General features: G+C 43.4%; 2 protein-coding genes across 3 annotated transcripts in view; one reads left to right on the forward strand and one right to left on the reverse strand.

The window, feature by feature from the left end:
• Window positions 1-12,888: 12,888 nt before the first annotated feature.
• Window positions 12,889-168,709, reverse strand: MED12 (mediator complex subunit 12). 2 transcript variants are annotated; one of them, XM_075835691.1, is made up of 44 exons: window positions 168,559-168,709; window positions 128,561-128,665; window positions 128,273-128,464; window positions 127,566-127,725; window positions 127,299-127,471; window positions 126,468-126,578; window positions 126,141-126,389; window positions 125,809-125,955; window positions 125,596-125,695; window positions 125,351-125,487; window positions 125,100-125,231; window positions 124,851-124,980; window positions 123,407-123,636; window positions 121,461-121,541; window positions 120,236-120,400; window positions 120,009-120,153; window positions 119,803-119,921; window positions 117,767-117,910; window positions 117,506-117,669; window positions 110,841-110,972; window positions 102,372-102,599; window positions 102,108-102,252; window positions 98,998-99,118; window positions 84,131-84,232; window positions 83,934-84,047; window positions 81,685-81,848; window positions 81,384-81,563; window positions 53,968-54,039; window positions 51,263-51,420; window positions 51,017-51,178; window positions 45,004-45,115; window positions 44,598-44,687; window positions 41,607-41,716; window positions 40,843-40,978; window positions 40,473-40,634; window positions 29,547-29,924; window positions 28,499-28,643; window positions 28,048-28,241; window positions 27,868-27,945; window positions 26,585-26,808; window positions 26,361-26,508; window positions 26,076-26,273; window positions 13,575-13,656; window positions 12,889-13,376 (listed from the first exon to the last, which is right to left on the reverse strand). In XM_075835691.1, the coding sequence occupies exons 1-44, from the start codon at window positions 168,655-168,657 to the stop codon at window positions 13,333-13,335; spliced, it is 6,462 nt and encodes a 2,153-aa protein (XP_075691806.1). In that variant the 5' UTR covers window positions 168,658-168,709; the 3' UTR covers window positions 12,889-13,332. The 2 variants fall into 2 exon arrangements, with proteins under 2 accessions (XP_075691806.1, XP_075691805.1); XM_075835690.1 differs by having other exon boundaries at window positions 125,318-125,487.
• A 54,562-nt stretch (window positions 168,710-223,271) lies between these two features.
• Window positions 223,272-288,358, forward strand: part of LOC142658693 (G-protein coupled receptor 143-like) — a 160,321-nt gene continuing 95,234 nt past the window's right edge. The window contains exon 1 of the mRNA XM_075834293.1: window positions 223,272-223,488. Within this exon, the coding sequence (XP_075690408.1) occupies window positions 223,272-223,488 (217 nt within the window). The remainder of the gene's footprint in view (window positions 223,489-288,358) is intronic.

Consider the following 288,358-nt stretch of genomic DNA (forward strand, 5'->3'; position numbering starts at 1 on the left):
CGTCACGTTCGCAGTGCGCCTGCGTGCTCCCAAGGACGCGTGTCCATGGAAACACAGCAGGCACAGTGCGAGCGTAGAGACGACAGAGAGCCAGGGCGAGGCTCCCAGATTCACTCACAGCATGCGCAACCCCGGGACGCAAGGAGGTATTGGAATAAATATAAATATAAAGGCATGGTCTATACTTGGGCTATAAATGTGACTAAAAATTTGAAAGTTATGATGTTGTGTTGTTTCCCAAAGAGAATGAAAAGGAAGAAATGAATGAAAAAAGGGAGAAGGCAGGGGAAAGAAATGAAATAAAGAAAGAAATAGAAAAGGGCCAGGAAGAAGCAAAACGAAAAAAGAAAGTGAAGGGAGAAAAATGTAAAAGAAAAAGAGGAATCGCGGGACGCGGAAAGACCACGTAAGTGCAAATGTGCAGAGATATATGACCAACAATTAATTGTGACAATTTTATAAAGGTACATCTTATGACACACAGATGTATAGGAATATATCATACAATAAAATATGATGGTACTAGAAAATACTAGTATCGTGATAAGTAAAAAAGCTACTGAATTATTATAAAACACATGAATATCAAGTGAAATAAGAAGATCATGAATAACATGAATCGAAGACGCCTATAGATATATATATATATATATATATATTGCGATGAGTGAACCACAAAAGCAAACAAAACAAACAAACAAAAAAACAAACAACAAAAAAACAAACAACAAAAAAAGCACACAGTAATAATAAACAAATTAAAAGGAATGTACATCATTTAGGTATAAAGCAATTGGAAAGCAAAAAATCACAAAAAGTGATAATATCTTACTATTTAACAAACTGGTAATAGATAAGAAAAACAAAAGTAGACCATAAGATACACTATAGACCAATATGATAAGTATGATTGAACTCTTCTTGTCCGTGGTAGTTAGTCGATACATCGGAAATGTGGTTACATGGTATATCGGAAGGTCAGCAAGTTGGAATCACCCGATCTAAACATGACAATACAGAAAAAGCAGGCATTAATAGCAATTAAAAGCACTTAACATTTAAGGGGAAATTGATGTAAAAGAGATTTGCTGACTGAGTCACGTAATATTCCGAGAGGCTACAAAAATGCTACAAAAAGGCAGAGAAACTCAGATTTTCATTGAGACCATGAGGGGTCATGGTGCCCAATGTAATAATCCACCTGCACTCTTTTTGTGCAAGTATCTATAGGCACCTTCACTTTGGATTTAATGAAAATTCTGAATAGCGCCTTTGAAAAGGGAATTATCCCTAAAAAAAACATTGGATGGTTTAATTGTGGAATTTCCCAGAATTTCCCAAAATTCCCACTTTTTACCTTCTCCCTAAAATTCATAAAAATATTAGGGATCCCCCAGGTCGCCCGATAGTGTCAGGGATTGGTGGTCTATGTGAACCAGTATGCAAGTTCATCGATTTTTATTTGAAACCTTTAGTCGAGTGCCTACCGTCATATGTTAAAGATACCACTGAAGTACTCAAAAGAGTTGATGGAATATATTTGGAGGCGGACATGCTACTGGTCACAGCAAATGTGGAGTCCTTGTACACCTGCATTAGACACCAAGATGGCATTGAGGCGGTCCGCTTCTTCCTCGGAATGAGCAACCGGGACAGCCATTTATGTGACCTGATAGTTGATCTGTTGGAGTTCATCCTGACGCATAATTTGTTTGTCTTCAAAAACTCCTTTTATGTCCAAAAACAAGGCACGGCCATTGGGGCGGCGTGCGCGCCGTCATATGCCAACCTGTTTCTGGGCCTCTGGGAGAGACGGGTTGTGCATGGTGACGGCGCATACGCCGATGACCATGTGCTGTGCTGTCTGCGTTACATTGATGACGTATTCATTATCTGGCAGGGCACTGAATTACAACTTGTCAACTTTATGCATAATCTGAATATCAACACTTGGAACATAAAGTTGACGTTTGTCCATGACAGACAAAGGGTGAACTTTTTGGATATATCCATTGCAGCAGATCAGGATGGGAGATTACAGACCGACGTCTTTAGGAAAGAGACGTCGGTCAACTCCCTTTTACATGCGACATCGGCACATACCTATTCTACAGTCAAAGCTGTCCCGGTTGGTCAGTTTCTGAGGATGAGGCGGATCTGTTCTTCGGACTGTAGTTTTGAAAATCAAGCACAAGACCTAAAGGAACGCTTTAGAGAGAGGGGTTACAGCCATCGCTGTATCAAACAGGGCTACAATCGGGCTAAGAGAATGGCACGGAAACATCTACTCAATCCACCACCCTTAGAACAGAAGGAAAAGATGCCCGGTGTGATTAGATTTATCTCGACCCACAATAACCAATGGCAAACTATGAGAGAGATTCTGCAAAAACACTGGCCCATCCTACAATTGGAGGCAACACTTGCTCCAGCCCTACCTCCACATCCTCAAATGACAGCAAGAAGAAGCAGGAATTTGAAGGATATTCTTATACAGAGCCACTATGTCCCCAAACGAGAGAACCCCTTCTCGGCTAGAGGCCCGGTCCAAGGCTGTTTCCCTTGTGGTGACTGCATAGCGTGTCCGAATATTCTGCGGACTACAACTTTTGACTCTGTAAAGACGGATAGACGCTTCAAAATTTTGCAATATAGCTCGTGTAGTACTACTCACGTGATATATTACGCCACATGTGATTGCCCTAAGGTTTATGTGGGTCTAACCTCCAGACAATTAAGACTACGGGTGAGGGAACATGTACGGGACATATCTGCAGCAAAAGACGTAGCTGACCTGACGACCTTAAAACCCATCCCAAGACATTTTAAATAAAAACATGGATGTGACCCCAGAACCTTCCGTGTAAGAGGTATCCACCGGATACATTGCGGTGTCAGAGGTGGGGATGTCAAAAAGATACTTGCACAAAAAGAGTACAGGTGGATTATTACATTGGGCACCATGACCCCTCATGGTCTCAATGAAAATCTGAGTTTCTCTGCCTTTTTGTAGCATTTTTGTAGCCTCTCGGAATATTACGTGACTCAGTCAGCAAATCTCTTTTACATCAATTTCCCCTTAAATTTTAAGTGCTTTTAATTGCTATTAATGCCTGCTTTTCCTGTATTGTCATGTTTAGATCGGGTGATTACAACTTGCTGACCTTCCGATATACCATGTAACCACATTTCCGATGTATCGACTAACTACCACGGACAAGAAGAGTTCAATCATACTTATCATATTGGTCTATAGTGTATCTTATGGTCTACTTTTGTATTTCTTATCTATTACCAGTTTGTTAAATAGTAAGATATCACTTTTTGTGATTTTTTGCTTTCCAATTGCTTTATACCTAAATGATGTATATTCCTTTTAATTTGTTTATTATTACTATGTGTGCTTTTTTTGTTGTTTGTTTTGTTTGTTTTTGTGGTTCAGTCATCGCAATATATATATATATATATATATATATATATATATATATAGAGGCGTCTTCGATTCATGTTATTCATGATCTTCTTATTTCACTTGATATTCATGTGTTTTATAATAATTCAGTAGCTTTTTTACTTATCACGATACTAGTATTTTCTAGTACCATCATATTTTATTGTATGATATATTCCTATACATCTGTGTGTCATAAGATGTACCTTTATAAAATTGTCACAATTAATTGTTGGTCATATATCTCTGCACATTTGCACTTACGTGGTCTTTCCGCGTCCCGCGATTCCTCTTTTTCTTTTAAATTTTTCTCCCTTTACTTTCTTTTTTTCTTTTTTCGTTTTGCTTCTTCCTGGCCCTTTTCTATTTCTTTCTTTATTTCATTTCTTTCCCCTGCCTTCTGCCTTTTTTCATTCATTTCTTCCTTTGCATTCTCTTTGGGAAACAACACAACATCATAACTTTCACATTTTTAGTCACATTTATAGCCCAAGTATAGACCATGCCTTTACATTTATATTTATTCCAATACCTCCTTGCGTCCCGGGGTTGCGCATGCTGTGAGTGAATCTGGGAGCCTCGCCCTGGCTCTCTGTCATCTCTACGCTCGCACTGTGCCGGCTTTGTTTCCATGGACACGCGTCCTTGGGAGCACGCAGGCGCACTGCGAACGTGACGACAGAGGGCAGGGATCTCGCGGCTCAAGTCAGATTCCCGCGCATGCGCCGTAGACCGGAACTGGAGGACGGACACCGGAACTCTATATTCACCAATAACTCAATCATATATAAAGCATGACAATGTCAGTACCTAACACACTACCCCCTGAGGAAGCTAGATTGGCGAAACGCGCGTCGGGGCGCAACCATTTCAGGCTGGAGTGTGGGGCCATTACAACGTTCATCTTTATGGGTAAGCCTACCTTTACACTCCTTATGTTATATACAGATCTATTGCGATCTATATAGGCTATGCACACCTGACTCTCTCTGGCAACTCTATTCTCATTACGACACTTTGGTCCTGGTCTACTTCTATTTATTTAAAGCGTAAACTATGAAAAAAATCTTTTGCATTTGAGCAATTTTTGAAACATATGGTCATTGAGTGACTTTCTCTCTCTGTAAATTTTTATAACTTTGCTGTCATCATTTATTTATAGTTACGCTCGTATCATACTATCTAGACTGTGCTACCTGTGATCCATATCAGACAGTGAATTACTGCCAGGGAATTCTGTTTTGGTGGGCTCAATACCCCAACTTCTATTTTTCTTGAAGCCACCACACTGCATTCCTTTCTTTATTCGGATCCTTCTTTGAATTTTATATATCAGTATTTTGTATTGTATGTCCTAATAAAATTTGTTAATTTTTTATCATACCTGTGGCGTAATGACTTCTTTTTCTCTAAGTCTTCTATGATGTAATGAAGTTTGCTATGTTACTTATATACAATGAGGCGCTTGGACACTTGTTAATGGCGCCTAACTTGCAACCCAACCTGGTAAGTCCTTATATTTAAACTATTTCTTTAATAATAGCCTATGCTGCACTATATAGGCAAAAAAATAAAATAAAATAAAAATTGCTTAAGTACTTTCAAATTCAAGCTAAAACCTCCCACATGTCCATCAATGACCTAAAGGGTGAATTCACATGGATTTGGCTGGTACGAATCTACTGGAGAAACCTGCAGTAATAGTGCATCAAAAGATTTTGCAATGGATTTGCTGTGACCAAATCTTTGGCGTGTGTGAATTCACCCTTAAAAGTGGCTTCAGGGGGCGTGGCCTGGATGCTGACTGTGGCGGACGCTTAGTTCGGAGCTCCGTCTTCAGACCTCGAAGCGACGGTTCTAAAGCAACCTACAGCCGACTTACCTGACCTTCCTCGGTTGCCCTGATCACGTGAAGGATGATGACCAGGAAGCGGAGTAACAAGTCCGGTCCGAAACGCCTGACAGACTTCTTTTCAACCCGCAGCACGAGACGTGATGGGATCCAAGATGGCGCCGGCTCCAACTCCTCCGGCGCTAGTGGCAGGGATTCGGGGCCGGCTTCCCCCGCTGCCTCTCTGCGTGAGTCCTCACATACCCCTCATTGCCCCGCGATTGTCTCTATGGATAGAGGAGGTGCTCTCTTCTCCTTGCTCTCTACAAGCGGCCCACGCTGTCATGGCAGAGGACCAGCAGCTAGATATGGGGGAGGACTTGCTGACAGGCAGAGATCCCGGTTCTCTGGGGCAGAAGACGCACAGGTGGAAGGGGATCCGATCTCTAATCTTCCCACCACAGATCAGGTGGCATCAGAAATGTTTATTAAGGGCCTTGTAATGGCGCTTAGAGGATCTTTGCAACAGGATCTTGCTAAAATCACTGCCAAGCTTAATACCTCCATAGAGGATCTGGGTTCTAGAGTGGACCATGTGGAAAACAAAATGGGAGATTTCACTCAGGCCAATAATGATCTGGTTGACGCACATTATGCGTTGGAAGAGGAAATGGAGGCTATGAAATTCAAAATGGCGGATATGGAGGACAGGAATAGACGGAATAATGTTACATTTCGGGGCATTCCTGAATCAGTTTCACAAGCTGACCTCCAGGGATATCTTCAGAAGCTGATCAAAACACTTTTGCCTGACTCTCAACCTCCAGATTGGATTATTGATCGTGCCCACCGTTTGCCTAAACCCAAGGTTCTGCCAGCTGACTTCCCACGTGATGTGATTTCCTGCATCCATTTCTTCCATGTGAAAGAAGCCCTGATGTTTTCTGCCAGGAAAGGGCAGACTTTGCCAGATCCATATGGAGGAATCCATCTTTATGCGGATCTCTCACAGGCTACGTTACAGGCTAGGAGGTCCTTCCTCCCGGTTACCATATCGCTTCGCAATCACAAGATCCCATATAAATGGGGTTTCCCTACCAAGCTTCTGATACGGAAGGATGGTCGTACACATGTCCTGCTTAAACCTGCTGAGGGCGTTAAATTGCTGTCGGAGCGGGGTTTCCCACTATCTGATCCACTGCGGAAATCCTTTCCCAAAGGGCCAACTAGAATTTCTCCAGACTGGTCGAGGAAGGCTGAATCTCGCTGAGGAACTAGATTTTGATTTGTGGAATATGAGGTCGAGTCTCATCTGGTCGAACTTTCGTCCCCAGAACCTTTTACAGGATCGCTGATTTTGATGGGATCCTCCTGGAACTATCCCTGCCTTCGGGGAATGTTGTTTTTCCGATATGTATACTTGTTACTGTGTTTCTTTTTTTCCCTGTTGTCTCACCCAAAGAGCTTCTCCAAGAATATATTTTTCTGTATTTTCCAAGTCCTCAATGTGGAGTTAATACAGTGCATTAATCGTTTTTTTATTGCAGCTCTGTACTAGGGATTATGGCGGTTAAGATTGTCTCCCTTAATGTTATCGTTATGAATAGTCCATTTAAAAGGTTGTCTGCCTGGAAGGAGGCTCTGAAGTCTGGTGCGGATATTATGTGTCTTCAGGAAACCCATTTTCAACAATCTAAATGTCCTACCTTTGTGAATGTTAAATTTCCTCACATATATATGGCTAACTCTGAACGTAAAAGGGCTGGGGTTTTGGTAGCAATTAGGGATACTCTGGATTTTAAATTTATTGACTCCCTGGTTGATGTCGGGGGGAGATTTCTTGCTCTGATATGTTCAATCAATGATACTTTACTTACCTTAGTCAATATATATGCTCCCAATGCTTCTCAGATCAGATTTTTAAATAAAACCATGCGGAAAATTTGCAAAATTCAACAAGGCCAACTTATTTTATACAGAGATTTTAACATCATTCCGGACAGACTAGATTCCACTAGTAGGAGCAAGAGATCTCTCCCTACTTTATCACTATGGGCTCAGAAGGAGGAGATTTATGATGTATTTAGAGGTCATAATGCTTCGTCTAAAGAATTCACTTTTTATTCGTCCTGTCATCACACCTTTTCTGGTGGATAAGTGGTTATTGCGTTCAGTGATAAAAGCAGAGGTGGGAGAGATCACCTGGTCAGATCATGCCTCTATCTCCATGCAAATAGCGTTGTCACCCTTGTCTCACCCTTACAGGTCTTGGCGAAATAATACCTTCTTGATGGCCCTGTCCCGGTATAGAGGACGTATTTCCTCTCAATTGCAGGAATATTTTGATCTGAATGACTCCTCGGACATAGACCCCTTTGTGTTGTGGAATGCCCATAAAGCGGTGATGCGAGGTCTCTTGATCCAACAGAGTTCCCATTATAAAAAGCAAAAGCAGGCGGATACGGATCGCGTTCTAGCACAGATTAAGGCTCTGGAGTCCCAACAACAATCCTCCCCTTCACTCACTGTGCATGATGCTTTGACTAAACTTAGACAGGAATTAAGGGAACTTCTGATAGCAGAATTTGCCAAGCGTTTAACCTCCCTCCACATGACATATTACATCTCCCATAACAAGGCTAGTAAATTTATGGCAAGCAGAGTTAAACAGAAACGGCAGAAGTCCAAGATACCGTTTTTGATGGCGGAAGGTAGTGAGCCAAAAATTTCGAGTGCTCAGGATATTGCAGACAGGTTTAGCCTGTTCTACTCCAAACTGTATAATTTAAAAGTATGATTCCACTATAGTGCCCCCTACTTCGGAGGCCATAGACAAGTTTCTAGATCAGATTCATTTGCCAAAAATATCTTCTCTCCAACTTGAACAACTAAACGCTCCTATCCTACCTGACGAGGTGACTAAAGTTATTAGATTAGCCAAACCACACAAAGCTCCGGATGGATTCTCCTCCGAATTTTATAAATTCAACGAATCTATTTTAGCCCCTTATCTCGCCCGTATTTTTAATGCCGCAATGTCTAGAGGTAGTCTTCCCACTGAGAAGCTGCAGGCCACCATTGTGACTATTCCAAAACAAGGGAAGCCTCCAACTCTCCAGGCTAACTTTCGGCCCATCTCATTGCTAAATTGTGACACGAAACTTTATGCGAAAATATTGGCCCAGCGTCTCTTGACAATACTTCCTACGGTTATTCAAAATGATCAGGTTAGTTTTACTCAGGGACGACAGGCCCCAGACGTATTATAAATTTGATTTCTAAAGTGGAGACTAGTCGGACGCCTTCTCTACTCCTTACACTGGATGCAGAGAAGGCGTTCGACAGGATACACTGGGAGTTTGCCTTTTCAACTATGAAGTGGTTTGGTTTTCCGGTCTCTATACTTGGGGCGATTGGGGCCCTTTACTCCTCCTTCTGCTCGGGTGTTAGCAAATGGCATGTTGTCTAAACCATTCCATATCACCAATGGTACAAGGCAGGGCTGTCCCCTTTCTCCCTTACTTTTCACTATGGTAATGGAAACTATCGCAGAAATGATACGCATGGATATGGGAGTGAATGGTATATCTGTGGGGCATCGGCAGCACAAAATTGGTTTATTTGCTGACGATGTCATATTGACCCCTAGGGACCCGTTGGCTTCACTCCGCAGAGTCTCAGAGATTCTGACACTTTGGCAGTGTTTCATATTATAAAGTGAATGCATCCAAGTCTCAAGTATTAGCAGTATCGATACCATTGGCGTTGCGTCAGGATATTCAGAGGGAGTTTCCATTTGGTTGGGAGGAGGTGTCGATTCCCTATCTAGGTATCAAATTGTGTTCTCATACTTCTAAATTGTCTCATATTAATATTCTCCCTCTCCACGCTAAATTGCAAGACTAATTGGAACGCCTATAGGACACAGAGCCTTCCTGGATGGGCCGTGTAATACTATATAAAATGCTTATCCTCCCTAAGATACTTTACATTTTTAGGACTGTTATGGTCCCTTTGCCTGCTTTCCTCCTTCGGAAGTTACAGGATCAGATGATGAGGTTTATATGGAAGGATAGTAGGCCTCGTATAGCGCGACACCGCCTTTACATGCATATGCACAGAGGGGCTATCGAGCATTGATGCTTACCACAAGGCTATAGTGGTGCGGCAATTGAGATATTGGTGCACTAGTTTCTCCGGGTCTAGTTGTCCTACGATTGAAGAGCATTTGATGGGGGATGTCCCTCTTCGCTCGCTACTCTTAATCCATGCACAATTTCCTAATAGGGTGTTGCCTAAATTTCCTACGGTACGAGTTTCGCGGCAAGCGTGGAGACATATTTTGAAACTGATTATCTCCTCTACTTCGGCTCACAAGCTCTCTTTACCAGTTGATGCTCTTGAGCATTTGATCCCTAATTTGAAATGGAGGAATTGGGCATTGAGACACTGGACGACCTTTTTCGAGATGTGTATTAAAGCCTTCTCGGAATTGAGGTCGGAATATGCTATTTCCCACTCTGATTTTTTTTTAAGTGCCTGCAGGTTCGTCACCTCCTCCCTTCTAGGTCCCACACACAGGTCCACATTCCCTCCAGGTTCTATAACATGATCTTTGAGTCTTCCACAGAGGATTCAAAATTAACGAGGTCTTTCGATGATGTGATCTTGGGGGATGTGGTGACTATTAAGAGTCCACAAATGTTACAGTGGGAAAGGGATTTGGGGTCTACTTCCCTCATCGATGAATGGTCCAAAGCTATTAAGTGGACGCTTCGGTCTACTATGAACTAAAATCTTCTGGAAGTTTATCACAAGCTCCTTTTAAGATGGTATTATACTCCCTATAAGCTATCCAAGATATTTCCGGCTTCAGCTTCTTTGTGCTGGCGGGGGTGTGGGGGCGTGGGTTCCTTACATCACATTTTCTGGGATTGCCCTGTTATTGCTCCATTATGGGTTTCAGTCTTCGATCTCTTTTCTATATTATTGGGTGTTCTGTTGGTTCCAAATGCAGCTATGGCCCTTCTGTCCTTAAATATGGGAACAGTTTTGCCGGCTCATAGAGCACTGGTCTGCCATATTTGTCGTTCGGTTAAACTATTGGTGGCTAAAAAAAATGGAAGTCTGCCATGGTTCCTTCTTTGAGGGAGGTTATTGAGGGAGTGTCGTCCCATTGTGTTTATGAAATTATTTGCACTCCGACAGAACAGATTAGGCAGATTTAATGCCCAGTGGCAAAGGTGGACTGATATGTTCCCATGTTGAGACACACGCCTGGGATTATGACCTTCGCTATTAATGTCATGGTTACTATTATTTTCTTTGTACCATGCTATTGGATGTACAATGCTTGTATTAACATTTTGAATACCTCCGATGTCCTGGATTGTGATATCTTGTATTTATTTGTGTACACATTCTGTGCTTTTGTACATCGTTGGATTTATTTGTTAAATAATAAAAACGAATGATAAAAAAGTGGCTTCAGAAAGGAGATAAATTAAAGCTTCCACCGGAGTATTGGCAATTGTTTGATCGCTTTCAAAACTGCCTATTTCCTACAGAGCCTGTTCAGTTGAATTTTTTCGTTCAGTAGTCGCCCGTCATCGGTAGTTTATGGTACGGCTGACCAACAGCTCATTAAAAGCTACAGTAATGTGAAAAAGTAAGAACATTCTATGTAACTTTTTTTTTAAATTGTTTAACAGATGTAGACATATCAAAATTTGATCTTCATTTAAACAGTATATAAATATATAAAGTTAACAAAAAAAACACCATATAATTTATTAAACAAAAAAAACCTACACAGATATGCCATTCCCTTCGGTGAAAAAAAGTCCATCCTTGGCTCCGATACCTGGTATTGCCCCCTCTGGCAGAAAAAACCCTCAAGCATGCATTTCTTAGAAGGGTGAACTCACACCTGGCAAATATGTTGCAGAAATTTTTGCAAATAAAAATCTATTTCATTAAAAAATTGTGTTCATTTAGTGGCAAGCACATGGATTTCTGCTAGCTCTAATCAGATAATTGGGACAGCCGCAGACATTTCTGCAACAAATCTGTGTGTGAATATATCCTTGTCTACTATCTCTGAGATCAGAAGGGAGGTATTTTTTTTTTTTCTTATTCATCCATGAAGAATGTTTTCAGCTCTGCAACATTTGGGGGATTTCTTGCATGCAGACACCATTTAAAATTCCTTACAGCATCTCAATGGGAGTTAGATCGGGGCTTTGACTTCGCCATTCACAAACCCTATGTTTCTTCTTTTTAAGCACTTCCACTGTCCTGATGCAAGGTCCACTTTTGGCTGAGCTTCAGTCTTCGGACAAATTGTCTCACATTACCCTCAAGCAGCCCCAGCTAAAATGTCGAATTCATGGTGGATTCTATAATAGTGAGCTGCTAAGGCCATGATGAATCACAGCAGCCCATACACCATAACCTTTTCACCACCATTTCCTACAGATGGTATAGGGTTCTTCTGACAAGGTGTTGTATATGATTTTCGCCAACCATGTCTACTGGTACTGTGGCCAAACATCTGTATCTTTGTCCTGTCTATCCAGTGCACATTGCTCCAGAAGTCCTTGTTTGCCTAGTTGTTAGCGGGCAGACTTTAGTCTTGCCTTGATGTTATTTTTTGACTGCAAAGGATACTAGCTGGCACATCTCCCATGAAGATCTAATTTGTGCATCCATCTATTGGTAGACTTTTTGACAATAGTAGCAAGTTCTACCTGAAGGTCCTCTATTCAAGGCATGTTGAACAAAAACAAAACTAAACGTCTGAGGTTCAAAATCACACAGGTTCCTCCAAGATCCTCTCTTACAATGTTCTAACTCTAAAATAGCTTTAAATGTCTTTCACAGAACAACATATAGCTGTGAATTTTTTGTTTAATAAATTATTGCTACGTTGTTGTTTTTTTAATTACATGCCCATTATTTTCATATACTGAATGCAGATCAATTGCGGTTATGTCCACAAATGTTAAAAATTAGATAGGGAGTCCTTACTTTTTCATATGACTGTATGCACCTCAAGGTCCATAAACGTCTCATTCTGCGGTTCAATGAACAGCCAAATACAGCCTTAACCATAAGTATTTGGAGTGGAATCTATTGATATTTTATTGGCATGAGGTTTTCAATTTGTGGCTTCTTAAATGGACGTAAGTTTGAGAAACAACGTAATGATGCAACAATACCTATTTGTCCAATTGCTGCAGCGTAGCAGAAACAAAATGAGAAATCTCAAAGCAAGGACAATGTATAGTCACTTGAATTAAGCGTGTTGCTATAACAGTTACCGTCACCTGTAAGGTATAAATGTACTACAGCCGTTTTAAAGGGTTAATTCCATCTCAGACAATTATGGCATATCGGTGAGGGTTCCAGAGCTGGGACCCGCTTCGATCAGACATTTATGCTATAAATGTCTGAGATAGGAATAACCATATAATGAGAATAGGCCCATGCACAAAAATCCCAATGGCATGTGCGCATATACACCAAGACAGACTACGGAGGTGGGTGTCCAATTTCATCATGAAGGCTGTTAAGATCCCAAAAAGCAAACACGCACCACCTGCTGAAAAAAACCTATATCTGCCAAATGGAAGCCATTCAATTTGTGCAATTTTAGGGTCTCTAATTTGCTGCTTACAGGAACAGGGAAAGAACAAAAGTAAGTAATTGTAACTATATTCATACATGTGCCTGAGATCAGGTTGCCATATAAATAGGTTAGAAAATGACAATTTAATCATTTGATTATCAAAATAATAAAAACAAATTTTTTTTTTAAAGGTAAAAGGTCCACAAGACTCAAAAGCCCTTGCTCTCAATTTAAGGGGAACCATGTGACATTCTGGTCCCCCCTCCCTGTTATACAAGAGTCCAGGTTTCATAATTCCATGTGCCATGACACCTAGTCATTGTCTTTCTCCTTCACAGCAGTCCAATAACACTACTTGGCTTTATTCACTTGCAGAGGCCTGTCTTCTGTCCCAGGAGGGAACCAAAACCGAGCCAAAAATCAGAAACGTCCAAACGGATTGGAGGCTTGCTGTGGTTGTGTGTCTGAAAAGAGAATAAAAATATAAGATACTTTGCACCTGCGGGCTGCTGCACAGGGAGGGGAAAACAAAGCACAAAGTGCTATAAGAGATTTAATTGTTGCAGGGTTCTCAAGTTAACATGCATTATTCATGAGACAGCAAGGTATACAGGGATAAGACCAGGTTAAATTCTTCATGCATTAATACAAGGAATACTCACTGGATAACTGCTGTTGTAGTTGTCGTACAAGAGCTGCTGTCTGTTGCTGCTGCTGCGTTTGTTGCAGACCTTGTCTTTGAAACTGAGTAGAGTATGTAAGAAATACGGTAGAACGAAATGAAGAGAAATAAAGTCATAATATATATACACACACACATATATATACACACGGACACACACACACACACACACACACACACACACACACACAGTGAGGTGTGATGAGAGACCACAGGTCTCATCTAGGTGGTGGAACTCTCCCTAAGGAAATCTCTCCCTAAGTGCTATAAGCCGTTGCAGAAAACCATATCAATCCCTTAGGCGATGGAAGCCTGGGATGCCACCCTAAAAAAGTAAAGTTGGACTAGCAACAACACCACATCCGGATGGCGTAGAAAAGCATGTCCGGATGAGGAGAACTGGATAACGGCAGGAAAAATTGCCAACTCCAACCCACGTCAGGCGGAAGACACACCACTAACATGGTTAGACAACCTGGCTGTAGGACCAAGTTAAGGTCCCAAGGAATAGTGAGAAGGGGAGCGTGCAGACCATTACAGCACAGTAAAGCCAATCACCAACATAAAAAATGAGCCCTGGGATTTAGTTCAGTGCTGGACCATTTAGCCCTTCCAGGCTAAGTCTCATGACTGACCATCTGGGCCATGAACAAAAAGGAGGAATGCAGCCTTGCAGATAACAAAGGAAGCCGCAGACTAAATTGCGGAGCAGTCAGAACACAGGGCCGCTTAGAGGAGAGGATGCCCACCCAGAGGCACAGAGGTGGTGGCAAACAAGTGGTGCGGGTGGGAATAGTTTGCGGCACAGTAAGTTGTAGGAAAGCTGCGGCCTAAAGTTTTTTCTATGCGGCCAGACCACAGCAAGATGGAGGAGGCCACGGCTTCGCAACCCATCAGAAGCCTCGACCAATAGTGCACCAGACTGCGGAGACACGCGCAACATGCAGAAAAAGAGGGGAGTGTACTAGGAGGTCGCAGAAAAACCCAACTTGCCTACATTTTACAAAGAGGATGGACTGCCGAGACATGCGCACACATGGAGGCGCAGAGAATAGTGTGCCCTCCTGAGCGGCCTAGTAAGTGGCAGGTAAGACGCGACTAATTTTGAACCTAGAAGGACACATGGAGCCGTGGCCTAAACTTCATAACGTTCCCCTATACTGGACCCTTGGGAGGAAGGCGTTGGGAGTGTTATTATACTCACCCTCCAAAATTTTCAAGGTCCGTGCAGGGTCACATTTTCGGTAACCTCTACCACAGTGGGGTTACCGGCACTTCACCTGCAGATGCATAGGTTAGGTGTCCGGCGGTGAGGGAAATTCAGTGCAGAGAACTGCCTGGTTTGCCGGCACCCGATGCGGGTAGGCTAGGCTGAAGAACAGGCTTAAAACCCACCTGAAGCTAAAAAAAACAAAAGAAAAACAAAAAAAAACAAAAAGATAAAACCTACAGAAGCTGGTAGGTCTGCCTTCTACGGACACTAGTCTTAAACGGATTAGCTCAGTGTCTGTAGTAGGGGTATAGCCAGTGTAAGAGGAGTAGACACTTATTTTATTGCCAAGCGTTGCCGCAACAGAAGCCTACACCCACAGTCTACCGTGTCCCCCAGTGATACGAGTGAGAAAAGATAATATTTTTAGTTTTCACCATAAGAAAAGCAGGTAAAGAGAAAAAACAATATCAGAAGCAGATAAGAAACCATGTCCAATGGACAACCATAATAACTGTATATAAAAAGTGGGAGCATTGTCCCCAATGGACTGGACGAGAATAGGCTTTTACGAGGAGTACTCCATAGATGCTCTTTTTCTCGCTTGTCTCATTGGGGGAAACAGACCTTGGAACGTTACAAAACAATCCCCTTGGTTGGGAACAGAAGAATAAAAGTACGTGATTATCTACTCCACAGATGTCTGCAAGACTTTCCAACCAAGGGAAACATCCGTGAAGCAATAGCATGCACCCTGCAGAATTTGCCAAACTTGCGTAGAGATGACCAGGTAGCCCCCTTGCACACCTGAAGAGCAAAAGCCTTATAGTGTATAGCCCAGGAAGCGCCAATCTCCCTAGTTGCAATGGGCCGTAATTCAGCATAGGGGTTCATTCCTCTTGACCCGGTGGACCTTATGAATGGTTAACAGAATCCATCGATCGTAGCCTTAGAGGCTGTAAAACCCTTCCACAGACCCTCCTGGACGACAAACATAAAATTGGATCTGTGGAAAATATAAATGAGCGAGAAGTAGAGTCTCAAGGCGTGGACAACATCCCGATTGCAAAGTGAGCGTTCCTTAGGATGCACTGGAGAGGAGCATAAGGATGGCAAAGCGATATCCACTTTAAGGTGGAAGGAGGAGACCACCTTGGGCAAAAAGGAAGGCACAATACGCAGCACTGCATTATCATGGTGGAGAGTTAAATATGGATGACAACAGGACAGGGCCATCCAGTTCAGAAACCCTACAGAAAGAGGTTACTGCCATGAGAAACACCACCTCCCAGGTGAGAAGACATAATAAGATTTCTTGTAGTGGTTCAAACGGGGTCAACAGCACAGAAAAAACCAAAGTCAGATCCCAAGTAGGAGTTGGAGCCGATAGGGGGGCACTTCATCAGCACCCCCTGTAAGATAGTCGAACACCAAACTTGGATGCCAGTAGTCTGTTGAAGAGCATGGACAATGCAGACACCTGCCCTTTAAAAAGATAACTTCGGGCAAGACTGTAATCCAAGCTTTCCTGGATGGACAACAGAATCCTTGACAGAGAAAAACAAGAGAGAAGGTGCCAGTCCTCACACTAGCACGTCTTCCAAGTGTGGTGGTAAATGTAGGCCGATGAAGGCTTCTAAGCCTCCAGCATTGTGCAGATCACCTTCTCAGACAAGCCTTCAGCACTGCGGCTTCAGCAACTAGGCCATTAAATGACTACTCAGGTACTTCTCTTCCACTTGAATTTAAACAGATTAGGCTGGTGAGGCTACGTCTGCATACCAACAAGAGACCTGGGATATGAATTAGGAAACTTTGCAGTCGCACCTGGATGCCAGCACGTCCATGTCTGGTGTACCCCACCTAGAGCATATCAATATGAACACCACAAGATAAAGACAGCAGTCCCCGGAGTTTACCAGTTAGCGACTGAGGAAATCCACGACCCAATTGCTGACCTCTGGGATGTGCACTGCTGTGAGAGAGGAAAGTTGAGTTACACACACTGTAGAATCATTGCTTTTTAACTCGGCCTCTCTCCCTAGTGATTGAGCTACGGCCGTGACATTGTATATCTGTACTCAGACCGGGCGGCTGGATAGAAGAGTTGTCCAGTGACTGAGACAGATGCAGATCACACTCAACGCCAAGAGGTTGATGGGAAGAAAAGATTGCTGTTGGAACTACAGGCTCTGCGCCGTAAGTTTCCACAAGGTAACTCTCCAATCCCAGAGACTTGCATCCATAAATATTACCTGCCAATGGACCAGTAGTAAGGAGCGGCCTCGAGGCATAGCTGGGGAGGAGAGCCACCAGTTGAGTCACCATCGTACTGTGAGGAGACGTTGGATTTGGCGGTCAAAGGAATCCGGAGAGCAGTTCCACTGAGAGAGAATTGCTGTTTGAATCATACAAATATGCAACTGAATGGCCTTTATGGAAGCCACCATGGTACTCAGAACCTTCATGCAAAAGCAGAAAAAGAGGTGGGGGTTCCCATGACAGAGCTCTGACTCCAAGTTGGAGGGTGGACGACTTCTCTGGAGGAACGAACACCGGAGCCGAGTAGGTGTCGATCACCATCCCAGGACTCTAATCTCCCGACGAGTCGGGCACGACCTGGAGTAGTTGATACTCCAACCGACTCAAGCCAAGGAATTCAGAGGGATCTTGAGACTGGCCAGGTTGTGCTCCCTGGAAAGAGACTTGATCAAGATGTTCAAAGTAGAGGACTACTGAAACCCCCCCTGGAACGGAGTACCACTATTACCACGCTAAAATTTTGCCTAAAACCTGTGGGACTGTTTACAGGCAGAACAGGAGTGCCACAAATTGATAATGGTGAGGGAGAACAGCAAAGCGTAGGAAGCGCTGGTGGGACAGGCAGTTGGGGACACGCAGGTTTGCATCCTTTATGTCCACTGAAGAGAAAATTTCCGCAATGACCGAGCAGAGGGACTCCATGCAGAAGTGACAGATCTTAACATAGGCAATTATACGTTTGAGGTCCAAGATGGGGCGAACAGATTTGTCCTTTTTGGGGATGACCAAGAGATTGGATTAAAACCCACAAAATCTCTGATTAAGAGGGACAGGGGGTGTCTTAAGAGTGAATCTATTGCTTGAAAATATGTGACTGTCCTGGCAGGTGACAGAGGAGACTAAGACTGGAACGATCTGTCAGATGGTAGGCTTACAAACTATCTTGTATCCAGAGGAGACTACTTCCTGAACCCAGGTGTCCATGATGTGGGAGAGCCAGACATTTTTATTGAAAAGCAGAAGCCTGCCTCCCACCCGAGACTCAAGTGGGGGACCACCTTCAGGCTGAACTGGTCTAACCCGTTCTGGCTTTATCGGCCTGAGGAAGGGGGCACCAAGAGGGACGGAACTTAAAGGGATTCTGGTTCTTGGAGTCATGGTGGGACGGTTGCCCAAATGCTAACCAAGGAATCTGCAAAAGGAACGAAAACAAAATCCTGGTTTCCTGGCAGTTGTAGCAAGACTAACCTTGGTTTGAGGCAGTTGAGTGCTTTTTCCACTTATGGCTTCCGAAATGATCTTGTACAGGCAGATCCCAAAGTGCCTGGAACATGCGAAGGAAAGAGCCGTCAGGTACTGCTTTGAAGAAGGGTTGGCGACCAGAAATTAAGCCATGCAGTCCTGCATATGGCAACAATGGAAGGAAAGGCGTGGGCCACAAGGCGACCTGCATTCAGGGAGGCTTCGCACACATAGTGTGTGTCAGTACAGCTGATGAGAGAGGTCTACTAATTCTTCAGTGAGCTCCCTAGATTGAGTAGCGTGATTGAGTTGGCGATCCCCATTCAGTGGAGGCTGTACTGACCCATTTAGAAGCGAAAATAGCAAGTAGCTTAAAAGGAGGACCAAGAGAGCCATGGGTTTCTCCGGCTACAAACTTTTGTCCGGTTTCAGTCAACAGTGGTATTTGTGATGGTGCTCTGCTGGTCAGGTGATCACTTCAAAAAGCAGCCCTTAAATTGCCGCTGTTCCCTTTTGGCAAATTATTTAACTGAATTCTACTGTTTGTATATCCAATATAAACTCTAGGTAGCTCAAAGAAGGACCCCTGTGATACTCCCTGAGGAGGGAGCCGGTATGGCTCCGAAATGCGTCGCCTGTATCTGAACCATCATTGCTACTAAAGAAACTTTCTTCTTTGAACTACCTAGATTTTATATTGGATATACAAACAGTAGAATTCAGTTGAATAATTTTCCAAACGGGAACAGCGCCAATTTAAGGGCTGCTTTTTGAAGTGATCACATGACCAGAGGTGCACCATCACAAATGGCTCACTGTGGCCCAAGGCATAGCAGAACGAAGCGGTACCCGCCATTGGAATAGTAGTAGTCTTGGCAAGGCGAGAGACAGGAGAGTACATTGCCCATTTTGAGGAGATATCCTCTGGAAAAGGGTACATAAAGGTCCAAATGTGAAGTCTGGGTAAACTTATCAGGATGCTTTCATTCCTTGGAGATTACCTCTTCAAGCTCAGAGTAAAAGGGATAAGTGTTTATGAGACCGGCTGGAACAACGAAAGTTGACCGTCATAGTTCGGGGAGATTGTTCTGCATCAACAATATTTAAAGTGTCTTAGCCTGCTTGGATAAGACTGTCCACAGTAGATGAGTTTAGAGGATTGTTCCTTGTCTAGTTCAGAGTTTAAATCTGAGATTTGTACTTCAGACAAAACCTCCCTATGGAGGGGAGGAAGCAGTAGACTGCTCCCCTGTTGTAGGAAGAGATACTGACGAGATGGGAGATACAGATGGCAGGTGAGAGCGAACAGATCTGTCCCGTTTTTGGGGCCTGCCATGTGAAGAGGATGTGGATAGAGAGTAAGAGGACTTGTCGATATTAGTGAGGTCACCAATGGCCTGGGGACGGGATATGGGAATGAGCCCATTCCGGTTCAGCATATTCAGCACTAGGCGTAGGCAGGGCCGCCATCAGGGGGGTATTAGGGGTAGTGGTGTGAGGGGCCCGGCCAAACCTAATTGAAAGGGGGGCCCGGCAACTGCCGCGACATTCTTTTGGTAGGAAAAAACGGGCCCCTGCAATGGGGCCCGTTTTTTTCACTAAAAGAATGTCGTGAGCTGCTGCGGGCCCCCTCCCCTCGTCATGGGGGGCCGTCAAACCGTCCGCCCGCGCGCACCCGATCGCGCGCCCAAGGAAACTCCCGAGCGCGCACCCACGAACGCCCGCACTGGAGACCGCCCGCGCGCGCACCCGCGATCGGCCGCGCATGGACAAAACTTACCTGGAGCCTGGCTGGAGGTGAAGGACTGGACGTCTAACCCGAAGACCTCGCCTAGAAGACATCGCCGGAAGAGGACTGGAGTGGGAGCAGCTCTTCTGACACAGTGAGTAAATTATCTCAAAGTGCTGATCATTTATGGCCCTGTTCACACAGTATTTTGCAGGCAAAAAAAAAATCTGCCTCAAAATTCCTTAAAGAATTTTGAGGCAGATTTTGACCTGCACACACTATCTTGCCGCGTTTTTTTGCTGCGTTTTTTGCCCGTGGCGATTGAGGACAGCAGGCAAAAAACACAGCGAAAAATGCATTTTCTGCCTCCCATTGATTTCGATGGGAGGTCAGAGGCGGAACCGCGGAAAGAAAGGACGTGCTGCTTTTTCTTTTTTCCGCGACTGGCTCCCATTGATTTCAGATTAAATCAATGGGAGGCGGTTTTGGAAGTTGTTTGGTGCTGATTCTGACGCAGTGTCCGAGTCAATATCAAGGCCCAAAAACTCTGTGAACTGGGCCTTATTGTTAGGGCTTATTCAGACGATCGTGTAATATGTCCGTGCAACGCGCGTGATTTTCACGCGCCTCGCACGGACCTGTTACTCTATGGGGCCGTTCAGACTGTCAGTGATTTTCACGCAGCGTGTGTCCGTGTGTCCGCTGCGTAAAACTCACGACATGTCCGATATTTGTGCATTGTTCGCGCATCACGCACCCATTGAAGTCAATGGGTGCGTGAAAATCACGCCCAGCACTTCCGCAGCCGTATAAACTATGAATGAAAACAGAAATGCACCACGTGCCACAAACATACAAACAGAGTGTCATAATGATGGCGGCTGCGCGAAAATCACGCAGCCGCGCATCATACGCTGCTGACACACGGAGCTGTTATGGACCTTTTGCATGCGCAAAACGCCACGTTTTTTGCGCGTGCAAAAAGCACACGCTTGTGGGAATCCGGCCTTAGGGTAGGAACACACTAGGCATGAACACTGCAGATTTTATGCAACACATTTTATTGCGGATAATCCGCAGCGTATTACAGTCGCAGCAGAGTGGATGAGATTTTAACAAATCTCATCCACACGCTGCAAAAATAATGGACCTGCAGTGTGGCTTTTTAAGCCGCAGCGATTCAATGTATTCTGTGGAATCGCCGCTGCTCTGTTGCGGAAATGCTGCGGTTCTGCCGCAAAAATCACACATGAGAAAAAAAAAAGGTACTTTTTTAAATTGATAAAGTTTAGACTTGCCCCGGCCGTAGTCCTGGTGACGCGATCCTCTATTCTTAGAGCAGCCCCGCCTCCTGTCATGACGTTTCATACCATGTGACTGCTGAAGCGGTCACATGGTCTACAGCGTCATCCCAGGAGGCGGGGCTACGTTCAGAAGAGAGAGATGCGTCACCTAAACTACGGCCGGGGCAAGTCTAAACTTTTTTTTCCCTACAGGATTCCCGCAGCGGACACGCCTCACGAAACCTGCGCCACTATTTGGTGCGGTTTTGCTGTCAGAATTTCCTGCGGCTACCAGGGCGGATAAGCTGTGTAGTTTTACTCAGCATATCCGCCTAGTGTGTCCCTTATGATGTCGCTCCTGGAGCTGCTGCCGATCTCTAAATAGGCAGTTGGTCCAGTAGAATTTGGAATTATTTTCTTTTGTGAACCAGCTTAAAAAAATACAAAACTTTTGTGTTAGGGCCTGTTCACATCACCGTTCGCTTACGTTCCGGGGTTCCGTCTGAGGTTTCCGTCGGGTGAACCCCGCAACGGAAAGTGAAAGTGACAGCACAGCTTCCGTTTCAGTCACCATTGATCTCAATGGTGACGGAAATTTCGCTAATGGTTTCCGTTCGTCACCATTCCGGCTGGTTTTCGGACGGAATCAATAGCGCAGTCGACTGCGCTAATGGTGACTGAAACGGAAGCTGTGCTGTCACTTTCACTTTCCGTTGCGGGGTTCACCCGACAGAAACCTCAGACGGAACCCCGGAGCGGAAGCGAACGGTGATGTGAACAGGCCCTAACACAAAAGTTTTGTATTTTTTTTAAGCTGGTTCACAAAAAAAAATAAATTCCAAATTCTACTGGACCAACTGCCTATTTAGAGAGCGGCAGCAGCTCCAGGAGCGACATCATAAAGGGACACACTAGGCGGATATGCTGAGTAAAACTACACAGCTTATCCGCCCCGGTAGCCGCAGGGAATTCCGCCAGCAAAACCGCACCAAATAGTGGCGCAGGTTTCGTGAGGCGTGTCCGCTGTGGGAATGCTGCAGGGAAAAAAAGTTTAGACTTACCCCGGCTGTAGTTTAGGTGACGCATCTCTCTCTTCTGAACGTAGCCCCGCCTCCTGGGATGACGCTGTAGACCATGTGACTGCTGCAGCGGTCACATGGGATGAAACGTCATGACAGGAGGCGGGGCTGCGCTAAGAATAGAGGATCGCGTCACCAGGACTACGGCCGGGGTAAGTCTAAACTTTTTTATAAATTTAAAAAAGTGCCTTTTTTTTTTTCTCATGTGTGATTTTTGCGCCAGAACCGCAGCATTTCCGCAACAGAGGAGCAGCGATTCTGCAGAATACATTGACATGCTGCGGCTTAAAAAGCCGCAGCATGTAAAAAAAAATTTCAGCGTGCGGATGAGATTTGTTCATATCTCATCCACTCTGCTGCGACTGTAATACGCTGCGGATTTTCCACAATAAAATGTGTTGCATAAAATCCGCAGTGTTCATGCCTAGTGTGTTCCTACCCTAAGGCCGGATTCCCACAAGCGTGTGCTTTTTGCACGCGCAAAAAACGTGGCGTTTTGTGCATGCAAAAGGTCATAACCGCTCCGTGTGGCAGCAGCGTATGATGCGCGGCTGCGTGATTTTCGCGCAGCCGCCATCATTATGACACTCTGTTTGTATGTTTGTAGCACGTGGTGCTTTTCTGTTTTCATTCATAGTTTATACGGCTGCGGAAGTGCTGGGCGGGATTTTCACGCACCCATTGACTTCAATGGGTGCGTGATGCGCGAACAATGCACAAATATCGGACATGTCGTGAGTTTTACGCAGCGGACACACGGACACACGCTGCATGAAAATCACTGACAGTCTGCACGGCCCCATAGAGTAACATAGGTCCGTGCGAGGCGCGTGAAAATCATGAGCGTTGCACGGATGTATTACACGTTCGTCTGAATAAGCCCTAACAATAAGGCCCAGTTCAGAGTTTTTGGGCCTTGATATTGACTCGGACACTGCGTCAGAATCAGCACCAAACAACTTCCAAAACCGCCTCCCATTGATTTAATCTGAAATCAATGGGAGCCAGTCGCGGAAAAAAGAAAAAGCAGCACGTCCTTTCTTGCCGCGGTTCCGCCTCTGACCTGCCATCGAAATCAATGGGGGGCAGAAAATGCATTTTTCGCTGCGTTTTCTGTCTGCTGTCCTCAATCGCCGCAGGCAAAAAACGCGGCAAGATAGTGTGGGCAGGTCAAAATCTGCCTCAAAATTCGGTGCGCGGTTCCAGGCGGTCACCGGAGCGCATGCGCGGGCGTTTGCGGGTGCGCGCGATCGGTCGCACGGGCGGCGGTGTTTGACGGCCCCCATGCTACCCAGGGCCGCTATCAGGGGGGGTATTAGGGGTACTGATGTGAGAGGCCCAGCCAAACCTAATTGAAAGGGGGGCCCGCAGCTCATGACATTCTTTTGGTGAAAAAAACGGGCCCCATTGCAGGGGCCTGTTTTTTTTCTACCAAAGGCAAGTCGCGGCAGTTTGCCGGGCCCCCCTTTCAATTAGGTTTGGCCGGGCCTCTCACATCAGTACCCCTAATACCCCCCCTGATGGCGGCCCTGGGTAGCATGATATAGTGCTGGACGGAGTACCGTTAACAGGCGGTGCCACGGTAGGGGGGCCCAGAAAATTTAGCTGTAGGGGGCCCTGAAATTCCTGATGGCGGCTCTGGGCGTAGGCAATGCTGGGGGTGGCAGAAATAGTGGCTTGAGGCAGGCATTTTTAACAGAGGAGCAGGCTGCTCACATGAAAATTTATGGCCGCATATGAAGCAAGCAGTGAGTTATATAAGGTCCCTGTCGATAGGCATCTCCTCTGGTTTCGGACATGGCAGTATAGAGGTCACTACTACCCACTGTAAAAACGTGGGAAACCGGTGACAATCAGACCACTCAAATACTGCAAGGCGGCAAGGCCAATACCTCTCAGAAGGGTGTAATGGCCACCTAAGTTTACCTAGGTTCTGCTAGGTAATTGACTACTGCAAATAACACTGTCTCAGGTCCTATTGAGCGGACCTGAGGGCCAAAAGGGAGGAAATCCTTCCCTTTCTAGAGAGTGTGGTGCGATCCTAGCTCCAACAGTAGGTCCTGATGTGTCCCCTGTTCATCCGTGCTAACGAATAAATAAGAGAAGAAGAGGATCCGCACCGTGACTGGATGCCAGCTGTCATGTGGTGGCTGCACACCAAGTTGCAGGAGGGGACCAGAGCCAGAAAATAGCAGTGGCTCATAGTGAAAATTAAATGGTATCCAGGGGATGTGAGGCAGTAACAGTACCTCGGTCTTGAACCCCGCTGTTGCTCCATGGCATAATGTGCCTTACACCTGACATACCTGCTCATCGCATCTGGGGGGAGCGGGGGAACATAGATCTCCTACTGATCACTCTTCATCCAGCCATCTTTAATCCCAAAGGTATAGGACTAGCAGGGATGCCCCACTTCGTGTGGCAGCTACAGGCACTGGTGGAACACAGGTGAAGAGCAAGAGAAGCAAACCTTTGGCTGTGGGCGACAGAGTAGCTTGCGCTCGACTTCATATTGGCAGGGGGACAAAGGCACAGTTGCTTGAGCGATGTGATCAATATTGTGGCGATTCTGTGTATTAGAGACACACAGGACTGGCTCTCAGCCGAGCTGTCTGTTCTCATCACTGACAGTTTTGGCTGACAGCGAACAATGTAGCTACTATGTATAGAGAATACATAGAAGCTGTATTGGAAAAACGAAAGAAAATTTGAAATATAAATACATTTAAAAAGTATTTGCAAAAAACATTGATTTAACCCATTAACGACAAACGACGAATATATCCGTCGCAAGCAGGTGTTAGCTCCCGCATATTGACGGATATATTCGTAGCTCTGATCAGGTGGGTACTACCAGTCTACCAAAGTGATCAGCGGCAGGAGCACGGCTGTTATACACAGCCTGGCTCAACTGCCGTAATCGAAGCGCGCTCAGAGTCCGGCAGCTGAACCCATTAGATGCCGCTGTCAATAGCAACAGCGGCATCTAATGTGTTTAACAAAGTGGTTTTATTTAGAAGTGTAAAAAAAAATAACATACACATGTATGGTATCGCCGCGATCTTAATGGCTCAAACAATAAAGTGAACACATTAATTAAACCGCGTCCAAAAAAAAACCCCACAAAAAACAAATGGCAACATTTTTTTTTTCTTCCATTCCCAACATAAAAAAAAAAAAAAAAATCAATCAATAAGTCCCATGTATTCCCAAAATAGTACCAATGAAAAAGACACCTTGTCCTGCAAAAAACAAGCCCACATCGACGGAAAAAATAACGGCTCTTGGAATGCAGCGATGCAAAAACAAGTAATATTTTTTTTTTTTAAAGGGTTTCCCCGTAACCGTGCCGATCTATAGGGTTTTTTATATTCTCACAAAAAAAAAAAAGTTAATAAAAAAAATTCTATATACCCCAAAATGGTGCCATTGAAAAATACAACTCATCCCGCAAAAAGCAAGACCCCATACAGCTATGTCCACGTAAAGAAGTTATAGCTCTTTGAATGTAACTATGGAAAAATGAAAAAAATTGCTTGGTCATTAGGGCCCAGAATGCATGCAGGGGAAGGAGTTAACGGGCAAAATGGCCTGGTCATTAAGCTGTTAATAATAACAAAAAAAAAAAAAAAAAAAACTTTCAAAAAGTTGTGCACAGCTTTTAACTTAATCTTACCATAGGTTGCTGTGGTGCCAGTGTTTGCATGCCAAGTCCCGTGGGCTGTCCTTGTGTCTGGGCTTGTGGTACTGCTGCTACTTGCTGAGGTGGTGGCTGCGGTTGAGGGGGAGCTTGGGGTTGTGGAGGAGCCTGTTGTTGCTGCTGCTGCTGCTGCTGCTGCTGCTGTTGTTGTTGTTGTTGCTGCTGCTGCTGCTGCTAAAATTAGGAGGATCTGTTACATACATGTACCTGCATTCTCAAAACACTAATAATTTTCCTTCCCAATGGGTTTTATGAACTTACTCTTAACAATTGTTGCTGCCTCAGGTACTGCTGTTGCTGCTGGTCTGGTAGCATCTGGGTGGGTCGTATTGTACCTGGTACATTCTGTGCAGTCATATGACCCATTCCAGTCATCATTCCAGCCTGTTGCATCTGTTGGTGTGGGAATCTGACAAAAGACGAAAACAGGTAAACAAGACGCAAACGAACAAAAAAAAATATAAAAAAATACAGAAGTGTCCTACCTCTGTCCTGTTTGGGGATTATGACTGTAACCAGATGCCTGCTGATGGACATACCCACTTGGCCTTTGTGGCATCTGTCGCACAGGGTCAAGGAGTGTTCCACCAGATGGTGGAAGAGGACCAGAGTAGGACTGTGTACTGTATGCAGATGGCACCAAACCACTAGTCTGTGATGGAGGAGGATGCTGTTGCATGGGCACATGTGAAGTATATGTTGTATAACCCTAAAAAACAAGAAGATCAGTGTACAGCTAACAGAAAGCAGGGCATTATATATAAAATGGGTTTTCTCCTAACATTCAATTTGATACAAACTTTGTTGTAAGACATTTTTCCACTAAGTAGTCAAAACATGAGTGATTGCCAAGGTATTTTTTTCCAGTATTCTACAGAAGAAAATTGTAGCTGCTTCTTTATAAAAATAATAATTCAGAAAACCCATTAATTAGCAATTAAAAAAAAGCTTGACTGGAGCGATTTTCAAGAGATTTTAAATACAACTCAATGCATTCCTAGAGCTAGCGATTTTTGAGCGACTTCAGTAGTAGAGCAATAAAAATTTGCAGCGTAGCCCCAATGTAGCCAGCTGGACCCTGATGATCTCATTAATCTCTACAGAACTCTATGTGAAATACAGAAACAACAAATTGTGGGAAAAACAATCGAATATCAATATTGATAACAGCGTAAGCATATAAGGCTCACATCCCTGTCTGTGTTCCTCTGAAGGGTTCCGTCGGGTTAACCCCTCAGCGGAAAGGAAAATTGAAACCTCAGCTTTCGCTTCCCTCACCATTGAACTCAATGGTGACGGAAGCGAAGCTAATGGTTTCCGTCTGTCACCGTTGCGACAGGGTTCCTTCGTTTTGACAGAATCAATAGTGCAGTGGACTGCAATTGATATATCAATTGTGAGGGAAACGGAAGCTTAGGTTTCCATTTGCCTTTCCATTGAGTTAACCCGCCAGAAACCTCTGACGGCACCCCTCAACGGAAGGGCAACGGTGATGTAAACAGGACCTAAAGGACTTGTAATATATATTCTGTTTAAATTCTGCAGCTGGGAAACATTATGGAAAAGCGGGGAAAAGGAGCAAAACAGGGAGCGGGCCCAGTCTTGTTGTGTCTTTTGTAAGAAGTCCCATTCTAAGAAACAAAGCTGTATCGAGTCTGCATCAAGTCTCCTGCACCTTGGTAGTCACTAGGAATTTTCATAAAATGTAAAGTTAAAAAAGTTACTAAGAGTGTGGATGGCCAAACTCTAAAATATGAACCATGTATACCTGGGAGGGTTGCATAGCTCCATATGGAGGTGCTGGTGTCATCTGTCGAACAGGTTGAGTCATCATACCCTGCGTCTGCTGAGGAAGACAATACCAAGCAATAAAACACAGAGGTAGACATGTTTGCTTATCTGGTCGAGGTTTCTTTTTACACTTGTCTTACAGACTGAATCCACCTACCAATTTGGCCTGAAGATGCTGCCTTAGTAATTGACCTTGTGGAATAGGAGGCTGTTGTCTGTACATAATAGGCTTGTAGGTATCCATCATCCCTCCTACGCCTGGTGGAACACCACCTCCATAGGAAGGTCGAGTCTGAACCACCTTTACCATATTCATTCGAGGTGGTCGGTATGTGTCCAGACGTGGCCCACCTGTTTCAAGAGATCAGAGTGGTGGAGACAAATTGATGAACCCAGATTGAAATGCGAGCAATAATCGTAAACTGCTCTGATACTGTGCTGTTCTGGGATCGGTTCAGAAAATGGATTTTGAAAATAACGCATCACAGCAGCCACGCAAAACTACAAATATGCTTCTCCTGGGTACATTTTTCAAGCCCCATAAATTGTACCCCACAGGTGTGTAATCACTGTAAAATTATGGGATCAGTGACATCTTTAAAACCCACCAGGAGGTAAAGGTTGATTCTGAGTGTACACGCTCTGTGCTCCATAAGGCAAACGAGACATGGACCCCGCTCCTTGGGAATGTAGAAGGTCAGTGGGAACTCCCATTTGGTAAGGAATTGAACGTCCTCCTCCAAGCCCATAATCCTGAGTAAAACACAAAAAAGAATTAATTATTTTATTCTGCAGACATTTAAAGTGCATTTCATTTCAATACCAAACTTGGAGAACCTTTCACCTCCCCATACATGTGCAGCTGAGTGCAGCATGTAATAGGCAGGGCTGCACAAACTCTCTCACTTTAAAAAATGTTCCTATCCTCCTCAGTTATTTAGATATTGGTGACGTTATATTTGGCGCCCGATATTTAATTAACTCCCTGAACGGTCAATTGGGCGTGTAACGTCGCTGTGACACTGTCCAATCATAAACCGTGTCACAGCAAGAGCTGGAGAGAGGAGAGCATGTGCACATGCATGCTCCCACTCTTCAGCTCTTGGCCGACAAGACGGTGTGATCTCTCGCAAGAGATCACACAGTCTTGTCGTCCTTGTCTCCCGAGAGCTGGCGAGTGAGAGCGCATGCAAGAACGCACGGCTCCGATGACGCTGCTGAAGATACTCCCGCCGCCATGGAACAGACGAAGAATTCACATACTTCTCCTCTTCTGTTCCGTGGTGGCAGCGGAGCTTCGCGACTCACTCTCCTCTCTCCAGCTCTTACGGTGACACTGTCCATAGCTAATTGGACAGTGTCACAGCGATGTTACATACCCCCTTGCCAATTACACGCCCCATTAACAGTTCAGGGGGTTAAATATCGGGCGCCATATATTATGGCACCGATATCTGAATAACGGAGAGAGATATGATACATTTTTATATTGAGACAGGGTTTGTACAGCCCTGCCTATTACATGTTGCACTCAGCTACACAAGCATGGGCAGGGAGAAGGTTCTCTTTAAAGGGATTTCCTACCTAGTGCAGTAATGTAATAATAAGGTCTGTGTTATAGTCTAATATCTTCGATGCAGTAAAATTTTTAGATACCTCTCCTTTGTTCGCCGGTTGACGAGTCTTCTTGTTTTTTTTACTTTGTTTCTTTCGGTCGTCACTGGTACCTGTGCAGCCGCCTCCACTCTTATCCACTTTAATTGGCTCACTCAGCTTCTTCTCTGGTTCACTACTTGTTGGGGTTGGGGGCTCCTCATCTTCAGGGGGAAGAGACAATGGCTCCAAATAGTAATTGCGAGGCTTAGGCTTTAGATGTGTGTGGTACAAAAGTAATCTTTGTTGTTCCTCTAACCGAGAGACACGTCTATCTACACGCACTGTACCAAACCATCCCCAGGAAAGAGGAGCAGATTGTTTCAGACCTTCAAAAAGGTCCCAAGGGGAAATTTTCTGCTTAGTGGAGACTTGTAGTCCCTATAAATCAAGTTAAAAAAAAAAAAAATTATAGCAGGAGTAAATAATTTTGTACAGCAAAGAATACAAAATTGCATGTTGTTGACAAGTGCTTTAGTCAATTTAAGTAAAGATTTTCAGTTACGCACAGCTTTACAGGTGAAGTTTTGGAAATTTAGGAGGTCAAACTCTTCTAGTAGGTTAAATAAGGTCTGCCATTTATTTATTTTGCTGAACATTCCTCATGCACCTAAGCAACCATTTGTAACTATGAAGCTATCCTGATCATAACCTTTCACCTAAATAACTGCTGTTATTTTTTTTAATTATTTACAGTGCAAATAGTTTTTTTTTCTTTTTGCTTTCTAATGGCCAAAGTTCTGCACTAATAAGTGTCATAAGATGACTTTATTTTGTATTCACCGTAAAATTGTAGTCTACATGGGGGGCACAAAAAAACATGGGTGTAGGCTGTTGCCATTTGGAGGCATGACACTAAAAAAAAAAAAAAAAAAAAAAAAAAAAAAAAATGTTGGCTCCTCCTACGCAGGCTCTGAGCCAAATAAGTTTGTACCCCAACAATAGGAGATGCAAAAAGAAAGACCAGAAAACAGAAAATACACCACCGTGAGGCAACATAACCTCAGAACAAGAGCCTGGTGCGGTGTCCCCACAATGAAGAAGACTAAGAGAAAGATTTTACGGCAAATACAAAAATTATTTTCATTCATTTCATTGGGGGACACAGGAAAAAAAATGGAAGTCTTAAAGCAGTCCATGTGGTGGGAAAGGAAGAAAAAGGAGATTGTCTAGAAGAATAGCTGAGCCACTGCTGCCTGAGACACCACAGATGAAGGCTTGCATCAACTGATGCAAAAGTGTGCACCTTGTAGACTGTGGAGAAAGAGTGGATAAATGACCAAGCAGTGACCCTGCACATCTAAAAAGGCCAGAATCTAGGAGGCGTACTTAAGATACAGGACCCCGTGCAGTCACCTGGTAATGTCTCGTGTGCAACTGAGCAGATCCAAGAGGGTCCTAGGCTCTGAAGGAAAAGGAGATTGAAGATACAGGTGGGATCTTGCCGGGCATGCAGGTCGTAGATGGACCACTTCCTAGGATGAGAGGAATAGAAGGAGGGCAACATATCTAAAAAAGTGGGAAGTGGAAACGAACTGTATGAGGAAGGGGAAGGTCCAGTGGCAGGAGTGGTTGATTCCGGGGGAAGTGACAGTAGAAAGACTCACAGGATGGTGGAAATTTGAGGAAACTGGAAGGGGGAAGCTGGAGAGCAACCCAAAAACAGATGCAGTTTCTACTAAAGCACAGAATGCCTATAAAAGGAAGAGCCGTGTGTGCAACCATGGGAAGGAAAAAACCTACCATGGGGCATAGAAGCTGGGTTGGAGCCACATTCTTCAGCAGACTAAGGCCCAGGGCCTGAGTTCAGACCCAACTGCAGGAAGGTGAGGAGATCGAGATAGGTGAGTCTCCCTACCTCTTTCTATGCTGCCAATATAGGCCCTCCAGTCACAGGGCAAATACAAAAAGAAGCCGAATTACTTGCTATGATGGTGGTCCTAGTCCAAAACAGACAGCCCTCAGGAGCATAAACTCTATAAGAGAGGAGTTCAGAAAGAACAGAAGTCCGTATAATAATAATTACAACGTCCATATGGCAGGAGCATCTCGGCCTGAGCTGGGTCCCTAGGACAGGAACTTCTTCTGCCTTGACATTCCTGAGCACCAGAGGAAGAAGAGACGGGGAATAGGTAGGGAGAAGGGAGCTCAGTGTGTCAAAAGAGCGTCTGTAATGACGGCCATAGGTTCCAGGGACCTGGGGACAAACCACGGTACCTTTTGGAATATCCGAGAGGCCACTAGCTGTTTATTTCAGGACAACCAGCTGTCGCCCAGGTAGCTATTGTACACCTCTACTGGTAGGCGTATTTTTTCTATCCCAATAAAAATTGATTTGGCATCCACACCATGAATTTCATGGACACATCTGAATATCTGGGTATCAGCCACTCCGTTAACAGCTCCAATATGGTCCTGTATTAATTTCCTTAACGCTGATAGTCTTGCCCACATACTTACATGGGTAAGTGCATGAAGCCTTATAGATAATGCCTCTCGAACAGCAATTGATAAAAAACAGGATTTTTCTTTGAGTACTCACTGTAAAATCCCCTCCTCATCCAGTCCATTGGGGGGACACAGACCATGAATATATGCTGTTGACACTAGGGAGGCATGACACTAAGAAAAAAAACAAACACGTTGAATCCTTCAGTATGTACCCCTCTTGCAGGCACTGAGCTAGTCAGTAGGAGAAGTAGAACACAAGGTAATAGAATATCAGAACCCGATAAGATGCAAAGGTATGCACCCTGCACAACTTCGTGAAAGTGTGCAAAGACAAAGTAGTCACCTTGCAGAGCTGAAGAGCTAAAACCTGAAGATGAACAGGCCAGGAACCACCAAGCGCCCTAGTGGATGGCAGAACGATATCCTCATTAAAGTGGAATGAGCAGACCACCTTGGCCAAAAACTAGGGGACAGAGCACCACCTCTATCTTGATGGAGAGTCAGATATGGAGCACAGCAAGACAGGGCTGCCAGCTCGGAAACCCTGCGAGTGGAGGTCACGCCAGAAGGAGGTGGCCTCCGAGTGCAGCTCACCGCCACAAGGTCCACCAAGCAGACGAATCGAGATGTCCCAAAGAGGCTTAACACGGAGCCGATTGCAATGCAGAGAGAACAAAAGACAGATCCGAAGATGAAGTTGGAGGCTGATCGGAGGCACGGCGTGTGCAATTTCTTGCAAAAGGGTTCGGACATCAGATTTGGCCGCCAGATGCCCGACAACAAAATAAAAACAAAAACAGTTTGTGAGAGTCAATGTGGAGGATTAAAGTATCGGCAAAAGGAGGTGGAGTCTTCATAGGGAGTGTAGTGGCCTTGGCCAGATAGAAGGCCGGAGGATTCACCACTGGAGATGTAGCCCATTTGGAAGCAGCATCTTCTGGGAAAGGATACACTAAGGCCAGGCGAGAGGTCTGGGCAAATTCCTTATCAGAAGGATTCCGTTCCTTAGTGACTATCTCTTCCAGTGGGAGGGGATGGGAATTATGAGGTTGCCTGGGGCAGAAGGTGACCGGCACACCTGGGGGTGATGGGACCCCGTCAGTCACATGTAAGGTGTGTCCGACCACAGAAATTAGACTGTCTACTACAGAGGACAGCTCAGAGGAATGCTCCTCATCCAGCTCAGAGTTGGAATCCAAAAGCTCCCCCTCGGACAATGGCTCCCTGTGAAGGGAAGAAACAGCGGAGCGGTCCCTAGATAGGAAAACTAATGGAGGCAGATGATACGGACGGCAGAGGAGACCGCACATATCTGAACCGTTTAAAGGGTTTGCCACAGGAAGACAACCTGGATGGAGAGTCCCCAGAGAGTTCGTCGGCAAGGCGAACCAATATGCCCAACATGGACTGGGTGTCATCGGAGAGGTCACTAACTACCATGGAGAGAGAGTCAGCCCACACCGACTCAGCATCAGCACTAGGCATGGCTGAAATTGAGCCACAGGGTGAGCTTTCCCAGATGCTTGGCTAGGAGGCCGGCATGCATCGCAAAGAGGAGTAGGTTGAGTACAAGAGAATTTTTGCCCACATGCGGAGCCGGCATAGCTAACTACAAAAGGTGTCTGACATGGCAGTATAGGGGTCATTGTTTTCCTCAGTTGCAACTGGGAAAATAACCGTGACTATGAATCAACTCAATATACTTGTAATAGGAAGGGCTGTAACTCCCTGCAAGGATGTAATGGCCGCTTGAGGTTACCTAGAGAGTGTTCTAGGTATACGGTCCCATACTGTAAATTACTGGTTCAGGGTCAGAAGGGGTTTAGGAATGAAGGTGAAATTGGAATCGATAAAGGAAAAATGGACCAGGAGTCTCCAACCAGAAAGTTGTAAATCTGCGTACTATATGAATACCACAAGAGAAGAGGTATATTTAAAAAAAAAATTTCTGTCTCTCATCACTTGGGAACCATAGAAGTTGGTGCTATATATATATATATATATATATATATATATATATATATATATATATATATATACACACGCACACAGACACACACACATACATATATATATATATATATATATATACATATATATATATACACACACACACACACACACACACACATACACACACACACACACACATAAACATACATTATATAGATATATACACACACCCACCCACACACACACATATCTATACATACACACATACATATCTATACATACATACATATACACATACACACACACGAGAGATTACGCAGTAAATAACAGGTTACAACGAGATCTCGCTTCCTCGGAAAGTCCTCGGCTTACACGTCCTCGGCTGTAACTACCATAGAAACAGTAACGAAGTGCAGAGATTGTGAATAGACATTCCGTGGAATGTCTATTCACGGTCTAAAAACTTCAGTATTGTTAATGTGTAAGTATAAGACAGCACATAGCGATCTAACAGGATCCCTATGCGCTGTGCAAATGAATGGAGAGGAGTGCATGATGCGGATTGGTCAGCGTCATACACTCCCCTGTACAACGCCCACTTGGTCTAAAGTGAAAATACATCCACTTGGGCATTAAGCAACTCATTAGCATAAATCTAAAAACGCTAATAAAGTGGTAAAAATAGATTGTTTATTAAATAAAAAGCACTGCTGTCACCTACATTATAGCGCCGATCTCCTTATGTAGGAGATAGGGCACTTATAATGTGGTGACAGAGCCTCTTTAAGGGAACAATGAACAGGTCTGAAGTAAAGCAGAGCTCTCCAGAGGAGTGACCGTGGACAACAACGTCCTGGTCTGGTATCAAGCATGCAGCTTGGTAGAAACCGGAGAGAGAAAGGAGGGAACAGATTAGAGGTACTGGTCCCTAAGGATGTTAAAAAAAAAAAAAAAAAAAAGTCCCTGACCAAAGCGACATCCAGGAAAGAGAGCTCAACGTCTGGATTTGATCGCGGAAGAAAAGAGCTCTTACCGGGGTGGCCTCGAGATATCAAATCTGGAGCCAAACAAACTGGTTCCTGAATTAAGGAAGGTCAGCCAAGAACTTTTTAGAGGCTACAACATCTTAGAGGATGCAGTCCCATGTCAGCAGGCAAAGGCACAAATTTCAAACTGTTTGAGTGGAGCATCTGACTGGGTTCCCGAGATCCCGAACAAAGAACCATTGCAGCGTGGGCAATCTGGTTAGCAAGATCTGCTAGGTATTCTGCCGGGCCCCAGTCAGGATTCCATGTTGGAGCTGTTTTTGCCAACTCGTGCACGGACTTAGATACCCAATCGGATGCAAAAGCTAATTAGGTAGCGGAAGTGGCCACTTCAAAGGCAGATTTGGCAAGACCCTCCATAAGCCTGTCCGTAGACTCTGAGAAAGCGGCTGAATGCGCCATGAAAAGATTTGGCGAGAGTCTCCATGATCCTGTCCGTAGACTCCGAAAAGGCAAGTGAAAGCGCAATGAGGATATGTGGCGAGAGTCTCCATCAGCGTGTTCGTAGACTCCAAGGCATTATAAGGAGCGTGATAGTCTTGGAGAGTTGGAACAGCATATAATCCACTGTAAGTGAGAACATCCATTTCGACACCAGGTTGGCAGGAAGAGTTAGTGGTTTTTCTAGCGTTTGGTTTCTGAAAATAATTGTTAGGAGGATTCTTCCCTTCCTTGGATAGTACATCTGCAAAATCAATATCACCAATGAAGGCGCGCTTGAAGGAAATCTCTCATGAGGGCAACAGAGGTGGTTGGTAAATGGGGAGGCAAACCATATCCAAACCATCAATTAAATAAAATAAAAAGCTTTTAATATTGTTCAATAAATAATAAGCATGTTGTGTTGTTGGACAAATAGATTAAGAACACTTACTGATCAAGCGGATGAATAGCAGGAGATGTATATATGGTGCAGTTAACTTCACAGCAACTTCATGTGGGTGACCAGAATATCTTGCCACTCGCAAATATTGTTTATTTTTATACATCCAGTAGTGGTTCTACATCAATAGCGATTTCGGTATACAGCCAGTTAACTACATCAAATTTCATTATATCACTGACAATCGGTGGCAAATAGTATTGGCGAATATCAGAGCTGAGCAGCAACTAATTAAAACTAAACAGCATGTCCCCAACATCATCTTCAGGAGAAACGAGACAAATGCTGTACTCTGACCAGAGAATTGAATACCTGCAGTGCCCATGTCAACAAATGCACTTTATACTATTGGCCCAGCGATATAAAAGAAAGGTGCATGCTCCTATACTTACAGATTTTGTAACATTGTGTCACTGTGCTTGCTCATAGACCTAGATTTTACAGCGGTGGCGATAATTGCACATTTTCTGATACTTTTAGAAGGATATGTGGTTACAAGTGCGCCTGCTCGTGCACTAAGCTAACTCCTCGATCAAATGAAGTCTCGCATCTGCGCTTGATGACTCTCTGAAGGAGAAAACGGTAATTACACTCACTGGTAACTTTGTTTCGTCCAACCATGACAGCACCACCAGAGAGCAGGTCTGCCCCGTGGGATAGGAAACCTCAGTGAATTACCGAGACCCATAGGGAGCTCCTTTTGGTTAATGCAGTTTAATAGAAGTTGTTTTTTTTCTTTTTGCATACACCCCAATTACCCCATTACCACCACATGGAAAAAGCAGAAGAACTAGGGTGGAAATATAAGGGGGCAGTCATGGTCTGAGGAAAGAAAATTAACAGTAAGTGTAATTACTGCTTTCCCCCTTACAATGACAGCACCACCAGAGAGTGTACCAAAGATAGAAATGAGGGCAGAACTACAAACTGAAGAACTTTATGCAAAAGTGAAAGATCAAACACCTCAACCCTATCCAACGGGTAGTGCTTGAAAAGAGCATTTAAGCTCATTGTCATCAGAATTGAATCACCTTTTATTAGACTGCACATATGAAATGCGGCTCTATACATGTCGATGCAATATAATTATGCAGTATAGTCATAGGCATTTCATAAAAAAGAAGACAATTAAAATACTTACCTTTCCACTCTAGACTACTATGATTATGACTATTAGTAGGCATTCATGTGGTTATACAGACTGAACTCTTTACTTTAGACACGTTGGGCATGGTCTATTAATATAGTGTCCAAAATCCAAAAATATGCATTACGCAGATGCGAAACTTCATTTAAATGTTACGACCAGTTGTCAATTTGATGCCTAAGAGCGTGAGCAGGCGCACTTGTAGCTACACATCCTTCTGAAAAGAAAAATCGGAAAATGCTCAAAGAGAGTGGAGGCGACCCATGAAGTCACCATGGTTTAAAAAAAATCCTGGTGAGATCCACAACATACTGACAGGAAGCGTACTGGTCTGAAGGAGGGACACTAGTACCCAGGGTCACAGATGGTTCTAGGGCAGTCTGCAGATGGGGCTCTGAACAGGTGCAGGAAGAGGAAGTGAAGTAATCCTGGCCAGTGGTTTTACGCCTGAAAATGGCGAAAGAAAGCCAGTAACATAGGAGAGGGTGTCTGTTTGGTGGGATGACACAGGGCTCTATCTGGTGGAATGGAGCAATTAACACACCCTGAGGAGAGCGGTCTAACTTTTTTTTTTTTAACGGGCTTGTGGGGAAAAAGATCTGTTGAGGAAAATACCTGCCCTCCCCAAGGATAAAAGGCAGAGTCTACCAGAATTAGGCAATGTAAAATAAGGTCAGTCCCACATGGAGCGGTGGCACGTTCGCGTGATGCAGGAGCTGGAGAAAACTCCTACTTAAGAGTAGGAAGCAGAGAAGGACCCTCTAGGCCTGTGTTATTCCCAGGAGCACAATTACATGATTCCCAGGTGGGACAAGCTAGAGCCGCCTAGGAAAAAGTGGGCAGAGCTACTGCGGGACCAAGCTAGGCTTCGAGACAAAAACTAGGACTTGCCCGGACATACAGACCAGCCACAGCTGCGGGAATGGAAGGAGCCAAGCAATGCCAATGCTGGGAGAAGAAAAGGCACAACTCCCCATGTGAGGCCCGTCAGAAGGCAATGGAGGTGGGGCGCATGAAGGGCAGATACTCGCCCGCAATGCAGGGAAGAGAATAATAGGCAGTATGTCCACCTGTGGTAGGATCTGAGTGAAGATATGGACGCCATAGTGGAGACTGGAGGGTCAGGTCCAGGGAAGGTAGTATACTCACCCATGTTAAATGTCTACCGGCGTGATTGTCTGTAGAGCAGGTCTTGAGGCTTTTGCTACGCGCACGCTTTGGTAGGCAGACGGTCAGGGGCAATTGCCGTTGACTGTCTCCATCTCTGCTGGCGAAAAGGGCAGCCAAAACTGGCCTGTCGTGCTGTAGTCTAGCCGTCGGCAAGAGGAGACAACGTGACTTCCTCAGCACTGCTCCCTTGTTGCCTGGTGGGAGGAAAAGGGAGGCCCAACCTTCCTTGTTCCCCAATCCTAGAATAAAAAGGAGAATGCTAACTAAACACGATTGGCAAAACAAATCTGGAGAACCAGATCTATGTCTGCCTCCTACTAAAAAAGGATCCCGATGAGGGGGGCTTTTAGATGATAGACCAGCTATCTCCTACCCAAGAGGACGTAATTTGAGGGACAGACTGGTTCAGAGTCATATGAAACCAGTCACTCATCAAACATGGATATCTAAGCCCCCAACAGGTACTTACTGCCGTGGTTCTTGTAAAGCCTGCAAATCTCTCTGAGTGAGCAAAAGTTATGTGAATACTGCATCAGGTCGTACCTATAAAAGTTACGACTTTATAAATTGCAAGACCCAGGGTGTGGTATACCTGATGACATGTAGCTGAAAGATTCAATATGTGGATAAAACCATTAGGGAGTTCTGCACAGGAATCAGGGAGCATATTAATGACAATGAGAAGCGAGCTGACACTCCAATCTCACGTCTTATTTGGGATAAACACCATGGTGATCAATTTAAAATTTCAAGGGCTCGAGGGTGCGTCCCCAGTCGAGATAGGGTGATTGAGATAGACGTATTCTTCAACGAGAGGCACGCTGGATATTAGTGTTACAGACTCTTAAATCAGGGGGGACTTAATGATATTTCGCATACATATTTTTTTTTTGAGTGTTCTGGTTCCACTCTGGATCATTCGGTTTTCTTAAAATTGCGCCCTACCTTATGGTTGCCATTCTATTTAGAATGCACTTTGCATCAAATATCTAATGCAATCTTGTCTATATGAAGTGTTGACTGTTTACCCGTGATATGGGGCATTGGTTAATCACTTGCTTTCACTGTTATGTCTTCTGGATGCTCATTATTTATTTGTTTTATTGCAGTGCCTCCTGTCTTTATAATGCACTGCTATGCTTGCAAGCCACTTTAAGGTTCCCATGGTAACATGACGCTGAGTTTGCTCAGGAAGGGATAATGTGGACAAGCCTCCAAGAGGGATGGGCGTCAGTATGATGTGGCGCCGCCTTATTGGACGAATGAGTAACTTGCCCAGCCTCTGATGGGCGTGGCTTCGCTTTTAAATAGCCGTCTTCCATCTCACGCGCCAAGGTCAGATACCATTGCCGTGCTGATAGCTGAATATCTAAGCTGACAGGGGGCTCGGAACTGTGCACAAAACTGTGTGGGAGCCTGCCTTGTCATACAATACATACCGCTGAGGAAACATCCTATCTAAACAAAGGATGCAGTAACACGTTAGGTGTTGATCTGAAAACATTGACTGTGAATGCACATTTTGCTATTATTAGTCCAGACAGGGACAGTTTATATATATGTTTATAGCTCTGAGTGAATGAGGTTCTACCCCAATATCTGGGCTACATGCTCGCTATTGATACTCTACTCCAGCTTTTTCCCTAGATCTAGACTAGTGTATCAATGTATTATCATTTTTACAGGCTCCTGTTAAGCCGTGCCAGAGACCCGGCTTAACAGGAGATGAAGAAAGGCAGTCCTGTGGACCTTCATTAAGGCCACTGGGCTGCCATGACAACCACTGGCACTCCCCGATAGCATCGGCCGGGCCGATGAACTGTCAGAGGAGGGTGCCCCGTTTGTAATGTCTTAGATGCTGCGATCGTGCTTGATCAGAGCATCTAAGGGTTTAAATAGCCAGGAACAGCGCTATCGCTGTTCCTGGCTGTTATTCCCGGGAGTCAAGTGAAAAACACAGCTGACGGCTGCTGCGTACGGAGCAGGCTCAGCGGGTGAGCCCACTCCGAACATTACCTCCCCCACCACGATGCAAAAGTACGTCATTGCGCCGGAAGATGTTAAAAAGAGCATTTGGATATTATTGAAAAGATTGCAACCTCATTCACATTTTTCTTTGCTGTTCTGCAGCAATTAATAAGAAATTCTATTTTAAATTTTGGGGAATTTTCTCTTCTGTCTGTTTACCATGAGGAATGCATTCCTGTAATTTAAATACTAGTAAACTTATTTTATTTTTTTTAAGTGGAATTTTACTATTTTTAAGCAATTATATTCACCTCTTTCTTGAAGATGGAGTCAAAGCCAGCAATCTTATTTCCTTTGGTGTCAATAAGAGATCCCTGAGGTTCACAAGTAATTACATCCCGCGTCTGCTTTGGTAAGGGCAACAGCTGGCGTACTTTCTCCAAACTCTCCGACTGACGGTCACCTAACTCCTTCTGCAGTAACAGAAAAAAAGTGAGTGAAGGAAAAGCGAGCGTTGAGAAAGAGCGAACGCAAAAGAGTGCGAGCAAATGAACAAGAGAGCGAGCAAATGAGCAAGAGAACGAGCGAGCAATTAAGAAAGAGAGCCTTTTCGGGTTTTTTTTTTTCATGAAATCAATTTGTAAAGCTCCAGGTTATTCAAACAAACAAAAAAATAAATACCCGGAGCTTCTTCACTAAATTCATATATGCCCTTTTGTTCTCCTCCATGCTGCCTTGTGAGATGCTGGACATATCAGCAGCCAAAGTTCCATTAATAAGCACACTCAGCATGTCCAGCACAGTGGTGAAGAGCTCACTGCAAAGTAAAAAGAGGAGATGTCAATGCTACTTAGGGCCTGTTCACATCAGCTTTGGCTTTCCGTTCCGGTTTCCGTCGGGTGAACCCCGCAACAGAAAGTCAAACCGAAACCACAGCTTGTTTCAGTTTGACTTTCCGTTGCGGGGTTCACCCGACGGAAACCTACGACAAAACCCCGGAACAGAAAGCCAACGCTGATGTGAACAGGCCCTTAGTTAAAATATGGAACTGTAAATTCATCAAAAGATAAAGGAAATAACACAACAGCAACTTTCCATTCTACAAATTATAAAGCTGGACATTTTCTGACGCTTTTTTTGTGTGTTTTACATGTGTGTATTTATGGGTGAAAGCCAAGCGTGTCAAACTGCAAAATTTGTGGCAGAAAATTCTCCATGGCAAATAATTTATATTGATGGAATACAAGTTCAGAAAAGGCTTCGGGACAGGACCATACCATGACAGGGATAATAATCCAATCTTTTTTGCCGCTTGGTAGGCAAAATGTAAATCTAGCAGAAGCAACCTACTGAGGCAAGCAGTCTTCTCGGTTTCAAAGATATTCTTGAAAAACTCCTACAAAGTGTAGCATATGTGTGATGCACGAGGTACAGAAGGTAATTACTTATTAGACTGCATGTCCACAGTGCCACTACTTATAATATCCAGGAGCAATACTGCCCATTCTGTCGTCTGTTGAGTGCTGCGCTGAACTGTATCAAACATTCCACCCACCTGAAGATAAAAAGAAAATGAAAAAAAAAAAATAATAATTATATTACTAACACATAGTAAAATTGTATCGTAATATATATATATATATATATATATATATATATATATATATATATATATATATATATATATATACACACATACATATACCCACACACATATGTATGTATATATATATATATATATATATATATATATATATATATATATATATATATAGACACACACACATACAGTGAAGGAAATAAGTATTTGATCCCTTGCTGATTTTGTACGTTTTCCCACTGTCAAAGTCATGAACAGTCTAGAATTTTTAGGCTAGGTTAATTTTACCAGTGAGAGATCGATTATATAAAAAAAAACAAAAAACAGAAAATCACATTGTCAAAATTATATATATTTAATTTGCATTGTGCACAGCGAAATAAGTCTTTGATCCCTTTGGCAAACAAGACTTAATACTTGGTGGCAAAACCCTTGTTGGCAAGCACAGCAGTCAGACGTTTTTTGTAGTTGATGATGAGGTGTGCACACATGTTAGATGGAATTTTGGCCCAGTCCTCTATGCAGATCATCTATAAATCATTACGATTTCGAGGCGGTCGCTTGGCAACTCGGATCTTCTGCTCCCTCCATAAGTTTTCGATGGGATTAAGGTCTGGAGACTGGCTAAGCCACTCCATGACCTTAATGTGCTTCTCTTTGAGCCACTCCTTTGTTGCCTTGGATATATGTTTCGGGTCATTGTCGTGCTGGAAGACCCAGCCACAAGCCATTTTTAATGTCCTGGTGGAGGGAAGGAGGTTGTCACTCAGGATTTGACGGTACATGGCTCCATCCATTCTCCCATTGATGCGGTGAAGTAGTCCTCTGCCCTTAGCAGAGAAACACCCCCAAAACATAATGTTTCCACCTCCATGCTTGACAGTGGGGACGTTGTTCTTTTGGGTCATAGGCAGCATTTCTCTTCCTCAAAACACGGCGAGTTGAGTTAATGCCAAAGAGCTCAATTTTAGTCTCATCTGACCACAGCACCTTCTCCCAATCACTCTCAGAATCATCCAGATGTTCATTTGCAAACTTCAGACGGGCCTGTACATGTGCCTTCTTGAGCAGGGGGACCTTGCGGGCACTGCAGGATTTTAATCCATTACGGCGTAATGTGTTACCAATGGTTTTCTTGGTGACTGTGGTCCCAGCTGTGTGTGTATATGTGTGTATGCATGTGTGTATATATGCGTGTGTGTGTATATATATATATATATATATATATATATATATATGTGTGTGTGTATGCGTGTGTGTGTATATATGCGTGTGTGTGTGTGTATGCGTGTGTAATATATGTGCGTGTGTGTGTTATATATGTGTGCGTGTGTACATATATATGTGTGTGTATACATATATATGTGTGTGTATACATATATATGTGTGTGTATACATATATATGTGTGTGTATACATATATATGTGTGTGTATACATATATATGTGTGTGTATGTGTGTGTGTGTATATATATATATATATATATATATATATATATATATATATGTGTGTGTGTGCGTGTCTATATCTAGGTGTGTATATATATATATACACACACACACACACACACACACACACACACATAATATATATATATACACACACACTTTTCAATTAATTAGATTATCAAAAAGTTAATTTCAGTAATTCCATTCAAAAAGTGAAAGTAATATTATATAGATTCATTACACACAGAGTGATCCATTTCCAGCATTTATTTCTTTTAAAGGTTGTGTATAGCTAACAGATAATGAAAACCACAAAATAAAGTGTCTCAGAAAATTAGAATATAAGCCCAATTTCAAAAATGATTTTTAATACCAAAATGTTGGCCTACTGAAAAGTATGTACAGTATATGCACTCAACGCTTGGTCGAAGCTCCTTTTGCATGAATTATTGCATCAATGCGGCGTGGCATGGGGGTGAACAGCCTGTGGCACTGCGGAGGTGTTATGGAAGCCCAGGTTGCTTTGATAGCGGCCTTGAGCTCGTCTGCATTGTTGGGTCTGGTGTCTCATCTTGTTCTTGACAAAACCCCATAGAGAATCTATGTCAGGCGAGTTTGCTGGCCAATCAAGCACAGTGATACTGAGGTTATTAAAACAGGTATTGGTACTTTCTGCAGTGTGGGCAGGTGCCAAGTCCTGCTGGAAAATGAAATCAGTATCTCCATAAAGCTTGTCAGCAGAGGGAAACATGAAGTACTCAAAAATTTACTGGTAGACAGCTGCGTTGACTCTGGACTTGATATAACACAGTGGACCAACACCAGCAGATGACATGGCTCCCCAAACCATCAATGACAGTGGAAACTTCACAATGGACCACAAGCAACTTGGATTGATGCCAATCCACTCTTCCTCCAGACTCTGGGACCTTGATTTCCAAATGAAATGCAAAATTTACTTTCATCTGAAAACAGGACTTTGGTCCACTGTGTTATATCAAGTTCATAGTCAACGCAGCTGTCTAACAAAGGCCCCCACGTCTACCTCTAGTGAATACCTGTTAGGCCCCCAGCTGCCATAGAAACCATCGGGTGCCGATGGGGTGAGAGAGGGAGCCCGCTTCTCACGGGTTAAACATGATCGGAGACCACTGCTAGTGGTCTCCGATCATTGCCATGAAGTTCAAGTCTGTTAGCAACAGCCTGGGCTTCAGGAGCACCCCACCCGATGCCGGTAAAGAACTTCTGAAGTGCCGATGTGAAAAGGGATGGGACGCCCACCAATCAATGTTATAGCTAACCCCAATGATATGCCATACATTATAAGATGGTAACACCCCTTTTATGCGATAGACCTCTAGCAGAGGACACCAGAAACATTTACTCACCAAGTTCAACCTGAGCTTCAATACATCATGGAGAAGCTGAGGGGTTTTACAGTCATCTTGATACTGATCATCTCGCCAGTTACTAACAATCTGGAAAAGATATAGAATTAAAAAAAACTAAATAAATAAAAAGAGTTCTGTAAACTAGTTGATTAGTTATGAAAATTAAACCTTTAATAAAAAGACTGCAGAAGTTACAAAAGTTGATTCAAAAACGGAATTCCAGAGAACCTCCTGGTTTCCATAAGATAATACTGAATTGCTCTGGTACCAGGACCATCTTGGCAGTTATGCCATGTAGTCATAAAATCGTAACACACCATGGAAACAGATATCATATAATAAGAATACATGAATGGTCAATCACCAGCAAAAAAACAGCTTTATCATGAAATGATGGACTTACCTGTTGCACCTGACTGTACAAAGACGTCAATAGCCCCTCCCGCTGTTCGTCTTGCCCCTTTAAACAGGTTAGTACCAATGATAAAAATGGCTGCTGACTGAGTAGAGACATACTGCCAGGAAAGAATGGGAAAAAAAAAATATTTAAAAGAGGACCCATCATTTCTAAGAAAAAAAACTCAGGAAGTAATAGGAAATGAATACAAACATATTTGGAAATAGTCTTCAAAAAAAATTTTTTTTTTTTTGTACTCCTTGTAAAAACTTGCTCATTGTATTATTGGGAGACACAGCACCATGGGTATAGGCTACTGCCACTAGGAGGCAAACACTAGATAGGAAGAAGCCTTGGCTCCACCCAGGCAGGCCATACCCTTCCCACAGACACTGGCTAAATCAGTTTGTACAGAAAGCAGTAGGAAATTATAAAAACCACAAGTAGTCCACAGTACTGGGAGAAAAACTAACCAAATTGACAGGAAAACATGACCCGTGCCTGGAACAAACAAAAGAAAAGGACGGCGGGATCTGTGCCAACCCCCCCCCAATGAATACAACGAGAATTTTTTTTATGATGCGTACAATAATTCAATTTACGCATTTAGATCATTGGGGGACACAGCACCATGGGACATTCTAAAGCAATACCAGAGGGTGGGAAGAAATTAAAGGAAAAGTACAGCAATGCGACCCGCGTAACGCCCGGCTGCCTGAAGACCTGAGCATCTGAAGCCAGACCGACTAGGTAGCAGAAACAGCCCTAGAAAAATGGGCAGTCATCCAAAGAGGTGGAACTCTACTCTTGAATTGATATGCCTCCGAAATCACAGATCGGATCCAATGCGCAATGGAGGCATTGGACGCTGCCAATCCCTTGTGTGGCCCTTCAGGAATGTCAAAAAGAGAATCGGGCGCCGAAAATGACAGTTACAGCCAGATAGACGGGGACTGCTCTCACTATGTCAAAGCAATGTAAAAGTCGTTCCCTTGGATGAGATTGGGAATAGCAGAAAGAAAGGAGGACACTCTCCTAATTTATATGAAAAGCTGAGACTACCGCCAGGAGGAATGATGGGACCAGCAGGAAAACCACCTTATCCCTATTAATAAATAAAAAGGAGAATAGCAGGACAGGCAGCTAGTCGCAAAACCAATCTAATGGAACTGATCGCCACCATGAAAGCAACCTTTCAGGAAGGAGATGAAGCGAAACGTCCTCAAGGGTTCAAACTGAGCAACCTGAAGAGCACCCAGGTCCAAATTGAGCTCCCAAGACTAAGAGGGATTCCTAAATGGCGGGACCGCATCAGCCAACCCTGCAGAAAATCTTCACTTGAGAGCAAAGTGCCAAAGCCCGCTGACAAAATATGAGCAGAGCAGAAACCGGACCATTAATTGAAGACCATCCACATTCCAGATCAAGGCCTGACTGAAGGAAGGTCAAGATCCTAGGTGTGGAACATACCATCGGACAGATACTACACCACACCAGGAGAAAGGAGTCATCCACATGGCCTTCAACATTGTCTGGATGACTAGCTCAGAGAGACACTGGCCCTCAGAACCTCGGCTTCAACACCCAAACTATTAAAACGCATTTGATGTAACGTGGGGTGGAATAGCGGACCTTGGGAAAGGAGGTTGGGTCGAGTTGGAAGATGTCAAAGTATGTCTGCAAGCAAGAAGACTACTAGGTCAGCATACCAGGTCCGGTGAGGCCAGTCCAGCACCACCATGATTGTGGGAACGCCTTTTCTCTTGAGCACTTTGGGAAAGAGTGAAAGGGAAGAGTTAAAAGGAGGAACAGGACACCCCGTCCATAGAAGAATCCGAGAGCACTGCCGACCGAGTCCTGGTGCAATGTTGGTGGATCAGATCAGCAACCCCCATGGAGTTGTCGGTCTGGGACCTGACTGGGTAACCCTGGGTAAAGAGAATCCAATGGGAAAGGGGCCAGGAAGATTGCCACAATTCCAGAAAGTTGATCTGCAAGGACAACCCTCCATCAGCCAAGTGCCCTGAACCGTTGGTATCGGTTGAGATTACAAGCCACTGGAGTAAAGGACCGACCCAATGTGATGGCCAACTCCTGGCGAACTAAAGAGGTCTCTAGAATAAACTTGTCCAAAGAGTCAGAGACTTATCCCATAGCAAACAGATCACAGATGGATTAGGCTGTTTAATCATAGATTATATGCCCCTCTGGGGTGTGAAGGGACTCGATAAGATTCCTGAAGTGTGTTCCGCCTGAGGAACTTAAACAATAACCTTCTGTAGGAGTAGGGAGCGTACAGCCTTGGAAAAGGCAGAAGTAAATCCGGTGAGTGAGGTGCAGTTGTCAGTAGGAAACAACCTGGGGAAAGGATCAAGAACTCTATTTAGTAACCTGTCCACACCACATCTCAAACTCTGGTGCAGTCCACATGAACAAACCATGTCTCGTGGAACGAAAGAAGTCCTCCCCCCACTGATACACCAGCACAAGTGGGGAGACAACTTCAGGCTGAAGATGTTTTGGCTGAGGGCTTTTGCGCCCCGAGACGCTGTTGCCAGGCAGGACTGGGCCTGAAAGATGGGTGCCTGGTTTCATGGATAGGGCAGATTGTCTTGTCTGGTCTATGTGAAGTAAAAGACTTTTGGGAGGATAAATTAGGAAAGGATCGAAATCCCTAAAAGCAGAAAGGAGGCTGCGGACTGCGAAGGACTGGCGCAGAGCAGAAACTGCGGCCACAAATGCAGACTTTGTTTGGTAATCCATTCTCTCATCCAGAAGGCAACAATGATGAAGCATCCAACAGTGGGATGTTGGTGCTCTTCACAGATGGGAGACAGGCGGATCCACAGAAAAAGATACTGACCATTTCAAGATCAAGGCATCCTGGAAAGGAAACAGAGAAAAATGTGTTTTGAAATAGCCAGACACACGTCCGGATTTTAGGATTCCTTAGATAGCGAGTTGGAAGAAATTCTATGGTTTGGAATGCATAGCCTTTGGTGCCATGGGCGCTGTAAAAGTGCCTCTTCATGAAAAGGTGTGTTGGGATCGCCCTTTACATGAGGTGTCCCTGACAGCACCTATCAATGCCTTCATCGCAGCTGTTAATTATGAGTCCTGCTCTTATTCTGAATCAGAGGATACACTAGAAGAAATAGACTGATCCTGATTGGAAGCATCTTCTCCTTAATGATCATGATAGGGAACCATTCTAGGAAACCTGAAATGGAGCGGGACTTGTCCCTGGCACTTCTGCGCCTCATATATAATCAATCTACGAGAGGCAGACTGTACACTAATTCCTGGGAGGGGAAGGAGGACCATTGGGTTAGGCCACCATCTAGAAATGCAGGTGCTCCAAGACTCAAACGTGGTTTAGGAGAATCCGCAAATCTCACCTAAGACCTGACCCCATTTAGGATAAGCCACTTCCTGGGGAAGGAAGGGGGAACAGAGCAGCCGGGGATATCCTGGATTTCAGACACTGCAGACAGGATGGGGTAGGCTCGCCGCATAAAAGCTTATTATATCTGCCACAATTAGAGATAATTCAGCCCTAAGGCTGGGCTACCACTTGGCAGATGAGGAGAGGCTGAAGAGAAAATGGATTCTGGAGCAGGAGTGGAGTAACCTTGCTATGCATCAACGGTAGGAAAATGGCAGCGGCAGCCAGCGCCTGGCTACTATAACACCGTGGGAAGAGAAGTCCTGACTCTTCAAGGGCCTGCGCTTTTGGAACAGCCGCCTTGTTCCTGAGCCGATAGGCTCGCCAGCACCATGTTACAACCATGGGGCATGGCGTGTGCAACTGAGAATTGCTGCGAGTGCTGAGGTTAGCTGGGGACTGGAGTAGCAAACCTGGCCTGCAGCTCTGACAGGACGTGTACAGAGTATAGAGCGAAATGGCCCCATAAACGGCAAAGTAGCCGCCCCACTGTAGATAAAGTGCAGCATTATTCCTCAGTCAATAATTGCCCCTCAGATAGGGACTTCATTAACCCAATTAAATGTGTCCCCCCATAGTTTTTTTATAAAGAAAATACATTCTAATGAGTGGCAAAGGTAGGGGCAAATCCAGGCAGGGGGGTTGTTTGGGGGAGATTTTCATACTCCCCCCTCCAGAGTCTCCGGGAGTGTGCAGTGTCACCTCCTAAGTAACCTCACAAACCATAATGGGGTTACTGGCACTACACCCTGTGGATGCAAGTAAGGTGGCCGGCAGTGAGGGAAGCAGAGAAATGTCTGGTTTCCTGGCACCTGCTGGGGTTGACTAGGCTAGTGAGCAGGCTGACAGCCCACCTGCAGCTAAGGAGAGAAAAGAAATAAATAATACTAAAATTAAAAAAAAATAGCAGCAGACATGAAAGAGGTCATGTTTTCCTCCTTCGGGTATGGCCTGCCTGGGCGAAGCCAAAACTTCTTGTTAGCCTCCTAGTGACATGAGCCTATACCCATAGTGCTGTGTCCCCACAAATGATACGAATGGAAAACAGAGGATTTCCCGCCATATGCTATGGACTAGGTTTTAATTTTCAATTTTAGCAGCGGTTGAACTTATGAGATTTCCTGCTCCCCTGGGAACTCGAACTGTGAGAAAGGGGACGGTTTCTGCGCGGTTATCTGAAGAGGAGGAATGTAACACTTTGCAGGCAGCACAAAAAATCTCTTTATATTATAGAGCCCAGCTACGAGGTGACAACTGCTTGTAAGGGGTTAATCAGCAGAGTCCCACTAGTAGACACAGGGACTATAAGGAGGATATGCCATGGTTATAAAGCAGTTAACTATCAACATTCTCCAGATTAGTAATGGATCATCGGCTCTGTGTGTTTATCAGAAGAGACACTGGTGCTCAGTAAACTTATCTACTGTCCACATCACAGCAGAAATGTCCAGTGTAAGGTACAAAACTCCACTGCTCCCAGCTCTGAAGTAGGAAATCTCAAACTAAGGCTACATTCACACGAGCGTGACAGATTTACACACGTAAAAAAAACGCTTGTAAATCTGTCCGTGTGTGTTACATTTTGCATCAGTGTGCTTTGCATGTGGCTTGTGTTTTTCACGCACTTGCAAGCACTTATTTATTTTTTTCAATGTAATTGATGCTGTTCGTGGTTTTTACGCACCCATTGACTTCAATGGGCAGCTAAGGTGCGTGAAAACGCACCATTACAGGACATGCAGTGAGTTTCACGCAACGAACACTCGCTGCGTAAAAACTCAAGCATGTGTGAATGGCCCCATTGAAATCAATGGGGTCATGGGATGCGCGTTGTTTCTAAGCACAGCACAAGGACGAGAATCACGCTGGTCTGAATGAGCCCTAAGGCACGCCCACTTAAGCCACAAGTCGGCTCAGTTCTTAAAAAGACAGTGCATTTTACTCTGGAAAATTAAAAGGTTTATCCCATTAATATAAATTAGATACATTTTAAAATAACATATTAGGGTATTCTATTACTTCATTAAGCTTTCTCAGAAGTGATGGGTTTTAATGAACGAGAACCTAAGAAAGAGGGCTCTCCTCCCTTGCATCTACACTTCTGGAGAAATATTGCACGGTAAGGCCTCATGCACACAGCCGTACTGTAATCACAGCCCACGATTGCGGGCATGGCCGGCCGCCGATGCCCACGCTCCGCATTTTCGTGCCATGCTCCCATACAAAGTATAGGAGCACAGCCCGCAATATCCGAAAAGTAGGACATGCTCCATATTTCCCGGCACTGTTTTACAGCACGGACACATTTCCGTAGCCAATAGAACCGGGTAGGTCTGTAATTACGGACCATATTGCGGTCCGCAATTGCAGAGTTTTTCCACAGTCATGTGCATGGGGCCGAACGCTTGGAAAACTGTGAAAACCACATACTTGTCATTATCTAGAATATAAATTTAAATAATCTACCCAAATACATAAATATACTGTAATTGTTTTAGGGAAAAGTCTCGGTTCACCGTCATCTTCAATTTAGGATTCCATTTTCCACATAAATGTACTTTTATTTGCTCTGACCTTTTCTGCTTTTGACGGTCACGCTCCTTACGAGAAGAGGATCCAAGATGTTGTCCTTTCTCCAGCTCCTCCCCAGCTGCTTTTAGTACATGACCTTGCACAGATGTTGGCAGCTTGGCAATCAGAGGAGCTACAAGCCAAACACCAGACCTCTCCAAAGCACTGAAATGAGATGAAGATAGGAGCCAACGGTTACTAAATCTGCCATTGCAAGTCAAGGTTACAAAAATCACCCAGCTGCATTACCTGAGCACAGGCTTAGATTTAGCATTGGGAGTTGCATTGCTACTTGGGGCATTGCTAGGGGGTGCAGTATTAGCAGGGGTCGAGCAGACATTCTCTGCAGATTGCTGGAACACTTCAATTGTAGCTTTAGCAATATTTTCCAGTAGCGAATTCATTTCCTATAAAATTAAAAAAACAAAAACAAAAATAGTTATATTCTAAATTCTGCAATAACTAGGTGCAAAACACTGCTAACTATTCAAATGTTAACAGTCCCTCTACTTGTATGTTACTTAGGATATGTACAGACCACATTTGTGCCCTTCATCTCAAATTAAAAAAAAACAATACCAATTTATTTTATTTAAAAGGGACAGAGGAAGGCTTTATTTTAAATGGTTTTGCTCTTTTTGCAAACCTATTACTCATATGCTTGTATCCATCTGGCATTGACTTCGATTACTAAACAAACAAAAACAGTATTCTGTAATATATACCGTATTTTTCGGACTATAAGACGCAGTATTATAGCAAGAATAAATCTCGCTAAAAAGTCCCTGCATCTTATAGTCGGCAGTCAAGGGACCCCTGACCGCTCCTTACTTAACCTCTTCCCGACCCATGATGTGCCGGCACATCATGGAGCAGGGAGGGGATGATGTACGGATCGGGCTCACCCGCTGAGCTCACTCCATACACTGCAGGTGTCAGCTTCTGACACGCTGCTCTAACGACCAGGAACAGCGATGGCGCTGTTCCTGTCCGTTTACCTAGTTAAATGCCGCGGTCAATAGCGACTGCGGCATTTATAGTGGTTTTCCCATGAAGGACATTTATGACATATCCACAGAATACCTTGATTGTGTTCAAAATAATCTTTATTTATTTCTCAGGATGAATGCGTATAAATTGCATAGTAGCGCTGCAAAAAATCATATATGGCGGCTTACAGCTCTTTATGGCCCATAAAGAGCGGTAAGCCGCCATATATGATTTTTTGCAGCACTACTACGCAATTTATACGCAAATAGAGTCCCCAGTACGACTCAGTGCCCGACGAAGGTCTCACGACCGAAACGTTGACGTTGCACGTATAGCCTCTGGCATTCATCCTGAGAAATCAATAAAGATTATTTTGAACACAATCAAGGTGTGCAGACTACAATTCTTGACCTACATCTGGGTTGGGACCCTATCTCGAGCACCCGAAGACACCGGTGCTATCTGAACACAACCATAGATATCCACAGAATAGGTCATAAATGTCAGACAGATGCGGGTCCCACCTCTGGGACCCGCATCTATCTCTAGAACGGGACCCCCTAATTCCCGTTCTATCTTACCCGGCTCCGCTGTCTTCCGGTCTACTTCCTGGATACATGGTCGTGTTACGAAGAAGCATAACTCACAGAGCTACGCAGTTTCCGTAACTCCCATAGAACTGAATAGTAGTTATGGAAACAGCGTAGCATTCTGTAACTGCCATTCACTACTATGGGAGTTACGGAAACAGCGTAGCTCAGCGAGTTGCACTGTTTCCGTAACTGATCCATGTATTGCAGTGTATTGTACCAGCGTTCTATTGATCACTGGTTCAAGTCTACTAGGGGAACGAATAAAATGTGTAAAAAAAAAAAAAGAACACATTTTCCCCCAAGCACAACGTGAAAAAAAAATAAATAAATTGGTATCACTGCATCTCTAAAAGTCCGAAGCATTATTTGACTCACACAGTGAACGGTGTAAAATGTTTTTCATTTAAAACCCCACAATCGTTCTTTTGGTCACTATAGCACTAAAAAGAATGAAATAAAAAGTGATAAAAAAAATCGTATGTACCAAAAAAATGGTGCTAATAAAAACTACAGCTTGTCCCGCAAAAACGATGAAAAAATATAAAAGTTATGGCTCTCAGAATGTGGTGATATTTTTTTTAACCAACAATTTTTTCTTTGTAAAAGTAGTAAAATATAAAAAATTTTCCTATTTTCTGTTGTCTAAAATCTGGGTGCTTCTTATAGTCTGAAAAATACGGTATTTGTTTAGCGGATCCAAAAAGCATAGGTCTAACTTAAACCTGTCAAACATATGCCAAAGGGACACATTTTTGACACAGTTTACACAACGGAAGCCCATCGGTACATTACAGCCAAACATCCGTATATAAAGATTCCAAAAGGGGTTGTGCCAAGATCAACAAGATAAGCGATAAATGTCTTATTGCTGTGGCCCCACCGTTTAAACCCCCACAGATCCCTAGAATGCATGTCCCGAGCCACCCCCTTTACTCCTCATTGCACGACCGCAGTGAGGAGAAGTTTGAATAATGCGGCGTTCGAGGATGCGCCGTTCTGCCTTATTGGAAGTCTATGGGACATACCGGAGAGAGCAGATTAAAGACCTCGGCTGTTTGCCAGCCCTAAAAAAATTGAATGGAGGGGTGCAGTGAGGAACAGGATTAGTGGGGATCCCAGTGATCAGACATTTATTACCTATCCACAGGTGTCGATATTGTTCTTGGCACATCCCCTTGAAGATACGTCTAATGCGGTGTGAAGAAAGCCTTGTTTTTCTCCCCATGCTCACTCAGATCTGTAGTACTCCCCCTAATTCATTACCTTGGATAAATTATTAACATTTTATGACATTGGTGGTAGTATTTGTAAACCAAATGTCATCCTATAGTTTTTATAACCAGACTTCACACAAAAATATGACTTTCTTACATTATTAACGGTTTGTTTGATCATCAGTTGAAGCTCCAGCGCTGACTGACGCATTGTCCATTGATCTAGGCTCTATTGGGGGGAAATTGACATGGTAGAAATCATCAGATTATACACTCAGAGATAAGGTTAGACGTAGCAGAAAACACAAGCAGTAATACAAGGACTTATCCCCAGGTCTTCACACAGACTAAGAGGGAATCCGGAGGACTCCAGTTAAAGATCCATTTCTTCACCCATGCAATAGGAAGAAATGGATCTTTAACTGAAGTTCAGCCCTTTTCTCTCATTGGAGTTGCCTTGTGTTTAACCGGATGTTGCAGTGACGAACATAGGAGAGGGGGCCCTTGTCAATTATCAAAATGTGACCCCTATTATGGTGCAAAGGTTTTCTACCCATGACAGAAATGTTTTTTTTCTCCATCCACACCATTTCCATGATCCACGTGTGAGTTTCCAACCCCAATGCAGTTCTTCCAGAGAAGGGTGTTCTGTACAGGTTCTCATAACCCAGTAGCAAAGAGGAAGGGACAAACTAGAAAGAGGCCCCCTATCAACAAAGGTCCCATAGTAGCCGCATGGTCTGCCTAAATGCTATGTACACTCTTGGTATGCTGAAGCAGGTACTCTTTAAAAAGCAAATACAGGAGGACATATATGACATTACAAGGTCATACACAAACTGAGGAGCAGGAAAAAGAAAATGAAAACATCTGACAAAGTCCAGGAGCTCGGAACGTACAAATCATATTTGAAAATTACAAAGACTTAATAAAATCTGTAAAATAGTTTTTAAAAAAATCTGCAAAAATACAAAATGAAAGGCAGGTGGCCAAAGATGGCAAAACAAATCCCCAAAAATTCTTCAAGTATATAAATGTAAAAAAAAAAGCCAAGATCTGAAGATTTAGGACGCCTAAATAATGGTAATGGGGAGTTGGTTACAGGGGATCAAGAGGGGGCAGGTTTACTAAATGGGTTATTTAGCTCTGTATATACAACAGAAGAAAGAGCAGCTGATGTAGCCGGTGCCAGTGCTGTTAATACATCAATCAATAGACTGAATTTAGATATGGTCCCAGCTAACAAACAAAATAAACGTGCACAAGTCTCTGGGACCACATGGGTTACACCCAAGAGGTCTTAAAGAACTTAGTTCAATTATTTCTGTCCCACGGTTCATAATATTCAGAGATTCTCTAGTGACTGGAACAGTGCCAAGGGACTGGCACAGGGTAAACGTTGTGCGTATTTTCAAAAAGGGCTGTAGGTCTTCCCTGGGTAATTATGGATCGTTTAATATTACAAAAACAAACTCCTAGAACAATGTCATAACGGGCTAAGTCGTGTCCACAAAGAACACCTTCCCTTTTGTAATAATTGGGCCACTCCAAAATTAATGCCATACAGAAGAAACGGAGTACAAAGCCATATATATTAAAAAAAATATAAAAATTTTATTCACATATAGGATAAACAAACAATAAAAAAAATAGTATCAAGCAGAGAAGACTATGAATAGTCACATGAACATAGCAGGGTAGCAGACCTATACTCAGACATAATATGTTGTATTCTCCATATGAGTACTATAGGTAGTGCAGTAGCACTTTTTTTTGGATGAGACATCGCCACTTTCAAGCTACTGCACTACCTATAGACCGTGCCACTGTAAAGGAGCGCTCCATGAGAAGTCCCTGACTTCATGGTCCATATATGGAAAGTGACATCATGGACTTCTCCTGGATCGGTCCCCTGCTCCTGAAGCAGCCGGTTATTCCGCTCCAGGAGAAGTCCCAGACTTCAGTTTATATATGGACAATGACTTCTCCTGGAGCGGAATCACCGGCCACAGATTAGGAAACGCTGTGGCCGGGGTTTAGGGAGTCCGCTAATATAAAGAGCAAAAAAAATCTCCTCCTCCTCACATGCACTTCGCACTGTGAGGAGAAGAGAGCAAACAAGTGTCAGAAAGCACGGCCGTCACTCGGATCACATCCAAGTGACAGATGTGTTTCTCGGCCCCATAGACTTCTATGGGAGCCATGCGGCCGGGAGAACGGCCCAAAATAGGGCATGTTCAATTTTTTTAATGGCCCGGTTTACCGAGCCGTCAAAAAGTCGGCCGTGTGAATAGCCCCATATGGGGTCTATTGTTCCTACTGCGGCTGTGTGACGGCCGTTAAAAGAATGGCCGTCACATGGCCGAGAATCACTGTCGTATGAATAGGGTCGAGGAGAGGGCCAATATAACACCCCCATTCCATTCAGAGAGGGGTAAAAAAAAAATTATGCCTGATCCCTGAGAGTAAGCAATGAATAAAAACCGGATATGTAGGCCAATCTCCTGCACTTCTGTTCCTCGGTCAGCAGTTTGAAGAAAGGAAAACAGGAGCTAATCAGAATCAAACGAGAGTCATGAATTTTAGAGTTTCTTAGCATTTGACGCGTCACCTTTGGCTTTAACATCATGAACTCGGGCTGGCATGAAGTCAACAACTTTGTACGAAACATGATTATCCATGTTATTTTAGAATGTTCTAGTAAATGCTTTGTTTTCTTAATCGCAAAATGCCCCCATAAATATGGAAAGGGGTTAAGGTTGGGTGACTGGAGTAAAGTATCTAATAGTCAGGACTTCTTACTCTTCAAGCAGTTCTTGCGAATATTTGACATGGATTTCAGTCATTGGCGTGCTGCAGTAGAAGTCCTTTCCAAAAAGCTCCAAACCAGGGAGTATAGCCAGTCTTCAAAAAAAATAAATAATGGAGTGGTACTTTGCCTGGTCAATACAATACAAATGTAATGTGAATATTCCCATCACTGTTTCACGGTTGTCTAAATGCACTATGGTATAAATCATGTCTGTCCTGTTCCTTACAGAAACTCTTATTTATTGATCCAAAGGAGAATTGAATCTTAACACGAGGGAGAGGGTAAAAATTCCATTGTTTAGATGTTTCTATTTAGACGTTTGAGGTAAAGAATGGGGCAAACCAAAGAATTTAGTAAAACACTTATTCCTCTTCACCCTCGGCATCACCCAGGGTTACTCATTCTTTCCCAGTCTAAGCACAGAACATAGTTAAGCAGCATTTAAAGAGTTAATGGACATAGGTATAAAGCTCCGCCTATCAAGGCTCTCATTGTGACTTTATTTCTGTCCCTGCCTGGACAGGTACCTGTGCTACTTCGCAGCATACTAATTTCTTTTTTTCCTAGGTTACTCAACTTATGAGGCGCCATCCCATCTTCGGATGGCTTGTATTGCTGTGAAGATACGGCTTTGTGGGGAACAGCCTTGCCAGCAATACAGCGCCTACCTGGATGTTGTATCATGTGTGAAGTGTTTTTACACATACGTTGCTCCTGTGGATTTGTTTGGGTTGGTATCACCCTGTCCACAGCTTGCTCCGTACCTCACATTCTGCTGCTGGAGGGATGACACGCGGCGTGACGTCTTGAAACACTGCGTTATTTAAAGACCGGCTGTTTACCCCTCATGCACGACTCGGCGTGCTAGACAGCAGCTACTCCACAGTATTAAAAGGGATTTTTTTTCCCCAGAAGGAAGTTTGTTTTATTATAAGGCTGATATGCTTTTACCCCTCTTCTTTTGCAGATGTCCAGCCTTTTTTTATCTGAGGAAAAAAAGAGGAAGTCTAAGCACCGACTTGCCTGCAACCAATTCCTGATGATTTGCTGATCAGGTCTGTGTCAACTGTGCCTCCCCTACTGAAGAGCCTGAAGCCAGTACTAATGAATTTGTTGGATGGCTAAAATCCCCAGCTTGTGGATATCTTTACTGCGCTCAAGAAATTCTTTAAAATCTCAGAAGAGGAGTAGACGTAAATATCGTAGTCCTTCAGTCGTCGACTTTGCCACAGTCTGAATCTTCATTTTCTTCTGATACTGAAGATGGACATGATAAAGATATCTTTAAGAAAACAAAACACTTCTAACCTGGTAAAATCCGCTAAGAAAGCTGTGGAAGTTGACAGCGACAAAGTCCCTAAGGAAGGGAAACCAGGTCTCTTATTTTCCCAAGACCAAGGGAAAAGTCTTTCCCTCTCTTTCAGATGTTGGAGAAGATTAAAACATAGTTGCGCAGACCTGATAAGAGGCCAGACCCAGGGGCTCAAATCAAATCTATTTACAAATTAGATGAGAAGGTTACAGAAGTCTGGGATGCCCCTCCTAAAGTGGATCTTTCAGTAGCCAAGCTATCCAGAAGAACGGAGTTTCCATCTGATGATTCCTCATTGCTTAGGTATCCCATGGATAGATGAGCTGACATAAATCTCAAAAGAACCTTTACCACTTCCTCTTCTCTCTGTAGAGCTTCCATGGCCGCTATTCCAGTCTCACGGGCCCTAAGAATCCAGCTTAGCCAGTTGGAGAACAATATATCTTCGAGGGTTCCATGTGATGAGCTGCTCAAAAAGTTGCCTACTTTGAAACATTCTGCAGATTTTCTTTGTGATTTCTCCCTAGACACAGTGTGGTAACTGCTAGAGATATGGCCTTATCAAACTCAGACCGCAAACCTATCTGGTTGAAACTTTGGCCTGGAGATACAGGGTCCAAGTATTATTGTCTCCATTCCATTTGAACCTGGATCTCTCTTCGGAGAATGGTCTAAGCTTTTAAAAGAATCTTGAGGACAAGGGTCTCTTATAACCTGCTACATCTAGACAGATACCGGATCTGTCAAAATTTTTTAAAAGAGTTTCTCCAAAGAGGTACAGAAAGCACTTTCGTTCTTCGGGCTAAAGAGATCAGAAGTTTAAAAGGACGCGGTCATAACATGTCCTCTCCAAAGAAACCACCTACATCGAACAACAAGAATAAGTTCGGACGCCAAATGCAGGGATCCCCCTGTTGGTGGAAGATTAAAGAGGCTCTGTCACCAGATTTTGCAACCCCTATCTCGTATTGCAGCAGATCGGCGCTGCAATGTAGACAAGAGTAACGTTTTTCTTTTTTTTTTTTTTAAACGAGCATTTTTGGCCAAGTTATGACCATTTTTATATTTATGCAAATGAGGCTTTCTAAAGTACAACTGAGCGTGTTTAAAGTAAAAGTACAACTGGGCGTGTATTATGTGTTTGTACATCTGGGCGTTTTTACTTCTTTTACTAGCTGGGCGTTGTGAATGGGAGTGTATGATGCTGACGAATCAGCATCATCCACTTCTCTTCGTTAACACCCAGCTTCTGGCAGTGCACAGGCACAGCGTGTTCTCGAGAGATCACGCTGTGACGTCACTCACTTCCTGCCCCAGGTCCTGCATCGTGTCGGACGAGCGAGGACACATCGGCACCAGAGGCTACATTTGATTCTGCAGCAGCATCGGCATTTGCAGGTAAGTCTATGTAGCTACTTACCTGCAAACGCGGATGCTGCTGCAGAATCAACTGTAGCCTCTGGTGCCGATGTGTCCTCGCTCGTCCGACACGATGCAGGACCTGGGGCAGGAAGTGAGTGACGTCACAGCGTGATCTCTCGAGAACACGCTGTGTCTGTGCACTGCCAGAAGCTGGGTGTTAACGAAGAGAAGTGGATGATGCTGACGAATCAGCATCATACTCCCATTCACAACGCCCAGCTAGTAAAAGAAGTAAAAACGCCCAGATGTACGCACATAATACACGCCCAGTTGTACTTTAGAAAGCCTCATTTGCATAAATATAAAAATGGTCATAACTTGGCCAAAAATGCTCGTTTTAAAAAACAAAAAAAACTTTACTCCTATCTACATTGCAGCGCCGATCTGCTGCAATAGGAGATAGGGGTTGCAAAATCTGGTGACAGAGCCTCTTTAAGTCATTTCTTTCCCACTTGGCTTCAATCTATTTCAGAAATTTCTCAGAGTGGCTCACTTAGAAGATGGCCAGCTTCAGCATCTACAATTTACAGTGCCCCCCCTTGGGAATCACGTCCGCTCCTCGAGTTTTTACAAAGGTCGTCGTGGTATTAGCCACCCTTCTACGTTCAAGAGGCATATTCAGAATACAGTATGTAATTGACTGGTTTCATCAAGACCCCAGACTGGGAGACACTCAGAGGTCACATTGCCTGCACCATTCAATGTCTGGAACAACACTGTTTCAATCTTAAATCAGAGTTAAATTCCTTCAACACAACTGATATTCCTAGGGGTTTTCAGATTTGACAGCTTTGAAACGGTTGCTTCCTCCGGAAAAGCAGCTGACTATCATTTCAGAAGACTTACACATAATTCAACAACCTCAGGTTACCATCAGAATGATTACGAAAACCTTAGGTTTCCGGACATCCCTAGAGGCTGTTCCATGGGCCAAGGCACACCTGAGACAACTTCAAGGTTTCCTACTCCAAGTTGGGAACAAAAATCAGGATCAACTGGACAACAGTCTCCATCCCAGATTACACAAAGCAGTCTTTAACCTGGTGGCTCAACAAGACAAATCTATCTCAGGGAAAGTCCTTCGCTCCCCAAGATCAAATCATCCTAACCACCGATGCCACAAACTATGGTTGGGGTGCAGTTCTACTAAACCAGCGGAATCAAGGTGCCTGGTCAACTCAAGGGAGATGTCTATCCTCCAATATCCAGGAACTAAGAGCAATCAGACTAGGTCTGCTAAAGTTTCAGGCTTCCCTGAAAAACGCCCATGTAAAGATTCGGTCGGACAATCTTGTCTGTCTTCTACATCAACAAGCAGGGGGGGGGGGCAACATAAAAGAGCAGGGGGGCCTTAGGAGTGCTTGTCTGGAGAAAGAATGTGCTCAGATTATGGATTGGGCAGAGAAGAAATTGGCGGACCTCTCTGCAGTTCATATAAGGGGAGTATACAAACACCTCAGCGGATCTGCTCAGCAGACAATCACTGCTCCCAGGGGAGTGGGAGCTCAATCCCAGAATCTTTCATCTTATCAAGAAATTGGGTCTTTCAGTATTGGATTTAATTGCGACCAAAGCCAATACAAAGCTTCTCGGGTTAAGCTCCCTCTTCAGATCAGATCACTTACTATGTCTGGATGCCTTCTCCCTCCACTGGAACGGAAAGCTAATATAGGTCTTTCCTCCTCTACCCAGGATACACACAATTCTCAAGCAGATTAGGGCAGACAAGGCAGAAGTCATCGCAGTAATTCCCCTTTGGCCCCGGAGGGCTGGGTTTCCGGACTCGTTAGGTCTTTCGAAGGGGGATTACTGCTTGTACAAGATCTCCTTCAGAAAGGCATGTTCTGCCCGAATCTGCAACTACTTAATTTAACGGCATGGCATTTGAAAGGATGAATCTACTCGATCAGGGTCCTCCTGATGCAGTAGTTAATACTATGCTCTCTTCTCGTGGACCTACAACCAATAAAGGTACACTACCGTTCAAAAGTTTAGGGTCACTTAGAAATTTCCTTATTTTTGCAAGAAAAGCACAGTTTTTTTCAATGACGATAACATTAAATTAAATCAGAAATACACTCTACACATTGTTAATGTGCTAAATGACTATTCTAGCTGCAAACGTCTGTTTTTTAATGCAATATCTACATAGGTGTATAGAGGCCCATTTCCAGCAACCATCACTCCAGTGTTCTAATGGTACATTGTGTTTGCTAACTGTGTTAGAAGGCTAATGGATGATTAGAAAACACTTGAAAACCCTTGTGCAATTATGTTAGCACCGCTGTAAACAGTTTTGCTGTTTAGAGGAGCTATAAAACCGACCTTCCTTTGAGCTAGTTGAGAATCTGGAGCATTACATTTGTGGGTTCGATTAAACTCTCAAAATGGCTAGAAAGAGAGCGCTTTCATGTGAAACTCGACAGTCTATTCTTGTTCTTAGAAATGAAGGCTATTCCATGAGAGAAATTGCCAAGAAACTGAAGGTTTCCTACAACGGTGTGTACTACTCCCTTCAGAGGACAGCACAAACAGGCTCTAACCAGAGTAGAAAGGGAAGTGGGAGGCCCCGCTGCACAACTGAGCAACAAGACAAGTACATTATAGTCTCTAGTTTGAGAAATAGACGCCTCACAGGTCCTCAACTGGCAGCTTCATTAAATAGTACCCGCAAAACGCCAGTGTCAACGTCTACAGTGAAGAGGCGACTCCGGGATGCTGGCCTTCAGGGCAGAGTGGCAAAGAATAAGCCATATCTGAGACTGGCTAATAAAAGGAAAAGAATAATATGGGCAAAGGCACACAGACATTGGACAGAGGAAGATTGGAAAAAAGTTTTATGGACAGACGAATCGAAGTTTGAGGTGTTTGTATCACACAGAAGAACATTTGTGAGCCGCAGAACAACTGAAAAGATGCTGGAAGAGTGCCTGACGCCATCAGTCAAGCATGGTGGAGGTAATGTGATGGTCTGGGGTTGCTTTGGTGCTGGTAAAGTGGGAGATTTGTACAAGGTAAAAGGGATTTTGAATAAGGAACGGTATCACTCCATTTTGCAACGCCATGCCATACCCTGTGGACAGCGCTTGATTGGAGCCAATTTCATCCTACAACAGGACAATGACCCAAAGCACACCTCCAAATTATGCAAGAACTATTTAGGGAAGAAGCAGGCAGCTGGTATTCTATCTGTAATGGAGTGGCCAGCGCAGTCACCAGATCTCAACCCCATAGAGCTGTTGTGGGAGCAGCTTGACCGTATGGTACGCAAGAAGTGCCCATCAAGCCAATCCAACTTGTGGGAGGGGCTTCTGGAAGCATGGGGTGAAATTTCTCCCGATTACCTCAGCAAATTAACACCTAGAATGCCAAAGGTCTGCAATGCTGTAATTGCTGCAAATGGAGCATTCTTTGACGAAAGCAAAGTTTGAAGGAGAAAATTATTTCAAATAAAAATCATTATTTCTAACCTTGTCAATGTCTTGACTATATTTTCTAGTCATTTTGTAACTCATTTGATAAATATAAGTGTGAGTTTTCATGGAAAACACAAAATTGTGTGGGTGACACCAAACTTTTGAACGGTAGTGTATACCACAGAATCTGGAAGATCTTCTCCAACTGGTGTAGTCAGAAGGACCTTTTCATATCTCAAGTAGAGATCTCCCATGTCTTGCCATTTCCTCAACTAGGGTTTGATTCAGGCTTGAAAGTTAACACAGAGTCCATTTCTCTGCAGTAAATGCTTTTCTAGGTTTCAAATTTTCCAGCTCACACCTGATAAAACGTTTCTTTAAAGGATTTAAATTATTACGACCTAATTTCAGATCTCCTACATCTATATGGGATCTAGCCTTGGTTCTCAGAAGACTCACTCAGGACCCTTTTGAACCTTTATATCAGATAAATAAAAAATGTTGTCCTGCAAGACTAATCTGTTGTTAGCCATTGAATCAGCCAAGGAAGTCTGAGTTGCAAGTCTTTTCATCTCGAGATCCTTACCTTAAAGAGACTCTGTCACCACATTATAAGTGCCCTATCTCCTACATAAGGAGATAGGCGCTGTAATGTAGGTGACAGTAATGCTTTTTATTTAAAAAAACGATCTTTTTTCACAAAGTTAGGAGCGATTTAAGTTTATGCTAATGAGCTTTCTTAATGCCCAAGTGGGCGTACTTTTACTTTCGACCAAGTGGGCGTTGTACAGAGGAGCGCATGACGCTGACCAATCAGCATCATGCACTCCTCTCCATTCATTTACACTGCACTAGTGATATAGATATATCGCTATGTGCAGCCTCATACACAAGCCCTAACATTACTGCAGTGTCCGGATAATGAATACACATGAAATCCAGCCTGGACGTCATGTGTACTCAGAATCCTGACACTTCTGACTCTTTTTTGTGAGATTCCAGCAACGGATACGAAATCTCGCGAGATCTCGGAGCTAAACGAGATTTGGTTTCTTTTCCGGAATCTCACAAAAAAGATTCAGAAGTGTCAGGATTCTGAGTACACATGACGTCCAGGCTGGATTTCATGTGTATTCATTATCAGGACACTGCAGTAATGTTAGGGCTTGTGTATGAGGCTGCACATAGTGATATATCTATATCGCTAGTGCAGTGTAAATGAATGGAGAGGAGTGCATGATGCTGATTGGTCAGCGTCATGCACTCCTCTGTACAACGCCCACTTGGTCGAAACTAAAAGTACGCCCACTTGAGCATTAAGAAAGCTCATTAGCATAAACTTATATCGCTCCTAACTTTGTGAAAAAAGATCGTTTTTTTAAATAAAAAGCATTACTGTCACCTACATTACAGCGCCGATCTCCTTATGTAGGAGACAGGGCACTTATAATGTGGTGACAGTCTCTTTAAAATCCTTCCAGATGGCATGCACTTAAAGACCGTTCCCTCCTTCTTGCCCAAAGTATTCACTGATAATATAAAATCAATTTTACTTCCTAAATACTTCCCACATCCTCAATCTACTGATGAGTGACTTTACTTGCTGGACATCAAGAGGTCGATTGTCACTTATTTGAACAGAAATTCGGAATTCAGAGTCTCTGACATGCTGTTTCTTCAGTTTGCTCGTCCCAGGAAAGGCCAAGCTGCCAGCAAAGCATCACTTGCTAGATACCATTTCACAATGCTACAACAAGGTTGATCAGCTTCCCCGGGCATTCATGCACATTCTACCAGAGCTACTGCCACTTCCCGGGCCGAGTTTGCAGAAGTTCCTCTCCAATACATCTTTGAAGTTGCTTCTTGGTCCTGAGCGAGGTCATTCATGGAGCATTACAGGCGGAGTCTCAGCCTTCCGTACTGGAGTCTTTAATAAGGCAACGTAAGTTAAACCCCCCCCCCCATTCAGTTGCTACTTAAGTCCCTGGGTGCTCAGGGACTTTAATTTCACAATGAGAGCCTTGATAGGCGGAGCTTTATACTCTATTAACTCTTTATATGCTGCTTAACTGTGTTCTGTCCTTAGACTGGGTAAGAATGAATAACCATGGGTGCTGTCTCGGACTTGAGGAAGAGGACATTTCAGGTAAGTAAATTTCTCTCATATCTTTGGTTTGGAAGGACAAGGATGATCACCAATTGACGTAGCAGAGTGTCTATTGCACTAAAAAAGGCGGCCACCTTGGGTAGAAATCGGGAAGGTGCGGGGGTAACAATGGGGGTAGGCTGGCAAACTATTTTGTATCCAGTAGATACCACCTCCAGCACCCAAGTGTCCGAGATGTGGATGAGCCAGACGTCCCTTAAGAGAAGGGTCCTGCCTGCCACACAAACCGACTTGAGTGGAGGCTAACCTTCAAGCGGAGTTAGATCTATCTGCTCCTGGTTTGGTAGTCTGTGCAGGAGTGCGCCAGGAATGGCGGGGCTTGTGGTTTGTGTCTTGCTGGGAAGTATGAGGCTCGCGGGCTGGCAAACCTTTGAAAAGGCCAAATATGAAATCCAGATTTTCTAGATGGAGCGATTGGACTTTGAGGCGAGGGAGAGCTTTTACCACCTGTAGCTTCCGAAATAATCTCATCATGGCAGGTACCAAAACGTCAAGAACCGGCAAAGGAAAGCCTCCCTCCATTGAGAGGGGCTTCGCACAGGTATTTAATTGGTGGGTGAGGTCCACCAATTCCTCTTGGGGAGCACCTGAAAGAACAAGGCAAACCTATTCGGTGAAATCCCCGCTGATGCAGCGTAAACAGGTCTGAAGGTTGAGCCAGTTGCTTAAAAAAAGATAGAAAGAGATTCAATGCAACGGTTCAGTGGATCACAAAATGATGATGCATCTACCATAAGGATATTAATTATTTTGGCTAGGGGGAATACTGGGGGGAGGGTACACTGCTAGCAATTTTGACCAATTGGAAGAGACTTGCTCCGGGATCTAACGGATTGGTCTAACCATAAGATCTAACCGATTGATATGAAAAGATCTTTTGTCAGGATGTTCCTACTTCTTGGAAAGTACTTCCTCAAATTCTGGAGGGGGAAGGGAAGACCTTGTGAGACCATTTAGAATGGCAAAAGGAGAGTGCATCCTGCGTAACGAATTCCACATTAATGAGTTGCAAGGTATCCCAGATGGCTGCAATAAGATTGTTCACAGTGGTGGAGAGCCTAGAAGAAGGGGAAAGGCTGCAGATAGAACTCCCGGCAGTGGGGGAGAAACGGACGAAGTAGGCGAGGCGGATATTAGGAGAGAACGAGCAAATCTAGTCCACTTACAAGTCCTGTCTCATGAGGATTATGTTGACGGTGACTGTAGAGGGTCCCTAATAGGCCGAGATAGGAAGTCAGCCCACTCTGGTTCAGGCCCTTCGGCAGAAGCAAAACAGGGGGTGGCAGGCATTAATTGCAGAGAGGAATAGGCTGACCTTTGAGAATTTTGAACAGCTCCTAGTACAGGCACAACAGGTAGTCATGGGCACCACAGAAAATAAAGATTTGTCTTTGGATTCTGGCATGGAAGTAGAGGGGTCACTTAACGCCTACCTGAATAGGGAAGGGGATTAACAGATGAATCCACCAGGTACTGCAAATGTAGGGCAATTACTCCACCTAGTGACAGGTGGTAATGGCTGATTAGTTCCATCCAGGTTCTTCTGGGGATAATAACCACCTATAGAGAGACTGCAAAAGGAAACCTGACAGAAACAGTGCCCCTATAAGGCCTGGTCGAACCAGGTCAACACAGGAGCGTGGTGTTGTACTAGAGGCAGCTGCTCAGCAGGAATTCAGATGTCTCAGAGAAGCGATGTACGTAAAGTGGAGATTTGTAGAGTAATGAATGAAGGCCCCCGCCACACATCCTTCTCAATGAATTAGAATGTCAAAAAGTTAATTTCAGTAATCCAATTAAAAAAGTTAAACTCTTATTATATAGATTCATTACACACAGAGTGATCTACTTCCAGCATTTTTTACTTTTAACGTTGATGATTATGGCTAACAGTTAATGAAAACCCAAAATTTGAGGTCTCAGAAAATTAGATTTTATAAGCCCAATTTCAAAAATGATTTTTAATACCGAAATGAAGGCCTACTGAAAAGTATCAAAACCACAAAAAAGGCCATACTCACTAGGTAGGTGGGTGGGTGAAAACCCGTTCCCATCAGGACGCAGACGGGTCAAAGAATGCTGCAGAAGGAGTGTGCATTAAGTAGTGATAGCCACTCCCACTAGTCTTGAGGGGAGTGGCGGACTAAGTGCTCAAAGGTGTGCGATAAATGAGTGTCAGTGTAGTGCTAGGGTGTGAATGGATGGTAAAAAATAAATATGTATGTATGAAAGTGTGTAATAATGTAATAAAAATAAATAAATAAATAAATGTGATGAATAGGGGTCAGTGCTGTGAATAGTACATGGGGTGTCAGTACTATGTGTAATACGTGGAGGGATAATGTGCTGGTCGTCAGGCATGGCGTATCTTGCCGAATAACAGCCTATTTGTAACGCCGCTAGTGTTAGCTAAAGCGGGCTGCTCTGCATTCCAAACCAAACGCCAGCACATCATGCCCTCCCAGCATATAAGACCCGGCTGCGTCCTGAAAAAAAGTGTAGTATACGTAGTAAGAAATATCCATGAAACATGGGGTATTAGTTGTTATTTTGGCCAAAATACGCAAAGCTCGCAACCCAACGTCAAGGGTCCCCAGTGCCTTGCGAGTCCCTAACCAGAACTTTTCGTTCCTAATTTAAAAACACAAACAGAAAAAATGGGACATAAAGATCATCAAAACCACAAAAAAGGCCATACTCACTAGGTAGGTGGGTGGGTGAAAACCCGTTCCCATCAGGACGCAGACGGGTCAAAGAATGCTGCAGAAGGAGTGTGCATTAAGTAGTGATAGCCACTCCCACTAGTCTTGAGGGGAGTGGCGGACTAAGTGCTCAAAGGTGTGCGATAAATGAGTGTCAGTGTAGTGCTAGGGTGTGAATGGATGGTAAAAAATAAATATGTATGTATGAAAGTGTGTAATAATGTAATAAAAATAAATAAATAAATAAATGTGATGAATAGGGGTCAGTGCTGTGAATAGTACATGGGGTGTCAGTACTATGTGTAATACGTGGAGGGATAATGTGCTGGTCGTCAGGCATGGCGTATCTTGCCGAATAACAGCCTATTTGTAACGCCGCTAGTGTTAGCTAAAGCGGGCTGCTCTGCATTCCAAACCAAACGCCAGCACATCATGCCCTCCCAGCATATAAGACCCGGCTGCGTCCTGAAAAAAAGTGTAGTATACGTAGTAAGAAATATCCATGAAACATGGGGTATTAGTTGTTATTTTGGCCAAAATACGCAAAGCTCGCAACCCAACGTCAAGGGTCCCCAGTGCCTTGCGAGTCCCTAACCAGAACTTTTCGTTCCTAATTTAAAAACACAAACAGAAAAAATGGGACATGAAGATCATCAAAACCACAAAAAAGGCCATACTCACTAGGTAGGTGGGTGGGTGAAAACCCGTTCCCATCAGGACGCAGACGGGTCAAAGAATGCTGCAGAAGGAGTGTGCATTAAGTAGTGATAGCCACTCCCACTAGTCTTGAGGGGAGTGGCGGACTAAGTGCTCAAAGGTGTGCGATAAATGAGTGTCAGTGTAGTGCTAGGGTGTGAATGGATGGTAAAAAATAAATATGTATGTATGAAAGTGTGTAATAATGTAATAAAAATAAATAAATAAATAAATGTGATGAATAGGGGTCAGTGCTGTGAATAGTACATGGGGTGTCAGTACTATGTGTAATACGTGGAGGGATAATGTGCTGGTCGTCAGGCATGGCGTATCTTGCCGAATAACAGCCTATTTGTAACGCCGCTAGTGTTAGCTAAAGCGGGCTGCTCTGCATTCCAAACCAAACGCCAGCACATCATGCCCTCCCAGCATATAAGACCCGGCTGCGTCCTGAAAAAAAGTGTAGTATACGTAGTAAGAAATATCCATGAAACATGGGGTATTAGTTGTTATTTTGGCCAAAATACGCAAAGCTCGCAACCCAACGTCAAGGGTCCCCAGTGCCTTGCGAGTCCCTAACCAGAACCCCCTTGACGTTGGGTTGCGAGCTTTGCGTATTTTGGCCAAAATAACAACTAATACCCCATGTTTCATGGATATTTCTTACTACGTATACTACACTTTTTTTCAGGACGCAGCCGGGTCTTATATGCTGGGAGGGCATGATGTGCTGGCGTTTGGTTTGGAATGCAGAGCAGCCCGCTTTAGCTAACACTAGCGGCGTTACAAATAGGCTGTTATTCGGCAAGATACGCCATGCCTGACGACCAGCACATTATCCCTCCACGTATTACACATAGTACTGACACCCCATGTACTATTCACAGCACTGACCCCTATTCATCACATTTATTTATTTATTTATTTATTTTTATTACATTATTACACACTTTCATACATACATATTTATTTTTTACCATCCATTCACACCCTAGCACTACACTGACACTCATTTATCGCACACCTTTGAGCACTTAGTCCGCCACTCCCCTCAAGACTAGTGGGAGTGGCTATCACTACTTAATGCACACTCCTTCTGCAGCATTCTTTGACCCGTCTGCGTCCTGATGGGAACGGGTTTTCACCCACCCACCTACCTAGTGAGTATGGCCTTTTTTGTGGTTTTGATGATCTTTATGTCCCATTTTTTCTGTTTGTGTTTTTAAATTAGGAACGAAAAGTTCTGGTTAGGGACTCGCAAGGCACTGGGGACCCTTGACGTTGGGTTGCGAGCTTTGCGTATTTTGGCCAAAATAACAACTAATACCCCATGTTTCATGGATATTTCTTACTACGTATACTACACTTTTTTTCAGGACGCAGCCGGGTCTTATATGCTGGGAGGGCATGATGTGCTGGCGTTTGGTTTGGAATGCAGAGCAGCCCGCTTTAGCTAACACTAGCGGCGTTACAAATAGGCTGTTATTCGGCAAGATACGCCATGCCTGACGACCAGCACATTATCCCTCCACGTATTACACATAGTACTGACACCCCATGTACTATTCACAGCACTGACCCCTATTCATCACATTTATTTATTTATTTATTTTTATTACATTATTACACACTTTCATACATACATATTTATTTTTTACCATCCATTCACACCCTAGCACTACACTGACACTCATTTATCGCACACCTTTGAGCACTTAGTCCGCCACTCCCCTCAAGACTAGTGGGAGTGGCTATCACTACTTAATGCACACTCCTTCTGCAGCATTCTTTGACCCGTCTGCGTCCTGATGGGAACGGGTTTTCACCCACCCACCTACCTAGTGAGTATGGCCTTTTTTGTGGTTTTGATGATCTTTATGTCCCATTTTTTCTGTTTGTGTTTTTAAATTAGGAACGAAAAGTTCTGGTTAGGGACTCGCAAGGCACTGGGGACCCTTGACGTTGGGTTGCGAGCTTTGCGTATTTTGGCCAAAATAACAACTAATACCCCATGTTTCATGGATATTTCTTACTACGTATACTACACTTTTTTTCAGGACGCAGCCGGGTCTTATATGCTGGGAGGGCATGATGTGCTGGCGTTTGGTTTGGAATGCAGAGCAGCCCGCTTTAGCTAACACTAGCGGCGTTACAAATAGGCTGTTATTCGGCAAGATACGCCATGCCTGACGACCAGCACATTATCCCTCCACGTATTACACATAGTACTGACACCCCATGTACTATTCACAGCACTGACCCCTATTCATCACATTTATTTATTTATTTATTTTTATTACATTATTACACACTTTCATACATACATATTTATTTTTTACCATCCATTCACACCCTAGCACTACACTGACACTCATTTATCGCACACCTTTGAGCACTTAGTCCGCCACTCCCCTCAAGACTAGTGGGAGTGGCTATCACTACTTAATGCACACTCCTTCTGCAGCATTCTTTGACCCGTCTGCGTCCTGATGGGAACGGGTTTTCACCCACCCACCTACCTAGTGAGTATGGCCTTTTTTGTGGTTTTGATGATCTTTATGTCCCATTTTTTCTGTTTGTGTTTTTAAATTAGGAACGAAAAGTTCTGGTTAGGGACTCGCAAGGCACTGGGGACCCTTGACGTTGGGTTGCGAGCTTTGCGTATTTTGGCCAAAATAACAACTAATACCCCATGTTTCATGGATATTTCTTACTACGTATACTACACTTTTTTTCAGGACGCAGCCGGGTCTTATATGCTGGGAGGGCATGATGTGCTGGCGTTTGGTTTGGAATGCAGAGCAGCCCGCTTTAGCTAACACTAGCGGCGTTACAAATAGGCTGTTATTCGGCAAGATACGCCATGCCTGACGACCAGCACATTATCCCTCCACGTATTACACATAGTACTGACACCCCATGTACTATTCACAGCACTGACCCCTATTCATCACATTTATTTATTTATTTATTTTTATTACATTATTACACACTTTCATACATACATATTTATTTTTTACCATCCATTCACACCCTAGCACTACACTGACACTCATTTATCGCACACCTTTGAGCACTTAGTCCGCCACTCCCCTCAAGACTAGTGGGAGTGGCTATCACTACTTAATGCACACTCCTTCTGCAGCATTCTTTGACCCGTCTGCGTCCTGATGGGAACGGGTTTTCACCCACCCACCTACCTAGTGAGTATGGCCTTTTTTGTGGTTTTGATGATCTTTATGTCCCATTTTTTCTGCTACTGAAAAGTATGTACAGTATATGCACTCAATACTTGGTCGGGGGTCCCTTTGCATGAATTACTGCATCAATGCCGCATGGCATGGAGACGATCAGCCTGTGGAACTGCTGAGGTGTTATGGAAGCCCAGGTTGCGCCGATAGCGGCCTTGAGCTCGTCTGCATTGTTGAATCTGGTGTCTCATGTTCCTCTTGACATTACCCCAAAGATTCTCTACGGGGTTTAGTTCAGGCGAGTTTGCTGGCCAATCAAGCACCGTGATACTGTGGTTATTAAACCAGGTATTGGTACTTCTGGCAGTGTGGGCAGGTGACAATTCCTGCTGGAAAATGATATCAGCAACTCCATAAAGCTAGTCAGCAGAGGGAAGCATGAAGGGCTCAAAAACTTCCTGATAGACGGCTGCGTTGACTCTGGACTCTATATAAACACGGTGGACCAACTCCAGCAGATGACATGGTTCCTCAAACCATCACTGACTGTGGAAACTTTGCACTGGACCGCAAGCTTCTTGGTTTGAGTGCCTCTCCACTCTTCCTCCAGACTCTGGGACCTGGATTTCCAAATTAAATGTCAAATTTAATTTCACCTGAATACAGGACATTGGACCACTGAGCAACAGACCAGTCCTTTTTCTCCTTAGCCCAGGTAAGACGCTTCTGACGTGGTCTCAAGGAATGTGACCGTTGTAGCCCATGTCCTGGATACGTCTGTGTGTGGTGGCTCTTGAAGCACTGACTTCAGCAGCAGTCCACTCTTTGTGAATATCCCCCAGAACCTTAACCGCAGCCTTGAAAGGATTGTCAAGAAAAGGCCATTATCACTGCTGCTTGTGCACCTTTTTCCTTCCTCTCAACTTTCCATTAATATGCTTGGATACAGTACTCTGTGAACAGCCAGCTTCTTTAGCAATGTCCTTTTGTGGCATACACTCCTTGTGGAGGGTGTCAATGACGATCTTCTGGACAACGGTCAAGTCAGCAGTCTCCCCCATCATTGTGTAGCCTACTGAACCAGACTTTTGGACCGTTTAAACGCTTAGGAAACCTTTGCAGGTGTTGTGTTGATTAGCTGATTGGAGTGTGACACCATGAGTCTACAATCTTGAACTTTCAACCAATATTCTAATTTTCTGAGACACTAAATTTTGGGTTTTCATTAACGGTTAGCCATAATCAGACATTAAAAGAAAAAAAAAAAATGCTGGAGATAGATCACTGTGCGTATTGAATCTATATAATAGGATTTTCACTATTTGAATTGAATTACTGAAATAAAATCAACTTTTTGATGATAATCTAATTTATTGAGAAGGACTAGTATATATATATTTTTTGGGGGGCTTTTTTTTGCGCCACCCAAGTGGAATTACCTCACACCTATGGAGACTGTACGCTACAAGAATACGGAGGGTAACAGAGGGGTGCCATCATAGGCTCATGAAAAACAGATTACTGATAAATAATCAATTTTTTACCCATTCACCTATGACAGCGCCCTTGGAGATGTACAATAGAAGTCAATATTTAGGCTGGGACCACAGCTTGTAGTACCTTTCTACCAAAGTCCAAGTCAGAGGCTGTATGCAGTTGTAAATCGGTAATACTTGAGAAAGGTGTGAGGAGAACTCCATGTAGCACAAAGACATCTTTTTGGGGGAATCAAATTAGATTTTTTCAGATTTAACGTTCCATCCTAAGTTTGTTAGGATAGAAGAAATTATTTCTGTTGAAATCAGGGTCATATTTGTTTTTTCCTCTATTAGGAAATCATCCAGGTTGGGAATCTGGAGTATGTCCCTGATCCTGATGTATGATGTAATTTCCATTATTAATTTTGAAAACACCCTTGGGGCTTGTGAAATGCTAAAGGGGAGGACTCTGTGCTTTAGGTGAAACAAAGAACTGTTGAGGGTCACTGCCACCCTTAGATATTTCTGGTGAGGACTGCATATTGGTACATTGTAATATGCATCCTCCGGATCTAGTGATGCCATCACACTGTATTTGGAGAGGAGACTTATGGTTGATGGATTGCTTTCCATGCAAAAATATGAATTTAGTTATTTTAGATTTATTATGACCCTGTATTTCCCTTCTGGTTTCTTCACCAGAAAAATAAGCGAATAAAAGCCTTGGCCTGTTTCTGCACTTGGGACTTGAATTAGAACCCCTTTTTTTTTTATATAAGTAACAGAATTTCTGACTAATGCTTTCTGCTTTTATGAAATTTTTATGGTCTTCGTGGGAAAAAAAAATCTGTCTGGGGGGAGAGATTTGAATTCTAGAACATACCCCGTTTTTATAATTCCTAGGATCCACCGATTTGTTTACATTTTTTCCCAATTTTTGAGAAACGGGGATAGGCGACCCCCCCCCCCCCATGGATCTTCTGGCGTCATTGTTGGTGGTCTCTGTTTTTGGGTTCGTTTTGAGGCATGAAAAGGAAACCCTTGTCCTTCCTACAAAACTTTGGTGTTTTAAACTCCTGTCCCCTAGAGTTAGGTCTTTTACTAAACCTTTTAAGATGAAAGGTGTCTATTGGTTTTCCTTGTGTAGGGAACGCCTTTTTTCTATCACACACTTTTTCTAATAGGTCATCTAGCGAGGGCCTGAACAAATAATCTCAAGAGCAGGGAATTGCACAAAGCTTGCCTTTTGATCCAGTGTCCACCTTCCACATTTTTAGCCAGATAAACCTTCTAGCGGAGTTTGAGAGGGCAGCTGATTGGGCCGATCGGAGCACAGAATCTACCGAGGTGTCTGCCAGAAAATCTGCTGCCTTCGATAGCACTGGAAGGTAGGAGAGGATCTGCTCCCTAGAAGTCTTGTCTCTAATGTGAAGCTGTAATTGTGCTAGCCATATTTTTAGAGACCTAGCCTCACAAGTGGCTGCAATACCTGGCTTAAAAGCCCCTGTAGAAGCTTCCCAGATTCTCTTGAGGTAGTAATCGGCTTTCCTATCCATGGGATCGAATAAAGAGCCTAGATCTGTCTTTTTGCATAGTCCGGCTGAGGTGCGAGAGTGGCTCCAGATGCATCCTCCGGTGGCTTGAGTGACTCTTCAGCATTTGCCTGTGGGCCCTTCGAGACTGCTCTGCTGATCAGCCTGACTTTCTTCACATGATGAACGTTAATGGGTGATATGCTGTATATTTTATACTGTTATACTGTGCCTTATGTCACGATATCTGCCATTGTTATTCAGGTCAGTTGGTCCAGAGGGGGATCATTCTCCTTTCTAGGTGTTGTTCTCATCTGATTCACTGGTACAACACCAGCAAAAGGTTCCACATAATTTTTCTTATATGCTTAATATTGCCAGGATGTATACCTGACCAAGATATAGTCGGTTATTCCCCATTCTAATATTTATACCCCAAGTGTCTGCCCTACCTATGGTTCTTGGTGGTGACATTTCTGGGTTATTTTCCTCAGTTACTTTGTTATGTTTGATAGTTGTTCATGTGTGTCTATGCCACTGACTGATTACTTTGTCCATACATTTTTCTGCTCATCCATTGTCTGCTGTTGTACTGTCCAGGACTGGCACTTGCTCCTCTCTGATGTATTGTTCTTACAGTTAGTATGGCAATGTCTTTAAACGGTATCTCATGGAATGTGCGTGGTTTTGGGACTGTATCTAAGCTGGCCTCGGTGTTCACTCATATTAGGTGATCCAGCCCCCACCTAATCTGTTTACAGGAGACTCCCCTCACAAGTGAAAGATCTAATTATCTCAAGAAACCTTGGATACAATGGGCGTGCCACTCCTTTCATACTTCTTATTCTAGAGGGGTTTTCCTACTGATACATCGCACTGTAGGATGGAATCCTATACAGACGCGCAGAGACCCAGCCGGCCGTTTCGTTTTGTTTATGCTGAAATAGACACTAAGCCATATGTTATTCTCTGTATATATAATCCACCGCAGGCTAATACCTCCGCCCTTCAAGCAGCTATTGCACCTCAGTTTCCTACCTCTTATCTTTTGTGCATGGGCGATTTTAATCAAGTAATGTCCCCGACTATGGACCGTTTCTCACAAGATCCCACCCGTAATTTAATACCCCCTACTCCCTTGTGTGTCAGCTGATAGAAGGTGTGGGCTGGATTGATCTATGGAGACATTTTCATCCACAGGTTTTGGAATACACTTGTCATTCTTCTGGGAGACTGACTCTTTCCAGGATTGATTGTTTTTGGTTCTCCTGCCTTGTCTCTTTAGGTGTCCTCCATATCACACTCTTCCATGGGGATCTCGGACCACAGTGCGATACTGGTTAGGTTGGAATTTCCTGGACAGCGATTGTTACCTGCTTGGAGGTTGCATCCTTTCTGGTTGACACTTATTGGACCCTCTGATCGCATCCCAGACCAAATTATAAAATTTTTGCAAGTACATGATGCACCTATTTCTCATACCTTGAAGTGGGATACCTTTAACCCCTTAATGACCGGGCCTGAAAAGACCTTAATGACCAGCTCAATTTTTCTGTTTTTGCCTCTCTGCGTTTCAGCAGCCATAACTTTTTTATTTTTTCATTGACGTGGCTGTATGAGGCCTTGTTTTATGCGAGAGAAATAGTATATCTTTTTTCCCACAGTTTGGGGGTAAAAAAAAATTTTTTTGCGGCATGAATATAGGAAAAAGCGATTCTCGGAATTGTTTTTTTTGTTTGTTTTTTATCCCGTTCACGCTTCACGCTAAATAACCCATTCGATTAATTCTTCAGGTTATTACGGTCGTGCAGATACCTAATATGTGTAGGTTTTTTGTTTTTATTTAGTGTAGGGGCAATAAAATGTATTTAATGCAAAATAGACTCTTTTTTGGACTTTTTTTTATTTATTTATTTGTTTTGTTACTTTTTATTTTATTTTAATCCCATCAAGGGATAACTTTATTTTTTACTTGTAATGTATTAGCATACTTCTGTACGCTAATACATTACACTGTGTCACTATGACACAGGCTGCTGATCGGGCAGCACATAGTGTGCCCGAACAGCAGGCACATGGAACAGACAGCCCTGGGGTCCTTTGTAGGTCCCCAGGGCTGACTGCAGAGGGATTCCCCATTGTTTGATTGCATCACTGGAATCCCGGTGATTCGATCAAAGAGGGGAATTCCCTTTGATCTTGCCGCGGTCACGTTCCGCGGTAATCAAAGGGTTAAACAGCTGGGGTCCGAATGTGTGCCGACCCCAGCTGTGTTCAGGAGGCTGCTCTAAGATCAGGAGCTGTTAGTAACAGCTCCTGCTTAGAGGATGAGCGCTCACACGAGCGCTCATCAGCCTAATCTACAGCGACGCCAAAAGACGTCTCTGTAGACTAAGCACCCGCACCGCCTGACGTCAAAAGACAGTGGGCGGTCGGGAAGGTGTTAAGGCTTACTTGCGTGGTTGTTTGCGTTCTACAATCTCTTATATTAAAAAAATCTACGGCTCACTCTGAGAGGGAGGCGGAAGACTGTGTGACATCCGCAGAGTTGCTGTATATTTCTGACCCCACAGACACACACACACACACACACACACACACACACACACACACACACACACACACACACACACACACACACACACACGGCTAGTTGGTTACATTTCACTCGATTATATAAATAGGTGCTTCACCTCAAGACTAAGCGTAAATAGCTTTTTACGCGTCAATATTATTTTGAGATGGGTAATCAATCCAGTCAGTTATTTGCCCACTTAGACACAATAACACCTCTAATTCCATTTTAAAAATTCATGATTTTTATGGTAGTATATTGACGGAGGGGGACGCCATTGCCAGCAGATTTAGAAATTACTATACCGATTTATATAGTTCCACCACTAACCATACCATGACAGAAGTTTGATTGAGTGATCTGACTTTTCCCACCCTCTCCATTGCACATTGCTTGAATCCCCTATTACGATGGTGGAACTTCAGGAGGCTATTCGGGAAATGGCTCTCCATAAAACCCCAGGTTCTGATGGGCTCCCTGTTGAACTTTATAGGAGGTATCAGGAACATATGGGCCCCATGTTGTTAGATACTCTTAACCAGGCTTTACTCACCCACTCACTTCCCTCTACTTTTTATGATGCTTCTATTCTAGTGCTACTGAAGCCAGATAAATGGCCCATTGATTGTGGTTCTTCTAGACCAATTTCCCTAGTTAACGTAGACTATAAAATCCTAGCTAAGATACTGGCAAAACAACAGAATCAAGTTATTCTAACGATTATTCACCCTGATCAAAACTGGATTCATGCCTGGTAAATCTACTACCATAAATATTAAAAGGTGTACAGACATTTATTCAGCTGGGTAGAATGCGTAATTTGCCTTGGGCTGTCGCCTCATTAGATACTATGAAGGCGTTCGACTCTGTTGAGTGGTCCTTTCTTCTGGCCTGCCTTCACCGTTTTGGCTTTGGTCCTAAATTTATCTCATGGATCCAACTGCTTTATAAATCCACTATGGCTAATGTGGTGGTCAATGGCATCCCCTCTGATTATTTTCCTCTTGCACGGTGTACGCGACAGGGATGTCCCCTATACCCGGTTTTATTTGCTATTGCCATTGAAGCTATAGCTATTAGATTGAGATCCACCCCACTGGTAACTGGTGTGCAGTGGGAGGGAGGGACTGCTGTGGTAGGCCTGTACGATGACGATATGGTCTTTCCGCTTGCTAGATACCTTTTCGCAATTTTCTGGGCTGAGGGTTAATTGCACTTAGGGCCATAGTTGCCATATCTAGGCTCATTTGCTACCGATTGCTTTCACTGCATTGCTGACAGCAGCCGGCTGTTTAACTTACAGCACGAGCGTGCTATTAGCGCAGCACACCCTGCTGTTACTCCTGAGCAGCTGGGTGTCAGCTGGGTGTCAGCTCCCACCAGCCGCTACGTTCCTTTTGACCGCTGGTGAACCCACCGTGCGGTCTTATCATTGGGCTCACAGCACCAACGTGCTGTCAGCACAAGCATACCCCGCTGTCATTTTTGAGCGGCTGGGTGTGAACTCTCACCAGCCGCTACGCTCTTTTTGACCGCCGGTGAATTCACCGAGCGGTCCTGTCATTGGTGCACTCACTGGATCAGGGCTGCTGCCTTGCAGGACAGCTCATCCTGAGGGGCTCCTTGATCTCTCAGCACTGGAGGCATCGCTCCGTTCTGAGAACCATTACACTTGCCAAGTCTGACTCCACTGACAGTTGAGTCACACTCTGGCAGAGCTTTGCGTTACCGCCTCTCAGCTGACGCTGAGCGCGGCCACAGCTAGGCAACCCCGGCTGTTCCTGCAGATGTGAAACACAACACGATCAACCTACTGCCTTACATCTACACATACTGCTTTTGACTCATAATAAAATTTATTCTACCTTCTCTAAGTCCTATGTCATTCAGCATGGCGATCACATTGCTATACAATTGACAGCTCTGCAGCCATCACTGTGCCACACGCTCAGGTTTTGGTTCACCTAGATCTTTACCTGGGGGCGTATATAGCAAGGTCACATTCACACTGTGCTGCAGCACAGCCGCATGGTAGTGCTATCGGCCACCATTGCCCTTATATTAGCATAGCTGCAGTCTTAGACTTCAAGCATGGTAGCGCAATAGTGTTCCCCTCACTGAAGCACTGTTGACAGCAACACATTCCATTTATTATCCATATACCATACTTTACTACACATGGCCCACAGGTATGTGAGTTTGGGGGTCACTCACACATACCTTGGTGCACCATTGGACTTTTAGCTCAATTGTTCATTTAATGTATACCAATAAAAGTTAACTCTTAATTACAGATCACATACTTTCTTCCCCCTTTCCCTTCCTCAATTATCTGAAGAGCTCAGCTCTCCTTCTTCCTCTAGCTGAAAATCATCTTCAGCAGAGGAATTGGATAAATCTGGAAGAGGTGGATGGTAGATCCTTCTTTTTCTTTAGGAACTCCCTAACTTCTGCCCTGACGATCTCATTAATGCTTGAAGCCAGATTTGTAGATTCTTCAGTGATGATTTGATCTAAGCAATTCTGGCAAAGTCTTTTATTATAAGAGGCTGCAAGTGTTTTATTATAAACTGTGCATTCTTTGTTACGGGTCTTATCCAGTTTCTTTCTAGGACCCTCCCTGGTCTAAAGATCTATACAAGAGAAGTGGACAGTATTAGCAGAGAGAGAGTGTTGTTTTGTCTTACCCTGTATAAGTCCTGCCTTCTCCTCAAGTACCGGACTGGAGGATCTAGTGACATCAGAGCGGTCAACGAGTCCTGCTGCTTCTCCTGGCGTTTCCATTATGGGAGGAGATGCTGGAGACTAAGGCTCCATATTGTTCAGGCCTAAATAGGCCTTGGATTGGTTGGGGAGGCCCTCTGCTCCAGACGCCTCGAGCCCCTCCGCCCCATTGGGGTAATCGGAACCAACACTTCCTTGAGCGTAGGACGCGTCACTCCGCCGGTAGTGTTGAGTCGCCGCAACCGGAAGTTTCGCACTGAGTGCGCCGGAAGCCGCCAAGGCTGGGCACGCGTACCGGCCCCACCAAGGAACAGAGTATGACCCCTGGAGAACCGCTCTCTCGCCAGAGGAAGGTCTCACCTTGTGGGACCTAAAACCATCTACAGGGAGGGAAGCGATGGATCGGGAGAGGAGGGAGTAACCATCCCCAGACTTAAATTTGCTCCCTCCACAGGAGACCTTCCAGAGCACCCCTAGGGAGAAAAGGTAAGAACCTGCTAGGGGATCTGCAACCAGGGAGAAGTGCTTTTTTTCTTAACCGGAAAATCCCATCCAGAGGACAGGAAACCTGACTGGGTGTGTGGAGAGGTGTCATTTTTTATATCCTCAGGCTTCCTGTCCAGCGAATGGGATGTCTCTCCAGTGGTGCTATCAAAGGTGAAAAGAGTAACCGTACAGCCAGCTGTACAAGCAGAAGCATCTGCATCAGACAGGATTAGCAGTTTGTCTGTAGGTGGGATATATCCTGTAGGAGGAGTTAACACTTAATACTTAGTATCTGCCTCCCAGTGGAAACAGGATAAACCCATAGTGTCTGTATCCCTAGAATACGAACGAGAAGCAGGAATTATTTTGAGTGATCCATTTACGATGCTGGTATGTTAAAATCAAATAACATACATGTTCTCTTTCTTTTAGAAAATGCTACTCGCTACAGAGTAGTTCAAATTCATTTTAAAACCATCTGAATGTGTTATTCTATAAAAAGGAAGACGGCTAGTGATACACTGAGACACTTGCAGGTCATGGTAAATCAATGGCCTCAAATTTTCCTTATGGGGGATAAAAAAAGGGTTGTGGAGAGATTGTGATTATATTGTGACTCAAAAGGTGACAACATGAAGCCCCGCATCGGAGTTTGAAGAAAATTTCTCCTTTTTCTATAAAGAAACAGGTGATTATTTTCTTTTAAAACCAAGGCTTATCATTGGGCCCCATGAGCACAGATATATTCGTGATCCATATGGGGAAACCTCCATATGTTATTAGTACAAGTCCTTTTTATATCCTCTTAAAAGTGGGGGGGGATTGCAACATGCTCCAGCGTATTTCATGTGTTTTAGTGCTTCTAGTGTGGAATAGTGTGACCTATGGCACTCAATATGAACAAAACTGACTACAATATGGTGTACAATACTATTGAAAAAGTATTTTCGAAAAAAAAATAAAGATAAATAATTAGCTTTCATTATCTATTCTAAAAATGTCTTTCAAAACCCAAACTTTTGTTTAGCAGGGATTAGCCGGTATCTGCATTTGACCTTACCTGCAAAATATGTTTGATCCGCTGTCTTTGAGGGTTGTCCCCTTGCTCTGCATCATTTAATCTGTGTGGATAACAAATCAACTGCATGAGACGTTGTGCCTGGGCACTGCTGAGAACAGGGTCCTGAAGATCAATAGAGTCTTCACACAGGGAGCGAACACATCTCTCCCCTACCCATTCCTAAAAAATGAAGGAAGCAACGATGAAAACTCAAGGGATAAAGCATAAAGAGGTCTTGTGATTATTTTTTTACTTCTTAACACAGTGAGCGCATATATGTAGCATGCTGACAAGCATTTACCTGTTGGCAGATGCTGCGTAGAACATATTTAGCATACACATCCAAACTTGCCGTCTCTATGGATACAGACCGCCCACCTGCCCTGTTCGATGCCAATTCTTCATCAGTAATATCTTCAGTACCGGCCGGTAACGAAAAGCCAGAACCTTGCAACTCTGCATCACCTGGAAAACACAATGTTTAGGAGACATTTATGTCCAGCTATTCTTATAGCGCTAACATAACACAGAATGTATCTAGTCCCTGTCCCTATTTCAAAAAGACAACACACAATCATAGAAAACCAATTAACTCAGCAGATGTTGGAACAGAGGGAGGAAACAGGAGCACCCAGAAAAATATTACTGGAACCCAAGGAGAACAAATTTACAGATGGTGCCCGGGTTGGTTAAACTTCAACTCCACAACCAACATCTTTTTTTTAAATCCTTTTTTATTAACAAAATACATTACATACAGCAGATTATTTCCACGTTGCGATATACAAAAAGGCACCCAAGGCACACAGGAATGAATATCAATACACACATATTAACAATCCCCAATGTAGGACCATATCCATTTAGGCTGTGCATAATAATGCAACCTTTCAGCCTCTCCAAGCACGACTTGTAAAAGATAGAGCCCCATGGATCATCAAGAAGATGAGAATGCTAACCCAACCACAACATTCTACTCCACACCAGGGCAGCCAAGCCTGAACAATCATTCCATTTGCAAACCCTGCATCTCAACTTTGTTAGGTACACCCCTCATAAAATAGTAGTGTTCCAACAAAATAATCGAATTTATGGAGTCAATTACCTCCGTAGTCCCAGGGGGACACGCCTGTATACATTATTTGACTATAATTTTACAAGCTTGCCGTTTCAAAACACATCTAGGACATTTTGCATCACTTCTCAAGCCCATTCTCCTGTAAACCCTATGTATTAAAAATAACTGACCTACGCCGATATGCTGAGCCACAATTAATGGACAAAACCCCTGGAAAAGCCACCACGTCCACTGACACATACTTAAGAAAGTGTACCTACATCTTCTTAGGCTAATAGGGTCCAAAGAGTCACCTAGGTGTTCAGATAGGAGCCACCTATAAACCATAGAAGGAAGACCCATAGTTGTAGCAGTCCTAACCACATGTTCTAAGATCCCTGAAGAGCTAATGCTCAAATCTACTGTCCATAACTGCGTTCAGGCAGCATGCCTTACCTGCAGATACCTGTAAAATTAGTTATGGGGGGCCAAATTCTTCCTCCAGTTGTGGGAAGGATTTAAATTGGCCATCTAGATAGAGTTGGAATACATACATAAAGAGGCTCTGTCACCACATTATAAGTGCCCTATCTCCTACATAAGGAGATATGTAATGTAGGTAAGAGCAATGGTTTTTATTTAGAAAAACAAAATCGATTTTTACCACGTTATTAGCAATTTTAGCTTTATGCTAATTAGTTTCTTAATGCCCAACTGGGTGTGTTTTTAATTTAGACCAAGTGGGCTTTGTACAGAGGAGTGTATGATGAAGACCAATCAGCGTCATACACTTCTCTTCATTCATTTACTCGGCACATAGTGACACTGCGTTGTTCACGCTGTGCTGTCTTATACTTACACATTAACGTTTCTGAAGTGTCTTGATAGTGAATAGACATTCCTTCCAGACAGTACGGGATGTCTATTCACAATCCCGACACTTCGGTAACGTTTGTGTGGGACTTACAGCACAGCAAGCATAATCTCGCTGTAACCTGTCATTTACAGCGTGATCCTGTGAGATTACGCTTGCTCTGCTATAAGTCCCACACAAACATTACCGAAGTGTCGGGATTGTGAAAAGACATCCCGTCCTTTAACCTTTAACTTCCGGGAGAGAGTCAGTACGCCGCCATGAACATTAGATGGGCGGCAGGTCACGCCGAAATCAGCAGGTTCGAGGTTCGGCCGGCATACATCTAATGTGCATGGCCACCTTAGACCTAAAAGGAATAGGGTGCAGAATTGGTCATCACTTCAGAACGCAGAGGTAGTCGTATCCAAAAGGAAACCAGACAAACAGAAGGAAAGTAATAAGCCCATTAAGGAAAACGCTGGGAAAAACAAAAGGGAGATATTTGCATATCATCATAACTCTGCATCAGGGACAATATGAAATAGGATTGCTGAGATGGGAATACCCCTTTAACATTACGAGAAAAATTAACAAAACAAATCAAAATAAAAAGACACGAGTAGGGAATACAACTGACCCAACATAAATATTGCCTTAAGCACAGCGAAAAGTGCTCCTGGTACTATGCGATTTTGAGATGCTGCTAGAAGATGGCGGTCACAAGAAGAACGAATTCCAAATGTTGCTTTATCTAAATAAAAAAAAATTATAACAATAAGTTTTTTTTAGTCTTCCATCAACTAATTACTAACCATTTAAACTCAAAAAACTTACTGCCATCTGGTTCATATGGATTCAGCTGAGGAGTTCTAAACAGATGAAGCAAAATACGGCAAGTGAGACGTGCTCCAGATTCAGAATCCTGCTCACTACATGCTGTAAAGGAAACCATATCAGATGTAATATTAACAAACAGAATGGACAACAGATGAAGTGGAAAGCAAATACATCTTAATACAATATGTTCAGAAATAAACTAAAATGTTTTATGGACAGCATCATCCATAACAAGTACAAACAATGGTAAAAAGTAATTAAGCCGATACGTAATCACACACAACACCTTTTATCAAATTCTCAATTTGCTGCACTTCCCACATAATGCACAATATTGCAAAGAACTATTGTAAGTGTACAGTCTCTCTATGCAGAACTTGGGCCAGAATTCGCTTTAACAAATCAAATACATTGAGTAAAAGTAGTAATACATTAAAGGGCAAAATTCTCATTTTATAAAGTAATAGCGTATTGCTAGGATATGCAATCACTTTACGATTGGTAGAGGTTCTGACCTCTCTGATCCCATCGATGCTGAAGTTTGGCCTCCACAGATCATAAAGTGATGGCATATCCTAGTGATATTCCACCACTTTATAAGAAGAAAGTTCATCTCTAAAGGAAGACTTAAGTGCTGAGAGCTGGAGTAAAAAGAAGAAACATGACTTTCCTATATATACACACAAATTTAGGTCTTTGGGGTTTTACTTCATGGAGAGCAGTCCTGTCTGGTTTCCTTACAAACCCCCAAAAAACTTGGAACTGTCCCCAGTAGCCAGTTTTAGAAAGATGGCCCTTAATTCCAGGACACGGATCTGCAGCAGAGCTTCATCTTGCAACCATGTGCCCTAAACTGTGCAAAGTCCAAAATACCACGCTCCCAGCCAGGGAGGGTGGCATCCGTCAAGATGATCAGCCACTAAAGGGGCAGGAATGACCGGCCCTGAAAGATGTTTGGAGGCTTCCCACAAGAGAAAATCCTGACTAACCCGTGGGGGCAGGAGGATGGACTTTTTCAGGGACTCCTGAGATAAGGGGTGGCCTCGAATGCAGACACCATCTTGCCCAGCACTCACATGTAAAAGCAAATAGAACAGAAAGAATTCTGGTGAAGAAGAGTCATCCCAGCCTTGATGGCATGGATCTTTTCCACCAGTCGGAGAACCCTGATCGTCCTAGTGTCGAAAATAATGTCCATTTACTCCATGCACTGGGCTGGCACTAGAGACTATTTCTCTTTGTTGATGATCCATCCGAATCTCTTCAAGGTGCCCAGGGTAATCCTGAGACTGGAAAGATTGTCCTCTCTGGATGTGGATTTTACCAAGAGGTTGTTCAGGTAAGGAATAACAGCGACTCCCCTGGCGCGGTGAAGTGCCATGAAAGTCACCAGGACCTTGGTGAAGAACCCCGGGAGCAGCAACGGGCCTGATTGGGAGAGCAACAAGCTGGAAATATTCAGAACCGACAGGGAAGAAAACGCTGGTGGGCCCTTGCAATAGGTATGTGGAGGCCGATATCGCGGCTGTTCATGGAGGAAAGGTACTCGCCCTGTTCCAACAAGGCAACCTCTGACTGCATGCACTCTATGTGGACACTTCGAGCACGTACAAAGCAATTTAACTTCTTCAGGTTCATTATGGGGACCCTGAAGAGGTTCGAGTAGAATCCTTGGAAATGTTCTGATTGTGAAACAGGGATGATCACTTCCTGAAGGAGAAGAGCGTGAACAGCCTGGAATAAAGCGGAAGTGCACTCTGGGGCACAAGCGGAGGGTCAGCCTCTTTTTTTTTTTTTTTTTTTTTTTTTTTTTAAAAAGGTACATTTTACTAAGACCTCCAAAAAACAAAAAAGGTACACATATTACATAGTACAGCTGTGATGTGCGAAACGTTTTACAGGAGCAGAGATCAAATTGCAGAGACAAGGAAATAAAGTGGCAGGAGATATAGTCATGATGAGCCATATAAAACAAAGTATTAAAAAAAATATATTATTAAAAATGCAGATTAATAGAATCAAGAAATGAGCGCAGTCCACAACAAAACTCATGATGGATAGAACAAAGCAAGACACAGAGGGCCCCATTCACATGAGTAATTTCTAAATTAGGAGAAAAGATCACTAAGGGCTAAAGACTAGTGTGCGGGTTAGCTATCCTGGACTTCCATACCGTGGAGAATTTATCTGGGCATCCCCTAGCCTCATAGGTAACTTTAAAACGGCGTAGATTAGAGTGAACTATAGAAATCCACGCTTGTAGCATAGGAAGTTTGGGATGCTTCCAGTGAATGAGAATAGTCTTTTTTGAATATAATAAAAGAATCAGAAGTGACCTGTAAGCCACAGAGTGCATAAGTCCCTCATCCAAGAGCGGGTCCACAATTCTCAAGAGGCCTGTCTTAAGATCAATATATTCCATAACGTCTATGCAGAAGCCGGTGATGACCGGACAGTCCCAAAACATTTGTAAAAAAAAGAGCCATCTGCTCCAGACCAACGAGGGCAAGTTGGAGAGGAAGCTTTCCCGCTTCTAAACAATTTAACAGGAGTGTAATAGATTTGATGACAATTTTTTACCTGGATAAGACTGTCCCTGGCTGATATGAGAGGGCTATTCAAGGAGGCTTATATTTTCTCGTGCTCGTCGGAGATAATTTGGGACCATCGGTCCAAAGCCTTATTAAGTTTGTTAGAGTTGACACTTAATAGCTGCTTATTTAAAAATAAAAAATAAAAAAAAATAAAAAAAAGGACCAGGGCTTAATCAATGTGTCCTGAATTGCCCAATCCTCCAAAGGGGAGGTACACAGTCTGATCTTATAGCCAGCAAATTGTGACCATAAAGCATGTCTAAGTTGAAAGCACCTAAATCTAATGTGGGAAGAACCTGGTGTTTAGAGCTGATGTAAAGGTGGCTACCTTGTTTTCCACGACATCTCCCAAAGTCAAAATACCTAGAGCTGCCCATACAGCAGGATCAGGGATCCTACGTACAGGTGACAGTAGTGGATTATACCACAACGGCGCGGCAGGCAACCAAATCCCCTCCACATTGCAGAACAACATCAGGAACCTCTGCCATACCTTTAGACTAGTTTGCATTGAAGTAGAGTAAGTGACCAGGTGGGGGAGAAAAGAGTTCATCAGGGCCATATAAGAACCCAGGAGCAAGGCCTCAAGATCTGTAGAAGGGTATGTATGTCCATGGGTAAACCACCACCAAACAAATACCAGCTGCCTTACTAGAAAATATAAGTAGAAATTTGGTGGGCCAAACCGCCTTTCTCAATAGGTAGTTGTAAAGTACTGAGTGCAAGCCGAGGAGGCCCACAAATGCAGAAAAAGGTTCTAACATCCGTATATATTGGAGTACAAAGAGAGGCAACCACATAGGGGAGTTAAGAAAAAGGTATAAAAACTTGGGGAGAGATTTCATTTTAAAAATCTTTATGCGACCCTACACTGTAAGAGGAAGGGGTTTCCATCTTTCAAAATCAACTTTGAGGCTTTTAACCAGAGGAGATATAGTATTAAGTTATGAAACTATCCACATCAGCACCAATACCACTCCCAGGTATGTAATTATATCTGCCCATTGTAAAGGAGGGAGAACTCAGACAGCCTTGGTAGCACCAGCCAACGCCAGAACTAGGGACTTGAGCCTGTTAACACGCAATCCAGAGTAGGAAGCAAATAGGTTAAATAAAGCCAGTACTGCTTGCAAGGAGGGTCCAGGGTCATTGAGGAATAGAAGTGTATCATCAGCATACATAGAGACACGTTTCTCTTGACCTCCTAGAAGGAAATCTTTTACAACAGTAGAGCGACGTATGGCTATAGCCAAAGGTTCTATGGCCAAGGAAAAAAGGGAAGATGGAAAGTCCCTGCCTAGTATCAAAGCTCAGAGAAAATGGGAAGGAGATGTGGCAATTGGTGCAGACCATGACTATGGGTTGGGAACCGAGAAACCGTATCCATTGAATAAACTTAGGACCAAAGCCAAATCTATGTAACACAGACCAGAGATCTGGCCATTCCACCGAATCAAAGGCTTTCTCCAAATCTAATGAGGTACTCTGGTACCAGAATTAGTATGAGCGGAAGATTAATCAGCAAACAATCTGCATAAATTGATATCAGTAGCTTTACTTGTCATAAAGCCCGATTGATCAATATGGAAAATAATTTTTTGCAAATACATTCCAAAAGGTATTTTTATCCCTAATATGCATTTCATGAAAAAAAATTTTTTTTTTAAATATTACCTATTCACACTGGGACCGCCACCAATCCCGAGAACAGGCTTATCTGGCAAATCTTGGCCCCACTAATTCCGTCGAAGAGCTCAGTGATTAGTGGCAAGGGGTATATTCGATTGACCAGCGGGATCCAAGACCTGACCAAACCGTCACGGCTATGGTGTATGTGGACCGACTGGGGCGCTCCGTCGTAGTGGAGTAGCAGCTGGTCAAACAAAACTCCATTCACTTTCTATAGGGCTGCCCATGGCCAAGCACGCACAATAACGCTCCATTCATATGGGGGGCACACAGGGACAGCCAGGTAAGCCCATTCTGAGAATCCCAGCAGGTCCCAGTGATCCGATATGTATCCCCTATCCCGTGCATAGGGGTTAAATATAGATTATGGAAAAATGCCAGGCAGTCCACCACAGAGGCCATTATCCGGGAAGGGGGATCCCATGCATTCGCATGGTATACCTCACATAAAGCTGAGCCGATCCAAGAGGATACGGTTGCTTTGAAATCTGGCATACTTGTACATCATACCTCCGAGATGGCACGGAGTCAGCCTGATCAACCTGAAGGAAAAAGGTGACCGAAAGATAGACAGAAGACTGCGCGGCATCCAAATGGAGGATGGACTGCTTTCCCTGGATGAGAGGAATAGAAAGGAGGGTAACCCAACTCATAATGAGGGGGGAGGTGGAGACGACTTGCAGGAGAAAGGAAGGCACCACAAGCAGAACACGCTAACCCTGGATAAAGATTAAAAAAGGGTGGAGGGACATGAAAGAGCTGTCAGGTCACGCGGTATCGAAGAAAACACCACATGTGAAACCATCTGAAGGACTAGACATGGGGGTAGAAGCTAGATAGGCAGGGACCAGACCCACATCCAGACCAGACAGCATATAAGAAAGGAGAGCAAGGAGAGTAAGAGACTCTGTGAAAGATCCTTGATGAGGATGTCATCCAGGTATGGGAAGTAGATAACAGACAGGGGCAGTAGAAGGGCCATGACGGCTGCTATGCTGTAGAGTAGAGGGGGATGTAAATGTGTAAGTCCGCATCTTGTATGTCAATACACGACACAAACTTGTTCGGCTCCATAGAGGAGATGAGAGAGGGGGGAACAAACAGGTCTGATAAGACTAAGGACAGAACAGGACTATGAAGCTAGGATGGTCTGGTAGTGAGCGTAGAGCTCAGCAGAAACTGGAGCAAGAGAGGGAGAAAGGGACTGGAAGAATTGGTGGCAAGGGATAGATGAAAATTCTATCCAGTATCCAGCAGTGTCAACATCCCTGACCCAAGCGTCCTCCAGCAAAGGAAGTAGTACCTCCTGAAAGATGTGGAGATGGGAAAAGAGAACTATTGGCGCTGGTGGCCTCCCAAATAATCGCATCAAGTCTGGTGTAGAATAGACTGGTTTCAGTAAAAGGAAGGCCAGTCAGATACTTCACAGACATCTATAAAATGCCACAATGTTCTCAGCGACTTAAGAAGAGCATCTGGCTGATTTCAAAGGTGCTGAAGAAGGTTATATGCCAGCGAGGGCAATTTAAATAGCCAAAATACGCTATAAGTCTTCTACCGGAGTCCCAGTCATGCCTCCATGCTTGAGTTGTGTGGCCCATGTGGGAACTACCTTGGAGATCCAAGTGGGTGCAAAATCTGAGCAGAGAGCTGAAACAGCCGCTTCAAAGGAGTATTGTGGTGAGAAACTCAATGCCCCTTTTGCAGTATGCACCATTATAAGGGTAGTAGATTTAGAGAGCGGTACAGCAGAGGGTCCACAGTTGTTAAAGACATCCATTTACACAACATGTCAGCAGGGAAAGGATAAAGGATGTCCAAGCATCGGGATATTCAAAACGCTTGCTAGGGTGCTTCCCTTGTCTGGTTAGGAGTCGGACCACAGAAAACTCAGGATGTTTGGGGAAGGATTAAGGCGCTGAAGGAAACCTTATGAGGAATCAGCTTAGGCATCCTTCATTGGATTAAGGCTATCCCTAGGTCTCCCATCATAAGGCTGGATTCACAAGAGCGTGTGCGTTTTGCGCGCGCAAAAAAACGCGGCGTTTCCGGTGAGCAAAAGGTCCATAACAGCTGTCAGCAGCATATGATGCGTGGCTGCGTGATTTTTGCGCAGCCGCCATCATTATGACACTCTGTTTTTATGTTTGTAAACAGAAAAGCACGTGGTGCTTTTCGGTTTTCATTCATAGTTTTGACTACTGAAGTGCGTCGTGTGCAGTGCCCGGTTTTCACGCACCCATTGACTTCAATAGGTGCGTGATGCACGAAAAACGGGCAAATTCAGGACATTTCGTGAGTTTTACGCAGTGGACATACAGTGCGTGAAAATCACCGACAGTCTGAACGGCCCCATTGACTAACATAGGTCCGCGCGTAGCACGGACGTTTTGTACGTTCGTCTGAATAAGCCCTTAAAGTGTGTTCAGGGTCTGATTCAGGATCAAAATTCAAAAAGGAAGGAGGATCGCCTTAGCCTGTAAAAGAGGGACAAACTGATGAGGGAACCTGAGAGGTGGTCAGGCCACTAGGCGACCTTGAGGTAGGTTTACGTGACCTGCCACGCTAGGAGTTCCTTCCAAGTTGCCCAGACTCACCCTAGGAGGTAGACAGAGAGCCAGGGATGGCCCCATAGCCACAACAAAGGATCGAGAAAAAATGTACGCTCTATAACAAATTGTGACAGGGTACATCTGGAGGTGGGACAGTGCAACCCTGGGTGGAGGGGGATTATCCTGACTGTGACCATTCTCCTGGTAACCTAGACCTCGTAGTGACCAGGAGAGAATACCTAAACCAACTTAGATAGGAAAAAATGTCCATTCAGAAGGGGGACCTCCTTAACCCTGGTTAAAGGGAGGTTTTATAGTTGTCTGCGGGTGATTGTGGGAGAAGACCCTGTCCATCTCTGGGTCTGGACATATTAAAGCTAAAAGGAAAATAGCCCAATGAGTAGAGTTAGTGCTAGCCCACAGTAGAATGTTATTCTGGAGAGCAGGACCTGGAGGTTCTTGTGCTCCCAATGTGTGAGGAGGAGGGTTACATAGCCCATGAGGTTAAACCCATTGTTTAGGGAAAATGTAAGAGAGGAAAGCAAGTCCTCCAACGCTAGAACACAAAATCATGGACCAAATTAGCAGTTCCCGACTGGGCCAGATATGAAAAGGAAGGACCCTGCAGAAGTGTTGGAGAGGCTTGCCTCTTAGACAATTAAAGGGGTATGCTGGCGGAGGGCACGGGTAGCTATGGGTCCATATATTAGCTTCCATCATAGTGTCTAAAAATGAGGGGGCAAAATAAAGGGCTAGTAAAGGCAGCCCAGAGAGCTTTAGTGAGCCATCGAGTGACTGCAGCCTTGTTCAGGGACTAGGCCACAAGGAACCAGGGCCTAAATTAGTCAGCCCTTCACAGAAGGTGGAAGGCTGCCACTGTCAGAGTGTGGCCGGGCCAAAAAGAAGGAGGGGGAGGAGGAGGCGGCTTGCTAGACAGTCCCTCTCCCTAGGTCTCGCTAACTAGATCTAGCAGGGTGCTGGACCTGTGGGCCATTCTGGCATTGTAGTCTTTAAGCTGGTCTTAAACCCTGAATGCAGCATGCAACACTCTGGTAGGCGGGAGGGCAGGGCCATTGGAACCGACTGTCTCCACCACTGCCAGTAAACAGGGCAGCGAGAATTGACCTGTTCCCATTGTAGTCCAGTCGTCAGCAAGAAAGTGGAGACAGTGTGACTTCCACATCTTGTGGATGGAGTAGTAAAGGGAGCCCCTGCCCACCTTGTTTCCCCCAATCCTAGAAGGCAAAAGCTAAGTAAAACTAAAACTAAACACTGTCTGTCTCTGCCTCCTACTGACACCAAGCTAAAAATTATAAGCTCAGTGCCTGTAGGCTGGGTATAAGCTGTATAGGAGAAGTCAAAGTTTTATTTTAGTGTCACGCACCCGCCTAGTGGTAGCAGACTATACCCATGGTTTCTGGTGTTCCCCCAATGATACATCCAAGAAAATTTGACCCAATGATCCTTTGTATAAAAGGGACTACAGCGCTAGTTAAAGAGGCTCTGTCATCACACTATAAGTGCCCTATCTTCTACATATGACTTGACAGTGAATAGACATCGCTTCCAGCCAGGACGGGATGTCTATTCACAATCCAGACACTTCGGTAACGTTTGTGTGGGACTTACAGCACAGCAAGTGTGAGCGAGATCACGCTTACTGTGCTGTAAGTCCCACACAAACGTTACCGAAGTGTCTGGATTGTGAATAGATATCCCGTCCTAGCTGGAAGCGATGTCTATTTACTGTCAAGACACTTCAGTAACGTGAATGTGTGAGTGACAGCACATAGTGAACAACGCAGGATCACTATGTGCTGATTACATGAATGGAGAGAAGTGTATGATGCTGATTGGTCAGCGTCATGCACTTCTCTCCACAACAACCACTCAAAAAGTAAAAACACGCCCAGTTGTCTATTAAGAAAGTCATTAGCATAAATCTAAAATAGGTCATAACTTGGTCAAAATTAATCGTTTTTCTAAATGAAAAAACACTGCTGTGTTTTTGTAGAAGATAGGGCACTTATAATGTGGTGACAGAGCCTCTTTAAGCAAATCAGCTTTGTTACAGATTTTCACTTCTAGCCACCCACTGCGTAGGGCAGTGGTTCCCAACCGGGGTGCCGCGGAACTCCGCTCATCCACTGCAAAAAAGATAAAAAAATATATACGAGTATACTGCTACGAGTACCGCCCACCACTTCCCACTAGAAGCCTGACAGAGGGAGAGGAGCCATTAACGCTGGGCAGGGTAAGTATTTTTTTTCTTTACTTTGTTAGCAGTTGTGTGAGAAATGGAGCCACAATGCCGGAAGTTGTAGTCCTCTCCTCTTATACCTCCTCCCTGTAATGTCCTCTGATATCCCATAATAACGTCCTGGACAAGCTGGAAGTAGTAGTTCTCTCCTCTAACTCCTCCTCCTGTGAACTTTCTCTGATATCATAACATCCTGGACATGCTGGGAGTTGTAGTTCTCTCTTATATCTCCTCCCTGTAATGTCCATTGACATCACATAATAGCCTGGTCATGCTGGGAGTTGTTGTTCTTAAACCTCCTTATTTATTCCTTCCCCAGGAGTAAGCACACTTTCTCTCTGTGATGGTCACTTTACTAGAGGGGCAGACGGTCATTTTATCAGGGGGGGGCTGAGGCTGATGGTGGCTTTACTGGAGGGGGTTGATGGTCATTTTACTGGGGGGGGGGGACAGAGGCTGATGGTGACTTTACTGGGGGGGGCTGAGGCTGATTGTCACTTTACTGGGGGGGGGGGGCTTATGGTCTCTTTACTGAGGGGTCATTTTACTGTGAGTGGGGGGCTGATGGTAATTTTACTGTGAGTGGGGGGCTGATGGTAATTACCGTGAGTGGGGGGCTGATGGTCATTACCGTGAGTGGGGGGCTGATGGTCATTACCGTGAGTGGGGGGCTGATGGTCATTACCGTGAGTGGGGGGCTGATGGTCATTACCGTGAGTGGGGGGGTTGATGGTCATTACTGTGAGTCAGGGGCTGATGGTGTTTGAGTGGTTTCCGCCTCTGACCTCCCATTTAAATTAATAGGAGGCAGAAAAAACCTGCGGCGCTCGTTTGGTGCTTTTTTGTCTGCGGTTTTTGCATTCGCTTCAACGGCTAAAAAAAATGTGGGCACAAAACACAGCAAAAAAAATAAATAAAACGCAGTAAATTCAAAATCTGCCTCAAAATTCCTAAATGAATTTGGAGGCAGATTTTTAGTTTCTGCCTTAAAATTTTTTTGTGTGAACATACCCTAAAAGTGTAGTGCTGTTTTTTAGCCATTTTTTTGTCGTTTTGTAAACAATTTTTGGTAGGGGTGCCCTGAGAATTTTTTTTTTTTTTCCTGAGGTGCCTCGAGCCTGAAAAGGTTGGGAAACTCTGGTGTAGGGAATAATAACTACTACGTCTAGAGTAAAGTTGGTTGCTTCATCATCAAAGAAAGTTTTTTTTTACAAGAAGCAATAATAGCAGCAAAATATTATTATTCAGTCATATGTACTAGATAAATGGAGATGGGTTGATCCAGGATCTGGATCGGCAGGCGTTCCAGAGATCGAATCCCTACAGATCATAATGTTATGGCTCATCCTAGTGATCTGCCATAAAATTAAATGGGGTATTCTCATCATTGGTGTAGAAAAACTTGTGTAAAAGTGATACTGTAGAAGGTGGAGTGTGACATTTATTACAGATCCCATGCAAATAAAAAACACATGGGAATACATTGCATATGTCACTCCATTGAATTTCATTCTAAAAAATGATGTTTTGAAATAACTTTCCAAGTGTAAAATAAAGTGTAAAGCCCTAAGTTGTTTTTTTTTTTTAACCCCTTCAGGACTGAGCCTGTTTTGGCCTTGTGGACGCGGGCAATTTTTTCAAATCTGACATGTGTCACTTTATGTGGTAATAACTTGGGAATGCTTTTACCTATCCAAGCGATTCTGAGATTGTTTTCTCGGGACATATTGTACTGTATGTCAGTGGAAAAATGTGATGAATAAATTCAGTATTTGTTTGTGAAAGGGAAGGTGTCATGAAAAATTTTTTTTTATATATATGTTATTGCTTTTATTATGTCATTCAAGTAAATTTTATTTGTATTTTACTTTTTTCTTTCTTTTACTTCTCTATGGGGGCTGCCATTTTTTTTTTCATCTCTGTATGTGTCGATTAACGACACATACAGAGATGGAATACGGCACATACATCCCCATAGAGAATGCGAACGGGAGCCGTTCCATTCACTATAGTTTACACCGTCTGTTTGTGAACGGCGCATGCGCCGCTCCCACACAGTCCAAAAGGAAAGTCTTTGGCAGAGCGACATCCGGCGCCATTTTCATGTGGACCGGAAGCCGCGGCCGGACAGTAAGAGGACTACTTCCGGTCACGGCTTCCGTCCATATGTTCAGAAGCAAGGACTAGGAGCTGAGGGAGCGGCAGCAGGAGCAGGTAAGTTATGTTTGTGTATGTGATGTGTGTGTTTGTTCGTGTTATACTGTGTGATTACCACTGTATGTAAGCCTACTACACTGTGCATTCGCTCAAAAAATGGCAGCACACAGTGTAGGAGGTTTGGACATTCAACCCTCTCCTTTCCCCTGGCACTAGCCAGGATAAAGGAGGGGGGATTGTTTGAGTACACTAGAGCGAGTGTGTCTTCTCCAATTTTGCAGCATAAAGCAATGAGGTTGCTTTACCACATGCCAATGCTGCAATTTTGGGAATTGCTTCCTCTAGTGACCAGCACATGGAAATGTTATAAATTAGAATCTAATTTATAATATTTCCTGACTTGTAAAAAAATTAAACCAATGTGTAATCATGTATATACTAACAGTTTAACTAAAAAAAAAAAAAAAAACATTTCTAGCGACACATTCCCTTTAAATGTATCTGCTTGTAAGACAGACCGTAATACCACACACAATGGTTACGAATTAACACTTCCCTTATGTCTACTTTATGTTGGCATCGTTTTTTGAACATCCTTTTATTTTTCTGGGACGTTACAAGGCTTGGAACTTTAGCAGCAAGTTCTCACATTTTCAAGAAAATTTCCAAAACCTATTTTTATAGGTACCAGTTCGATTCTGAAGTGGCTTTTAGGGCCTTATATATTAGAAACCCCCATAAGTCACCTAATTTTAAAAACTGCACCTCCCAAAGTATTCAATACAGAATTTAGAAAGTTTCTTAACCCTTTAGGTGTTTCACAGGAATTAAAGCAAAATAGAGGGGAAATGTACAATTTATTTTTTTTTGTCGGAAAATCCATTTTTTCTGTAACACAAAAGGTTTTACCAGAGAAACGCAACTAGATATTTATTGCCCAGATTCTGCAGTTTTTAGAAATATCCCACATGTGGCACTAGTGTGGTAATGGACTGAAGCACCGGCCTCCGAAGCAAACGAGCACCTAGAGGATTTTGGGGCCTCCATTTTATTAGAATATATTTTAGGCACCATGTCAGGTTTGAAGAGGTCTTGTGGTGCCAAAACAGTGGAAACACCCCAAAAAATACACCATTTGGAAAACTACACCCCTCAAAGAATTCATCACGGGGTATAGTGAGCATTTTAACCCAAAAGGGTTTTTTGCTGAATTTAGTGGAATTAGTCCGTAAAAATGAAAATCTAAATTTTTTCCAATAAAACTTAGAAATCATCAATTTTTACAAGGAATAAAGAAAAAGCGCCCCAAGATTTGTAAAGCAATTTCTCCTGATTACGGCAATACCCCATATGTGGTAATAAACGGCTGTTTAGACACCCAGCGGGGCTCAGAAGGGAAGGAGCGCAATTTGGCTTTTGGAGCTCAAGTTTACTAAATTGGTTTCAGGTGTGATGTCGCATTTGCAAAGCCCCTGAGGGACCAAAACAGTGGACACCCCGCAGAAGTGACCCGATTTGGGAAACTACAGCCATAAAAAGAGTTTGTCTAGGGGTATAGTGAGCATTTTGATCCCATAGGTTTTTTGCTGAATTTAGTGTAATTAGGCCAAAACTTCTATTGTTTTTTATTGTTTTTTGTTACGGCAATCACCGTGCGCTATAAATTACATATTATATTTATTCTGTGGGTCGATGCGATTACGGCAATACCATATGTATTTAGGTTTTTTTTTATGTTTTACAGTGTTTGCACGATAAAATCACGTTTTTTTGTGTCACCATATTCTAAAAGCCACAACTTTTTTTTATTTTTCTATCAGAAAAGCTGTGTGAGGGCTTGTTTTTTGCGGAACAAACTGTAGTTTTTATTGGCTAAATTTTTGTGTAATGCGACTTTTTGATCCCTATTTATGCAATTATTTGGGAGCTGAAGTGACTAAATATAGCGATTCCGGTATAGTTTTTTTTATTATTATTTTTATGGCGGTCACCGTGCGGGATATATTACATTATATTTTTAGGCCGTTACGGACGCGGCAATACCAATTAAGCATTTTTTGTTTTCTAATAACAAAGAACTTTATAAGGGAAAAAGATTTTTACATTTTATTATTTTGACATTTAACTTTTGTAAATTTTTTACTTATGTATTGCAGGGTATTATACCCTGCAGGACCTAATCGCCTTCCATAGATGGCAGACCGGAAGCCTTTGTTAGGCTTTAGGTTGCCATAGCAATCGCCCCCTCCGCAACAATCGCCCCCCCTGCAATCGCATAGCGGGGTGCCGATGTCGCTAGAACAGCTTAAATGCGGCGGTTGTGAGTGACTGGCGCATTTAAGGGGTTAATCGGTTAGGATCACCGCTGTGATCTGACCCGATGTTTTCCCCCAGTACTAAGGCTGCTAGTAGCAGCCCGTACTGGGAGATGCCGGGCTGCGGGGAGCGCCTGTGTGCTCTGTTAGGAGCACACATAGATTAACGGGCTGCAGGCACAAGGATCAGCGCTGCAGCCCGTTAATCTACATGGGGTGGTCGGAAGGGCTTAAACATCCTTTTCAAAGCTTTTGTCACTATTCATATAGTATTTTAAAAAACGTTGCAGATATTATTCAAATTAATGAAATTTTAACAACAACAAAATTTGAGTCTTTGGGGAGTAATTAATCTGCCCCTTGGGTTCGATTTAGAAAAGATTGGGCAGACACTAAAAGGTAATGTAGGTGTTGACCGTAGAAACCCCTTAGGGATCATTCAGTCAAGCGTGATCCTCGTCCGTGTGCTGTGCGTTGAAACAATGCACAGCACACAGACTTATTCATATCAATGGGGCTATTCACACATGCTTGAGTTTTCACACAGCGTGTGTCCGTTGCGTGAAACTCACTGCATGTCCTATATTGCTGCGTTTTCACGAACCGAGTCGCCTATTGAAGTCAATGGGTGCTTGAAAACTACAGACCGCACAAATAAATTACATTGAAAAAAAAAAAGTGCTTGCAAGTGCGTGAGAACACATGCCACACGCAAAGCACACTGATAAAAAACGCAATGTACTCTTTTTACGTGCATAAATCTGTCACGCTCGTGTGACTAGCCTTTTTTTTTTTTTTTAATACATTCAAGTTTATTCAACAAATAACAGCAGCATTACAGGTCATCATACATTATTAAATGCAGGAAAGTTATTACATCCGAGACCCAGAATGTATTTCCAATGTAACAAATACGACCGTACCCAACTCCCCCACCCCCCTCAGCCCTCCATATGTCAAATGCTTCCAGTAGGTTATCACCCACGACAGGCTTTTCCAGTTCATTCCCTCTCCAGTTCCTATCATAGGGATACCATAGTCATACTTTCAGAAAATAACCTCACAAGACTTCCCACTCCATACCCACTGTTTCTAGTCCCCCACTAGTCTCTGTATACCATCTCTGCCCATTCAGAGAAGCTGTATTGCCTAGTACCAAAGTATTACCTTCCTGGTCTTCAGTGCCTGTGAATGTAGCCTTTCGAGTCCAACAATTAATTCGGAAAATTATGGTAGTGATCCGATTTCTACCTCCCAGAAAACGCCATTATGCCAACCTAAGCTTATCTTGACTCACCTGCTGTAAGAAGGGACGGGATGGCCGCACAACGGATAAGATCCTCAAGTGGAAAACACTGGCGAGCAACAAGAATGGCAACAAATGTTGCAAGTGAATCATGGAAAGACAAATCACTGACCTAGAATAATTGGGGAAAAAAACCTTTAAGGAATGCATTGAACTCTTAACAGCGCACTTTAAAGTTCAAATCTGTAATCAGAATTAAGCCAACCAAACTACTCCCACAGCTTGGTAGGGCACTTAAAAACATGTGGCCACATACCTTTTTGTCCCCCTTAGGGCATCCTTATTACCAAGAAAATTAACTTTAATCCGGTATGCAAATTAACGCGCAAGTACGTGGTCCCAATCCCAGCAAGTCCTCCAGGTCCCACTTTGTAACTCTTCCCAACTCCTTCCCCCTTGGTGTTGAGTGATGGCCCCAGCGTGTGCTGCGTCATGGTCTGCAGCATTTAGCACAACCGTGCTCTGCAAGTCCTTCGGTTGGCTGTGTCGGATTACAATTTCCCTTTTAACAAACACTTTACTATATGGCATATATTGTAGGCATTAAAAGCGTGGTATCATCACAGGAAACCTTTGCTATAGGAGCTAGTGTGGCATTAAACCGATCGCCATCAATCCAGCTCCCGACAACCTTCAGATTTTCTAGTGGAAGCCTGGGCCAGCTAGACCCTTCCCCCTATTAGGACATCTGGACAGGGGTTATTCTTCATAAAGCAATTCCTTTAAATAAGAAACACTAAACATATAAAATGCACAAACAATTTAAAAAATATATTCTATAGGCTTCATGCACATGTCCGTAGATTTCATCCATCCGTAAATACGGATCCGTAGTCATTTATAGTCATCGGTAAATCATCCGCATAAACCGAATGGTGTCCGTAAATACGATCCATAGTGCATCCGTATGTATGGATCCACAAAAAAAACAACCCAGGGAGGAATCTTGGGCAATCCCCTGGGGTCACATAGCAATGCTTCTGTAATTACGGACGGCTACACATTTGTAGCCGTCCGTAACTGTGGAAGCACCCATAGACTTCTATGGTCCGATGTACACGACCGTAGATTTCGTCCATAATTACGGACCCATTCACTTCTATTGCCCACGGACACATTCCCGTGTATTTACGGCACGTAGAAAGTCTCCGCAAGAGACTTTTTAGGGACTGTGTTCCCATACTTTATATGGGAGCACAGCCCGCAAATGCGGGCGGCTGTCCGCGGCCATCCATGCCTGTGATTATTGGAACGGTCGCGTGCATGGAGCCTTAGAGGAGAACGTGCTATAATTGTGGACAAAAAAAGCTCAGCCACATAGCCTCCTTCCTCCTGACTGACATGTGTCTCGCGGTTAGACAACGGTCTGGAACATAAGCCTCCCCCTCAGCAGAAGAATAAAAATTATTAAGCTCCGCCTTCTTTGCCAAGCCCCCACCACTTCAGCATTTCCACAGCCAAAATTGGAACAGTTCAGCAGGAACTTACCCATGTTCTCTGCAAGATTTCTACAAGAATGTTTCAGAAAGATGCAGACAATCCTGCTGACTGACAAATAGTGGGGGCAAAATATATCTGCTTTTTACTGTTATCATTTATTTCTAGGTTTATAGTGTTCCTTAAATGGTGAAAAGTTGCTTTTGTATGATACTACAATTTAAAGGGAACCGGTCACCAGCATTTCACCTATTAAACTCTACCCATCCCTTGACAGCAGCAACCAGCAAAAGTTCAATGTCGTTATCCCCTCTCCTAAACGTCTCCTCGGACCGTAAATAACGGTCTGCAAACATTTTGCGTCTTTTATGGTAATAATTCGGCTGTCGTTACTCTTCTTATGCCTGCCCACTGCCAAAAACTGGCCCACCCTGAATGCTGTCAATCAAAAGTAAGCGGTCAATCAAAAGTAAGGATGCAGGGTTAACTCTGAAAGGCTTGAGGAAGGAAGATATGACTCTTATGCTCATTAGCATACGGCACAGGAACACCAAAAAACTGAATATTAAAGGAACAGAGCCGACTTATAATTCTAGGTTATATAAAAATGATTTTTCACCCACATCCACCAGGTATTGCTGGTTTAATAGGTGAAATGCTGGTGACAGGTTCCCTTTAACGATAGTTATCACTTGCAGCACCATTTACAGTAAATACTGTCTCTAAACATGAACAGCAGACTACTTCAATGAACACTCTTGGAAATAACCTTTCAATGAGGCAATGCCTATGAAAAGGAGCACCAGGGGCGTTGCTAGGGTCTTAAAACTTCAGGGGCACAAGCCCCGAGACATATATTTGCATCGATACATGGTCCAACAGACAGAATCACACATGGGCTTAGATACAGGGCCCATGTGTGATACAGTCCGTTGGACCCTGTATCTAAGCCTACCACATGTTAGGCTAAGAAACAGGTTCCCAGCAGACCGTAATCTTACACAGTATAAGATTACAGTCTGCTGGGGTTCTGTATCTAAGCTTAGCACAAGGCAGGCTTAGATACAGGACCCCAGCAGGCAGTAATGATGTTACACTTACCCAGCTCTTCGGTGCAGCGGATGTCCCGAAACCATCAAGCGTCGTAAGGTCATGCGCGGCGCACAGTGTCACGATGCGAGAAGACGTCAAGACTTCCGCTGTGCTCGGGAAGGAGGGTAAATATGTGTCATTACTATAAGTAACAGGGGCCCGTGTATTTTATGACATAGGCCCCAGTTACTATAGTAAATTTCTAAACGCGGTACGGTGTCGCGGTAGGGGGGGGGGGGTCGCAATTGCGACTGCTGCGACCCCTGTAGCAGAAATCATCCGGGGTTGGGCACCGGGCCATAATCCGGGGTTGGGCACCGGGCCATAATCCGGGGTTGGGCACCGGGCCATAATCCGGGGTTGGGCACCGGGCCATTATCCGGGGTTGGGCACCGGGCCATTATCCGGGGTTGGGCACCGGGCCATTATCCGGGGTTGGGCACTGGAGGTCCGGTGCTAGCGACGCCCCTGAGCATGTGCCTAGCACTCAAGAGCATATTAGCCACTTTCAAAAAAAAAAAAAATTGTAGAGGCAAATGGAGACAATATGGAGATACATTTGTGAGACTCACATCTACATTGCACAGCAAGTCGTTGAAGCCACAGGTGCCATTATTAGATGAGCAGCACAGAGCTTTCAGGACACCCAGCCATTCAGAGCTCAGATCTTTGCAGGATCCAGTCAACTCAGCGCACAGAATAGCAATGTCATTAATTCTGCAGAAGAAAAGCATAAAAAGGATTGTTTTATAATTCAGTTCACCTCGTCTGTGTAAAATCAGTTTACGTTTGGCCCCATTGTCAAAGCCCCCAAATATATGACACTATATCTTTACCCATCAGTGTCATGGTCTCCCGCACACACATGCACAAGTGCATTGCACACTAAGCTGTATCGATTGGTAGGAGAATCTCTCAGAAGTTTTCCCAGCATGCCACAGTTATAACTATGTGCCGTCGGATTCACGATGGTTTCCAACATAAACTCCTGTTCCCACAACATGTTGGAGTCAGATGGATCCACTATACAGTATATCGTGTTCTTTACTTTCGAGCAGAAATCACTATAATAAATAGAAAAAACAAAGAACAAACCAGTGAACAGATTAATTTTTAACATCTCTAAAATATGTACAGAGGAAAATGGAAAGTAAAAAAAAGGTATGTACACAGACAAGCTCTGGTAACTAAAATAAATAAAGCCTAAGAGCTGAAAAGCAAACATGTACGGCAACCAAAGCTTTGCTTAGTATGGAGTATTCCCAAATTAGACAATTATGACATACACAAGATATGCCATAAATGTCCGATAGATGCGGGTCCTGCATCTATATTCAGATCATTTGCCCCCTTTTAGCCTGGCGCTGCGGCCGCAATCTGCAGATTTCAGGCTAGTGAAGAGGAGGCCGCGGCTCTCTCCATTCTGTTGAATGGTCGTTACGGAAACATCTGAGCAAGTGCTGGTCGGCTGTTTCCGTAAAACCATTGAATAGAAGGAAGTGCCGCACAGCCCCCTCTCCATTAGTTCCCACCTGGATTCAGCAGCTTGCGGCCGCGGCGGGTTACCTCTGTTCTAGATATAGGTACAAGTCCGAGAGCTGTGACTGGCATCTATCAGAAAGTTATGGCATGTCCTGTGTATATGCCATAAATGTCTAAGTAGGGAATACCCCTTTAAGTAAGTACTTTATTCTGTGGGTCAGTACAATTATGGCGATACCAAATTTATATTGTTTTTATATGTTTTGAGTCGCCATATTCGGATACCCATAACACTTTTTTTTTTTTTTCATCGATTGAGCTACAAAAAAAAAACCAAAACAAATAACACTATATATTTACATTGCGATGCCAATAAGGTTTATTTCATTGTTTACATTAATATACGGGGGGGGGGGGGGGGGAATAGGAAAAAGGGGCGTAGGTATTTTTATTTTATATATATATATATATATATATATATAATATATATATATATACACACACACACACACACACACACACGTTTTTTTTAATTTATTTAAACTTTGTTAAAAAATCATTTACTTAGACAGGCTGAATAAGCTTAGAGTCTGTAGGTGGGACACATTCTGTAGGAGGTGCTGGCACTTTTTAAACTCTTAGGGCCAGTTCACACTGAGTTGTTTTTTACACGTTTTTTTGACTCGGAAACGTGCCAAAAAACTTCCAAAAATGCCTCCCATTGATTTCAATGGGAGGCGGAGGCGTTTTTTTCCCATGAGCAGAAAAACCGGCTCGCGAGACAAAGGGACATGCCCTATCTTCGGGCATTTACGCTTCTGACCTCCTATTAACAATGGGAGGCAGAAGAAGCGTATATCACTGCGTTTTTTGCCCGACACGCTCAATGCCCTCGGGCGAAAAACGCTGCGAAAATCGGTATGCAGGCAGAGCAAAATCTGCCTGCAAAAAACTGTGTGAACCCAGACTAAGGGTATGTTCACACAGCTTACTTTTAGGCCGATTTTTGGAGTGTAAATGCCACGTTTTACGCCCTAAAAGACAATTGAAATAAGCATGCAAACAGTTTCCCATTGATTTAAATGGGAAATATACTGTGCTGTTCGCATGGTGTAGTTTTACGCTGCCGAATAAAAAAAAAAACCCTTGTAAAATGAAGTCTCGTAAAAAGTAGCAGCACGTCACATCTTGAGGAGTCTAAGGAGCTTATTTTCCAAATCGACACTATGACGAACGACTCAAAATAAGCTTAAAATGAAACCGAATGGTTTGCTGTCTCCCTGGAGCCAGGGTTCGGCATGTGGTGGAACGGGTGGATAAATTACTGGGAGGGGCTGGTGATGATCCAGCTGTTGTGGTCCATGTGGGTACCAACGACAGAATAAATGGTAGGTGGAGGAGACTTGAGATTAATTTTAAAGAACTAGGCTACAAGCTAAAGGGAAGGACCTCCAAGGTTGTATTCTCAGGAATACTGCCTGTGCCATGCGCATCACAGGAAAGACAGCGGGAGCTCAGGGAGTTAAATGCATGGCTGCAGTCTTGGTGTAGAGGAGAAGGCTTTGGGTTCCTAGAGCATTGGGCTGACTTTTCATTGGGGTACAAACTGTATTCTGCAGATGATTTGCACCTAAATGGAAGGGGATCTGCTGTGCTGGGGGGAGAGAATTCTAGCTGGGGTGGCGGAGTATTTAAACTAGGGCTGAGGAGGGAGGCCAATGTAGGAAATAAAGGGGTAGTTAGGTTAGGGAGGGGTCAGACTATAATGGTGGGGGGAGAAAAAGACTGGGGAGAGGACTAGGCAACAAGATAAGGAGATCCTTTCGTTACAAAACAGCGGTGAAAATAAAAATTCCCAAATAATGTCAAATAATCACATTTCTGATACTGAAAGTGAAACATTTAAAAGCAAGTTAAAGTGTATGCTCACAAATGCAAGAAGTCTAGCAAGCAAAATGGGGGAGCTAGAAGCCTTGGTACTGGAGGAACATATAGATATAGTTGGTGTTGCTGAAACATGGCTGGACTCTTCACATGACTAGGTTGTAAATCTACAGGGTTTTACACGGTTTCGGAAAGACAGGGCGAATAGGAAAGGTGGTGGTGTATGTCTGTATGTATGTGAGAAGCGATATGAAGGTGAGTGTGAATGAGACATTAGACGGTGAACATTGTGAGGAGGTTGAAACCTTGTGGGTGGAATTACAAAGGGAGGTAAACACTGAAAAAAATAACTTTTGGTGTAATCTATAGAACCCCCAATATAACTGAGGAGATGAAAGATCAGCTATATAAAACAGATGGAGCGGGCTGCACAGGTGGGTACAGTAGTGATAATGGGAGCTTTTAATTACCGGGATATTAATTGGTGTCATGGTTCAGCTTCAACTGCAAAGGGGAGATATTTCCTCAACCAAGCAGGATAATTTTATGGGCCAGTTTGTGGAAGTCCCAACTAGAGGTGAAGCTCTGTTGGATCTGGTCATTTCTAATAATGCAAAGCTTGTTGGGAACGTCAATGAGTATGAAAACCTCGCTAACAGTGATCACAATATAGTTATATTTTACATATACTGTAAAAAACAAACAGGCTGGGAGGGCAAACACACTTAATTTTAAGAAGTCCAATTTCCCCAGGATGAGGGCTGCAATTCAGGATATAAACTAGTCCTTCCCAATGTCAAATAATTTTACAAATGATAAATCTACTTTGGGTAATTATAGTGCAAAATGTATTCCTATAAGTATAAACTACTAAAATTACACCACACTTGGCTTACAACTTCTGTAAGGGCATTTAAAAAAGACAAATCTGAGGGTACAGCTGTAGCCTTTGTAAAATATAAAGAGCTTAATAAAATCTGTAAAAAGGTAATAAAATCAGCAAAAAATACAAAATGAAAGGCAGATGGCCAAGGATAGTAAAACAAATCCCCAAAAATTCCTCAAGTATATAAATGCAAAAAAGCCAAGGTCTGAACATGTAGGACCCCTAGATATTGGTAATGGGGTGTTGGTCACAGGGGATCAAGAGAAGGCAGAGTTACTAAATGGGTTCTTCAGCTCTGTATATACAACAGAAGAAAGAACAGATGTAGCCGGTGCCAGTGCTTTTAATATATCAGTAATTGGATGAATGTTGATATGGTGCAAGCTAAATAAAATAAACGTACACAAGGCCCCAGGACCAGATGGGTTACACCATAGAGTTCTTAAGGAGCTTAGTTCAGTTATTTCTGTCCCCCTCTTCATAATATTTAGAGATTTTCTAGAGACTGGTATAGTGCCAAGGGACTGGCGCAGGGCAAATGTGGTGGCTATTTTCAAAAAGGGCTCTAGGTCTTCCCCGGGTAATTATAGACCACTAAGATTAACATCCATTGTGGGGAAAATGTTTGAGGGGCTATTGAGGGACTATATACAGAATTATGTGACAATAAATAGTATTGTAAGGGATAGCCAGCACGGTTTTACTAAAGACAGAAGTTGTCAAACCAAACTGATTTGTTTTTCTGAAGAGGTGAGCAGAAGCCTAGACAGAGGGGCCGCTGTGGATATAGTGTTATTGGACTTTGCAAAGGCATTTGACTCTGTCCCCATAGATGTCTAATGGGTAAATTAAGGACTATAGGTTTAGAAAGTATAGTTTGTAATTGGATTGAGAATTGGCTCAAGGACCGTATCCAGAGAGTTGTGGTCAATGATTCCTACTCTGAATGGTCCCCGGTTATAAGTGGTGTACCACAGGGTTCAGTGCTGGGACCTCGATTATTCAACTTATTTATTAATGATATAGAGGATGGTATTAATAGCACTATTTCTATTTTTGCAGATGACACCAAGCTGTGTAATATAGTTCAGTCTATGGAAGATGTTCGTGAATTGCAAGCGGATTTAAACAAACTGAGTGTTTGGGCGTCCACTTGGCAAATTAAGTTTAATGTAGATAAATTTAAAGTTATGCACCTGGGTACGAACAATCTGCATGCATCATATGTCCTAGGGGGCGCTACACTGGCGGATTCACTTGTTGAGAAGGATCTGGGTGTACTTGTAAATCATAAACTAAATAACAGCATGCAATGTCAATCAGCTGCTTTAAAGGCCAGCAAGATATTGTCGTGTATTAAAAGAGGCATGGACTCACGGGACAGGGATGTAATATTACCACTTTACAAAGCATTAGTGAGGCCTCAAATAGAATATGCAGTTCAGTTCTGGGCTCCAGTTCATAGAAAGGATGCCCTGGAGTTAGAAAAAATACAAAGAAGAGCAACGAAGCTAATAAGGGGCATGGAGAATCTAAGTTATGAGGAAAGATTAAAAGAACTAAACCTATTTAGCCTTGAAAAAAGACGACTAAGGGGGGGCATGGTTAACTTATATAAATATATGAATGGCACATACAAAAAATATGGTTAAATCCTGTTCCATGTAAAACCCCCTCAAAAAACAAGGGGGCACTCCCTCTGTCTGGAGAAAAAAAAGGTTCAACCTGCAGAGGCAACAAGCCTTCTTTACTGTGAATCTATGGAATAGCCTACCGCAGGAGCTGGTCACAGCAGGGACAGTAGATGGCTTTATAAAAAGCTTAGATAATTTCCTAGAACAAAAAAAATATTAGCTCCTATGTATAGAAATGTTCCCTTCCCTTTTCCAATCCCTTGGTTGAACTTGATGGACATGTGTCGTTTTTCAACCGTACAAACTATGTAACTATATGTAACTAGTTTCAGCTTCAAAAAAAGCCTTGCAATCAGAGACTGTTTTCCCTTAAAAAGAAGGACTTGGAGAAGTTGATTATTCAACCAAATAAAGTCAAGGAATCCAGGGTGATGAGGAAAGCTGGACAAAAACTATCAGAATATCGTCAAGGTAGGGGGTGAAGGAAACCCCACTTGCTCAAAAAAGTGCCATCCCCAGAGAACTTTGGTGAACCGTGGGGCTGTCGTCAGAATGGGAGTGCCACACTTGCTGCGAATGGCGTGGGCACATATCCTGAGCCTGCACCGTAATAGTACAGCGTGGTGTGAGAACTACATTCTCTCCACGCTGTACTATTGTGGTGTGGGAAGGGGTTAAAGGTTTGTCCTCTAAATTACAATATTCAATCCATAAACCAATTTATCTGTGATCATAAAAGCCACTGTGAGCTTTATTCAAAGGTAGCACAAAGAGGTTCACATAACAGGATAATCCCAAAATGAAATGGCAACATTTCACTGCTTGAGAAAGGCTCTATATGGAGCTGAAACATCACATGTGGTGAATAAACCAGCAGGCAATTTTTTAAATTTAAGTATCTGTGATGTTACCAGTTAGTTCTTTTTGGTTTACTATTTCGGGAAGATATCCATCCCTGAGATAACGCACAACACAGCACTAAAGAGGGGTGAATAATACTGTATCTATTGGATTATTATTAACATTTCACTGCAGGCGCCATAAGAAGTATATCTGTAACAGCCGCTCTACCAATCACCAACTAATATGCTGCTCTGTGTGCACACATTTCTAAGGAGCTAGTTGGGTTAAACCTCCACTTATGACTTTTTAGAACTCTTCCCCAATTTGTCAAAGGAAAAGTGGAGTCGTTTCCCACTGGCAACCAATGAGATTCCACCTTTCAAAATTTTCAGAAGCTCTTTACAAAAATTGAAAGCAGTAACCAGATTAATTGCCAAGAGAAAATACTCCCCTTTTCCTTTGCGTCAGTTCTTATAAATCTCCCTCATTGGATAAGAGCGAGCGAGCATTGCATTTCTTCTTGAGACATTTAAACTTTTTTTTGTTCTGGAGGACCACAAGCCATGTACCCCATTAGCTGGTCATTTTCCATTATATACATACACTACCGTTCAAAAGTTTGGGGTCACCCAGACAATTTTGTGTTTTCCATGAAAACTCACACTTATATTTATTAAAGGAGTTGCAAAATTACTAGAAAATATAGTCAAGACATTGACAAGGTTAGAAATAATGATTTTTATTTCAAATAATAATTTTCTCCTTCAAACTTTGCTTTAGTCAAAGAATGCTCCATTTGCAGCAATTACAGCATTGCAGACCTTTGGCATTCTTGCTGTTAATTTGCTGAGGTAATCGGGATAAATTTCAGCCCATGCTTCCAGAAGCCCCTCCCACAAGTTGGATTGGCTTGATGGGCACTTTTTGCGTACCATACGGTCAAGCTGCTCCCACAACAGCTCTGTGGGGTTGACATCTGGTGACTGCGCTGGCCACTCCATTACAGATAGAATACCAGCTGCCTGCTTCTTCCCTAAATAGTTCTTGCATAATTTGGAGATGTGCTTTGGGTCATTGTCCTGTTGTAGGATGAAATTGGCTCCAATCAAGCGCTGTCCACAGGGTATGGCGTTGCAAAATGGAGTGATAGCATTCCTTATTCAAAATCCCTTTTACCTTGTACAAATCTCCCACTTTACCAGCACCAAAGCAACCCCAGACCATCACATTACCTCCACCATGCTTGACAGATGGCGTCAGGCACTCTTCCAGCATCTTTTCAGTTGTTCTACGTCTCACAAATGTTCTTCTGTGCGATCCAAACACCTCAAACTTCGATTCGTCTGTCCAGAACACTTTTTTCCAATCTTCCTCTGTCCAATGTCTGTGTGCTTTTGCCCATATTAATCTTTTCCTTTTATTAGAATGTCTCAGATATGGCTTTTTCTTTGCCACTCTGCCCTGAAGGCCAGCATCCCGGAGTCGCCTCTTCACTGTAGACGTTGACACTGGCGTTTTGCGGGTACTATTTAACGAAGCTGCCAGTTGAGAACCTGTGAGGTGTCTATTTCTCAAACTAGAGACTCTAATGTACATGTCTTGTTGCTCAGTTGTGCAGTGGGGCCTCAGACTTCTTTTTCTACTCTGGTTAGAGCCTGTTTGTGCTGTCCTCTGAAGGGAGTAGTACACACCGTTGTAGGAAATCTTCCGTTAATGGCAATTTCTCGCATGGAATAGCCTTCATTTCTAAGAACACATGAAAGCTCTCTTTTTCTAGCCATTTTTAGAGTTTAATCGAACCAACAAATGTAATGCTCCAGATTCTCAACTAGCTCAAAGGAAGGTCAGTTTTATAGCTCCTCTATACAGCAAAACTGTTTACAGCGGTGCTAACATAATTGCACAAGGGTTTTCAAGTGTTTTCTAATCATCCATTAGCCTTCTAACACAGTTAGCATACACAATGTACCATTAGAACACTGGAGTGATAGTTGCTGGAAATGGGCCTCTATACACCTATGTAGATATTGCATTAAAAAACCGACGTTTGAGGCTAGAATAGTCATTTAGCACATTAACAATGTATATAGTGTATTTTTGATGAATTTAAGGTTATCTTCATTGAAAAAAACTGCTTTTCTTTCAAAAATAAGGAAATTTCTAAGTGACCCTAAACTTTTGAACGGCAGTGTATGTGTAATATATATATATATATATATATATATACACACACACACACACATATACATACATACACACACATATACATACACACACACACACACACACACACACACACACTTTGTATAAGGACGTGCGGCTTCTTTTCTCCTGAGGCCCTGTATGTGTTAAGAATACTGTCCAGTTCTAGCTAAACCACTTTCACTAAGAAACTGCTACACCGGATAATGTATATTGAATATTGGGGGGTCGTGGGTCATTAGCTGCATTATAACCACTTCCCTATCTGCAGTGCTTTAGATGCATCTGCCTACCAAGATAATTTTAGCGGGTAAAAAAAATAAATTAAATAAATGGAATAGTTTTGTTCTGCAAATAAAATGCAGTCAACTCACCTAAAAAGTTCTCCATACTTGCTTTTGAGGTGACTGCATGACATGTACAAGTCATACAAATATGCAAGAATACAACGTTCAGCAGAAGAGCCATCTGACCGGTTCATGCCATGTTTCACCACTCCACACAGACTGTAAGAAAAGAAAGAAATCCAATTGAAACTCTGCATTCATAATACCATGTCACCTTACTAAGAAAGGGTTGTCCACATTGGACTCCTGATAAGCTGATCACTAGATGGGAACCCCAGCCTTCAACTGTAATCTGTGGGGAAATCATAAACAAAGTGTTTAACTCCCCCCGCAGTGAAAATTAAGAATTACATGGTGTCTGTTGAAATCTATGCACTGTGTAATTCAGGCATGCCAGGTCCTTTGCTCTGGATAATGAATGAGGCTTTTGAGCAATGAACCGGGGTGTAAATGAAAATAATTTTTTTCTAATCTAAACACCCCATTGCATACCTCCTATGTCGTTTTCCTATATTATTTACAATTATGCCCTTCCAATATTAAAAAAGGACCAATACACTTAAAATACTTCTGGATTTTAGAGAAAAAATGATCCATTCAACATAGTCTTAAATTCAATTTGTACATAATAGTATCAGGAGAGTCTTCAAACTTACAATTTATCACCAGTAAATTCAAAGTAAAAAGGGAGATATATTTCATATGCACAATGGATTGTTCCCAATACTTTAACAAATGGCTACTGCAAATAGCCTTTGCCCAATCGATCATGTATAATTTATTTAATTGTAGTTTGACAGTTTAGACGTAAAGGGGTTTTCAACCACTGGACAACTGATGACCTATCCACCAGATAGGTCATCAGTAGATCTTCGGTGCGGGTCCGACGCTCGGACCCCACACCTATCAGCTGCTCCGGCTGCCTGTGGGCACTGGATGTCATTGCACAGTATGCAGTGAACGGAGCGGGAAGCAGTTCGCTCCATACACTTGTTAGCGGCCGTGCTGCAGAACTGCACCTCTGCTCCTATTCACTTGATAAGGAGCAGAGCTGCAGTACTCGGCTGCTTTTCCATGACCTGAGTCATCTGCTTCTGACATGGACGTACAGCACCCGGAGCAGTTGATCGGTGCGGTGTATTACCAATTTTGCATCTAGCAGCAGCATGGACTGTCAAGCCTGTGCTGCCGGCTGCCGTTAACTCTTCAGTGGGAGACAGAGCACCCAGCTCGTCTCCATGGTTCCCATTTGCAGAATGGCCGTTAAGGATATAGGATTCTGAAAAGCACACCTGAAGAGCAAAAGCCTGATTGCACAAAGCCCAGGATGTTCCAACCGCTCTGGAAGAAAGTACCGCAATATGAAATGGGGGTTCCCTACCTCAGACTTGGTAAGCCTCACAAATATCTATCCGAATCCATCAAGTGATAGTGGCCTTAGGTCCTGTTCACACTGAGTGACACGTTTGACGCAGAAACCGCGCCAAAAAAAGCATCCCATTACAATGGGAGGCGGACGCGTTTTACCGCAAGCGGTAAAAAACGCTTGCGCTAAAAAGAAGCGTCATGCCCTATCTTCGGGCGTTTACGCCTCTGACCTCCCATTGACATCAATGGGAGGCAGAGAAAGCGTATTTCGCTGCGTTTTTGCCTGTGGCACTCAATGGGCGCGAGCGAAAAATGCAACGAAAATCGCGGGAAACCGCGTGCAGGCAGCTCAAAATCTGCCTCAAAATCAAACGGAATTTTGAGGCAGAATTTTCCTCCTGCAAAAAACTCTGTGAACCCAGCCTTAGAGGCCACCAACCCCTTCCTGAGACCCCCCGGGAGTATAAACAAAGAATTTCAACCTTTCGGGAAGAAGCAGTGAGAGAAACTTAAGTTCCCAAGGCACGGACAACATCCAGGTTGGAAGCAAACGCACCCTTGGATCACTGGGAGATGGGCAAAACGACAGCAGAATGATGTTCTTGTTCGGGTTAAAAGGTAGAAACGATCTTGAGCAAAGAAAAATAAAAAAATTAAGAAAAAAAACAAGTCCAGAAAGGAAAATGACAGGATGGAAGTCACCGCCATCAACAATTACCACATTCCAAGAGAGAAGGCGATGGGGAGGTCTCTTGTAGAGGTTCAAATTAAGCAGATTGTAGGACCTCCAGAAGTAAGTTGACATTCCATGAAGGAGTAGGGGCCGATAAGGGGAAGCAGCATGAGCAACCCCTTGTAGTAAGGTCTTAACATCAGACTTTGATGCCAACAGGATGGAAAGTGCTAATCGGAAGGCAGAAAGATTACGATCCTCACACCATGAAAGTAGCTTTTCCAGGTACGATGATAAAGGCGGGCTGTGGAAGGCTTCCTAGCATGACAATGTGACATCCTGCCCCCATGTTAGAATCTTCGCAGACTCTGCCAATACAGCTGCGCTTAGAGACTTGCCCTGTTCATTTAGATAAGCCACGGCCATTCCCTTGTCTGTTTGGACTCGCACCAGAAAGCCTGACAGAACAGTGCAGCAGGCAAAAAGAAGATGGCCATAAACTCCAACAGGTTGAGGGGGAGAGATGATTCCTGTGGATACCACAGCCCCTGTGTCATGAGGTTACCGAAATGTCCCTCCCCACCACTTGAGACTCACATCAGTGGTGAGCTCCTAGTTCAGAGTGGAATGGCTGGGGAGGAGAGCCACCACTGGAGGGCCTGACGGACAGTCAGGAGAAGAGGATCCATCAGTCCAAGGAGTCCAGAAAGCGGTTCCACCAGAAGAGGATCGCCCATAAAGGGGACGATTGTGAAATTGTGCGAAGTGAATGGCTTCGATCAAAGCCACCATGGTGTCGAGAACGCTCATGCAAAAGCGTAGAGAGGTCGGTGAGTCCTTTCGCAAGGACCGTACCCTATTCTGTAGAACAGACAACCTTTCTTGGGAAAATAAGTGTCTGGGAGGGGGACAGACCAGACTTAAAAGCGGCTGACGACCCAACCAAATTGGTACAAGGTATCCAGAGTGATCCATGGAGCAGTCACGTTGTTCTACTTGGTAGATTTTGCCCAGGTAGGGGGTGACTAACAAACCCCTGGTCTGAAGGAGCGCCATCACCCCAGACAGGATTTTGGTGAAAACCTGCGGGGCTGTTCCAAAAAGGAGAGCTACCAACTGGTAAATGGTGAGAAGGGACCGCAAAGTGCAGGCAGCGTTGCTAGGATTGGCATGACAAAAAAAAGTTAGTGTAAAACCCCCAAAATATCTGAACTGGAGGCACAGGGATGACAACTCCCTGAATAAACAGATAATCGATTGTTTGAAGGAAAGGCCCATTGCTCTGGAAGTAGAATGGGCCACGCCCCCAAAACATGTCGCTTGGACGGCAGCGGTCAGGTGTCAACAGACATCCAATCATAGCGATGGAAGTCTGCGCCCGCTTTAGCACAAAAGCACATTTCATGGGAAAAAAATAAATACAAAGTTTTGTCGCTGCATTCTAAGAGCCATAACTCCTAGCCTCATGAGGTCTTGTTTCTTGCACGGGAGTCATTTTTTGAACTGGAAAAAAATTCTGAAGTTTAAAGAACGTGTTAACTTTATTATATGGTTTGTTAGGATTGCAGCAATACCACGTGTAGAAAAACACAGCCCTGAAACAGCTGGGATTGGAGATAACTGACAAGTTTATTTTTTTCCAAGACTTTTATTAAAAATCTTTGAGAGAATCTTTGTCGCCCCTGGTGATTTAGAAAAGCCACGGCCGTGACCTTGTCATTTGAACTCAAACCGGATGTGCAGACAGGAGTGAAGTTCAGTGCGGCTGGCAAAGAAAGATGACAACTCCAGCAGGTTGATGGGGAAAGAGGATTCCTGCAGAGACCACAGCCTCAGAGTCATGAGGTCCCCAAAATATCCTTCCCACCCTATGAGACTGGCATCCATGTAGAGAAACTGCCAGTTCAGCAGAAGGAAGGAATGACCTCGGGAAATGGCCGGAAAGGAGATCAACAGACACCCAGAGGGAGGAAGATCGGTTGATCCAAGAAGTCCATGGAACAGTTCCACCGGGAGGGGATTGCCTGCTGACTGAGACAGATATGGACCTGCGCAAACTGGAATGGTCTCGATTGAGGCCACCATGGTACCAAGAACCATCATGCAGTGGAGGAAAGAGGTCGGCGCAGCCATTTGCAATGAGCGAATCCAGTCATGAAGGGCTGACAGCCATTCCTCTGGAATGAAGACTTACAGACCGAGTGTCGAAGGCCATGCCCAGAAACACAATCTGGTAGGAAAGCAGGCAAGATTTGGAGCGGTTAACAATCCAACTGAACTGACAAGGTGTGTAGAGTGATGCGGAGCGCAGTCACAGTGTCCTCCATGGTGGGAGACAATCAAAATGTCGTCCAGGTACGGGGTGACCAAAACCGCACTGGTCCGAAGGAGCGCCATCACTACTATAGGATTTTTGTGAAGATTTTCAGGGCTGTAGCCAGGCCGAATAGAGTCACAAATTGGTAATGGTGGGGCGCCACAGCAAGCACTGGGGAGACTGGAAATCAGAACGTGGAAATAGGCATGCTTTATATCCACTGCGCTAAGCCTTGTTCCATGTAAGCGATGACTGATCGAAGGTATTCCATGTGGAAATGGCGGACCCTGACATATACGTTGACACGCTTGAGGTCTGGGATGGGTTGAATCATCTTTTTTCGGTACAAAGAGGTTGGCATAGGACCTCGAAACCTCTGGGTCGGAGGGCACTGGAATGATGACACCTTGGAGCAGTAGAGTAGATTGCTTGAAAAAAGGCGGCCGCCCTGGAGGGGGACTTAGGAACACAGGACTGGAAAAAAAAAAAAACAACGATCTGAAGGAAGGCTGGTAAACTTGATCTTGTATCCAGAGGATACCACTTCATGAACACAGGCGTCCAAAAAGTGGGAGAGGCAGATGTCCTTGAAGTGCAGAATTTTGCCCCCCACCCAAATTGAATTGTGCAGGGGAGCACTTTCAGGCGGAAGTGGACTTGCCAGCTCCGGCGGAACAGGTCAGGGTCCCTGGAGGGGAAAGCCTTAAAGGAAGGTCTGGGACGGTGGTCTGGAAAATAGAGTGTGGGAGAACCCACAAAAGGATTGAAAACGAGGACCTGTGTTTTTGACAAGGGAGGTTACATTTGACTGTTCTGGTGGAGGTGGGTGCTCTTGCCACCAGTAGCCTCGGAGATCATTTTGTCCAGTATAGTCCAAAAGAGACAGGAACCTGAAAATGAAAGCGCAGTCAGAACCGTTTGGGAGCTGTATCTGCAGACCAAGCTTTCAACCAGGTCATTTTGCAGATAGCAATGGTAGAAGCCGAAGCCCGAGCCACCAGTTGGGCAGAATCAAGAGAATCCTCGCACAGGTACTTGGATGCATTTGAAAGAAGATGGGACAGATCCCCTAATTCCTCCTGAGGAGTCCTGGAGAAAAGGCCATGACTGAGTTTGTGTACCCATTCAGTGGCAGCTCTGCTCACCCAGGCAGAGGTGAAAATAGGGCGTAAGGTGTAGCCGGAGGCCTCAAAAGGCGGGTTTGGCATAGGATTCCATACGTTGATCTAGTGGATTCTTAAAGGAAGTTGCGTCCGTCATAGGCAAAGTTGTAGCTTTGGCCAGGCGGAAATCTGGGGGGTCCAACTCCGGAGTTTTATCCCACTTGGAAAAGACCACTTCCTGAAAGGGATAGATGTCGTTCAACTGGCTAGTCCGGGAGTTTTCATTCCATGAAAACTATGCTGTCAAGTTCAGAATGAGCTAGAAAGGACGCCTGGCATCGTTGAAGGAAGAAAACCATTTCAGGGGAAGGAGAGGGCTTGCAATCAGTTACCTGTAAGGTGTCAGGGACTGCCTTAAAAAGCACCTCAAAAAATGTGGGAAGCTATGCAACCCCATGTCTTCCAAATCAGAACGTTCTCCTGCATAGTTGCAAAACTCACTCTTCACCCTCCATCTCCAAGATGTGTGACCAGCAGGAGCACTCCCTCAGTGGTTCACCCTTTGGAGAGGGCAGACACTGGTGGGAGAAGCTGGTGTGTGAGAGGAGCGGACACTTGTCTTCATAGGCAGGGGGACAATGGCGCATTTGCAGGATGACCCTGTGAGCCCGCCATGGAGGGGAAAACCAGGAAGACATCTGTCAACCCTGTTTACCAGCTGTATGAGGCACAGTGAAAAGGCGTATCGGCGATCATTAAGGGGTTAATCAAACTTAATTCAAATATTTTTTTTATTCCCACTAGGGGGCTTCCCAATGCGATCTTCTGCTCGCTTCGAATAATAAATTGACAGGCAATCTATTTAAGCCATAACCGATCTCGAGACGATTGCAGGAATCTTACAGGGGGGCTCTTTCAAACTCCTTAGATGCCGTGCTCACTATTGCATTTAAGAAGTGAAACTGCCAGGATCAGAGTTCTCTCCGTTCCCTGTGTAATACAACCCCACTCCTACCGCTGATCCTTCGGGCGCAGTGACAGCAACAACGAGACCAAACAGTGCGGGAACTAGCACTCAACCGTAACCTACATTTTCATCTTGTATCATTAAGGAATAAAATATGGCAGTTTTGTGGTGTTATTTGCACAAAATCAGAGGCAAAAAAAAGGCACACTGGTGTTTATTCATAGTTCCATAACATGCACTATCATCTTTCACTTTTGCTCTTACCCTTCGAACACCTGTGCGGTCTGCTCCTGGTTGAGAATCAGGCAGGTGTTATAATGTTTCAGAACAGCCACAATGCATAAACACAGTCCCATTGTATAACTACCAACAAGGTCGGAAGACTTAAGTAGGAGTTCTGCTTCAACAACACTCAGCTCATTCAGCAACTGCAGGATGTAAGGAAAAATAAATTTCAATAGATAACAAAAAAAATATACATACACAACACATGATATATAAAAGAAAAAAAACGAGAATTCAAACCTGAATGGCAAAGTCAATGAGACCACTGATATTAAGAGAATATTCCATCAGGTCAAAGATAAACTGGACGTGTTGCACCAGGGGAAGGTGGTAAGATAAACCCAACGCAAAGCTTGTAATCTGTTCCAGAACATTTCGAGAAACCTGCAAGAAGCAAAAGTGTAAAATTTCACTTAAAGAGGCTCTGTCACCAGATTTTGCAGCCCCTATCTGCTATTGCAGCAGATCGGCGCTGCAATGTAGATTACAGTAACGTTTTTATTTTTTAAAAACGAGCATTTTTGGCCAAGTTATGACCATTTTTCTAGTTATGCAAATGAGGCTTGCAAAAGTCCAAGTGGGTGTGTTTAAAAGTAAAAGTCCAAGTGGGCGTGTATTATGTGCGTACATCGGGGCGTTTTTAATACTTTTACTAGCTGGGCGCTCTGACGAGAAGTATCATCCACTTCTCTTCAGAACGCCCAGCTTCTGGCAGTGCAGATCTGTGACGTCGCTCACAGGTCCTGCATCGTGTCGGACACATCGGCACCAGAGGCTTCAGTTGATTCTGCAGCAGCATCGGCGTTAGCAGGTAAGTCGATGTAGCTACTTACCTGCAAACGCCGATGCTGCTGCAGAATCTGTAGCCTCTGGTGCCGATGTGTCCCCGCTCGTCTGACACGATGCAGGACCTGTGAGTGACGACACAGCGTGATCTCTCGAGAACACGCTGTGTCTGCACTGCCAGAAGCTGGGCGTTCTGAAGAGAAGTGGATGATACTTCTCATCAGAACTGCCAGCTAGTAAAAGTATTAAAAACGCCCCGATGTACGCACATAATACACGCCCACTTGGACTTTTGCAAGCCTCATTTGCATAACTACAAAAATGGTCATAACTTGGCCAAAAATGCTCGTTTTTTAAAAATAAAAACGTTACTGTAATCTACATTGCAGCGCCTATCTGCTGCAATAGCAGATAGGGGCTGCAAAATCTGGTGACAGAGCTTCTTTAAATATCCATTTATTTATTTTTTTGAGGAATCCATATCAAAGTACAGAACCACACAAATTAACGGTGCTTTAAAAATCCTAATTTACAAATGTGGGGGGGAAAAACCAAAACAAACACAGCATGCCCTATCTTGCAACCGATATTACTCATTGCAATGCAAACAGTGAAGTCTACAGCAAAATCTCCATGTTACACACGGACAGATTAGGCCATAGGAACAGGTCTAGCCATGACAATATTAGGATACGGATTGCAGTTAGAAGTAATAGGCAAGTTGTACTACATCATATTAGGATGTGAAATCAGCTACATCCATAAGGAAAGGCCAGATAAGGGAGATATATAAATTAGGTGAACCAAACTTAGTGTATGTTCACACGTGGCAGATTTGTTGCTGAAATTTCTGCGACTAAAAAGTAGTTCCATTCATATGGATGAGGCTGTTTTGGCATCAAGCGCATAGATTTATGCAAACCTCATGAAATTTCTCCAACAAATCTGACACGGTTTCTTTCTTCATGGTCGGGAATCACAGCGGTAGAACAGGGTTTAGGGGGCCCCGCATCTATCTGACATTTATGAAATATCCTGTGGATATGTCAAACGTCCCTGATGGGAAAACCCCTTTAAGTGTCAACATTGGAATACCATCCTATTTTCTCCCAAGCACTCCACTAACTCGGCACCACCGCCAACCAGCTGTTTGACAGGGCCTCAGCGCTCGTAGCCCCTTCATGGTTTACATACAGTAGGTTTCATTCCGGTCCGTACTTGCACAGTTCAAGTAGCGTCTGTGTGAGGATTTGCAGCTGCTACTTGCACTGTGCAACTACGAGCAGGAATAAACCCTACTGTATGTAAACAATGAAGACGCTGCAGCACTCCTACGAGTGCCGTAGACCCTTCAGACAGCTGGTTGGCAGGAGTGCCGAGAGTCGGACTCCCACCAATCTAATATTGATGGCCTATCCTAAATGATAGGCCATCAATTTTGAAATCCTGGATTACCCCTTTAACACCAATCTCTATCTTTGATGGGTTACCTGAGCTGTAACTTGATGCTGGTCAAAGTGTGAGAGCTGCTGAAACCTGTGGAAAATTTCTTCTGCTGTAGGAAAAGCTTCAGGCTTTATCCTGCGTCTTCGTTGTCCTTCATTTGACCCTAGGAAAGAGTATTTAAAATATTATTTATAAACCTGTGTATTTCACAAGCGACCGAATTGTGAAAACGCACCCTAGCTGTTCTCACCTGTCTCTGCCGTGCTTTTCCTGTTCAGTACCTTAAGAATGTCTCTCGTGATCTTTTTGATTACATGGCGAGCATCATCTCTTTGCCTACCCACTCCAAACAGAACAACTAACCGTTGGTTGCACTCATGACTACAAGATTCTTCCTGGAGGGCAGAAAGTTCAAGACTCAAACAAAGGAAATCTCATAAGAAATAGAAAAAACAAAAACTGCGAGATAACACTAACCTGTGGGATGGGGAAATGAGTTGCATACTGAATGTGACGTGGTTGATCATAAAGCGAAGCCAGCAGCCCATCGCCACTAGAAGTTTTCACTGGCTGACGGCCTTCACTCTCAACCTCATCCGGGCCTGGGCTACGTCCTTCACAACGCATGGCAGGTGAGAACATCTAAAAAGATATTCTGTATCAATGTACTAAAAGGGATACCTGGAAACCTTAATAAAGTTCTTCTCAAATGAAAAACCTGGTCATACCAATGAGCACCATCTGCTATCTTTCCTGACTCCCTTATAAAGATCCGAGCTTGGTTCTACCGAGTATGCATGTTTATTTCAATAGAGGGAGATCAGTCAACAGCAGACATCAGGGGGCAGTTCGGGTACCCCAATACAGTTTGTCAGGTAATCCCGTATAAATCTTCAAGTTGGCTACATTTTATCTAATGTGTATGGCCAGTTAAGTGCCTGTTCACATCAGTTTGGGTTTCCGCTCATCCATTCTGTCAGAGGAACAGATGAACAGAAAGCCTAACGGAAACTATAGCTTCTGTTTGCATTACCATTGATAGTGATGCTTCAGTTTGTTGGTTTCCGTTCCGTAAAGTTTTCGCTTTTTAAAAGGAAATAGCGTAGTCGACTAAGCTATTGTTTCCGTGAAAACAACTGAAATTTTACAGAACAGAAACCAAAGTGCAACGGAAGCATTACCATTGAAATCAATGGTAATACAAATGAAAGCTATCGTTTTCGTTAGACTTTCCGTTCATCCGTTCCTCTGAAGGAATAGATGAACGGAACGGAAACCCCAAACTGAACTAGACACTGATGTTAACAGGCCCTAAAGTGTACAAAAACACAACGTTTGGCATGTGCCAAATAACTGACAGTTATATAGCGTCATTTCTTTAGTCCAATATCAACATACTTGAAAATGAATAACTATGACACTCCAATAAAGTATTTTCCCCATAAACTGCACCAGTGGTGTACAGAGAGCAATCGAGAGCCTAGGGGCTCTGATAAAATAACCTCAGATTAGCCTCTGGTGTGTCAGCCCACTTTCACATAATGTGGCTCTACCAAATACCATGTGGCTACTGAAAAAGCGGTGTCTGTGTTAAGTGTACATTGAAGGGTTAGTACTTAGCCAGAGTTACAACTATATCGAGGAGAGCGTTAGTCAAAAAAGGTAGGTGAGTGGATGGAAATGTAGGCAACATATCACTTACCTGGAAATCACTTTTCTCCATATCATCAAATAAAGCCCCTGTACTGTGATCAACATCCATGGTTTCTGAGAGTGTGGTGTCCTAAGAAAAGAAACATTGCATAAGTGGCAATGAAACTATCGATTGAAATTCAACACCCTCTGAGCCTCGACTCTAAAGAGCAAATAATTATATACAGTGCTTTGATGGGTTTACATTTGTAATGGAGAAGAAGAAAGCACTTTTTACCAACAACTGAAGTTTAACTAAACAGTGATCTGTATAACACTTTCAGATAGGTAGTTTAACACAATGCAAAACTAGAGCGGACAACTTTCCTTGTTATAGACAAAGTTATTTTGAATGTGATATGAACTGCTAAGAATAATACACTATTTTTCCAAGAGCATGTGGACAACTGACCATCACACCTATATGAGCTTGTTCCAAAATCATGGGCGTTAATATGGAGTGAGGACTCCTTTTGCGGCTGTAACTGCCTCTCTCCTGGGAAGGCTTTCCACAACATTTCAGAATGTGTCTGTGGGAATTTGTGCCAATTTAGCCAAAAGAGCATTTGTGAGGCCAGGCATGGATGTTGGGACAAGAACGTCTGCCTTGCAAATCAGCGTTCTAATTCATCCCCAAACTTGTCAAACAATGTCTTTATGGACCTTGCTTTGATCACAGGGGCAGTCATATTGAAATAAGAAAGGGTCTTCCTCAAACTGTTGCCACAAAGTTGGATGCATACAATTTTCTAAAATGTCTTTGTATGCGGTGGTATTAACATTACCCTTCAGTGGAAAGAAGATTCCTAGCAAAACCTTGGAAAAAAAAACAAAAAACAGGCTCAGACCATTATTCTGCCGCCACCAAATTTTACAGTAGGCACTATGCATTCTGGTAGATAACGTTCTCCTGGCATCCACTCTTGTTAAAGCTTGGAATTGAACAAGGCAATCTCAGACTTGTGTGCAGACTTTGTAGAGAGTCATGCAACAGAATATAGGCCATTTTAGAGATCACGTTCTCAAATTCAGAGTGGGAAGAAAATAACTTCAAGGAATGACGAAACTGCTGGAAGGAAAAAACATGGTTGAGAGGTGATAGATTCCTGATCCTGACAGCTGTAATAAGGTTGTCTACCATGAAGGAGAGTTTGAATGAATGCTCCTCGTCCACGGCTGAATCTGAGTCAAAGACTTCGTCCTTAGATGAACCCTCGTCTTTGGAGGAGATCCTAGCCCTCGTAGAGGGGGAGGTGGATGAGGTTGGAGAAACTGATGGCTGACGGGGCCGGGAAAATCTTGCCCATTTGCCGCTCACCAAATCTGCAGAGGAAGAATTCTCAGTTTGATCCTTCTGGGTTTGTAGTGACAACCAGCCAAGCATATCCCCAATGGACATGGACACTTTGGATAGGTCTGACACCATCAAGGACAGCAAGAGCGCCCACTTGGGTTCAGGACCCAGTGGAGGCTGGCCAAGAGGGCACTGTTTGAGACGGTTCACCTGCCGCGGGAAGCCGCAGCTGTCGTTTAACAGTAAGCTGTGGGTCGCAACTCATTGCAACCCGCAGGCTACTCAGCCACATTGACTTTTAATACTGCCAATGCAGGTAGAGCAGCACAGCAATCTTTAGCTGTACAGCTGTTTGGAGGCCAAAGTCACCAAGCTCCTCAGTATGACCCATACTACTACCAATGTTTATCTATAGAGAGTGCATGATTTTGTCCTTTATTTTATGCATCCGTTTACGACCGGTGTGACTGAAATGCCTAAACTCCATAATTAGGAGGGGTATCCACATACTTTTGGCAATATAGTATATATGTTTTCCAATTTTGAGGTAGAAATACGCAGTACTGGTATGTATATGGTGATCTAAGCATCTCAATCCTTACATGAAAATCACCTGAGATTTCCACAATCACCATCTTTCTACAGTCATCAATTTTACACACCTCTAGTTTTATGCTATTGTTTGTCTCCCCCTCCTTGCGGTCTGCGTCATCTGCTGTGTCCTCATATGGGGAACGAGGTCGAGGTGCATGAGGGTCCAGTCCCAGGTCCCCTCTTGATATCAGTGTGCACATATACATGTTGTGGGAAAAGACATCATGTCGGATAAGCTCACAAAATAGCAACACCAGATTAAAGAATTCTACTCGTTCTCCCTCATTTGTAGGGTCCACTATGAAAGAAGACAGAAATAAAAAGAGTTTGGCAGAGAAAAAAAGTGTACAGAATACAGTGGTAAATTCACTCAAGTGAATGTTTACATCGTCGTGAGATCAAGTAAGTTCATGAACAAGAATTCTAAAGAGCAAGATCCGCCAAGAGTACTCGGTCAATGGTCAAGCTTTGTTTTTTCATTTAGAAGGTAGAAATGAAAAAAAATGCTTAGAGAAATTTCTTTACATTTGAAAACCCCCACAAAATGTAGCCATCTGCATGAAGTAATTGGGCATGTTCCCATGTCTTCTCATCCTCAGCCAGCTACATACTTTGTCTGTAGTCGGAGGTAACTAATTCTCTAAATTATAAAATAAACAGTAACCGGTAGTCTAAGTGGTAGGGAATGAGTCTGCTATAAAATTTGGAATTCTTGAATGATGCATACAGATTGCTAGTGTTCTTAAAAAGTGCATACATAAGGAAAATTATTTAGGTAGATGCATAAATGTACAAATTTGTTTGCGGAGCTATAGAAATACTTGTAGTCCTCATGAAATAACATTTTCTAAGCAGCTTCTCTTAAATCTCTGTATTGGGCGATTCCTGTGTTATTCCACCGGGAAATTAATAAATGGACACTGCCATTCCACTTGTCAATATGGTATATTCCTACGCAGACAGCACTGATTGGACAGTCCGGTTGTGTAGGGAAACAACTCAGTTGTCAATTTATACATTTCTAGGAGGAAAATTTTTTTAAGAATAACGCAATTTTAGAAAAAAATGCTCCTGATTTCTAAGTATTTACTAAGGAGCTAACGTGTCCGCATTTACTCAGGTCACCACCTAGCAATGCAATTCACAATGCATAAGTCTAAAACGAGTAACTAAACAAGGAACTACAGCACAGGTCATTTTGCATCCCAGAGTAAACAGCTAAGCAGCCAGAAAAAAGTATTATATTTTTATTGTTCCTTCTTAAATAGAAGGGAGAGAAGAGAGATTGAACCAATCCTGGCCAAGAGATCCAGTCAGACCCAATAGTTACTGTTCCCAATCAGGTGAAAACACTGCATAATATCATTGCTGGGTGAGGATAGTAAAACAAAATATCTTAACATCAAGCCTATACACACGGTTTGACAATGGTCACAATAAAACACAGCACATCAAATTCAACAAAGAAGAATACAAAAAGTTAAAAATCATATCAATGGAGCTCATACTCACTTAACACTGGGGCTTGTGTATCAAGAAACTGGAGGAGGACATCCTGGAAAACAGGGGGTGAACTAAGTGCAGACAATGACCCTGAAGACACAGATCCCTTTTCATCCACTGCCTCAGAGTCTCCACATCTCTGATAAAGGGGGAAAAAAAAAAAGTTACAAAGCGGCCATTAAAAAAGGAGGGGGAAAACCGTTTGGATAACAAACAAAAAAATAAAAGCAAATAGACAAAGTGATCTATAATAGATACCTCAGCTTCAATCTCCATCTGCCTCTTCTCTAGTAGTTTAGCTACAACTAAGGCACGATGATGTCCATAGCGCTTGCAACTGACAGCCCACTCACAAAGGAGTGCAACAACGGCATCGTCATCTGGAGAAATCTACAAAAGAAAAAACATCAGGAAAAAAAAAACACATACATTTTTTGCCAGCAGAATAAATCAATATATTAAGAAGAGTGTAGTACAGTTGTCAGAATCGTCAGTGACTGCTCCATCACCTCATGACCATCCTTGCCAAGACCCAATCCAAAGATACGATTATAAAGAGAATCCAAGTTGTTACTAAAGTCAGACTTCTCAAAGCTGTGGCTATCTAGAACCTCCAGAGTATGAAGAACTCGTCCAATGGGAAATCCTAAAAAAAAATTAAAAAAAAGATAGTTTATATTATAAATAAAAAAATGAAAAATCAAAACATGAAGAGCTAAAGAGGCTAAAACGTCTATAAACAGCACAATAGTACCTGCTGTAGCTTCCTGACATTTATCAAATGACCATCGGACCTCTACTGCTCGTCCACGCTCCTTTATCTGTTGCTCCATTTCCCGAAGTTTCCTTCTAACCTAGTAAGTACAAACAATAACAAGACAATGGGCAGCAAAGAAAGCACGAAAAAGGGGGCATGAAGTATCTACTAATAAGCAATATTTTCTGTCAACTATCAGGCCTCGCTTACCTGTTGTGTGAAAGCAGAATTGCCACCTGGCATGGGCAGACTAGAAGGAGCAATAGGAAGGTGATCCAGAGGTGACCCAGTCTTAATTCGGTTGTCAGTCAAAGAGTAATGCCACACAAGAGCACTTGGACAACAGAGAACAATACTCTACAAAGACAAAATGTGGCAAAGAACAAAAAGCAATGTTGCATTATATTTTTAAGTAAAAGGAAAATAAATCTAACTAAGTTTCAGGTGATCTTATCCACCAGGAATATATAAACTTAAAAGATACACAAAAGTGTAAGAAGTGAGCAGCATCCTCAAAAGGAACACAAGCCAGATAATAGTACCTGCAGCATGCAGCTTAACCCAAATACAAGTGGCCGATGCTGCGAGCACTGTAGGAGGTCACTGAATGGGGAAGATGGTGCAGATCCAGAGGGTGGAGGGGGTGCAGGAGGCAGAGCTGTACCAGTTTGTGCTGTAAGGAGGTGCCCTGTATGTCCCCCACTACTTTCCAGCAGCTGTGCCAAGCGCCTTGTGCAGAAATAGGCAAGCCGTCGTGACAGGTAAGCAGATTGGACTAAAGAACCTGAATACTGTAGAGAGGAAAACAATGATTAGTGGAATACGAGCTGTGTATATATACAGAGCAGTCACTGGATTATTATACTCACACGAAGGAGCAGAGGAAGCAGCAGCTTCAAGAGCTCATCTTCTCCTGGACGAATCTTCTCAAAACATTCCAGGACCCAAGTCAAGAACTCATGTCGATCCAACATCCCATCCTTTAAATGGACACGAAAAAGAAAAAAAAAGTTACAAATGTAATATTTATATAACACATATCTGCAACTAGGTTTAAGCAAAACAATGAGCAATTCCTGACATTTCATCCACATGAAAATAATTCAAACAAAAATGTGAGCCTAGACTGACATGAAGAGGGAACTCCCACTTTAGAGGTCACCGTAGATAGGCGACAGTCTGTCCTCAATCCTTGCTTCTAGTTACTTTCAGATTAACCCTTACCTAGTCAGTTTCACATACTAACAAAACATTCATAAGGGGAAAGTGCCAGGCGTATTGCAGTGAGCATACATCAGTCCTACTATGCCCGCATAGTATGTCATGCATCCAAAGCAGCCCTTGTACTTACAAAAACTCCCATCAACAAGGCTGGACAAAACCTGGTGCCTAGAAAATGGTCTTAATCCGTATGTATTTGTCGGCTGGGTGCTTAATGCATGGAGCTGGAAGCTTGTACTGACATATCTACCCTGACTGCTCCTGCTGAGGAGAGATGGCGCATACTGGCGGTCATATAATGACTTTGATGTGTGCTCCTCCTGCATCAGACTCCTGTAGAAGTCAGATGCAGTAAGCTTTATACAGCTACCAGTAATAGCCTTCTCGTATGAAGCTTCCTGTACGCAGAGGGAGGCATTGGGATTAGTTGCAGTCTGTAGTTCAACAGACTTTGTTACACCATTTCAAATAATTTTTACCTGGAACATAAACATAGCTAGTTTCTCATTATATTCCCACTGTTTAAGGGCTAGCTCAACCTCCGGCGGCATAGGTCCAGATGAGGATCCGGTACTACCATTTACTTGCCGGTAATACTCTGCAATCTTTTGTAGCTGCTCCCATAGATAGCGGGTGATGATTTGTGTCCACTCTGCAAAAATGAGAGAGAGACGTCAGCAAAAAGGACATATTCATACTACACCAATAATAATAATAATGCAGGACAAGGGGAGGCAGCATTTTACCTATAAATGGATCCATGACGTGTCTTTTTTTCACTTTGGTTTCTGTAATGGCAGCATAATAAGCACAAGTCATCTTAATAAGCCAAGCTGCCCGCATTACTGGCACAGAATAACGTGCCAGAAATCCAAAAACCTCTTCCTTCTTGCCAAAAATGGGAACCTGTGAACAAAAAAAAAAAGCACATGCAACTTATTACATATGCACACTTTTACTTCTCAAAAACGTTAATTTAATAATCTCAAAACCTTTGAATTTTTTTTTTTATTGAACGGATTTTGGGCTAAAAAATTCCCTGATAGGTCTTTATTAAAAACGTCATTTTACGTTTTGCTTGTGCAACCTGCAAGTATTCACATACATTGCAGGCTGCTCTGTGCGGTTCCCACTCAAATCTGTCGGTATACAGCACTGACGGCTCGCTCTTCAGCCAGTCGGTCTAGTCTTCGGAGCTCATAAATGCTTATTATAGTTGAAATATGATCCTCCATTATGAACGGAAGAGCGCAGCTGGAGATGTATGTGAACACAAGCAGGCTGCAGAATTAAAAACGTAATGAAATTTTTAGTAGAGACCTATTGGAGAAATAATTTTTGCCCCAAAATCAGTTTAAAAAAACTTAAAATTAAAAATACGTAAAACATGTACATAGTCTTTGAAAATGTTTCATGTGTGTCTAATTTACAGTCACAAGCTACGATTGTTTACCTTCTTAGCAAGATGTGTAAGTGGTTTGGTTCCTGCAAGATCTGTGAACCAGTTATTAATGGAGCTCTGGGAGCGGGCAGTGACCAGCCAGAAGTTGTCCTTCTGGTTAACTTGAGGCTTTCTTCGACCAGTGTCTGGCAGAGTGTTGCAACGCAGCTTTTCTGCCATGATGTTACTGAAATTGGAGCTAATCTAAAAGTAAGAAACGGACAACATATGAATAAATAAGAGGGGAAAAAAGAAAAATGATAAAAGCTATTAAAATGTTCAGTTACATAGAAGAGTTACCTTGGCTGGGTTAAAGTTGACATTCTTAGCACTGCCATGTTCATCTCCAGATACAGCTGGCTGGTTATTGAATCCTTGCTTTACATTTAGCGCTGTAAGCTCATCCTGCAAAAACAAAAAAAAGTGACCGACATAAGTGGAGCACAAGTTACATAAAGCCCCGGGCTCAATCATAAGGCTTTAATTACAATTTTTAATATGAATATATTTAGTATGTTTTATTCTGCAACTCAAATACATCGCTTCACTGGACATTGTAATGTGTGATGCTTCCCTTATGTGAAACAAATTGTTGGGATGTCGTGGTTAAAAGACGATTGTTTTCGAATAGTTACATAAAAAAAACTATTTTAGTATTACAGGTCAAGGACAATTCTATCACATATCATAATGCACGGAAATCCGTACATTACACTTCTGAACACCTAAATTACAAACACCAAAAAGGGCAAGCCTTAAGCCATTATCACCACTTGTCGCCAATAGAGACAGAATCCTTTAACTGAGAGACCTTGGTTCATCACTCTGGCAGATCGCTACGCGCCTAGGCAGAGAGGTCAGTACTGTTCAGAGTTGCGTGTCCCGGAGGTTAGGAGAACAACGAACAGGAATGATAGCAAGGAGGTGCGCAAAGGCAAAACCTATGCACAGACGGATCCTCTGATTGGAAGAATGACGCGTAGTGATCCATTCTGTACTGCAAGTGAAATTGAACATCACATCCCAAGGCTAGGTCGGTAACCAGTGTCAACACAAACCATCAGAAGGCTATTATGGTGCACAGCAAGACAGAAAGAGAGGCTGGAATGGAGGTCTAGCCTCTTCAGCGATGAGTCTCGCTTTTGTCTCTGACTAAATGATGGTTGGAGATCATGTGGGCAACGCCATGAAGAGGCCTTCACAAGGGAACGTCCCACCAGTCCTACTCCTGGGACTACAGTGTGGGGTGGCATAATGTACCAAAGCTGGACCTCTCTAGTCTTCATTTCAAGTAAACTAACAGATCGGCAGTACACCAATGTGGTCGTGGAAACAGTGGTACGGCCATTTTGCCAAAGTATCCCAGAAGCCGTTTTTCAACAGGACAACGCCAGGTTGCTTGTGCTACTGTAAGCAGCCTGCATGGCCTAAACAAATGCGACGATGGCCTGCAACGCTTCCGGACTTGTCTCCCATCGGGCACATTTTGGGACATCATTAGTCAGCAATTGCAAAGGGAGCTCCCAACAGCCAGTCTTTATGATTTACTTGCCCAAGTGCATTCAGCGTGGCTTGACATTCCTCAGACAACCTGTTATAAACTCATTCATAGCATGCCAAGGTGTGTAAGTGCGTGTATTTCTGAGCATGGCAATCATACGCTATACCAGGGGTATCAAACTCGGCCGGGTAAATGGGCCGAACATAGAAAAAATGTGAAGTGGACGGGCCGCAGTACTTTCAAATTTGATAGAATACAAGAGTATTGTTAATCAATTATTCAAACTACTATAAGAATACTACATTACTATAATAATACTACATTACATTACTATAATAATACCGCTAGGTTTAAACTTAACAGAAATTTGCGAGTTTACTCCACGTGCTTATTTTAACAATCCAGTTTTCCAGTTTAAGTATCGCTAAACGCAGTCCGGCAGCTCAGTTGGCAGCGTTTGGCAGACACACGAATGTCAAGATTGGGCAGCCCCTTTTTAGATAGTACCACAGTGCCCTCTGTAGATGCTGCCACAGTGCCCTCTGCCGATGCTGCCACAGTGCCCTCTGCCGATGCTGCCACACGCCTCCCCCTAGATAATGCCAGTGTCCTATGTAGACACTGCCACACACCCACCCGTAGATACCAGTGCCCTCTGTAGATAATGCTACACACACCCCTTATAGATAGTGCAACACACACACACACACACACACACACACACACACACACACACACACACAAGCTCTATTGACGACAGGGGATCCTCCTGGGGAAGCCACTGGCATCAGTGTCCATATATGGACAGTGATATCAGGGGCTTGCCCAGAGCTGGAGTCCCGGAGCAGAGCAGCTTCTAGCAATCTGCCTGGGATTCCAGCTCTGCTCCTGACATCACTGTGCATAAATGGACAGAGATGTCAGGGGCAACCACACAGCTGGAGTTCTGGGCAGAGCACTTGTAGCGCTCTTCCTGGGACTTCAGCTCTGCTCCGGACATCACTGTCCATATATGCACGGTGATGTCAGGGGCAACCCCAGAACCGGAGTCCCAGGCAGAGTCCTACTAGCGCTCTACTCTGGGACTCCGGCTCTGGGGAAGCCCCTGACATCACTGTCCACGTATGGACAGTCATATCAGAGGCTTCCCCATAGTCCCGGAGCAGAGCCTTACTAGCGGCTCTGTGCCCCGCGGACCACATGTTTGAGACCCCTGGTCTAAAGAAATCCAACCAAGAGGTGGCATAAGAATAGAAAAGTATCTAACATCCAGCAAGATGCACCAGTTCATCATACAGCATGCCCCACTTACTGCCTGCCTGATCTAGTTTTAACCCATCAGTCAGCACCAATACGCCTTTTCACGGTGGTCACCCCGGCCCTTAACTTGTTTACAGAGGGAGGGTGCTCCCTCTCTCTCCCAACGGAAGACCGCAAATGCAATCGCGGGCCTCCGATGGGGTGTCATGGCAGCTGGGGGCCTGATAAAAGCCCCCAGGTCTGCCTTGGGCATATGCCTATTAGGACATGCCAGAGGCACGTCCTAATATATTGCCTGTCAGTTTACACTGACAGGCAATAGTGCTTTGGTATACTAAGCATACAAAAGCATTATAGCAGTGATCTAAAGATCGCATAGTAAAGTCCCCTACTGGGACAAAAAAATAAAAAATAAGTAATGTGAAAAAAATGTTATAAAAATGACAGTAAAAAAAAACAAAAAACAACTTTTCCCATAAAGAGTTTTTATGTAGTAAAAGTGTAAAAAATAAATAAAAAGTACACACATATGGTATAGCCGCGACCATAATGATCCAAACAATAAAATTAATATGTAACTTAAACCGCAAGGCAACACCGTAATAAAAAACAATGGCAAAATTGCTTTTTTTTCCATTGCCCCCCAAAAAAGTCATAATAAAAAAGTTAATCAGTAAGTCCCATGTACCCCAAAACAGTACCGGTCAAAACTACGTTTCGTCCCGCAAAAAACAAGCCCACATATCACTACAAAAATGATGCCTCTTTGAAAGACGATGCAAAAACAAATCCTTTAAGTTCAAAAGTGTATTTATTGTGCAAAAGTCGTAAAACATTAAAAAAAAATTACATGTGGTATCGTCGTAATCGTACAGACCCATAAAATAAAGGTAACGTGTAATTTACGCCGCACAGTGAACAGCATGAATTTAAAACGCATAGACCAATGGTGGAATTTCAGGTTTTTTTTATATTCCCCCCAATAAAAAGTTAATAAAAGTTAAATTAAAAAATTATATGTACCCCAAATGGCGCCATTAAAAAGTACAACTAATCCCGCAAAAAAACAAGTCCTTATACAGCTATGTCGAGAGAAAAATAAAAAAGTTATAGCTCTTTGATTGAGACTATAGGAAAAAAAAAAAAATAGCTTGGTCATTAGGGCCTAAAATACGAAGGTCACTATAAATCTTCTCCATTGTAATTAAATTCCTCACCATTTCCAGAAAGATGTTGTTGTTAGTGAATGGTAACATTCTTGTTTACATGCAGAGCATAAACCCCAGTACTGATCATGGGCAACAGTCACAGGCAAATTTTTGCTCTATAAGGCTGGGTTCACACGGAGTATATTGGCGAGTTTTTTGACGCGAAACCGCGTCGCAAAACTCTGCAAAAACGGCCAGAAAATGCCTCCCATTGATTTCAATGGGAGGTGTCGGCGTCTTTTTCCCGCGAGCAGTAAAACTGCCTCGCGGGAAAAAGAAGCGACATGCCCTATCTTCGGGCGCTTCCGCCTCTGACCTCCCTTTGACTTCAATGGGAGGCAGAGAAAGCGTATTTCGCGGTGTTATGCCCGCGGCGCTCAATGGCCGCGGGCGAAAAACGCAGCGAAAAACTCTGCGAAAATCGGCGTGCAGGGAGAGGAATATCTGCCTCAAACTTCCAAACGGAATTTTGAGGCAGACATTCCTCCTGCAAAATACTCCGTGTGAACATAGCCTAAAACAGGCCAGCTAGTCAGGCCAGCTCCTTTAACCCCTTACAGCCTAAGACATTTTTCATTTTTGTCTTTCCTTTCCCTAATTTCAAGATCCATACCTTTTTTTTTTTTCCATCAACATAGCAGTAGGAGTTTAATAGCACCATTTAATGTACCATATAATATACTGAGACACATTGAAACATTATTTTGTGGGGTCAAATGGAAAAAAAATATATAAATACACAATATTTTTGGCATTTCATATTTACAGCATTCACCCTGCAGTAAAACGGACATGTTAACTTAATTCTGCAGCCAAATATATACACGGCAATACCAAGTTTATTATAGGTTTTTTTTCTGTTTTTCTACTTTAAACAAAGACAATTTGTTCAAAGAAAAAATGTTTGCGTCACCATAGTTACATAGTTTGTACGGTTGAAAAAAGACACATGTCCATCAAGTTCAACCAAGGGATGGGAAAGGGGAAGTGGGATGGGAAAGGGGAAGTAAAAAATTTCTACATATAGGAGCGAATATTTTTTTGTTCTAGGAAATTATCTAAGCCTTTTTTAAAGCCATCTACTGTCCCTGCTGTGACGGCTCCTGCGGTAGACTATTCCATAGATTCACCGTTCTCACGGTAAAGAAGGCTTGTCGCCTCTGCAGGTTGAACCTTTTTTTCTCCAGACGGAGGGAGTGCCCCCTTGTTTTTTGAGGGGGTTTTACATGGAACAGGATTTCACCATATTTTTTATATGTGCCATTCATATATTTATATAAGTTAATCGTGTCCCCCCTTAGTCTTTTCTCAAAGCTAAATAGGTTTAGTTCTTTTAATCTTTCCTCATAACTTAGATTCTCCATGCCCCTTATTAGCTTCGTTGCTCTTCTTTGTATTTTTTCCAACTCCAGGGCATCCTTTCTATGAACTGGAGACCAGAACTGGACTGCATATTCTAGATGAGGCCTCACTAATGCTTTGTAAAGTGGTAATATTACATCCCTGTCCCGCGAGTCCATGCCTCTTGATACACGACAATATAATTTGCTGGCCTTTGAAGCAGCTGATTGACACTGCATGCTGTTTTTAGTTTATGATTTACAAGTACACCCAGATCCTTCTCAACAAGTGACTCCCCCAGTGTAGCTCCCCCTAGGACATATGATGCATGCAGGTTGTTCGTACCCAGGTGCATAACTTTACATTTATCTACATTAAACTTCATTTGCCAAGCGGATGCCCAAACACTTAGTTTGTTTAAATCTGCCTGCAATTCACAAACATCTTCAATAGTCTGAACTATATTGCATAGCTTGGTGTCATCTGCAAAAATAGAAATAGTGCTATTAATCCCATCCTCTATATCATTAATAAATAAGTTGAATAATAGTGGTCCCAGCACTGAACCCTGGGGTACACCACTTATAACTGGGGACCATTCAGAGTAGGAATCATTGACCACAACTCTCTGGATACGGTCCTTGAGCCAATTCTCAATCCAATTACAAACTATAATTTCTAAACCTATAGTCCTTAATTTACCCATTAGATGTCTATGAGGGACAGTGTCAAATGCCTTTGCAAAGTCCAAAAACACTATATCCACAGCGGCCCCTCTGTCTAGGCTTCTGCTGACCTCTTCATAAAACAAAATCAGGTTGGTTTGACAGCTTCTGTCCTTTGTAAAACCATGCTGGCTGTCACTTATAATACTATTTATTATCACATAATTCTGTATATAGTCCCTCAATAGCCCCTCAAACATTTTCCCCACAATTGATGTTAAGCTTACTGGTCTATAATTACCCGGCGAAGACCTAGAGCCCTTTTTGAAAATAGGCACCACATTTGCCCTGTGCCAGTCCCTTGGCACTATACCAGTCATGAGAGACTCTCTAAATATTATGAAGAGGGGGACTGAAATAACTGAACTAAGCTCCTTAAGAACTCTAGGGTGTAACCCATCTGGTCCCAATGCCTTGTGTACATTTATTTTATTTAATTTAGCTTGCACCATATCTACAGTCATCCAATTCAGTATACCAACTGATATATTAACAGCACCGGCAGCGGCTACATCAGCTGCTCCTTCTTCTGTTTTATATACAGAGCGGAAGAACCCATTTAGTAACTCTGCCTTCTCTTGATCCCCTGTGACCAACTCCCCATTACCACTATCTAAGGGTCCTACATGTTCAGACCTTGGCTTTTTTGCATTTATATACTTATTTTTTAGGATTTGTTTTACTATCCTTTTTTACACCTGCCTTTCATTTTGTATTTTTACAGATTTTATTAAGCTCTTTATATTTTACAAAGTCTACAGCTGTACCCTCAGATTTGTATTTTTTAAATGCCCTTTTTTTGTCATGTATTGCCCTTTTTACAGAAGGTGTAAGCCATGTGGGGTTTAATTTTAGTCGTTTATACTTGTTACCTGTAGGAATAAATTTTGCACTATAATTACCCAAAGTAGATTTGAAAATCTCCCATTTATCATTTGTTCCATTATTTAACATTAGTTCTTCCCAGTCTATATCCTGAATTGCAGCCCTCATCCTGGGGAAATTGGCCTTCTTAAAATTAAGTGTTTTTGCCCTCCCAGCCTGTGTTTGTTTTTTACAGTATAGGTAAAATATAACTAGATTATGATCACTGTTACCAAGGTTTTCACGAACATTGACGTTCCCAACAAGCTTTGCATTATTAGAAATGACCAGATCCAACAGAGCTTCACCTCTAGTCGGGTCTTCCACAAACTGGCCCATAAAATTTTGGAAATGTCTCCCCTTTGCAGTTGAAGCCGAACCATGACACCAATGAATATCCCGATAATTAAAATCTCCCATTATCACAACAGTACCCGCCTGTGCAGCCCGCTCCATCTGTTTATATATTTGACCTTCTATCTCTTCAGTTATATTGGGGGGGGGGGGGGGTTATATAGATTACACCAAAAGTATTTTTTGCAGTGTTTACCTCCCTTTGTAATTCCACCCACAAGGTTTTAACCTCCTCACAATCTTCACCCACTAATGTCTCATTTACACTCACATTCATATCGCTTCTCACATACAGACATACACCACCACCTTTCCTATTTGCCCTGTCTTTCCGAAACAGTGTAAAACCCTGTAGATTTACAGCCCAATCATGTGAAGAGTCCAGCCATGTTTCAGCAACACCAACTATATCTATATCTTCTTCCAGTATCAAGGCCTCCAGCTCTCCCATTTTGCTTGCTAGACTTTTGGCATTTGTGAACATACACTTTAACTTGCCTTTAAATGTTTCACTTTCAGTATCAGAAATGTGATTATTTGACATTTGGGCCTTTTTATTTTCACTGCTGTTTTGTAACGAAAGGATCTCCTTATCTTGTTGCCTAGTCCTCCCCCCACCGTCTGTTTCTCCCCCCACCAATATAGTCTGACCCCTCTCTAACCTAACTACCCCTTTATTTTCTACATTGGCCTCCCTCCTCAGCCCTAGTTTAAACACTCCGCCACCCCAGCTAGAATTCTCTCCCCCAGCACAGCGGACCCCCTTCCATTTAGGTGCAAATCATCTGCAGAATACAGTTTGTACCCCAATGAAAAGTCAGCACAGTACTCTAGGAACCCAAAGCCTTCTCCTCTACACCAAGACTTAAGCCATGCATTGAACTCCCTGAGCTCCCGCTGTCTTTCCTGTGATGCGCATGGCACAGGCAGTATTCCTGAGAATACAACCTTGGAGGTCCTTCCCTTCAGCTTGTAGCCTAGTTCTTTAAAATTATTCTTAAGGTTCCTCCACCTACCATTTATTCTGTCGTTGGTACCGACATGGACCACAACAGCTGGATCACCACCAGCCCCTCCCAGCAATTTGTCCACCCATTCCACCACATGCCGAACCCTGGCACCAGGGAGACAGCAAACCATTCGGTTGAGGCGGTCTTGGCGACAAATTATTCTATCCGTCTTCCTGATTATAGAATCCCCTACAACCATCAATTGTCTTGGCTTACCTGCATTACCATCCCGCCGACTACTAGCTGGGCTGTTCTCCCGGCTGTTAGGGAGATCAGTATCCACTAGGGCTGCCATTTCTGAGACTGACACCCTTGCATCATCACCCAACTTGGCAATTTTGCTTGGAATGTCAGAAACCGGATCGGCCTTCCTTCTCTTTGACCCCTTTCTACTGCCCCTAACTACATTAACCCAGCTACTTACCTGATCCTGCTCACCCATGTCTTCACCCTCCAGTTCTAACCCACTAACTGCATGCTCTGTGAGCAGCAAGCTCAGCTCAAGATTGTCTATCCTCCTCAGTGTTGCATTCTGCTCCTCCAGATCTCTAATGCGAGCTTCCAGGTGACCAACATGCTCACATCTGCCACAGAGATATTCACCCTGGAACTCCGGCTCCAGTCGTGTATACATATGGGTAACTGTGCACTGAAGAAAAGCTCCAATCTTGCTATCCATTATCCAAGTTACAACAAAACAGCGAACAATTGTCAAAGTAAAAGAAAAGAAGAGTACTTACTGGGGCTTCAACTCCTCTTTTCAACTCCACCACATTCTAAGATCCATTATTTTTCCATCAACAGAGATGTGTGAGGGCTTTTTTTTGTGGGGAAGCTGTCGTTTTTATGAACAACATTTTGGGGTACATGCGACTATCACTTTATTTCATTTTTTGGGGAGGCAAGGTGACCCAAAAACAGCAGTTCTCTCTTTTTTTTTTTTAATGGCAATTACCGTGTGGGATAAAATAACATTAGAATAGTTCAGCCTTTTATAGATGTGACGATACCAATTACGTTTGTTATTTATTTTTTTCATTAATTACATAACTTTAAAGGAAAAACTGAATTCTTTTTTTAACTTTTAAATTTCTTTTTTTTATTATTATTTAGTCCTACTTGGGGACTTAAACAAGAGGTCATTCGATTGCTGATACAATACACTGCAATGCTTATGTATTGCAGTTTATTGTGCTTTTTTTCCCATTCTCAGGTCTTATAGGAGGACAAAGATTGAAGACCTGGGGGCCTTCAGTTGCCCACCAGACTGCCATGACAACTATTGGCACCCCATAACCATGCCATGGGGAGGCAGATGGGGTGACAGAGGTAGCCTGTCTAATGACTTAATTTCTGTGGTCGCTATTGACCTCGGCATCTCAGTCCTTAAACGGCCGGGATCGGAGTTATCTCCCATTCCAGCGATTAGAGCAGGGTGTCAGCTTTAATGTACGATAAATGTCGGGCAGGGATTAAAACCAAAAGCTAAGATGCCAGTGTGAGCAAGGCCTAAGGCTCTGTTCAGAGGCCCCGAGATCTTGACAAGGGGACCTAAAACCCACTTCTTGATGAACTGAAACGTCAACCATGATTAACCCCTTAAGGACGCAGCCTAGTTTTGGCCTTAAGGCTCAGAGCCCATCTTTCAAATCTGACATATTTCACTTTATGTGGTAATAACGCCGGAATGCTTAAACCTATCCAAGCTATTCTGAGATTGTTTTCTCGTGACACATTGGGCTTCATGTTCGTGGTAAAATTTGGTAGATGTATTCAGTGTTTATTGGTGAAAAATTGCAAAATGTAGAGAAAATGTTGAAAAATAGAATTTTTCTGAATTTAAATGCATCTGCTTGTAAAAAAGACGGTTATACCACCCAAAATAGTTACTAGTTCACATTTCCCATATGCCTACTTTAGTTTTTTGAACACTTATTTTTCACGTTACAAGGCTTAGAACATAAACAGCAATTTCTAATATTTTTAAGAAAATTTCAAAAGCCTTTTTTTTTTAAGGTACCTCTTCAGTTCCGAAGTGGCTTTGAGGGGCCTATGTATTAGAAACCCTGATAAAAACACCCCATTTTAAAAACTAGACCCCTCAAAGTATTCAAAACAGCATTTAGAAAGTTTTTTAACCCCTCATGCATTTCACAGGAATTAAAGCAAAGTGGACGTGAAATTTCCAAATTTCACTTTTCTTGCTGAATTTCAATTTTATTCAATTTTTTTTCTGTAACACATAAGGTTTTACCAGAGAAACACTACTAAATATGTATTGTCCAGATTCTGCTGTTTCTAGAAATGTCGCACGTGTGTCTCTAGTGCGCTCGTGGACTAAAATACAAGCCCAAGAAGCAAAGAAGCACCTAGTGCATTTTGAGGCCTCTTTTTTTATTAGAATATATTTTAGGCAGCATGCCAGGTTTGAAAAGGTGTTGAGGTGCCAAAACAGTAGGAATCCCCCAATGGTGACCCCATTTTGGAAACTACATACATTTATGATTGTTGTTACCATTTTGACCGCACAGTATTTTCACAGCACCTATTTGAATTGGGCTGTGAAATTTAAAAACTGTCATTTTTTTCCAATAAGATGTAATTTTTTATCAAAATTTCTTATTTTCACAGGGAACAAAATACCCCATTTTGTTGCCCAATTTCTCCTGAGTGCAGCAATACCCCATTTGTGGCGATAAACTGCCGTTTGGTCCCATGGGAGGGCTCAGAAGGGAAGGAGCGCTGTGTGTTCTTTGGAGTGCAGATTTTGCTGGATTGGTTTTCGGGTGCCATGTCGCATTTGCAGAGCCCCAGAGGTATCAAAGCAATAGAAACCCACCAGAAGTAACCCCATTTTGGAAACGACACCCCTCAAGGAATTCATTTATGAGTAATGTGACCATTTAGACCCCATAGTTTCTTCACAGAACTTATTTGAATTGGGCTGGGAATTTAAAAATATATATATTTTTTCCAATAATATGTCGTTTTGGCTGAAAATTATTTTCACAAGAAACAAAATACCCCATTCTGTTGCCCAATTTGTCCTTAGTGCGGCAATACCCCATTTGTGGTGATAAACTGCCGTTTGGGCCCATGGGAGGGCTCAGAAGGAAAGGACCACCATTTGGCCTACTGGGGATTTTCTGGTGCGAAGTCATGTATGCAGAAGCCCCTGAGGTACCAGTACAGTTGAAACCCGCAAGAAGTGACCCCGTTTTAAAAACTACACCATTAAGGTAGTCATCTAGAGGTGTAGTGAGCATTTTGACCGGAGACATACACCCCATAAACTGTAATGTGGGTTCTCCTGGGTGCGGCAATACCCTACATGTGGCTGTTATCAGTTGCCTGGGCACACAGCAGTGCCCAGAGGGGAAAGACGAGGGGGGATAAGCTGTGCGGAGTGCATCAGGGTAAGTAAAACTGGGGTAAATTATAAACCAAGGGATGTATGATAAATTTAAAAAAACTCTTTCATACAGAGCTCTGGTTTTTCGGGACACGTGTCACAATGATATATTGTGTCCTCCCTTATCCCCCTCTTATAGCAGACTTTGCACCTCTTTTGACTTTTTCCCTTCTTGCCAGTTTGGGGAACTTCTCCTGGAAAGTGTTGCCCTGGTCCAGAAGTACTGGGTGCCCCCCCCCCTTCTTTGTCCCTAAAGATTAGGTTCTTGAAAATCACCTCTTGAAATTCCAGGAAAGTTCCCGTCTGGCCTGTACAGCGACGTAGCACGTACGCATTGTACAATGCCAGCTGTATGATGTGCACGGCCAGGTTCTTATATATCACACCGCATGGCGCTGTAGGGCTTCAGGACTTGATCTGACAAGTCCACCCCTCCCATGTACCTATTGTAGTCCAGGATGCAGTCTGGTTTGGGGGTCTCTGTACTGGTACATGGGTACTGGTGTGACATCTCTCTTGTCCTTGACACACAAAATGTTGCTGCTAGATTGTGCCCTGCTCTCACCCCTTCTGAGTGTTTGCCCAAGTAGAGCCTTAGGGAGGCCTCTCAGATTTCTTCTAGCAGTGCCGAATGCCGCAGGACTGGAAGCGAGGCAGTTGAAGAGTGGGACGCTGGTATAAAAATTAACCAGGTAGAGGTGGTGACCCTGGTCCAGCAGTGGGTGCACCAAATCCCACACAATTTTTTAACTCCCATTGAGGGGGGGGGGGGCATCCTGTGGGCTGAATACTGCGGTCCTTCCCTTCATATATCCTAAATCTGTAGGTATACCCTGATGCACTCTCACATAGCTTATACATCTTCACGCCATACCTTGCCCTCTTACCCGGCAGGTACTCGCGGAATTGAAGCCTCCCTTTAAAATGTACCAGGCACTCATCAATAGAAATACACTTCTCGGGGGTGTATGCTTGGGAAAACCGGGCACTGAAACGGTCTAATAGGGGTCTCCGTTTATACAAACGGTCAAAACTGGGGTCATCTCGGGGTGGGCATGGCTCATTATCAGTATAATGTAAGAAGCGAAGTATTGCCTAATTTATTTATTTTTTTAGGTTCCAGTTCAGTTCTGAAGTTGCTTTGAGGGGCCCATATATTAGAAACCCCTATCAAACACCCCATTTTAGAAACTAGGCCCCTCAAAGTATTCACGACAGCATTTAGAAAGTTTATGAACCCTTTTCACTGAAATTTAGAGCAAAGTAGAGGTGAAATTTACTTTTTTTTCTGTCAGAAAATCCTCTTTATACCATTTTTTTTTATAACACAAAAGGTTTTATCAGAGAAACGCAACTTAATACTTATTGCCCAGATTCTGCAGTTTTGAGAAATATCCCACATGTGGCCCTAGTGCGGTAATGGACTGAAGCACCGGCCTCCGAAGAAAAGGAGCACCTAGTGGATTTTGAGGCCTCTTTTTTATTAGGCACCATGTCCGGTTTGAAGAGCTCTTTTGGTGCCAAAACAGTGGAAACCCCCCAAAAGTGACCCCATTTTGGAAACTAGACCCCTTGAGGAATTCATTGTAGTTTTCTTGGGGTGCATGCGGCTTTTTGATCAGTTTTTATTCTATTTTTAGGTGGCGTGGTGACTAAAAAACAGCAATTCTACTATTGCTTTTTATTCTATTTTTTTTTTATAGCGTTCACCGTGCGCTATAAATTACATATTCACTTTATTCTGCAGGGCGATACGATTTCGGCGATACCAGAGGTTTATAGTTTTTTTTTATGTCTTATGGCGTTTGCACAATAAAATACGTTTTGTAAAAAATCATTCACTTTTTGTGTTACCTTATTCTAAGCGCCAGAACTTTTTTAATTTTCTATCAATAAAGGCGAGGACTTATTTTTTGCGTAACGAACTGTAGTTTAGATCAGTACCATTTTTAGGTGATTGTGATACGGTTTATTATTTTCTTTTACGGCGTTCACCGTGCGGGATAAATAACGACATAATTTTGTAGTTCAGGCCGTTACGGATACGGCGAAACCAATTATGTATAGTTTGTTTGTTTATATATTTTTATTAATAATAAAAAGGACTGATAAGGTAAAAAGGGGGATTTTTACTTTTAATACTTTTATTTTCACACATCTTTTTTTTACTTTATTACTTTGTCCCACTAGGGGACTTGAGGGCAGGAGGCCCTGATCGCAATTCTAATACACTGCACTACATGCGTAGTGCAGTGTATTAGAACTGTCAGCTACTCACTGACAGCAAGAATAGTGGGTCCTGACTTCGTCAGGACCCACTAGGCTTCCGTCGATGGCATAGCCGGACGCCATTGTTTGGTGTCCGGTTGCCATAGTCACCATCGCCGGCCGCTATCGTGTAGCAGGCCGGCGATGGCAGCTTAACTCCTAAAAAGCCGCGATCTCTATTGAACGCGGCTTTTAAGGGGTTAATCAGCGGGGACACCGCGATCGGTCCCTGCTGTAGGAGCTGCGGCAGCTGTCACAGCTCCTGTATGTGTCGGGAGGACGGCCGAAACGGCCGTTACTCCCGAGACGTACTATTAGGTCATGGAGCGCGAACGATACAGCTGCCATGACCTAATAGTATGTCCAGGAGTGGGAAAGGGTTAAGGCTTTACCATACAAATAATGCACTTGTGGCTGAATTCATTGGAAAGAGTTTGCAGAATAGTAGTCGCAGTTACAGCTGGAAAGGGAGGAGAGCCACGGTATTGCAACATGCAACGAGCATCTGAAAATTGTGCATGCAGTGGGACTTCAAGACCTTGCAAGTACTGAAAATGTAACTACGACAAATCTCTGATATATACCAGTACATTCAAATTTAAAAAAATACACATACACATTAAAATAAGTCTCAATACATAAAATATACACATATTCGGTATTGGCGCAGCCGTAATAACCTGCACATTTTTTTTGCGTCGTTTATGATGTGTACGCTGTAAAAAAAACAAAAAAAACCTGCAATTAAAAAAAAAAAACTACCTATAAAAACACTAAACTTCAGACCGGTTGATTACCATGAGCTAAGGGACGACCTTAATGGCATAAACTGGGACAATAGTATCAAAAATAAAAAAAAAATACAGAAACTGAAACGGGACATTTTTAAAAGCCTCTTAAATAGGTCCTGTGAAAAATATATACCCATATTGTTCGGACTATAAGACGCACCTGACTATAAAAGATGCACCCAGGTGTTAGACACCAGAAAATAGAAAAAATTATTTCATATTTTACTGCTTTTACAAAGAAAAAACTATTTGTTAAAAAATTAATTTGTTCTCTTTCACCACATTCTGAGAGCCATAACTTTTATATTTTTTTCATCGATTGAGCGGTGAGAGCTTATTTTTTGTGGGACGAGCTGTAGTTTTTATTGGCACCATTTTTTGGTACATATGATTTTTTGAGCACATTTTATTAAAAATGTTAGCGCTAAAGTGACCAAAAAAAACAATTCTGGTGTTTTAAATTTTTACATTGGGCTTGGGGGAAAAATGGGCGGAGGGTTTTCTTTTTTTTAACTTCATTTTTTACACTCCAGGCTGGTTTCCCGATTTTCAGACGTTATTTTAGCAACTCGCGTTTTTCGCGGCGTATTTTACAGACGTTATTGGAGCCGTTTTTGAATGGAGTCAATGAAAAACAGCTCCAAAAACGTCCCAAGAAGTGACATGCACTTCTTTTTCGCGGGCGTCTTTTTACGAGTAGTGGTGAATGGCAGTTACGGAAGCAGCGTAGCATGCAAGCTACCCGGTTTCCGGAACCATCATTCAGTTCTATGGGAGTTACGGAAACAGCGTAGCTCAGCGACCATGTAATCATTAACAGGTTCCCGACCGCTGGCTGTATATATGCGGCCAGGGTCTCTGAAGTCCGCCGTATAGACTAATTACGGCGGCACTTCATAGACTATGCACGCGCGATCGCGTGCACACAGCTCTATGCCCTGGCTGTTGCTAACAGCCATGGGCACTGGGCAGAATGTCAGGGGCCAATCTTTTGGCCCCTGAACATGTGATCGCTGTGACAACCAATCACAGCGATCACATGCATTTGTACGTATAAAACAGTGTGCACGCGATGGCGTGCACACAGCCCTGTGCCCACGCTCTTAACAGCTCTGGGCACTGGGCAGAGTATCAGGGACCAATCTGATGGTCCCTGAACATGTGGTCGCTGTGAAAACCTATCACAGCGACCACATTTGTTTTATTTTGACTTTTCTGGCAGCAAATCTCCTGCCTCTTTTCTTCTCCTCAAACATTGTTTCAGTTTGAGGAGAAGGAGACTCAAGAGAATTGCTGCCAGAAGATTACAGTTACAGTTACACGAAAAATACAGTTACACTCTAAAACATTCTCTGTATAGATAGATTTCTATCTATCTATACAATCTATCTATCCATCTATCTTTTTTTCTATCTATCTACCTTTCTTTTATTCTATTAGAATAGGCAGTATATAATTATATATATATCCACATATATATAATATATATAGCAATAGCGGTTTATTTTTTTGTTAGCGGTAGTGTAGATATATATATATATATATATACCAGTTAGTTTGTGTTTTATAAAAAAATAAATAATAAAAAAATTTGTTTAGTTAGTGTTAGTGACGTTATGGAGAGGAAGTTATTTAGCGCCGAGGAGGCATACGCCATGCTGTGGTCTGAGTCGGAGACTGCATCAGAGATGGCGTCAGAGATGGAACCTGTTTTGGGCAGTGACGATGATAGCGTCACTTCAGGTTCATCTTCAGGGGACGTTGTCCCTGATGCAGTTGAAACTGCAGAACTTGAAAGCGCAGGGCCAAGTAGCGCTGTAGCACGGGACAGCCTGGTCCCTCCAGTCCAGGCTCTTGTATGGGCACCTGCCCCATCTTTTGGGCCTAGAATCCACGGATTTACTGCCACTCCTGGCATAACCGTGGACAATACAAATTTTGTCCAAATGGATTACTTCCATTTATTTATAACGGACGACATCCTTAATATGATTGTCCACGAAACAAATTTATATGCCACTCAATATATAAGGCAGAAACCTTCATCCACCCATGCCAGATATTGGACGCCCACCAATTTGCAGGAATTAAAAAAATGTTTTGGGGCTCATCCTAAATATGGGTATTGTTAAAAAGCCCTCCATTAGGTCTTACTGCTGAACAAGACCCGACCAAGCCACCCCAGTGGATTATGCAGTAATGCCCAGGTCTCGTTATGAGACAATAATGAGGTTCCTCCACTTCAACGACAACGCACAGGCCCCCCCAAGTACCGATGCAAACCGGGATCGGTTGTTCAAAATTAGACCGCTAATAAATTCCCTGAATAATTTATTTCTGCAACTCTACACCCCTGAGCAGAATGTAAGTGTGGACGAATCCCTCCTCAACTTCCATGGAAGACTTAGCTTTCGCCAATATCTATCTTCCAAAAGTGCAAGATATGGCGTTAAGCTTTACAAATTGTGTGAAAGCGGGTCAGGATATACCACCGCCTTCAGGATTTATGAAGGGCGGGACCGCTCAATAAATGTTCCTGGACAATTTTTATTCCAGTGTGCCCCTGTTTAGGCATTTGCATGCTGCAAGGACTGGGGCATGTGGTACCATGCGCAAAAACAGAATTGGTTTTCCACAGCAATTAGTGGGGAAGCGCATGGTAAAGGGGGACTCCTGTGCTTATGCATCCGAGGAATTGCTGGCGGTCAAGTTCAGGGATCGCAAAGATGTGTATGTGCTAAGCACGATTCATACCGCAGGTACAGTGGCAGTGAGGGAAAGAGGGGCAACATCGGACAAGCACAAACCAGTGAGCGTGTCCGAATATAACAAGTACATGGGGGGGGGGTGGATTTAAGCGACCAGGTTTTACAGCCCCATTTAGTAAAGCGAAAAACAAAAGCCTGGCCATTTATCTGTTACAGGTGTCAATCCACAACTCATTTGTGCTCTACAAAAAAAACAGAGGCAGAGACACATACCTGGATTTCCAGGAGAAAATTATTGAAGGCCTCATATTTGATCTTCAGGACACCCGAGAATGCCCCCAGTCTGAGGATGTCACGCGACTGACTGAAAGACACTTCATTAGTCGGATTCCCCCAACACCAACCAGAAGCAACCCCCAGAAAAAGTGCCGCGTCTGCAGAAAAGACGGGCACCGCAAAGATTCCCGATATTTCTGTCCCTCATGTCCCTGGCAACCAGGTCTGTGCATTGAGCCATGTTTTAAAAAATCCCACACTGTTCTAAATTATTAGATTTAAGTTAATTCGTTGAAAATATATTTACCCTACATTACTTTTTCCCCTGATTTTACTCCAAGGGTGAGGGAGGGAATGGGTGGGGGGTGGATGTCATGTTTGCATATTTTCTAAAGTTCATCTGCTGGAGAGCTCCATTTGCATAAACCTGCAATTTCTTATTTTAGAAAACCCCAAAAAATAAATTCCCATTATACCCCTAGATGAATATTTTGGGATTTCTGCTTCAAGAGCAGATATTTTGGAAGTGTTATAGAAACTCTGTTGAGTTTTGTAAAACCAGCTTTGAAAAAAAGCGATTTGTGAAATAAGCTTCTTCTATCGTCCGCGATCCTACATCTCTATGTGATAAATAAGACACACATATTTGGTATCCCCATGCTCAGGAGAAGTGGCAGAATGTGAAAGGAGATTAATTTTGGCCGTGGTCTATACCGTGTGTGAAAAATGCTGGTATAAACTGACGCATTTGCTAAAAAATTGCTAATTTTATTTTGATCCATCTTATTCAAGAAACTTTCAGAAGAAAACTGGACTGTCTAAAAATATGATAAACCCCTTGAAGAAAACCTTGTGGGGTCTACTTGTGTGAATGAAGTCATTTATGGGGTGTTTCTAATGTTTCAGCAGCATTACGCCCCCCAGAAAACAGTATGCGGCTATAAAATCAAATGCAAAATTCCTGGACCGAAAAGGCCAAAAAGCCTCCTTTTATGCCAAGCCCTGGCACATGCCCGCACAGTGAATAAGGCACACATATTTGGTATCCCCATGCACGGGAGAAGTGGAAGAATGTGAAAGGAGATTAATTTTGTCCGTGGTCCATACTGTGTGTGAAAAATGCTAGCATAAACTGACGCAATTGCTAAATTCTTGAATTTTTTTCCAATTTTGCCCACTTTAGAGAAAAAAGTTAAAATGATATATACTGACAAATGCCACTAAAACAAAGCCCTATCTGTCCTTTAAAGAGTGTAAAATTCAAAGATGAACTTTATTCACCTGCAGAGTTATAGTCATCTAAAGAAGCGCATAGCAAAATTGTGAAATTTGCTCTGGTCATTTAGCTGTAAAAAAGCCTAGTCCTTAACCGATTAAGCGGCCGGGAGAGAACAGAAAGCTAAAACTGGGTGTAGGGGTGCCCGTTCTAGAAATAGGTGCGGGTACCAGAGGTGGGACCCGCACCTATCTGACATTTATGACCTATCCTGTAGATAGGTCAAATGTGCTTCATGGGAAAACCCCTATAAATGCTGCTGTCGCCATTTACCTAGTTAAACGGTCAGGAACAGCGTGATCGCCGTTCCTGGCCGTTAGAGCAACGTGTCAGCTGTAAAACACAGCTGACACCTGCATTGTATCGAGCGGGCTTAGCGCATGAGCCCGCGTCAAACATCACCCCCACAATCCAGGACGTGCCGGCACGTCATGGGTCGTGAAGGGGTTAATTAGGAAAAGCGGTCAGGGGGTCTGGCGCAGCCGGGTCCCTTGACTGTCGACTATAATTAGGCTGTGCTCACACGGAGTTTTTTGCAGGAGGAAAATTCCTCCTGCAAAAACTGCTCCAGGCGTTTTTTGCACAGTGGTTTGACAAAAACTCGTCAAAACACTTGTCGAGGTGTTTTTTTTACCCTTTCTGACTGATTGAAATGGGGTTTTGGAGACGGAAACCGCCTCAAGATGGGTCATGTCGCTTCTTTTTACCGCGACACAGTATTTTTACTCGCGGTAAAAAAAAACTCGTTCAACTCCCATTGAAATCAATGGGAGGCATTTTCTGCGGAGCGGTTTCCGCGCCAAAAAAAAAACTGTATGAGCAGGGCCTAAGAAGCAGGAAGTTTTTAGCAAGATTTCTTCTTGATAAAAACGGTCTTATAGTCCAAAAAATATGGTAACTTATGGGAATACACAAGCTAGAGACAGGATGAAACCGATGTGGTTAAAAAAAAAACAGTAAGGGGGGCAATAAGTGATAAAAAGAAAGAATTTAATCTACTAAAGCAAACCAGTAGTGATGTGGCATTTAATTATTATAATGAAAAAAATAAAAAGTTGTGTAAAAGACAAATAAAGGCAGCAAAGATTGAAACAGAGAGACTTGTTGCCAAAGAAAGTAGAAATAACCCAAAAATATTTGTCAAATACATAAATAAGAAACTCAAAGCTGAAAGTGTTGGCCCTCTCAAAAATAATCTGGGTTTAAAGCTATGTTCACACGGAGTATTTTGGGGGAGGAATATCTGCCTCAAAATGGAACTTTGAGGCAGATATTCCTCTCCCTGCACGCCGATTTTCGCCCGCGGCCATTGAGCGCCGCGGGCATAAAACAGCGAGAAATACGCTTTCTCCTGCCTCCCATTGAAGTCAATGGGAGGTCAGAGGCGGAAGCGCCCGAAGATAGGGCATGCCGCTTCTTTTTCCCGCGAGGCAGTTTTACTGCTCGCGGGAAAAAGACGCCGACGCCTCCCATTGAAATCAATGGGAGGCGTTCTCGGGCCGTTTTTGCCGAGTTTTGCGACGCGGTTTCCGCGTCAAAAAACTCTGCAAAATACCCCGTGTGAACATAGCCTAATGGTGGAGGAGGAGGAAAAGTCAAATCTATTAACCCCTTGCGTACCTTTTCCGCAATAGTACGGCACACGCCGCTTATTGAAGCGGACCTTCGCCGTACTATTGCGGAGAAGGAATAAACTGTCACTATGTGAAATCACAGTGATAGCGAAATGGCGGCAGCCGTCATTGATAGCTGACCGCCTCTGTTGCCGGGCTGGGGATAAATCTGCATGCCCCAATGCCGGCGATTGCTGTGATTGGTCAGTCTTTAGACGTAGGAAACAGGAGAAAGCTCCTGTCAGCGTTTCTGATCTCATTTCTGTGAGAACTGTGAGGATATCGAAGAGTGAAAGAAATATAGCGTTCCTAGTGACATATTAAGTGCCCATCTGCCCTTTATAGTGCCCATCAGCCCTCAGTACTAACAATAGAATATGAAGTGGGGAGGAATCCTCCAGCTCACCTGACACTATGGGACGTGTCACTGGTAGCGCCCGGTATCCTCGTGTCGGCACACGATACGAAGCAGCGAAAAAAACGGGGAGTGGAATCCAGCGCTGGGTAGAGTAAAATGGAAACGGTTTCCAAGTTTAATGGTCAAAGTTCATAGTAAAATCCAATGCAATGAAGTCCTGGTGTGGAGAAAGTGAGGGGGAAGTGTCCTCAGAGCCTACGCGTTTCGGACGGCTTCAGCGTCCTTAGACTTGGCTGTAATGTGTGTCATTACAGCCAAGTCTAAGGACGCTGAAGCCGTCCGAAACGCGTAGGCTCTGAGGACACTTCCCCCTCACTTTCTCCACACCAGGACTTCATTGCATTGGATTTTACTATGAACTTTGACCATTAAACTTGGAAACCGTTTCCATTTTACTCTACCCAGCACTGGATTCCACTCCCCGTTTTTTTCGCAACAATAGAATATATCTAATAATATTCATTAGTGCCCATTAGGGTCCACCAGCCCTCTTTAGTGTCCACCAGCCCCCTTTAGCACTCTATATCAGCTGATTATAGTGCCCATCAGCCCTCAGTAGTAGCAATCAAATCGATATAATAATTTTCTTTAGTGCCCATCAGTATATAAGCCCCCTTTAGGGCCCATCAGCCCTCTTTACTGCCCATCCTTTAGTGCTGCTATAGAGCCTACCAGCACCTTTTATCGTCCACCAGCACCTTTTAGTGACGCTATAGTATCTGCCAGCACCTATTAGCGTCCACCAGCACCCTTTACTGCCCATCCTTTAGTACTGCTATAGTCCACCAGCACCTTTTAGTGTCCACCAGGACCCATTACTGCCCACACCTTAGTGACGCTATAGTGTCTGCCAGCACCCGTTAGTGCCCACCAGCACCATTTACTGCCCACCCTATAGTGCCAATCAGCACTAGTTCAACCTCGCCCACTACTATCATATATTTGAGTAGTAGTTTTGTGGGGTTCTACATTTTATCTTCATTAAAAAAATACAAAATACAAAAAAAGTGTGTCATTTAAGTTAATTTAGTAGTAATTTTGTGTGCTACTTTTGCGCGTCACAGTTTCCTTGCCAATACTGTTCAGGAATTTCGTTTTGCACGTCAGGGTTAGTGCAGCGTTATTACACACCCATAATGTCTAGTCTACTTAGCGTGGAGAAGGCATATGCCATTTTATGTTCAGATACGGAAAGCGCCAGTGAGGGTGGATCTGAGTTTTTGTTATCCTCCTCCACGGATGATGAGGAACCCCCTCAGAAACGAAGCAGGGCTAGTGATCCGAATGAGCCCAGCAAAAGTGACCCCATATGGCTACAGCCCACCTCTTACACACCTGAAATTCCTCAGTTTACCTCTGCCCCTGGCATAAAAATAAATCCAGCTGACTTTCAGGAAATAGATTATTATTTTTTTTTTTACATTTCGGATACTTTAGTTAACCTAATGGTTGTGCAAACAAATTTATATGCACAACAATTCTTAGCCAAAAATCCGACATCCCATTATGCCAGAACCAAAGCTTGGCATCCAACCAATGCAAATGAAATTGCAACCTTCTGGGGGCTCTTGCTCCACATGGGCCTTATAAAAAAGCCAACCATAAAATCGTATTGGTCCACAGATATTTTGTATGATACACCTGTATTCCGTGCTGTGATGACTCGAAAACGTTTTGAGGCCCTTTTAAAGTTTTTACACTTTGCTGACAATGAGCATTGCCCACCCCCGGATCATCCAAATTTTGATAGGCTGTTCATAATTAGCCCATCATCACATATTAATTTGGTTTTTGCAGAAGTTTGTTCCTGAAAAAAACATAGCCATTGACAAATCATTAGTCCATTTCAAAGGAAGGCTTCATTTCCGACAGTATTTGCCAAACAAGAGAGCCAGATATGGCATAAAAATATATAGACTGTCCAAGAGCCAGTCTGGATACACACACTCCTTTCGTGTGTACGAGGGGAAAGACACACAGATTAGTCCCCCAGAGTGCCCCCCAGTTCTTGGCACAAGCGGTAAAATAGTGTGGGACCTGCTGCATCCTCTGATGGATAAGTGGTACCACCTATACCTCGACAACTTCTATACTAGCGTTCCGCTTTTTAAGTGCCTTGTTGAAAGGAAAACGCTGGCCTGTGGCACTGCTCGCAGGAATCTAAAATAGCTTCCAAAGCCTTTTCTTGCTGAAAAACTGTCATTTGGCGAAACCAGGGCACGATATGATGAAAATGTGCTCCTGGTAAAATTCAGGGGAAAAAAAAAAAAAAAAAAAAAAAAAAAAAAAAAGGTCCTCATGCTCTCCACAATCCATGGCAACACCACAAACCCAGTTTCAGTGCGTGGAACAAGCACCACTGGCCTGTATGCATACAGGCCTACAACAAACACATGGGAGGGGTGGATTTGGGAGATCAACTAATGAAGCCATACTGTGCCGTGCGAAAGACCAACGTATGGTACAAAAAAACTCTGTATATTTAATTGAAATGGCCCTCCTCAATTCTTTTAATTTTGTACCGAAGTGGTGGCAATCGTTCCAGGTACCTCTAGTACCTTGAAAAAGTAATTAAAAAATTAATTTTTAAAGACCAAGAGGAAGGAGCGAGTAGCAGGGCTTCAGGAAGTGAGGCAAGTAGAATTGTCCCTGGCCAGCACTTCCCCAGTGAAGTACCCGCAACGGAAAAAAAGAGCCATCCACAAAAACGATGTCGCGTGTGCTCGAAGAGGGGTATCCGAAAGGATACGATATATCAATGCAGCACTTGCCCCTCCAAACCAGGGCTTTGCATGAAATAATGTTTCAGAATTTGCCATTCTTCAATGGACTACAAATTGTTTTCATGCCTTTTGCCATTTTCAGGATGTCCATATAAACTTCATCTTAAATTTTATGTCACCTTCATTTAAAAATTGTCCACTTGTGCACCAATTGGATATATAAAATAAAAAATCATTATACCCCTAGATGAATACCATGGTGGCCCAAAATCACCCAAGCAAAAACTAGGCCTTGAAGAGCCTCATGGTACACCTTCACTTCCGGGCCCCACCGTGTGCCTGTACAATACAAAAAGGTCATATATAGGGTATCAATTAAACACAGGGAAAAAAACGGAATGAATTGCGAGTTCTTTTTTTTCTCATTGGTGCTTGATACATCCCCAAAATGTTTCATCAAACTCACACGTTTGTAAAATAAATAAAAAATAAAATTCTACCAATTTTGTTTTAATTCTTAATCTGAAAAGTCAAATTTCTCACTACACTCCGAGATGAATACCTTGAGCGGTGTAGTTTTCTTAATTGGGTCACATCTTGTGAGTTTCTTCTATATTGGTACCTCATGGGCTCTGAAAACACAATATGATGCCTGAAAAATATTCCAGCAGAATCTGTGATCAAAAACCAAATGGTGCTCCCTCCTTTCTGACCCTTGCCATGTGCCCATATAGCAGTTTACAGCCACATATGGGGTATTGCTGTAATCAAGAGAAAATGGGTAACAAATTGACCAGTGCTCTTTCTCCTATTGCCCCTTGTATAAATGAAAAGTTTTGGGCTTAAATCGACATTTTATTGGAAAAAATGCAATTTTTCATTTTCACGGCCCAATGTTTATGACTTCTATGAAACATCTGAGGAGTCCAAATGCTCACTACACCCCTAAAACAAAATCCTCAAGGGGTGTAGTTTCCAAAATGGGGTCACTTCTTGGGGGTTTCCACTGTACTAATACCTCAGGGGCTCTTCAAATGCAACATGGCGCCTGAAAACCATTCCAGCAAAATCTGCGCTCCAAAATCCAAATGCTGCACCTTCCCTTCTGAGCAGAAGTTTATGACCACATATGGGTTATTGACGTAATCAGGAGAAATTGCTTTACAAATGTTGGGGTGCTTTTTCTCCTTTATTCCTTGTAAAAATTTGAAAATTCTATGTTTTTTCAGAAAAAAAAAGTATATTTTCATCTTCATATACTAATTCCAATAAATGCAGCAAAAAACCTGTGGGGTCAAAATGCTAACTATACCACTAGAAAAATTCCTTGAGGGGTATAGTTTCCAAAATGGGGTCACTTTTGGGCGGTTTCCACTGTTTTGGCACCACAAGACCTTTTCAAACCTGACATAGTGCCTAAAATATAGTCTAAAAAAAAAAAAGGAGGCCCCAAAATCCTCTAGATGCTCCTTTGCTTCGGAGGCCGGTGCTTCAGTCCAAAAGCGCGATAGGGCCACATGTGGGATATTTCTAAAAACTGCAGAATCTGGGCAATAAATATTGAGATGCGTTTCTCAGGTAAAACCTTCTGTGGTACAGAAAAAAATGAAATTTGAAAATTTCAGCTCTACTTTCCTTCAATTCCGGTTAGACGCCTAAAGGGTTGAAACACTTTCTGAATGCCGTTTTGAATACTTTGAGTGGTGCAGTTTTCAAAATGGGGTGTTTTATGGGGGTTTCTAATATATAGGGCCCTCAAAACCACTTCAGAACTGAACTGGCCCCTGTAAAAATCGCCTTTTTAAATTTTCTTGAAAATTTTAGAAATTGCTGCTAAAGTTCTAAGCCTTGTAACGTCGTAGAAAAATAAAAGTATGTTCAAAAAAAGATGCAAACAAAGTAGACATATGGGAAATGTGAAATAGTAATACCACACAAAATAGTTACTATCGGTTTTACAAGCAGATACATTTAAAATTGGAAAAATCATAATTTCTTCATATTTTCTCTAAATTTTGGTGTTTTTCACAAATAAGCAATGAATTTATCGACCAAATTTTTTCACTAACCTAAAGTACAATATGCCACGAGAAAACAATCTCAGAATCAATTGGATAGGTAAAAGCATTCCAGAGTTATTACCACATAAAGTGACAGATTTGAAAAAATGGGTCTGGTCCTCAAGGCCAAAATGAGCTGGGTACTCAAGGGGTTAAACACCTTTTTCTCTACTGTATTTACACATGAAAAGCCAATGTCAGACCACATGACAAAGTAAATTCTCCATTAAATGTCACTTGCTTAACCCAGCAAGAAGTGCAGCGCTGCCTTAAAAACAATAAAAACAGACAAATCACCGGGTCCGGATGGAAGAGAGCACGGCGCCACATAGTTCAAAGTAAACGCTGGTAACAGACAGGCATATACAAGGTAGCGAAGGCAAAGGCTCACCTTGTAAATTTGTGCTATACACAGGCACAATACTGGGAAAGAATATTAAACAGCTGCAGCCAGGTCCAATCCAGTGAACCGTGAAGGTTACCGCAATATATGAGAACAATTAAAATGAACTAAAAACAATACACATTTTGATGTGTAAGAGGACCTAAAGACAGTCGCTGCTGTTAGTGAAGATAATGACGATGACAAGTAGTTAAATAAATAACTTGTTTTAATGGAGATAAGCAGGCAACACATTTCAACGTTGGACCAACGTCTTCATCAGGCTATTGTCTTCATCATTATCTTCACTAACAGCAGCGCCTCTCTTTAGGTCCTCTTACACATCAAAATGTGTATTGTTTTTAGTTCATTTTAATTGTGCTCATTGCCTGCAAAGGATTCTCTACAAAGTATTAAAAAAACAAAACATTTTATTTCTGGTAATGTTAATTTGTCCAATTACTTTTGAGCCCCTGAAATGAGGCGTCTGTGTAGAAAAATTGTGTCAATTCCTAAACGTTTCACAGGACATTTTTGTTCAACCCCGAAAGTCTACACCTCAATTGCATCTCAGTTGTTTAATTTCAAATCCAAATGTGGTGACATGCAGAGCCCAAATCATGAAGATTGTGTCACTGTCAAAATAATTCTGGACCGAACTGTCCAAAATGGTCACTGGCAACTTTTTGAATTGTTTTAGCTTGCGGTCTATAATAGTTGTATTGTCTGGCCACCACAAAATCCACATTGGCACATGGAGTGGTCTAACTTGCTCCCAAATTGTACAGTATTTTGTCCACTTGACTTACCTAGTAAATGTATGCATTCACACTGATCTACACCCTCACCAGACATGTCTGTCAAGTACTTCTTACCCATTCTACCTGCTAATCTCCTGACACGAACACTTATACACAGCCATCTAATATAGATAATGATTGTTCCTTATCTCTTACAATATTGACTATGATTTTGCATCCAAAGCAGATTATTTCTGCTGTACCTTTTGCACCATGACAGCTAGATGTCGTCCATACACATTAGAGGAAATCTGTCAGCAGTTTTGAGGCCTCAAAACTTCTGACAGTGTTATATAGGGGAGGGCATTTTAAAGATGCAAGTTGCATGACCGAGAAACAGACATCAGGTTCCCCTGGCGCCGCGGTGTCAAGTGCCACTCCCTGCTCTGAGTGAAAGCTCTAGCTGCCAATAAGGAGACCGCTAGAGATGTCACACAGATCAGAGGGCAGCATGCAGTGAGAAGAAGCCAGAAGCACATCCACAGCGCCGCAAGAATTAAATATCGATTTCTCGGTCATGCCAATTGCATGACCAAGATAAAAAGATATAGTTACACTGCCCTAACCCCTACACCATAACTTGCGGTCAGCAGGTTTGAGGCCTCACAATTGTTGGCAGATTCCCTTAACCCCTTCCCAACATCCGCCGTATATATATACCGCCCTGTCGGGAAGGGGTTCCCGTGAACCGCAGTAGTTACGTCGCAGAAGTACAGTTAGAAGCAGAGACCACACCATCACTGCCGGGTGTCAACAGTATGTTACAGCTGACACCCTCCTGTAACGGCCGGAGCTAATCTCGAAGCGAATGAGGGGCATGGAGAATCTACATTACGAGGAAAGATTAAAAGAATTAAACCTATTTAGCCTTGAAAAGAGACGACTAAGGGGGGACATGATTAATTTATATAAATATATTAATGGCACATACAAAAAATATGGTGAAATCCTGTTCCTTGTAAAACCCCCTCAAAAAAACAAGGGGGCGCTCCCTCCGTCTGGAGTAAAAAAAAGGTTCAATTTGCAGAAGCAACAAGCCTTCTTTACTGTGAATCTATGGAATAGCCTACCGCAGGAGCTGGTCACAGCAGGGACAGTAGATGGCTTTAAAAAAACGTTGGATAATTTCCTAGAACGAAAAAAACATCAGCTCCTATGTCAATGTGTAGAAATGTTTTCCTTCCCTTGGTTGAACTTGATAGACATGTGTCTTTTTTCAACCGTACTAACTATGTAACCCCTCAGATGCTGCGCTCGATAGCATCTGAGGGTTTTTTACCCAACCGGCACCCCAGCGACGCAATCGTCTGGGAGGTCCTCATAAACTTGCTGTCAGTAAATAACGGACAGCTCTAATACACCACACTACGTACGAAGTTCAGTGTATTAGAATAGCGATCAATGTTACAGGCCTTCAAGTCCCCTAGTGGGACAAAAAAAAAAAAAGTTTCAAGTTAAAAACCCCAAAGTGCCTTTTTTCCCCATAAGAAGTATTTTATTACTGAAAAAAAAAAAGTAAAAAAACAAAGAAAAACTGTACATAATTGGTATCGCCGCGTCCATAACGACCCAAACTATAAAACTATTATGTAATTAATCCCGCACGGTGAACACTGTAAAAAAAATATGAAAAATAACGCCAGAATCACTGTTTTTAGGTCACATCTAAAAAAAAAAAATGGAATATAAAGTGATCAAGAAGTCATTTACCCCAAAATAAAAATATTATTACCAATAATAAAAGACAACCCGTCCTGCAAAAAATATAAAAAATCCCTGACGCAGCTTTGTCCACGCAAAAATAAAAAAGTTATAGTTCTTAGAATATGGTGACAGAAAACAAATTATTTTTTTTTTAAAAAAGTGATTTTGTGGAAAAGCTGCAATACATAAAAATAAAAAAAAAAACTATATCAATTTGGTATCGCCGTAATCGTATCGACCCGCAGAATAAAGTGAACATGTAATTTATCCATCTCGCTCTCCACCCCTCCACGAACGAGTACATCCATCATCCTATTGCAGCCAACTTCCCCAAACTCTACCTTCCTACTGTTTGCTAGGTAGTAGATTTTTTAGTATTGTAGCATCCTCCTAACATAGTTCCCGTAGGTGGATCGTGTTTACGCACACAATATGGCAGTTTCATTAGGAGTTTTCTGAATATCCCTTGTACAATTAAGTCCATAACCCAATATACAAATAACCGGACCCCAAGGGATTTCAACCCCATATCCCTCTACAATTCCTTTAAGGACATCCTCCCAGAATCTCTTCATTTGGGGACGAGACCACAGCATATGGATTAGGTCAGGCTCTTCCCCTGCAGACCTAATCCAGGTCAGCTCTCCTATCTGCTCCATATCTTGTATCCATCTCACTTGAGCAGGGATTAGAATAGTGTGACTCTTTATCACTCATTACTTTATAAATCTTTGAGTCTCCCTTTCCTAATACTTTCCTCTATTTCCAACATCAAGCTTACAAATGGGTTCTCCTCCAACTCCTTGGCCATTTCCCTCCATTTATGACCAAGAGCATGTCTGAGCTGTAGAAACCATAATCTTTCTGCTCAAGTCCATATTCCCTAGTTAGCTCATGGAACAATTTTATTACTCCTTCTTTAAGGATCTATCCTAATTTATAGATCCCCTTCGGTTTCCAAAATGTATACGAATTAGTAAAATAATCCTCTTCCATATGTGTATTCCTCCATATAGGAATGCCACTATAGTAAACTTCCGCTTCCAATCTCTTAGCGACTACTTTCCATACTATAGTGTACATATACAAAGAGAATCTCAATCCTGTATCTTCTCCCCATTCCAGAATTTAAAGCAGGTTATAATTCTGCCAAAATGGAGATCTATATCCTAGGGCCCTAACCCAAGCGTGATCAGTTTTTGTATCGATAATCTTATAAACTTGCGCAGCCAAAAAATGGTCTCATTTCTGGAAATGCCAAACTACCCCTATCAAGCAGTTTCCTCAGCTGTTCAAGTTTCATTCTAGGACGTTTCCCCCTCCAAACCAACTCTGAGAACAAACTATCAAAAGTTTTGAATATAACTTCTGTCAACCAAATTGGACTATTCATCAAAATCTATTTAATCAGCGCCACCCTTGCAGCCAACCCTATATCCAGTTTTTTCCATAACTGAACATTTTCTCTTATGTATTTCAAGAGTGGGGCTACATTTAACTTTTCGTACTCCTTTATATCATTCGGGACGTTAATCCCCAGATATTTAAAGGAATCTTTTTTTTGCTATTTTTTTAAGCTGCCCTCTCGGTATATGTTCCTTTTCATTAAAATCGGTAAGATAGAAGATTTCCCCCAGTAATACCCACACCTGAAAATTCTATCGAATTCATCAAATAGGTTAAAATTAAAAGACAATCCCAATAGAATCGGGTGTACCCAAACAAAATAAAATATCATCCACGAACAATGCTAGTTTCTCTTCCTCCCTTCCATACTTGTAACCCACTATTTCTGGGCTTGTTCTTATATAATTTGCCAATGGCTCAATTACTAGGTCAAAGGGCAAAGGGGATAAGGGGTTGGATTTTTTTTGTCTCATCCACACGCTGCGTAAAAATTCTGAGACGAAATTGACCTGCGGTGCGTATTTTTTGGAATGTGGACAGAATTGCTACATTTTTTCAGAGATGTCACCATCTCCTTGCATTGGGAAAAACGCAGTAATTTCCGCACAGGAAATGGTGCGTTTTTGCCGCAGCAGAATATTTGCGCTTTTCAACGGAATAGCTGCATAAATTTTCCTAAATCAATTCAATATTCGGTGTGACCATCATTTGCCTTCAATACCGCATCAATTCTTCTAGGTACACTTGCACACAGTTTAGGAAGGAACTCAGCAGGGAGTTGTTCCAAAACATCTTGGAGAATTAACCACAGATCATGGATTTTGTAGGACTATATAGCCAGGATGATTAACCAATTATACCAAACAGGTGATAACGATCTTCATTTTCATATGTAGGTTGAAACAGTCATTAACATTAACAGCTGTGTAGGAGGCATTTAACTGGGTAAGGAACACAGCCAAACTCTGCGACAAAGGTGAGGTTGTGGAAGACTATTTCATGTCACAGGTCCACCATGGCAAGACTGGGAACAGCAATAAGACACAAGGTAGTTAGTTATACTGCATCAGCAAGGTCTCTCCTAGGCAAAAATTTCAAAGCAGACTGGGGTTTCAAGATGTGCTGTTGAAGCACTTTTGAAGAAGCAGAAAGAAATGGCCAACGTTGAGGACCGTAGAGGCAGTAGTCGGCCAAGGAAACTTACTGAAGCAGATCAAAGACACATCATGCTTACTTCCCTTTGAAATTGAAAGATGTCCAGCAGTGCCATCAGCTCAGAACTGGCATAAACCAGTGGGACCCAAGTGCACCCAACTACTGTTCGGAACAGGACCGCATCTGTGTCAATAGGGCACATATACAATTACATTGATGTCAAATGCTACCAGGAATAAGGAACATTGCGTCATTCAGCTACAGCAGATTTGGTCAGAAGAGACCAAGCCTGCGCTGCTGAGGACGACGTGGTAACGGGATTAGGAGTATGATTTTTTTTTTTCATTCACCAGTGTGAGTGGCATTGTCTACAGGGGGCTGTATGTGGGACACTAACTACAGGTGGATCTATATGGACCCCTTTCTACAGGGGGCTCGGTGTGTGCGTGTGCGCGAGACTGTTTATGGTGCTATTATAATTAGAGGTGCCGTTTATGGAGCCATCATATTTAGGGGTGTAGTGTGTGGCACCATGAGAATTTTATCTTTGTTGATAGGTGCGGAAACATTTGAAAAGTGAGAAGATGAAGACATCTGAGCGGTAAAGTGCAGAAATTGGCCGTGCCAAGTCGTCATGAGGTCTAGACCGGATGGAGAAGAAACTTGAAAGAGAACGACTAGAATCTGAGAAGACGTCACCTCTGAGTGACTTGTAAATGCTTATTCTGCTTCTAATCAGTACTGTAGTCACTGTATGATCTGCAGCGAGAGAATGGAAGGTATGATTTTTATTTTTTTGTGTGAAATAGTAACTACCACCATATTCTTACCGTTGTTCGGGCCGTGCTGGGAGCTGTAGTTTTACACCGTACAAACATATACGGCAGGGGTTACAAAGAATTTACAAATGATATCTGTGCCAAGCAGTATTTGTGCTGGTGCTGTATATATGTACCAAGCTTGGTTCTGATGTTGTATATATGAACAAAGCTTTGTTCTGGTACTATAGATATGCACCAATTTCTGAAATGCTCCTGTTGCACACTACAATTACCATAAAACGGAGCAGGTATAAAAAATAAAAAAAAATGTTTTTAAAAAAGTGTGAAATCCTTAAAGAGGCTCTGTCACCACATTATAAGTGGCCTATATTGTACATGATGTGATCTGCAATGTAATGTAGATTACAGCAGTGTTTTTTATTTAGAAAAACGATCATTTTTGACTGAGTTACGACCTATTTTAGATCTATGCTAATGAGTTTCTTAATGCCCAAGTGGGCGTGTTTTACTTTTTGACCAAGTAGGCGTTGTGGAGTGAAGTGTATGACGCTGACCAATCAGTATCATACACTTCTCTCCATTCATTTACACAGCACATAGTGTTTTTACTAGAACACTATGTGCAGCCACATACACACACATTAACGTTACACAAGTGTCCTGACAATGAATAGGCATCACCTCCAGCCAGGACGTGATGTCTAGTCAGAATCCTGACACTTCGCTAACGTTTGTGTGCGATTTACAGCAAGGCAAGCGTAATCTCGTTTTAAATGACAGTTTACAGCGTAATCTCGCAAGATTACGCTTGCCTTGTTGTAAATCACACACAAACGTTAGCGAAGTGTCAGGATTCTGACTAGACATCACATCCTGGCTGGAGGTAATGTATATTCATTGTCAGGACACTTATAACGTGGTGACAGAGCCTCTTTAATTGCCCTATATTGTACATGATGTGATCGGCGCTGTAATGTAGATTACAGCGGTGTTTTTATTTGGAAAAACTATCATTTTTGACGGAATTAGGACCTATAATAGCTTTATGCCAATGAGTTTCTTAAAGCACAACTTGGCGTGTTTTACTTTTTGACCAAGTGGGCGTTGTGGAGTGAAGTGTATGATGCTGACCAATCATTTACACAGCACATAGTGTTTTTACTAGAACACTATATGCAGCCACATACACACACATTAACGTTACTCAAGTGTCTTGACAGTGAATATACATTACCTCCAGCCAGGACGGGATGTGTATTCAGAATCCTGACACTTCTATAGTGTTTGTGGTTGATTTACAGCAGAGCAGGCGTAGTCTCGCTGTAAATGAACACTAGTAAGAACACTATCTGCTGTGTCTATTCTCTCTCAGGACACTTCAGTAAGGTTAATGTGTAAGTAAGTGACAGAACATCGTGATCTCGCAAAATCACGATGTGCAGAGTATATGAATGGAGAGACGAGTATGACGCTGATTGGTCAGCATCATACACTTCTCTCCACAACACCCACTTGGTCAAAAAGTAAAATACGCTCAGTTGGGCATTAAGAAAGTCATTAGAATAAAGCTAATATTAGGTCATAACTCCATCAAAAATTATAGTTTTTCTAAATAAAAACACTGCTGTAATCTACATTACAGAGCCGATCACATTATGTAGAACATAGGCCACTTATAATGTGAGGACAGAGCCTCTTTAACTGGTTGCCGACACAGGACGAGTATGCTCGTCCTGAGCGGCGAGCACTTTGCGCATTAGGACGAGCATACTCGTCCTGTGTGACAGCCGTCTGTGCCGTCTCTGTGTGTGCGATCGAGAGCGGGGTAACGGCTGTAATACACAGCCACGACCCCGCTCTGACAGCGGAGAGAAACATCTTCTCTCCGCTGAAAAACCCTTTGAACGCTGCGATGACAGCTGATCGCGGCGTTCAAGGAGAGGGGACTGCACATTGATCGCGTCACAGTAAATAACTGTGACGCGATCAAAGCCCACAACTCATATGGCCAGACAGCCCAGGGTCCAGTGAAGGACCCCAGGGCTGTCTGAACATATTTCCTGTTGTTAGGGCATACTGAGGTGCGCCCTAACAACTGCCTGTGTACGATCAGTAACAGGCTAATGTACTGGCATATAGATCTATGCCAGTACATTACAGTTACAAAATAAAAATCAAAATGATAAATCCCTTTATGGGATTAAAAAAAAAAGTTAAATGAATGTAAAAAAAAAATAATGGTAAATAAATAAATAAAAAGTAAATAAAATACACAGAAATACTCATTTTTTATAATAAATAAACTTTTTAAAATATAAGTCCCAAAACATGAAATAATATAGACATATTTGGTATCGCCACGACCGTAACAACCTGTACAACAAATGTATACCATTATTTATGATGATCGGTGTATGGTGTAAATAAAAAAATATTAAAACTGCTGCACAACTGCTTTTTTTCTGCATTTTAATCTAATTAAAAATGTATAGAAATTAAACGATAATGTATTTGTACCAAAAAATGGTACGTACATAAAGTACAACTCGTCCCGCAAAAAACAAAGTCTCATACAACTACGTCGTACAAAATATAAAAGCGTTATGAGCGTCGGGATGCAAAGAGGGAAATTTAAAAAAAATTGCTCTGTCCTCAAGGCTAAAATTGTCCGTGTCCTTAAGGGGTTAAAGACACAGCCCTCTCTTGGTTTTCCTCCTATCTCTCTGACTGCTCGTTCAGTGTGTCATTTGCTGGTTCTACTTCTCCTCTTACCATTGTTTTTTGGGGTTCCTCAGGGATCAGCCCTAGGTGCGATCCCCTTTTCTCTCTACACAGCGCCTATTGGACAAACTATCAGCAGATTTGGCTTCCAGTACAATCTCTACGCTGATTATTATATGCCAATTATATGCCTCTTCCTATGACATCACCCCTGCTCTAATACAAAACACCAGTGATTGTCTGTCCGCTGTCTCTATCATCATGTCTTCGCTCTATCTGAAACTGAATCTTTCTAAAACGGAGCTCCTTGTTTTCCCACCATCTACTAACCTACCTAAACCGGATGTCTCCATCTCAGTGTGTGGAACTACCATAACTCTTAAAGGGAAGGTGTATTGAATTATTATTATTTTTTTTATAATATTGCTTTTAATGTAATATTTAATTTTATTAAATTGTGTTCATGTTTTACTTTTTTATGTTTTCTGACTTTTACTTCTCTATGGGGGCTGCCATTTTTTTTCTTTTCATCTCTGTATGTGTCGATTAACGACACATACAGAGATGGAATACGGCACATACAACACCATAGAGAATGCTAACGGGAGCCGTTTCCATTCGCAGGTGCGTGCGCTGTCTGTGTGGGAACGGCGCATGCGCCGCTCCCACACACACCAAAACGAAGCTCGTTCGTAGAGCGAAATCCGGCGCCATTTTCATGTGGACCGGAAGCCGAAGCCGGACAGTAAGATGACGACTTCCGGCCATATGTTCAACGAAGCAAAGGCGCAAGGAAGAGGAGCGTAGACCAGCGGAGGCGGCAGCTGGAGCATGTAATTTACGTCAGTGTGCATTACGTCCGTGTGTATTACTGTCTGCTGAGCACTGTATCTAATCCTCCTACACTGTGCAGTCGCTCAGAAAATGGCGGCACACAGTGGAGGAGGTTTGAAGACATTCAATCCCTTCCTTCTCCTGGCACTAGTCAGAAGAAGGGAGGGGGATTGTGTAAGGACACTAGAGGAGAGTGTGTCCACCCCAAATTTGTTGCACAAATCAATGAGGTTGCTTTACCACAGTGACCATGCTGCAATTTTGGGAACTGCTCCCTCTAGTGGCCAGCACATGGAAGTGTTATAAATTAGAATCTAATTTATAATATTTCCTGACTTGTGAAAAAATTAAAATTAAAACAATGTTTAATCACTCAAATACTAATTGTTTAACTGAAAAAAAAATATTAATTTCTAGCGACACATTCCCTTTAAGCAGCACGCCCGCTGTCTCGGGGTTAGTTTTGACTCCGATCTTACCTTTACTCCTCACATTCAATCACTTTCACCTCAAAAACATCTCAAGAATCCGCCCTTTTCTTACAGAGGAAACAGTCAAAACGCTTATTGTTGCTCTGATTCACTCTCGTCTGGATTACTGTAACTCATTAGTCGGTCTTCCCCTCACTAAACTCTCCCCTCTCCAATCTATATTTCTGACCAACCGCTACACCAACGCCTCTACCCTGTGACAGTCAATGCAGTGGTTGCCCATCACCTTCAGAATTAAATTCAAACGTATTACTCTCACCCACAACACTCTCCACAGTTCTGCACCTCCTTACATCTCCTCCCTCATCTCTGTCTACCACCCTACTCGCGCTCTACGTTCTGCTAACGACCTTAGATTAAAATCCTCCATAATCCGATCCTCACACTCCCGTATCCAAGATCTTTCTCGTGCTGCACTAGTCCTCTGGAATGCGCTACCCCAGACAATCAGATTAATTCCCAATATCCACAGTTTTAAACGTGCCCTGAAAACACATCTATTTAGACAGGCCTATAACATACTCTAATCTGACTCCTTTCCATGGCCCTCCTTCTATATTAGTCATCAGAATTAGATTCCCTCACACTCATTGCGCAGTACTGCATTTCATGTCCGTCATACACGGATACTGGCTGGTGACCGGCTCATGCAGCTTTATGTGTACTACCCCATGTGTATAAAAATGGCTGGACCATTGTGCTGAACAAACACTGTTACACTTTATGTCTCCCTTATTTCCTCATAGATTGTAAACTCTTGCGAGCAGGGTCCTGAATCCTCCTGTCTGAATTTTAAATTAGCTTTGTCACTATGTAATGTCTGATATTGTCAATTTATTTTCCCTCGAAATTGTAAAGTGCTGCGTAATATGTTGGCGCCATATAGATTATTATTTATTATTATTATTATTAAGGCCAATTTACACGGTCAAATTTTCAGGCAAAGAATCGTTCACAGGGCAACGATCAGCCAATGAACAAGCAAATGCTATTTCATCGACTGATTGTATAGTTTATGCAGCCTAAAATATTATCGTTGTCGGCAGAACATCTTCCTGTGTGATCCGGGAGATGCGCTGCTGACATGATACAAATGTATGGGAAGGGCGATCGCAGTAACGAGCGCTCGTCCCCATACATAGCTCCTTGTGAAAGAAGTAAACGAGCGCCGATGATCAAGATGTCTCGTTGATCGGCGCTTTTACATGGCCCACGTCGGGCAGTGTAAGAGCACCCTAACTTTGCAGCATTTTTTCCCCACTACTGCCTAAAACTTTTGCACAGTACTGTAGGTCCAAATCTCCTGCCTTTAGCAGCTATTTTAGTCACAGCAGGACATGATTGAATAATAAAAGCCCCCCACAGTGGCAGACTAGAACACAACTGGCGCTGCCTGCGCAAATCAAGGAAGAGGTTTATTTTGTGTATGGGCATCTTTGCTCTATACCAGGGGAGCACAACCTGCGGCTCGCGATGCTGTTCTGACCAGCCCACAACCATCAGGACACACACATTTTTCCCTTCACTATAGATACGAAGTAAACATTAGGGTCTTGGAAGATACTAATAAGCTTCCTCTGTTGGTTGCTCACATGTATCTTCATTGTCAGAAAGAGGGGTGGCAAGCAGCTGGCACTACTGGAGGGGCACTGTGTGACTGGCACTTTTAGGCTGGGTTCACACGACCTATTTTCAGGCGTAAACGAGGCGTATTATGCCTCGATTTACGCCTGAAAATACGGCTCCAATACGTCGGCAAACATCTGCCGCTGCAAGCATCTGCGCTGCAATGTAGATTACAGTAACATTTTTATTTTTTAAAAACGAGCATTTTTGGCCAAGTTATGACCATTTTCGTACTTATGCAAATGAGGCTTGCAAAAGTCCAAGTGGGCGTGTATTATGTGTGTACATTGGGGCGTTTTTAATACTTTTAGGGTATGTTCACACGCACTAATTACGGACGTAATTCGGGCGTTTTTGCCCCGAATTACATCCGAAAAATGCGCCTCGATAGCGTTGACAAACATCTGCCCATTGAAAGCAATGGGCTGACGTTTGTCTGTTCACACGAGGCGTATATTTACGCGCCGCTGTCAAATGACGGCGCGTAAATAGACGCCCGCGTCAAAGAAGTGACCTGTCACTTCTTTGGGCGTAATTGGAGCCGTTATTCATTGACTCCAATGAAAAGCAGCGCCAATTACGTCCGTAATGGACGCGGCGTTCAAGCGCCTGCACATGCCGTTACGGCTGAAATTCCGGGGATGTTTCCTCCTGAAAACATCCCCGTAATTTCAGCCGTTACGGACGCTGTCGTGTGAACATACCCATACTAGCTGGGCGTTCTGATGAGAAGTATCATCCACTTCTCTTCAGAACGCCCAGCTTCTGGCAGTGCAGATCTGTGACGTCACTCACAGGTCCTGCATCGTGTCAGACGAGCGAGGACACATCGGCACCAGAGGCAACAGTTGATTCTGCAGCAGCATCGGCGTTAGCAGGTAAGTCGATGTAGCTACTTACCTGCAAACGCTGATGCTGCTGCAGAATCAACTGTAGCCTCTGGTGCCGATGTGTCCTCGCTCGTCTGACACGATGCAGGACCTGTGAGTGACGTCACAGCGTGATCTGGCAGAAGCTGGGCGTTCTCAAGAGAAGTGGATGATACTTCTCATGAGAACGCCCAGCTAGTAAAAGTATTAAAAACGCCCCGATGTACGCACATAATACACGCCCACTTGGACTTTTGCAAGCCTCATTTGCATAACTACGAAAATGGTCATAACTTGGCCAAAAATGCTCGTTTTTTAAAAATAAAAAACGTTACTGTAATCTACATTGCAGCGCCGATCTGCTGCAATAGCAGATAGGGGTTGCAAAATCTGGTGACAGAGCCTCTTTAAGCGTCGTCGTTTGACAGTTGTCAAACGACGACGCGTAAATGGTCTGCCTCGGCAAAGAAGTGCAGGACACTTCTTTGCCACGTAATTTGAGCTGTTCTTCATTGAACTCAATGAAGCACAGCTCAAGATTTACGAGCGTCTCAGACGGCTCGCAAAATGCGAGGAGCATTTACGTGTGAAACGAGGCAGCTGTTAACAGTCTGTCTTTTCACACGTAAATGCCTCTCATCGTGTGAACATACCCTCACAGAGGCTGTATGAGTTTTATTTTAAGCTAAAGTGGTTGTCCAGTCCCCCAAAAAATTGATGGCCTGTCCAAAGGATAAGCCATCAATATCTGATCAGTCAGGGCCTGACCCCAGACACCCCCACCTTTCAGCTGTTTTGAAGGGGCCACAGCACTCGTACAACTGCTGTTCCCCTTTACTGCTAACACTAGGAGTATAGGCCATCAATATTTTGGGACTGGACAACCCCTTTAAAAAAAGAAATCCAAACAAAACTTATGGTGTTAAGCCTACAGCAGGACTAAGTGGGCAGTGTATAAGTGGCATTCTCTCAGCGACCTTTGAATTCCTGTGCCATGCACCACCCCTTCATGCCTGTGCCAGACATAACGCAGCATGACATTTGTACCCAGAGTTTTCTTTTAAAGGGGTAAAAACATCGGAGACATTTATTGCATATCCCCTAACCAGCACTCCAGAGAGGACGAGACGAGGTCACGTATGCATGCTGCTCTCTCTCGTGGCTTACGGGGGTTGTATCCGTGCTTTAACGGGAGGTGGGAGTCCCAAAAGGAAGAACCCCTAAAGGTCAGACATTTATGGTGTATACTGTCATATATGCCATAAATGTGCCAGATGGAGATGCCTCTAAGTTGAACTGTAATTCTCAGGAGCGGTACAATCTAGCAATGTGGCCCTGGGACCAGAAAACATTCTGCACTCTGCTCTGCACACAAGTCACACCAGGTAGTAATAATCGGGACCACACAAGACCCGCCCCTATCTATTTCCACCAATGGCAAACGCAGGACAGATGTACCAGCTGCACTGCCCCATGGTGGGTTCCCCCTCTTCCCATTGTCCCTGTATCCCACTTCCTTCCAGCTTGGTGACACTCAGCTCCAGTAACCGCACCCACAAACCCATCGCACCCTATAGCCCTGCACGTCACAGCCCCCCTCTCTCCCATACAGCAGATGTGCTCCTTTTGACATTCTCCCTTTATTCTCCACAATCTATAATGAACAGCCTCAATCCTACATTACAGCTTTCCCGAGCTGCTTAATCTTGTTGTACTCGCCTCCTTCTGCTTGGCATCCTGGGGGTACACGTCAGGCGGTCCCAGCCGTGGTCTTTTTAGCGGCCGGTGTTCGTAGCTTAGTATACCGAAGGCCGCCATCTTCCTTCCCTACTAGGGGGCGCGCATGAGATGACGTATTAAGGAAACAACTAGTCGTGACCAAAATCCGTCTAGGGAGCGCGCTGATTACGTCACTAGCTCTGAGGGCAGCGACGCTACGGCCGCCATGTTTACACCTGGCAGATTTCTTCTGGTTACAGCGCCAGATCTTTCTTGAGGCCTGGAAGTCCGGTTTTCTCGTAGAACGGCCACGATGTATTTTCCCGTTCCTTTACATCACATACATTGGAATTACATCTCTGAGTGTTCAATTGTACATTCGAAATTATTATTTTGTATCTATAATCAGTTACTGAAAACTATCTAGGGACACTTTCTGTGGTAACACAAGCTCTATCAGGCAATTGTGGCACCCTATCCCCACCCACAATAATTAGGCCTCACCTCCCAAATAACATTTTCATAGCTATAGATATAGTATAATACTTGTGTGATTTGCATATTTTTCATCCCAACCGCAGTCCCTAAACACATTAAATAGTAGTGCCATACAGTTTGCAAATAATAGTGCAATAATAATAGGGCTTCATTTATGAAAACGAGTGCCAACTAAAAGTTGTTTTCTAGGTAACTGGAATCTGAGTGCCATACAGGGTGCAAATATCAGGGCCATACTGTACAATTCATAAATAAGTGTGCCATACAGGGTGCAAATATCAGGGCTGTACTGTACAATGCATAAATAAGAGTGCCATACAGGGTGCAGATATCAGGGCCATACTGTACAATGCATAAGAGTGCCATACAGGGTGCAGATATCTGGGCCATTCTGTACAATGCATAAATAAGAGTGCCATACAGGGTGCAAATATCAGGGCCATACTGTACAATTCATAAATAAGTGCCATACAGGATGCAAATATCAGGACCATACTGTACAATTCATAAATAAGTGTGCCATACATGGTGCAGATATCAGGGCCGTACTGTACAATGCATAAGAGTGCCATACAGGGTGCAGATATCTGGGCCATACTGTACAATGCCTAAATAAGAGTGCCATACAGGGTGCAAATATCAGGGCCATACTGTACAATGCATAAATAAGAGTGCCATACAGGGTGCAAATATCAGGGCCATACTGTACAATGCATAAATAAGAGTGCCATACAGGGTGCAAATATCAGGGCCATACTGTACAATTCATAAATCTGAGTGCCATACAGGGTGCAGATATCAGGGCCATACTGTACAATTCATAAATAAAAGTGCCATACAGGGTGCAAATATCAGGGCCATACTGTACAATGCATAAATAAGAGTGCCATACAGGGTGCAAATATCAGGGCCATACTGTACAATGCATAAATAAGAGTGCCATACAGGGTGCAAATATCAGGGCCGTACTGTACAATGCATAAGTAAGAGTGCCATACAGGGTGCAAATATCAGGGCCATACTGTACAATGCATAAGAGTGCCATACAGGGTGCAGATATCTGGGCCATACTGTACAATGCATAAATAAGAGTGCCATACAGGGTGCAAATATCAGGGCCATACTGTACAATTCATAAATAAGTGCCATACAGGATGCAAATATCAGGACCATACTGTACAATTCATAAATAAGTGTGCCATACATGGTGCAGATATCAGGGCCGTACTGTACAATGCATAAGAGTGCCATACAGGGTGCAGATATCTGGGCCATACTGTACAATGCCTAAATAAGAGTGCCATACAGGGTGCAAATATCAGGGCCATACTGTACAATGCATAAATAAGAGTGCCATACAGGGTGCAAATATCAGGGCCATACTGTACAATGCATAAATAAGAGTGCCATACAGGGTGCAAATATCAGGGCCATACTGTACAATTCATAAATCTGAGTGCCATACAGGGTGCAGATATCAGGGCCATACTGTACAATGCATAAATAAGAGTGCCATACAGGGTGCAAATATCAGGGCCATACTGTACAATGCATAAATAAGAGTGCCATACAGGGTGCAAATATCAGGGCCGTACTGTACAATGCATAAGTAAGAGTGCCATACAGGGTGCAAATATCAGGGCCATACTGTACAATTCATAAATAAAAGTGCCATACAGGGTGCAAATATCAGGGCCGTACTGTACAATTCATAAATCTGAGTGCCATACAGGGTGCAAATATCAGGGCCATACTGTACAATGCATAAATAAGAGTGCCATACAGGGTGCAAATATCAGGCCCATACTGTACAATGCATAAATAAGAGTGCATACAGGGTGCAGATATCAGGGCCATACTGTACAATGCATAAATAAGAGTGCCATACGGGGTTCAAATATCAGGGCCATACTGTACAATTCATAAATAAGAGTGCCATACAGGGTGCAAATATCAGGGCCGTACTGTACAATGCATAAATAAGAGTGCCATACAGGGTGCAAATATCAGGGCCGTACTGTACAATGCATAAGTAAGAGTGCCATACAGGGTGCAAATATCAGGGCCATACTGTACAATTCATAAATAAAAGTGCCATACAGGGTGCAAATATCAGGGCCGTACAGTACAATTCATAAATGTGAGTGCCATACAGGGTGCAAATATCAGGGCCATACTGTACAATTCATAAATCTGAGTGCCATACAGGGTGCAAATATCAGGGCCGTACTGTACAATGCATAAGTAAGAGTGCCATACAGGGTGCAAATATCAGGGCCATACTGTACAATGCATAAATAAGAGTGCCATACAGGGTGTAAATATCAGGGCCATACTGTACAATTCATAAATCTGAGTGCCATACAGGGTGCAGATATCAGGGCCATACTGTACAATGCATAAATAAGAGTGCCATACAGGGTGCAAATATCAGGGCCATACTGTACAATGCATAAATAAGAGTGCCATACAGGGTGTAAATATCAAGGCCATACTGTACAATTCATAAATAAGTTGCCTTGCAGGGTGCAAATATCAGGGCCATACTGTACAATGCATAAATAAGAGTGCCATACAGGGTGCAAATATCAGGGCTGTACTGTACAATTCATAAATAAAAGTGCCATACAGGGTGCAAATATCAGGGCCGTACAGTACAATTCATAAATGTGAGTGCCATACAGGGTGCAAATATCAGGGCCATACTGTACAATTCATAAATCTGAGTGCCATACAGGGTGCAGATATCAGGGCCATACTGTACAATGCATAAATAAGAGTGCCATACAGGGTGCAAATATCAGGGCCATACTGTACAATGCATAAATAAGAGTGCCATACAGGGTGCAAATATCAGGGCTGTACTGTACAATGCATAAATAAGAGTGACATACAGGGTGCAAATATCAGGGCCATACTGTACAATTCATAAATAAGTGTGCCATACAGGGTGCAAATATCAGGGCCGTACTGTACAATTCATAAATCTGAGTGCCATACAGGGTGCAAATATCAGGGCCATACTGTACAATGCATAAATAAGAGTGCCATACAGGGTGCAAATATCAGGGCCATACTGTACAATGCATAAATAAGTTGCCTTGCAGGGTGCAAATATCAGGGCCATACTGTACAATGCATAAATAAGAGTGCCATACAGGGTGAAAATATCAGGGCCGTACTGTACAATGCATAAGTAAGAGTGCCATACAGGCTGTAAATATCAGGGCCGTACTGTACAATTCATAAATCTGAGTGCCATACAGGGCGCAAATATCAGGGCCATACTGTACAATGCATAAATAAGAGTGCCAAACAGGGTGCTGATATCAGGGCCATACTGTACAATGCATAATTAAGAGTGCTATACGGGGTGCAAATATCAGGGCCATACTGTATAATGCATAAATAAGAGTGCCATACAGGGTGCAAATATCAGGGCCATCCTTTACAATTCATAAATAAAAGTGCCATACAGGGTGCAAATATCAGGGCCATACTGTACAACACATAAATAAAAGTGCCATACGGGGTGCAAATATCAGGGCCATACTGCACAATTCATAAATAAAAGTGCCGTACAGGGTGCAAATATCAGGGCCGTACTGTACAATGCATAAATAAAAGTGCCATACAGGGTGCAAATATCAGGGCTGTACTGTACAATGCATAAGTAAGAGTGCCATACATGGTGCAAATATCAGGGCCGTACTGTACAATTCATAAATCTGAGTGCCATACAGGGTGCAAATATAAGGGCCATACTGCACAATGCATAAATAAGAGTGCCATACAGGGTGCAAATATCAGGGCCATACTGTACAATGCATAAATAAGTGTGCCTTGCAGGGTGCAAATATCAGGGCCATACTGTACAATGCATAAATAAGAGTGCCATACAGGGTGCAGATATCAGGGCCATACTGTACAATGCATAAATAAGAGTGCCATACAGGGTGCAAATATCAGGGCCATACTGTATAATGCATAAATAAGAGTGCCATACAGGGTGCAAATATCAGGGCCATACTGTACAATGCATAAATAAGAGTGCCATACAGGGTGCAAATATCAGGGCCATACTGTACAATGCATAAATAAGAGTGCCATACAGGGTGCAAATATCAGGGCCATACTGTACAATTCATAAATAAAAGTGCCATACAGGGTGCAAATATCAGGGCCATACTGTACAATTCATAAATAAAAGTGCCATACAGGGTGCAAATATCAGGGCCATACTGCACAATTCATAAATAAAGGTGCCATACAGGGTGCAAATAGCAGGGCCGTACTGTACAATGCATAAGTAAGAGGGCCATACAGGGTGCAAATATCAGGGCCATACTGTATAATGCATAATTAAGAGTGCCATACAGGGTGCAGCTATCAGGGCCATACTGTACAATGCATAAATAAGAGAGCCATACAGGGTGCAAATATCAGGGCCATACTGTATAATGCATAAATAAGAGTGCCATACAGGGTGCAAATATCAGGGCCATACTGTACAATTTATAAATAAAAGTGCCATACAGGGTGCAAATATCAGGGCCATACTGTACAATTCATAAATAAAAGTTCCATACAGGGTGCAAATATCAGGGCCATACTACACAATTCATAAATAAAGGTGCCATACAGGGTGCAAATAGCAGGGCCGTACTGTACAATGCATAAGTAAGAGTGCCATACAGGGTGCAAAGATCAGGGCCATACTGTATAATGCATAATTAAGAGTGCCATACAGGGTGCAGATATCAGGGCCATACTGTACAATTCATAAGTAAGTGTGCCGTACAGGGTGCAAATATCAGGGCCGTACTGTACAATGCATAAGTAAGAGTGCCATACAGGGTGCAAATAGCAGGGCCATACTGTACAATGCATAAGTAAGAGTGCCATACAGGGTGCAAATAGCAGGGCCATACTGTACAATGCATAAGTAAGAGTGCCATACAGGGTGCAAATATCAGGGCCGTACTGTACTATGCATAAATAAGTGCCATACAGGATGCAAATGTCGGCTATACTGTACACTGCATAAGTAAGAGTGCCATACAGGGTGCAAATATCAGGCCCAGATAGATGGTACCTTGACAGATGTGAGCTGACAGCGGATCACTGGTCACAGGTGGATAGCAGATAGCTGGTCACAAGCAGAACACAGGCAGGTAGCAGCTAGCTGGGCACAGGAATAGATAAGGAATAGATACAGGATGACCACAGATAGCAACAGCGGATTGAATACAGGCTGGTAATGGATACCTGGATACGGGCTGATAACTGATGGCAATAGCAGACTGGATACAGGCTGGTAATAGATAACTGGATACAGACTGATAACTGATGGCAATAGTAGACTGGAAAAAGGCTGGTAACGGACAACTGGATACAGGCTGATAACTTATAGCAATAGCAGACAGGATCAGATGCATACAGGAACCTTCGCTAGATAACATTAGGTTGTTCCAATATTGCTTAGGCACCTGCTGAATAGTAAAGATGCCTTAAATAGTCCTGGGGGGGTTAACAGTGATTGCTGAGACATTTCTGAATTTCATGTGTGCTGGCCCTTTAAGAGGTGGCCGGCGTGCTCGCACTAAGAACAGTGTAGCCGCGAACAGGGGACACAAGCAGATGCCAGTGGCCTGAAGGAGGGACAGGCCGCCGGGCAAGGTACGAGACCCAGCAGCAGGGACTGCCAGCAGGAGCGGGGACCCGCTGCCGGTGTTACAGAGCGTGGCAACTGTTAGGCTGGGTTCACACGACCACATTAACGTCCGTATTGGACGGACGTATTTCGGCCGGAAATCCCGGACCGAACTCTGTGCAGGGAGCCGGGCTCCTAGCATCATAGTTATGTACGATGCTAGGAGTCCCTACCTCTCTGCAGGACAACTGTCCCATACTTTAATCATGTTTTCAGTACAGGACAGTAGTTCCACGGAGAGGCAGGGACTCCTAGCATCGTACATAAGTTCGGTCCGGGACTTCCGGCCGAAATACGTCCGTCCATTACGGACGTTAATGTGGTCGTGTGAACCCAGCCTTACAAGCAGCAGGTCTGTTCCTGCACGCTCATCATCTCCTAGCTTTTCATCTGCAGCGAGGGCAGATTCCTTGGATCCAGCAAAATGGTGTCAGTAATAAAGTATGCTTTATGTATGATTGTGCTTTTCTGTATCCTGTGTAAGGGTATGTTCACACGATGAGAGGCATTTACGTGTGAAAAGACAGACTGTTAACAGCTGCCTCGTTTCACACGTAAATGCTCCTCGCATTTTGCAAGCCGTCTGAGACGCTCGTAAATCTTGAGCTGTGCTTCATTGAGTTCAATGAAGAACAGCTCAAATTACGTGGCAAAGAAGTGCCCTGCACTTCTTTGCCGAGGCAGTCCAATTACGCGTCGTCGTTTGACAGCTGTCAAACAACGACGCGTAAATTACAGGTTGTCTGCACAGTACGTCGGCAAACCCATTCAAATGAATGGGCAGATGTTTGCCGACGTATTGTAGCACTATTTTCAGGCGTAAAACGAGGCATAATACTCCTCGTTTACGTCTGAAAATAGGTCCATCTCTGTCTTGTATTTCCTCTCAGTCCGTGTTTTTGCTTAAGTGTTTGGTCTTTTTTAGTTGTTCCGTTTTATCCTGTCTCAATTGTTCTCTATTCTGCTTGCCTTGTTTCACTGGGTTTTGGATCTCTTTACATTTTACTGCCCCTAGTTCCTAGTGCTTTCCTGGTGTTGTGTTAGGGACAGTGTCTGCAGAGAAGAGACCACATTAGGGGACAGTGTTTGGGACAGTGAGGGTTAGGGCCTGTTCACATCAGGGTCGCTTTCCGTTGAGGGATTCCGACTGAGGTTTTCATTGTGGGAACCCCTCAACGGAAAGGCAAACGGAAACCTTAGCTTCCGTTTGCATCACCATTGATCTCAATGAGGACAGAAACTTTGCTAATGGTTTCCGTTTGTGCACGAAGAAGACAGCGATCTCCACGCTATAGGAACAGCATTCAAGAGGAAAAGATCAGCACTCCTTGTGGAATAGCCCTACCTATGAGTAATGGCTCTTGTGAGCTAGAAACGCGTCAGAGAGGACAGACGTTTTATATATTGTGTCCACTTTAAGCTGTTCAGCCTTCCGCTGGCTATCTAAATAAATAAAGAAGATTTATTTTCCAAATTCCACAAGGAGTGCTGATCTTTTCCTCATGAACAGTGTAAAAGAGCCTTTAGAGTCAGCTTGTTACCATCATCCATTTATTACCATCATTCAACTGTTTTCATTATCCATCATCCGCTTGTTACCATCATTCATCTGTGTCTTCAATTGGTGAGTTCCTATTTCTTGTATTCCTGTTGTCTATTAGTAATGTGTTACATGTTCCATATTTTCCTTTCCTTTGACAATCCGGTTGGCTCCCATTTCAGCCATACTGTAAGTTTTGGGGAAAACTGAGTACCGGGGGACAATAAAGGTCTCCGAGAAAGTGTATTGCTGGGGATGCCAAGGTCTTCTGTCTTGTGGCCGGCCAGCGTCAGAACAGCAATTTGAGATGGAATGTAACCAGGTTAATTTGCTTCAATAGCTGGAATGGCCAAATACAATTTTGAGTAGCTGGATAAATGGAACCTTTAATTGGATGCTTTTCATAAACAAACAGACTCTATACCCTTGGGCAACCTTGGGACTTGGATGTCAATGCTTATCAGCACTCCCTTTAGCCTTAGCAGCAGCGGCCTCCAAATTCCTGTGAACCTTCATCCAGATGTCATGTATTTTGGCAGCACAAAGTAAAATGTCCTCAGCACCACTCCTTGATCAATTTCGTGCTCTTTGGAGTGGCAATCCACTATAAGGCTGGGTTCACACAGAGTTTATTTATGAGTTTTTTTACGACTAAACCGTGCCGCAAAACGCGCATAAAAACGTCCGAAAATGCCTCCCATAGATTTCAATGGGAGGCGGAGGCGTTTTTTTCCCGCGAGCGAAAATACCGGCTCATGGGAAAAAGAAGGGACATGCCCTATCTTTGGGCGTTTACGCCTCTGACCTCCCATTGACATCAATGGGAGGCAGAGAAAGCGTATTTAGCGGCGTTTTATGCCTGCGGCGCTCAATTGCCGCGGGCAAAAAACGCAGTGAAAATCTGCGTGCGGGCAGAGGAAAATCTGCCTCAAAATTCAAAATGGAATTTTGAGGCAGATTTTCCTCCTGCAAAAAACTCTGTGTGAACCCAGCCTAACCAAGCAAATGACGTGCAAAAAAAGGTTTCCAAAGAGTCGGGTTCCATAAAAGCGTTTATTTTACAATGGCAAGTATAAAGGTAATACATTAACAATGTTTCGGCCAGTTTGCCTTTCTCAAGCTAATAACATAGGGTGAACATCCACAACAGGACGCACTAGAGGCTGAGCAGAGATTGGCAGAGGAATATTTTTGGACTTCGTCCATATGCTAAAACGTAGAGATGGAGACAGCACTCCTTGTGAATGATTCTTTTTTTTTTACCTTCGAAATTTCACTCACAAATCCTTTATGATCAAGATGCCAGATACGGTGCACACTTGCTACCCGATTCGGGAACAGTACATGGGACAATAAAAGTACTTTTTTACACTTATGCAAGAACTAAGCTACAGTATGTAACACAGTTATGTTGCCACTGCTTTCCCCTATACCTAACTAGCGGTGGGAAGACAAAACTGATTACAGTCTCCCCTTAACATACTGTCTTCAGCCTGGCCACCAGTAGAAGTGGGAAAGGAGTTTACTGATACGCTAGACTCCTGGATAAACAGAGGAGACGAATAACCCAAAGGAGACACAAAGGATCATTTTCTCAGTGGTTCCACAGGAGAGACGCTGATCATGGCTGATCATGGCATGGATACATACTGGGTCGATGACTTGTACCAGATCTTCAGGAAATTAGTTGGAGGTATCAAAGGACCTGCAAAGGGTGTCCCCCCAATATTCTTTTCCGTTGGACAATAGGTAAGAATGAAGTCGAGCTGAAAGAAGAAGTCCCAACATGATTGTCGTGTGTTAAATGGTAGGTAAATGAACATATTTTTTTAGTATGTTACAATTTTTTTTATTTTTTTTTTGGCATATTTTTTTTTTCTTCCAAAAGGTGGGAAGTATTAAAAATTAAATAACAATTTTACATGTTTTCCTATGTTGGCCACCACAGGGAGCACTTCCCAGAAGTAAATCACCTAAAGCAACCTGACCCACAGCTTCTGTAAACGTGGGAGGGTGACTTACCCCCTCCCTATTTTTGGCTACAATCCAGGAAGAGGTGTCTTCAAAATGCCAAGCAGTGTCCAGCTCCCATTGTGGGAGTGATTGTACAAATGGTAGCTGGCAGCAGCTATAGGACGCACCAAAAGGCTAAGGCCTCATGCACACATCGTTGTACGGCCACTAATGACGGATGGCTTCCGTGTGTAGTCCGTTGTTTCACGGACCAAATCAATGAAAAGGCCGAGACTGTTCCGTCAAAAACGGACAGGAGTAGGGCCTGTCTCATTTTTGACGGAACAGCCGCACGTTTCCGTTAAAACAACAGAAGTATACATGGCCCCATTTAAATTGAATGTGTCAGGGTTCTATCAGTTAAAAAACCAAATAGCACCCTGAAGAAAATAACGGAACTGGGCATTAGGCCTAAAAATGAAGAAAGTCAAGAGGGAAGACCCTGTGGTGAATGACTTTTCAGATGAACGGTTCACACGGCGTGTTTTTGGCGCATTTTACGCGCTGAAAAACGCGTAAAAAAACTCTTGATTACGTTTTCTGTTTACATTAATGGGAAAGCGCACCTTTAGTTCATACAACGTACTTTTTTAAAAATGTGTTACTTAAAAAAGAAAAGTTGAGTCAATTCTTTGGCACGTAAAACGAGCCAAATGTTTCCATAGTCAATAGGAGTCCTAATTATGTGCCAAAAACGCACACAAAATGCGTAAAAAACGCTTGATTAAGCTTCCCATTTCCATCAATGGGAAATCGAGTCGTTAGTACATACAACGCGTTTTTTTATGCGAGTGTTTTGAAAAACGTGTTGCGTAAAATAGAAACGTCGGGTGAATACTTTGGTGCGTAAAATGCGCTAAATGTTCCCAGAGTCAGTGGGAGTCCTAATTACATGTAAAAAAAACTTGCAAAAAGCCCGCCCAAATTCGGAAAAAACCCTGCTAAAAACGCATGAAAAAAGCCTGTATTTTAAAAAACGCTTCACGAGAAACGCTAGCGTATTTGACACGTCACATGTCGTTTTTTATTGAGCGATGTGTGAACATGCCCTAAGGGAATTATTTTTCAGTGATATCTAGTTTCTATTGCGGCATAGGGGAGAAGACAGAGGACTGCTGTGGTGAGTATAAGATTTTTTTATTTTTCATACTTCTAACTTTTTAACTTTTTTTTGTAGGTTCCGCTGGACCTATTGGACTACATCTTAGATTCGGTGGACTACTTAGATGATCTAAGTTTTTGTTTTTTTTTAAATAAGGCTTCGTTCACATCTGCACCGGACGGGACCCCGATGGACACAAACAGAAACCAAATGTTTCCGTTTGGATCACCATTGATTTCAATGGTGACGAATCCGGTGCTAATGATTTCCGTTTATCTCAGTTGTGCAAGGGTTCCGTCGTTCACGGCCATTTTTCGAACAATGATGTTCTATAGGTATATTCACACGGCCGTTGTTTTAACAGCCCGTGAATAATGGCCGTCAGAAAATAGGACATGTCCTATTTTTAGCAGTTTTCACGGCCAGACGTCCATAGAAGTCAATGGATCTGTTTTTAGCGGCTGTCAATACATGTAACAACAGTTAAAAATGGATCTGTGACATGGGGATTGGCATTGTGCTGACTTGGCAGATCCCATGCAGATGAGAGACCACACTTGAAGAAGACGAGTGACGGCGCTGCATAAGTGAGTATGTAGGGTAGCTGAAAGTTAAATGTAGTACAGGGGGCATTGTACATAGTAGTCAACTGTAGTGAATTTTCCGGGACTGTCCAAAATTCACAGAGACAGTCCCTGAAAATTCCTGCAGGGAGGGTGTGTGTGGCATCATCTCCATGGGGTCTGTGTGGCATCATCTACATCGGGGCTGTGTGCCATATACAGGGGGTCTGTGTGGCAACATATACAGGGAGGCTGTGTGGCAAAATCTACAGGGAGGCTGTGTGGCAAAATCTACAGGGAGGCTGTGTGGCATCATCTACAGGGGATCTTTGTGGCATCATATACAGGTAGGCTGTGTGGCATATACAGGGAGGCTGTGTGGCATCATCTACAGAGAGGCTGTGTGGCATCATTTACAGGGAGGCTGTGTGTCATCATCTACAGGGGGTCTTTGTGGCATCATCTACAGCGGGGCTGTGTGGCATCATCTACAGGGGGCTGTGTGGCATCTACAGGGTGGCTGTGTGGCATCATATACAGGGGGGCTGTGTGGCATCATATACAGGGGGCCTGTGTGGCATCATATTCAGAAGGTCTGTGGTGTTATCCACAGGGAGCAGTGCATATTGCAATCCACAAATAGCTATAAATACTCCATAAAACAATGCAGAAAAACTAGGGAATCAACAAAAGTCTCTGCTGTGAAAGCAAGAGAAAATAGTGACTAGGTGAACATGTGAACTTCCTTTGGGTGTTTTCAGGGGGCTGGGACAAAACAAGGCTGACAAATTAAATGCATCAGTTTTTTTAACGGCCATGAAAAACGGATTCAAAAGGGATGTCAAACGGCCATTAAAAACTAACAGATGGACTGGGAATTAATGAACATTTGGAGACCCACTGATGCAAAATGGCCATGAAAAACGGACACTGTAAGGCCTCTTTCACACGACAGTGAAAAACGGCCATGTGATGGCCGTCCTTTTAACGGCTTTCACATGGCCGTTTTCAGAACAAATGATATTCTATGGGTGCATTCACACGGCCGTTTTTTTAACGGCCCGTGAATAATGGCCGTCAAAAAATAGGACATGTCGGCCCTTATAGAAGTCAATGGATCCTTTTTTAACGGCTGTCAATACATGTAACAACCGTTAAAAATGGATCTGTTACATGGGGATTGGCAAGGGAACTACTAGTTCCCTTGCTGGCTATCGTTGGCATACTCACGTTTGCGGCGCTTCTTCAGGTGTGGTCACTCGTCTGTGGTCACTCGGGTTTGAAGGCGCCTCGATGACGTCATCGCCCCGTCGCGCTGCCTTGCCAGATCCCGTGCAGACGAGTGACCACAAGTGAAGAAGAGGAGAGACGGCGCTGCTCTCGTGAGTATGTGGCACGATCTATAGGCAGACTGGTGTGGCATCTACAGGGAGGCTGGTGTGGCATCTACAGGGAGGCTGGTGTGGCATCTACAGGCAGGCTGGTGTGGCATCTACAGGCAGGCTGATGTGGCATCTACAGGCAGGTTGGTGTGGCATCTACAGGGAGGCTGGTGTGGCATCTACAGGGAGGCTGGTGTGGCATCTACAGGGAGGCTGGTGTGGCATCTACAGGGAGGCTGGTGTGGCATCTACAAGGAGGCTGGTGTGGTATCTAAAAGGAGGCTGGTGTGGCATCTACAGGGAGGCTGGTGTGGCATCTACAGGGAGGCTGGTGTGGCATCTACAGGGAGGCTGGTATGGCACGATCTACAGGGAGGCTGGTGTGGCACGATCTACAGGGAGGCTGGTGTGGCACGATCTACCGGGAGGCTGGTGTGGCACGATCTACAGGGAGGCTGGTGTGGCACGATCTACAGGGAGGCTGGTGTGGCACGATCTACAGGGAGGCTGGTGTGGCACGATCTACAGGGAGGCTGGTGTGGCACGATCTACAGGGAGGCTGGTGTGGCACGATCTACAGGGAGGCTGGTGTGGCACGATCTACAGGGAGGCTGGTGTGGCATCATCTACAGGGAGGCTGGTGTGGCATCTACAGGGAGGCTGGTGTGGCATCTACAGGCAGGCTGGTGTGGCATCTACAGGCAGGCTGGTGTGGCATCTACAGGCAGGCTAGTGTGGCATCTACAGGCAGGTTGGTGTGGCATCTACAGGGAGGCTGGTGTGGCATCTACAGGGAGGCTGGGTTGGCATCTACAGGGAGGCTGGTGTGGCATCTACAGGGAGGCTGGTGTGGCATCTACAGGGAGGCAGGTGTGGCATCTACAAGGAGGCTGGTGTGGCATCTACAAGGAGGCTGGTGTGGCATCTACAGGGAGGCTGGTGTGGCATCTACAGGGAGGCTGGTGTGGCATCTACAGGGAGGCTGGTGTGGCACGATCTACAGGGAGGCTGGTGTGGCACGATCTACAGGGAGGCTAGCGTATGTGGCACGATCTACAGGGAGGCTGGTGTGGCACGATCTACAGGGAGGCTGGTGTGGCACGATCTACAGGGAGGCTGGTGTGGCACGATCTACAGGGAGGCTGGTGTGGCACGATCTACAGGGAGGCTGGTGTGGCACGATCTACAGGGAGGCTGGTGTGGCATCATCTACAGGGAGGCGTGTGGCATCATCTACAGGGAGGCGTGTGGTATCATCTACAGGGAGGCGTGTGGCATCATCTACAGGGAGGCGTGTGGCATCATCTACAGGGGGCGTGTGGCATCATCTACAGGGAGGCGTGTGGCATCTACAGGGAGGCATGTGGCATCATCTACAGGGGGCGTGTGGCATCATCTACAGGGAGGCTGTAAATAGTGTCTAGGTGAACATGTGACCTTCCTTTGGTTGTTTTCAGGGGGTTGGGACAAAAAAAGCCTGACCAATGAAATTCATCAGTATTTTTAACGGCCATGAAAAACTGATGCAAAATGGATGTCAAACGGCCATTAAAAACGGACAGATGGACTTGAAATGGATGAAAATTTAGAGACAAACTGATGCAAAATGGCCATGAAAAACTGACAGTTGATCAGTTTTAAATGGACATTTTTTTTTCACTGTCGTGTGAATAAGGCCTTAGACAGTAAAATGACTAGTACTAACCCCCTCATTATTACGCCGGTACCCAGCGCCACCAGGGGTACCAGCAAGAACCGGGTACTATCCAGTACCTGACCATCTAGATTGATGGTCGGGCACTGAGGCGGCCACAGACAGGTATAATGAGGCTGGGAAAGGCCAAAAACCGTGGCCTTTCCCAACCTTGTAATGCTAGGCTGCGGCTGCTTTATTGTATCTGACTGGTTATGAAAAATTTGGGGACCCCACAATGTAATTTAAAGAGGCTTGTCACCAGATTATAAGTGCCCTTTCTCCTACATAATCTGATCGGTGCTGTAATGTAGATAACAACAATGGTTTTTATTTTGAAAAACAATCATTTTTGAGCAAGTTATGAACACTTTTAGATTTATGCAAATTAGTTTCTTAACTATCAGTATCGGGAAGAGCCAGGTGCAATCCAGTATCCGACCATCACGCTGTGCTGTCATTCACAGAGTGATCTTGCGAGATCACTCTGTGCTGTGATTAAGTCCCACAGAAACTTTACCGAAGTGTCGGGAGTGTGAATAGACATTGCATCCTGCCTGGGGGCGATGTCTATTCACTCTCAAGTCACTTCGGTAAAGTTAATGTTGGAGTAATTGCAGTAACGGCCGCTATGGGACCCGCGGCATGAGGGGGACCTTTCCGCCCACCTACACATATGCCCAGTGGCGCCACTAGGAGCCGTTATGGCTGCTACAACGGTACCAACGCTACTACGGGGCCCGCACCACGGGGCCTCTAACATTTATGTGCCGGGCAACATGGGCGCTCTCATGCCCGGTGGCGCCGCCAGCACTGGAGCGGACCCCGGTGCTAGCGACAACCACCCCTTCTTGCAGTAATTGTACCATTGTACCCGACCATTCAGCGCATTACAATGACGCTGGCTGGCGGGGTCAAAATGACTTGCCCCGCCAATCTGTGCCTTTCAACGATGCTAGCGACACGATGCCATCATCGCGCCGCCTCCGTGGTTGAAAGCCGCTAATTGACGGGGCAAGTTATTCTTCACTGCCAATCAGCACCTTTCAACGAAGCCCCAGCAGACCTGCTCAGAAGAGAGCAGATTTGCATTGCCACCGGACAGCGCGGGAACAGGATCATGTAAGTATGTAAAGTGTTTTTTTTCCTACTAAAACTGAGTGGCATTATCTACAGTGGGGGCCCTTATGTGGGGATGTGGAGCACTATATACAGGGGGAGCTATATGTAGGGCACTATCTGCAGTGGTGGACTTTATGTGGGACACTATATACAGGGGGAGCTATATGTGAGGCACTATCTACAGAGGTGCGCTGTATGTGGAGCACTATAGGGGGACCTATTTGTAGGGCACTATCTACAGAGGTGGGTTATATGTGGGATACTATATACAGGGGTGGGTTACCTGTGGGGGCACTATCTACAGGGGGTCTATATGTAGGGCACTGTCTACAGGGGTGGGCTATATGTGAGGCTCTATCTACAGAGGTGGGCTATATGGGGAGCACTATCTATAGGGGAAGCTATATGTAGGGCAGCACGGTGGCTCAGTGGTTAGCACTATTGCCTTGCAGCTCTGGAGTCCATATGTGTGTCCTATCTACAGAGGGCTGTATGTTTAGACACTATCTACAGGGGCTTCTATGTAAGGCACTATCTACAGAGGCTCTATGGGGGTCTTTATCAATAGGGGCTATGGGGCACTATCTACAGGAGGCACGGTGTGTGTGGGACACAGTGTATGGTACTATTATAATTAGGGACACAGTGTATGGCGCTATTATAGTTAGAGGTGTTGAGAACTTTATCTTCATTTAGAGGTTCAGAAATGTTTTAACCTCTTCCCGACATTTGACGTATCCATACGCCAAAGTCGGGTAGGGGAAGTATGGAGCGGGCTCACGGAGTTTAACTAGTTAAATGCTGCGGTCAATAGCGACCGCAGCATTTAAATCGTTAGAAAGAGGGGGCGACCCCCTCTAACAGCTCATCACACCCCCCGCAACGAGATCGTGGGGGGGCGATGGTTGCTATGGCTGCCTGGGTGCCTCCGGCAGGGCTTAATAGTTGCCTGTCAGAATGCAATTAGTATTGCAGTATATCGTGCAGGCGATCCAACGATCGCTGATTGAAGTCCCCCAGGGGGACTAATAAAAAAAGTAAACAGCATCTCCTAGTGTAACATTCATAGCCGTGGACAGGATTACTCACCCCTCGACGGCCGCAGCCAAGGTCTGGTAAGCGCTGTCCCGCATCACCTCCCCAGGAGACGCCAGCGCTCACTTCCGCTCCACTCCGCTGCCTTAAAGGGCCAGCGCACGCACATACAAAACATTATTAATTAGTCCAATGATCACCTTGGACTATAAGAAGGGCCCTGCCCCGTTGCTCATTGCCTGAACGTTGTTAGTATTCCCATGTTAGCCTTGCAAATGATCCCTTAGTGTTATCCTGTTCCCATTGTGCTACTGGTTCCGCCTGCTGTTTTACACCACACTTGTCTACTGTCAAGGTCCTATCTGTGCCTAGCCGTTGCTACTGTCTGAACCACTACAGGTACCGTTGTGCTTGAACTATTTATATATTGACTTGGTACTCTGTTGGCCAGCTGCTGTCCCGCTACGGCGGTACCGCCCAGTGGGTCCACATACCCACAGATCGTGACACCCAGCATATCCTTACCATTGGAGCTGTAGTTTTACGCCGTAAAAAACCTATATGGCAGGAGTTGCACTAAATTTAGCTGTATTTGTTCTAGTGTTGTATATATGTACTGAGCTTGGTTCTGGGGCTGTATATCTGTACTGAGCTTTGTTCTGGTGCTGTATATATGTACTGATCTTGGTTCTGATGCTGTATTTAAGTACTGAGCTTTGTTCTGGTGCTGTATACATGTATGAGCTTTGTTCTGGTACTGTATATGTAATGATGGGGGTGGGGAGACAGACAAGTGAGCCCTAATCTACCCGCCACTCAGTCCCTGCCTACTTGCAATGACCCGCCCTAGGCGACGGGGTACTACTGGGCGACGGTCCCTACGCTCAATAAGTGCACGACAGACAAACAGACAAGGGTACACAGAGCTAGGGGGAGAAAGGGGCAGTTGCCCACGGCAACACCGTGAGCAACAAGAGAAGTGAACAAGCCGAGTCAAACCAAGAGAGTACGAGGTGCCAAACGCAAAGCAGAAGAGTAGTAAACAAGCCGAGTCAAACCAGGAGTGTACAAGGTACCAAACGCAGAGCAGGAGAGTAGTCAGCAAGCCGGGGTCAATATGAAGCAAGGAAAATAGTACAAGAAGCTGCAGCAGGGCCAGGAAACCAAACGAGAAGAATCACAAGCAAAGGAGAAACAGGAAAGGGCAGGTATAAATAGACAGAGGGCGGGAGCTAGCTCCGTCTGGCCTGGCTGTGATAGGTTCTCCCACTCCTAAGCCTGCCACCCTGAGTGGTGGAAGACTGAGTCAGTCTCACAGACATAGAAGCAGGTGCAGACTGATTATCTATGGGCGTTAACCCCGAAGCTGTGCCTGGCAGATCCTTTACAGTACCCCCCCTTTTATGAGGGGCCACCGGACCCTTTCTAAGTGGACGTGGTTTACTGGGGAAACGAAGGTGAAACCTCCTGACCAATATTCCAGCGTGAACATCCCGAGCGGGTACCCAAGTCCTCTCCTCAGGCCCGTATCCTCTCCAATGGACCAGGTACTTGAGGGAGCCTTGGACCATCCTGCTGTCCACAATCTTGGCCACCTCGAATTCTGCCCCCTCAGGGGTGAGAACAGGGACCGGAGGTTTCCTCGAGGGAGCCAAGGACGGGGAGCAGCGTTTAAGGAGGGAGGCATGGAACACGTCGTGTACTCGAAAAGAAGGGGGTAACTCCAGTCGGAAGGAGACAGGATTGAGGACTTCAATGACCTTGTAAGGCCCTATAAACCGGGGAGCAAACTTCTTGGACGGGACCTTGAGGCGCAAATTTTTAGACGATAGCCACACCAGATCCCCGACCAAAAACAAGGGGTTAGCAGAACGTTTTCTATCTGCCTGAGTTTTTTGTATGCTCTGGGACGCCTCTAGGTTCTTCTGAACCTGAGCCCAGACTGTGCACAGTTCTCGATGAACGACCTCTACCTCGGGATTGTTGGAACTACCAGGTGAAACGGAAGAGAACCATGGATTAAACCCAAAATTACAGAAAAAGGGGGAGACCCCTGATGAGTTACTGACCCGGTTATTAAGGGAAAGTTCGGCGAGGGGAATGAATGAGACCCAATCATATTGACAGTCAGAGATAAAACACCTTAAATATTGTTCTAGAGACTGATTAGTCCTCTCAGTTTGGCCATTAGTTTCAGGATGGAAGGCAGAGGAGAAGGACAGATCAATCTCCAACTTTTTACAGAAGGCTCTCCAAAACAATGAATCAAATTGTACCCCTCTATCAGAAACAATATTGACAGGGACCCCATGGAGACGCAGGATGTGTTTGACAAACAAGGTAGCTAACGTCTTAGCATTGGGTAGTTTCTTGAGGGGCACAAAATGGCACATCTTACTGAAGCGGTCTACTACAACCCACACCACCGACTTGCCTTGAGATGGAGGCAAATCGGTGATAAAATCCATGGAGATATGGGTCCAAGGTCTCTGGGGAATGGGCAAAGAACATAGTAAGCCCGCTGGTCGGGACCTGGGAGTGTTGGACCTAGCACAAACTTCACAAGCGGCGATGTAGGCCTTAACGTCTTTAGGCAACCCAGGCCACCAATAGTTTCTGGCAATGAGGTGCTTGGTACCCAGGATGCCTGGATGGCCAGATAGTGCAGAGTCATGATTTTCCCTAAGTACCCTTAGCCGGAATTGCAGGGCAACAAACAGCTTGTTCTCAGGAAGGCTCCCGGGAGCTGAACCTTGATCAGCTGCAATTTCAGAGACTAAATCAGAATCAATAGCGGAAATGATTATACCTGGAGGCAAAATACAAGCAGGATCTTCCTCCGAAGGAGGGCTGGCCATGAAGCTACGTGACAGTGCATCAGCCTTAACATTTTTAGACCCAGCCCTATAGGTAACCACAAAGTTGAATCTGGTAAAAAATAACGCCCAACGAGCTTGTCTCGGGTTTAGCCTCCGGGCAGATTCTAGGAAAACCAGATTCTTGTGGTCGGTAAGGACCGTTACCTGGTGCCTAGCTCCCTCCAGGAAGTGGCGCCACTCTTCAAATGCCCATTTAATGGCTAAGAGTTCGCGGTTGCCAATATCATAGTTACTCTCAGTGGGTGAAAACTTCCTGGAGAAGTAGGCACAGGGACGGAGATGGGTGAGGGACCTGGTACCCTGGGACAAGACAGCCCCCACTCCCACCTCGGACGCGTCAACCTCCACGATAAATGGCTCCATTTGGTTGGGCTGAACCAACACCGGGGCAGAGATAAAGCACTTCTTAAGGACCTCAAAAGCCTGGACAGCCTCAGGAGGCCAGTGGAGGAGATCAGCACCTTTGCGAGTGAGATCCGTAAGAGGCTTAACGATGACTGAGAAGTTAGCAATAAACCTCCTGTAATAATTAGCGAACCCCAGGAAGCACTGTAACGCCTTCAGGGAGGCAGGTTGGACCCATTCCGCCACAGCCTGGACCTTGGCAGGGTCCATGCGGAATTCATGAGGAGTGAGGATTTGGCCCAAAAATGGTATCTCCTGCACCCCGAACACACATTTTTCGGTCTTCGCAAACAGTTTGTTTTCTCGAAGGACCTGGAGCACCTTCCTGACATGCTCAATGTGGGAGGACCAGTCCTTGGAAAACACAAGTATGTCATCAAGGTACACTACAAGAAATACCCCCAGGTAGTCTCTTAAAATCTCATTTATGAAATTCTGGAAGACCGCGGGAGCATTACACAACCCAAAGGGCATGACGAGGTATTCGAAATGACCTTCGGGCGTGTTAAACGCAGTCTTCCACTCATCCCCCTCTTTGATGCGGATAAGGTTATACGCCCCCTGAACCTGATTAAAGAGATCAGGAATCAGTGGAAGGGGATACTGGTTCCTTACAGTGACCTTATTCAAGCTTCGGTAGTCAATGCATGGCCTAAGACCACCATCCTTCTTCCCTACGAAGAAGAAGCCAGCACCTACCGGAGAAGTAGAGGGGCGAATGTAACCTTTGGCCAGGTATTCCTGGATATACTCTTTCATGGCTTCACGTTCAGGACAAGAGAGATTAAATATCCTACCCATAGGGAGCTTAGCTCCTGGTACCAAATTGATTGCGCAATCATATTCTCTATGAGGAGGTAATACTTTGGAGGTCTCCTTAGAGAAAACATCGGCGAAGTCCTGAACAAACTCAGGTAGCGTGTTCACCACCTCAGGGGGAGAAATAGAATTAACAGAAAAACATGACGTCCAGCATTCATTACCCCACTTGGTAAGGTCCCCAGAATTCCAGTCAAACGTGGGATTATGCAACTGCAACCAGGGAAGGCCTAAAACCAAATCAGACGATAATCCCTGCATTAACAGTACAGAGCACTGCTCCAAATGCATGGAGCCAACAAGGAGTTCAAAAACAGGGGTATGCTGTGTAAAATAACCATTAGCAAGAGGAGTGGAGTCGATACCCACTACCGGGACAGGTTTAGGCAAATTAATCAAAGGCATAGCTAGAGACATAGCAAATTCCACAGACATGATATTAGCAGAAGACCCTGAATCCACGAAGGCACTGCTGGTAGCCGACCTACCACCAAAAGAGGCCTGAAAGGGAAGCAAGATTTGATAACGTTTCATATTTACGGGAAATACCGGCTGCATTCTTACGCTTAGGACAGTTGTTCACTTGATGCTTGACATCCCCACAGTAGAAGCAGAGACCATTCTTCCTGCGGAAATCTCTACATTGTTGGGGGGACACGGAGGCCCCGAGTTGCATAGGTACCTCCGAGTCTTCCGGGGAGGAACGAAGCAACGGAACCTCAGGAGGCATCATGGGGAAGTCAGAAGAGAAAACATCAAGACGTTCAAATCGTCGTTCCCTGAGACGTCGGTCAAGTCGTACCGCTAAAGCCATAACCTGGTCTAGGGAGTCAGAAGAGGGATAACTAACTAGCAGATCTTTCAGGGCATTCGACAGACCCAACCCAAATTGGCACCTTAAGGCAGGGTCATTCCACCGAGAAGCTACGCACCACTTCCTAAAGTCAGAGCAATACTCCTCAACAGGTCTCTTACCCTGACGTAAGGTCACCAGCTGACTCTCGGCAAAAGCAGTCTTGTCAGTCTCGTCATAGATGAGTCCGAGAGCAGAAAAGAAAAGATCAACGGAGGAAAGTTCAGGGGCGTCAGGAGCTAAGGAGAAGGCCCATTCTTGGAGCTCTTCCTGGAGCCGGGACATAATAATACCCACCCGCTGGCTCTCAGAACCTGAGGAGTGGGGCTTCAAACGAAAATAGAGCCTACAACTCTCCCGAAAGGAGAGAAAAGTCTTCCGGTCCCCTGAGAACCGGTCGGGCAACTTGAGGTGGGGTTCAAGAGGTGAGGGGGACTACCATGGTAGCATCAGGCTGGTTGACCCTATGAGCCAGGGCCTGGACCTGTATGGAGAGACCCTGCATTTGCTGAGCCAGGGTCTCCAGGGGGTCCATAGTGGTGTCAGTGACCAGGGTAGACTAGGTATGGGCTTGTGATTATGTAATGATGGGGGTGGGGAGACAGACAAGTGAGCCCTAATCTACCCGCCACTCAGTCCCTGCATACTTGCAACGACCCGCCTTAGGCGACGGGGTACAACTGGGCAACGGTCCCTACGCTCAATAAGTGCACGACAGACAAACAGACAAGGGTACACAGAGCTAGGGGGAGAAAGGGGCAGTTGCCCACGGCAACACTGTAAGCAGCAAGAGAAGTGAACAAGCCGAGTCAAACCAGGAGAGTACGAGGTGCCAAACGCAGAGCAGGAGAGTAGTCAGCAAGCCGGGGTCAATATGAAGCAAGGACAATAGTACAAGAAGCTGCAGCAGGGCCAGGAAACCAAACGAGAAGAATCACAAGCAAAGGAGGAACAGGAAAGGCAGGTATAAATAGACAGAGGGCGGGAGCTAGCTCTGTCTGGCCAGGCTGTGATTGGTTCTCCCACTCCTAAGCCTGCCATCCTGAGTAGTGGAAGATGGAGTCAGTCTCACAGACATAGAAGCAGGTGCAGACTGATTATCTATGGGCGTTAACCCCGAAGCTGTGCCTGGCAGATCCTTTACAGTATATATGTACTGAGCTTGGTTCTGGGGCTGTATTTATGTATTGAGCTTTGTTCTGGTGCTGTATTTATGTACTGACCTTTGTTCTGGTGCTGTATATATGTACTGAGCTTTGTTCTGGCGATGTATATATGTACTGAGCTTGGTTGTGGGGATGTATTTATGTACTGAGCTTGGTTCTGGTGTTGTATTTATGTACTGTGCTTAGTCCTGGTGCTGTATATATGTACTGAGCTTGGTTGTTGGGATGTATTTATGTACTGAGCTTGGTTCTGGTATATACTGAGCTTTGTTCTAGTGCTGTATTTATGTACTGAGGTTGGTTCTGGTGCTGTATATATTAATAGAGCTTGGCTCTTGTGCCATATATATGTATAGCTGTAATTATATAGGATATATCTATAATAACACAATTGTAGGGCGGATGGAATTGTTTGCAATTCATTGTATATTTAATGGGAACCTGTCTGGTAGTTTTAACCCCTTGAACCGCCACCATTTGGTAATACATGACTTGACAATATTTTCAAATGTATGTTTTTTTCAGATGCAGCAAAATCTATAAAATCAGCTTTTAAAACGGCGCACACTATATGCTAATTACTCATTAAAGGGTCATGGGATGGTGCCGCTATCCTGAAGAGTCACATAGTTCTGCCTCCAAACCCACCTTTCCATGTTTGATTGACATCCCCCTGGCTGATACAACTTTCTTGCATGCACCATTGCCTTGTACTACTTGGGGGGCTGTGTGGCACTATATACAATGGGGGGCTGTGTGGCACTATACACAAGGGGGAGCTGTGTGGCACTATATACAAGGGACTGTGTGGCACTACTAAGGGGGGCTGTGTGGCACTATCTACTAGGGGGGCTGTATGACACTATTTACAAGGGGGAGGGCTGTGGCTCTATCCACAGGGGGCTGTGTGTGGCGCAATCTACAGGGGTCTGTGTGTGGCACTATCTACTAAGGGGGGGCTGTGTGGTACTTACTACAAAGGAGGGGGCTGTGTGGCACTATATACAGGGGGAACTGTATTTTGCTATATACAGGGGGTATTTATGTCGATATCTACAGGGGAGGCTGTATGGCACTATCTACAAGGCGGAGGTGGGGCGCTATCTACAAGTGGGGTGTGACACTGTCTAGAGGCAGGGCTGTATAGCACTGCCTACAGGGGGGCCGTATGGCACAATCTACAGGGGGCACTATCTATAAGGGGGGCTGCATGTGGCACCGGGGGGGGGGCCCCAGTCTAGAGTTTGCTATAGGGCCCAGTCTTTCCTAGTTACGCCCCTGCAACTGCCATTACTAAGGCGCTCATAAAGTATTTTAAAAAACACACACAGGCATAAGAAAATATTTTTATTGAAATAAAAACTCCCCACAAGACCCTCGTTAACCATTTTATTTTAAAAAAAAGAAAAAACTTAGATCATCGCGGTAGTCCACCGAATCTATGACATAGCCAACCGAATCTACGACGTAGTCCAATAGGTCCAGCGCAATCTGCAAAACCAGAAAAATAAAGTTAGTAATATGAAAAATAAAAAACCTTATACTCTTCTCCAGCAGAATTCTGTCTTCTCCCCTGCGCCACAATAGAAACTAGACTTCAATAAACTGCAGATTCTATTGAGGCGCACGAGACCTAGAGATCCACCAGAAATATTAATAGTCATTAATAATTCTGGCGTATCATGGAGCTCCCCTCATAAACCTCCCCTACACATGCAGCCGCTCTGCAAACCCACGCACCCCACCCCACACGAACACCACCCTACACATGCAGACGCTCCGCAAACCCCACACACACGCACCCACACAACCTTCCCCGCACACGCACACACATTTTCAACAAAATGGTGCTGGCTTTCCCCCTACAAACCAGCTTCTATGCTGGTCGCCCTGAACTGCGCATGCCACAGAGCATGCGCAGTTTAGTCAGAGCGGCAGAATCCTAATGCCCTGTAGCTGTCATATAGCATCTATGTATGTGTCGTGAAGAAAAACACATACACAGATGCAAGAAAAAATTGCAGCCCCCATAAAAAATAAAAAAGTGTCAATAAAAAAAATACGTAATGTGAAAAAAATACATGAATTAAATATAATATTTAAATAAATAAAAACACATAATATAACAGAAAAAAAAAAGTATGACACCTTTACTTTAAGTCTGCGGGCACATTAGAGATATTCCAAAGTGATTTCCCCATGATCACCACACCTTGAAGTTTTCTGGCTTTGCAGGACGAACAGGACAATTGGCACTCCCACAGTAGAGAAATAATCTCTGGGTCAAGTGATGATTCCTTCCTACCTGAGATAAGCCTGTGCAATTTAACTAAATAGGCTCCTCCGGTACTGTGGTGGCAGGATTTAGAAAAATTGGAGCCAAGTGAGGCAACTTGTGGGTATTCTCCTTTTCTTGAGACCTTTCTCAGATATGAAGATCCACCATGGTCGCTAGGGAAATTAGGTAATCAAGGCTGAGGGAAGATCACAACCGGCTAATTAGTTCTAGATGTGACCACACAGTCCTTTGTAAAAAGCAGCAACCAAAATCTAATTGTTCAATGTCATCTGAGAGGGTGCGGAATTTGTTGTCATATTGGCAGTCTGTGCAGGCCCCTTGTTTTAGACATAATAGAACAGAAGCTGCAGAGGAGATATGGCCAGAAAGGGAAAACACCATTTGAGCGCTATGCTCCCAAAGAGTTGATGCCCAGGCCAGAGCTTCTCTCGTGAACTGAGATATTTCGTAGGCCACCTCCGCTCGTTCAGAGTTAAATTGAACACACAGTTTGTAGTGTATGATACACTGATTCTCAAACCCTCAACAGGCTTTGGGATCCATATCAAATTGTAGACGTGTTGGAAAATGTAGCGTAGGGACTGAAGTGGAAGAATCTAATTAAGTGGTGACAGAGGTCTGCTTAACTACAGAAGTAGCAGTTAGAGCTAGTTCGGGTCCCGGCGCAAAATCTGCTGTGAACTATTCCTGCCGACAACAGGAAGATTCCTCCCTCACATCGACAACAATGGGACGTCCGGGCGGAATCCGCCCGAAGATCGAGCAGGATGCCTCTTTTTCCGCTAGCTGAAATAATCAGCGGGGAAAAAGCAGCGTCTGACTCCCATTTAAATTAAAGTGAGGCCGAATTTTGTGGCGGATTCTGCCTGCAAAATTCCTCTGTGTAAACATACCCTTAGAGTGGCAGATAATTGCATGGCAGACGACTGGAGATTCCCCTCAGAGCCAGTATGATGTCCCGCTGACAGGAGCCCTGCTAGGCCACTTGTTAGGCCAGTTCCTAGACATCATTAGGCAGGAAGTAGATGCAGCAGTGCTTTTGGGATCGATGACCTGGTATTACTGTTACGGTCACAGACCAGAAATGTGGATTCTCAAAACTGTAATCGGTTTGGAGCTGGCTAGACTGGGGTGTGAAATCTAAGAAATCCAATGTTTTTCACCCTTGACCCCTGCAAGGAGGTATGGAATTTGTGCAGGAAGATCCCCAGTTTGCGCTTCCCAGAATAGTCACGGATTCATGGCATTAGCGCTGACTCAATAGTAGTAGCGTAGTCAGAAACAGAGCCAAGGGATGTCACCAGGAAAATGTTCAGGATTCGACAAGCCAGAGGACGAGACAGGAGCATCGTCAAAAATTTAGCCACTGGTCAGAGCCAGGAGAAGCACTATAGGTCCCAGGCAAACAATCCGAAGAACAACGCAGGAGCACGGTCAGGAACAAAGCCTAGGTCAGGACCAAACACAGTAATCAATAGCAACATACAGTAATAAGAGGCAGGAAAGGAATATACCTCAAACACCAGGCAATTCATGGCAGGACGATCCCCCTTTAAATAGGCCGCCACGCCTGACATCATCTTTGGGCACCAGTTGCCTTAGTACCCCAACACCGCTGAGCATCCAGAGCAGGAGAGTCACGGCCTGAACCAGTAGAGCTGCGATGGAAGATGGGAGCCACAGCAGCAGTTAAGGAATTGTCCGGTTGCCGCGGCCACTCACCAGAACACGCTGGAACTGGTTGAGATGAATAACACATGCATTCCTCACTTGGTTGAAGCACTCGCCTGCCAAACGAATGAAGGTCAGGAAGTAAAACACGGTCGCCCTAAGACGGGGTTCAGTTCGGCTCTCCTGTACTGTGACATCACTGTTTAGAATCTGGGGATCCTTGTCGTGGATTGCGAGCTTGCGTCCTTTTGGCCAAAATGATTACTAATACCCCAGGTATTTTTCATTACTACATATATTCGCTTCTCTTGGACACAGCCGGGTCTTTGATGCTGGGAGAGCATGGTGTGTTGTTGTTTGGCATAGCAAGCAGGGTAGCCCGCTCTATGAATTATCAAGGCGTTACAAATAGGCTTCTACCTGGCTATACACGTTGTGCCTCATGACGTACACACTATCCCTCCATGTTTCACACACTTGCACCCCATTATCTATTTATTTATATTGAGGCACTTCACTCATTACTGCCCCCTATATTTCACTCATAGTATTACACTTGCACACACACTATTCATTTATTATTTCTTACTACACATCCCATGCACCACACACACCACTCCCCTCAAGACCAGTGGGAGTGGCTATTATTATTTAAAGCACCTGCTCACTCCTTCATCAGCGTTTCTGACCTGGCTGTGTCCATTTGTAAGTATGGCCTTTTTCTGTGTTTTCGTATATGTTCCCTTGTTTTTATCGGTTCTATCACTGTTTAGTATTGCAGTACTGTGACTTCACTTATCTATGTGTTTTTTACCCCTGTGCTGTGACATCACTGCCTTAATTGTGGTAGATTTATTACTACTGTCTCAAACTTAGACAGCGGTAGATGCGCCAAATTTATCATAATGGTGCATGCTGTATAATAAATTTTGGCAGAGATTGCTAGATATGTTAGACACTTTTCCCCTTACGCCACCTCTTGATTGGTTTACTTTATACTAACATTTTATTCCACAATTTTGGCGCACTTTGGCATATTTAAACCACGATCCTTTCCAGTTAACCACGCCTTTTCTGGACAGTTTTCAAAACTGTCTAGTGAGGCGCAACATAATGCCTAAACACATAATAAATCTGGTGCAAGGCATGTACACCAGTTTTTTGGCAGAATTAGTAAATCTTCCCTATTATCTCTGTACTGTAGAATTTGCTGTATCCTTGTACAATGATGCTGTGTTTAGAATCCCTGTACTGTAACTTCAAAGTAGTTCTTAGTCATTAGCTGTGACATCATTATGTTTATTATCCCTGTTCGGTGACATAACTATGGTAACTAACTTGTGACTTCATAGTGTTTATTATTTATGTACTGTGACATCACTGTGTTCAATAACACTTTACTATGACTTCACACTGTTTATTATCCATGTACTGTGGCATCTCTGTGTTAGAGAAACCTGTACTATGATTTCACAGTGTTTATTACCACATTATTGTGAAATCACTGTATTAGTTCTCCCTATTTAGATACATCACTATGTGTATTATCCCTGTTTTGTGATACACTGTGACATATTGGATTTTTTCCTTGGAAAGTCATTCATGCCGAACAACAGAACTGCACACCATCAAGAAAAGCCCAGTGCAAGCAATCGCAATTTGTCATTTTAACTTCACAGACCAACCATGTAGTTTCAGAAAATGGCTGTCTGATAGGCTGTAACTGTATTATCGCATAATGCCGTGGTTTTGCTGCATTTTCTCAACAATAGTAGCATTTTGCAGCAATTCAGCAATAAACCGCAATGTGTCCACACTCTGTGAATAGACCCTAAATGTTGCCATATTAGTTGTTACCCAGATTTAAAATTTCAAGTACTTAAGTTCAAAGTTACTGCATTTATGTGTCTGGCCTCATGCACATGAGCATATGTTGGATCTGTATCTAAGGGATCCCATATATGGTGTCACAACATTTCAGTGGGGGTGTGCATACCACTGTAGTGCTAAATGCACGCAGAGTCTGCATCATGTTTCATCGTGTATCTTACATCAGACCTAGTTCTCCCCTAGAAGCACTGTTTTCACTGCTCTTAGAGGAAAACTCAATCTTCACTCAGGAATTAGCATCCACTATATGATGTGCTATACGGTTCCCTTTTGCGCACCGTATCACATGCCTGTGTGAAAATATTCTTTAACTTTGCCACAGTGCCAGTATTAACCTTTCGTTTTTTTCCCAAATAAATTCCATTGGAAATAATAATATATAGTAACATTAGTAACAGTGAAATCACATTCTGATGACATTTCGTTACAAATATCAGGCAGAACAATCGAATAATGCACGTGAGATGGGTGCCAGCACCTCGTGTTAAACCCCCTTACCACATAAAAATTTGTAAGCAAAGAAATAGGTCAGCACACAGGTGAATGTTAGCAATTTTTATTATGTCATCCATGCAGGGTCGGCCTTAGGATAGATGGCACCACGTGCAAAATTATCTTTCGGCGCCCCACCCACATCATAAAAAAAAAAAATGCCCCATAAAAAAATTATAATGCCCCTTTAGTGCCCCCATAGAGTATAATAATAATATTTAAAGAGGCTCTGTCACCAGATTTTGTAACCCCTATCTGCTATTGCAGCAGATAGGCGCTGCAATGTAGATTACAGTAAAGTTTTTATTTTTAAAAACGAGCATTTTTGGCCAAGTTATGACCATTTTTGTATTTATGCAAATGAGGCTTGCAAAAGTCCAAGTGGGCGTGTTTAAAGTAAAAGTCCAAGTGGGCGTGTATTATGTGCGTACATCGGGGCGTTTTTACTACTTTTACTAGCTGGGCGTTCTGACGAGAAGTATCATCCACTTCTCTTCAGAACGCCCAACTTCTGGCAGTGCAGACACAGCCGTGTTCTCGAGAGATCACGCTGTGTCGTCACTCACAGGTCCTGCATCGTGTCGGACGAGCGAGGACCCATCGGCACCAGAGGCTACAGTTGATTCTGCAGCAGCATCGGCGTTTGCAGGTAAGTCGATGTAGCTACTTACCTGCAAACGCTGATGCTGCTGCAGAATCAACTGTAGCCTCTGGTGCCGATGTGATGTGTGCTCGTCCGACACGATGCAGGACCTGTGAGTGACGTCACAGCGTGATCTCTCGAGAACACGGCTGTGTCTGCACTGCCAGAAGCTGGGCGTTCTGAAGAGAAGTGGATGATACTTCTCGTCAGAACGCCCAGCTAGTAAAAGTAGTAAAAACGTCCCGATGTACGCACATAATACACGCCCACTTGGACTTTTACTTTAAACACGCCCACTTGGACTTTTGCAAGCCTCATTTGCATAAATACAAAAATGGTCATAACTTGGCCAAAAATGCTAGTTTTTTAAAAATAAAAACGTTACTGTAATCTACATTGCAGCGCCTATCTGCTGCAATAGCAGATAGTGGTTTCAAAATCTGGTGACAGAGCCTCTTTAGTAATATAATATATTACAACCCCTTCAAGGACACAGTATTTTGTCCTCTAATTGTGCCCAAAATATTATGCCCCCAGTAGCACCCCTACACAGTATAATGTCAGCTTAGTGGCCCCCATACAGTACAGTGCCCCTCTGTAGATTTTCAATCGAAGAAAGGAACTGCAGCACTCAAGATAATCCAAAGAAGTGTATTTGATTTATTCACCAAGCATAAAAACACTATGGCAAGATTTTGCCATACAGCCTGCCTGTAGAAAGTGCCATAATCCCCCACCTTCTCCTTGTAGATCGTGCCATACAGCCCCCCCCCCACCTCCTCCTTGTAGACAGCGCCGGCAAACAAAAACAAAAATTGTACTCACCTAGGCCCCGTTCCCATGACGGGTTCCTTGCGTAGGCCGGCCTGATCCTGTAGCCTAGTACAGTGTTTCCCAACCTTTTCGGACTCGAGGTAGCACTGAAAAAATTAAATTTCCTCAGGGCACTCCTAACCAAAAATTGTTTTGAGAAAGACAGAAAACGGCTAAAAACAAGCACTACGCTCTTAGGGTATGTTCACACAGCATTTTTTGTAAGGCAAAAAAAATCTGCCTCAAAATCCCTTCAGGAATTGACAGTGTTGTTTGACCTTTTTTTTTTTTGTGTTTTTTCTTAAAGAGGCTCTGTCACCACATTATGTGCCCTATCTCCTACATAATATGATCGGCGCTGTAATGTAGATTACAGTAGTGTTTTTTATTTAGAAAAACTATCATTTTTGATGGCGTTACGACCTATTTTAGCTTTATGCTAATGAGTTTCTTAATGCCCAACTGGGCGTGTTTTACTTTTTGACAAAGTGGGCGTTGTGGAGAGAAGTGTATGATGCTGACCAATCAGCGTCATACACTTCTCCCCATTAATTTACACAGCACATAGCGATATAGCTATATCGCTATGTGCAGCCACATACACACACTATAACCTTACTGCAGTGTCCTGACAGTGAATATACATTACCTCCAGCCAGGACGTGATGTGTATTCAGAATCCTGACACTTCGCTGACGTTTGTGGTTGATTTACAGCACAGCAGGCATTGTCTCGCGAGATTACGCTGTAAACGGTCATTTACAGTGAGACTACGCCTGCTGTGCTGTAAATCAACCACAAATGTTAGCGAAGTGTCAGGATTCTGAATACACATCCTGTCCTGGCTGGAGGTAATGTCTATTCATTGTCAGGACACTTGAGTAACGTTAATGTGTGTGTAAGTGACTGCACATAGTGAACAACGCAGGATCACTATGTGCAGAATAAATGAATGGAGAGAAGTGTATGACGCTGATTGGTCACTGATTGGTCAGCGTCATACACTTCTCTCCACAACGCCCACTTGGTCAAAAAGTAAAACACGCCCAGTTGGACATTAAGAAACTCATTAGCATAAAGCTAATATAGGTCATAACTCCATCAAAAATTATAGTTTTTCTAAATAAAAAAACACTGCTGTAATCTACATTACAGCGCCGATCACATTAAGTAGAAGATAGACCACTTATAATGTGAGGACAGAGCCTCTTTAAGCCATTGAAGCTAATGCAAAAGACGCAGGAAAAAAAGCTCCAAACGGGCGCCGCAGGTATTTTCTGCCTCCTATTAATTTTGATTGGACGTCAGAGGTGGAAACCAGTTGAAGACCATCAGCCCCCCACTCACAGTAAAATGACCATCAGCCCCCCACTCTCAGTAATATGACCATCAGCCCCCTCACAGTAAAATGACCATCAGCCCCCACTCACATTAAAATGACCATCAGCTCACCACTCACAGATTCCTCCTGTAGATAGTGCCACACAGCCCCTTGTAGGTAGTGCCACACAGCCCCTTCCAGGTAGTGCCACACAGCCCCATGTAGGTAGTGCCACACTGCTCCTTGTAGATAGTGTCACATAGCTCCCTTGTAGATAGCACCACACAGCCCCCTTGTAGATAGCGCCACACAGCCCCCTTGTAGATAGCGCCACAGCCCCCTTGTAGATAGCGCCACACAGTCCCCTTGTAGATAGTGCCACACAGCCCCCTTGTAGATAGTGCCACACAGCCCCCTGTAGAGTGCCACACAGCCCCCTGTAGGTAGTGCCACACAGCACCCTGGTAGATAGTGCCACACAGCCCCCTTTTAGGGAGTGCCACACAGCCCCCTGGTAGGGAGTACCACACAGCCCCCTGGTAGGGAGTGCCACACAGCCTCCTGGTAGGTAGTGCCACACAGCCCCCTTGTAGGTAGTGCCACCTACCCCCTTGTAGGTAGTGCCACACAGCCCCCTTGTTGGTAGTGCCACACAGCCCACAGCCCCCTTGTAGGTAGTGCCACACAGCCCCCTTGTAAGTAGTGCCACACAGCCCACAGCTCCCTTGTAGATAGCAACCCCCTCAACCCCGGGGATTCCACTTTAGGAGAAGCTCCTGTCGTCTGTGTCCATTTATGGACAGTGACGTCATTGGCTTCTCCTGGCGTGGAATCCCTGGTCACAGCGTCTGCAACGCTGTGGGCATGGATTTCACTTCAGGAGTTTACCCTGATGTCACTGTCCATATATGGACAGAGAAATCAAGGGGAGCGCTCCAGGAGCAGAATCCCCGGCCACATGGGGATTCCGCTCCTTCAGTGAGCTACAGTGGCCCTAGTAGATAGCAGAGCAGGGAGATACCTTCCTGCTCTGCTATAGAGCCGTCGCTACCGTTGCAGCAGCGGCTGCTAGCGGCGCAGCCGCCCATGGGGGTGTCAGGCACAGGCGCCCTCAGGACCAGTGTTGCCGCTAGCAGCCGCTATAGCTGCTACAGCGGTAGCGGCACCACAGAGTGATGAAAGGCGACTGCGATTTCATTTGACCATATCTTTTCGTGGGGGCTCCCTCATACTTGTGCATGAAAGTGCAATTTTCCACTTTTCTTTTGTATTATATCCGTTTTTGTTCTGTAATTTGTTATACGTTTTTCAGTTTTTCATCAATATTTGTTTTGTTTTTGTTAAAGGATGAACTCTTTTTTTTGTGTTTTTGTAATGTTGCTAAAATTTGGATGTATAAAAACAGAACAAGTCCGCACATATGAATTATGCAAAAACGGAACATGCATTTTTAAAATCAACACATTGACTTCTATGGGCTAAAAACTATACCAATATGGATCCTTTGCTGCATATTAAGAAAAATGTAATGCGCATAAAAAAGCACGTATAAAATGGAAATGTGGCTAAAGCCATTTAAATGTATTGGCACAGTTTAGAATGGACAAAAAACTGACGTAAAACGTATCCGATATATGGAAGTGTGAATGAGCCCTAAGAAACGATATAATTTGTGCGTTTTTTACAGAGAAAATTTTTTAAAATAAATGTGTTTCACCTATGGCAGACCACAGTAATACTGTGTGTGGTTTTGATGTTGTATTGACCAAGCGGTCAAAAATGTCACATGTAAATGCACAACTTCAGAGTTGATTGTCGGCCAAGATGTGTACCGATCCAATAGACCCATTGGGGCAACTGTTTCACAACTTATATATAAATTGCACACAAATGTTTTTTCTTTCTTTTTGATATTTGTGCTTGAAAATATCATGAAAGATCCACGTAAATGCGGGTTGCAACCTACAGATGAGCTTGTCGGTTTGCTTATTGTTAAGACCTAGTTGGACATTAGAGTGCATTTAAATTAGACGATTCTGGCCGCGGAATAAAAACTGCATAAAAATAAAAAATAATAAAAAAATAGACGAATTGCCATGGTATTGGGATGCGGTTTTCGGCTGCACGGTCTTTACAGGTGAAACACGTTTTATTCACGTGTTTCGGCTGTAAAAACCGCACAGGTGAAAAGCACAATGCACGGCGCGACAATTTTTAATGGGGTTATTAAACTAGATACGCACACTTTGTTTTGCTGCATTTATGTGGGTTTTTCATGTTTTTTTTTAATGCTCTTTTTATTAACAAATCTTTTTTTTTCCATTTTCATAAATATAAACATCATGCGACATAAAAATCGAGGCATTATTCATCTAGTTGCAATAGAGAGCTGTACACCAAGAGGAACGCCTCGATCTTTAATCGTATTATCATCATATGACATGGCATATGATATGGAAATGTACAGCAAGAAGTTTGCTATTACAAATAAACACAAAAGAACATACAAAAAAAGTAAGATGAGACATAGGCACATTGTCAATCCACAAATGTTAAAGTTATACGAGGTAGATACATCAGATGAGGAAAAGTGAAATACAATTCGACCATTAGCAGACAATAAATTGAGTAAATTCCAATCTAAACTGGTACTAAATAATAAATTATCCAGGAACTACTCATAACCCATAACGGGTCTATGTAGCGTTATAGTTGGCCGAGCACCAGGCAGACCAAGGGGACCAAAGACTCACAAATTTGTCATGGTACATCGATTCCCAAGAAAGATTTGTTTAACTTTATTAACTCACAACTGACATTTAGATGGGGAATTACAGAGCCAATGAAGCGGAATTAATAATTTTGCCACCATGTTCAGGAGTGTGGGCAAATATTGCTTGGAGAGGGACAGTCGGAAGAGGGCAGGTTAGGCAGAAGCATTTGGGGGGGAGTAACGGATTGAATAAGAGCAAATAGTGTTGGTGGTTGTCTCAAATATGTTCCAGAAGGGGTAATAGATGGGTAGTACCAGTGCCGCACCTGCCAAGAGGCAAGGTGAGCTGACAGCCTTAGGCCGCGCCACCTAGCCGAAAATGGAGGGCGGCATCAGTGGCGTAACTACCGCGGTAGCAGCTGTATCGGCTGCTACGGGGCCCGTGGCTTGAGGGGGCCCGTGACGCTAGCCGACACGCCCCCCCATATGCCCGGTGGCACCGCTAGCAGCCGTTATGGCTGCTACTGCTGTAGCGACGCTATTATGGGGCCCGCACCGCAAGGCTCTATTATTTATGGGCCGGGTGACATGGGCCCCCTCATGCCCGGGGGCATCGCTAGCACCGGAAGGGGCCCCGGTGCTAGCGACAGCCACCCCATCTTGCAGTAATTGTACTTGCGTCTATAGCACGCAGGTACAAATACATGCATTAGTGCTGAATGGCTGGGCATGTTCCGTGCCCGACCATTCAACGCCTTTCAATGACGCTGATTGGTGGGGCAAAATGACTTGTCCCGCCAATCAGCACCTTTCAACAACGCTAGCGTCGCGATGACGTCATGGCGCCGCGTTCGTGCTTGAAAGGCTCTGATTGACGGAGCAAGTCATTCTGCACCGCCAATCAGCGCATTTGAACGAAACGTCGTTCAGCTCCAGCAGACCTGCTCAGAAGAGAGCAGATGTGCATTGCCACCGGACGGGATCATGTAAAATTTTATTTTTTTTCTCTACTAAAACTGTGCGTGGCATTATGTACAGTGGGGGGGGTCGTCTATATGTGGCGATGTGGCCCACTGTATACGGGGGGGTCGGGTCTATATGTGGGCCACTATGTACAGGGGGTCTATATGGGGATCTGGCCCACTATATACAGGGGGGGTCTATATGGGGATGTGGTGCACTATGCACAGGGGGTATATATGTGTGGATGTGGGCCACTATATACAGGGGGGTCTATATGTGGGGATGTGGGACACTATATACAGGGGGAGCTATATGTGGGTCTCCTCATTGTCTTCCTATCTTAGGGATACCAAGGACACCGTCACCAGGATCCATGAGATCAATGTAACCCCCACCACCATGATAGCGAGCATAGACGTGGAGTCACTCTACACTAACATTCAGCACGATCTGGGACTCACTGCTGTCAAATATTTCCTGAACACTAAAGGCACTCAATTTCAACGTCACAACGATTTTGTTCTGTCACTCCTACGTTTTTTACTTACTCACAATTATTTCATTTTTGATCATAAATATTATCACCAAATAAAGGGCATGGCTATGGGCACTGTTTGTGCACCTACTTATGCGAACCTTTTCTTAGGGTGGTGGGAAGACACTGTCGTTTTTTCTGATAATTTCTTCTCCTTTACTTCACACATCTCATTTTGGGGACGATACATTGATGACATTCTCATCCTCTGGGATGGGGATGTCAACACCTTTTGTGACTTCATGTCTATGCTCAATGCCAACTCTATTGGCATGAAATTTACTTATGAAATTCATGATCATACCATCAATTTTCTTGATCTCAAGATATCTTTGGATCCTGATGGCGGTGTCCAGACGGACATCTTCCGTAAGGCTACTGCTACAAATAGCCTTCTTCATTGGCAGAGCTATCATCCTCCTGCCCTTAAGAAGGGTATACCCATTGGTCAATACTTGAGAGCCAGACGCAATTGTTCTAGTGAACTATCCTTTCAAACTGAGTGTGATGGTCTTTTCAACAAGTTCATAGCACGTGGCTACCCAAAAAAGTGGCTACATAGGGCATATGCTAGAGCAAAGGCTTCTGATAGGAGTGACATATTGTCAAACAAGGTCAAAAATACTAAGGCGGGGTCATCTGATGTCATTCGATGTATTGGCACGTATGATGCTTGTTCTCCTCAAGTTGTACAAATCCTACACAGACACTGGGCCATCCTCACTGCTGACCCCGATCTCAGGGATGCAGTGATGGCTAATCCGAGCGTTACCTATCGGAGGGGTAGGAACTTACGGGAGTTCCTGGTACATAGTCATTACTCTAGACAATCCAACACTCCCTCAACTTGGCTTAAATCATCATTAAAGGGCTTTCACCCATGTGGCAGATGTTCTTTCTGCCCCCTAATGCCGACCGTCAAGAACTTTTCTAATCCTGTCGATGGCAAGTCCTATCGAATAGAAAAATTTTTGAACTGCCAGAGCAGTGGGGTTGTTTATGTTGCCAGGTGTCCCTGTCCTAAATTATATGTGGGTAAAACCATTCAGGAGTTGAGAAGACGTGTATCTAGACATATGAGTGCAGTAACTTGCAATGAGGATACGACCCTCACGAGACATATTATAAAATTTCATGGAGGTAACCCTAAGTTGCTTAAATTTTGGGGCATCACTCAAATCAAAATGGGCCCCAGAGCGGGCAATTTGGATCGTAAACTCTTGCAAGAGGAAGCGAGATGGATCCATCGACTTAATACCATGTCCCCCTCAGGTCTGAACGAGGGTTTTACCTTCAGTGCTTTTCTTTGACTCTACAGTTGGACACTGAGAATTTCTCTCTCACTGTTGTCCCTGTCTACACTATTGGACTACTGTAGAGCAATATATATATATATATATATATATATATATATACATTAAAAACTACTGAAAACGAGAATACCACCTGCCTGTCATTCTTTATATTCTTTACATATATGTGGAGGATTCTTTCAAATAAAAAGATAGCCATTTGGAAGCAAATGGTTAGACTAGTTGACGTGTTTGTTTATTTTTGTTACGGTTTGACCATGTGATGGCGGCGGTTTATTGTTACTTATACATCATATATATTCCTTATTTGATCCTGTAGTAACGTTAGGAAATATGGCGCAACCGCAAGCGGGGACCTCTGGGGGATTCTCGAGCCGTGAATGACATTTCTTCCGTGGGGAACCAATGTGCTATCCAATGTATTTATATATGGGAGGTGACCCCTTTGTATACTTCACTACAAGTATAGCTTTCATAACATTGCGCAGGCGTCCATTTTTTTAGTAATAACGAATAGCTCTTTGATCTACATTTGCTATCTTTGATCTCAAACGCGGTAAGATAGCCGTTTTTCGGGTGTTCACTCGGGGTAATGTGGGGACGGGACACTGAGTGGTCTCTTCCTTATGGGCTCATCTTCTGACCTCTGCAATCATCGGCTCTAATTTAATTATTTAACAATAGCCCTTTTCCACTATGGGCTCCCTGTCACCATATTGCCATCGGTATCGGCCAATCCCCTTTGATGAATACATGCCAAGCAGCGTCATTCTGACGATGATGACAAGTAATACTATCGTACATAACGTTAAACCATGAACAGCCAGAACGTACTTCTCTGGCACTATGTTGTTATGTGGCTCATCTGCGCATGCGCTAGCGACTCTCTTGTAGAGTCGCGATCCGAGCCAGGGTGTGTGCACTAAGTTCTCTTTTTACTTCCATACGCATGCGCCACCTTCTGTCTGTGATTGGACTATCTTACTCTGCTGTTCATACGCCGGCTAAATACAGCTGAGAGGCCGCTGTGTCTCCCCCGTTGCCATTGGCTATACGGCCTGACACACCTTCGGATGTGTCATCTGACGTATCTATATTAGGATCCTTTTCATTTCGCGCCACCATTAGCCCCGTGGACCCCTGAGGACGCTACTTAGTAGCGAAACATGTCGGGGGGGGGGGGGGGGCTGCTAATATTTTAAACACTGCCGTCGACCGGACCTACTGTTGTTTACTGGTTACCTTACAATTCTAACTGGATAGGGAAAACACTGATACTCCTATGCCTATTACTATATGTGTCTGTTGAGTCAGATAACACATATGTGTGCCCGGTTCTCGGCTGCTGACAATTTTAAATTTATTCATGTGGTCTGTCTAAGCTATACGTAGCTGAATAAAAGTTATTTATTTTACCATATTGTGGTGGCTGGGAAATTGGGCTTGGCTGTTGCAGACAGCCTTTCTTTGTGTAAATGTATATTGTGCCCGCCAGCCACTAAGGGTCACACTCTTTTTTGTTTTCATATGTGGGTATGTGGGGCACTATATACAGGGGGAGCTATATGTGGGACACTATATACAGGGGGAGCTATATGTGAGGTACTATCTACAGACAAAGTGTATGGTACTATTATAATCAGGGACACAGTGTATGGCGCTATTATATTTAGTGGTTTTGAGAATTTTTACTTCGTTTATAGGTGCAGAAATGTTTTAAAAGTGAGAAGCTGAAGACATCTGAGCAGAAAACTGCAGAAATGGGTCATGGTCGGGAGAAGTCATCATAGAGGTCTGGACCGGAGGGAGAAGAAAAGAACTAGAATCTGAGACATCACGGGTGAGTCACTTAATGTAAATGTAATGATAGGGGTAGGGAAATGGACAAGTGAGCCCTAATCTACCCGCCACTCTGTCCCTGCCTACTTGCAACGACCCGCCCTAGGCGACGGGGTACAACTGGGCGGCAGTCCCTACGCTCAGTAAGTGCACGAGACAAACATACAAGGGAATATAAAGCAAAGGGAAAGGCAACACCGTGAGCAACAGAGTGGTGAACGAGCCAAGTCAAACCAGGAGAGCACGAGGTACCAAACACAGAGCAGAAGAGTAGTCAGAAAGCCAGGGTCAGAATGGAGCAGGATCAAATTGTTAGGAGCTGTAGCTGGGCCAGGAAACCACACGGAAAGAATCACAAGCAAGGAGGAACAGGAAAGGCAGGTATAAATAGACAGAGGGCGGGAGCTAGCTGAGTCTGGCCAGGCTGCGATAGGCTCTCCCACTCCTAAGCCTGCCAGCCTGAGTGGTGGAAGCTGGAGTCAGTCTCAGAGTGAAGACTGATTACCTATGGAAGTTAACCCCGAAGCTGTGCCTGGCAGATCCTTTACAGTAAATGTTTATTCTGCCTCTAATCAGCACTGTAGTCACTGTATGATCTGCAGCGAGATGATGGGTGGTATAATTTTTTTTTATGAAACAGCATCTCCCAGCACATCCTTACCATTGTTCGGTCTATGCTGGGAACTGTAGTTTTACACCTCACAAACCTATACGGCAGGGGTTGCACTAAATTGAGCTGTATTTGTTCTGGGGCTGCATATATGTACTGAGCTTTGTTCTGGTGCTGTATATATGTATGAGCTTGGTTCTAGTTCTGCATTTATGTACTGAGCTTGGTTCTGGTGTTTTATATATGTACTGATGTTTGTTCTGGTGTTTTATATATGTACTGAGCTTGGTTCTGGTGTTTTATATATATACTGAGGTTTGTTCTAGTGCTGTATTTATATGTACTGAGCCTGGTACTGGTGTTGTATTTATGTATGAGCCTGGATCTAGTGCTGTATATATATATATATATATATATATATATATGAGCTTGGTTGTGGTACTGTATAGATGTCAGAGCTTGGTTCTAGTACTGTATTTATGTACTGAGCTTGGTTGTGGTACTGTATATATATATATATATATATATGTATGAGCTTGGTTGTAGTACTGTATATATGTACTGAGCTTGGTTCTGGAGCTGTAATTATATAGGATATATCTATAATAACAAAATTGCAGGGCAGATGGAATTGTTCTCAATTCATTGTATATTTCATGGGAACCTGTCTGGTAGTTTTAACCCCTTGTACCGCCACCATGTGGTAATACATGGCCTAACAATATTCCCCTGTATGTTTTTTCTCAGATGCAGCAAAATCTTTAAAATCTACTTTTAAAACGGCGCACACTATATGCTAATTACTCATTAAAGGGTCATGGGGTGGTGCCGCTATCCTGACGAGTCACATAGTCCTGCCTCCAAACCAAACTTTCCATGTTTGATTGACATCCCCTGGCTGATACAACTTTCTCGGATGTGCCATTGCCTTGTGGCACTATATACAAAGGGGGGCTGTGTGGCACTATATAAAAGGGGAGCTGTGTGGCACTGTACACATGGGGAAGCTGTGTGGCACTATATTCAAGGGGCCATGTGGCACTACGAAGGGGGGGCTGTGTGGCACTATTTACAAGGTGGAGGGCTGTGGCTCTATCTACAGGGGGCTATGTGTGGCGCACACTACAGGGGTCTGTGTGTGGCACAATCTACTAAGGGGGGGCTGTGCAGAACTATATACAAGGGAGGGGGGCTGTGTGGCACTATATACAGTGGGAGCTGTATATCGCTATATACCAGGGGGGCTTTATGGTGATATCTACACGGGGTCTGTATGGCACTATCTACAAGGGGGAGGTGGGGGTCGCTATCTACAAGTGTGGTGTGACACTATTTATAGGCGGGGCTGTATAGCACTGTCTACAGGGGGGCTGTATGGCACATTCTACAGGGGGCACTATCTATAAGGGGGCTGCTTGTGGCACCTGGGGGGGCCCCAGTCAAGAGTTTTGTCTGCCGGCTATGGGGCCCAGTCTTTCCTAGTTACGCCCCTGGGCGGCATTTTGAAGCAGGGAAGGACTGGACCGGGGGGAGGGGGCATGCCTTATTTTACTTACCTGACGTGCCGCATGATGGTGCCCATCTGTAAGAACACTCCTCCTTTCTGACGCTGTACACAGCACGCGCCGCCAGAGAGGAGCAGGTCTGCAGAAGGAGCGGTCGAGTTCTCTCTCCTCAAGAAGAGGAGTGACGAGATTAACGATGCACGAGGTGAGCGGTGGCCTGTATTAAAAAATGAGCGCCACTTACAGCGCTCACGCTCCTGCCTTCACTGATTTAAAAGGTGTTGGTCGGCCGTAGCTGCAGAGGGCTCTATAGGGGGGAGTATTCTGCCCCCTTTAGAGCAGTCAGTCGGATGCTCAGACCCCCCTAACCTTTCAGTATAGTAACTAGTGAGGGCTCTATGGGGTGGATTATTCCCCCCTATAGAGCCCTCTGCTGTCAGTAAAACGCCCAAACCCCCCCCCCTTGCAGTATACTCCCGGCCCCCCAGCGTCGGCCTGATGGATTCAGGTCTCAGCACTAGATACAGCTGCTCTGTATACAGGATACAAAGCAGCTGTATCTCAAAAAGTACAAATCATTTTCAATAAAAAGTAATTAAAACTTGCACCAATCACATTGATATATATATATATGTATGTATATATATATATATATATATATATATATATATATATATTTATACATAAATAAGTTTTTAACGGTGTACATAGCCTTTAAACTGTAACTAAACTATTATCAAGTCATAATGACATGTTAGTAGTTTTCATTGGTCGGGGACTGAGCACTGAGACCCCCCACCGATCGCTAAAATGAAGCAGCTGAAGTGCTCGTGTGAGCGCCCAGCTGCTTCGTGTCTGTTCGGTTATTTTCGGAAATAAATGTATCGGTGTACGGACTCAATACAAAGTCTATGAGCCCGTACACAGATACATTTATTTCCGGAAAAAGCTGCTTCGTTCTAGCGATTGGTGGGGGTCTCCGTGCTCGGACCCCCACCAATCCAAACTTATGACATGACACTATGACGTCAGAAGTTTGTCGACTGTTTAGCTACACTTTAACCATTTTATTGAAAAAAAGCTTAAAGAGGCTCTGTCACCAGATTTTGCAACCCCTATCTGCTATTGCAGCAGATAGGCGCTGCAATGTAGATTACAGTAACGTTTTTATTTAAAAAAAACTAGCATTTTTGGCCAAGTTATGACCATTTTTGTAGTTATGCAAATGAGGCTTGCAAAAGTCCAAGTGGGTGTGTTTAAAAGTAAAAGTCCAAGTGGGCGTGTATTATGTGCGTACATCGGGGCGTTTTTAATACTTTCACTAGCTGGGCGCTCTGAAGAGAAGTAACATCCTCTTCTCTTCAGAACGCCCAGCTTCTGACAGTGCAGGTCTGTGACGTCACTCACAGGTCCTGCATCGTGACGGCCACATCGGCACCAGAGGCTACAGTTGATTCTGCAGCAGCATCAGCGTTTGCAGGTAAGATCGACTTACCTGCAAACGCTGATGCTGCTGCAGAATCAACTGTAGCCTCTGGTGCCGATGTGGCCGTCACGATGCAGGACCTGTGAGTGACGTCACAGATCTGCACTGCCAGAAGCTGGGCGTTGTGAAGAGAAGTGGATGATACTTCTATACACAACGCCCAGCTAGTAAAAGAAGTAAACACGCCCCGATGTACGCACATAATACACGCCCACTTGGACTTTTACTTTTAAACACACCCACTTGGACTTTTGCAAGCCTCATTTGCATAACTACAAAAATGGTCATAACTTGGCCAAAAATGCTCGTTTTTTAAAAATAAAAACGTTACTGTAATCTACATTGCAGCGCCTATCTGCTGCAATAGCAGATAGGGGTTGCAAAATCTGGTGACAGAGCCTCTTTAAAGTGGATTGTGTGGAAGAGTTATTTCAATAAAACTTTTTTTTTATGTCTCCGTTTTTTAATACTTCATTACCGCCTTAGTAATGGCAGCTGTCTGATTGAGAGCGTCCATTACTAAGAAGGGGCTTAGTGTGAGCCAGTAAAAAGGCTAGCATTAACCCCCTATTATTACCCCGCTACCCACCACCACCAGGAGTACCGGGAAGAGCTTAAGTGAAGGGTACTGGGGTGGCCGCAGGCTGGTACTATCAGGCTAGGATGGGCCAAAAACCATGGCCCTTCCCACCCTGGTGATGCTAGGCTGCTGCTTTATTGTATCTGGCTGGTTATGAAAAATGGAGGGGATCTCACATCATTTTTTTTTCAATTTATTTTTAAAAAATGACGTGGGGTTCCCCCTATTTTTCATAACTAGCCAGATACAATAAAGCAGCTGCAGCCTAGCATCACCAGGGTGGGAAGGGACAAGTTTTTTGGCCCTTCCCAGCCTCATAATACCAGCCAGCGGCCTAACCGTCGTTTCAGATGTTCAGGTACTGAATCGTACTCGACTCTTCTCGGTATCCCTGGCGGCAGTGGAAACCGGGGTAATAATAGGGGTTAGTGATAGCCTTGTTACTGGCTAAAGCTAAGCCCCAGCCTTAGTAATTGAATGCTGTCAATCAGACAGCAGCCATTACTAAGGCCATAATAAAGTATTAAAAAAAACAGACATAAGAATTTTTTTATTGAAATCAAAACTCCCCCATGCAACCCACTTTCACAATTATTCTTTTTTTTTAAGTAGTCCAATGAATCTACGACGTAGTCCAAACGGTCCAGCGGAACCTACTAAAAAAAAGTTAGCAGTATAAAATGTGGAAAAACCCACACAGACGGCTCCCGTTCGCATTGTCTATGGGGATATATGTGCCATATTCCATGTCTGTATGTGTCGTTAAAACACATACAGAGATGAAAAAAAAAAAATGCCAGTCCCCATAGAGAAGAAAAAGTTAGAAAATAAAAAAAAGTAAAACACAAACACACAAATAAATAACATTTTTTTTAATAAAACACTAAAAGCAAATTGATATAAAGCATTTTTTTTTCACAACACCCTTCCTTTAAGGGAGGGAACAGTCTATTCTCTTAATAAGTCTCCAATCTGAAAATCATCCAAGACTTGCCAGATGCGCATTGAGTCAGTAAAGCCTAAGTACAGTAAATAAAGAATGAGTTTGGCAGGAGTGATAGGTGAAGGGAAGTTAGAGGCAGCTGTACGTTTCTTCAGAGGCGTAGCTAGGTTCTCCAGCACCCAGGGCAAAGATTCAGTTTGGCGCCCCCCCCAACCTCTTTCCCAACATCTCCTTCTCCCTCGCCATGTTTGTTTTCTCTACCAATCAATGACGTATCATTTATTTTTCACTTTTTTTTTATGTAACACGAGCATAAAAACATTTGTACATTTTACCAGCAATATAGTTCTATACACAACACCAGAATCAAGCTCATTACATATACAGTATACAGCACCAGAACAAAGCTCATTACATATATACAGCACCAGAACAAATCTCAGTACACATATACAGCGCTAAAACCAAGCTCAGAACATATATACAACACCAGAACCAAGCTCATTACATATATACAGTGCCAGAACAAAGCTCATTATATATATACAGCACCAGAACCAAGCTCAGGACATGAATACAACACCAGAACAAAGCTCAGCACAAATACATTTCAGTACAGAGATCATTTGCAAAGTCAGCTTCCAGTATGACCTGAATAATAGTAATCACATACTAAGAGTTGCTTATACCCTCAAAAATAGTACCCTCCACCATCTGTAAAGATCATACAGTAATAATTAGGCTTCGTTCTCACTCGCGTCGTGGTTCCGATCATGGGTTCCATCAGATCTTTCCGCCAGGGGAACCCACGAATGGAAACCAAACAGAAACCATAGCTTTCCGTTACCATTTCAATGGTAACGCTTCCATTGCTAATGGTTTTTGTTTGTCTCCGTTTCACAAGCTTTCCGTTTTATTGGAGTTATCAATAGAGTAGTCGACTGTGTCCACCTGTAATTATCACATCAGAGACACACAGGACCCGCTGACACGGAACCCATCAGTTCCACAGACCTGACAAGTTCAGGATTCAGCGTAAGATACATCTACTCTGTATACAGGATACAGAGCAGCTGTATCTCAAAAAGTAAAAAAGATTTTTTAATAAAAACTAATTATAACGTTGCACAAAACACACTGACTGACATTTTTTTTAAAAAAATCCCTTTCAAAGGTGTAAGTAACCTTTAATGCAAACAATCAGATCGTAACAACCATTGTCCAGTAAAACACGCAGCACATGCCGTTTTACCAAAAGTCGGTGCAGTTTTTAAATGATTGTTAACGTCTGCAAAAAACTCCATGGAGATTAACAATCATTTGAAAACTGCGCTGAATCGTGGGAATGCAGCATGTTGACGTGGTCTGCAGCTGTATAGTTGTAAGACAGCAGCTACTATATGTATATACTGTACGGGTATGTTCACACAGGGCCGATACGCTGTGTAAAAGCACTACCCTGTGGTGCCGTTTTTTTGGCCAGGAATGGCCGCTGCGGAAAAATTAGCAGAAAAAAAAAATGGATACCATGGCGACGCTTCCCTCCTAAATCCTGCAGCACTTGGATGATGTTTCACCTCATGTGACCACTTCATCCTACGATTGACTGTAGCGGTCACTTGGGATTAAACGTCGTCCTAGGAGGCCGGCCCAGAAAAAGAAACAGAATTCTAGGTAAGTATAAGATTAACATTTTTCGTGAGTTGCATTTTTTGCAGCGGAATCGCTGCATTTCCGCTGCAGAAAAACACAACATCTGCTATTTGTTGCGAGTTTTACTTCCCCATTGAATTAAATGGGGAAAACCCGAAACAAATAAGCAGCATTTATGCAAATACAATTAACATGCTGCAGATTAAGAAAACGGACCGCAGGTCAATTACTGAGCCTTTTTCCCGCTCATCATGTGGGTGAGATTTGTTCAAATCTCACCCATTCTATTGCTACTGCATTTGGGTTTGTCAACATGTAAAGGAATTGCTGCATATTTAAATACGTAGCAAAATACAATAGCAGCAAAGTGGATGATACTTATCAAATTCCATCCACACACTAAGTAAAATTTCTGACCAGAAATTGACCTGCGGTATGTATTTTTGGTACCGCAGCATGTCAATTCCTGCTGCGGAAAGTGGACTGAATTGCTGCGTTTTTCAGAGATGTCACCATCCCCCAGCATTGTGAAAAACACAGATAAATCCGCACCATTTTATGCAGCAAAAGACGCAAGAAATGGTGCTGTTTTTCCACAGCAGAATTTCTTCTAGTTGCTGCAGAAATTTTCTGTAGCAATTCCAATCTGGGTGGAGAAGCCCTTATACTGCGGATTTAGGGTTTGTCCACACACACAACAGAATTGCTGCAGAAAATGTGAAAGTTGAAAGTCATAGTAACACATGAACACACATGAACATGTACACATCACACACTATATATACACACACACATGAACACATCACACACTATATATACACACATGAACACATCACACACTATATATACACACATGAACACATCACACACTATATATACACATGAACACATCACGTACACTATATATACACATGAACACATCACACACTATATATACACACATGAACACATCACACACTATATATATATACATGTACACATCACATACACTATATATACACACACATGAACACATCACACACTATATATACACACATGAACACATCACACACTATATATACACACATGAACACATCACACACTATATATACACATGAACACATCACGTACACTATATATACACATGAACACATCACACACTATATATACACACATGAACACATCACACACTATATATATATACATGTACACATCACATACACTATATACACACACATCACATACACTATATATACACACACACATAAACACATTACACACTATATATACACATATGAACACATCACACACTATATATACACATGTACACATCACATACACTATATATACACATGAACACATCACTCATTATATATACACATGTACACATCACATACACTATATATACACACACACATGTACACATCACAAATATGCACATTACATGCACACATTATACACATATAAAGTACACATTGTAAACACACATGCACTTACCTTTTATGTAGGATAATTGTGAAGGGAGTTCTGCAGCTTGATGGCCCTACACAGTGACGTAGAAAGTCTCCCCTCCCCCTCCCCTCCCCCTCCCTCAAGTCCCGAATGATAACACAAGAAGCCCGAGGAGAGGTGTAAAGAGTAGGGAGGGGGGCTGGAGGGGGAGATTTGTTAGCAGCACAGACTACAGCTGCTGTTACAGTCGGGCGGCAGTTCTTAGCTGCTGTGCCCTGCGCCTGAGGCCAGAAGCTCACCTAGAAGGCAGGCCGCCGACACTGATCATTGGCGCCCCCTCTAAGATGCGCCTGGGGCACATGCCCCGCCTGCTCCCCCCTAGCTACGCCCCTGGTTTCTTGACTAGAGGGCCTACACCCGATATTCCTCAGAGAGTTGGGTCAGAGGCACATTTCCCTCTGGGTGGAAGTGTTGGGTTCCATAATAGGGTGAAGTCAGAAAATGTTAGGTTTGTCTTGGTAATATGCAAACAGGAATCTAGAGACAAGGTCTGTCACCTCCCTAGGGGCCAGGTTACTGCTGAGATCTTCGCACTTTGTCAGGTTTATTCTAAAATTGGATAATACACCAAAAGAGTCAAACAAGGTTAATAATGCAGGAAAGGCTATAGAGGGATTAATAATCATGAGCATTAGATCATCTGCAAAAGCCGGAACTTCATGAACCTTACTCCCTACTCTAACACCCTCAATTTATGAATGTTGTTGGACTGCCTGTATCAGAGTCTCAATGACAAGAATAAACAGCATAAGAGAGGGGGTCATTCTTGGCCCCCCTAATCCCCGTTCTACCTCTCCGTGCTCCAGGTGACTCGTGTGATTTCCGACCATGAAGAAGGAAACAGCGTAGCTCGCTGAGGTACGCTGTTTCCGTAGGTCCCATAGAACTGAATGGTAGTTACGAAAACAGCGTAGCTTGCATGCTACGCTGCTTACGTAACGGTCTTTCACTACTATGGGAATTATGAAAATGGCGTAGCTCAGCGAGCTACGCTGTTTTCGTAAATCCTGACCATATAGTCAGGAAGTGGCCGGGAGGCAGCGGGAGCAGAAAAAGGTAGAATGGGGTTTAGGGCGCCCCGTTCTAGAGACAGGTGCAAGTTCCAAAGGTGGGACTCACATCTATCTGACATTTATGACATATCTTGTGGATATGTCATAAATGGCCGTGATGGGTAAACCCCTTTAAGTATTATAACATTTTTGGATATCTAGGGACTTCGTTTCTCACGTTGAAGAGAGTTCCCCTGGTTTAAGGTTATATAAGACATCATAGTAAGAAGAGAACTCTGTTTCAATGTCGCTGGTGTTGATGAGAGGACACTGGGAGGAGCGGATTTGTTTCACAAAGGTGAGTTCCTTCATTTTCTTTATCAGTTTGGATATAACCTTACCACCTCTTTCATCATGTGCCTAATGTTTATGGCAAGCTCTAAGGTATGCTCGGGCTGTCTTAACTTTAAAGACGTCTTAAAGAGGCTCTGTCACCAGATTTTGCAACCCCTATCTGCTATTGCAGCAGATAGGCGCTGCAATGTAGATTACAGTAACGTTTTTATTTTTAAAAAACGAGCATTTTTGGCCAAGTTATGACCATTTTTGTAGTTATGCAAATGAGGCTTGCAAAAGTCCAAGTGGGCGTGTTTAAAAGTAAAAGTCCAAGTGGGCGTGTATTATGTGCGTACATCGGGGCGTTTTTAATACTTTTACTAGCTGGGCGCTCTGATGAGAAGTATCATCCACTTCTCTTCAGAACGCCCAGCTTCTGGCAGTGCAGATCTGTGACGTCACTCACAGGTCCTGCATCGTGTCGGACACATCAGCACCAGAGGCTTCAGTTGATTCTGCAGCAGCCTCGGCGTTAGCAGGTAAGTCAATGTAGCTACTTACCTGCAAACGCTGATGCTGCTGCAGAATCAACTGTAGCCTCAGGTGCCGATGTGTCCTCGCTCGTCTGACACGATGCAGGACCTGTGAGTGACGTCACAGCAGTGATCTGGCAGAAGCTGGGCGTTCTGAAGAGAAGTGGATGATACTTCTCATCAGAACGCCCAGCTAGTAAAAGTATTAAAAACGCCCCGATGTACGCACATAATACACGCCCACTTGGACTTTTACTTTTAAACACACCCACTTGGACTTTTGCAAGCCTAATTTACATAACTACAAAAATGGTCATAACTTGGCCAAAAATGCTCGTTTTTGCAAAAATAAAAACGTTACTGTAATCTACATTGCAGCGCCTATCTGCTGCAATAGCAGATAGGGGTTGCAAAATCTGGTGACAGAGCCTCTTTAAGTGAACTGCACAGAGCGGAAAGAGTATCCTGATCCTTAAGGGCCAGGGGCATTTTGTGAGCTTTTTTGATATTGGCAATCTGCGATAGGTGGGGCAGTATTTGCTTGAGACCTTGTTTTTTAACATGGGAGACTAGGGCTCTTAGTTCTCTAACATATGCCTTATGGGCCTCCCAAATGGAGGATTGGGAGGTGGAGGAGGAAGCAGAAATCTAAAAGAAGGACTGAAGATGCTCCATAAGCTTACTGCTTGCAGATTATGAGTCAATCAGTGTATCATTCAGTTTCCAATTCCATTCTCTATGGGATAGGTCACTTATCGAGACCGAGAGATATGCAGTGGCATGATCACATATGGAGATTATTCCTATAGAAGAGACCGTTATCTGGGGGAGAAAGGGGTGCGGGAGTGAAAAGTAATGCTAACCCCTCTAGAGTTCGAGCTGCTAGAATAATACCAGAGCTTGTACACTGAGTGGGACAGGACAGGGATATGACCTGCCTGGAAATGTGTTTCTTGTAATAGCAGTACTCCACCTTTGTTCTGGACATTAGGAGTCAGCAGGCAGAGGAGCCAGCAGGCAATATCTCTGAGCGGATCGTTCTGCGCAGGTTTAGGCCTGAATGTTGTGTGGGCCCTCTCAATAACTATAGACAAAAAATGAATGGAGACCCTGGGTAGTTGGCAGGTATAATATACACAATGAACAGAAAGAATGCCTGCAGGCAAACAAACCCTTTTTCCCAACTACCCCAAAATACAATAGGAACAATATTTTATTATGCTACGTATAGCAGAACAAGACAGATCACATATATGTTTTTAAAATTGTCACTGCCAAGAGCCGGACATGAAGGTAAACTGCTGATATAGATGCAGCACTGTGTTAGCAACCATGAGGGCCGTCATAGGTAGCATTAACAAGTTAAATTGGCTAAGTGATATGGCAGTAGATATGGCTTGAGGCAGGAATTAAAACAAACAGAGCCCCCCCGACATGTTTCGCTAACTAGTAGCGTCCTCAGGGGTACATGGGGCTAATGGCGGCGCGGCGAGAAAACTACTCCTCTTAAGGGAGTGTACGATGACGTAAGTACAGGGGGTGTGTCTGAGCAAGCAGCCAATAGGGTGGATCGAGAGTGTATAGCCGTCAGGAGAAACGGCTTTACCTATAACGAGTAGCGTGGCAGGAGCCAATGACAGGTAAGGGACCGCGCATGCACACTGCTGACATTTATGGAGATAGTCTAAATGGTAGATAGGTGGATGTGTGCGCATGCGCAAAGGAGGGAAAGGACGACTTAGAACAAATCTGCTATATAGCAGAGACAAAAGGACTCGGCGCAGGCGCAGTCAGCGTCATTGTGGACTTAGTGCAAAACCAGACCCCCGCTAGGGTTACAATGGTAATTATATAAGAAGGATTATTATAAAAGAGGACCGACACAGCAACCAGCATACCGGAAAGGTATATAATTCGAATAGAATAAAGCGAGACCCACACCCTATGGAAAGGGGGGGGGGGGGGTAAAAAAGTGAGGATAAAATTCCTCCATAATAATGATATGGTCAAGTCAGGAATATAACTTGTAGATATATACATCTAGTGTAATGTAGTGAAATACAGCCCCTCCATTATGAGAGGCATTAATAGACAGGTATATAAGGCAAATCAGTTGATGAAACAAAGAGGCATACGGAGATCAACAGACCCCGAGATGAATATTAGAAATCCATATACAGCGAACAAGGGATGATAGATAAAATTGTAGAAACGCACTGAAGGTGAATCCTTCATTAAGCCCCAGGGGGGTCATGGTATTTAAACGATGGATCCATCGTGCCTCCTCCTGTAGGAGTTTGCGGTCTAAATTACCAGCCCTAGGACCTAGCTTTATCTGAGCGATACCCCAAAATTCAATTGTATCAGCAGTTTACCTTCATGTCCGGCTCTTGGCAGTGACAATTTTAAAAACATATATGTGGTCTGTCTTGTTCTGCTATACGGAGCATAATAAAATATTGTTCTTATTGTATTTTGGGGTAGTTGGGAAAAAGGGTTTATTTGCCTGCAGGCATTCTTTCTGTTCACTCTCAATAACTATATGGCCTGCCCGTTCAGGGCCCTAGTAGGCAAGAAAAGATTAGCAGCGTCAAAGCTGGAATAGTTTCAGGGGCCTGAGATTCAGGCACCCCTCTAATTCTGATATTCATCCTCCGGTTCCTGCTCTCCTGGTCTTTAAGGAGCAGCATCGTATGATTGATCTGTACCTGCTGGAGATTCAGCTTAGCCTTAACAGCGGCGCCAAAAAAAAGTAAGTACCTGCTGGACCCAGTTCCCTGGCAATAGGCGCCAGTTCCCTAGTAAGGGGCCTCTTTCAAAAACCCCCAGGAGATAGAAAGAGCGTCAGTACATCCCTGTGACTCCTTGGCGCTCTCATCTTTTGAGTCATCAGACTGAGCTTTCTCAGACGGCGCTATCATGGCCACACGGGCTGGAGATGAAGGAGGATGTTTCCAGAAGTACTTCTCCATCTCAGGCTGGAAGCGGCTCGATCGGGGTAAAGAAGGTGGGTCCTTATGCTTGTTCTGGGTAGTTACTTTATCCATAGTGGTAGTAGGCTGCAGTTACAAAGGCTTCTGGTGTTCAGTAGCGGGAGAACATAATTCACACGTCTACCATATAGTTCAGTCCTTTAATGGTGTTTTTAACAGCTTTTTTTATGTATTTTTAGTGCGGCCATATGTTACTTTAAAGTCTATAGTAAAATATAAAATGCACTACATACAACTGCATTTTGGTTTGTGGCGTTTTTTAGGTAATTTTGTGGTCAGTTTTCAGACTGTAGCATGCTCTGGGTATGGCGTTTTTCCCAAAGGCTTTTCTAAAGGACGCCAGAAAAAGAGCATGTGCAAAATGATACTAAATGAAAAAGGACAGCTCACTAAAAAGCCATAAAAAAGGATATTACATTTTATCATAATTCTAGCCTTTTTAGAAGCATTTTTTGATGCAGTTTAAATTGCCAGAAAAATTCTGTGTGTGTGAGGGACGCCTTAGGGTATGTTCACACGGCGGGGGTCCGTAACGGCTGAAATTACGGGGATGTTTCAGCCTGAAAACATCCCCGTAATTTCAGCCGTACCGGCATGTGCAGGCGCTTGAACGCCGCGTCAATTACGGCCGTAATTAGCGCTGCTATTCATTGGAGTCAATGAATAACGGCTCCAATTACGGCCAAAGAAGTGACAGGTCACTTCTTCTACGCGGGCGTCTATTTACGCGCCGTCATTTGACAGCGGCGCGTAAATATACGCCTCGTGTGAACAGACAAACGTCTGCCCATTGCTTTCAATGGGCAGATGTTTGTCAGCGCTATTGAGGCGCTATTTTCGGGCGTAAATCGGGGCATAAACGCCCGATTTACGTCCGTAAATAGGCCGTGTGAACATACCCTTACTGAGTGGTCAAAAATATCTCATGTAAATGCACCCTTAATCCTTGTTCACACAATGCAGATTTGCTCCAGATTATGCATGCATTTTTTTAAGCCAAAACCATAATTGGATCCAGAAGAGCAGACCTATAAGGCTTTCCTTCATAAATTTCTTCTGTTATGGTTCCGTTTATGGTTTTGACTTGAAAAATACTAGCGAAATCTGCACTTTGTAAACAACACCTAAGGCCCCATGAACACGTTGCAGATTTTGTTCCAGATTCTGTGCTTGCTGCTAAAATAACCCCATTCAGATGAATGGAACTGATTTTTAGTCGAAGAAAGTTTTGCAACAAAATATTTTTTCTATTTAGGTTTCGTTTCTGGTTTTGGCTTAAAAATACATACAATATCTGCACCAAATCTGTACTTTGTGAACATGGTATGAGTAATCCCATCTACACAGCGCAGAATTCTTCTGCACGTAAACTGACCTGCAGTGCAGATTTTATAATCCGAGGTATGTCAATTTATCTTGCGTTTCCGTCTCAGAATTGTATCTGACAAGTTTCTAAAAAACAAAACACACCAAAGTCTGCAGCATAAAATCTGCAACTGTTTCCGCATCTACATGTAAAATGTGCCCCTAAAAACGCAAAACAAAACCTGCCATATTAAATGCGGATTTTACGAGCAGAATTATCTGCGTTTTGATGCAGAGTTTCCACATCTAATGCTGCAACGTGTGTATATAGCCTAAGGGTATGTTCACATGCTTAGCAAAAAACGTCTGAAAATAAGTTTTTTAATTAACTAGCGTTTTTCACTGCGTTTTTTACGGCCGTTTTTCTATAGAGTCAATGAAAAACGGCTCCAAAAACGACTCAAGAAGTGACATGCACTTCTTTTTTGTGGGTGTTTTTTAAAATATGCCCCGTCAGAACAGAACGCCGTTTTTCCCATTGAAATGGGCAGATTTTTGGAGGCGTTCTGCTTCCGATTTTTCAGACGTGTTTCGGCCGTTTACGGCCCGAAAAACAAGCCGTGTGAACATACCCTTAGGGTGCGCTCACAAGTGGTGTACTTGCATTGTTTTTCAGCAGCTTAAAAATACACTGCGGAAAACTACATTGTATGCCTATGTGAGAAATAATCTGCAACAGATTTTTCTAGTTCTTGCATTGCGGAATACTTTTCCCATAAGCATACATTGTAACGTTTTTCACAGTGTATGTTTATGCTGCGAAAATACAATGCAAGTAAGTCACGTGTGAGGGCGCCGCACCCTTATGGAATCATGTGGTTCAATCATTGGGATGTGTGTTTTTTTTAAATTTTGCTATGGTAGAGTTAATTTACGAGCTGCTGTTGAGCACCTGTTGTCATTGATCTACATAAACTTCCCACACCCTTTTTTCATGAGTTGTTCTAGTCAATGGCGTCCTTGCGGTTACCACGGTTTTGCTGCCCAGAGAGGGATGCTGGTACGGACCTGGTGCTTGGGTCTGAGCTCTATCATGCAGTATGTGGAGGCAGCGCTCTCTTGGGACTCATAGGCCTGGCCATTTGCTATAGCCGCTGCAATAGAAGAAAGAGCGAGGCATTAAGGATGGGTTGCAGAGTTCTTCTGGCCAGTGCCCTGGTGACTACAGGTGTGACTAGGAGGGAACTTGTACTATATTTTGGCGGCTGATGTTTGCACAAGGTCTCATGCCCATGGCTGTATTATAGCCATGATCGGGCTCCCGTAAAGGCCCATGAGGTCTCTACCGTATACCCATATGCCATCGGTTTCAGTTCTGTACGAATTTGACAGAAAAGTAATCCTGGTATGCTCCATTGGATGCTGCATGTAAAGTAGTTGTATAATCTCCCCATTCGAGCCTTAGGCTGGGGCTCCAAAGGGGTATATCGCACTTTTGCATGTGATTTAAGTACGAAATCGCAATTCTATGCAATTTCAATAGAATGCTATGAGGAAATAAATTCAAATTATTATAAAGCATAGATTATTTGCAATCATAGTGGCCTGACCTTGCGTGTACACATGTGATGTCATGCAAGCCCTTAAAAATACTGCTGCATTCTAATGTGACTACGCTTGTTCGATAATCACCCTCGATAAATTGCTGTGGAGTCTTAGACATTTCAGGTTTTAAAATGAGTGTATTCACACATTGCAGAATAAGGCGTCATGAAGACATGCACGTTTTTTGGGTTTACAGTCTATGCAGTTTAAGGTTACCACAATTTCTGTATTTACATGCACTTTTCTCAAAAGCAGCTCTCTGCCCATGTGAATATACCCCTGCAGTTGAGGTGTGGTTAAAATCGCATTAAAAACCACACCAAAAATCGCATTCGTTTTACTACGATTTGATGCTGTTGCAGCACAGATTGCAACTGCATCAACTAGCCGTAAAAACGTGTGGAGTTTTCTGATGCTCTTCTTATGCGGTTTTTAGGCTGGATTCACACGAGCATGTTCGGTCCATAAAGGACTGAACGTATTTCGGCCGCAGGTCCCGGACCAAACACACTGCAGGGAGCCGGGCTCCTAGCATTATAGTTATGTACAAAGCTAGGAGTCACTGCCTCTCCGTGGAACTACTGTCCCGTACTGAAAACATGATTACCGTACGGGACAGTTGTCCCGCAGCGAGGCAGTGACACCTAGTGTCAGAGAACTATGATGCTAGGAGCCCGGCTCCCTGCATTGTTTGGTCCAGGACTTGCGGCCAAGATACGTTCCGTCCTTTACGGACCAAACATGCTCGTGTGAATCCAGCCTTACCGCACCTCAACCGCAATGTCTGAATATACCCTTAAAGTGGATTTCCACGCAGCGTTTTAATGGCTTTTTTTTTTTCTAGTGCAACCAGATGTTCCATTTAGGCTAGGATCACACACAGCCAAAAACTGCTTCAAAACTGTGTGTGTGATCCTGAGGGTATGTGCACACGATAGCAGGCATTTACGTGTGAAAAGACAGACTGTTTTCAAGAGAAAACAGCTCCCGCCTTTCACACGTAAATGCTCCTCCTCGTAATATACGAGGCGTCTGTGACGCTCGTAAATCTTGAGCTGCTCTTCATTGAGTTCAATGAAGAACGGCTCAAATTACGTTGCAAAGAAGTGCCCTGCACTTCATTGCCGAGGCAGTCAATTTACGCGTCGTCGTTTGACAGCTGTCAAACAACGACGCATAAATGACAGGTTGTCTGCACAGTACGTCGGCAAACCCATTCAAATGATTGGGCAGATGTTTGCCGACGTATTGTAGCCCTATTTCCAGGCGTAAAACGAGGCATAATACGCCTCGTTTACGCCTGAAAATAGTTCGTGTGAACCCAGCCTGAGGGTATGTGCACACGGTAGCAGGCTTTTACGTCTGAAATGACAGACTGTTTTCAGGAGAAAACGGCTGCCTCGTTTCAGTCGTAAATGCTCCTCCTCGCATTTTGCGAGGCTTCTGACAGCCGTAAATTTTGAGCTCTGCTTCATTGAGTTCAATGAAGAACGGCTCAAATTACGTCTGAATGAAGTGTCCTGCACTTCTTTTGACGAGGCAGTATTTTTAGGCGTAGTCGTTTGACAGCTGTCAAACGACGACGCGTAAATGACAGGTCGTCTGCACAGTACGTCGGCAACCCCATTCAAATGAATGGGCAGATGTTTGCCGACGTATTGGAGCCGTATTTTCAGGCGTAAATCGAGGCATAATACGCCTCGTTTACACCTGAAAATAGGTCGTGTGAACCCAGCCTGACTTTAAAGTCTGTAGTAAAAGCACTACATAAGCTGCGTTTTTGCTTGTGGTGAATTTGTTGCATTTTTTTTGTGCTCAATGGTGGTTGTTTCCAAATGCCGCATGCTGAAGTGTGGCCTCTGGTGTTTTCCCATAGGCCTCTCTATCGGAATTCAAAAACGGCAGAAAAAAAGCATGTACAAATTGAAAAATGGCACAAAGAAACGCTGTAATGTTTTCAGAAACTCTGTGATGAAAGCCTACTAGGGGTATTCCAACCTAAGACCTTATTCGCATAGTGCAATTTCGATAACTTTATATTGCAGAGGGAGAGGGAGTGGAAGTATATAGAAAATATTCTACTTCTCCTCTTTTCTTGAATCCACTTGTGCTTTAATATCTGCACAAAATCTGTGCTGTGTGAATATACCCTTAAGCATTCTTAACCTCTCCACTGGATATCCGATATATGCCAGATCATTGGTGGCCAGATCCCTGGGACCCCCACCAATTGCCAAAACTGGGGTCCCCATTACCCAGTTTCCCCCCAGCAACAAGATGGCGGCTAGGAAGGGTTTGAATGGAGCGGTGGCCTGCATTTGTGGTGCTTTGTTTAAAGGTTATGTACACCATTTGAATTTTTTTTTTTTTTAATAAAAAGGTGTATTAGGGTGATTTAATGCAACTTTTGTAATTTCATTTTAAAATGTTTACTTTTTCAGATACAACTGCTTTGTTTCCTGTATACAGAGCAGCTGTATCTAGCGCTGAAACCTGCTGTCACTGAACCCATCAGTCCTGCTGACATGACGGATTCAGATCTCAGTGCAAGATACATCTGTTCTGTATACAGAATACGAAGCAGATGTATCTGAAAAAGTAAAATTTTTAAATTAAAATGAGATTATAAAGTTGCACTGAGGCTTAGTTCACACTACCGTTAGTATACGTTTACCTCTCTTCTATCAGAGGAAGAGAGGATTGAAATATTAAAGGGAAAGAAACGGTTCAGTTAGAATTACCATTGATTTCAATGGTAATTCTTTTGTTTCGGTTGCTTTTCGTTTGTCTCCGTTCACTAGGTTTTTTTAAATCAATGGTAATTCTAATGGAACCGTTGCTTTCTGTTTACTCTTTCGATCCTCTCTTCCTCTGATGGAAGAGAGGTAATTGTATACTAACGGTAGTGTGAAAGAAGCCTGATACACGTTTTTAATTTAAAAAAACAAACAAACCACGTTTTCCATATTTGTCCCCCATGGTGGCACACTAGGAGGATGATGCCTTCACCTCTGTAGGGACAGGAACCGAGAGAGGTTAAAGGGGCCCCACCCTCAACCTCCCGCCAGTGTATTTCCTGTCCCTACAGGAGTCCGGTCGAAGAGAGGATCCTCTTCCCCATTTGGGTGTGGGGGGTTTGAAGTCTAATCTTGTCGTGGAGGTCAGGATCGGGGGTCCCCTCCTTCCGACCAGGATTCCACTTGGGGGGGGGGGGAGTGTACACAGGGGGTTTGCAACGAACGCCACGAGAAGATCTCTGTGGTTAAGATACTGGCAGAGGGGGGGGGGGGGGGGACACCCGTTCAAAAAAATAGGCTTTGTAACATCCCGTGTAGGGGGGGAATATGTTTTTGGTCCAGACCTAGACAAAATATTAGAGAAGGTGGCAGATAGGAAAAAGGGATTTCCAGAGGATAAGCCAGCTAATAGGAAGTTTCCCTTTCGTTCCCAAAGGCCCCAGGGTGAAAACTATAGTGGGAAAGACAAGACCAGTCGTTGGAGTTATCCAAAAGGTTGGAGGGGTAGAGGCTTCTTGCTCAACCCTAACATACAGGAAGTTTGTTAAAATTATACAATCTTTGGAGCAACATCACCCAGAGCAAATTGGTTCTAGAAATAATAAGAAGCGGCTACTGTGTGGAATTTTCAACCCTTCCTCCGAGGAGATCGGTTCTGACAACCCAACCCTGACAATTTCTGAAAATTCTGATCTTGGACATCATCAGAAAGCTGCACCAGAGAGGAGTAATATCTCTCGGGTACCTCAGGATCAGTGGGAAGAAGGTCTACTCCTCTCTATTTTCTTATAAAAAAGAAAAAAGCCAGACCGTTCACTAGCATCCACCACTCCTTTAATAAAGAAAGGGGCTTACATGTGCACCCTGGATCTAAAGGACGCTTACTACCATGTCCCCATTCATCCCTTCTCGCAAAAGTTCCTAAGGTTTGTAGTAAAGGACTCAACGGGCCAGGTGGTCCATAACCAATTTACGGCTCTCCCCTTCGGAATTTCATCCGCCCCAAGGGTATTTACAAAAATTATGATAGAGGTGATAGCTTCATTTCGCAGACAGGGAATTATTATAATCCCCTATCTGGACGACTGCCTAATTACAGCAGAGACCCAGGAGATTCTTTCCACTCAGGTAAAGCTAGTGACAAGGCAACTAGCAGAACTGGGTTGGATAATAAACTACCAAAAATCAAGCTTGATTCCGGACACGCGGATGAAATTTCTAGGGGTCATACTGGACTCCACCCTACAAATGTCCCTATTACCGGGAGAGAAAAGAAGGTCCATAATCTCCAATATCAGAAGGTTTCAAAAAGCCACCTCTTACAAAATAAGAGCGGCAATGAGTATACTAGATGAGATGACAGCCTGCATTGTCAGTGGCCTGGAGCCAAAACCATTCCCGTCCACTTCAGAGATGGATACTTGCCTCATGGGGCAAAAAACAGCTATCCCTAGATCAGAAGATAAAATCTTTTCTATATTGGTGGACAGAGCACTCAAACCTCAGGAGGGGTGTAATTTGGCATCAGTCTCCAGCAATCCTAGTTCTGACAGATGCAAGCAAAAAAGGTTGGGGAGCCAAACTCCCAGACCATTATATTCAGGGAACTTGGCCACCGACCATAGCGGCTCATTTCTAAAATTTACGCGAATTGAGAGCAGTCTGGGAAACACTGAGGTCAAGTTCCTTAAACTTTTAGGACAACTATGTCAAGATACTATCAGGCAACATGACCACAGTATCTTTTCTGAAACACCGGGGGGAGGGGGTGTACCGGATTGCTCTCTCTGTCTCAGAAAATATTATTTTGGGCAGAACACAACCTTTTTTTCTCTATCGGCCATCCACTTAAAAGGCTTGGAGAATACAGAGGAAGATTTTCTCAGCCGGAAAAACCTAGATCCAGGCATATGGTCTCTAAATCAGGATGTCTTTTTTTTTTCAGATCACACGGCTATGGGGGTTTCCTCAAGTGGATCTGTTTGTACTGATTAAATTCCAAAACCGAGCTCTTCTCTTTAAACCCCCACGATTGTCCCCTAGGCATAGATGCTCTATCTCAGCCTTGGGACATGGATCTATCATACGCCTTTCCACCACTCCCACTGATGTCAAGGATCCTTCAAAAACTTTACAAGGTAGATCTGATCCATTCTGGCCAAAAAACGCCTGGTTTCAAATCCTGAGGAAATTCGCACTGGAGGACCCTATAGAGCTTCATTTAGGACCAGATCTAGTACAGGGTCTGCTACGACATCCGAGTCTCCACGACCTTCACTTATCAGCCTGGATACTGAATGGGCACTGCTCAGAGAAAGGGCTTTATCCCAGAAGGTAATAACCCCAAAAGCTAGCCGTAAACCAGTTACTTACGCAATTTATCTAAAGATTTGGAAGAAATTTACCTCCTGGTGTGGAAACCAACCCCCGGACCAGAATCATCCAGTCATCCTGCAGATTTAGGATTTTTTACAGCAGGGGCTGGATCTAGGTCTTAGACCAAGCACCCTCCGAGTACGTGTCTCGGCACTTAGTACATTTTTTGACACCCGACTGTCAGAACACAGGTGGGTGAAAAGATTCATGTGTGCAGCCCCAAGACTAAGGCCGACCATTACACAGTTATCCCTGCAATGGGAACTCGGCGTTGTCCTCAGGACCCTACCTAGACCCCCTTTGAACCAATCGAAGATGTAAACCTCAAACACTTGTCCCTTTTTAAAGTTGCCTTTCTAATAGCGATAACCACAGCAAAGAGACTGGGGGAAAGCTATCTACCGAAGAACCATACCTTAGGATAACGGATGATAGAATAATACTAAAGCTGGATCCTATTTTCCTTCCAAAGGTCGTATCAGATTTTCATAGAAATTAGGAGATTGTCCTTCCTTCATTTTGTCTTGACTCAAGGAATCAAAAAGAGGAATTTCATTCTATTGGATTAAGTATTGTAAGACTGCCCTTCTAACATCGTTAGTGACCGCTAATACACCTTTTCATGGCGGCCACTAACGGGCTTTATTCTGATACATATGCCTTTTCACGGCACTGCATCAGAATAAAATTGCGGCGCCGTGAAGAGGGATAGCTCCCTGCTCTCAGCTACCGGAGGTAGCTGAGGGCTTGGAGCACAGTCTGGGGACCGTTGTTTGCGGTTCCCAAACCGGCGATCGCCGGTATTCAAAGAATACCGGCGATCGCTGTTACAATGAATGCAGCATTGTAGAGCTAACTTTTTTTATCTCCTCTCACCATGAATATTTGGTGAGAGGAGATAAAAAACTAACGTGTTAGGCACCCGATCGTGCCCCCCCTCCCCCCCCCCTCCACCCCCAACTGCCGGGGGGAAAAAAAAATGGCGCACGCAAGCGCTGTCGCTGAAAGGCAGCTATTCTGCCTGTACATAGAAACTGATCAGGGACCGTTATAATTGGTCCCTGATCAGATGGTCACTGTGATATACCTATCACAGTGACCATAGTCCCATATTTACAAAATACAGCACAGGATTTGTGCTCTTTCCCTCCCTCCTCTCACTGTAGGTGATCTGTGAGAGGAGAGAGAGAAATACTATACAAATCTTGTGCTGTATTATGCTGTGAAATACACCACATATTTACCAGTGTTCCTATATTATCCGTAATTACCCCAGATTGCTCGCAATTACCCCAGATTACCAGTAATCACCCCCCTGTTTTTTTTTGTTTGTCTTCTAAAAAAAAAAAATTATTAGTGTAGTGAACATGAATCGCAGAAGCCGCAGAATGTTCTCTGCAGACAGGCATACGCCATGCTGTGCTCTAGCGGTTCCGGCAGTGATACGGACACTGCGTCAGAAGCAGAACTTGGCTCAAAGCGACACATGTTCTGCTTCGGCCACTGGACCCCCCCAGCCCTATGGTGGTGGACGCAGCGGTCACCATTGAAGCGTCAGGAGCAGGGCCTAGTACTGCAGTCCCTCCCGCAATTTGGGATCCTGCAATTGCTTTCTCCCCCCAAGTTTTGCCATTTACAGCGACTCCAGGCATCAATGCAGATGTCTCAAATTTTAGTCCCTATAATTTTTTTCAACTGTTTATAGGTGATCAGGTCCTGGAACTAATTGTCCAGCGGACAAATTTATATGCCAGACAATTTGGCACCCAAAATCCCAGGTCTTGCTATGCCAGAGGATGGATCCCCACAACAGTTTCTGAATTTTTTGGGGGGGAATTACCCTAAATATGGGCATAGTAAAAAAAAAAACCTCTATCCGCTCCTATTGGGCTACCAGCGCTATCCATAGCACGCCTGTATTTGCAGCCGTTATGGCCCGAACGCGCTACGAATCAATAATGCATTTCATGCATTTTTCTGTCAATACACAAATCCCCCCCAAGAAGTGACCCAGCCTATGATCACCTCAACAAACTGAGACCCCTTCTCCCACCTAAGTGACTCCTTTTTCAATTTATTCACCCCAGGCCAAAAACTAGCGGTAGATGAGTCCCTTACGTCCTTCAAGGGCCGTCTATCGTTTCGCCAATACATCCCCTCCAAAAGAGCCCGATACGGAGTGAAACTCTATAAGGTGTGCGAGATAACAACGGGCTACACCTGTGGCTTTTTCATTTATGAGGGCAGGGATCGCCACCTTAATCCCCCAGGATGCCCAGAGGATATTGGCATTAGTGGGAAAATTGTCTGGGAACTCATGGTGCCATTCCTACAAAAAGGGTACCATGTGTACACCAACAATTATTACACCAGTGTCCCCCTGTATAAGTCCGTCCATGCTGCTTATACAGGGGCCTGTGGGACAGTGCACAAAAATAGTCGGCTTCCCTCAACAACTGGTGTCCAGGCGACAAGTAAGGGGTGCGTCACACGTTTGCAAGTGACCAGTTGCTCGCTGTCAAATGGAGTGACAAAAAGGACGTGTATATGCTCTCCACCGTGCACGAGGACACCACAGTAGTAGTGAGGGAGAGGGGCGCAACCTCTGATAAGAGGAAACCGGTCTGCGTGGTGGACTATAACAAGTTCATGGGGGGGAGTCGATCTATCTGACCAGGTCCTACAACCATACCTGGTCAAGCGCAAAACTAGGGCCTGGTATAAAAAGGTAGCGATCTACCTCATCCAAATGGCCACTTACAACAGCTATGTGCTCTACAAGACCCAGGGAACGCTTAGTTTCCTCCAATATCAGGAGAAAATTATAGAGCACTTCCTGTTTGACTCCCCCCGCACCTAGAGAATCCTTCGAGTCAGAGGATGTCAAAAGGCTCACTGAGCGCCACTTCCTTCACCCCGTCCCTGCCTCTGTGAACCAGATACCCCCAAAAGAGATGCCGGGTGTGCAGTAAACATGGAAGGCAGAGCGATTCCCGGTTTTACTGCCCCATGTGCCCTTCAAATCCAGGCCTGTGCAACTACCCCTGTTTTCAGACCTACCACACCGTTTCTAATTAATTTTATCTATAATTTAGGGAAAACCAAAAAGGGTGGGGTGGGGGGATACTTTTTAGGGAGTCAATTTCATTTATGCATATTTTTTTTGGCTTCGTTTCTGGGCTTTCCAAGGGAGGGAAGGATTCTCATGGGGAGGTAGTAAAGTTTATTTTTTTCAGACTGTAAAACTAAATCTCCCCTTTATGATTTTTTTTTTATACAATTCTTGGACAATTAAATCCTGGACTTGATCACTCAAGTGTTCTTGAAATAAAAAATAAATGTGGGCATTGCATTTATTAGTAGATAAATCCAACACCTGCGGCCCGTGCCGCCCCTGAATTAGTGGAAGTCGTGCATTTTAGCAATGGTTACAAGAATAAATTGAGGATGTATTTCCTTTTTCTTATGACTGTCCTGCCACATACGGCTGTTACATTCCTAATTCTGTACCGTGATATGGGCATGATATTTTTTTTATTTGGAAGATCTCTAATAATCGAGCTGTTCCTTATCAATACACCATGGGCTTTGTTACAGTTCTTCTGGAAATACTGACATCATTTTGGGGATTTGTGATCCTTTACTGTTCCTATACATGGTTTTGGACACTGCCCCTCTATATATTCTGTAGGTGATTGGTTGTTTTGTGCACATAGCGATTTCTACCTTGCCGGGCAGGGGCCTGTTATGGTGTATCGGGTCACTTGGCACATTCGTCCCTCATAAGGATTGATGGAGCTAAAGAGACGTTGTACAACCAGTCACTGAAAAAAAAAAAGCTTGTCATGGCAGCCCTGCAAGTGTTCTTCTATCTAGTGAACAGACTCGCGTTTGCAACATAGTTGGATACATTTTCCCCCATTTGTTTGAAGATATTGCCCGTCACTCCAGTACTTTTTTTATTTTTACCTCTGTGACTGATTTTATATTAGGACAGAATTCTGTCCACAATGACATCATAATGGCACAGATGCGGGACAACGGCTTCTTCAGCAAGACATAGTCATAAGTACAGGCAAATACGTCTATAGCAACATGTATCCGTTATGAATACACGGCTTCACTTATCTTCTGTATGCCGCACAAATTTATTAATGTGGCATATTTCTAACAAAATAACCTTCTACCACGTCTCCTCTATTTTATCTGGAAACGTAATAAGAATTTGAAGAAAACATTATATACCCAGTGGCGGATTAAGTAGACCATAGGCCCTGGGCTGTTACCCATAGTTGGGGGCCCCCTTCTCCACCGCCGCCCTGTAACTATTGTTAACACTTCCTTTTTGTACAGACATTAACAAATGGGTGTTACTACTCCCCTTGTCAAAAGGCTGTGTCCCCACGTACTGACCGTCTCCAACCATCGCTGACCATATCGCACCGTGTAGGGACACATTCTCCTGACAAGGGGAATAGTAACACTTATTTGTCTATTAGTCCTGGACTGCACAAAGACTTTGTGAAATACAAGGATTTCCTATAATAAACATGTCAGTAGAGATGACAGATTGTCTATAAATCTAGTGACTCACAGGTGACGACGTAGTTTTTTTTCCTCTTCTCCATCCAGTCCAGACTTCATGACTTTTCCCGGCCATGACCCATTTCTGCAGAATTTGCCACTCAGATGTCTTTGGCTCCTCACTTTTCCAACATTTCCACACCTATAAACAAAGATAATATTATCATGGTGCCACACACTGTGATCCTAAATATAATAGCACCATAGACTGCGCCCCTGAATATAATTGCGTCAAACAAAACACAGCCCCCTGTAAATAGAGCTACACAGTCCTCCCCTCTGTAAATAGCGTCACATAGCCCTCCCCCTCTTGTATATAGTGCTACACAGCAATCCCCCTTAGATATAGTGATACACAGCGCTCCCTTCTATATAGTGCTATACAACAATCCCCCCTTGTATATTGTGCTACACAGCGTCTCCCCCCTTGGACCTGCAGCTCTTGTAATTGCTCAGTATAATGTCCCCCGTAGCTGCCCCCACAGTATAATGCCCTTCATAGCTGCCTCTACACAGTATAATACCCTTCATAGCTGCCTCTACACAGTATAATGCCCTTCATAGCTGCCTCTACACAGTATAATGCCCTTCATAGCTGCCTCTACACAGTATAATGCCCTTCATAGCTGCCTCTACACAGTATAATGCCCTTCATAGCTGCCTCTACACAGTATAATGCCCTTCATAGCTGCCTCTACACAGTATAATGCCCTTCATAGCTGCCTCTACACAGTATAATGCCCTTCATAGCTGCCTCTACACAGTATAATGCCCTTCATAGCTGCCTCTACACAGTATAATGCCCTTCATAGCTGCCTCTACACAGTATAATGCCCTTCATAGCTGCCTCTACACAGTATAATGCCCTTCATAGCTGCCTCTACACAGTATAATGCCCTTCATAGCTGCCTCTACACAGTATAATGCCCTTCATAGCTGCCTCTACACAGTATAAAGCCCCCATAGCTGCGACACAGTATAATGCCTCCGTAGCTGCCTCTACACAGTATAATGCCTCCGTAGCTGCCTCTACACAGTATAATGCCTCCGTAGCTGCCTCTACACAGTATAATGCCTCCGTAGCTGCCTCTACACAGTATAATGCCTCTGTAGCTGCCTCTACACAGTATAATGCCTCCGTAGCTGCCTCTACACAGTATAATGCCTCCATAACTGCCTCTACATAGTATAATGTCCCTCATAGCTGCCTCCACACAGTATAATGCCCCCATAGATGTGACACAGTATAATGCCTCCATATGTGCGTACCTAATAAATAAAAAAAACATAATTACTTGCCTATCCCAGTTACCACGACAGTGGGGGATGCTTCTTCTCCTCTGCACTGTCCCGTGAGTGACTCCGTGCAGACAGGCGCGATGACGTCACTACATCGCGCCTGCCTGCACCGAGCTGCTCACGGCAGAGTGAATGCTGGAGCGAGGGTCCAGCATTCAACCCAACTAATCTGCATCCTGCGGACGCAGATTCAGTTGGAAGCGGGCAGCGCGGCAGCTAGCGGCGCTGCCTAGTTTTTTAAGATTGTGTGCGGTTCAGCCGCCCGAACCGCCCATATTATAATCCGCCATTGTATCCAAAATACCCATTATTTCCTCCTTTAAACATTTTTTGGTCCGCATGCTCACTACACCACTAGGGGTTTAGTTTTTAAAATGGGTTAATTTCTGCGTGTTTTTTTTTTTTTTTTTTGTTCAGGCAGCTCAATGCCTCTAAATGCATGATATGGGGCCTAGGATTTATTCAATTGTGCCCTGAAAGCCAAAGGGTTCTCCCTCTCTTTTTGGCCCAGCCACACGTCTAATAAGCAGATTGGGGCAACAATGGGAGTATTTTTGAAAACGGGAGAAACCGGGTGATAGATTTTGGGTGTGTTTCTTCATTTTCATGTTTTCTTTACAAAGAAATCGGTCTTCAAACTGACACTTTTATGAAAAAAGTGAAATTGTATTTTTTTTTCACCTGCTATGTATTACATTTAGCAAAAAACTGTGGGGTCAAAATACTTACTATACCCCTAGATAAATACCTTGAGGGGTCTAGTTTTCTAAATGGGGTCATTTATGGGGAGTTTCTATCATTCTGGCAGCTCAAAGCCTCTCCAAATGTACAGTGGGGCCTAAAACATTTTCAAGCAAAATATGTGTCCTGAAAGTCTCCGGGTGTTCCCTTCGTTTTGGGCCCTGCCGTGTGTCCAGGCAACGCATTAGGGCCACAATGTGGGTATTTTTGAAAACAGGAGAAACAGGGGGATAGATTTTGTGGTGTGTTTCTTCATTCTCATCATCACTTTACAAAGAAATCGGTCTTCAAAATGATACTTTTATGAAAAAAGTTAAATTATATTTTTTTGCGCCTGCTTTGCATGAATTCTTACAAAAAAAACGGGGGGTCAAAATACTTACAACACCCCTTAATAAATACCTTAAGGGGTGTCGTTTTCAAAATGGGGTCACTTGTGGGGGTTTCCACCATTCTGACACCTATGAGCCTCTGAAAACCTGGCTTGGTGCAGGAAAACAAAATGTACTTCAATTATTACTAAATTTGTAAGTCTTCTAAATTGCTCCAAAAATTTTTTTTTTTTCAAAAGTGCTGCCAAACTACAGTAAAGAGATGGAAATATATATTTAATAAAATAAATTGTACAGTATGTACATGTGACATATTGCAGTTAAAAATAGGGAAATATTATAATTTTTACAATTTCTTCAATTTTTCTATTTTTTAATTTCCGCAAATCGTATCAGTCTACTTTTACCACTAAAATAAAGTATAACGTGACGAAAAAACAATGTCAGAATTACTTGGATATTCAAAACTTTCGCAGAGTTATTCTCTGATAAAGTCAGACATGCCAGATTTAACAAATCTGGCCTGGTCATTAAGGGGTTAAAGGTTACTGCAGACTGGCGGAAAGATTCCAACCTCCTAGTCCAATTTTGGGGGGGAAAAAAAGAGGACCAAAAACCTCAAAAGCTACCTTTGCTAGATGGATAAAGACAGCAATTAAAATGGGTTATTCTCTTGAAGGAAAGTCAGTTTCTGTAAACATCAGGGCCCATTCCACCAGATCCACAGCTTCATCATGGGCAGAAAAGGGAGGTGCTTCGCTAGACCAGATTTGTACGGCAGCAACTTGGGCTAGCTCCCTTACCTTTGAAAAACATTATAGGCTAGACCTTTCATCCAGTAGAGACTTAGCCTTCGGCCACAAAGTACTTCATGTGGTAGTCCCACCCTAAACCATCTCATTTGGTATTCTCCTAGTGTGCCGTCATGGGGGACGATATGGAAAGTAAGAATTAGTCTTAATGGTAATTCCGTTTCCTTGAGTCCCCCATGACGGCATACGTTTCCCCCCCCCCCCCCTACCTAGTTGTATGTGAAGTTAACATACAGTTAGGACTATCTAGTTCCTTCCAGTGTAGTGATATGGTACACACTGGTGGGTGGCTGAGGGTGGGGCCATTTTAACCTCTATTCCTGTACAGAGGTCAGGGATCATCCTCCTAGTGTGCCATCATGGGGGACTCAAGGAAACAGAATTACCGGTGAGACTATTTCTTACTTTTATAGGTGTGTATGGGGCTGATGGAAATAGCCAAGCACGAAAACCACTTTAATGTAAAATTGTCGGCGACTTCTGTCGTTTCTAAATTCATTATATTTTTTTTGGACAGTTTCAAATATTTAATAAAATGAACTTATTAAATAGGACCGATACTAAACCTACCTCTTGGATGAGCAGAGCACACAAAGCGTTTTTCCAGCTATAAGTTTTTAGGTACATAAGGACAATTAAGCAGAAAAAAATTGTTCGGAAGAGGGGGTGTGACTTTTAAGTTGCTCTTTGCAACTAATTTAGGCCCCATGCACACGACCGTAGAATTCATCCGCAATTACGAACAATTCAATTCTATTGACCACAACATCTTCCTGTATATTTACGGGAAGGTGTCCATGCCGTAGAAAGTCTCTGCAAAAGATAGGATATGTCCTATTTTTTGCTTTTACGGACTGTGCCCCATTATTTTATAATTGGAGCATGGACTGCAAATGCGCGTGTCAGTCAACGCCCGTAATCACGGATCGTGATTACAGGCAGCCGTGTGCAGGGGGCCTTAGGCTGGGGCTAGCCATAGATAAATTGATGGAAGGACAGAAAATAACTTTTGATCCAGCACTTTTAAAAGGAAACTAGTCACTCGCCATCCTTAACAATGAGTGACTTGTTAGAAACGCGTAGGTTTTTTTGCATACACCCCTTTGTGCTCGTTGCAATTTTAATTGAATATACAATAGTGTAAATTTTTCCTTTTTAAAAGCGCTGGATCAAGTTATTTTCTGTCCTGTGATTCAACCATTAGGCAGGGTTCCCACCTAGCGGAAATTCTGTGCGGAAATTCTACAGCATTTACAGTAGCAGCATAGTGGATGAGGTTTAGAAAATCTCATGCCCGCGCTGCGGAAAAAAAACTGTGCAAACGTTGATATTTTGACCTGCGGTGCGGAATTTAAATCCCCAGCATGTCCATTTATGCTGAGTTTTACTTTATTTTCTGTTGCAGGGTTTCCCCAATGAATTCAATGGGGATGCAAATCCCGCAACAGAAAGTAAAGTGTTGCAACTCTTTTCTGCGTATTCGCAGCGATTACGTTGCACAAATTGCAACTACGGAAAAAGAAAAAAACACCCAGAAGTCTGCATCTCTTCGTCCAGTCTGGCCTCCTGGGATGACATTGCATCCCATGTGACTGCTGCAGCCAATCACAGGCTGCAACGGTCACATGGGCTGCAGCATCATCCAGGGAGGCCAGACCGGACTGCACGGGAGGGACGCTTCGCCATAACGGCCTAGGTAAGTATGAGCTCTTTTTTTACCGCTGTTTTCCACATTGGAAAATCTGTCCGACAAAATGCACCGCAATGTGTTGCGTCTTTTCGGATGGAACGTACTGCGTGTTCCAGGTCGGATTTGCTGCACCGTTTTTATGCAGCGTCTCCGACCCGTGGGAACCCGGACTAAGCCACAACAAGGATCCGTACGCAAACCCAGGATCAAACACTGATACCGGTGAGCTGGAGGATCTCTTGGTTTTTTTTTTGTTTTTTTTTTCTTTCCCCATACATAAATTGATGCCTATAGGAAGATGTCTTTACATATCGTCACCAGAACCACACCAACACAGGAGAGATTGTCCCTTGACCCTATAGGAACACACCGAGGTTAAAAGCACACTCCCCCTTCCTGACTAGTGTTTTCCTGTCCCTGTAAGGTCGGGGACACAGAGGTACCTCCTGGCGTATTCCCTTCCTCCCCCTCGATACCGCTTCTTCCTTCTTGCGGGAAAGATAGATAAGGTTGGCGAACTAGGCTCCAGAGGGGTTACATGTTGCCTCCTGGTGTTCCAATAGGATTGGAGATCGCCTTGGCTTTTCTCAGATTCTCCTCTGTTATCTCCCTGTGGCTGGGGTGGAGTGGTTAAGGCTTGCTGATTTATTTATTTTTTCTTCACCTCCATTCTGGCATGTGCAGGGAGTCTGGCATCACTTCCGGCGGCGCTGGGGGAATGTAGGATGCTTCGGCGCATTGTAGGCATCTGATATCACCTCTGGTGGTATCAGGGGAGAGTTTGGTGCATCATTGTCATCTGACCTCACAATGGCCACGTGACCAAAACGTATGGTTTCGGCACCCGGAACAGCGTTTGAGTGCCAAAATGCAAAACTGCAATAGAACATTGGTCCTGCAGAGGGGGCGGTACCCGGAGGTGGGCGCGTTGACGTCATTAGGACTTCAGGATTTAAGGTATGACAGAGTTGGGTCTATATCAAGATGTCTGCCTCTGATGGCCAGGTAATTCAGTGCCCTGATTATGTGGAGTCCTGGATTTTCTCTGGTTCAGTGAGTAAAAGATCCCCCTATCTCATAAATGTGCCATGTCTCAAAAAACTATCTAATAACAAAAAGCCTCTATGCCATTCCTGCACAGAATATCATCAGGGAGGAGCAACCATCATAAGATTAAGGGAATGGTCAAGCAGGATATCCAATCTTCTTTGGTCTCCTTCTCTCAGGAATATTTTCCCTCTCAGCCCCCTCCCACACCTAAGAAAAGGATTCCGGGTCTGAGGGGGGTAGTTACCTTCCCTCTCTATCGGGTGATATCCCAGAGGAAGGGAAACTGCTCCCCAAAGAGAAGAAAAGTATTACTTTTGAACTGAAAATATGCAAGAGCTTCTTAATGCAGTAAAAAGCACTATGGGGTAGAAGAGAGAAAAAAATCGTACAATCCAGGAAGAAATGTTTGCTGGACTACGGGCAAAAAAAAAAAACTGAGTTCCCATCCATGAGAATCTTCAAGGACTCATTGAAGATGAATGAATGTTTCCAGAAAAACAAGTCTCTTGGCCAGTGGAATTAAAATATAGATTTCCACTGGATGAAGACACATTAAAATGGATGAAAGTTCCAAAAATGGACATCCAGGTTGCTAAAGTGGGAAAAAAGACTATCCTAGATTCTTCAGTTAAAAGCCTATTGAAAGTCATGGCAAGCTTCTTCTGTCCTATTACAAGAAAATATAGGGGCAACCTGTGTCGCAAGATCCATCTATAGATGGTTAAATCAGTTAGATGTTAACCTAAGGGAAGCAGGAGTGGTTTCTAAGACAACTAGAAGAGCCCTCTGGCTAAAAATGTGGACAGGGGAGCCTCTGTCAAAAATAAAACTGTGCCATCCCCTTCCAAGGGGAATATGTGCACCTAGATGACCTTTTGGAGAGAGCTTCCGATAAAAGGAAGACACTTCTGGAACCTAAAGTTCCAAAGAAAAAGCAGTCCTTTTTGTTTTGTGGTCCGTCACAAAGTTATAGAGGAAAATGAAAAAGTGTTAGATGGAGCTATCCACAAGGTGGAAAAGGAAGAAACCTCTTCCTGAACCAAAATAAACCATACCAGGATAAACCATGACGCCAAGATTGTGGGGGAAGAATCTCGAAACAAAAAATAAGTTATCTACTACAACAAAGGCAGATGTCCATAAGGTTGGCGATGTCAGTCCTAGGGTCCATGACATCCTGTATCCAAGCATTATCGTGGTCTCAAGCTCACTCCAGACAAACCTAATATCACAGTGGAACAGATCTCCTCTTTCCCTAGACCGAAAGATCTTACTGACAAGGTCCGTAAAAATCTCTCTCCTGTGGTGGTTGAAAACCAACAATCTAAAGAGGGAAATCCATTGGCACCAGTATCCTGTGAAAACTATAACTACGGATGCAAGCAGAAGGGGGTGGGGAGCAACACTAGAGCGAGGATCTTTTCAGGGCGTTTGGCCAAAACAAATGTCCTCACTCGTCAAATTTCAGGGAATTAAGAGCAGCCCTGGAATCCCTGAAGGTAACAGAATATTGTATCCAAAACTCTAACGTGAGAATTTATTCAGACAATATGACAACAATTGCATACCTGAGACATCAGGGAGGTACCAGACAGAAAACCCTGCAGATCCTAGCAGGCCAAATATTTTCTTGAGCAGAGCCTCTGCTATTATGCCTCTCGGCTCTCCACCTGCAAATGTTCCTCCAACATCCAGATTTCCCAAGTCGAAAAGACTTGGATCCAATCGAGTGGTGCCTAAAAAAGGAAGTCTATCTCCACATAACCCAAAAATGGGGATCTCCGGAAGTGGACTTATTTGCAAACCAGAAATTCAAAAGCTCCTATTTTATTTATTTTTTCCTAAATCCAAGGGAAAAGAGTTTAGGGGTGCATTGGTTTCCAACTTGCTTATGATTTTCCTCCGATTTCCCTTAATACTAAAGACCTTACAAATTATCGGGCTAGGGAAAACAAAGGTGATCTTAATTGCCCCCCTCTGCCCAAAAAGGGCTTGGTTTGGACTGTTAAACAGTCTAAAACTAGCAGAACCATGGATACCAATAAGTCATGGTCTCCTACACCAGGGACCAATCCTACATACAGACCCTCAAAAGCTTCAACTAGCAGCCTGGCTTTTGAAGCTGCCATTCTAAAATCAATCAATGGTTTGTCTGAATCCGTAATAAATACGCTACAAAAGAGTAGAAACGTAACCAATGCAAAATATATTAAAATTTGCAAGAAATTTCTTTCCTGGTGTGGAAATGAAAAACCAAATATTCTTCATCCCATCATAGCAAAAATTCTGGACTTCCTACAAGCAGGTCTTGAAGGGTTTAAAACCAAGTGCGCTAAAAGTACATACACTACCGTTCAAAAGTTTAGGGTCACTTAGAAATTTCCTTATTTTTGATAGAAAAGCACAGTTTTTTTTCAATGAAGATAACATTAAATTAATCAGAAATAAACTCTATACATTGTTAATGTGCTAAATGACTATTCTAGCCTCAAATGTCTGGTTTTTAATGCAATATCTACATAGGTGTATAGAGGCCCATTTCCAGCAACCATCACTCCAGTGTTCTAATGGTACATTGTGTTTGCTAACTGTGTTAGAAGGCTAATGGATGATTAGAAAACCCTTGAAAACCCTTGTGCAATTATGTTAGCAACGCTGTAAACCGTTTTGCTGTTTAGAGGAGCTATAAAACTGACCTTCCTTTGAGCTAGTTGAGAATCTGGAGCATTACATTTGTGGGTTTGATTAAACTCTCAAAATGGCTAGAAAAAGAGCTTTCGTGTGAAACTTGAGTCTATTTTTGTTCTTAGAAATTAAGGAGGCTATTCCATGCGAGAAATTGCCAAGAAACTGAAGATTTCCTACAACGGTGTGTACTACTCCCTTCAGAGGACAGCACACACAGGCTCTAACCAGAGTAGAAAGAGAAGTGGAAGGCCCCGCTGCACAACTGAGCAACAAGACAAGTACTTTAGAGTCTCTAGTTTGAGAAATAGACTCCTCCACAGGTCCTCAACTGGCAGCTTTATTAAATAGTATCCGCAAAACGCCAGTGTCAACGTCTACAGTGAAGAGGCGACTCCGGGAAACTGGCCTTCAGGGCAGAGTGGAGCGGTAAAGAAAAAGCCATATCTGAGACTGGCTAATAAAAGGAAAAGATTAATATGGGCAAAAGCACACAGACATTGAACAGAGGAAGATTGGAAAAAAGTGTTATGGACAGACGAATCGAAGTTTTTGAGGTGTTTGGATCACACAGAAGAACATTTGTGAGACGCAGAACAACTGAAAAGATGCTGGAAGAGTGCCTGACGCCATCTGTCAAGCATGGTGGAGGTAATGTGATGGTCTGGGGTTGCTTTGGTGTTGGTAAAGTGGGACATTTGTACAAGGTAAAAGGGATTTTGAATAAGGAAGGCTATCACTCCATTCTGCAACGCCATGCCCTGTGGACAGTGCTTGATTGGAGCCAATTTCATCCTACAACAGGACAATGACCCAAAGCACACCTCCAAATTATGTAAGAACTATTTAGGGAAGAAGCAGGCAGCTGGTATTCTATCTGTAATGGAGTGGCCAGCGCAGTCAGCAGATCTCCACCCCATAGAGCTGTTGTGGGAGCAGCTTGACCGTATGGTACGCAAGAAGTGCCCATCAAGCCAATCCAACTTGTGGGAGGGGCTTCTGGAAGCATGGGGTGGAATTTCTCCCGATTACCTCCGCAAATTAACAGCTAGAATGCCAAAGCTCTGCAATGCTGTAATTGCTGCAAATGGAGCATTCTTTGACGAAAGCAAAGTTTGAAGGAGAAAATTATTATATCAAATAAAAACCATTATTTCTAGCCATGTCAATGTCTTGACTATATTTTCTAGCCCTTTTGCAACTCATTTGATAAATATAAGTGAGTTTTCATGGAAAACACAATTGTCTGGGTGACCCCAAATTTTTGAATGTTAGTGTATATCTGCACTAAGATCTCATTTCAATCAGGGTCTTGCTCCCCACAGATGGATCAAAAGATTTTTTTGTAGGAGCCTACAGGCTATCTTTAAAGAAGAAGATTTTAGTTCCCACCTGGGACCTGAATATCGTGTTAAATGGACCATCTTTTACTTGGATAACAGCTCTTCTAGTGGCCATTACTACGGCACGCAGAGTAGAAGAAATTCAAGCCGTTTCCATAAGAAAACCATATCTGAAAATTATGGAAGACCAAATAATTTTTCGTTCAGACCCCACCTTTCTACCCAAAGTGGTTTACGAATTCCACAAGTCCCAGGACCTTGTACTTCCATCTTTCTGTAAAATCCTAAAAATAAAAAGGAAGAGATGTTTTGCTCATTAGATGAATGCAAAACTGTACAAGATTACTTAGAATTGACAGATTCTTGGAGGGCAGATCAAAATCTTTGTCCGGTTCTGGGGATCAAATAAAGGCAAAAAAGCTTCCAAAGCTACCATTGCAAATTGGATTAAGAAAGCAATCGTAGAAAAGTATCAGATCCAAAATCTTAATCCCCCCCCAGAAAATCTAAAAGCTCACTCCACCAGAGCAATCTCTGTATCTTGGGCGGAAAGATGTGATACTCGGTCCATACATTCATTAACCACTACGGACTTAATTTGGCTTCCGTTGAAGATCTTTCCTTTGGCATAGTCCCTCCCCTTAATGTTTTCAATTGATAACCCTCCTGCGGTGCTGTCATGGAGGGTAAGTGAGAAAATAGACTTAGACTTCCTGGTAATTCGGTTTCTATGAAACCCTCCATCACCGCACCCTGAGTTGTCCGACCCCCTCATTATTTTTTTTTATAAGGGATCCATGTGATTGATGAAAGAATAAATATGTTGAGATATCTAGAGAGGTGCGGGTCCCTGATGTCTAATACCATGTGACTGCTGTAGCCTGATTGGCTGCAGTGGTCACATGGGATGAAACGTCATCCCAGGAGGCTGGCCTGGATGAAGAAACACAGAATTCTGAGTTAGTATAGGTTTTATTTATTTATTTATTTTTTGTTTGAGTTTTCGTTTTTTTGCGGCGGAATCGCTGCTTCAACACAAACAAAACACATCTGCCATTTGTTGCTGGTTTTACCTCGCCATTCAATGAGGAAAACCCGCTACAAATAAGCAGCGATTACGGAAATACTATTGACATGTGGATTCAAAACTGCATGCACTGCATTTTTTCCGCTCCGTATTTACGCAGCGCTACTGTATTATGCTGTAGATTATCCACAACTAAATCGGTTTCGGAAAGTCCACAGTATTTACGCCATGTGTGAACTTACGCTAGAATGGAATCCACTTTTATTATACACCGTTTAGAAATAAAACCAGCTCATTACAAATTTTAAACACGCACACGCAGTGTCTCTACCCGACCCTGAGTTTCGCCTTCTTGACTTCCTCCGGGCTTACTAGGCATGTCCTTTTTCGTACTCCTTAATTAGCCACTTTATGTAATCCATAAACATGTTTCATGAAAATATAAATACCAAAAAAATCTATCCAACTTTTTGTGTGTGTGTCTGAGTAGATTGGGTGAGCTATAGGTACTCTAAGAATCCAGCCTTGTCGTTCAATTCGGATAACGATGCATTTGAGGGTAGACAGACACGGAAATTCATCAGTATCACACTGTAGCATTCTCTGTAGAGTGATGCCCTGTTCGGTTTATTTATACAGGATAAGATGCCAAGGAGAGAACATACAAAATCCCGATACTTCGGTAATGTTTCTGTGGTACTAACAGCAGAGCTAGCGTAATCTCACGAGATCACGCTGTAAATGACCGGTTACAGCGAAATTACACTTTGGTCTGCTGTGAGTAATACTGAAACGTCCTGGCTGGAAGGAATGTCTATTCACTGTTAACACTTCAGTAACGTTAGAGGCTCTGTCACCAGATTATCAAATCCCTATCTCCTATTGCATGTCAGCATCATACACTTCTATTCACAACGCCCAGCTAGTAAAACAAGTAAACACGCCCAGATGTTACAAACGCAATACACGCCCAGTTGGAAATAAGGGAACACACACTCCCAGTTGTCCATTAGAAAGGCTCATTTGCATAAATATAAAATTGCTCATAACTTGGCCAAAAATGATCGTTTAAAAAAAACAAAAACACGTTACTGTTATCTACATTGCAGCGCCGATCACATGCAATAGGAGATAGGGATTTGATAATCTGGTGACAGAGCCTCTTTAATGTGTCCGTATAAGCCAGCACATAGTGAATAACGCAGTGTCACTATGCGCTGCCTAAATGAATGGAGAGAAGTGCATGACGCTGATTGGTCAGCGTCATACACTCCTCTGTACAACGCCCACTTGGTCTAAAGTAAAAACACGCCCACTTGGGCATTAAGAAACTAATTAGCATAAAGCTAAAATCGCTCCTAACGTGGTAAAAATTGTTTTTCTAAATAAAAAGCACTGCTGTCGCCTACATTATAGTGCCCATCTCCTTATGTAGGAGATAGGGCAGTTATAATGTGGTGACCGAGCCTCTTTAAGGTAGGAGTGTAGATTAAGTACAAATGACTGTAAATGTAAATCCACGAAATGGGATAAATTGCTAATAAGAGATCCAATCCCTGAAATAGGGCGACCAGGGGGATTGGTAGAGGATTTGTGTATCTTAGGAAGGTGGTATATAAATGGCATAGTCGGGAAGGGGACTTGTAGAAAGCTCCTTCTTTTTTTTTTTTTTTTTTTTTTTTTTTTTTTTTTTTTTCTCGTGATGAGACCACCAGAAAAGGCTTCCTCGATTAGGAATCTATATTCAACCACATAAAGAGGTAGTGGGTTGACAGTTAATTTTTCATAAAATGTGCAATCTGACAAGCGTCTCATAGTTTCACTTATATAATGGTTTTTTTTCTTGTATAACTATTCCATCAACTTTATCTGCAGATCGAATCACAATCTGATCATTATTTAGTTAAGATTTGATAGCTCTTCTTTCAGCTAAATTCAAATTATCAGGAGAATTGATTGGTCATTCAATAGTTTTAAAATCATTGCCCACTAGTGTAGAAAAGGTCTCAAGAAAGGACCCACGGTGATGTATAGGGTAAAAATTAGACTTCGGAAATACACCTACCTTGACAGGTGAAGGGGAAGAATTGATGGTGGTAGGTGCTGCAGGGGATATAGAAAAATGTCTCTGTCAATTTTCTCACAAACCTATTTAGATCCATGAACAATTCAAAGTTGTCTGGGGGAGCTACAGGACAAAAGGATAACTCTTTAGATAGGAGACTAATTTCATTTTTGTTTAAATTGTAGGTGGATATTTTACATTTTACTACTTTTGTTCTGTGTTTTTTCTGTTTTACTGATTCGCTGATGTTTTCTGCCTCCTCTATTACCTCGGTATCGACCTCTAATTTTCTTTTTGTCATGATTTTATGGATTGTGGGAAAGAAACTTGTAATTGTTTGAATTTTTGGACTCTTGATGAATGGTATCAGGATGTCTGTAGTTTTGACTGATGGGGTAACTGGGGGCATTGTTAATTTGGAGGGAAGACCTAAAAAAGATACAGCTGAATAGGTGTCCATGGATAAAATAGGTCCTTCATTGTTAGTATAATTACTGATACTGTAATGGTCGGAAGCACTTCTGGTTAGTTGTATTTTATATGTTGGGGATGAGTGGAAGGTGTAGTTGGTAAATTGAATAACTCTAAGGAATGTTGTATACTGTTTGTGGATAGCTGGAGTAGAGAGCGGGATATGTTGTCTGAATTTAGCATCTCTATAGAGTCATGGAACAGAGGGGACAAGGGAGGTGGAATTTTTTTTTTGAGTCGGTCAGAGTAAGGTTAAAAAGATGGGCATCCAAACCAGATGATTTGAAACCATTGATGGTGATCATGCCTAAAGGATTATTTAGGGCAATAGGGACAGAGACTGTGCTAGGTTGATTGCACTGGATGGAAGAGGAAATAGATGTTAGGGGTATTTGCATTTTGTGGGGTAGAGGGTTAAGATTGCAGCGACTGGATGGCGTGTCCTCAACTAGACTTTTTCTATTAGGGTTATGGTTTTTAAAAATTCTATGTGGAATCGGGGTTTTGTTTTGAAGTAGTTTGCTTGACATGGGGTGTTTCGTATGTAATTGAAATTTAGAATGGTCATTAGTAGAACTATGATCAGTATTTGAATTAATTAAATCCGCTTCCTATTCACCCAGTTTTTGTTGAGTAATCAATCCTGTTTTTTTTTTATTTTTTTTTAAAGAACAGTCTTTTTCAAAATTAGTGCCTATATTTGGTAAATGTTTCCAGTTTGTAAAAATCTGGATGTTCACAATATTCCGCTGGCACCTAATGCCTTCTATTTTCAAAGTGAGGGATTCACAAATTTCAGTTATTTTAGTGTGGAGTTTTTCCAAAAAAACTTTTGTACAAAGGTCTATATATTCAAACCAATCTAAACTAAAGGTAGAATCAGCAGGAAAAGGAGTGTTCAATAACAATCTCAGACCCCTCGGAAATGTTTTCCGCAATATATAATTGTAGAAAACGACAGTTATTATGTGTGGCCTCATTTTTGAGCATATCCCCTAAAAGCAGGAACAAGTCAGTCATTTTCTTAGTGCGTAACATCTACACTATTGAACATATCATGGGAGTCTCTGGTTCGGGTATTCTTCCAATAGTTTGAGCTATCAGGAGATTGCGGCAACGAATCCTGTCCTTAAAATCCAACATATTTGAATGGTTCAAGATAAGGGTTTGTGAAGAAGTTAAATCCTTTTGGGTAAGTCACAACCAAAAGGAGATAGCGGAGCAGAATGTGTCACTGCACGAGGGAAGACACTTCCACAAGACTCAGCTGTAGAGACTGGCGTGGTCGTGGAAACCTCTAGTACGAGGTGCTGTTTCCAATGGGAACAGGAGTAGCCTGGTTAGTAGTAATCTGTATTGTAGAAAAAAGAGAATGGACGGCGCTAACATAGTGCAGGTAAAACTGATAAACGGTATAAAAAGGTAACAAAGTTATGCTCCCCTATACGAGTTGTGCTTAGTCAGACAACTCTGATGTGTTATTTATAAAGAGCAAATCGCAAGCTGCTGGCAATGTGGGCAATGATTTTAAAACTATTGAAAGACCAACCAATTATCCTGATGATTTGAATTTAGCTGAAAGAAGAGCTATCAAATCTTTACTAAATAATGATCAGATTGTGATTCGATCTGCAGATAAAGGTGATGGAATAGTTATACAAGAAAAAAATCTGTTATATAAGTGAAACTATGAGACTCTTGTCACATTGTACATTTTATGAAAAATGAACAGTCAACCCAATACCTCTTTATGTGGTTGAATATAGATCCCTGATCGAGGAAGCCTTTTCTGGTGGTCTCATCACCAAAAAAGAAAGGCGCTTTCTAAAAGTCCCCTTCCTGACTATGCCACTTATATACCACCTTCCTAAGATACACAAATCTTCTACCAATCCCCCTGGTCGCCCTAGTATTTCAGGGATTGGATCTCTTGCTAGCAATTTATCCCATTTCGTGGATTTACATTTACAGCCATTTTGTACTTAATCTACCCTCCTACCTTAAGGACTCCATGCATTTAATTAGAGGTCTACGGGAGTTACAAACGAATCACATCACATCCCCTGTGAAATTCCTAACCGCTGACGTAACCGCCCTCTATACCAACATTCCCCATGAAAAAGGTGTAGAGGCCATTAAAGTAATTTTGACTTCTGACCCATTTATACCTCCGAATGGTTAGAGAGACCACAGCACACGCAGTAATCAAGGTATCAAAGAAAGGTGTCTTTATTTCACCATAAATAGCGACGTTTCGACCCAAGTGAAGGTCTTTCTCAAGCGATAAATAAAGTCTTTATGTGCAGTTTATATAGAGGAAATGACATCACAGCAGTGAGTACAAATGCCAATGCAGGTGCTGCATAATTTTGATAAACAAAATGCATCAATATAAGTACATTCATATGTGAATAAAACCTACAATACCCTGGTAGATGGATAACTGGACCATCTAGTCAAGCAAGCTGTCAAAATTTGTTGATTTTAAAATTTTTTATAATGGCGTTCAGCCATCCCTACTGCCCATGCGCAGGGTTCAGTACATGTCATAACATTGCCGTTGCTTAGTAACCACACTCACGTGACCGCAAACATGTCGCTTCGTGTGCTGATTACATGGCTACACACTCCGAACACACAGGAAGTAGCGTCAGTTAACTATTTATCTGCCATCATATATACTCCATAGTATATCATGCTCAATCAGACGTGTACCATAACAGATGTCATAGATTAGAAAATTGAAGAGGATCATTTAAAGAGGCTCTGTGACCAGATTTTGCAACCCCTATCTGCTATTGCAGCAGATAGGCGCTGCAATGTAGATTACAGTAACGTTTTTATTTTAAAAAAACGAGCATTTTTGGCCAAGTTATGACCATTTTTGTAGTTATGCAAATGAGGCTTGCAAAAGTCCAAGTGGGCGTGTATTATGTGCGTACATCGGGGCGTTTTTAATACTTTTACTAGCTGGGCGCTCTGACGAGAAGTATCATCCACTTCTCTTCAGAACGCCCAGCTTCTGGCAGTGCAGATCTGTGACGTCACTCACAGGTCCTGCATCGTGTCGGACACATCGGCACCAGAGGCTTCAGTTGATTCTGCAGCAGTATCGGCGTTAGCAGGTAAGTCGATGTAGCTACTTACCTGCAAACGCTGATGCTGCTGCAGAATCAACTGTAGCCTCTGGTGCCGATGTGTCCTCGCTCGTCTGACACGATGCAGGACCTGTGAGTGACGTCACAGCGTGATCAGGCAGAAGCTGGGCGTTCTGAAGAGAAGTGGATGATACTTCTCATGAGAACGCCCAGCTAGTAAAAGTATTAAAAACGCCCCGATGTACGCACATAATACACGCCCACTTGGACTTTTACTTTTAAACACACCCACTTGGACTTTTGCAAGCCTCATTTGCATAACTACAAAAATGGTCATGACTTGGCCAAAAATGCTCGTTTTGTAAAAATAAAAATGTTACTGTAATCTACATTGCAGCGCCTATCTGCTGCAATAGCAGATAGGGGTTGCAAAATCTGGTGACAGAGCCTCTTTAAGTATAGTCCATTTCATTCTATAGTAGTATAATCTTTTTAACCCCTTCCCGTCGTAAACAACTTTCAGATTTTAATTTTTGTTTTTTCCTCCCTCCCCCCCCCCCCCCCCCCCCCACCTTCCAAAAGCCATAACGTCTTTATTTTTCCGTCGCTATAGTACTATGAGGGCTTGATTTTTGCGGGACAAGTTGTCGTTTTTTCGTAGCACCATTTATTTTGCCGTATAATGTACTAGGAAACGGGAAAAAAATTATTTGTGGGGTAGAAAATGAAAAAAACAGCGATTCTTCCATGGTTTTTTGCGTGCCGTTTTTAGGGAATTCACTGTGCAATTAAAACCACATGTTAACTTTATTCTGTGGGTCAATACGATTACGGCGATACCAAATATTTTCTATATTCTAATAGTTCTATATTTTACTACTTTTACAAGTAAAAACCTAAGTGTAAGAGAATTTATTTTGTGTTGCCAAATTCCGAGAGCCACAACTTTTTTTTATTTTTCCATCGATTAAGTGGTATGAGGGCTTATTTTTTGCGGGATAAGCTGTAGTTTTTAATAATACCATTTTGGTGTGCATGCGACGGTTTGATCACTTTTTACTTCATTTTTTTTTGTGGGAGATTAGGTGACCAAAAAATAGACATTCTAGCGTTTACAATTTTTTTTTTATTTTTTTTACGGCTTTCACCGTGCGGGTTAAATAATGATATATTGTAATAGTTCAGACTTTTACGGACGCAGCGATACCAATTATGTTTATTTAATTTAATTTTTTACTATGCTCTAGGGGGAAATAACTTCTTTTTTTTTAGTCCCCCTAGGGAACTTCAACCAGTGATCGCTTGCACTATATATTGCAATACTAATGTATTGCAGAATATCGTGATTCTGACAGGCATCTATTAAGCCCTGCCGGAGGCAGCGGACATGGGGGGGGGGCTTCATTAGGCCCCCAGGCAGACGAAGCAACCATCGCCCCCCCGCGATTGCGTTGCGGGGGGGGGGGTGATGAGCTATTATAAGGTCTCCCCCCTTTTCTAACAATTTAAATACTGCGGTCGCTATTGACCGCAGTGTTGAACGAGTTAAACAGTTAACATACAGCCGACACCAGCATCGTATGAAGCGGGGTCACTCCGTGAGCCCGCTCCATACTTCACCCTACCCGACTATGAAGTAACTGTATGTCATATGTCGGGAAGGGGTTAAGGATCACTTATTCAATAAATTACATTTATTTTTAACCCATAGTTCTATATAGCAGTAAGTGTCTGTCTATAGCAGAACAGGTGCTAGAGGGAACCCAAACTGAACCCACTCGTAGCGCCCCACGATCTAGCAATAAAGCAGATCATGGGGTAATATCAAAAAGTGAAAAATGGGAAAATCACCTACTTTATAAGTACACAAAGTGGCAATAGATGCATTAAAAGCATAGTCTCAATGGAAACGACCCTATATGTGTGGGTCAGCGCAAATGCGGAGGGCATCAGGGAAAATATTATAATATATAATGTAGTTATATGCATGTAACCAAAAGCCATATAGAGAGAACATTTTATTAACGTTAATGACATCAGGAGGAAATACACTATGGCAGAGAGGTATTGAACAGTTGAAAAAATATTTCTTTATCAAATTGCTTTGGAGTTCCATCTTCAGAGTTTACAAGATCCCAACAGGTGTAACAATCCTAAAAAAAGAAAAAAACAGTAAATTTTATTATAAGATAACAAAGAGATCATAAAACCATCATAACCTATCAGTATGACTTAGGTACATAACTTAAGATTCTAAGCGCTTAAATTTAAAAACAAGCCCACAGCAACATGGTATAGACACGTATATTAGAGTAGAACTAGAAGAGAGCAAATTTTGAATTCCTAATTTCAAGCCTTTTGGCTCTAAGCAATCAAGCTCATAGATCCAACGAATCTCCAACCTTTTCAACATTGCTTCCCTATCTCCTCCCCTGCGTAACTCAGGGACCCCATCAATAATTTTAAAGCCCAATTGAGAAACATTGTGTCAATGTTTTTCAAAGTGTTGTGGAATAGGTAAATCCAGCTTTTTTTTGTCATGGTGTATTTATGTTGGCTGAGCCTATGCCTACATTCTTGGGTGGTCTCACCAACATATAGCTTCCCACATGTGCAATGTAAGATATAAATGACAATATCAGATCTACATGTAAAGTATTGTTTTATTGAATAGAGCTTGCCAGTTCAAGGGTGTACAAAACTATTCCCCCTTCTGCATGCTGTTGCAATTGCAGCAGCCCAGACAGGCTAAGCTTCCTGTTTTACCATGTCCAGAAACCCTCTGGCCCAAGGAATCCGTCTTAACCAGGCGATCTTTTTAGATCTTCTAAAGGACAATAAGGGAGGAGAATAAACCCTTTCCCGACCTATGATGAAAATGAACATCATGGTCGGGTATTAGTTCCCACACCAGGACGTTCATTTTCGTCACTATTTCAAACTGTCACTCTGTGTATACACAGAGCGACAAGACCGCGGTGCCAGCTGTCCCCGACAGCTGACACTCCAGTCTTGCCGGTCAGCGGACCATCTCCGCTGCTTTTAGCAATTAACCCCTTAAATGCTGCAACCGATTGCGATCACCGCATTTAATGGGTTTGAAGCATATCGGCAGCCCCCACAAAGTGATTGTGGGGGCTGCCGATGCTTGTGGCAATCAAAGGCCAGACGATGGCCTCCGGGTTGCCATGTACGGAAGCCTAGGAGGAGCAGCCGGAGGCTTCTCCTCCTAGGCTTCCTGTCAGTGTGAGGGTCACGTCCCAATGACACTTAGAATACATTACACTACGTAGGTAGTGTAATGTACTCTAGCAGTGATCAAAGCTGCAAGTCTTGTAGTCCCCTAGTGGGACAAGTAAATAAAGTTTAAAAAAGTGTAAAAATAATAAGTTTTTTATTATAGGAAAAAAATGAACACTTAAAAAAAAGTACACATTTGGTATCACCGCGTTCGTAACGACCCAAACTATAAAACGGTTATTTTTCCCGCACGATGAACACCCCAAAAAAAATCAATAAAGACAATCGCTATTTTTTGGGTCACCACCCCTCCCAAAATAAAGAATAAATAGTGATCAAAAAGTCGCATGTACCCAAAAATAGAACAAATAAACTGCAACCCGTCCCACAAAAAACAAGCCCTTACATAGCTTTTTTGACTAAAAAATAAAAAAGTTATGGCTCTCCGAATATGGTGACACAGAAAATATTTTTTTTATAAGTAAGTGATTTTATTGTGCAAATGCTGCAAAACATAAAAAACCTATATACATATGGTATCGCCGTAATCGTACCGACCCGCAGAATAAAGTAACAATGTCATTAATAGCGTACAGTGATCGCTACAAAAAAATAAACTAAAAAACATTGTCAGAATTTCTGGTTTTTGGAAAAAAATGTAATAAAAAGTGATAAAAAAAATCGCATGTACCCCAAAATGGTACCAATGAAAACTAAAGATTGTCCTGCAACAAATAAGCCCTCACACAGCTCCGGTGGTGAAAAAATAAAAAAATTCTGGCTTTCAGAATATGGCGATGCAAAATCGGATAAGATCGGGCACCATTTATCAGAGCGACACCGGCCACATCTGCGGATTATTATTTATTTACCGCATTCTTATACCCTCTTCTTATGCTCTGATGTACTCCGCACATCTTACATATGCCTCTACATTATAAACTGAAATACCAGCAACACCCCAAACAGAACTACTACCAAGCAAAATCTACGCTCCAAAACCCAAATGGTGCTCCCTGCCTTCTGAGCCCTGCAGCGTGCCCAAACAGCAATTTGTGCCCACATATATGACATCGCCATATCCAGGAGAACCCTCTTAACGTTTTATGAGGTATTTGTCTTCAGTGGTACAAACTGGGCACAACATATTATGCACTAAAATGGCATATCAGTGGAAAATTGCAATTTTCACTTTGAACCATCCGCTGTGCATTAACCCCTTTGGGCACTATGACTTAATAACACATCATGGTGTCGGGGTTGATGTATGGAGCCGGCTCACGTGCTGAGCCCGCTCTGTACGCTGCAGGTGTGAGCGGTGTATTACCACTGACACCCGGGACTAACTGATGGGTACAGCTATCGCCCTGTTACAGAAGCCTGTAAAAATAATATACTGCAATACATTAGTATTGCAGTATATTGTTCCAGCGATCCAATGATCGCTGGATCAAGTTCCCTAAGGGGACTAATAAAATGCGTAGAAGAATTAAAGTTATTATAAGTTCAAAAAAAACCTTTTCCCATTTTTCTTCTAAAGTAATGTAAAAAAATGAACAAAATTAGTATCGCTACGCTCGTAAAAGTCCGAACCATTACAATATAGAATTATTTAATTCCCACGGTGAACACCGTAAAAAAATAAAAATTGAAGCCGGCAAAATCCGTTTTTTTGTTTGTTTTTTTTTGCCACCTTAGCTCTGAAAAAAAAAATTAATACAACTTTTTAATCACTTTTTATATACCAAAAAATGGTACCAATAAAAACTACAGCTCGTCCCGCAAAAAATAAGACCTCCCACCGCTCAATTATCCGAAAAATAAAAAAGTTACGGCTCTCAGAATGTGGTGAAACAAAACAATTTTTATTTTAACCAATAGGTTTTTCTTTGTAAAAGTAGTAAAATATAAAAAAAACTATCAATTTGGTATCCCCGTAATTTTATTGAGCTGCAGAATAAAGTAAAGTTTTCGTTTTTTATTGTACGGCGAAAGCTGTAAAAGCGAAACCCCCAAAAATAGAAATTAGATTTTTTTTCCAATTTCAGCCCGCAAAGAATTTTTTTCAGTTTCCCAGTACATTTTATGGTACTTTAAATGGTGTCAGACGCTACAGCTCCTCCCACAAGAAATAAGCCCTCACACGGCTCTATTGATGGAAAAATAAAAAAGCTATGGGTCTTGGAATGCGGGGAGTGAAAAACGAAAATAAAGCAAAAAATAGATCCGTCCTGAAAGGGTTAATTAATTTCTAATGAAAAAAAACACGTATGATCACATGTGGGGTATTTCCATACTTGGGAAAAATTGCTTTATAAAAAATGGTTTTGTTTTTTTTTTTTCTCCTTTATCCCTTGTGAAAATGAGAAAATGCAACATTTTAGTGTAAAAAAATTTGATATTAATTTTTGTGGCCTAATTCTAATAAATTCGGCAAAAGACCCGTGGGGTCTAAATGCTCACTATACCCCTAAAAAAAAGTCCTTACGGGTTTTTCCAAAATGGGGTCACTCTTGTGGGGGTTTCCACGTTTTTTTGTCCCTCCAGGGCATTGCAAACGCGACATGGCACTGAAAACAAATCCAGCAAAATCCGAGCACAAATTCAAATGGCGCTCCTTCCCTTCTGAGCCCTGCCATGGGTCCGATCAGCAATTTATTACCACATATGGGGTATTGCTGTAATCAGGATAAACTGCTTTACAAATGTTGTGGTTTTTTTTTTTTGTTTGTTTTTTCCTTTATTCCTTGTAAATATTAAAAATGTCTCCTACTTTTTTCCGGAAAAAAAAAAATAACATTTTCATTTTCACAGACTAATTCCAATATATTTAGCGAAAAACTTGTGTGGTCAAAATGCTAACTATACCCCTAGATAAATTCCTTGACAGGTCTACTTTCCAAAATGGGGTAACTTTTGGGATGTTTCCACTGTTTTGGTCCCTCCAGGGCGTTGCAAATGCGACATGCCACCGAAAACCATTCCAGCAAAATCAGAAATCCAAAATCCAAATGGCGCTCCTTCCGTTCTGAGCCCTGCTGTGTGTCTAAACAGCAGTTTATTACCACATATGGGGTATTGTCGTAATCAGGAGACATTGCTTTACAAATGTTGGGATGCATTTTCTTCGTTGTTCCTTGTAAATATTAAAAATGTCTGGTTTTTTTCAGACAAAAGTAGATTTTAATTTTTACAGACTAATTCCAATATATTTAGTGAAAAACCTGTGTGGTCAAAATGCTAACTATACCCCTAGCTATATTCCTTGACAGGTCTACTTTCCAAAATGGGGTAACTTTTGGGGGGTTTACACTGTTTTGGCACCACAATACCTCTTCAAACCTGATAAAGTGGCTAAAATATATTCTAAAAAAAAAGGGGGCCCAAAATCCACTAGGTGCTCTTTTGCTTCTGAGGCCCGTGTATCAGTCCAGTAGCACGTTAGGGCCACATGTGGGGTATTTCTAAAACCTGCAGAATCTGGGCAATAAAATATTGAGTTGCATTTCTCGGGTAAAACCTTCTGTGGTACAAAAACAAATGTATTAAATGAATTTCGGCCAAAAAATTTAAAATTTGTAAATTTCACCATATGGGAAATGTTAACTAGTTAATATTTTGTGTGGCATTACTATCTGTTTTACAAACAAATACATTTAAATTTAGAAAAATGGTAATTTTCTCAAAATGTATTTATTTTATTTTTTTTAGAAATATTGAGTTTATCGACCAAATTTTTTCACTAACAAAGTACAACATGTCACGAGAAAGCAATCTCAGAATCGCTTGGATAGGTAAAAGCATGCCGAAGTTATTACCACATAAAGTAACACGTCCGATTCGAAAATATCGGCTGTGTCCTGAAGGCCAAAACAGGCTGGGTCCTTAAGGGGTAAAACTCTTTTTAAAAGCTTATACTGCCAGCACAGGTGGCATTTTTAACTAATTGTATTAATTTTATTTTAAGACACAATGTATTCACTTTTAATACCAAATTTTACAACAAACTATGAGGCTGTGCTATGGGCTCTAGATTTGCACCTGCCTATGCCATCCTTTACATGGGGACATTTGAGGATGAGCATATTTTAGGGGACCACCCATATAAAAACAATATCCTGATGTATAGACTACCCTTTCTTCAAATGGGATTGTAATGAAGCAGAAGCCATCTCTTTATAGATTCTTTAAATGCTAATACTTTTGGACCATCCTACACACACACACACACACACACACACACACACACACACACACGTTTTCAGAATCATCAGTGGACTTTCTTGACCTTAACATCAGTATTGACGTAATGTATAACTGTTACCAGAACACATTTTATTTTTTTTAAATTCTGTTTTTATTTATTTATTTATTTATCACAAGTTTGCAGTAGAAGGATACAACATGTCATGACTTGATGATATACAATTTGAACATGTGAACACATAAACAATAAAGGCAGGACCATCGGTGACACCAAGCATCCTAAAAGTCCAACTGAGCTGATTTTACAGAAGAACATATTTTAAATCAGTAGATGTTAACAGTTCTTTACATTTTAAGAGTGCACACTATCTCCCATGGCTAAGAAATATACCATTTGGTCAATTAAAAAGGGTAAGGAAGGACTGCTCGTCCCAAATTATTTTTTTAAAAGAATGTAATATTTTACAAAAAAGATTTTTAGAGAGATTTTCCCATCAGTTTAATCAAAGGAGCTCGTAATAAAGCTATGGAGTTGACACCGGAACATTGCATCAAACCAGAATCCGCATCAATAATAATAATAATAATAATTTACTAATAATAATTTCATCCCCAGCTACAACACAGGAAACAAATTAGTCAGATCCATTTTAAACAAACATTGCCATATTTTAAAAAATGATCCATGTCTCAAAGATTTGATACCCGATAATCCTAATATAACTTTTAGAAGATCAGACGCTTGGTAATCTTGTTCCAAGTAGGTTACGCACTAAACCCAAAAAAAACTCAATTGTAAAAATGTTCCCTACCCTGTGCAGCTCTTAAATGTGGACAACCCAGATGTCTTTGCTGCAAAAATATAAGGCATAGAATGAATAGCTTTACCCAGTGGCGGATTAAGTGTACCATGGGCCCTGGACTGTTGACACTACTTGGGCCCCCTCCTTCCCCCTCGCACACACTAACCCCCCCCAAACCCGCTGACACTGTACCCGCACTGACCTGACGTATACAGGTTTTAGCACTAGATACAGCTGCTCTGTATTCAGGATATAAAGCAGCTGTATCTCAAAGTAAAAATCATTTTTAATAAAAAGTATTTAGAAAGTTGCACCAAACACTGATAGACTGTTTTATTAAAGAAAAAAAATGATAGCTCCTCTCTTTTTAAAGTGTAACTAAACTTTTAACATGTCATAGTGAGATGTCAGAACTTTTAAACGGTGGGGAGTTCGAGCACGGAGACCCCCACCGATCGCTAAAGTGAAGCGGCAGAAGCGCACGATTGAATGCTCCGCCGCTTTGCTTCTGATCGGCATTCCTCTGAGTGGTGTACAGCTGTACACCACTTGCTCGGCTTTCCGAGAAAAGCAGATCAGTAACTAAGCGGCACAGCGGTCACCTGAGCGTTTCTGCCACTTTGTTTTAGCGATCCATGATGGTCTCAGTGCTCGGACCCCCACCTATCAAAACTTCTGACATTTCACTATGACATGTCTAAAGTTTAACTACGCTTCTAAAAAACTTCTAAGGGGTTTTCCCGTGAGGGAAATTTCTGACATCCTGTGGATCCTGTCAGATAGGTGCAGTTCCCAGAGGTGGGACTCGCATCTATCTCTAAAACCAGGCACCCTAAACCCTGTTCTACCTCTTTCTGCTATCGCTGCCTCTCCGCCATGGACTTTCCGTAACTCCTAGTAGAGAATGGCAGTTACGGAAGCAGCATAGCATTCGTGTAGCAGAACAAAGCTCGGTACATAAATACAGCCCCAGAACCAAGCTCGGTACATAAATACTGTAGTGGATTTGCCCGATACAGCTTCTTTGTCGACGCCCGTGGTTAATCAGCCTGCATCTGTGCCTAGGTCTGTTAGAGTGACTCGATCTGCTACCAATCAGGCTGGGAGGCTGAGGAGTGGGAGAACCTATCACAGCCTGGCCAGACGGAGCTAGCTCCCGCCCTCTGTCTATTTATACCTTCATTTCCTGCTTCTCCTTTGCCTGTGATTCTTTCCTGTTTCCTGGCTCTGCTGCTCCTGCTATTATTATTGACCTTGCTTCATTTTGACCCTGGCTTTACTGACTACGCTTCTGCTCTGCGTTTGGTACCTCGTACACTCCTGGTTTGACTCGGCTCGTTCACTACTCCTGTTGCTCACGGTGTTGCCGTGGGCAACTGCCCCATTTCCCTTAGCTTCTGTGTACCCTTGTCGTCTGTTTGTCTGTCGTACACATATTGAGCGTAGGGACCATCGCCCAGTTGTACGCTGTCGCCTAGGACGGGCCATGCAAGTAGGCAGGGACTGAGTGGCGGGTAGATTAGGGCTCAACTGTCTGTCTCCCTACCCCGTCATTACAAATACAGCCCCAGAACCAAGCTCGGTACATACAGTGAAGGAAATAAGTATTTGATCCCTTGCTGATTTTGTAAGTTTGCCCACTGTCAAAGACATGAACAGTCTAGCATTTTTAGGCTAGGTTAATTTTACCAGTGAGAGATAGATTATATATAAAAAAAAACACAAAACTAAAATCAGTCAAAATTATATATATTTTATTTGCATTGTGCACAGAGAAATAAGTATTTGATCCCTTTGGCAAACAAGACTTAATACTTGGTGGCAAAACCCTTGTTGGCAAGCACAGCAGTCAGATGTTTTTTGTAGTTGATGATGAGGTTTGCACACGTTAGATGGAATTTTGGCCCACTCCTCTTTGCAGATCATCTGTATATCATTAAGATTTCGAGGCTGTCGCTTGGCAACTCGGATCTTCAGCTCCCTCCATAAGTTTTCGATGGGATTAAGGTCTGGAGACTGGCTAGGCCACTCCATGACCTTAATGTGCTTCTTTTTGAGCCACTCCTTTGTTGCCTTGGCTGTATGTTTCGGGTCATTGTCGTGCTGGAAGACCCAGCCACGAGCCATTTTTAATGTCCTGGTGGAGGGAAGGAGGTTGTCACTCAGGATTTGACGGTACATGGCTCCATCCATTCTCCTATTGATGCGGTGAAGTAGTCCTGGGCCCTTAGCAGAGAAACACCCCCAAAACATAATGTTTCCACCTCCATGCTTGACAGTGGGGACGGTGTTCCTGGTTCATAGGCAGCATTTCTCTTCCTCCAAACACGGCGAGTTGAGTTAATGCCAAAGAGCTAAATTTTAGTCTCCTCTGACCACAGCACCTTCTCCCAATCACTCTCAGAATCATCCAGATGTTCATTTGCAAACTTCAGATGGGCCTGTACATGTGCCTTCTTGAGCAGGGGGACCTTGCGGGCACTGCAGGATTTTAATCCATTATGGCGTAATGTGTTACCAATGGTTTTCTTGGTGACTGTGGGCTCAGCTGCCTTGAGATCATTAACAAGTTTCCCCCGTGTCGTTTTCGGCTGAGCTCTCACCTTCCTCAGGATCAAGGATACCCCACGAGGTGAGGTTTTGCATGGAGCCCCAGATCGATGTCGAAAATGGAAAATGCTGTGCGATGACGTCATCGCGCCGCTACCGTCGATTGGCAGGGCAGAATGACTTCCCCAGCCAATCAGCGCCTTTCAACAAGTTGAAAGGCGCTGATTGGTGGGACAACTCATTCTGCCCTGCCAATTGGCGTCATTGTAAGGCGCGGGATGGTCGGGCACGGAATGTACCCGGCCATTCAGCGCTTCTGCACTAATTGTACCTGCGTCTATAGACGCAGGTACAATTAGTGCAGGAGGGGGTGGCGGCGGCTGGTTTCAGTTGCGCCGCTGCCCCCTCAGAGTGGCAGCAGGGTGGACGGTGCGGCCCTATTCCCTCTCAGCCCGCCACTCCTCCCCATTAGCGGCGCTGGCGCGCTGCAATGTGTTTTTTTTAAAATGATGTGCGGCTCCGGGCGGCCGCCTGAACCGCCCATATGATAATCTGCCACTGGCTTTACCTAATCTGTAACATCTAAGGCATTTCCTATACAGTAAATTTTGAACTGTAGAAGTGACTATGTAATTTACTTACTTCAATGTTAATTACTTTGCCAGGTGTGCCCGATCAAAGGAAAACTACTTAAGAAGGACGTTCCACATTATTAAGCAGGCCACAGGTTTCAACAATATGGGAAAGAAAAAAGGATCTCTCTGCTGCTGAAAAGCGTGAAATAGTGCAATAGCTTGGTCAAGGTATGAATACATTGGATATTTCACGAAAACGTAAGCGTGATCATCGTACTGTGAAAAGATTTATGGCTGATTCAGAGCACAGACAGGTTCGTTCAGATAAAGGCATAATGAGGAAGGTTTCTGCCAGACAAATTAATAGGATTAGAAGAGCAGCTGCTAAAATGCTATTGCAAAGCAGCAAACGGGTATATGAAGCCGCTGGTGCCTCTGGAGTCCCGCGAACCTCAAGGTATAGGATCCTCCAGAGGTTTGCAAGTGTGCATGAAGCTATTATTCGGCCACCCCTAAACAATGCTCACAAGCCGAAACGGTTGCAGTGGGCTCAGAAATACATGAAGACTAATTTTCAAACCATGTTTACTGATGAGTGCCGTGCAACCCTGGATGGTCCAGATGGATGGTTGGTGAATGGCCACCATGTCCCAACAAGGCTGCGACGTCAGCAAGGAGGTGGCGGAGTCATGTTTTGGGCTGGAATCGTGGGGAGAGAGCTGGTATGCACCTTTAGGGTCCCTGACGGTGTGAAAATGACCTATGCAGAGTACGTAGAATTTATGACTGACCACTTTCTTCCGTGGTACAAAAAGAACCGTGCCTTCAGTAGCAAAATTATCTTCATGCATGACAATGCACCATCTCATGCTGCAAAGAATACCTCTGCGTCATTGGCTGCTCTGGGCATAAAGGGAGAGAAACTCATGGTGTGGCCCCCATGTTCCCCTGACCTCAACCCTATTGAGAACCTTTGGAGCATCCTCAAGCAAAATATCTATGAAGGTGGGAGGCAGTTCACATCAAAACAGAAGCTCTGGGAGGCTATTCTGACATCCTGCAAAGTTATTCAAGCAGAAACTGGATGCAAGAATTGTGAAGGTGATATCAAAGAAGGGCTCCTATGTTAACATGTAACTTGGCCTGTTAAGTTTTGTTTTTTTTATTGAAAGAGCTTTTGATTTCTGTAAATATCACCTCCTGATGCTGCAAATTCAACAAATTACCATTTTAGTTCTCTTTACAACCTTTAAAATGTTTTGATTTCTGTTGTGCATAATAATTTGAAACAGTGCATTTTGAGTTTTTAACTTCTAAAAAAAAAAAATCTGTTATTAGGGGATTTGTTCAATAAAATTTGCATTATACTCCAACAGTTGATGGCATGAAGATTATACTGACTGTCATTTGCATCGACTATTTAGGAAAATCAGCGAAAAATAACATTTGCATAATATTTTGGAATGCGGTGTACATAATTGCAATTTTGATTCCATCACTACTACTCCCATTGAACGAATTCCACCAGAGATTGCTAATAGGTTAATCAAACTCAAACAACGTGAAAACTACTGGATCTTTAGATTGTCTTGCTTACATCCAGGGGGACTAAAGGATATAACCAAATCCTCCCTAGACTGAGGATATGTACATCAATCATTTATTGGATATTAAATATTTATTTATCTTTATGGTTATATCCATTCATTCATTCATTGCATTTTATATACATTTTATGTAATTTATTTGTATATGGAATAATATTATAGCTGTTAGTCCCTTAGTGCATGTATATGCTTTTTATTGTAATCTCCTACCCACAATGCTAATGCTTTAAGGTAATAACTTTTATATTCTTAATTATTTCCTTCATATAATATAATATACATTTCCCTATATGCTATTGATTCCTCTATCAGCCAGATGATCAAACTTGTGGTTGGTCACCTAACAACACTATATTCTTCTAATCCGTCCTATTTTTGTATGAGACTGATAGCTTCTTTTTTTACTAAAGTCTAAATACCATCAATTTCTAAATACTCCTATCCGCAACACTTCTATTGTTCATTTTTTGTAACATCAGCACTAGAGTAACTTACCTATGTGTATTCTAGATCTCACATCATTATCAATGAATTACCCTCCTACTCACCAATTCCGCAGACCTTCTATATCTGAGTCTGTTTGTCTCCTCTCGGCTTCCGTAGTTGTTAGTTGACTTGACTCCAAGGATGCTTCTTTTCGCGATCGCCTGTGTACTTGTGCACCTGCCTACGGAATAGGTTCTTGGCTGGTTTTTCTTCTCTTTTCCCCTCCTTCAGATTATATTTCTATACTCCATGCTGATAAAATGCTGTCAATATGTGAATAATTTAAAAAAATAAAAAATATTTTGAGGTTGACCCAATCGTGTGTGTGTGTGTGTGTACTGTCTGTGGAATTAGGGTCTGGAATTGAAGAATGTATTGGCTGTAACTGCTGAGGGAAGTGCAGGCCTGTCTTGGGGACACTTCCAAACAAAATTTCAAAGAGGCTAAGGCTCAACTTCCGGTTAGGCGTTACCCGGACTGAGTACAAAGCAAGGGGTAGACACTCCGTCTAGGGCCATCCTGTCTCTTCCATTGCTTTTTTGTACCCTCAACTTCGGGGTATCATTCATTCTCTCCACCCTACCACTGCTCTGGAGGTGGTAGGGAGTGTGGAAAGCCTGTTCTATCCCCACTGATCCCATGACCTTCATAATTTCTCCAGTAAAATGGGTTCCCCTGTCACTCTCTATGGTCTCAGGGACCCCATATCTACGCACAATGTCTCTGCAAATTTTCTTGGCTTTGTTCTTTGCAGTGGGTGATGATACTGGCCAGGCTTCCGGCCACCCTGAGAACAGGTCTATGCATACAATCACCTATTCATACACACCTACCTTGGGTAGTTGTATGTAGTCGATCTTCTGTCAACCCTTTTCATAGGTATCTTTGCTTTAATACATATGTTATGCCGTGCGGTTATCATACAGTCTGCTACAAACCTGGTGGTGGCATTATTTAATCCAGGGGCAAGCCAATTTGCTGATACCTGGCTGCAAATACTCTCCTTGGAGTGGTGCGTACACCTGTGTGCCAGGTGTCATCATTGGGTATACAGACCTGGGAAGACATAACTTAGTCCCTACAGCCCAGAGGCCATCTTCTTTCAGGGCAGCCCCTTTCTCTTGCCTCTTTCGCCATTGGTGATTCTCCATCTTGTCTACTTGTGCCTGAAGGCCCTTCAGTACCTGGAGGTCCACTCCTGTCACAGGCAGGTGGGTGAACATGCTAACCCCTCCTCCACCATCCAGGGGCAGCATTGCAGCTCCTTTTGGCAGCTCCATCAGCCCTTCTATTGCCTAGGCGTGGTCTCCTTGGTGTGGATTTGCACCTTTTTTTTATTACGGCTACTTGGCTGGGTTATAACAAGGCCTGTAATACTTTGGCTAGTGCTCTTGCGTTCTTAATTGGCTTACTTGATGATCCAACAAAGTTCCTACTACGCCAGAAGGGCCCATAATCACGGGCGATGCCAAAATTAACTAGAGTGAATGGTGAGTAGTGTAAACGTTGGCCGTCTTAACTTTGCCAGGTTACAAGCCTCAGTGAGTGCCTCCAGCTCCGCTTCTTGGGCAGAACAAGAAGGTGAGCGTGATCTTAGGATGATTATCTTGTGCATTGCGACTACTGCGTATGTTGTTTTGTAGGTGCCTTAATGGTGGAATTTAGAACCATCTACAAAAAGCTCAAAATCTGGGTTACTTATTGGTGTCTCATATACATTTTGTAGACCTCCTGGCTCTGAGTTTATCATTCAGTCGACACAATTGTGCGGTGCCTCATTGGGATGTAACTGATCAGTCTCGTCACTACTCCTGTCTTTTGGACCTTGCGGAAGTAATGTAGAAGGGTTCAAAACCGAACATCTCTGTATAGTAAGGTTGGGTGGGGTGAGTAAGTCAACCTCATACTTGGTGAGACTGGCTGCAGACAGGTGTTTGGACTGGACCTGATGCAGGATAGCATTGACGCTATGAGGACATGCAATGGCCTAGAAAAGTGCTTTTCTCCTGACAAAATAAATGTGTACCTTTTGTCACTCCGGAACACCATACCTATACACCATTTAATTAAGGCATTAGTGGTTACCATGGTATATCCAGTTTTGTATTCTCCATCCTGATGGTATGTGGATCTATTTACAAAATACTCAAGATATGCATTAGGAATTGGGTCTGTACATACGTTTTCAAGACCCTGTGTCTTATCCTTTATTAAGTTTAAGCAATCATGGGGAGGGTCAGAATTTTCAATATCTGTATGTTCTATCTGTATTTTAATTCTCTTCCTCCCATACTTTTGCACCCAGCGAAAGCAATGTAGCTTGGTTAAAGACACTAAATCGTTAGATTAGAACATGTGAAAATGCAAGGAGGGAGACATCATACTTAGTTATACTGGTGCTGCATTTCCAGCAGTCCACATCTGTAATGTATCTTTCACGCTGACAAATACTTGGTCTGAGCTGCTTGTAGTATTCCACTATCAGCGTGTGGAACCATGATGAGATCATGGCTGAGACCATATCAATAGCAGGGGCGTAGCTAGGGGGAGGCAGGCGGGGCATGTGCCCCGGGCGCAGCTTAGAGGGGGGCGCCAGCGCCACCTCCTCCTGCACTATAATTGTACCTGTGTCTATAGGACACAGGTACAATAAGAAGCAATGAATGACCGGGCACGTTCCGTGCCCGGCCATTCAGCGCCTTTCGACGAGTGAAGCAACTGGTACCTTTTGTACCAGTGAAGCTTCCGTCGATGAAAGGCGCTGACTGACAGGGAAAGTCATCCTGCCCAGCCAATCAGCGCCTTTCATAGACGCTGCGTTCAACCCCAAGGAGACCTGCACAGAAGAGAGCAGGTCTCCATGGCTGCTGGACGGCGTGGGAGCGGGATTAAGGTGAGTTTAAATATTTTTTTTAAATTGTAATGAAAGTGTGGCTGTATCTACAAGGGGGACTTTGTCCACACGGGGGGGGGGGGGGGGGGACTTTATCTATGGGGGGTGTCTATCTACGGGGGGAGGCTATGTAGTATATAGCCCACCCCTGTATATAGTCCCCCTGTATATAGTATCCAACAAATAGCTCCCCCTGTAGTGCTTCACAGAAAGCCCACCCCTGTATATAGCCCCCCTGTACATATAGTCCACCCCTGTATATAGTGCTCCACAGATAGCCCACCCCTGTATATAGCCCCCCTGTACATATAGTCCACCCCTGTATATAGTGCTCCACAGATAGCCCACCCCTGTATACAGGGGTGAAACACTATATATACAGGGGTGGGCTATATCTACAGGGGGGCTACATACAGGGGTGGGCTATATCTACAGGAGGCTATATACAGGGTTGGGCTATACGTGGAGCACTATATACAGGGCTGGGCTATATCTACAGGGGGCTATATACAGGGGTGGGGTATCTGTAGAGCACTATAGGGGGAGTTATTTATGGGACACTATACAGCGGTGGGCTATATGGGTGCACGATCTACAGGGGGCACAGTGTGTGTGTGGGACACGGTGTATGGTGCTATTATAATTAGAGGTGCAGTCTATGTCACTATTATATTTAGGGGCGTAGTGTGTGGTATAATGAGAACTTTATATTTATTTATAGGTGCAGAAATGTTGGAAAAGTGAGAAGCTGAAGACATGTGAGCGGCAAACTGCAGAAATGGTCTGTGACCAGGAGAATTCATCATAGAGGTCTGGACCGGATGGAGAAAAATAACTAGAATCTGAGACGTCACTTAATGTAAATGTTTATTCTGCCTCTAATCAGCACTGTAGTCACTGTATGATCTGCAGCGAGATGATGGGTGGTATGATTGATTTTGATTTATTTTTGGTGAAACAGCATCTCCCAGCATATCCTTACCATTGTTCGGGCCATGCTGGGAGCTGGAGTTTTACGCAGTACACACCTATACGGCAGGGGTTGCACTAAATTGAGCTGTATTTGTGCTGGTGCTGTATTTATGTACTGAGCTTGGTTCTGGTGTAGCAGGCGTAGTCTCGCGAGATTACGCTGTAAACTGTCATTCACAGCGAGATTTCACTATGCTAGAAATCACAGAGACGCTACAGAAGTGGTCAGGATTCTGAATACACCTGACGTCCTGGCTGGAGGTAATGTATATTCATTATCAGGACACTGCAGTAATGTTAGTGTGTGTGTATGAGGCTGCAAATATCTTCTGTATCTGCAGAGTAAATGAATAGAGAGAAGTGTATGACGCTGATTGGTCAGCGTTATACACTTTTCTCTCCAACGCCCACTTGGTCATATAGTAAAACGCCCAGTTGTCCATTGAGAAACTCATTAGCATAAAGCGAATATAGGTCATAACTCAGTCAAAAATGATCGTTTTTATAAATAAAAAACACTGCTGTAATCTACATTACAGCGCCGATCACATAATGTACAATATAGACCACTTATAATGTGGTGACAGTGCCTCTTTAAGGAGGACGGCACTAAGAACAGCAGTGTGGAGATAAGACACACTTACATTTCACATTCATTCTGACAATCCCACATACTCTAATCTGCTTCTTCTTACCTCCCCACCCCCTCCTCTCAGACCCATTCTTATAGAACTGCATCTCGGCAAGACAAAATTCTGAAAGAAACTAAGACTCTGCTGTATTTATAATTCTAAAACCTAGCTTTACACAGCTAATTCAGTTATCTAAGCCTTTATGCATAAAGTACTTTAAAAAAACAGCCTATTTACAAAACCTTGTACTTGGAGGCTCTGTCACCAGTTTATTAATTCCCTATCTCTTAACTTATCTAATAGGTGCTTTGTTGCTGATAACTACAGTGTGATTTGTTTTAGAAAAATGCTCATAGCTTTTAAAATAAAACCTTTTTTAAATCTGCTAATTCGGCTCAAATAGCCAAATAGGAGGTGACACTTTCTTTTCACTCTGGGCAGTGTAATGTTTTCTGACTCTGTCCAATCATCAGACCACTTCTCCCCCTTCCCTGCCCAGCAACACAGCGTAATCTTCTTCTAGTATACAGCTTCCATTCCTGACTGTATATTCAACTGGCTTGCGTTATAGCTATAACTGCGATCCTGGTGTCACAAATCTCCTCTTTTATATGCCGCCAGAACTGCTGTTCTAGGTGGTCCACAGTCCGAGATATGGCGGTTTACTTCAATCTAGTGACAGTCTAGTCACTTCAACCCCTTTCCCACTAGACTGTCTCTCATACTGTGTGTGTGAAGCAGCGTCAGGGGCTGTAAGTTAACTTCACCTCAGGAGAATTGCTGGTGTTACCTCCCACTTGTCTATTAAAAGCTCATTTACATATTTTGAAAAAAGCTTAACTTTTAAAATCATAAAAGTTTTGGGACACAATTTTCACTGGCATTATCCGCGTGACAGTGCCTATTAGGGCATTACTAAACTAGTGACAGAGCCTCTAAATTCAGTGAGTAGATACACAAAATGTTCTCATTCTGGATCGAAACATCAAACCGTACAGCTGGTTAGGAGTTGAGAGCATTCAGTATAGATCTAAAAATCAATCTTGTACTGTGTCTCGCAGCCCATGAGCCATGCAATACCTGCACAATTTGTAAGCTTTGCTACCCTTTTTTCTTTGCTTTCCTTTTTTCTTTGCTTTCTTTTTGTTTTCCTAACATTGGGAAGGGCTTTCCCACATTTGTCAGTCCATTCTCAATTGCACCACTCTGCTCGTCAGACTTCTCTTCGACATCCACTGTATACATGTCTACATCATACTTCTCGTCATAATCCACATTACTCACTGCAATTTTCCTAACTGTATTAGTCTTCATCATCACTAGTACAGTCACTATTCTTGTTAAAAACTATGCCTGTATACACATACTATTCATATCCACTTCCTTGTTTAACATTCATTGACACACTCTTCCATAGCTCTGCTTTTCCTAGCCGTTCATGGTCTTTCAACCATGAAGCATTCTTGTTCTATGAAAGTTTTCCATCTTGAACTATCTAAACAACCTCCCTTTTGATATTCCTGCTCGTTTTCACATTCTGTCACAAACTTCTACCGCCTCCTTTCCTTCTCCACTGGCAAATATATCAACTGGCAAATATATCAACTGCCAGATGTCCACCATCCCTCGGACGGTGTTTACATGAAGAACTACCCATTCGGAGTTCTTCTTAATACCAGTTCCCAGAACTTGGAATTTTATTCTAGTCAGTACTTTTTGTAGTGTTTTTTTTTTTTTTGTCTTTGTTTTTTTTGTCTCTCTAAAACCACAGGGTGGTAGGATATCTCTACTGGCCACTATATCAACCGCTAGATGACCACTGTCCCCCGAACGGTGTTGTCTTGAACTACCCTTTTGGAGTTCTTATTTACTATCCGTTCCCTAGAACGTGGAATTGATGTCACTTTCTACCCAGTACTTTTTATAGTCTTACAATAGTATATCCTTTTCTCTGGTCTCTAGTAACCTTTATCATCCGAAACAGTACACACATGAATAAATAACCTCTGACTGTGAGGGTCTTGTGTAGAGGATGATAACCAGGAGGCTGCGTTACCGATATCCAGAAGAAGAACTCGCTCCCAAAAAGTGGATTTTGATCTAATCGAATGGGCTCTTAAAGAAAACGAGGCAGATCTTCCAACTTATATGCTTATGTTATAGTCATTCGTATGCCCCTTGCGATAGATTCTCTGTAACACAACCCTTCCTGGATCCGGAAAGATTGAAGAGGTTTTCAGAGTGCTGGAAATCTTCTGTTCTGGACAGGTAACAACTTACAGCCCTTTTAAATCGAGTTAGTAAAGGGCTTCCTCTTATTCGCTAGCTGGATGAGGGAAGAACACCGGCAGTAAGGCTTTTGTTGATATTTTCTGTTTAAGCCACTTTGGGGACAAAGGAGGGTACTGTACTTAGAAGAACACTATCAGGCACCATCTTCTGAAAAAAAGAGGGTAGAAAGATAAAGCTTGCAGCTCTCCCACTCTTTTTGCTGAAGTAATTTGCGACCAGAAAATAGGACATTAAAAACGAGCGCCACTTGTTCCCTACGTTCTTCTAGTGGTTCAAAGGGGGACAGGGTTAATCTGTTTAATACTAGACACAATTACTAGGTAGCCACTGAATGTCTTGCAATTAGATGTTGGTAATGAGAACTTCCCCTCCATGAAGGAATTTATGGCAGTCATATGCACTCAAGGTATTTGACTTTGAGGCAGGAAAAACGCTGTAGCCAAGAAGAGAACTTCTTCCTGATTCTTGAATAGAGCTAATTCGCTGGATGCATGCATGCATGCAAAATTTCCTGGCTACAAGAAAGATAGTGAACTGTTTCTGAAAACCATTTCTCTTTTGGATAGGATTCTTCAGATACCAGGCCATCAGATGTAGTCTGTCCAGGAGCAGACCTCTCTAACAATAGACCTTTGTGTAGAGGCATTCTCAAGTATTCTGCCCTCAAAATACATAAGCTGGAAAACCAGAAAACCAAAAAGGAGGCAGTATAATTACAGTTGACTTATTGTAAAGGATCTGCCAGACACAGCTTCTGTGTCGACGCCCGTGGTTAGTCAGTCTGCAGCTGCTCCGAAGTCTGATCGAGTGACCCCTCCTTCTACCAATCAGGCTGGGAGGCTGAGGAGTGGGAGAGCCTATCACAGCCTGGCCAGACGGAGCTAGCTCCCGCCCTCTGTCTATTGATACTTTCACTTCCTGCTCCTCCTTTGCCTGTGATTCTCCTGTTTCCTGGCTCTGCTGCTGCTGCTTGAACTATTTGTCCCTGCTTCATATTGACCCTGGCTTACTGACTACTCTCCTGCTCTGCTTGGTACCTCGTACACTCCTGGTTTGACTCGCCTCGTTCACTACACTTGTTGCTCACGTTGTTGCCGTGGACAACTGCCTCATTTCCCTTAGCTTTTGTGTACCCTTGTCTGTTTGTCTGTCGTGCACTTATTGAGCGTAGGCACCGTCGCCCAGTTGTACGCCGTCGCCTAGGACGGGCCGTTGCAAGTAGGCAGGGACTGAGTGGCGGGTAGATTAGGGCTCACCTGTCTGTCTCCCTTCCCCGTCATTACACTTATCTAACCTATTTTTGCCCAAATCCTGTTTAGAAGACACACTGGAAGAAAAATGTAGCAATAGTGGTTCTTCCTGCTGACTGAGAACACCTGGAATCAGATCAGTTCAGGTAGCAAAAGTATTCTAATTTGCAATTCGACCTGGTGGCCATCAGATCTGAAGAATGTCCCATTTGTGCATCAATTGCAGCAAATACTTCATGTTTAATTCCCATTCTCCAGGACTCCGCGTTTTCCGAAGCAGAACATTCACAGATCCTCTGATGTACAAAGCACCTAAATCTAGAAAATTCAGTATCTTGCGCTCTTTCAGAAATGATTAACCCCTTAAGGACGCAGCCTAGTTTGGGCCTTAAGGCTCAGAGCCCATTTTTCAAATCTGACATATTTCACTTTATATGGTAATAACGTCGGAATGCTTAAACCTATCCAAGCGATTCTGAGATTGTTTTCTCGTGACACTTTGGGCTTCATGTTTGTGGTAAAATTTGGTCGATATATTCAGTCTTTATTTGTGAAAAAATGGAAAATTTAGAGAAAATTTACAAAAAATAGCATTTTTCAGAATTTAAATGTATCTGCTTGAAAAACAGACGGTTATACCACCAAAAATAGTTACTAGTTCACATTTCCCATATGTCTACTTTAGATTGGCATCGTTTTTTGAACATTATTTTATTTTTCTTGGACGTTACAAGGCTTAGAACATAAACAGCAATTTCTCAAATTCTTAAGAAAATTTCAAAAGCCTTTTTTTGAAGGTGCCAGTTCAGTTCTGAAGTGGATTTGAGGGGCCTATGTATTAGAAACCCCCATAAAACACCCCATTTTAAAAACTAGACCCCTCAAAGTATTCAAAACAGCATATAGAAAGTTTTTTAACCCTTCAGGCATTTCACAGGAATTAAAGCAAAGTGGAAATGAAATTTGCAAATTTCATTTTTTCTGCTGAATTTCAATTTTATTCAATTTTTTTTTAGTAACAGAGAAGGTTTTACCAGAGAAATACTACTAAATATGTATTGTCCAGATTCTGCAGTTTTTAGAAATGTCCCACATGTGCCTCTAGTGCGCTCGTGGACTAAAACACAAGCCCTAGAAGCAAAGAAGCACCTAGTGCATTTTGAGGCCTCTTTTTTATTAGAATATATTTTAGGCAGCATGCCAGGTTTGAAGAGGTGTTGAGGTATCAAAACAATGGAAACCCACCAGAAGTGACCCCATTTTGGAAATTACACCCCTCAAGGAATTCATTTATGGTTTTTGTTATCATTTTGACCGCACAGTTTTTTCACAGCACCTATTTGAATTGGGCTGTGAAATGAAAAAAATGATATTTTTTCCAATAAGATGTCATTTTTGATCAAAATTTCTTATTTTCACAGGGAACAACATACCCCATTTTGTTGCCCAATTTGTCCTTAGTGCGGCAATACCCCATTTGTGGTGATAAACTGCCGTTTGGGCCCATGGGAGGGCTCAGACGGAAAGGAGCGCTATGTGTTTGTTGGAGTCCAGATTTTGCTGGATTGGTTTTCGGGTGCCATGTCGCATTTGCAGAGGCCCAGAGGTATCAAAGCAATGGAAACCAACCAGAAGTGACCCCATTTTGGAAACTACACCCCTCAAGGAATTCATTTATGGTTTTTGTTATCATTTTGACCGCACAGTTTTTTCACAGCATCTATTTGAATTGGGCTGTGAAATGAAAAAAATGATATTTTTTCCAATAAGATGTCATTTTTGATCAAAATTTCTTATTTTCACAGGGAACAACATACCCCATTTTGTTGCCCAATTTGTCCTTAGTGCGGCAATACCCCATTTGTGGTGATAAACTGCCGTTTGGGCCCATGGGAGGGCTCAGAAGGAAAGGAACGCTATGTGTTTGTTGGAGTCCAGATTTTGCTGGATTGGTTTTCGGGTGCCATGTCGCATTTGCAGAGCCCCAGAGGTATCAAAGCAATGGAAACCCACCAGAAGTGACCCCATTTTGGAAACTACACCCCTCAAGGAATTCATTTATGGTTTTTGTTATCATTTTGACTGCACAGTTTTTTCACAGCACCTATTTGAATTGGGCTGTGAAATGAAAAAAATGATATTTTTTCCAATAAGATGTCATTTTTGATCAAAATTTCTTATTTTCACAAGGAACAACATACCCCATTTTGTTGCCCAATTTGTCCTCAGTGCGGCAATACCCCATTTGTGGTGATAAACTGCCGTTTGGGCCCATGGGAGGGCTCAGAAGAAAAGGACCACCATTTGGCCTACTGGAGCTTTTCTGGTGCTAAGTCATGTATGCAGAAGCCCCTGAGGTACCAGTACAGTTGAAACCCCCGAGAAGTGACCCCATTTTAAAAACTACACCCCTTAAGACATTCATCTAGAGGTGTAGTAAGCATTTTGACTCCACAGGTACTGTGTAAAAGATAATGCGCAGCAGATGGTGCAGAGTGAGATTTGCAATTTTATATATATATATGGCATGTCAGTGTCCGATATAGTGTGCCCAGCATGCGCCACCGGAGATATACACCCCTTAAATTGTAATGTGGGTTCTCCTGGGTACGGCAATACCCTACATGTGGCTGTTATCAGCTGCCTGGGCACATGGCAGGGCTTAGAAGGGAAGGACCACCATTTGGCCTACTGGAGCTTTTCTGGTGCTAAGTCATGTATGCAGAAGCCCCTGAGGTACCAGTACAGTTGAAACCCCCGAGAAGTGACCCCATTTTAAAAACTACACCCCTTAAGACATTCATCTAGAGGTGTAGTGAGCATTTTGACCCCACAGGTACTGTGTAAAAGATAATGCGCAGCAGATGGTGCAGTGTGAGATTTGCAATTTTATATATATATATGCCATTTCAGTGTCCAATATAGTGTGCCCAGCATGCGCCACCGGAGATATACACCCCTTAAATTGTAATGTGGGTTCTCCTGGGTACGGCAATACCCTACATGTGGCTGTTATCAGCTGCCTGGGCATACGGCAGGGCTCAGAAGGGAAAGATGAGGGGGGTAAGCTGTGCGGAGTGCATCAGGGTAAATTAAAAATCAAGGGATGTATGATACATTTTAAAACAATCTTTTATACAGAGCCCTGGTTTTTCGGGACACGTGTCACATTGGTATATTGTGTTCTTCCTTATCCCCCTCTTATAGCAGACTCTGCACCTCTTTTGACTCTTTCCCTTTCCACCGGTTTGGGGAACTTCTCCTGGAAAGTGTTGCCCTGGTACGATGCGTGTGGCCTCGCTTCCAGAAGTACTGGGTGCCCCCCCTTCCTGGTCCCTAAAGATTAGATCTTGAAATTCCAGGAAAGTTCCCCTCTGGCCTGAACATCGACGTAGCACGTACGCATTGTACAAAGCCATCTGTATGATGCGCACGGCCAGCTTCTTATACCACACCGCATGGCGCTGTAGGGCTTCAGGACTTGATTTGACAAATCCATCCCTCCCATGTACCTATTGTAGTCCAGGATGCAGTCTGGTTTGCGGGTGGCCTTTCCTTCATATATCCTAAATCTGTAGGTATACCCTGATGCACTCTCGCACAGCTTATACATCTTCACGCCATACCTTGCCCTCTTACCCGGCAGGTACTCGCGGAATTGAACCCTCCCTTTAAAATGTACCAGGGACTCATCAATAGAAAAACACTTCTCGGGGGTGTATGCTTGGGAAAACCGGGCACTGAAACGGTCTAATAGGGGTCTCCGTTTATACAAACGGTCAAAACTGGGGTCATCTCGGGGTGGGCACGGCTCATTATCAGTATAATGTAAGAAGCGAAGTATTGCCTCATTTTTTTTTTTTTTTAGGTTCCAGTTCATTTCTGAAGTTGCTTTGAGGGGCCCATATATTAGAAACCCCTATCAAACACCCCATTTTAGAAACTAGACCCCTCAAAGTATTCACAACAGCATTTAGAAAGTTTATGAACGCTTTAGGTGTTTCACAGAAATTTAGAGCAAAGTAGAGGTGAAATTTACTCTTTTTATACCATTTTTTTTATAACACAAAAGGATGTATCAGAGAAACACAACTCAATACTTATTGCCCAGATTCTGCAGTTTTGAGAAATATCCCACATGTGGCCCTCGGGCGGTAATGGACTGAAGCACCGGCCTCCGAAGCAAAGGAGCACCTAGTGGATTTTGAGCCCTCTTTTTTATTAGGCACCATGTCCGGTTTGAAGAGGTCTTGTGGTGCCAAAACATTGGAAACCCCCCAAAAGTGACCCCAATTTGGAAACTAGACCCCTTGAGGAATCCATTGTAGTTTTCTTGGGGTGCATGCGGCTTTTTGATCAGTTTTTATTCCTTTTTTAGGTGGCGTGGTGACTAATAAACAGCAATTCTACTATTGTTTTTGTATACTTTTTTTTTTTACAGCGTTCACCGTGCGCTATAAATGACATATTCACTTTATTCTGCGGGGCGATACGATTATGGCGATGCCAGATGTTTATAGTTTTTTTTGATGTCTTATGGCGTTTGCACAATAAAATACGTTTTGTAAACAATCATTCACTTTTTGTGTTACCTTATTCTAAGAGCCAGAACGTTTTTATTTTTCAATCAATAAAGCCGTGCGAGGACTTATTTTTTGCGTAACGAACTGTAGTTTCGATCAGGACCATTTTTCGGTACATGCGACTTTTTGATCTCTTTTTATTCCATTTTTTGGGAGGTGAAGTGACCAAACAATTGTGATTGTGGTACGGTTTATTAATATATTTTTTTACGGCGTTCACCGTGCGGGATAAATAACAAAATAATTTTGTAGTTCAGGCCGTTACGGACGCGGCGATACCAATTATGTCTCGTTTATTTGTTTGTTTATATATTTAAATTAATTATAAATGACTGATAAGGGAAAAAGTGGGACTTTTACTTTTATTACTTTTAAAACTTTTATTTTCTTATTTTTAACATCTTTTTTTAACTTTTTTTTTACTTTATTACTTTGTCCCACAAGGGGACTTGAGGGCAGGAGGCCCTGATCGCTATTCTAATACACTGCACTACATGCGTAGTGCAGTGTATTAGAGCTGTCAGCTACTCACTGACAGCAAGCATAGTGGGTCCTGACGTTGTCAGGACCCACTAGGCTTCCGTCTATGGCATAGCCGGACGCCATTGTTTGGTGTCCGGTTGCCATAGTCACCATCGCCGGCCGCTATCGTGTAGCAGGCCGGCGATGGCGGATTAACCCCTAAGAAGCCGCGATCGCTATTGAACGCGGCTTCTGAGGGGTTAATCGGCGGGGGAGCTCCGCGATCGGTCCCGGCACATTGAGCAGCGATAGTCTGCTGTCGGAAACAGCAGCTATCACAGCTCATGAACGCGCCCCGCGCGAACGGCGCCGTGTTTACTCCATGACCTACTATTAGGTCACTGAGCGCGAACGCTACAGTTAGCATGACCTAATAGTAGGTCATGGAGCGTTAAGAGCCAATTTAATGGTCTTCAGGTTGGAAGAGAGTCATCTGTTCTTAGGAGTCCCCGAGCCCCCACTGGTGGCATCCGTAGAGATAACAACTTGGTCCAACATTATAAAGCATCTCTCTATGGCAAAATTGTTGTCGATCAACCACCATTGAAGAGTATCTTGAATATAGGAACTTATCTGGAGCCTTTTCTGGAGGTTGAGAGGATTGAGATCCCAAACTGATGGGATCTCTTGCTGGAGTTCCCACACGTGAGCCCTTGCCCAAGGTACGGCCTCAATGGATGCTGATAAATGCCCTAACACTCTCATAGGCGCTCCGATCAGGTGAATAATTACCTCTTCTTCTTTTTTTTTTTTTTTTTTTTTTTTTTATTGTAGCCATCTTGTCTGATGGAAGTAATTATCTGACTTACGGCATTTTATGACAAACTCCAAACACTTCCTGGTACCTGAAAGTAGGTCGGATTTCTTTAGATTGATTAGGAGACCTAGATCTTTCAGGAGCTCCATAGTAGAGTGGAGGTGAGACCATAGGATTTTTGGACGATGTGATGACTAACCAGTCGTCCAGATACAGAATAATCTGGCACCCCTGGAGCAGAGGGCAGCAACTGCAGCTACAGCCATCTTCGTGAAGACTCTAGGAGCTGACGATAGATCAAAAGGCATGGCCCTGAACTGCAGGTGAAAAACTGCTCCCTGATGTACAATATCTAATATTAGGGATGTTATGTATTCAGCTCTGATTTGGTATTGGAAGATATGCATCTGTTAAATCTAAAAACGCCATAAAATCTTCTTCTGGTTTCAGGAAATGCTGTGACAGATCTTATGCTCTCCATTCTGAACTTTGTCTTCTTTAGGTGACAAATCGGGTAACGGAAATCTATGATTAGGCGTTGAGCCCTGCCAGGTTTGGGTACAGGAAACACCCTTGAATATACCCCAAAACCCTGTTGTTCCTGGCGTACCAACTATAGAGCCTCTGTAAACATGAATTCTCTTATAAGCTTTTGACACAGACAGATTTTTTTTTTATTTTTTGTTTATCAACCTCCGGGCCCCACTTGTCCACAGTAATCTGCCAAAAACAAAAGAAATGTAGTAATTTTGTGCCTACAGCAGACTAAGTTCTGGCGTCAGAATTCCTGTTTAGGTTTCGGGGAACATTCTGTTTCCCTCTAGACCTGTTCTGGAATCCTATTGCGGTATCTATGCCAATTCTAACCTCTTCAGGGCATCTGCGGTTTCTGACTCTGTATTCCCTGAAATGAAAGGGATGGAATTTCTGACTTCTATGAAACACTAGCACCTTACCATCCTTGTTGGCTATTATGATGTCATAAAGTGCAGTTCCAAATTAATTTCTCTGGCTCATAGGGCAGGGAAACAAAATTGCCCTTAGATTCTGTGTCTCCTTTCCAGGGTTTGAGCCAAATCTCTTTTCTAACCAAATTCTCTAGGACCAGGTTCTTTGAAGAACCACAGAGAATATCCAAAAGGAAAAACGCACATATAATCTGCTGCCAGTCTTAATGTTCAGTAGAGATGAGCGAATTTATGAAAAGTTCGGTTCAGCTGGTTCGCCGAATTTCACGAAAAAGTTTGATTCGGACCGAACTAGTTCTGACCGAACCTGTAATTTCCGTGCGCCGAGCATGGTACTGTCCAGGGTGCTGAAAGTGTTAATGGGCTGCACTAACTCTTTCAGCAACCTTGACAGTACCATGCTTGGCGCGCGGAAATTTTTTTTTTAATGTAATAAAAAAAAAAATAATACGTTCATACTTAAATTCCTCCTGTCCGGCCTCCAGTGATGACGTTTCATCCATGTCGCCGCTGCAGCCAATCACATTCTGCAGTGGCGGTCGCGCACATCACGTAACCGCCTCTGCAGCCAATCACAGGCTGCCGCGGCCTCTGCAGCCAATCACAGGGTTGTTTGTAATCGGTTACCGTAGAGACACACATTGTGTTTTTAACTGGGCGTGTTTATGTGTAGGACGCTGACCAATCAGTGACCAGTCGGCGTCATACACTCCTCAGCATCTGCACGCTCCTCTCCTGAAATATTCTGTGCTGCTGTGAACTCTGCTCTTACCATTACGTAGCTCAGTCTGTTACCTCCCCTCCACTCCTGTCCTCAATAACACCTTCACATGATTGGCAAGTCACCACCCCGCACAAGATCCGCACGCTCATCTCCTGAAATACTCTGTGCTGCCTTAAACTCTGTGGACAGGTCAGGATCCTGTTTCTTTTAAATGCTGCTGGGGAACCCGCTCGATCCACTATAAGGCTGCGCCTCCATGCTCTTCTGCCCCAGTCACTTATTCCCAAGCACTGTAAACTTTCAGATTGGTTGCGCTGTGAATATTCGGAGAACGTGATTGGTTTATGTGCAGGGTAATGAACATACAGACAAGCAGTAGAAGACTGACTAAGGGCTGAGCATTTCATTGAATTCAGTCTTCTACTGCTTGTCTGTATGTTCATCGTTACCCTGCACATAAACCAATCACGTTCTCCGAATATTCACTTGCCAATCGTGAAGGTGTTATTGAGGACAGGAGTGAAGGAGAGGTAACAGACTGATGGCTACGTAATGGTAAGAGCAGAGTTCACAGCAGCACAGAATATTTCAGGAGAGGAGCGTGCAGATGTTGAGTGTATGACGCTGACTGGTCACTGATTGGTCAGCGTCATACACATAAATACGCCCAGTTAAAAACACAATACACGCCCAGTTGGACATAACGAAAAAAAAACGCCCAGTTGTCCATTTCAAAGCTCATTTGCATATATGCACACGACCGTAAAAACTCCCGTTATTACGGGTCGTATTTACGACCCGTAATAACGGGCTCATAGACTTCTATTGGCCACGGGTACCTTCCCGTTTTCTTACGGGAAGGTGCCCGTGCCGTGGAAAAAGATAAAACATGTCCTATTTCAGGCCGTAATAACGGCACGGACAGCCCATAGAAGTCTATGGAGCTCCCGTGATGACGGGTGACTATGTGTGTGCACCCGTCATTACGGCAGCGTTGCTAGGCGACGTCCGTAAATAGTCACTGTCCAGGGTGCTGAAAGAGTTAAACGATCGGCAGTAACTCTTTCAGCACCCTGGACAGTGAATTCCCATCAGAATATAGAGCAATAACCTGTAAAAAAATAAAATAAAAGACGTTCGTACTTACCGAGAACTTCCCGCTTCCTCCAGTCCGGTCTCCCGGCCGTTGCCTTGGTGACGTGTCCCTCTCGACATCCGGCCCGACATCCCTGGATGACGTTTCTGCCCATGTGACCGCTGCAGCCAATCACAGGTCAATCACAGGCTGCAGCGGTCAAATGGACTGCCGCGTCATCCAGGGAGGTCAAGAGAGACGCGTCGCCAAAGCAATGGTGGAGAAGCAGGGAGTTATCGGTAAGTAGGAACTTCTATTTTTTTTTACACGTTGATGTATATTGTGATCGGAAGTCACTGTCCAGGGTGCTGAAACAGTTACTGCCGATAGTTTAACTCTTTTTCAGCACCCTGGACAGTGACTATCTCCGCCGGGTTCGGTCAAAACGTGTTCGGCCGAACCGGCTGAAGTTCGGATTCGCTGCGAACCGAACTTTTCCCGATGTTCGGACCGAAACCGGGTTCGGTTGTCCCGGTTTGCTCATCTCTAATGTTCAGACCTGGTAAAGAAGGCCGTCTTTGGGAACTGCATCTTGGATCTCGTTTTAAAAGAAAATTCTCTTCAGACACCGGTGTCTCCACCTCGGAGGAGATCACTTCCACCTCTGATAAGTCATAGTCTCTGTTTATAGCTAAGTTTTTAGATGTAGATGGCTTCACATGTGTCTTGAGCCATGAAAAAACGTATTAACTTATCTCTTGGCTGCATTACTGCCAGGAAAAGAACAATCCGCACAGATCAGTTAGGCAGCGGCTGAATACCACTGATGCATAGTCTTTGCTTGGACTTGTGGTTCTTTTTATGACTGAGAGGAGGCTTCAAGCTGAGACATGCGCAGATCACCGGTTTCCTCAGGTAAATAATCAGCAGAGGCTGCTCCATTCGTGAACCCTGACAGCTCAGCACCCTGACAGCTAAATATCTGTTTAACCCTCTAGCTGCAGCTCCGCACAGACCTCAGAAACAGGTACACAGGTTTTAACCAGAAATCCAGGGGAAACAACTCCTGTATACTGTCCTTCTGGTATCATGCATATACACCGCGTTCCAAATTATTATGCAAATGTTATTTTTCGCTGATTTTCCTAAATAGTCGATGCAAATGACAGGCAGTATAATCTTCAAGCCATCAACCGTTGAAGTATAATGCAAATTTTATTGAACAAATCTCCTAATGATAACAGATTTGTTTTTTTAGAAGTCAAAAACTCAAAATGCACGGTTTCAAATTATTATGCACAACAGAGATCAAAACATTTTAAAGGTTGTAAAGAGAACTAAAATGGTAATTTGTTGAATTTGCAGCATCAGGAGGTCATATGTACAGAAATTAAAAACTCTTTCCATAAAAAAAAACTTAGCAGGCAAAGTTACATGTTAACATAGGACCCCTTCTTTGATATTACCTTCACAATTCTTGCATCCATTGAATTTGTGAGTATTTGAACAGTTTCTGCTTGAATATCTTTGCAGGATTTCAGAATAGCCTCCCAGAGCTTCTGTTTTGATGTGAACTGCTTCCCACCCTCATAAATATTTTGCTTGAGGATGCTCCAAAGGTTCTCAATAGGGTTGAGGCCAGGGGAACATGGGGGCCACACCATGCGTTTCCCTCCTTTTATACCCATAGCAGCCAATGAGACAGAGGTATTCTTTGCAGCATGAGATGGTGCATTGTCATGCATGAAGATAATTTTGCTACGGAAGGCATGGTGGTTCTTTTTGTACCACGGAAGAAAGTGGTCAGTCATAAACTCTAGGTAATTTGCAGAGGTCATTTTCTAACAGTCAGGGACCCTAAAGGGGCCTACCAGCTCTCTCCCCATAATTCCAGCCCAAAACATGACTCCGCCACCTCCTTGCTGACGTCACAGCCTTGTTGGGACATGGTGGCCATTTGCCAACCATCCACTACTCCATCCATCTGGACCATCCAGGGTTGCACGACACTCATCAGTAAACACGATTTGAAAATTAGTCTTCATGTATTTCTGAGCCCACTGCAACCGTTTCTGCTTGTGAGCATTGTTTAGGGGTGGCCGAATAATGGCTTTATGCACACTTGCAAACCTCTGGAGGATCCTACACCTTGAGGTTTGCGGAACTCCAGAGGCACCAGTTGCTTCAAATACCGGTTTGCTGCTTTGCAATGGCATTTTAGCAGCTGCTCTCCTAATCCTATTAATTTTTCTGGCAGAAACCTTCCTCATTATACCTTTATCTGAACGAACCTGTCTGTGCTCTGAATCAGCCATAAATCTTTTCACAGTACGATGATCACGCTTACATTTTCGTGAAATATCCAATGATTTCATACCTTGTCCAAGGTATTGCACTATTTCACGCTTTTCGGCAGCAGAGATCCTTTTTCGTTCCCATATTGCTTGAAACCTTTGGCCTGCTTAATAATGTGGAATGTCCTTAAGTAGTTTTCCAGTACATCCCTCATGACAGCACTACAGGAGGTTGCCCTCTTGACCTCTGTAGGGACAGGAAGACAGAGAGGTTAAAAGGCCCCTCCCACCACCCACTTGCCAGTGTTCTTCCTGTCCCCACAAGGGTCAGGAGCAGAGAGCGTCGCTCCTGTATTAGTGCAGGAAAAAACTCGGGCAGGGGGCAAGATCGGGGGGTCCGTGCACTCCCCCTTCTCTTCCCCCTAAAGCCCAGGCTAACACCCCTCATACGACGGGTCCCTTAGCTCCCTCCCTAAGACACCTACCGGAGGAATCCTAGGCAGGGTTCTGGTAGTGTGTGGGGGCTGGGGTTTCCCAAGCAGGCTTCGGCCGGACCGCGGACCAGGCGGGGACCGGCAGCTCCATAGGCATGGACGCACCGGCAGGGATCCTCGCTGCACCGCATAGCAAGCCTTAGCGCCGGCTATGGCGGCTGCACTCCAGGTACACGCTGGACGAATAGCCGACCGGATATGACGTCGGGCTACTTCCGGTCCGCGGCCATCTTGGAAGGCGGGAAATTCAAAACGCCCGCATTTAAAGGGACACGCACAGGTATGTAGTTAGAGCTGATAACTCTAACTTGGATTTATTTTTTGTGGTTTGCATATTGCATTGCCTGTTACCTGTCGCGATATGGAACTTCCTCGTCCTGATGGAACTCCAGATATGTCCCAGGGTCACGTGAGTCTCACCCTTGGGGAAGGGTATGACCCCTTATGTATGTACACCATACTTTACCTACCTTCTGTTTTCTCTAGGAAAAAGATTTCTCTCAGAGACAAACTGATAAAAAGAAGGTTAAAAAATGTGCGACTTGTGCAAAAAAATTGCCAGAGTCCCATAAAAAACAATTGTGTCAGGATTGTATTGCCAAAATACTAAAGGAGGAACAACCAACGTTCATGTCCGAACTTAGGACTATGATTCGTGAGGAAGTGGGTCAGTCAGTAGCCTCCCTCGCCCCTCCGCAAGAAACTCCCTCACACTCCCGGGCAAAAAGACCACGGATTGAAGTGGATCAAAAATATTGGCCTCCTTCTCAGGGGTCGGACTCTGAACAGGAGTGCTATTACCTATCGGAAGATGAGTTAGAAGAAAGAGACGAACTCTTACCTTCAACTTCTTCCACTCAAGAGAAAAAAATTTTCTTCTCTTCCGAGATGTCTGATACCCTAATTCAAGCAATACGGGAAACTATGGATATTCCCGAAGTGGACCAACCACATACCATCCAGGATGAGATGTTTGGAGGTCTAACGGGAAAGGAAACAAGGGTTTTTCCGGTAAACGAAAATCTTAAAAGAATGGTGACAACTGAATGGGAAGATTCAGAAAAAAGGCTCTTCATTTCAAGAGATTTTAAGAACAGACTTCTCTTTGATCCAGAGGACACTAAGCCTTGGGATGAAATCCCAAAAGTAGATGTCCCAGTCGCCAGGGTTGCTAAAAAAAACGCAATCCCCTTTGAAGATTCCTCTCAGTTGAGGGACGCCATGGACCGAAAGGCAGACGGACTACTAAAAAGAGCGTGGGAATCTTCCTCTGCCTTGATCTCAACTAATATCGCGGCCACATCAGTAGCAAGAGCAATGTTCATATGGCTAAACCAGCTAGAGACCCATCTGATGATGAAGACATCACGACAAGAGCTACTAGAATCTCTACCGTTACTAAAAATGGCAACCGGATTCTTGGTAGACGCTTCAGCAGAATCTATTAGATTTGCTGCCAGGAATGGGGCTCTCTCAAATGCTGCTAGAAGAGCATTATGGCTCAAAATGTGGTCAGGAGATACTAAGTCCAAAAACAAGTTGTGTTCTATCCCATTTACAGGGTCTCTGATGTTCGGTCCTCTCCTTGATAACATACTGGAGAGTGCAACAGATAGAAAAAAGGGGTTTCCTGAAGAGAAACCAAAAAAACCCCCTCAATTTGGAAGATTTCGCCAACAGAGGGATCCTACTTCACAGAACTACAGCGGGAAAGGGAAGTCCGGTCGCTGGAGTTACCCCAAAGGGAAAAGGGGTCGAGGATATCTCCTTAACCCAAATAATTCATTCCAGCCCTCAAAGCAATGACGCCAAGAGTGTGGGGGGAAGACTCCTACAATTTTATCCCGAATGGTCGAGAATAACCCAGAACCCCTGGGTTCTAAAGATAATAGAAGAAGGATACAAAATAGAATTTTCCTCCATTCCTCCAGAGAAATTCCTAATAACCCAGTACCAAGCAAAAGATCTTCATCAGGTACTTATCCAGGACGTCCAGAAATTACTCAGATTGAGAGCCATTTCCCCAGTTCCCCACAACGAGATATGCAAGGGCCACTATTCGAAAATCTTCTTGGTCAAAAAACCAGATGGTTCCTACAGGACAATAATCAACCTGAAGTTCCTAAACAAATGGGTGAATTATCGGAAATTCAAGATGGAGTCTATCAGATCGACTATTCCTCTAATAAGGGAAGAGGCATCAATGTGTACGATCGATTTAAAGGATGCGTATTATCACGTTCCTATCCACCCCGCGTACCAGAGATTCCTCAGATTCGCAATTCAGGACGGTCCTTCCATTCTCCACTTCCAGTTTGTCTGCCTCCCCTTCGGCCTTTCCTCCGCCCCCAGAATTTTTACAAAAATTATGGCAGAGATCATGGCATTCATAAGAAGTCAAGGTATAGTAATTATCCCATATCTAGACGACTTCTTGTTGACAGCAGATACTCCTGCTATCTTAGTCAGTCATCAGTCACAGGTTCTTTCCCTACTACAAAAATTGGGATGGATAATCAACTTTCAGAAGTCGAGTCTTCCTCCCCAGAAACAGAAGGTCTTCTTATGAGTACTGCTAGACTCCTCCCTTCAACATTCCTTCCTCCCAAGAGAGAAACAAATACTCCTACTGGCAGAAGTAAGAAAATTTTGGGGGAAAGACGCCTGTTCCATAAGGGAATGTATGCGGACGTTGGGAATGATGACATCTTGCATCCAATCTATTCCATGGAGCCAATTTCACTCCAGACCCTTACAGAATCTGATCTTGTCCCGGTGGGATCGAAAACAAAACTCCCTGAATTTAAAAATGCAAATTTCCGAGACTGTGAAATCATCTCTCCTGTGGTGGCTCTGCACAAACAACATAGACAAGGGAGTCCCCTGGAGAACTTCTCCTTATGTAGTGATTACCACAGATGCCAGCAAACACGGCTGGGGGTCAGTAATCCAAGACCAACACTTTCAGGGCACATGGACTGGTCAAATGAAGATGATGTCTTCAAACTTCAAAGAACTAAGAGCTGTATGGGAGACACTTATAAGAGCTTCACCCACCATAAAAGGGAAGCATATAAGAATTTTATCGGACAACACGACAGCAGTGTCCTTTCTTCGCCATCAAGGGGGAACAAGACACACTCTTCTTCAGGGCCTCTCTGCACAAATTTTCAGTTGGGCAGAAGAAAACGTCCTATCAGTCACGGCAGTCCACCTAAAAGGCTCAGAGAACCTATCAGCAGATTTCCTGAGTCGGGAAAAAGTAGACCCAGGAGAATGGTCCCTAAACAAGGAAGTCTTTCGTTGCCTAACCCGAAATTGGGGTTATCCACAAATAGACCTGTTTGCCACGAGGAAAAACTCCCAAGTAGAGACATTCTTCTCCCTAAATCTCAGAGACAACCCATTGGGAGTAGATGCATTGTCCCAACACTGGGACATGGATCTGGCCTATGCCTTTCCTCCGTTTCCTCTAATACCAATGGTATTAAGAAAAATCCAGGAAGATTTGACAAAGCTCATCATTATTCTTCCCTATTGGCCGAAAAGAAGTTGGTTTCCAATCGTACAATACCTAGCGTTGGAAGATCCTATCATGCTCCCAGTCAAGGAGAATCTTCTCTCCCAGGGTCCCTTATTCTTCCAGGGAATAGAGACTCTGAAATTGTCAGCCTGGATCCTGAAAGGCAGATCTTGAGGAACCACGGTCTGTCAGACGAGGTAATTTCAACTATCTTATTAAGTCATAAAGAAGTTACCTCAAAAATCTATCAAAAGATTTGGAAGAAATTCTGTTCCTGGCATGGAATCCCAGGACCAGATCCCTTTTCTCCCAACATTGCAAAAATCCTAGATTTTTTACAATCGGGATTCAAAAAAGGACTTAGCCCTAGTACCTTAAAGGTACAGATTTCAGCCTTAGGTAATTTTTTTAACACTCCTCTGGCTGAACATCGGTGGATCAGAAGATTCACCCAAGCGGTCTCTAAACTGAAACCTTCCCTAAAGAAATCAGTTCCTACCTGGGATTTGAATGTGGTGTTAACGACTCTTTGTGAGCCCCCCTTTGAGCCGCTCGACAAAATTAGTATGCATTTTTTAACTCTAAAAGCTGCATTCTTAGTCGCTATTACTTCAGCAAGAAGGATTGGAGAAATCCAATCTCTGTCAATCATAGAACCGTACCTAAAAGTACAAGAGGATAAGATCATCCTAAAGCTGGATCCCTCATTTATTCCAAAGGTATCTACCGCTTTCCATAGAGAGCAAGAAATAATTCTACCTTCCTTTTATCCAGATCCAAAAGACCAACAAGAAGAAAAATTCCATTGCCTGGATGTCAGGCGAACAATTCTTCAGTATCTGGATAGAACCTCCTCCTGGAGACAAGATAAAAATCTATTTGTCCTATTCGGGGGAAAGAATAGAGGAAAGAAAGCCTCAAAAGGCTCTCTAGCGAGATGGGTAAAAACCACCATACAAGAAGCCTACAAGTCCCAAGGACTATGTGCCCCACAAGGCATCAGAGCCCATTCAACAAGGGCAGTCTCGGCATCCTGGGCAGAAAGAAGAGAAGCCTCTATTGACCAAAGCTGCCACTTGGTCAAGCCATCATACGTTTTACAAACATTATAGGCTCGATGTTCTGTCCGATACGGATTTAAGTTTTGGACGGAAAGTCCTCCAATCCATAGTCCCGCCCTGAGCATTATAATCTGGTATTGCTCCTGTAGTGCTGTCATGAGGGATGTACTGGAAAATAGCAATTAGACCTACCGGTAATTGTATTTCCAGGAATCCATCATGACAGCACCATTATATTCCCTCCCTTATTGAATTCTGATTTGTGCATTTAACATGTCAGTTATTATCCCTAGAAATAAAATAGGGTTGCATCCATCCTGGTGTAGTAATTGAAAAACACTGGCAAGTGGGTGGTGGGAGGGGCCTTTTAACCTCTCTGTCTTCCTGTCCCTACAG

This window comes from Rhinoderma darwinii, chromosome 8 (genome assembly GCF_050947455.1).
Source record: "Rhinoderma darwinii isolate aRhiDar2 chromosome 8, aRhiDar2.hap1, whole genome shotgun sequence".
Lineage (NCBI taxonomy): Eukaryota > Metazoa > Chordata > Amphibia > Anura > Rhinodermatidae > Rhinoderma > Rhinoderma darwinii.

Excerpts from the sequence above, each read along its gene's own strand:
- MED12 (XM_075835690.1), bottom strand. The coding sequence starts at position 168,657 with ATGGCGGCCTTCGGTATACTAAGCTACGAACACCGGCCGCTAAAAAGA. Across the intron at positions 126,390-126,467 it reads TGCTTCCTCTGCTCCTTCGT|TATTCAGGTTCTTTAGTCCA; the intron begins GTGAGTATAATA and ends TCCTCTCTACAG. Across the intron at positions 84,048-84,130 it reads TCCATATGAACCAGATGGCA|ATAAAGCAACATTTGGAATT; the intron begins GTAAGTTTTTTG and ends TTTTTTATTTAG.